We start from the raw sequence: 285,903 nt of genomic DNA on the forward strand, positions 1-285,903 counted from the left end.
ATTTGCACCTAGCTTAGTTCACCTAGTTAATTTCTAGATTGCAGTTTTGTTTTGTTCCTTAGTTGTTTATGTCATCTCCCCCTGTACTAAGTCTCCCCGGTTCATGTGTCATGTCTAATCTCCATGTTTCCTGTTTTACTTTGAAAGTCTGTATTCACTGTCAGTGTATTCAGTTTCACTTCTCCTGTCCTGTCGTTAGGTTCATGTGTGTCAGCTGTGCTCCCATGTGTGGCCACTTCCCCTGATCATCCCTCATGTGTATTTAGTCTCTGTGTTTCATACAGTCTGTGTCGCGTCGTCTGTGTTCTCACCCTCCATGTTTTCACGGTCAGTCTTTGCAGTGATCTTAGTCTCTGAGTTTTCTTAGTTTGTCACAGTATTAGTTTTCCCAGTTTAGTTATAGTCTAGTCACGCTATCCCTGCTTTGTTTCTACACCTTGTCTTCAGCCATAATAAAGGCTTGCTTTCTGTTAAGTTCACGCCCGTCTACTCACTTGTGTACGCACCTGGGTCCATTACACACACCACCGCATGGCCTGTCTCTGCAAACCGTGACAGTCTTGATTGTTTTCAACTGTGTCTTGCTACCCAGGTTTTTTTTCCTATTTCCCTGATTACCTTTTAGTGCATCTGCGTGTGTAAATAGCTGTCTTGCCTTTGTCCATTGTTGTAGCATCTGTTTATACTTCCGGTCTGTTTCCTAGCAGTACTCCTGGCTCTAGAGTTATTTTACGTTGTTTATGAACTTTATTATTTTTCTTCTCATTCACTGATGAAGGTGGATGAAATGGAGAAGTATTTAGGGAGTCTTTTTTTGTGTGTCTGTATGAAAGTCCTCAATCCTGCATTTGCTAACAACCTGTTTTCTGGTCTGGATCTTTTCAAAGGTAGCTGCATATTCAGAGACCGCCCTCATTAACTTCTGATGCATACCCAGTCATTTTGTTTTATAAGCAGGCCTGAAATCTGACAGATCTGTCAGATCACTGGTGGTGAATAAATTATTTTAGTTATTTTGTGTCAGTTATTTCAGTAACACGTATTGTGAAAATGCAGCTTTTCTCTGAGCTATTATCCAATAATAGAGACAAATATTAAAGTATTTAACATGTTTCAAAACATGCGTTTATAATTTAAATGTCATTTATACCAACCTTCTTCATATTTGTGTCTTCTCGTACATGTCGATTTATGCCCACAGCCACTCTCTACTAGAGATGGCACGATACCACTTTTTTATGTCTGATACCGATACCGATATCATAAATTTGGATATCTGCCGATACCGATATGAATCCGATATAGTGTTTTTTAATCAACAAAACTGTTTTTTAAAATATCTTGCTGCATTTTGCAAGTCTGCAAGTTCATACTCAAGTTTAAAACAACAACTACACTAAAGCTATTCTGTTATACCTGTATACAAAAAAAAATTTCATAGTTCAGCAATACTGATCAATCTAATAAACTTAGACCTACACCATCCTCCCTATTCTGGTATTTTAAAGAGTACTTAGCGTAAATATTAAGCAACCTAACTAATAGGGTTCCAACTCCCAGCAACAACAAAAATAAATAAATAAAAAATAGGGAACCACCCCTCACGCGCCACCTCATGATGCTTAATCGACGTAATCAACCTTAATTTGATGCAGTGTGAAAAAAAATGCACAGAAATCAATTATTTTTCAAGAAATATTAAATAGATTCAACATCTTTCTTCAACAAAATTGCAGACTGCACAGATGGTACCTTCCCAAAGGAAAAAGTACTATAGCTTACTAGGGTATATATATTAGACTTAATAGTCACTATATACAGTAATTGACTTCTATTCATTTTACATCAAATTAAAACTTTGTGTGTCAGATAATTATTTATTAAAAGCTAGACATTTTAAATGAGAATAAGAAAGAAAAGTATGTCTTTGTGCCCCCTTTTCCCAGTTAATGCCCTATCGGCCCCCCTGGCTAAACTTTGCTAGATCCGCCCCTGCACAGTTACCAGCGTCAGCTACGTAGAAAAAGATCCTGGTGTAGAAAGTAATATTAAATAAATTCTAACAACAGCTTATCAAGCTTAAACGTGCTGCTGTTGTTCAGCCGCTGGTTTCCTCTTTCTGGTGCAAAGTGGGCCAAAAACAAAGACGGAGTCGCGACAGAAAAGCCGATCAGCTGATCATTTAAGCAGTTTCAGGATTGAAGTAGCAGCCGGAGAGCGAGAGGCAGTCGCTCGTTAAGCTTAACGCAGGAATGCTTTACAAACATTCAGAGATGGACTTACACACTTGCTTTACTTCTCTCGGGGATAACTTTGTCGGAGATGAAATGCCGGGTTGCTAGCGAAGCTCCACATGCTATCCAGACCACAGGTCCCGCATGCCACAGCCGCTCTATCACGTGATGCATACTGCTCCGACATGCTAACGTTCTGAGGTGAGTTACGGCGTGTTGCAAGTTTTGTGAGGTGCTTTCGTGATATTTAATGGATCGGATTACATTTTTTATTTTTCTCCGATATCCGATCCAGTCATTTAGGTCAGTATCGGACCGATACGTAATATCGGATCGGTCCATCTCTACTCTCTACTACTGGGAACACGTTACTATGGCAACCGAAAATATGTCAAGTTTATATACAGTCTATGGCTATCCTCAAGCAAATACATTGCTGCTCTGCCCTGCTCATTTTCAGCTGTGTATCTTTGTTCTTGGCCTCTGCTTTGCATGTTTTGTAACTGAGAACCTACCAACCATTTTTTTCTGCTATTTCTTTTTTTCTTCCACTCTGGACAGGGAGCCAGCCTGTTGGGTGGCTAACACAAAGACAGACAGACGGCTAATTTAGAGAACCCAGAGAGAACATGTAAACTCCACACTGAAAGGACCAAACATGGGACCTTATTGCAGCGGCGCTACGTCGTATATCTAATAATAAGAATAATACATTTTATTTAAATAGCGCCTTTCAAAGCACCCAAGGACACTGTACAACAGATAAAAACTGGAAATATACACAATGATAAAAATAGAAGATAAAAGTTAAAACATACAGAAATTTAAGAATAGGCAATTTTAAACAGATGAGTTTTAAGGGTGGACTTAAAAAGAGAGAATGAACTAATATTTCTGAGGTCCGGGGGTAGGGAATTCCAAAGTCGAGGGGCAGAGCAGCTAAAGGCCCTCCCTCCCATTGTGATCAGACGAGCAGAGGGAACAGAGAGAGAAAGAGAAGATGAAGATCTGAGGCAGCGGGATGGGAGCTTCATCTGTAATATCTGACCTCCATTTATCTTTTGTGCCCTGGCACAAACGGGCTTCTGACCATTTTTGATTGGCTGCCCCTTGCAAACAGGTTTTAGTAGTTGGGGGGAACTTTTTATCAGCTTTTAATATGAGTATCCACTATTGTAACAGAATAAATGACAGAGCATAAGAAAAAACCCCATAACATTTTACTTTTTTACCCAGGCATGTTGTAGATGTTGTTCTAGTTTTATATAACATGTACACTGACACTTGATCCTATATTTTTAAGGTACTTGGAACTACTTCCTCTAAGCAGCTTTGGTTTCCCAAACTATGTTTCTCTCTCTTGGGTAGTTTTGCTGTAGTTCAGCTGCTTCTAGTTATTGTTTATTTTCAGATCTGCTTGTTTTAAGTAGTTTCCCCAACACTGATTGGAGACATGTCAAAGAAAAGGGTAGAGAGAAGGATGGCGGTGCATGTGTTGAACATACAGAGCAGCAGTAAAAGAACAAGAGCAGAAGTGTGGAAGGGGGAGGAGGACAGAGATGAAACAGGATGGGTTTTTGCCTGTCATGATTACACTGGCACCACTTGAATGAGATGGAAAACAAGACGCCATCTTGTGTTCCACTCATGTCTGCAGCAGCTTGGCTTCTGTTCCCTGTACATGCATACACACACACGCTGGCAGAGCACGGCAGGAGCTTGTGGTTCCAGTCCAGTGACAGCGGCCCGTAGTCAGGGTGGCGACGCTTCAGGAGCAGCTCCTCGTATTGGGGAACCATGTTTGTGTTGGCCCCGAATTAATAACTTTTCATTTAGTGCGGAAATGACAGGAATAGTAATTAAGGAAATGGAATGATTTTATTGGCCATGATGTTTATATTAAGTTCCAGATGTGAAGCAGCTGTCTGCTCAGCAAGACGCCCTGCCCCCCCACGTGCTATCTAGAGGAACTCTTATTAAAAGCACGATAACAGCACCAGTCAAATGGAGGAAAAACATATAGTATCTCATTCACAGTGGCTAAACTCACATCTCCTCTGATTAACGAGAAACTGTTATAAAGCACCGTGAGGCCAGCTCTGTATTTACAAAAGTGCAATTTATTTGCAGATATAATGTTACTCTATTTAAGACCTGATTTGCCTGACTGGAAAAGTTAATATTAAGGAGTGGCTGTTCAGCATTTTTGGGTGGCCTCCGCAGATGTGCGATTCATGTCGCACTACGGGATTGCACAACTGGATTTCAAATTAAAGGCACAGTAAAGGGACAGTTTGTTCCAGGATCAAATATACATATTTTTCCCTTTTTTATTGTTTAGGGTTGATATCAGATGTAGAGGTGTGTGCCTTCTCTGGAATACTTTGCATTTAAAGGACACTTTAAATGCAAACTAATGCAACTATATTAGGCAACTTGAAACATAGATTCTTGTGGCAGATGCTGGCAGAGGATTATTGAAGAAGGCTCCCTTTAACCAATAATCAGGTCCCATCTTATCTTAAAGACCTCGTACAGTATCACTCCAATAGAGCACTTTGCTTTCACTCTGCTGGCTTACTTGTGGTTCCTGTGGTATTTAAAAGCAGAAGCTTTCAGGCCCCTCTTCCCAATTTGGGAACTACAACAGAAAAACTACTGTGGGACTTTAAAAGTGCAGTAGTTAAGGGTGATTATTTATATGAACTTGACTAAATTCACCTCATATGGTTACCTTGAATGTTTCAGATTTTTTTTAGAAAGCTAAGGGTGAATGTAATATTTATGTGCTTATAAGGTTTTGTTGCCTTCATTTGCCCAGTAGCCTACGTATAATTAACGTCAGTCTGAAAGCGCCTTAAAGCTGAATTTCTTTCCAGTGGCCACCAGGGGGCGGCTTTTCTGATTTTATAGAAGTTTTATGTAGTGCAAGGGTCCCCAACTCCAGACCTCGAGGGCCAGTGTCCTGCAGATTTTAGATCTCACCCTGGGTCTACACACCTGAATCAAATGATGAGTTCATTACCAGGCCTCTGGAGAACTGCAAGACATGTTGAGGAGGTAAGTTAGCCATTTGAATCAGCTGTGTTGGATCACGGACACATCTAATAACTGCAGGACACCGGCCCTCGAAGCCTGGAGTTGGACACCCCCGATTTAGTGTTACATAGGGATGGGTATCGTTTCGGTTTTATCCGATACCGGTGCCAAATTGGTACTTTTGAAACGGTGCCGGTGCTCAAACGGTGCTCAAACCGGTGCTTAAAGAATGGAGAACACAAAATTGGTCCAAAAACCTCTCATGTTCAGCTGGTTTTTGTAAAAAGATAACAATGTTAGCCTTTTCTGCAGCTATGGGGCATATATGGTATCACTCTTGGATGGAAGCAGTGCTTAAACAATGGAAAAAACACAAACTTTGTCCAAAAACCTCTCAAGTTTAGCCGTTTCCCTCTTTTTCTTTGGTCATTTTAGCCTTTTTGGCCAGGGTGAAGGGAGTATCTGCCATCAAACAAGAAGACAGCCACATGTATCTATGATGATGTTTGCTAGTTCACCTTACATGCATTAATGTAATAACGTGGTTAGCCTACTCAACGTAAATTACACACGAACAACATTAAGCTACTGACCCAGAGAAGAACGGCTGCTGCTGCCGTCATCATCCTCATCATTTCTGCTACACTGGCAGGGCTAGGGGCCAGGACTCTCCTCTTCGTGTTTTTGGGTATGTTGCTAACTCCGGGTCTGATAACAGGCACCACACCCGCAGTAGATGCGCTCGGTGTGAGGTCTCGCAGCAAGCTATCAAATACAGCGCGTTTCTTGGCTTTTGAAAAAAACGCTATGCGTCGCCAGGTGTTTCATCGGATTCGAGGTGTTACCTCCTTTGACAGTATCACAGTATCAGCTTAAAGCACTTGTTGAAGGCTGCTGAGTTTGCATATTTTGCTGTGAAGTACAGCCAGACTTTTGACCGCTTCGCCTTGGGCATTTTTAATCTGTAGCTCTGCTCTAAAAGAACGTACGTACCTGGGCCCACCTACTATCCTCGGAAACGTAAAATGATTGGCTAAAAGTGTATCACAGCTCAGGAAAAAAAAAGCACCGAAATAAAGCACCGAAATGTGCGCTGCTTTTCGGTCTGGTTACTACCGTTTATGTCAGAACCGGTACCATGATACCGGTACCCATCCCTAGTGTTACATAAAAAGAGTGAAAATGTGAGCTGAGTTCAAGTCCAAGAGATGTTTTCCCACAGACTTCTATACACCCCGGTGGCTTTTTGCAACCTCAGCTATCACCTGGCGGCCATTGTTTAAGAAACATTACTTTGTTCGCTCTACTTTTTAGACCCGAAAGCTATGAATCTATCTTTATTCAGACTGTGGCTATCTTTTTACATTTCAACTGAAATAGCAAAGCAGTGATAATAACAACACCCAGCGCGCCCCTGCGGGCGGTTTATCCTTCAAGCTCGGGTCCTCTACCAGAGGCCTGGGAGCTTGAGGGTCCTGCGCAGTATCTTAGCTGTTCCCAGGACTGCGCTCTTCTGGACAGAGATCTCCGATGTTATTCCCGGGATCTGCTGGAGCCACTCGCCTAGCTTGGGAGTCACCGCACCTAGTGCTCCGATTACCACGGGGACCACCGTTACCTTCACCCTCCACATCCTCTCGAGCTCTTCTCTGAGCCCTTGGTATTTCTCCAGCTTCTCGTGTTCCTTCTTCCTGATATTGCTGTCATTTGGAACCGCTACATCGATCACTACGGCCGTCTTCTTCTGTTTGTCTACCACCACTATGTCCGGTTGGTGAGCCACCACCATTTTGTCCGTCTGTATCTGGAAGTCCCACAGGATCTTAGCTCGGTCATTCTCCACCACCCTTGGGGGCATCTCCCATTTTGACCTCGGGACTTCCAGGTTATACTCGGCACAGATGTTCCTGTACACTATGCCGGCCACTTGGTTATGGCGTTCCATGTATGCCTTGCCTGCTAGCATCTTGCACCCTGCTGTTATGTGCTGGATTGTCTCTGGGGCATCTTTACACAGCCTGCACCTGGGGTCTTGCCTGGTGTGATAGACCCCAGCCTCTATGGATCTTGTACTCAGAGCTTGTTCTTGTGCTGCCATGATTAGTGCCTCTGTGCTGTCTTTCAGTCCAGCTTTGTCCAGCCACTGGTAGGATTTCTGGATATCAGCCACCTCCTCTATCTGCCGGTGGTACATACCGTGCAGGGGCCTGTCCTTCCATGATGGTTCCTCGTCTCCCTCCTCTTTCTTGGGTTTCTGCTGCCTGAGGTATTCACTGAGCACTCGGTCAGTTGGGGCCATCTTCCCAATGTATTCTTGGATGTTCCTTGTCTCATCCTGGACTGTGGTGCTGACACTCACCAGTCCCCGGCCCCCTTCCTTCCGCTTAGCGTACAGCCTCAGAGTGCTGGACTTGGGGTGAAACCCTCCATGCATGGTAAGGAGCTTTCTTGTCTTTATGTCAGTGGCTTCTATCTCCTCCTTTGGCCAGCCTATTACCCCAGCAGGGTACCTGATCACGGGCAGGGCGTACGCGTTGATGGCCCGGATCTTGTTCTTACCATTCAGCTGACTCCTCAGGACTTGCCTGACCCTCTGCAGGTACTTGGTGGTTGCAGCCTTTCTAGCGGCCTCTTCATGGTTCCCATTTGCCTGCGGGATCCCCAGGTACTTGTAACTGTCCTCTATGTCTGCAATGTTGCCTTCTGGTAGTTCAATCCCCTCAGTTCTGACTACCTTCCCTCTCTTTGTTACCATCCGACTACACTTCTCCAGTCCGAACGACATTCCAATATATATATATATATATATATATATAATATATATATATATATATATATATATATATGTTGCTAACGTAATATAAAAGGTTGCTAAGAGTGGCCTGTTTTTTAGAAAGTCTGCTAGTACACAGTATTTATATAATATGTGAGTTTTTGTTGATTCTTGTGACCCATGCACCGCAAATGAACTTCAGTCCAATAATTTAAATGATGTGCAATCGCTGTTTGCTTTATGCTGCACACTGTTTTTGGATTACTGTTACCATGTATCTGGTTTAAACTTAGAGTAGTGCTCACTCTTATTGTAAGTACTCATGTTTCTGTTGTGCAAATCTTCTAATTATTACAGGTCTCTGATGCTCTTTAATCATTTATATAATTACATTATAATGGAGTGCATGTTACTGAGCTTTGGCTTTGTGCATGACATGAACATTAAACATTGAGGTTGAAGTTGCTGCTTGCTAACAAGCTGTCTGCCCATTTCTTTCACTTCCCTGTGGACAGATAGCACAACACGACGGAGCTTCCAGGGAAGTGAGCAAAGGGAAGTTTAGCTAACATATGAGAGTACTTGAGAACACTGAATCATGCGTGGATGACAAAGAGATTAACAGCTATTGGAGAAAAATAGCACACCCACAACTGATATATTGTAAACTCTCACGCTTGTCTGGATACTTAACAGTCATACACACCAGCCTTAAATTCCCCTTTCCTGTTGTTTTGCAACTGTTCTGCACGCTGCCATTTTAAGTTTGAATCAGATACAGAGGAAATGCTGTTTTGTCCCATTCTTGTTTTTTACCCGTTGCTCTCTTACTCATTTGAGAGTCATTCATTAGGAAGATATTTTCTCCTTTGCATGGCAGTAGTAGAGCCCTGCCCATTACTGCAGCCAATGATGTTTTGCTCTGTTGTGATGTGCTCCCATCTGGTTTCCAGTGAAAATGCATCACTCCATTAACATTGCCTGTGATCTAGAGGATGCTTTAATCTAAGAGTATAAACTCCACTTAATTACATCCTCCAAAAGAGCTCTATTAGTATAATGCAATCAAACAGGGAGCACATCCATTTTGGCAAGTCAAACATGATCAAATGAGTCTTGAAAGTGTTTACTTTCATCTCCTGATCAGATCATAGAATCATATTTAGGCGTCCCATGTTCCAAGGCCTTGATTGATACTTGTGTTTTTGTGGGTAAAAATAAGATGCATTGGTAATATATTTCTATGTGGCAAAAACAACCATAACAATTGAGTTTAGGAGAGTCTAAACAGACTCTGTGTGTTACACTGATGACTTTATGCTTGACCTTTCAAGCCTCTCATTTTATAACCTCCAGCCATATTCATAATTGCTCTCTGTGTGTGTCATGCCAGTTTCCATTTGTATAGCAGTATTTTTCAATGAATTTAAACTTCAAAAGTAAGTAAAATGCCCTGGTTTAAAATTATACACAAAGACTTTATTGTATAATAAATTGTGTCTACCAATTACTTTTGCCATGGTACCACAATAAAAAGACCAAGCATGCACACAACTGATGCAGTGTCACAATAAATAATCATGAGTTCTCGTAGTTACAGAACATGTTTGTTAATGATTCATGTCTAATAACCTCATGAAACAATCTTACATTTGTAGACAGGATAGCTGAATAGCATTCAAATCAAATCAAATCAAATCACTTTTATTGTCACATCACATGTGCAGGCACACTGGCACAGCACATGCGAGTGAAATTCTTGTGTGCGAGCCCCACAAGCAACAGAGATGTGCAAACACAACAACACAAACGAGCAAAATACAAGAATGGCCAACCTGAAACTAATAAATATATGTACAATATATAATAGTGTATGCATTTCTGGATGTGTATACTAAATATTTTCCTACGTGTGTGTGTGTGTGTGTGTGTGTGTGTGTGTGTGTGTGTGTGTGTGTGTGTGTGTATACACATTTTTACAAATTAAATAGTAAAAAAATAAAATAATAATAATAATAATAATAATAATAATAATAAAATATATAAAATATACAGAGTTGAATATGTGCAAAACAAGTGGCATTTATATACAGTGTGGAGTGCATAATGTTGAAGTTCTAGTAGTGAAGCTGAGGTGTCTATGACGTGTTCAGCAGTCTGATGGCCTGATGGAAAAAGCTGTCTCTCAGTCTGCTGGTACGGGACCGGATGCTGCAGAACCTCCTTCCTGATGGAAGCAGTCTGAACAGTTTATGGCTGGGGTGACTGGAGTCCTTGATGATCCTCCCCGCTTTCCTCAGGCAGCGCTTCCTGTAGATGTCTTGGAGGGAGGGAAGCTCACCTCCAATTATCCGTTCAGAGCACCGCACTACTCGCTGGAGAGCTTTGCAGTTGTAGGCGGTGCTGTTGCCATACCAGGTGGTGATGCATCCGGTGAGGATGCTCTCAATGGCACAGTGATAGAAGGTCCTGAGGATGCGGGGGCTCATGCCGAATCTTTTCAGTCTCCTGAGAAAGAAGAGGCGCTGCTGCGCCTTCTTCACTGTTTTGTTTGTGTGTACTGACCACGTAAGATCCTCAGCCAGATGTACTCCAAGGAACCGGAAGCTGCTCACTCTCTCCACAGCAGCGCCGTTGATGGTGATGGGGGTGTGTACTTCTCTGCACCTCCGGAAGTCCACTATCAACTCCTTTGTCTTTGCGACGTTGAGGGTGAGATGGTTGTCTTGACACCAGTGGGTCAGGGCGCTGACCTCCTCCCTGTAAGCCGTCTCATCACCGTTGGTGATAAGACCCACCACTGTAGTGTCGTCCGCAAACTTCACAATGATGTTGGAGCTGTTAGTGGCTGTGCAGTCGTAGGTGTAGAGTGAGTACAGGAGAGGGCTCAGTACACACCCCTGTGGAGCACCAGTGTTCAGTGTGATGGGGGATGAGGTGATGCTGCCCAGTCTGACCACCTGGCGTCTGTCAGACAGGAAGCTAAGGATCCAGCTGCAGAGGGAGCTGCTCAGTCCTAGATCCTGCAGTTTCCTGTCCAGTTTCGAGGGAACGATGGTATTGAATGCTGAGCTGTAATCTACAAACAGCATTCTCACATACGTGTCTCTCTTCTCCAGGTGTGACAGGGCAGTGTGTAGTGTCAGGGCTATGGCATCATCAGTGGACCTGTTGTGGCGGTATGCAAACTGTAGAGGGTCCAGTGAGTCGGGTAGTGCAGAGCAGATGAAGTCCCTGACCAGCTTCTCGAAGCATTTGCTTACGATGGGGGTCAGGGCTACAGGTCGCCAGTCGTTCAATGAGGAGATGGTGGAGGATTTGGGTACAGGGACGATGGTGGCCATTTTGAAGCAGGCTGGGACTACAGACAGAGAGAGGGAAAGGTTGAAGATGTGCGTGAACACTCCAGCCAGCTGAGCCGCGCATGACTTGAGGACGCGGCCGGGAATCCCGTCCGGACCAGTAGCTTTGCGTGCGTTCACCTTCCTGAAGCACTTCCGCACATCCTCCTCAGACACAGTGTGCGCACTGACGTCATCCGCGGTGCGCACACTGTCCGGTCTCATGGTGTTCGCTGCGTCGAATCTAGCGTAGAATACGTTTAGATCCTCACACAGAGAGGCCGTGGTCTGCGGTGTGCTGGTTTTCCCTCTAAAGTCTGTGATCGTGTTTAGTCCCTGCCACATACTCCGAGGGTTGTCAAACTGTTGCTCCACCCTGTCCCTGTACTCACGTTTGGCTGCTTTGATCGTCTTCCGGAGTTGGTAATGTGCGTGTTTGTAGTCCGATGTGTTCGCGGAGGCAAAGGCGGTGTTCCGTGCCGCCAGTGCCGCGCGAACATCTCCGTTAATCCAGGGTTTTTGATTTGGGAAGGATTTAACTGTTCTGGATGGGACGACATCTTCCATGCATTTCCTGATAAATCCACAGACTGAGTCTGTGTACTCATCAATGTCTCTGGCGGCCACGTGAAACATTTCCCAGTCCGCGTGATCAAAACAGTCCCGCAGCGCAGACTCCGATTGGTCCGTCCAACAGTGCACCGCCCTCCGGGTTGGAGCTTCCTGTTTCAGCTTCTGCCTGTAGGCGGGCAGGAGCAGGATAGAGCGGTGATCTGATTGGCCGAATGGGGCGCGGGGGAGGGCTTTGTACGCATCCCGGAAAGAGGAGTAACAGTGGTCGAGTAGCCGGTTTCCACGTGTGTTAAAAAGGATGTGTTGATGGAGTTTTGGTGAGACTTTCTTCAGGTTTCCCTTATTAAAGTCTCCGGCTGTGATAAACGCTGCCTCTGGGTGTGCGGTTTCCTCGCTGCTGATCGCGCTGTACAGTTCCCTGAGTGCACGGTCAGTGTCGGCTTGTGGGGGAATGTAAACAGCCGTAATAATCACTGCTGTAAATTCCCTCGGTAGCCAGAATGGCCGGCACTTAATTATCAGGTACTCCAGGTCCGGTGAGCAGAAGGATTTGACCGGGTGCACGTTCGCATAATCACACCAGCTGTTGTTGATCATGAAACATACACCACCGCCTCTGCTTTTCCCAGTAAGAACCTGTGACCTGTCCGCGCGGTGCACAGAGAACCCCGGTAGTTGTATTGCGGAGTCCGGTACTTTGTCCGATAGCCAGGTTTCTGTGAGGCAGATCACGCAGCAGTCCCGCATCTCTCGCTGGAATGAGATCCGTGCCCGAAGCTCGCACAGCTTGTTCTCCAGAGACTGCACATTAGCCAGTAATAAACTGGGTAACGGTGGTCTGTAAGTGCGCCGTCTCAGTCGAACCAGAACGCCAGATCTTCTCCCTCTGCGTCGGCGTTTGCGGCCTCCAGGGCCAGAGAACAAAGGCGTCTCAGGTGAGATGAATGGGGGGTCTGCAAACGGAGCGTCCGTGTTGCAAAACTTGAACTCCGGAAAGTTATAAGAAAGACCGTCTTTTATGTCCAGTAAGGTTTGTCGGTCGTACACAAGGAGACAAGTGCTGCTCGTGAAAAAATAAAGGAAAAGTAAAATTAAACACAGAAGAAAGCCGTTGCTTGGGGGAGCTCGCGACGAGGCTGCCATACTCGGCGCCATCTTGTCATTTGTCAGATGATACGTACACTCAACAAAAAATATAAACGCAACACCTTTGTTACTGCTCCCATTCCCCATGGGATGGACGTAGAGACCTAAAATTCATTCCAGATACACAATATAACCATCCCTCCCAAACAGTGGTCACAAATCAGTCCAAATGTGTGGTAGTGGGCACATCTGCCATATTGAGATAATCCATCCCACCTCACAGGTGTGCCACATCAGGATGCTGATCTGACATCATGAGTAGTGCACAGGTGTACCTCAGACTGTCCACAACAAAAGGCCACCCTGGAATGTGCAGTTTTTTGCGCTATTGGGGGTCTGGGGACCCAGAACCGGTCAGTATCTGGTGTGACCACCATTTGCCTCATGCAACACATCGTCGCATGGAGTCTATCAGACTGTCAATTGTGGCCTGTGGAATGTTGGTCCACTCCACTTCAATGGCTGTGCGAGGTTGTTGGATATTCGTGGGAACTGGTACACGCTGTCGTATACGCCGGTCAAGCACATCCCGAACATGCTCAATGGGTGACATGTCCGGTGAGTATGCTGGCCATGCAAGAACTGGGACATTCTCAGCTGCCATCTGCCCTGAACAATGTGAACCATGATTCATCCGTGAAGCGCACACCTCTCCAACGTGCCAGATGCCATCGATGTGAGCATTTGCCCACACAAGTCTGTTACGGCGACGAGCTGGAGTCAGGTCAAGACCCCGATGAGGACGACGGGCATGCAGTTGAGCGTCCCTGAGACGGTTTCTGACAGTTTGTGCAGAAATTGTTTGGTTGTGCAAACCAATTGTTCCAGCAGCTGTCTGGGTGGCTGGTCTCAGACGATCTTGGAGGTGAACCTGCTGGATGTGGAGGTCCTGGGCTGGTGTGGTTACACGAGGTCTGCGGTTGTGAGGCCGGTTGGATGTTCTGCCATATTCTCTGAAACGCCTGTGGAGACGGCTTATGGTTGAGAAATGAACATTCAATGCACGGGCGACAGATCTGGTTGACATTCCTGCTGTCAGCATGCCAATTGCACGCTCCCTCATTGCTTGTGGCATCTGTGGCATTTTGCTGTGAGACAAAACTGCACATTCCAGGGTGGCCTTTTGTTGTGGGCAGTCTGAGGTACACCTGTGCACTACTCATGATGTCAGATCAGCATCCTGATGTGGCACACCTGTGAGGTGGGATGGATTATCTCAGTATAGCAGATGTGCCCACTACCACACATTTGGACTGATTTGTGACCACTGTTTGGGAGGGATGGTTATATTGTGTATCTGGAATGAATTTTAGGTCTCTACGTCCATCCCATGGGGAATGGGAGCAGTAACAAAGGTGTTGCATTTATATTTTTGTTGAGTGTAGATAACAAAGAAAATCCGCAAACACAGGAAGAGAACAAAACATTCTTCAAATTACTTTAAATCTTTTATCATAAAATGAAGTGAGATGTTTGCTATCACGACAATGTTTGAGAAAAGATCGAGCTTGAAATTTTGTTTCATACAGTTAATATCAGTTTACGTTTAGATTATTTTTTACATATTTCTGTGATAGAGTGAAGAACAATTAGTTTCATTAAATAAATCAAGTGTATGCAAAGAGGCTGTACTTACCAAGTTGACCTCTGTGGCATGCTGCATGATCGAGCCATTCATCTCTTATCGAAGGGCCATGTTGTTCAGTTTGTGGGTTTCGGCTTTTTAAGGTCTGACCACTAAAATCATCCACAAGCATCAGTTTCTTCAGGAGCAATTTGGTGACAGGCTGTGCACTTTCCAGCATGTTGCCACTCCATGTCACAAGGCGAAAGGGATGACTAAATGACTCAGAGATCATCATATTAACATTTTGGATCCATTCATGGGAAACTCTCAAGATTTTAAGGTCCGATTTTAATGAGATTTTGAAACCATTGGATTTTAAAAGTGAAGTGATAAAGACTTGCAAAATCAAAGGCAACGATTCCACCTTTATCAGGCTTATTCATTAAGACAGCTTTCCTAATACTATGGTTTTTCCAAATAAATAAAAAACTGGTGTTGTATGCAACAGTCTGCAAAAACTCTCCTGCTTTTGCAATTAAAGCTCTCCCTAAAACAGATGGGTGTCTGTGGAGTCACAAACTAAAACTGTGTTCAACTGATTTCATCAGAGGGTTGAACTTGTTTCTAAAGACATTCTAAGATATTTACATATCATATAAAAAAGAAGGTCTAATAAAGCGCATCTTTAGTCTCATATTCATCCTTTAGAAATAGGGTGGTATCATCTGCCAGCTTACTGGTGATAATGGGACCAGAAGTGGATCTATGAACTCACTCACACTAGGACAGCTGACTGTGAGCTCATAATATCTTCAACACATTTCAATTTGCTTTGCAGCTTTCAGTAGGGTCATGCTTTCAAACTAGCTGCACAACCTAAAATCACCTCTTTTTGATTTCAAAGAGACAGAAGTCGTACTTCCCAAAGTGCGACCTGCATCGACCAATCCACTCAGTCATGCTGGTTTCCATGACCGGTGCAAAAGTATTGAATTACTGTGAGCTAAATAATTAAACTGAGATTTCACGGCACTTATCAGTGATATGGGTGTTCATGTTTTTCATCACCCAAATTGTATGAGTCACTATAACTTATAGTTGAAGTGTTTGAGTACCATTCAGCTGAAACGACACACTGACTTTACTGGATGGGCTTGGACCCCTGAGGCCCATCCATAACACCAACACTGGTCCCTGAGTCACTATAGAGGTAAGTGACCCATGCTTCCCAGTTTCTGTGCTTACTTTATAAAGAAATAAAGATAGCTTCTTAAAGATCTTTACAAAGCTCTACAGTTAATCCATCTGTGCCAGGAGAATTTTAATTTTTCCCCTTAAATCTTTGCATGATTATTTAATATTGTTAAGTGAGTCCATAAAAGGAGTAACTTAAAGTTTTTCACTGATTTTGTTTTTAAAGAAGAATTTTGAATATGGTCTTCAGTTATATTACTCTTGACGTTTAATTTAAAAATATTTTTTTCCTTTTTATTTCAAGTTTAAGAAAGATACATTCTTCTTCCTTTTCTAGCCATTTTTTCAGTAATGAATAAAAGCTCCTTCAGCCCTTGAAATATAAATGTTTTTATACCTAAGTTGTAAATCTTTTAGATTTGTCTGTTCTTCTAATGATAGATTTTCTTTTTTTATGTTGTTGGAGCTTTTATAAACTATTTTCTAAGTTCGTAATCTTCATCAATTCTTCCTACGTGAATTTTGTATAATAACTGTATTCTATAAATTCTGTATTTTATTTATTTATTTATTTGTATTACTTTTTATTATATTATTATATTATTTTTATTAAGTTTAGTGACTCGTCCATTAAAATTTAGTTGTTAAGTTGTTTATTTCAATAAAAATAAGTTGATGATCTGAAAGTGGAGCTGAGATTATATCATATTTGATTTCTGCCGTTATATGAACCGATGTTGTTCAGCAATTAATCGATTATCTTTGCTTTATTTACGTTTTGTTGTTGTAATTGCGTTGCTTTCTTCTTGTACGTAATATCCGGCGCTAGTGCTGAACTTCCTGTTTTCTTCCGCATCAATACCACAATAATGGCGTCTTGTAGCGAGGTTAGCGCTTTTTCCTTGTTATTTGTATTTTATTGAGGTTTTTTTTTATGGATAGTGGATACGGTAGATGGATGTAACTCGTTAGATTGCGATGTGTCGTTTTGCTGACAGAAGTTGTGTTTCTTCGTCGTGTTTGTTGGTTAAAATGTCGTGTTTTGTGTACGAGGCTAACGGGAATTTAGCGGCTAATAAGCGTTAGCTTTCTGACTGTCAGTTGTTCTCAGGCGTCTCTTCTTCATTGAACAGTTTGAATTAAAACGTTTTACTTGTATTGATAACTGTCTTTGTTAGCAGGAGTCTGCTGCAACTGCCGAAGAGGAGCCGACTGAAACCGTCACGTCCCAGAAGAGAGAAGCGAGACTGCGAAAATTTCGAGAGCTGCATTTCAAACGGGTGAGCTGTTTAACTTCAAAGCTTCAGTCAAATGTATCGTAAAATCACAGAAACCTCATGTTTAATCGCATGGTCAGCAAATTGGGGTCCCAAAGGCCGGAATCGATCCACTGTAGTGTGCAAACCAGTGGCATGTGAAAAACAAAGCTTGAATATGACCAGTATATCTCAAACATATCTCTCACGAATGATATCGAATCATCTTGAGCCCGAAAAAACATTCCTGTCACAAAGCAGAAGCTCACAAGCACAACAGCTCTATAAAGATTGGGCAAAAAAGGACTTGATTAATCATACAGGGTAGTGACAATAACGCAGTCATAAAGATGTTTGCAAAGCAGGTAATTTCTTTATTTTATATAAAACTCACTAACACATCCTGCTCACTGCAGTATATTTGTTAATATAAGCAAATATATCACAGATAGAGACTTCAGCAATCACTTTTTGGTGTGACACCGGCCCAATGGATGGCAGTTGCAGTAAGGTCATTAACTAACCCAGTTTTTCAATCAAACGCACTGCTGCTCCTAGTGTCGTGATGGTGTGATTAATGTGGATAAAGTGAGATCTGCTGTTGAATATTTGTTTTTTTAAAAGAAAATCTAAGGCTGTTCATCAGTTCTTGTTTACAAGAGAAGAACTTTTCTTCTAGTAAGGAAATAATGTTTTTAAACTTGGGCTGCTGGTATCACTAGCAATGGACCATCAGGACCATGCAGCCATTATAACACCCCCCAGTGCATTTGGAGAGTAATCAGGGCATAAAGAATCACCTGCCAAGTCTAAATATTGCTTTGAAATTTTGCCACAAAATAAGCTTTAAAAAAACCCACAAAAACACCCCGTTTTTTTTAAAAGCTTATTTGCTGAAAGTTTAACTTCTAAAGGCGTGTTTTGGGGAATTGTAGGACTGAACGACAAGTTAAAAACACATTGTTATTGAATTGTAGGTTTCCAACAGTAGATATGTTAATGTACTATAACAGAAGATGTCTCTGTAAACATCTTCTAAAGATAAGTACTGTGTGTTACTCTTACTTTTCTTACCCATTTTGATCAAATTGGGCCAGGTGTGACCCATGAAATGAGGTATAGAGGTTTACAGGTGTATTGTATTTTAGTTTTTTCCCTTTTTTTCTTTCATGCAGCTTCTCCTCAAACCTGTCATTTGTGTTATTTGTCACTGCAGAATGAAGCACGTAAGCTCAATCACCAGGAGGTCGTGGAGGAAGACAAGAGGTTGAAGCTGCCCTCAAACTGGGAGGCTAAGAAAGCCCGACTGGAGTGGGAGCTTGCTGAAGATGACAAGAAAAAGGTATTTCAGTTTTTCTGTAGTCCTGGGTTGGTACACTGGATGTACTGATATACTGGTCCTAATTTCAGGCTAATTAAATACCATCATACCGAAGAACATGCAAAATCCCCACCAGGACTCTTAAAGTGATTTTTAGGTATCCACGACAGCTGTATTAACTGCATCCTTGTCAATCTCATATCATCACTAGTGCAGTTGCCCCAAAGTCTAAAGTGAATCACCTCCAGGCATTGTCAGAAAATTCTGTTTCTCTTCTATGTAGCACAACATAACGTGTTATCGCATCACCCAAAAATACTGTGGCAGTTTTATGCTGGATTTACTAGAATCAAAATATCTAAAAGTTTTGCGGTGGTGCAGCTGAATTTTTCCCAGTTTGAGCTGATTATTAAGTATCGATTACTGATTCAGGAGTGTGCTGCTCGTGGGGAGGACTATAACAGAGTGAAACTGCTGGACATCACTGCTGACGATGCAGAGAGGTGGGAGAGGAAAAAGAAGAAAAAGAATCCCGACACAGGATTTGCAGGTCGGTTGTTCCACTAAAGACAGATGCAGATTATTTTCTAATGACTCTATTCTTCTATTTATTAATGGCAAAAAATGTGTTAGAAAGTTGAGTCGGAGAAGGATGAGTGACAGATGACTTTATCATCTACTTGTGCAGTCTAACATTTTATAGTGTGGTTATTAGACTAATTGGTTAAACATGCCATCATAATAGCAGTGGTTGCAAAGCTGTAGAAACTAGCCACAACATGACCCTGCGTTTGTATTAGTGTCATCACTGGCACTTAAAAAAAAACAAAGAGGAAATAGTGAACAGCGACAAAAATCTGTGGTCGATCCCATTAAAGATTTGCTCATATTCGCCTACACGGTAATGTTAAGGTGTCAGTAAAATATTTGGCAGCAGGAAAAATGTAACAGGTCTGCCCAGATTTAACCAGCAGAGTGATCATAGACTGTTGCACAGCACTCACGATGCATTTAATTTTCACATCTTAGACTTAAAAAAGCTTTTACAGGCAGTGAACTTCAGTGTGCTGGTAAAAGCTGAATGATTTTCTCCTGGAAATTTGAGTTAATGTATAGAAGCAAATATCAGCGAGTGATTCTTCATTATGTCCAAGACTAAGATATTTTTTTCCACTATTTATTTAGTTAAATATGTCATATTTAGCAACAATGTTAGCTTCACCTCCTAATGGATGTAACATTTTTAGTCCGTTCTTTGCTCAGAGTTGCTATAAAAAAAATTCCTAAATCACTTATAAGCTGAAATTCCTCTTGTTGGTACTTTCTAGGCTAATGTAAGACCTCTCTGAGGTCTTTCTAAGGAGACTAGGAGCACACCCTTCTATTTACTTTTTGTCAGCATACACAGAAACTCTGCAGCTGACCTGTATTCTTTGGAAGAGCCAGACTGTCACCAGCCTACCAAAAAATGTCTGTTTGAATCAAGTTTGAAGCTCAGGCTAACAGCACCACCTTATTTAGCTTGAATCCTAAAAGAATTCTAATCTGATTGCATGATTCTCATCCTCTTTAACGTCCAGCATGATTGCTGAACAATGTTTAATACGGTGTAAAAATAGACCACGTCTAATGATTGTATTGGCTGAGGAATCCTTTTGCAGATGTTATAAGGTGATCAGATCAAACAGCTTTATTTTAGCCGTGGGCAACCCTCTTGTCACGCCAAAGAGCCTCAGTCCAATCATTTACTAGATACTTACTTAACTTAATTTACTCTTGAGAAAGTGGTGCACCGTGATTCTCGTCTTCTGTTTAGTTTCCAATTTCTTTATCACAAAAAATTTGAGTGACATAGATGAATGAAAGATGCTTTGAGCCGACATTACAGCAAAATGTAGGGAGCCAGCTTCTTATGGAAATGCTTGTTTTTGCTATTTGTACCATTCTTTCTGTCCATTTTGGTGCTGGTTGGATTTTTCTGACTGTTTGGTAGCCGTTACTTTTCATCACACCATCTGTACTTTTTCAGTGATGGCAAGGTTTAGTGTAGCTCCTATTGGAAGAGTTGGAATAGAAGGTGAATGCCTTTGTGGATAGCTTTTATCTTTACCAGGATCTTTGTGACTAGGAACAACCTTTAGCATCAGGAAGCTTTGTGAACACAGATCCTGGCCTTACCGTGTCAGACTGCTCCTGCTTTAATCTGCTGGGAAAAAAACATTTGCTGTGTCTCCTAAATATGGCTGCCATGTGTGGCATCAAAACCTCCCCTGAATTAAAACCTCTGGGGAGAAAATAATCAGCAGAGGGGCTTCAAAAAAAAAGGGAGGGGGGGGCTGAGGTGGAGAGATGCCTCTTCAGCCCTCCTTAACAAGCCGCAGATTGTGATTGCTGAGCCTTGTGCCTGCTTGCTGTTTGTTCCACTAATTATAACTCTTTTTCTTTTTTCCTTTCCTCCTCTCACACACAAACGCACACATGATGGACTACAGGATATGCAGAAGCCCAGTTCCGGCAGTACCAGAGGCTTACCAAGCAGATCAGGCCAGACATGGAAAATTACGAGAAGCAAAAGGAGGAAAGGTGAGTTGGGCCTCCGTCAGACCCCAAGCAACCTCTGTATTCTCCAGCCAGGTGGTGAGTGGCTGCTGGCAGGGGAAATATGAACGTATAGATATAGAGGCACACAGCACCTTACTTGAAAGCTTCTTTAGTTTGCCTGGAAGCCACCAACTTGTTTGCAAAGACTCAAAATCACAGAACTGGGGACGTTTGCGTTCCCAGTACACCCTCCACTGGCATTCATCGTCGTCACACAGGAAGTCACTGCAGTATAGCAATAGTTGCTGTCGCTTGGACAATACCACCACATCAATCTCCTACCAAAAATTGTGCAAACTGGCCGAAGCAACGCCAAAATGGCAGCTGACATTGATTTTTTTTTTTTTTTGCACATCACCATGTGACAGGGAGCAAACAGGGAATTGGAGCGACAAAAACGAGGCCCATTGTTTTACAGATTTACTACTGGCGCATCTTTGTAGTAAAACCCCCATTAAGGGCATCACTGCATCTTGGAACCAAAACTAGAAGAAAAAGAATCCTTTAATTGTCCCAGATGGGGAAATTTGGGTATAACAGCAGCAAGAAAGACACATATACAAACAAACAGTATACAAGACACAGAACAGAAACATAAACAATTTTTACATATTTACATCAAGGACAATGGTTACCAAAAACAGAGTACTGTACCATTATTAAATTAAATTAAATGAAGTTAAGAGGCAAAATCTGGTTATAGTGTGAATCGGTTGATAAAATAGTGCAAGTTACAGCGCTGATGTAAACATCTGTGTTTGTTGGGAGCAGTTCTGATTGTACAGTCTGACAGCTGCAGGGAGGAAGGACCTGCAGAAACGCTCCTTCATGCATCAAGGATGCAGCAGTCTGTCACTGAAGGAGCTCTGCAGTTCAGCAGCATTTACATGCATGGGGTGGGAGACTCTGTCCATCAGAGGTGTTATTTTGGCCAGAGTCCTTCTGTCTCCCACCACCTGCACTGGGTCCAAGGTGCATCCCAGAACAGAGCTGGCCTTCTTAATGAGTTTATCCAATTATTATTAACTAACGTATGTTGCAAGTTAGATTTTGTACGTTGATTAAAATAAATATTACATTTAACTGACTAGCACTTCTGGAGTCTTTATTAATCCGGTTACACAGACTACTCAAATTATGAAGAAATGTCCTTGGGAGTTAGTTTTACGAATTTCCTCTAACAGTGTAATAAAAATGATGCATGAGGAGGTCTTTCTGTGACCCGAACTGTGAAATTTCCAGTCAAGTAAAATTATTTGAGAAAATGAAGCTTGGTGATATTTATCTATAATGCCCGCCATCATGTGTGTGCAAAGCATTTTCTGTATATTAATTTGCATATCCCCGATTTTCCCTGGGCGATATGTTAACTTAGCTGCACACTCCAGAAATAATTTAAAGATTTATTTTTTTTAATGTGGAGAATGCGCACCAAGGTCAGAGAGGAATTCACTGCCCTGGAGGTGTTTTCCAGACTGTAAAAGCCGCCACATGCAGAACCATGAAGGATGCACCATCACGACTGGCCCCAAAGCGACATCATCTTCCCTCATTGGGATGTGCATAATCACAATGATGGGATAGAAAAGTGGATTTAGGAATGTTAAAGTGCCGATTATCTGTGGTTATGCATTTCTAATTGTTTTGCTGGTGCTCCACAGCGGTGAGGACTTCCACCCCACGTCCAATAGCCTGATCTACGGCACCCATGTTCCCACAAAGGATGGCATTGACCGCATGGTGGAGGATGTTGAGAAACAGTAAGTCACAAGATAAACCTCTGTACCCACTGATGCTCTGTGGTTACACAAAATCAAGCATGTGACGTAAAACAGAATTTTATCCACCTGTGGCAGTGTGGAAGAAAAGCCAAGCACTGATTTGGTTAAAGCTTGGTTATTATGATTGGTTTGCACCATCAAAGCTGCACAAAATGTTTGTTTTGTCTCAGGATGACCGTGGGTTCATGTCAGTTAAATCCCTGCTTCCCAATGCTGGCACACCACAAACGCAGTGTGAAGATAAGCAAAGGCAATGGGAGGCAATCTCTGAGTGGAAGAATTCAACCCCGGACCATAAATTCTGGTCCAAATGAGGATAGGAGGCAGTTCATTATCTGCCACCTTCTGACCAAGGTTTAAACTGAGTTTTCAAATACTGGGAAGTTCAACCTGCTAAACTGAACATAACCGTAACCAAGCTGGCAGGGTCACGTCTTGTTATGCCAGGAAGAGGAGGTGATTGGTTGTGCAATTTGACAAGAAAGTTTGAGCAATAAGTTGGTGACAAGCAGCGGGCTGCTAACTGCCTATGAAAGCTCCGTTGTGCTGCAGTCACACCGAGGAAAACAGTGGTTGGAGACCGGAGCACAATCAAGATACTGCAAAATAGTTGCTTCAGAAGACTGGGACCAGGTGTCGTGTTCAAAGCAACTTTTATGGTAATAAGACAAAGTTTGTTTGTTTACAGCCCACGAGTAAAGGGTCAATTACATGCAGTCTGTTTGTGATAATACAGAAATTGACTTTAAAAAATGTGAAATTTGTTGCTTGTCTTCAGACACAGAAAGTCACATCAAACTTCCAGAACCTCAGAGATTTGAAACAGAACTTCGAAAATGCCTCAAGAAATCGTGATGTAGTTTCAATCACTTGAGATCCATCAAAAACAAGATGCACCCGTTGGTGAAATGACTGTACAAACTCCATGACTGTACAAAGTCCAACTGCGATTGTTTGTAGATGGGTTGCCTCACACTGACGAGCATGCAACATCTTCAGCCTCTGGGTGACCTGTTTCTTGCTGCAGCTGCTTGTAGTCAGTCTCCGAATGTGAAAAAAATCAGTGCGGTGACAACAAAACCACCAGTGTTTCATAATAGCAACAAAGTTGCCACCCTGTGTTAATGTGACCGAGCCATTGCTCGTCTCATAAGTGACCGTTGGTTCTTGATATGATAATCATAACATCACATGTGACATCCATGAGCTATGATGCTTTTATGTATTTCAAATGTTCAAATATGACATTGGTTTTTGGGGGTGTTTTGAAAATTGTTTGCAGCCAGTGACTGGATGTCTCCTCCCTTGAAATTCTCCTGCAGAGCCTTGCAGATGTTTTCAGTTCAGAACTTTCAGACAGAACTGTGTTGAATAAAGTTCGGAGATCTCACAGATTAAATGAGTGTTGGCCAGTCTGTAAGTGACCGACTAGGTCACGTGATGGTGGAACCGGGTCATAGTCGGGGAACTGTCAAACCTGAACAGCCTGTGTGCACGGCTAAATGTCAGACAGATGGTGTGATGCTTTTGCAAAGCTTTATGATAACCACACTGGAGGCTACTTTAAGGTGGCGAGACAAAGAGGTCTAACAGTACCTTCTGCCTCACTCACTTTTAATGTCACTCAGCTGAAGGTTTTCTCTTTCCTCCAGAAATCTTTGACCTTTTTCTTACCCCGGTCTTCCCCCAAGCTCTTCTATATTTAAGACAGTCGAAGGACTGTGTTGGAGATGCAACTGCAGGGCATTAGACAAGGATTCGGTTGCCAGGGTATGACGCACAACAATGCTTTGAAGACACGGTGGATGAGGAGTAGGAGCTCACAAATTGACAGTATTTTCCTCCGAGTATGTGCGCTAGGTTTTCCATCGCCACTCGGCTTGCCAAATTTAAAAATGCATGCTTCCAAATTATTGCCTGCAGCCAGTTATTGTTATTGGATCTGCCACAGTTGGAGGCCACGCCAGTTTATGAAAATGTCTCTAAGCTGCTTTTATTTTTGCTTTGTGTCAGGATTGAGAAGCGGTCCAAGTACAGCCGACGCAGGGCCTACAACGACGACGCCGACATCGACTACATCAACGAGAGGAACGCCAAGTTCAACAAGAAGGCGGAGCGTTTCTATGGCAAATACACAGCAGAGATCAAGCAAAACCTGGAGAGGGGCACAGCGGTGTAGAGCGTCCGGTCACTTTAGAGCTTCGCTTTTTATTTTTTCCTTCTTGCTTAAAGTCTCTGTGTTTATGAGCGAAAATGCAGTGTTGCCAGGTTTTTGAGCTGACATATGTAAAAAAATTTTGTTTTACTTGTACAGTATGAAAAGTCTGTCTCTGAACTCTTATTTTTTAATAAACCACTTCCAATTATCTCATTATCTTGCACACTTGTTGTGCTTTTTTTTTTTTTTTTCCTGAGGCTGCTTCTGTGTGTGGTCTCATGACGAGAGCGATTTTGAGCGTGAGAATGAACTGTTAGCTCACCATTGAATCTCTTTGGGGGCATGTTTAGCACAGAATGTCAGCCAACAGGGTTTCAGCGTAGGTGCACGAAGAGAACGGGACACGGAGCAACAGTTGGGTAATTCAATTTATCGCTTTTATCATCTGCATCTTGCCACCAACTTCCCCAGAGCAGATATGTGAACACAAAGCCTTGTGACTTCAGAGCAGACATGCAAACAGCTTTCCATGCCTGAACGTAGGGTCACTGTGCCCTCTACTGGATAAGCAGCGACAGGACAGAGCCAGAAGGGTTAAATGACATGAAATGTGTCCTTACTTGAAATTTATTTTATTTGGATGAGTCAGACCCTTAAAGTAAATTTATGAGATCTTCTTAAACACAATGCATGTTTATGTTTTGCTGATGAAAAGCAGGGGAAGTCTTCAGATTTTCCTTTTGATATCTGACTTGCTGTTGGTGTTCAGGTTTAAGAAGTCTTATCTGATTAGCCTGAGGACACTGGCTGTAGAAACGTTGCATAAATTCAGTTGTGTCTGACACTTTTGATTCATTCACGGCCAACCGACAGTTGGTGTGTCCTATAAAGCAATACTGATTTAAAACTAAGGCACAACTGATGCCAGTGTCTGCTCATAAAGGTGGGGGATCATTGAGTCACGCAGAAATGTCAGGATAAACCTGTCTTCTCACCTTTTCCTGTTAAAACAAGCTCAACGCTTGCTTTGTGTGTCAGTACTAAGTAATCAGCAGTATCTCCCATCAGTCATTAATCACAATTACAAGTCAGCTTACAGCCAGAGACGTTTAGTCTGGCAGTAAGGTGCTCAAAGCGGTGAATCCACCTTTGAATATCTTAGTATCAAGCTCAGATTTACCAGTATCGCACTGCTATTTATATTGTATTTAATATTTTCCAGGCAAAATATTAAATACATGTGCAAACATACTTTGAAATACATTAGGCACATCCTGAACTGTTCTCCAACACCACTATTTAAAATGTAGCTCCAAGAACATCCCCATAAGAAAGTTTTTGCATTCAAAGTTGGCTGCCCATGGTGCCTACCCTGCAGGGTGATAATACTCCATCACCCTTTGCAGTGTAAAAGAAAAACTACACTACAAAAATGTCTTACCCATTGGAAGCCAAATCTAGTGAAGTCAGGCCCAGTCAAGTAAATGTACAGCATTATAACTAGAGGTGTTAACCTGGGCTAAAACAGAACAAGTGGAAGTGTCATGTCATGCTATGTTACAACAGGTACAGATTTACCAATAACTGTTCTAAAAGATTTAATTTTAATGTTCAAGGTTTTGGAGATGCACTTTTTGATCTGCGTTACCACTGCTTGAATCAGCTGAACAAATCAGATCTGACAATTGAGGTCAGGAACCTTCTGGAAGCAGGCCTTTATATAACCAACCTTGCAGGCAGTGGAAATGCTGACACCATGTGGCTATTTCAGATACTGCAGGTCACTTTCCAGCTGATTTCAAACTACTAAACCCTTGGGGGTTTAAGTGGGGAAAAAAAGAAATTACACAAGTCTCTTTGGCACTGCTGCATCTTCACGTATGAAAGGACGTCCAGAAACAAGTATTATGTGAAATAACTTTATTGAGTTTATAAACATCACAAAAAACACAAGGAAACAACAAAAAAAAAATAATCCCACCTGAACGATTCTTCACTTCTTCCCACAAATCTTTAACATCTGCAAGAAAACACCGATGTGTGAACATCTCATGTGTACAGTATATACAGCATGTACAGTGTCCATGTGCTCTGCCCCGCAAGTGCGGGTTTAGGTATGTTTGCGTGCACTCGAGGATTGGCCTGATCTGACTGGGATCCACTGGCCGTAGGGCTTCCTACGCTCTACGCTGTCCACTCGGGGAGTTACCTTTGCTGTAGGAGGAGCTGCAGCTGTTGGCTTAGCAACAGAGTTCTGAAAACAAACAATTTTTTATTTTATTTTATTATCACGAGTGATTCAGAGCAGTGTGAAACAAAGGAAGACTCACTTTAGTTTAGGTCACTTACGTTAATGCTGAAAGCAATTTTTCCTTTCTGGGACGACCTTGGGCTGGAGACGTCATCAGGCTCCTCCTGTGTGCCCTGTTGAAAAACAAGGACAACAAGTAGTTACTCACAAGCCCCAAACTGGAGGCAGAGTGAGCTTTGACAGTTTGTGAAGGTCATATTAGATTAACTGCTTCTAACACAGTTAAGCTTTTCTACTGCGTAGGTAGGTATAACTTCAACAAACTACAGCTCTCATGCAACCCCCAAACACTTAATCCAAGCTTCAAGGTAAGACCTTGAAACAGAATCTCAAAACAAATTATTAAAAAATAAAAATAAAAAAATAATAATAAAAAGAAAAATCTACAGTTTCAGAATGGCGGTCACGCAGCTTTCCCAGCCCCTTAGCACACACCATGTGTACCAACTTATCTTTGGTATATGGAGAGGAGTTCTTCATCTGTTTTTAGCTCTATAATGCAGTCCACACACGTGCGCTCCATCAGCGAGTGGAGGGCTCTGCTAAATAAACAACCCACTTCAACTGCAAGCATAAATACATTTGTAATATCAAATTTTTACTTCCTTTCTACAAGGTGAATCAGTAATAACACATCTGAGTTGGCTGCATCTATGTGTGCAATTAGCAAGTATCTAAAATGTGAGATGTGACATCTACATTTGCATTTATTTGGCCTCTAGTGGAGAAAATGCAGATTGTGAAGATTACAAGGAGTACATTTTGTTATCACCCAAGTCACATGACAGCCCTTTAATCCCAGGTGCCGATGAGTGAAGGAGACCACTGTCATGTCATCTATGAAGACAGGAATAAATAAAGAGCATGTGTTCCCCTCAAGGTCCAAAAGGTTAAACAAGACAGGAAAGTCAACAACACCGACCACAATATAGTCACAGCTATAAAGTCTGAGTGCTGAATCATTTAAAAACAATGCATTAACCTCTACCTTGTGATTAAAAGTTAGAGAGCACTGCTGTGCACAGGAGATATTTCTAAGCTTCTTCATATCCCTCGTCTTTATATGGAAAGAAAATGCACATCAAAGTCTTTAGAGTATTAAAAGCTCCGCCTTCAGTGAATGGCAGGTTCCACATACAGGTAACGTTTCCTCCCACACTCACCTGTGCTGCGGTCTTTTCGGAGCCGTGTCTCACCCTTTTCTCTGGCTCATGCTCGGGTTCTGACAGGATTGGTTTCACACTCTCAGGAAGTTCCAGTTTCTCCACTCCCAGAATCTTCATGGCGTTTGCCTTTGCAGCTTCGAGGAGTTCCCTTTTATCTGCTCGACACAAACCAAATGAAGACATTTAATACGAGCATTATTACTGCTTGCTGCCAATTTCTACTGACATCAACTACAGAGCTTACCACACAGACTGAGGCTGACAGAACGTCCAACAGATCGGGATCGGCTCCTGGATGAGGATTGTGAAAATCTGCATCGATACTGGCTCACGCGGCCCCTGGACCTGCGGAAGGATGACCTGGATCGGGAAATTGAGCGGGACCTGGAGGGAGACCTGTACCGTCTGCGATGCGAGCATCTGGCTGGCGAGCGGCTGAATGAGCGAGTGTGGGCCCTGTAACAGCGGGGTGGGGAATGACTAGAACGACCTCTGCTGCGTCTGCTGTGGTCGTCACATCGACAGCGAGAGGAGCGTCTGTGGCAGCGGGGGTAGGAGCGTGACCTGGAGCGAGAAGACCTGCTCCTGGAAGAAGATGAGGACGATGAAGATGATGATCTGTAATAGCGTCTGCATCTGTCGCGCCCTCTGTAAGAGCCTGAGGAGTGGCTGCTGTCATAGCTGCTCCTGGACACAGAGCGGGATATGGAATAGGATCGGGATGACCTGGGGCTTTTCTGGTCAAAGATCACATTGAGGCCATCGCTCTGGCGAGCACGGGCCATTTCGGAATGAGAGCCTGTTCCCTTGGCCATTATCTGGTCTTCTGTCAAAGGCTGGAAAGAGAAAAGAAAACCTGCATAAAACGACAAGAACACTAAAATTACTAAGCTTTTTTTTCCCCTCCCCCTCTCTCCTCCCCTGGTGCAAGTCCCTACTACTAGATTTACTAGCCCTGCGCAAATTTGCATAAATTCCCCTGAACCCAACACCCTGCTTTCACAGGCCTTCAGCTCCATTGTTCTCCTGCTTTTTTTGTGCAAACACCCCCTGCCCCCCAACCAGGAGAGATTCTGGTCTTTCCTTACCTGCAAAGCTACTTTCCTTCCTTACCTGCAACCTACAATACACTATGGTAGTTTTTATGTGCAATATTTCTCATGCATGCCTGTCCATAAACATACATACACACACAGAGTACATATATTTATATAGCCACAACTTACATAACATGCATAAAGTCTAGTTACACACACACACACACACACACACACACACACACACGTCCATATTTATGTTTCCAGACGTTTGTATAGTGCACTTTCTATACTGTGCTCTGTGTACAGTTTTTATTTTTGCTGCTTTTGTCTTGCACTGTCCACTTTTCTGCAATAACAATGCAGATTTTCCACTTGTGGGACTAATGTCGATTTGCTGCGTGCGCAACATTGCCATTTGTTTACTCCGATCCAAGGCCAAACCTCTGTTACAACCTTCAGAAATTCCTACCAAATCGATACAAAAGACAGACATTCACAATATATGGGTACACAAGTCTGTTTTATTTCAGTGTTTCAAACTTTACAGCGTTTGCAGACCCAGTGTCCATCATCCCTGCATTTGGCACAGGTGAATTTCTGACATGTTGCACAGGTAAACCTGCTGCGATTCCCGTTGCGGCTCTCTTGCACCTGGCACTGCGTTGTCTTTACAGTCCCTGGCACAGCAGCTGCAGCAGCTTGCCTCTGTGCTAATATTTCCTTGTGCTGTATGAATCGGCAACGAAGTTCCTGAGCTAGAAGACTCAGAAACAATCTTCTTTTGCCTGACCACCCTGTACATGCCTTGTACAAAATGTAGGCATTCACCACCGCCAGGTCCAGTATATTGCAGAAAACCGCTACTGGCCACCTGCGTGTTGCTGCTCTTACGGAATACATCCGCGCAAGTTGAGGAAGTTCACGCCAGACTTTATTCACTGTGCCCCTTAACGTCGTTTTGCGTTGCAGCAGTCTGTGCGACAGTGACAGTGAAGTAAAGAAATTGTCCATTGTGACATTTCTCCCATCAAACAAAAACAGTTTCATGACCACGTTCTCTGCCAGCCTCTCTCCCTTCTGATCACTGGGGTCCTTTCCCAAGTAAGGAGATGCACTGTGGACATATTCCTCTTCCGTGGAGGCATGTTGGTTTCTTGTTCCGTCTCCTTTTCAGATTCTTCTGAGGAGATATCAGTGGCCTGCTGGACAAATGAAACCTCTCCTCCATCAGTCTGCTTCGTCCATTTCCTGAAGCAAGGCAAAGCCTGTTGCGTGGAGAGGTTCTTCCTGCTGGCAGTGATATGGAGGCCATCCTGATGTGTGTGTGATTCTCCCGCCTGGTCGGTCTGCATTTATGCACAGCGCTGTGCTGTAGTAATGCAATGCCAGTCATACACATACACAGTCACAATGGAATAATGGAAGATCTGTGCTGAGAGTCAGGAAAGGTGTGAATGTGTGCCTTTCATAATTGCAGATCAGTCAATGTGTGGGATATTTTATAGACATTTGTGACGGTTGTAACACAGAGGTTTGGCCTGTCTTGGATCTGAGCTACTCAGAGTAAACAAATGCATTATCCATTATCCTTGAGGCCTGGCACATTGCAGACCTCAAGGATAATGGGTGGTTGGCACAACAAAAGCTGGAGGAGAAACGAGCTGACGACCTGTGAAAATCTCAGCAGGGGTGATTTACACCTCAGAACTTGCACCAGAAAATAAAAAAGCCAGTAATTCTAGTAGGTGTTGGATTGAGGGAAGTTACGCAAATTTGTGCAGGTTTAGTACATCTAGTGTTAAGTGATCAACACGCCTCAGTAATTTTAAATACTTTACTGGAACGAAGTCTTTTTAATGTGGCATTACCACCACTTTCTCAATGACCTAGAGAGAAAGATCCCTAGAGCAAAACGCGACTGCAGACTACTGGTAAATCACATTTCAAGGCAAGCTAAAACTAAAAACTGCTCCCTGAACATTAAACAGCTTGTAAAAGGAATACTTTAAGTTACATTCTGTGTTAGAAACGTGTGTCAGCGGTTAAAGTCTATTAAAAGACAGCATAACCGTTGCATAACCACTCTGCTGCCCCTAGTGAGCAAAGCAGTGTTGTGTAACCTCACCGGCTAAACCGGCTTGAACTGGAAAGTTCCAGGTTGACGTAACCCTGAGCTAACGCGTCTCCATCGTTGAGCAACATTCGCAAAAAATAACTTATCCACATCACTCAATTTGCATTAGTCACAACCTTTTTTGTTTGTTTGTTTTTAATCTGAAACCGTTTCGTGTAACTCTAACTTAGAAATAAAATAAAGCCAACGGCGATGTTTGTCTTACCAGTTCGACTGTAACTAGGTCTTCTTTCTGTTGAAGTCGATTCAAAGGGCAAACGCTGTGGCAAATTGTTGCCCCCCAGAAGTATATCAAAAGACGAAAAGCTGTCAGAGAAACTCAAAATGCTCGAATTTGTTGGTTTGTAGCCAATTAGCTCAGAAAAAAAGCGACCGTAGCGTCTTCCTCGAAGTTCACTCTTCCACCGTCGTCACTCTAATGTAGGCGGGGAGAGACCGCAGCGGGCTTTAAACCTGCTTCTGGAAATTTCCATTCACGTGATGTTCGCGACGATTGGATTCTTTTGAATGACTCGCGGGCTTAACGACTCTTTTTAGGAACAAAATAAGTCGAGTTATCTTCCCTTTAGCGGCTTCTGCTTTTTTAAATCTCCGCAATATTCATTCTTCCTTTAATCGTTGTTTATGAATCGTGCCATATTTGTGTTTCTACAATCAGTATAGGTTAAAAACAAGGTAAAAGAAACCGATTCAGCGGGTAACTGATACGGTTGGTGAAAATAATCAAATCGTTCAGGGCGACCGATAAACCCACTGAGAAAAAGGCGCATTGAGGGTTTTGTGTTTTGAAGGCCTCAGTGCTGCAGAAAAAGCTGCACACGCAGTTCTGAGATGCAGTAAAAGCTATTATTTAAGTATTATTTATAGAGGAGTTTAATCCTGATACCGAGCAAAGATTAGGATGGATGTATTCAGTGTATTATGTGCAGGATAGAGTTTACAAATGAATTCGGCAATGATTATGATTTCATTATATTGCATTTAAACAAAAGCTTGCTGCAGCAAATAGCAGAGCATGATGCGGTAGGTGAAGGGAGGGGGGCAGTTTGGAGTTTCTAGAAAATTCACATAGACCTGAAAGATTACATTATATCTGCAGCATTATCATTGATAAAGGGATAAAAGATGCATCACAGCATCAGCAGGTTATTGCTGTATTACAAGTCTGAGTGGTGAGTAAACATAGACTAGACATCAGTGTGATTCTCCATATCATTTCATTGATACTCAACATAAACAGCCAGTAAATGGTCAGATGGATTACATAATACTTCAAATTTAACTGCATTTATTATACGGGAAGAAAACGGAATCCGTGAAGTGCAGAGGAATTATTTTGATATTACAAATTTACGACTTGTTCTAACCCAGTTCTTACTTAGCATCATCCATTTTGTTGGACTAAAAAAGAGTTGCAATGATTTGCATTAACCTATCCTTTCAAATAATGTTATATATTGCTATAGGTCTTTTGGTATTGGTTTACTTTGATAGCTGCTTGTTTCAGTCGAGGTTTCTTTTAGGATAAGGGATGGGAAATCCTTTAAACATGTTGGGGGGCCAAGCTTCAGCTGCTATAACTCAATCAAATGTGCCTTTGTTCTTGTTGAGTATTTGTTGAGTTGAGTAACTGATACTTTCTCATGTTTCTGATGTCTCCCTATCAGCGTCATTATCTTCCCTCCTCACTATTGCCCGTGTTTTATTTTGCTAATCTCTCTTCTGTTATTCATTTAGCTTTGCCTCTTTGTAACGTCTACCCCACCCACATTGGCTTGTCCTCCTATTGTTCGTTGTTTTGGTTGGGGGGGCATTGGCCATCAAGTCTTTTCCCCTTTCTATCAGTCTAAAGAACTCAAATATCTGGGTAAAAAGGTGCAATTTCAGTATTATATTCGTTTTTCTACATTGTAAAGGAATGTTGCAGAAACTCAAAGAAACCAGTCAGCACACATCTTCAAACTTAAGAGTAAATCAAATAAAACAAAATTTCAAAAAAGGCCTTGAAACTAATTATCCAAACTTTGTCCTACATAAAAGAGAAATTTTATTTTAAATAAAAAATGACAAATTTCACTATTTCCACATTTAATAGTATAAACCCAATAAGTTTTATGGTTTTTAGTGGAATAATAATTGTTTGTTTTTGTTGGCTTTTTAAATTGTATTTTAATGGTTTATTTTTGGCTTTTTGTACTTTGCCGTTGCTTGTCAGGCCATGACTGAGGTCTTTCTCAGCAGGAAGGCTGTTAAAGTGACAAAAGACAATTAAAAATCTGCTTACATTCTCTAAGGCCATCCAGCGTAATTGAATTTAAGATATTATCAGTCAGCTGAATGGGAGTTATCATTGCGTCTTCAACCAGAATGGGTCTTCAACACCTTCTAGACTCTAGAAGGTGTTGAAGACCCATTCTGAAATCTTAATGAATGATTCTTTCATATATTCTCCTTCCGTGAACGGCTTCCCATGCTTGACTATTTGCTAAATGGCCATAAAACTTGCATAGTTGAATTTGCAGACTTCATCCACTTCTTCAACTGATTTTTCCTCAGATCAGCCTTCCGCTTCAGTTCTTCAGCTTTATTTCTCTCCCTCCGGGTATTGTTCTGCAAAGGCTGTGTTTTTATTTTGGAAATGTCTTGCGACATTTGACATTTTATTGTTAGCCAATCTCTCTACACAAATTAGGCATACTGGTGGGCCACTCTGATCAGAAGTAAATGCAAATGCTCAGGATTTTCTACGAGTCTGTGGCCAGTGCAATCCTCTACACTATTGCATGCTGGGGGAGCAGGCTGAGGGTCGCTGATGCTGACAGACTCAATAAATTGATCTGTAAGGCCAGTAATGTTGTGGGGATGGAGCTGGACTCCCTTAAGGTGGTGTCGGAGAGGCAGATGTTGTCCAAAAATAAAGACAATGTTGGATAATACCTCCCACCCACTCCATGACATGCTGGTCAGTCACAGGAGCACGTTCAGTGAGAGACTTGAGTATCAAAAAGCACCACTGAACGCCACAGGAAATCATTCCTGCCTGTGGCCATTTCCCTGTACAACTCATCCACTTAAGACACTGTATACTGCAATAGCTACACCCTTTTTGCACACGCTCTTCTTCTTATTCAGCTATTTATCAATAAGTGACTTATATCTATATAAGTCATGTATATATTGTATATATTGTGTCTATTTCTTACTTAGTGTATTGTCTTTCTTTGTTACTGTTTATACTGGAGCACTGTAACCAAAATAATTTCCCCTAGGGATTGATGATTCTGAAATGAATCTGCCCGAGCATCATTAAATGTTTCATTTTCTTCAGATATTTTTCTTTCCTGACATTTCTCCATACTTGGCCTCCCTGGGGTTGAAAGTCTTGATATGCTTATTTTGAGCAACAAAAAAATAAATAGTCAAAGGAGCTTCAGAACTGAAGAAGCATCTCGGATGAGAGGTGAAACATCTTCAAGCAACTTAAAGAAGTCCACACGCTTTTCTTTGCAAGCTCCTTTGACTACGATGACCTGGATGAATGAGAACCTTCACAGACAAAAAAATAAATAAATAAAAAAATTAGAACTACAATTTAAAAAAACGTTTTAAAAAAAAGAACTGACACAAATAAAATACACTTCAAATAAATTCTGATAATTTATTTTCCCAAGGAGCTGCATGTGACCCCTGTTCTAGAGGTCAGGAGGTTGTTATCACTGGCAGGAATCATTTACCGTATGCTTGACACCTCTACTGTCTGTTTCCTATGCAAATAATTTCACAACCTTACAGCTTCATTAACGACCCAGTCAACCTCCCTGCTCTCTCATAAAAGCCCAAGTGAAATGTGATGTTTATTTATGTTATAAATACAGGATTTTCCTCTATCATGAGATGGAGGACTAGAAGATGAGTCTGGTAACAATTGTAGGTTAAAACGATGCCTTTCATATGCTGCCTTTTTTGGAATACATAAGGATGAAAGTTTACCCAAAATGCACTTTTTAAAGTTCTCTCCATTGTATTATCAGAAAACAGCTCAAACACCCAGAGTACCAAGATTTGTTCCTGTTCCTCTGTGTCACAGACATTTAACTGGTGGAGGTTTTCTATTCAAACTGTGATATATTCCCTGATGTTGATGCTGAGTGTTGGAATCATTGCTTGGACTGTGATGCAGAGTAAAATGAATTTGGTAAATTGACTGGTACTTATACTATGCCTTTCTACTCAACTTGAGCACTCAAAGCGTTTTTTATTCCAATATGTTATGATCCCTGAGTGGTGGACACAGTTTTATTTATGGTTCCTTTCTGAGGAGGACTCATGTTTGTGTTTTTTACAGAACTGTGAACCGAACCTTAACAATACTTTTGTTTAATTATTCCTCCCTGAGGGAATCTCTACAGTCTGTCATTTATGTCTTATATTTTATGTTATCTTTTTGTTTGGATTTTCTGTGTGTCTACGTTCAAATTAGTATTTAGAGTTCTATTCATGGGGTTATTGTTTACAAGTCTTGTTTATTTTGTGATGCTTTCTGTCTTTATGGTTCATTTTCTAGCATTGCGGTTTTGGTATACACACATTACTTTTAGTTACCATCCCTACATCAGTCTCTGCTCTGTTTGTCTTTCACTTTGCTTCTGTGTGATTCTGTCTTCCCCTGTGTTTTGTTGTGTCTTAGTTCCTGTTTTATTTCAGTAGCTGTTGGTCTCCTGTAACTTGTCTGGTTTTACTTCCTCGGCTTGTTGTCTTCATTGTTTTCAGCTATCTTTAATTACACTCCTAGTTCTATTTCAGTCATTACTTCTTGTATGTGTATATCACCTGAGCATTTCTGCACCCTTTGTTGTGTTATCCATTTAATTGTGTGTCTTGGGTTTCCTGAGCTTGAGCTCCATGTGATTTCTGAATATGTGTATTCCTTGGCATTGCTACTTGTGTAATTTTGGATTTGTCCTTATCAGCATGAAATACGTGCCTCTCTTGACTGCTCTCTTTTGCGTCCTGCTCTTGTCTTCTCAAAATTGCCAGCTGACTATGGTATAAAAGGAAATTAAATGTAGGCTATTTTTCAGCTTTGAACACTTAATTTGGATATTTCCCATGCTTATTAAATTACTCAAATACTAAAAAGTAATTTAAACTGTTGTCCCATCCCGATGTACTTTGATACATACTATTAATATGTGTGGTATGAAGATCACCTTTTGTACAGCATCATTAAACGCATTAAATTTATAAAAGGTGAGACAGCATTTATTTAATTGTTATAGCTATAAAAGTGTTATGCTTTGCAATTAATTTATTTATTTTTGGTTCAAAATCGGAGCAGTTGTATTAATAGTGATTGCATAGATGTGGTATAGAAACTTTTTTCTCCTGTAAAAAAAATGACCCCATAAGTCTCAAATTTTTTACATACTAACTAAAACTTTTTCAGACTAAACTTTGAGAACCTTTAATAAAATCTGAAATTTTATATCGCTATACCTACAACTATCTATCTTGTAAGCCTGCAGGCTTATAATTTGTATTTGATTAGGGCTTAAAAGGGAGAAACTAACGACTGTACCGTCATTGGGAGAAAGTGAAGTCGTGAATGCATTTCAAATGCAAATAAAGGAAGTCTCGGGCGATCTCGGGACATTTTATGTAACGTCTACTTAGCAGTACTGTTTACTTTGTCGCTTCCTCCTCTTTCCTGCGTTATAAAAGCGGAGCGTGCGCACACCTCGCTGTTCACCTGATTTGATCGCAGGCTGAAAATGGACCCGCTCACCGTGCTGCCATCCAACTTCGGATATGTTATCCTCACGTACCTGTACAGCTGGATCATGCTGGGGTATTTGGCAGTTAAGGTTGGGGGAGCCAGAAAGAAGTACAACGTGAAAGTAAGTGAAAAACGAACACTGCACGCTCTGAAGTGATTTTTATTTGCATCTCGGGCTTATTTCACGCTGTTTATTCTGCAGTATCCCACCATGTACAGCGACAAGGAGCAAGTCTTTAACTGCATCCAGAGGGCGCATCAGAACACCCTGGAAGTGTACCCTCAGTGGCTGGTTTTCCAGACCATCGCAGCTCTTGTTTACCCGGTAAATTTGATCATATACACTTAAATCAGTCTTCACTACTAAGTTTTTTGTTTTATGCATTTATTGTGTTAGTGCAGTGGGTCAGGGGCCGAGCAGGAACACGCCCGCGTGAACTTTGGCATGATTTTTCCAGATAACAGTCTAGTTCAAACGTTAGTGTCAGAGTGAATAAGCAGATTTTCCTCGATCACAGGGGTGTGTCCACGACTTTTTTTCTCTGTGGTGGATTGGGGGTGCACAGTAAAACAGAAGTTATGGTCATAAATAAACAGAGTTTATAAAATATAAATCTAATAATGTTAATTAGGTTAAAAATCTGGGATATCTCACTACAGATCACATAAGAACGGTTTACGATATATAGATAGCATGCAAATATCCTGTTAGGCAGTTTTGATGTATGTGCAGAGAGCGGGAAGATCCTTAGAGGAAAGTAAGTTTACAGAAAGTTTAAGTGGTCGATAATGAGATGTCAGTGAGGAAGTGAAATGTTTGTAGCTGCTGAAGTGAGCACAATTAAAGATGTCAGAAGAATTGTATTTGCAGGCTCAGTGCTTTTGAAAAACAGATTATTGTAGCAGATTACTAAATATAAAAAATTCAGTGCACATATCAGACTCATCTGTGGAGTGGAGACTCTGGTGGAGCACTCTCTGTCTCTTTTTTTTCTTTTTAGAAAAAAATCTGTGCATATGCTTGGTTTGTTACTTTATTTGATAACTGTTTGTTAGTAATGATCCAGGCCAAAGACCAGCGGTTACTCAAAGACCTCACTGAACCTGTTAGAGCCCCTGATACCTGTGAGAGTGCATGACAAAGAAAGAGAGACAAGAAGGCATTTAGACACTTATGACAGTAGGGGGAGTGTTTGAATAGAGGTAAATGATCTCAAATAAATAAATAGACGTGATCTTTATGTATGTTCATGGACACAAATCACCATATATTTATATGATGGTTTTCCAGACGAAGCGGTGAAATGTTGAAATACCTCATGAAAGGGCTTCAGCACATGTAGCGATTGTTATTTTAACCAAAATTGCAATCTTTTTCTGACCTTGACCCGGTAGTTTTTAATGCCTTAACAAACCCAATGAAGGCATTTTTAATTAATAATATAAAAAAGGGCAGCACAGTGGCATGGTGGTTAGCACTGTTGCCTTATAGCAAGAAGGTCTTTTTGTGTGGAGTTTGCGTGGTCTCCCCGTGTTTCCCCGGGGCCTCCGACTTCCTCCCACAGTCCAAAGACATGTACTTAGTGGGGTACGGTAAATAGGTGATTCTAAATTGCCCATGTGAATGTGAGTGCATATGGTTGTCTGTCCCTCTGTGATAGACTGGCACGGTGTACCCTGTCTCTCACCCTGTGACCCTGATAAGGATAAACAGAAGAGAAAGGATGGGATATAAAAATAAAATGATATGAATGCAATGTGTGAATCTGTGGTGTGTAGGACCCAAAACTGGATAATTATCGATTCGTTAATGTGTACTTGTGTTTAATATTCCAGGTAGAAGTAATTGTACTTTATATTCTGCTGGATGGTCATATCTTTAATAATTCATTATATTTTTAGGATATTGTTTTATAATGTGCTGAAAGTAGCACAACAGGAATATTTAAATAAAATAAAAGTAGTTTAAATCTATATTTAAGTTGAATTCATGAGTAATGTAATGATTCTGTGTGTACTTTATATCAGCGGCTTTGGTGAGGGGCAGCTGTGCCCTCATCTGGAAACTCTCCTGACTTCCTCCATTCTTTCTAACTCTTATTTGTGTGCACTTCTAACCAGCTGTCAGCATCTGTCTTGGGGGTTATTTGGGTGACCAGCAGGTTTTCCTATGCCTGGGGCTACTACACAGGAGGTAAGACTGAAATTAAGTGAATGGAGTCATGATACGTAAAATTTATACACTCACGTTAATATTTTATTAATAAATACAGAGTTATGTTAGTATTAACCCCTAATCAATACCACAATCAGTAATGTCTACATTGGGTTGGTGTCTACAATTATGCCATGTCATAATATGCATGATATGGCAGTTAGACAGATGTTCAGAGCTGAAGTCCAGGTGCTGCAAGAGTTACAGCCCTGTGATAGTCTGAGCAGTTTTATTGCTCAGTATCTACGTTGTTTAATCATTTACATTTGATAACATATGGGTGAAAAGTTACTAAGCTAAGAAGTCAATGATCTGCATTATTAATGGAAGCAAAACATTTAAATGATCATGTGTTCAGAACTTCAGAGAAGACAGAAAAGTTTAGCCTCGTTTTCTTCGTATAATCCTGATTTGATCAATGTTTACTTTGTCCTTTTTATTGCAGATCCTGCCAAGAGGATGAACGGTGCTTACGGCTACATTGGCTATTTCGGAGTCATCATTCTCTCCATATCTGTTGCCCTGCAGCTGCTCGGCTTCCTCTAAGATGACTGTCATCTTGTGTTTGCCCATCTTACTGAAGAATCTGCTTGTGTATAGTGAACAATATTGCATCTTAACAAAACTATGCTATAAACTGTCTATATACGACTTAAAACCATATTCATGAACCACTAACCTGATATTCTGATATTTCTGTGACTATATACTCCATGTAATCAAAATTCTACAATAGTCATCAATAAAGTAAATGCTGTCTGATGGTGCAGCCTTAAATGGATTCTGCGTGCACTCAGGTAGTACAGATTATGGTCACTGAGAGGGTCAGAGGCAGCAGGGCTAAAGAGCGTGTCATGTGACTCACACATGAGGTATCAGGCGCAAATCCCCCATCTGTTCGAGCCCATAGTCAGTGGCTTCTAGATGATCTACATCCTGAGAAACAAGTCCACCAAGGTCAGCCCAAGATAATAAAGTCCTTTTTTTATAACTACTGTACAATAGAATTACCACAGAAAATGTTTTTTTTTAATTGACAGGGAATAAGTCCAGGTGATGAGCTGGTGGGGTGTTTTCTTTCATTTTGCACACTAAAAGCTAAATAAAACTTCTTTTTTTTTTTTGTCTATGTTAAAATGTTACAGCCCATATAGTTGTACAGAGGGGTTCCTTTGATGTATAAAAACTGAGATGTATTATTGGAAGTTAAGACATCTCATCTCTTTGCCATGTAAGATACTTTGTTCAACAGACAGGAGCAGAGAAACCAAAATGTTATATTCTCATATGACGACGTGAGGTTTCAGGAGGTTAATTTGGGAATGAAAGAAGACAAAGGATGAAAGAAATAAGATGTACTTCATTTATCCCAAAAACTGAGAAACTAGTGTGTTACAGTCACCAAAACACGAAATAATTGTCTCTCAATAACACAAATTTAACCAGCTCAGAAAGATTATGCCCCCGCCCGCCCCCACACACACACAACAATAACAAAATAAGGAGCTCAGTTAAATAAAGATAAAAGAAGTGAAGAGTTCAATAAACCCAAATCAAAATATCATACAACAAGGAGATTAATGAGTAAAATATATAAGGTCATGCTATATATGATTCCAATTAGGGCTGCCACGATTTGTCGACTAGTCACGATTACGTCGACTATCAAAATCGTCGACGACTGATTTAATAGTCGAGGTGTCGTTTGAAACTTTGTAAGATCACAAAAGACGCAGGAATAAGTGGCAGGATTTAAGAGTGTAATAACGGACTGAAACAGAAGATGGCAGCATTGCATGTACAAGGATGTCAGCTACCGTTAAACCCCGAAGAAGAAGAAGAAGCAGCTGTGTCCCAGAATTCATAGCGCGGCCCAGCGCAGTTTCCAACAATGGCGGCAGCTAGTTAGTTTTAATATTACTCTTATTATTCTTTCTGGGTCACAAAATAAACGTTTAACATATTTTCAGGCGAGAATGTAGCTGTGTAAACCTCAAATATCGGCTCAGTTTATCAGGACACCACATATTTTCAAAAGCGCTCCGACGTTTTCGGAGACATCTGTTACCCACTAGCTCGTTAGCGAGCCGGGGGCTAGGCTCACTAGCGCCGTGAGAACACCGGACTCCCCACAAATCGTTTTCAAACCCGCCGCTGTCTTTCGCTACTCAGGTTAAATATATATGAGTCACTTAGATAACTTAAAATGTTATTGTTTGGCTTTTTTTTTTTTAGTATTTTATTTGTTCCTGAGTAAATCAGTTTGTCTGAGATTAAAGTTATAGTTTTTGCACAGCTGAATAAACGTCAAGCAGACAGCTGATTATCAGAAGTGTGAGATGCTCCAGAATTTACTCCGGTGTCCTGTTATATTTTAGATAGCAAGGAGTTTATTAAACTTCACCGAAACAATCTGCAAATGTCATTAAAATTTAATAAACTATCATCTTGTCTTTATTTTTAGTTAGCACATACCTTAAACACTTAAAGCTGTAAGCTAATGATAGTTATATAAGAGCAGATGCTGCTGGTGCAATAAGCTGTACGTTTTACATCCAATGGATGATGATCTGATTAGTCGACTAATCGCAAAAATAATCGGTGACTAGTCGACTATCAAAATAATCGTTTGTGGCAGCCCTAATTCCAATGGTTTATATGAATAAGATGTACTTTATTCCAATAATAAATAAAGTACATCTATATATGATTCCAGTGTTTTATTGGAATCATATATAGCATCGCTGTGATTTTAAAAAGTATAGTCAGAGGAATAAAGAGTGGGAGAGCTGTGTGACACAAGGAAAAAAGTAGGATTAACTGTTTTATTGGAATCCGGTAAAATAAGCCTAACGGGATATTGTTGTCTTTATTTGTTTTGTATGAACTCTGAATCTGAATTCTTTTGCAATTAATTGTTTAAATCATATAAAGAAATGTGGACAGAAATGTAAAGTATTTTATTGTATTAGAATAAAGTGCCACAATTCTACTTATATGTCACATATATATATATATATTGATTATTATCATATCATATCATTCCCTTATATTATAAATAGCATATAAGTGTGCCAAATGTGTGGCCCAGTAACAGTAACTGGTCCTCCAGAGGATCCTGTTCAGCCCGCTCAATAGCTGTGCAAAGAGTGATGAACAGTGTTAAAATGCGCAGGTACTGTAGAGATGTGATGCCAACCTTATTTCAGAAACACTAGTGTCATTAATGAGTCATTAAATGGGAAACTGTGAATCCTTTTTATATTAATTGCACTTATTTAGAAACCTACTATGCAATAATTTTACTGGTCAGGAGTAACTGGAATTCGAAAGGAGAGATGTTTACAAATTCACACTTTATCCGTTGCTCCTGAAGGCAACAACATCAACAGCGTCTTTGATCGAAAAGGGTGTGGGTTGACTGCGCATGTGCATGACGAACCTCTGTCGGAAGCAAAGTCGGGTTTGTCCAAAGGTTTTACACACCAAAAAGCGAGAATAAAAGGTAGGAATTCCTTTGAAAATGGCACGAGGAACGGGTAACACTGTCGGGATGTGTGTTTCTATCCGTTCCCACCGCTGTCGTTTGGCTCGTGGTATTTTTTCAGCAACTTCGTAGCGAGAAGAAACCTTCAAGGAAATGTTTGCTAGTACCAAAGCGATGAACAAAAGAAAGCGACAGCGCAGGGTTTTAATCAAACACACGAGCATTGTTTGAGTTTCTAAAACTTATACCTGCTATTATCATTCCTTTAGGGGCTTAATGGATATTGCATGTGGCGATTAAACGGGATAAATGTGGAGTTACAGTATTGTTGGTGTTTGTGCGCGAGCACGAGCCTACTGTACGGCGCCTGCGCACTGATGGATTTTTGTGTCAGATTTCAGTCCACTTTTCTGACTTCGCTTATTGATTATTGGAAATAAGCATAATGAACAGCTGTTTTTCATGTTGCCCGCACTTACATTAGTGGAGTCAGGAATACACCTGGCTGGCTGTGGAAAGTGTGATGTCATCATTTATTTAAACTTTAATAAATCAGCTGTTCCTCCTGTACACAATGGGGTGGAAATTTTGCTGAGACACTTTTCCTTACTGCATTCAGTGACCTATTTTTACTGTTTTAAGAGTCACATAACGAGTCATCTGTGTCATTGTTGTTATGCATTCTCCAGACGGTGGCCTCCAGGGACGCTGTAATAATCTAGTAGCTGTGGCAACAGCCAGAGCGTTGATGTTCAGTTATTGAACCTAAAGTAGACGGCTTAGCATCATTATTTGAGTAGGTAGGTTTCCACGAGTCCTGAGGTTCAGGACAAATCCAGAGTACGTGTGTCCTCCACACCTCCATCAAAAGTCAATGGGAGCTGAAATCTACTCCTGGACAAGCTACTGTTCTGTCCGGTGTTATTTGTGTATTATTTTCAGTTGTGTAATTTTTTTTGTTTTTGTTTTTTACCAATTTCATTATTTTGCTATTTGTATTTTATTTCATTATACTGAACATTTAAAAAAAATTATATTACTGTTTCGCCCCTTTTCCCCTCTTGACCTCCTTAATTCAATACATTTATTTGATATTTAACAAACAGTTTTAGCCTGTTGGGTTTTATAGTTTTTCTTTTCTGAACTTTTAAATTTTTTATAGTCAGTGTATATATTCTATGAAAATATGTATTTATGATTGAATTGAATTATTTCATTTCGATTTTTTTCTTATTCACCTTCTCATTGTATTATCTTCAGCTTTTTAAGGTTTGACTTGATTTGATTTTAACAGATTTTTATGTGTAATATTTATATTTTACATTTTACATTAATAAAAAGATATGTTATTTGTTTTTTTCAGACTGTTTAAACTGAGCTGCCTTTCTCTTAATTCAAATCCTGATTTACACCTACATTTACTTTTTTCCAGAGTCATGTCGGGATTTCTGGACGGGATCCGGTGCGGAGACTGTGAGTGTAATGTGGACTGGGGAGAGCGAAGAAACACAATTGCCTCTATAGCTGCTGGAGTCCTGGTATTTCCACTGATTTCTTCAAAACAATAAAGACATATATATAAATCTGTATAGAAGATTTTACATATTTACATAACCGGGGATGTTGTTTTTGCAGTTTTTCACCGGCTGGTGGATCATCATTGATGCTGCAGTGAAATACCCGGCACAGGATGAATTTCATCATGCATATCACACCTGTGGAGTCATCGCTACCGTGGCCTTTCTCATGTAAGACAGACTGCAGCTGTTTGGTGTTTCTGAAGCTTTAAAGCTCAACTTGCAGGTTTTCCAAATCACATGCGTAATATCACAGAGGAAGTAGAGCTGATGTCACATGACCTTAAAAAAAACCCAACAACAGCGATTTAGTCACGTAATAACTGGGAGTCGGGGGTTGTTGCCCCTTTCTGTTTTCAAGAGTGATTGATGACCCTGTCTAAGGTGACAGTGATACCAGTTTTGATCTTTTTATTCAGAGACATTTGTTAACATGTGAGTTAAATTCATACGTGTCACTCATGTGAAAAGTCTCAATAGCTAAATGAATGTGAAGAGAGACAACTTTAGCTTCATAGTGTGGATTTAGAGATCTCTCCAAAACAGGAAGTCTGGAACTGGTTCTTTTTTATCTTTATGGTTTCACAAAAATTTAAAAAGGGGATGCCCAGAATTTACATTTTTTGAATGCAGCATATTTTATTTCAGCAATTTAACATGAGCAAAGCAAAATCCAAGTAAGATAATAATAATTCAATGAACAAACTGTACTCTGAGATCATGCTGATTTCTACTGCTGGTTTTGAGATGGAGATAGAGGGAAACATCCGCATCCTGACCACTTACACCAGTCTGTGCCGATATAATCCAGTAGGAATGCAGAAAAAAGTTCTCCAATTCCTCTGTGATTATACCCCGGCACAGCAAAAAATAAGAAGGGGAAACAGACGCAAATTCTAATTCTAAATCGTAAGTCCACAGTGTTTCTGCTTTTTTACACAGTGCCTGTTTGGTGCTCTCACTCTAACACACACAGAGCAAAGGGTGCACCGTGGTCATAACAATGCTCCTGGAATCTGGGTGAAAAAGTCAAGCATGAGGGTCATTACATTACTGAAACTACATTTTCTTACTCCTGTATTGATTACATTTATTCTTGATTATATTCTGATTAGAATTAAGCATGATTTAGTTCTCTGTATCACTGCAACCATAAAAAGGCTGGATGTTAAGTCCTCTTATTCCACTTTTGGATGAAGATAAGCCCAGGGATCTCAGTCTCTTCGACACCCCCTCCTTGAGATCGCTGGCTGCCTGTCATGGTGGTTAAGACGGGGGAGTCCACTTCATCAGCAGTGAACAGATGTTGCAAGGCCGATGAGCTGGTCCCCAGTTCTGTGGTCCAGCAGGGCCCTGAGTTGGTTCAAGGACTGTGGCCGGTCACCATCACTCATCTCGTGCTCTGCTCTTCCATCTACTCAATTTTCCTGATCTTGTATGTCCTCATCGACCTGGATGTTTTTGTAGCAACTTCCCTCATAGTAATCGTACTTGCACTCCCAGCTGGATGTTTGAATGGTGGCAGGTTTGGTCCAGCAAAAATAAAACCGCCATTAGGCAGATGTGTAGAGGTGATTTGGTGCCCATCAGGGTAGTAAACTCCATCAATATCCCTGCAGATTCCAGATACAGCAGATCTCCGCACTATATTGGCCCAGCTCAAAAAAAGTTGGCTACTGGGACTGTTGGACTAAACTGGCAATCCATATGCAAGAAGATCCCCCACGCACTGTGGTGTTGGAGTTTATCTTTGTGGCACAATGTGCACTGTAAGGCTGAAGTGACACTTCAGTGATACTTTGCACTATGAGCATCTGTTCCACACTGCATGCACCGGCTGCCCCCTCTGAACGGTCCTTTTCGGACTGTGCTTGTTGTGTTTTCGGCCATGGTTCCTTAATGTCCCAGGAGTTTCTTCCATAACCTGTTATAAGCTCCTCGGACGTGCTGTTTTCCCTCCTCCTCATGTCCGAGGTCATCACTAATGGATTAATGACAAAACTTCTCTCCTGCCCCCCTGGAGCTTTACTGTGTGTAACCTGTGTAACTACACATGCCGCTGGTAGTGCCGTGTTTGCATCCTGTTCCTAAATATTACTTTTTCTGTAACTCAAGGTTGTACTCTCATCAAAATAATCACTCTTGCTTATTTCTTTATGACTGCTAGTCTTAACACTGCTTTCAGGCTAAATTCTCTTCAGCACAGCCACATTTGTATGTATTTATAAACCATTTCCATCCTTTTCTCTGGCATATGGTGGTAGCTGTGCTGTATTCTCTTGTATATACGCTTCTGGAGTCACCCCTTGCCTGGAGGTCTAATCTTCCCTATTCTTCGATTCCGTGAAAGAGTTTCTTTGTTACATCATCCAATTTATTTCATGCTTTTTCCAGCATCCTGTCTCTCTTTGTTATAAACCTTACAAAAGAAGACTGAACTTCATGTTGAAACACAGCTCTGTACTCTTTTTCTCTCTGACCTTGGATTGTCGTCACAATAATTCCTTACTCTCTTTTCAGCTTCTCTGTTTTTGCTAACTCGCTTTCACAAAACACACAAAAGGACATATGTTTCAAGTTTAAGCAAATATAAATGCTTCAAGTATTGAGTAATTTTGTCCCAAAATAAGGTTTAACGCCTTTTTTCCCTGCAAGATGTATTTCCACCACTCCTCTGTGCAGTTTCATAACTTTATATACTCCATAACATACATGTCCATGTTACTGATGCATTAAGTCAAGGAAGAGTTTAAAAAGGACTCTTACCCACGAGCAGCTGAACAGGTTTAATCAGTTTGGGGTGTTTTTAGAGTCCTGTGAGTCCTCCTTGTGAAACGTGTCCTCAGAAAGATTTCAAACGTTTAGTGGGTTTATGTTGATTCTTTTTCAACACTTTGTTAATCATAGTGAAATCTCTGTGCACACAGTGCTGTAACCTTCAGTCCGATGCATACAGTTTTGTAAAAAGCCAGACTTTGACCCTAATCAAGTCAGAAAGCAGCCTCATCTTAAGGCTTTAAGACGGGACTTGACAGTACCCATGTGTGACACTCTGAGAACCATGGAGGATTTTAGCGCTGGTGGATGAAGGAATTTTTGGTTTGCATGTAATAAACACATTTATACAACACTTACAGAGTTAACTGGCCTGGATAGGGTTTATAAATAACTTTTCTGCTCCAACAGTTATTAGTTAATGTTACTTTTTTCGGGTTGTAACATCTGAAGATTCTGCATTCTGCTTTTTTCCCTTTTAGGATAAATGCTGTTTCAAATGGCCAAGTGAGAGGAGACAGCTACAGCGAAGGCTGCATGGGACAGACAGGTGTGTGTCTGCTGTGATGACGACAGGTTGTCTATTTTCATTTAGCGATTATTTATTTAATGTCTCAGATATGCTTTCTACTGTTCTTGTGGCGTGTATCTGCGCATGCAGTAAAACCCAACGTGGTAAACGAAGCTCGACACCACGTCACTCAGTGTCCCGCCCTTTCTTATCTTTTACTTGCAGGTGCTCGAGTGTGGCTCTTTATCGGCTTCATGCTGGCTTTTGGCTCCCTCATCGCCTCCATGTGGATTCTCTTTGGAGGATTTGTAGTGCCCCGTGAGTCCACTTTATCTGCTTAGCACTTTTCTACTTGGCCCAAGTGTTCAGCTGTGTTTTCAACTGTAGAAACTTTGGACTGGGAACTTTGGCACCTCGGTTATAATATGAATGAATATAATGGAAATAATTTGTATTTCCAGTTGGAGCCATATTTCCACGTAGTGACGTGCAGAGGCAAAGCTATAAACAAAAGTGTCCCCGTCTAAAAAGATCTAATTGTATTTATAAACAGCATAACTGTGGTCATATTACACAGTTATACAGTCCGCGTACCTGGACTCATCGATGTTTAGTTGTCTGTACGCAGCCGTTTCATAACCCAGCTATGAAGTGTGTATTTAAAAAGAGAAAGGCATGCGTTCTTTAATGTGATAATTTGAATAACTTGTCGCTTGGTAAGAGATGGTCTGAGTGAATCAGCGCCGTCTGCGGTGCAACCTGTGTTAGGATAGGCAGATAACGTTCACGCGTCAGTGTTTGCTGGGTGAAAATGAGGCTGTTTAGAGGGATGTTTGCTGCAGTAAGGAACTCTTGGATCAAAGCTGTGACGGCGTGATGCTGTAACTGACGCCGTAAACCTGTTGCGTCTTTTGCAGAGAAGCCCACTGTGTACCCTGGAATTGCTGTTTTCTTCCAAAATGCGTTCATTTTCTTCGGGTGAGTTGTTGAGTCCTCTTTCTCTCGTCCGTTTCAGGACAATGAAAACATTTCACTCATCTTATTGTTTTCCTCTTCAGGGGTTTGGTGTTCAAGTTTGGTCGTACAGAGGATCTCTGGCAGTAATGAACTCTGCGTGTCTCTTCATGTCCACAGTTATACACTCTGCTTTCTATACTGTATGAGACTGTATGCTTCAGTGGGTATTCACTTTATATATAAACTATTTCCTTTTTTTTTTTAGCCTTCAGATTAACATGTTTAATTTATCTGGTTTGCTGTATAAAAGCTAAATCATAATTAAGCACAAATCTTCATAGATTTCTTTAAAGTTTGAATATTTTCAAATGTGGCATGTCTATTTGCAATCGGACTCTGTAGCCATGTTGTTAAAATGGTTTACTTATGCATAAACAAAATTGTGTATTTTGGGAGCTTCAAGACACTAAACTGTCTCCATCTCCTTTGTTTTATGGCATCCCCTAATTTAGCCTGCCTGCCAAGCGCACATTCCATAAGTGGTTATGGTACAAAATATTAACTGACGGATTTTTCGTAGATGTGTACACATACATGTTTCATTGAATGTAACCATGGGGGGTTGTTTGTAATTTTCCAGGAATAACACTATATCAGCTCTGAAAGTTTGCAGCAATCCAGATTTATTGTTGAGTTTCAGTTAGCCACAGTGCTGACCTCTGGCAGACAGAGGTTTCACATCTGTAGGGTGTCCTCTCAGTGCTGCGACTTTGTATTTGAATGCAACATCTGTCCATTCAGCTTGTGTAACACCCAGAGCATCAGGGCAGTGTTTCACAGCCATGGCAGCAATAAAAACATACTGAGCAGTAAATCAGTCTGACACTCCTCACTCCCGATTTTTATCCTCCTTTTTTTTTTTTCTCCCTCACACAAAAAAATATATCCCACTACATTATTTTATAAAAGTCAGGAGAGAGTGTGAAATTATATACAGGGGTCTTCGTCTTCTTATTTGCGCACAGCCAGATGAGAAAACTGCAAAAACATGAAAACATTTTGTCTGTTTAAGGTTTTGTGAAGGTTTTAAAGTTCAGCATGGTGGAAAATATGTCAGAAATATCTTCAGACTTTAATTATTGAAAGGGAAGCATTAAAGAAGATGACTGCATACCTCCCAGAAGGCTTGATCATCAAAGCAATTCTTGTACTGGGGTGGTCTCCAAAACTTCAACCTGATAAGGAGCCCTTCAAACAAGGAGATGAAACTTATAAAGAAGACGGCGCACTGACTGTACCTGCTGCTGGAATAGAGGTTAAGGCATACTGTACCTGTAAGGATTCCCAGCGTCACACTCAGAGCGATGGTGATGAGGAGACTACAGATGTGAAATACAGCAAACCGGATCGCGCTGTCAGAAGAAGAAGGAAAGAAAAACAAATAATTAAGCAGGGTATTCCTTCTTTTACGTGTTGCAGTCCAACATCACGGGACCGTTTCATTCTTACACTGTGTGATCATCTGAGTCTTTGATCTGCAGGACAAGATGCGCTATCCATCCCAGTAGACCAGGAAGTGCATGACTGCTTAAGATAGCGCATGTGTCATGGCACTGAAATGCCAGCAGCATGTGGATCTGTGAAATAAGTTAACAGCTGAGTTTTATCATACAGACTGTGCAAGCTTGAGGCAAATGTCCACGTCTAGGAGGGGGTGAGGAAAACCTTAAGATACTGGAATCCAATGGATGATATTATGGCAGCAGCAAAGCCGATTATCATGGCTTCCCAAGGATGACGAACTGCTGACATGGAGACGCCGACAGCGACGCCACCAGCGAGGATGCAGGACTGCAGGTGGATCTGAAAGAAAATCAGACTTTTAGGTGCTTCACATGGTGACGAAGCTGAGCTTGCACTGCAAATTTTAATAAACACCAAAATGTGTTTAAATTAACCCCAATTTTTTAATAAGTCCACCAAAAGTTTGTGAATAACATAAACTTCATTTTTGTCATATATTAGGTTTCTGTGTTAACGCAGCCAGAACATCAAAAACCACTTATGGCTTTAAAGCGTATTTAGGTGCTGATAATTGCAGTCCTCATTTTTAAAATAAAATACTGACAAAAATAATGTTCTACATCAGTCACTTTATTAGGTATGCCTGTTCATCTGCTCAGTAATGCAAATATATAATCAGCTAATCACATGGCAGTAGTTTAGTGCATTCAAACATGCAGGCATGGTCAAAAAGAAAGGGGATTCCCACTGGCTGAAAATGCTTTGAAAGGCAGTACAGTAACTCAAATATCACTCGTTACAACACAGGTGTGCACAAGAGCGTCTCTGAATGCATAACACGTGGAACCTTGAAGCAGATGGTTTTACCAGCAGCAGAAGATCACACCAGGTGCCAGGAGACTGAGACTACAGTCCACACAAGCTGTTCAGAGTGTAACGGTGTCACACTCTGAGCCCCTCAGTGCCAACTAAGAATCATTTAAATGCCACAGCCTGCCTGAGTGTTGTTGCTGACCATGTCCATCCCTTTATGATCACAACTTGCACATCTAAAACTGGTTTCTTGAGCATGGCGATGAGTTCACTGAACTCAAATGGTCTCCAAAAAATATCTCTGAAGAATGTTTCCTGCACCTTGATGAATCTGTGCCACAAAGAATTAAGACAGCTTATAAAGGAAAATGTGGTCCAACCTGACACTAGCAAGGTGTATCTAATAAAGTGGCAGATGAGGGCATTTTCCCATTAAAATATTAATAAAAGCCCTTCCTGTGGGGATAGTTTAAATGGGAAGAAAAGCAGTGTTTTCAGCTGTTCAGAGAGAGTAGAAATGAAAAAAGCTAAAATGAAAGCAGATAAACTGATAGATCTTGACTTTAATGTTGCTTTAAGCCAGCAGCTGCTACCATATGTCTCTCTTTCTAACAGAGATGCCTGCAGGTAGCAGGGGTTAGTCTAAAGAGCAGCACAGCATTTGGTCCACTGCATTTATTTTAGCTTTAGTTTTAAAGCTAAATGAGCAAAAACAGTTAGCTGTATTCAAACTGACTTTTTGTGGGCCAGTAAAAGTCTGTCTACTGGCACAGAGGGGAAGTTTTATGCTGGACACCTTATGTTGACATTGCACATAAAGTCTCATAATAATGTGCAAACATATCAAGTGTCAGGTCATACCAGGTGTAGTTTTCCCTTGGGGTTGGAGAGCACAGACATCGCAGCTGCTGTCACAGCACTAACGGCCAGGGCCAGGTAGGTGCTGCACACGGCTTCCAGCTTCCTCCCAGGAGTCCGATCATCCACGAGGACAGAGTTAAAACTGGGCCAAAACATCCAGAGGACAACAGTCCCTGGAGAGGAGAGACAGATTCAGCTGTACACAGATTCACTAGAGTGGAAATTAGCCAAATGATGCAGCAGATATCTGGGAAAGCTGTTACCTAACATGGAAAACAATCCCATCTTTGTGTCAAATTTCTCCTTTTCAAATCGCTGCTCTGAGCCTTTACGGTAAAGTGTCCCTGTCAGCATGAGTCCAAACAAGGACCCAAAGATGTGAAGCATCATGATGCTGATCAGAGGACGGGTCTAGAAGGACCAGAAAAACATTAGCAGCGGCATATCGATGTGAATACACTTTATCTAAAGATATGATATGAGGGTGAAACGTGGGCTTACGTTCAGGAGAAACTGCAGAAGCCATTTGTTTAGGATGAACCCTGACACCTCGAGCAGTCCAATAAGGATGAGGTGGACTGGGTTGGTCTTCCCCAGCACAGCTCCAATTGAAATGAGGGCTGAGGCAGTGCACATCTCAGCAACTATCAAGCTACAGCAAACAAGTTCCAGTTAAATTGATTTATATAAGCTCCTTTAGAGGAAATTATCTGCACCAACCGTCTCCTCCCACCTTTTCAGATCTATCCTGAGCCTTCCCCTGTAGTACAAGGACTCCACACCGTTCAGTATGAGGGCCCACTGGGTGGCCATGGCAGCCACAAGGAGGTTGAACCCGGAGCCACTGAAACCATGGCGCACTAGAAAAGTGCCCAAAAAGCCAAAGCCTAGAATCACTATCACATTCACATCCTGGAACTCTGAAAAAGAAGAAGAGAAGGCACAAAAATAAACAGTTACAGCTGAATTTTAGCTGAGGACACAACACATTTACTCACGGGCTTATCAATGACCAACAAACAGCAGCTCCTCCCCACACTCTTGGACTGAAGTGTGTTTATTTCGCACACTAAAGCATGCACATGAAGTTAGTTTAACCCTTGTGTGGTGTTCCTATTTTTGTTACTCAGCCAGTGTTCATGGGTCTGGTGGACCCGCTAGAGTTTTGGCTTTCCAAATTAACACTATCAAACAATTTTATGTTAAATTACTCAACAGATGTTTACTTCATCCCAATTACAAGACATATGAACAGCAAACATGGTTAATTTTTTCCCTTTACCTTTGTTAGATCACATTTATGAATTAATGTGCTTCTCGTTTTTCTTTTATATAAAATGTTATAAATAAATCAGTTATAATCAAGTGGAGTGAGTGGAAAGACACAACACATTTACACGTGAAAAAATAATTAATTGTTTAATTTTTCTTTTGAAAAAAACTGAACACGGGTCTCACAGACCCGAACACCATACAAGGGTTAAAAGATAGTTGCTTCATGAATTAGCTAATCAAAGTAAACACGAACATCTTTAACCTCATCTGACCTCAACACCCCCCTTCCAAGCTCACAAAAATAAAACTCACCTGGGTAACGTTTGCTGAAGTCATCAGCGTTTCCATTTCTTTCGATTTCAGTGTAAAAAGCAAATATGATGATAAACCCAGTCTGCAGGAAAAGCAGCAAGGGTGCCAGACGAGAGCGCAGGCTTGGTGCGTACTGAGGAGGCATTGAAGATGTTTGTTGCACAACTTCTCTTCACACTGATGCTCAGACAAACGGGCGCAACCCCACAGCACGCAGCTTCTCCTCTTTATCAGCTGCTGCGCATGAAAGCGTCTTGGCAAGACAGCGTGAGCTGTACTAATAGATTTGAATCAAATAAAAAAAAATTCTAACTGTTTGTGGGGATAAGTGAAATATTTGGGGTATTTGAGGGAATATTTTGAAACATAAGGAAGTGAGCATGATGAAGCTTTATTATATCCCTATAGATAATAATAATTTTAAAAGGCACAAATAATTCACTTTTTAAGCAGAGACAACTGCGGCCCTCATTTTTTGCCGCACACGCATGCACACTATTTCAACCTGGTAACAAAGCATAAATGGCATTCATCTCCTTGGGGCAAGTCAGTCAGCGAAACACACACAAAGGCCGTGATATAAATACCCCGCCGCCCCCCATGTCGGACTGGATGTTTTTGTATCAAGCACAAAGGGAATTTTGTCCCGAATACAGCATATTTGAGTCCTCATAATAAACCAAAGGCAGAAACATATAAGGGAAATACCCGCCCCCGCTGTCAGTTAATTGGCCGATCGGGGATGCCCAATTTGTTCACAACAATCTGATTGGTTGAACGCCAAGACGCTCCACAAACGGTGATGAGCGCTCAGTGAGCAGCCACTGAGGGCAGTGATTGGCTCTTCTGTGTGTCTGTCAAAAAAGGAGTCCTTGACGGAAACGGTGATTGGTCGCACCGGCCGTCTGACAGCCACACTAGGTAAAACACAACGCGCTCTGGGCTTATTGAGCCTGCGCTAACAGAAAAGAGGAGGTTCCCCGAATAGTCATTTATTTATTTCTTTGTTTCAAGTGGGGGAAAAAAATAATAACAACAGCGATATATATCACAAGCACCTTTATTTATTATCTCTGTCCGCACACGCAAGAAAACTGGATAAGATTACGGCGGGTACTCGAAGGCCAAAGCCAAGTGGAGGAGGATGAAGCGGCGCAATGCGGACTGCAGCAAACTCCGACGGCCGTTAAAACGGAACCGAATCACCGAGGGGATATACGGCAGGTAACTTACACGGAGCCTGCTCAACGAAGGGAAATGAATGGGTTGTTTGCGTTAATACGCCTCCCTAACCTCACAGCTGCTGCCACTTCTTGACAGCCTGTTAACCTAGCCAGGCAGCTAGCTCTAGTATGTTTTCGTTATATGCTACACTAGCATGTAAGCTAACTATAGCGCTAGGCCCCAAAACAGCCTGTTTTGAGCTTTGACTCCGGCTCCATAGCACAGTTACTAATTGAATTACACTGCAGCTGACTTTTTCATGATAACTAAAGAATCCCGGGTGTTAACTGTGCGCCAGAGTCAGCTGTCACTGGCTGAAGGTGCCAAAGTTAGCTGCTTCGCTGTTAGCAGGTCCACCAGCTTATTATTGCCAACATCATCACATGAGCCTCAACGACAGTGGTGTAACATTAACCACAAACGTGTCGATAAGGCTGCTGTCACTCGCTTTTAACAGCTCTCAGTGGCTTGGCTGTGCTTCCAGTCTCCAGCTGTGTGTGGCTTCATACATATTAACGTTAAAGGCCATTTAGTTTACACACGTGGCATGAGGACCTGGAAATGTGGGGCAATGTTTGAATTATTGAACAGGTGCCTCCCCCCGACATCAGAGCACCCCCAGTGGGCCACTTTCTGGGTCTCTAGCAAATGCAGGATAAAAGCAGCAAGAGGTTAGAGCAGTGTTTATATCCCTGCTGCAGTGTGGCACCGATGTCATATCCAAATCTTCAGCTCTAGGTACACATCTTACTTCATTCTCCTACAGTCTTTGTCAGCAGAGAAATCGTCTTCCAACTTCTTGTGCCCAAGGCAAAACAAAAGTCTTGAGCCACTCCTCATGTTTTTTTTGCGTCCAAGGAGCCAGATGTACTTGTAATAGTTCTCCAGGCTTTCTGAAGTTAGTTTAAAAACATTTTGCACTTTGGCTATATTTTTTTGTTTTTTTTCCCCACGTTTTCAGTCCAGTCCTTCTACTTGACCATGTTCAGAGGAATGCCTTCCAATCTTGACCTATGAATCCTTCAAGAAAAAAATAGTTACCTAACTGAACCAGTGTTGTGTCTACAGACAACTGGCAAAAAGAAAAATTAAATTGTAAAGAAGCATGAGATGCAGACCAGATGCAGTCCCGAGAGCTGCATCTGGTCCTTCAGTTGATCGTTTAATGTTGGCTGAAGCCTCGTCAGAAATGCTGTCAGTGGAAGGGTGGCTGCCAAGAAGCCATTCTTAAGGAAGAAAAATGGGGCAAAAAGGCTGAGATATGCCAAATTACACTAGAACTGTACTTAAGATCAGTGGCAACAGCTTCATTTCTCAGGATGACAGTTATCCCTGACAGACTGCCCATCCAGTAAAAGTGTACCAGGGCAGTCATGGATTGGCTTCGCCAGAACCTGGACCTCCACATGATTGAAGCATGGTGGGATTGTCTTATGAGAGACAACAGAACGCAAGGGAGCCAACATCCAGAGAAGAGCTTTGATTTTCCTCCAGGAAGCCTGGAAAACTATTTCTGAGGGCTGCTTTAAGAAATTGCAGGGATTTCTTGAAGAGCGTCCAGGCTGTGTTGAAGAATAAATTGCTACACTTCTTTCCCATTTTCCTAGCAAAATATAAATCCGGAAGGGATGGCTCTAGACTTTTGCTCAGTACTATATTTTCACATGTAGGCACTATCAAGGTTTTTTTTTTTTTTGGCTATATTTTCCCACAATCAAACACATGTTCTTGCTGCTTGGGGTTCAGGTTCTTTGCTCTGTCACAGCAGGCAGAAGAGAGATTTGGTTTCCAAGTGCCTCTTTTAAATTGCTTGGCACTGTTGTCCAGCTGAAGCCATGAGATAGGAAGCTTTAGTCAGGCTTTTTTTTTGTGCTTCTGGTGGTTTTTGTTCAAACAAGAAAGTGAGCAGTTGTACCTCCTCACAGTTTTTATTCTCACTATTATTGAGTGCATCTGATGTGAACTAATAACTATAAACTCATAATTGCTTTTTGTGCATTTATGGAAATACTTGCTTGAGAAAATCTACGCTGCAACAAATGTCATTACCAGTCTAGACTCTTAAATTTTCTTGTGTGTTTGTGTTGGAAAACAGTTTTCTGTCATTCAGGGTTTTTTGTTTTTGTTTGTAAATGTATTTCTAGTACCTTCCTGTACCTGAAGTTCCTGGTGGTCTGGGCACTGGTGCTACTGGCAGATTTTGTACTTGAGTTCAGGTTTGAGTACCTCTGGCCATTCTGGCTCTTCATCCGGAGCGTGTACGACTCCTTTAGATACCAGGGGCTGGTGAGTAGATGACTTAAAGTATGGACTACACACTGAACAACTGAAAAGATGCACAGAATTTACATAGTCTGATTTGCAGCCAAAAGAATAAAACAGTACCACACATTAAAAAAAAAAGTAACATAGATAAAAAGTAATCAGAATTTTTCAAAAATGGGTGTTCAGTCAGGTTTTAGTAGGGTCTTATGATGGAGGGGGCCTCATATGTAGGGGCAATTTCCTCTGTAGTTAATGAACAGCTACTGCAAAGGCCTGACTTCGTATATTTTTTAATCCAAACTTCTGGGGAACCAGAATCCTTTGTTCAGTTCACTGATGTGTGCGAATACAGGGCCATACCTATAGATATGATAGAACTGAAGTCATTGGAGTATTTAGCCTGTGTCGCTAACTCGGACCTGCATCACTGTGTAAAGATAGCTCAGTGTAATATTTCATATTTATAAACACAGGTGAGTGCTTCCTGCACATGGTCTCACTGATATAGTCTCAGTCTCTCAGTGAATTGTCTGTTTTTGTTTGTGTATTTTCAACCATCTTAGATGGCATAGTATCGATTCACTAGTCGACAAAACCGACGCTCTTTTTTTGGAAAGCTAGCAGTGGTCGGCAGGGACTCTCACCCTGTGACAGACTCCAACTCCACCGTATTGGACAGTAGTCGTTCATTGTGGGAGGATAAACGAAAACAAGAAACCGCTCATCCAGCTGGACTCAGCAGGAGACTCACTGTGCTATCCAGTTGGTCATATTGCCCGATTCATTTGGCAGCGCATAGCTATCCAGATTAGAAATGGCTTCACTTTTACTTTTGCATTTCCCCTTGAGACCAGCTCTTAATCACATGATTTATCTGTTAGTGAATTAAATGAGTTTTAATTGTGGAAGAGTGTTTGAATTCATTACAACATAATGGACAGTGTGTAGTAGAGGGATATTAGAAAACATAAGGGCACTCTATTTATTTTTACTGTGTTGTAACACTGACAGTGATGCCAAACATTTTTCTGAGAAACCTGATCAGTGCTTGATGGAGAAGAAGCTTTTCACACTGAAAACATGACTGCCTTTGAACATAGCCACTGGCTGGAGGAAGACTCCTGGTGATGGTGTCTGGGGACCTCTAATGAATGGAGTGAGGGAAAAGTTTCAGCATAAACAAAATAAGTTACCCCTAGTTTTTTTTGCAAATTTAAGAATTTTTGCACACTTCTTATAATGTTGCCTGCCACATGTGAACATTTGAGTCCACTCGCATGCTTCTCTGAAGTTCTGCTGCAACAAACTGCAGTTCAAGGAGGTGGAGTTCGAGTCTGTCACAGGTTTTTGGGATGTGTTTAGTTTTCCTATTTGGATGTTGGTGGTCGGATTGTGATGGTCAGCACGTCATATTTGTCCCATGTGTGAGTTATGGAGGAATATTTATTCATTCTGATCCCCCAAAGAAACTCGTGATAAACTCTGAGAGCTCGTACAGGTTTTAAAGTTCAGCAGACCACAAACTATGACCAGGCTCTATGTTTTGGAGCAAATTAAACCTGGGATGCTAAAACAAAAATCAGAATCACATTCATTTTGATGAGTATTGAGATCACAACTGATCATTCCTTTAGCTTGTTAACCAAAACTTGCTCCTCCGACAATCTTGGTTAAAGCTGACCTGCCAAAATGTTTTTTTAGGAGTGAGTCTGATTGTTAAAGAAAAGTGTTTATATGGATTTATAGCAAAAAAGTGAATGCACAATAATGTTGCGTTGAGAATTCTTGTTATTGAATGTAGATTTTGGTGTGAATTGCACAACCTTAGATTAAAATCTTCTTAGGATGTGTGATCTGCATAAGAATCACGTAGCCGAGTTATGGCCACTTATTTATTTATTTTATTATTTAGCCACAAAAACATAATTACAGCCTTTTTATTATTGTCACTACTCAGCTTTTTAGATGTGGAACTAAAATAAGAATATACATACACATGCTGTTTTTATTTACCGCCTGAGATGCTGAATTTAGGCCCTAAACATTAGTTGTTAATGACTTTTATTTGTTTAAATGTTCTTTTGAGCAAAAAGGTAAAGTTCTGCTGGTGAAATATGAACTGGGCATCCTCAAAGTATCTGTGTAGTACAGTGAAAGGAGTCTAAATACTGATCAACAGTTTCATGACTGAAGTGGTTAAAGACGTTTAAAAAATTTGAGATGAATGTTCATTGTGGCCCATTTGAACCTCTCTAGGTTAAAACAGTCTAAACAGTTATAACCTGAACAAACTCTGAATAATGTGACTGATAAGATAAATAAATCAGAGAAGTCGTATAGGCTGGTGGAAAAGTGACTGTCTAGTAAATGATGAGAGGATATATATATGTGTGTGTGTGTGTGTGTAAATATATATATATATATATATATATATATATATATATATATATATTTTTTAGGGGTGCAACGATATTCGTATCGATATTGAACCGTTCGATACAGTGCTTTCGGTTCGGTACGCATATGTATCGAACAATACAACATTTGTAATTTATTTTATCAATTTTCCTTCTGACGATGCTGTCTGTGTTGAGCGCTCAGTGAATCTGTGTTCGACTACTCCGCCTAGGCTGCACTGTCCAGCGCAGATCCACTGAGCGCTCAACACAGACAGCATAGTCAGAAGGAAGAGCGCAGGGCAAGCTAGCGAGACAGAAGTTAAGCTCTGCTTGCAACAAGCAAATTGAACCTCATTCAGATCTGGCGTTTGGAATTATTTTGGTTTTCATGTGACGTATGACCCTGAAGGTAAGCGAGTCATGGACTAAAGTAAAACAGTATGTTGGATGTGCCATGCAATGCTCAATTACATTGGTGTGAACTAGTGTGTTAGCGCAGTTAGCTCGTTAACGTGTTGGCCGTCTAGCCCCATGCACGGAGCGATCGGCGGTAGCTCGTTAACGGAGATTTGCCGTGTTGTGGCGTTAAGGTCATTTCAACGAGATTAACCTGAAAGCACTAGTGGGAACACAACGAATATGACTGCACATTTACGCCGACATCATCCTAGTGCAAAGACAAAAACAACAAGCATGCTACTAACTTTAGCCGAGCCATTTAGACAGCTGTTAGCACATGATTCTCCTTATGCTGCTGAGAATATAGCCCAGAAGAAGCGGATAGTATAGCTTTTATTTTGGAAAGAGCCATTTCTCTGTAATAAACTCTCTTTTCCAAAGATGAGTGATTCCTCAATCAGATACAGGGCTTGCAATATCGCTAGCCCGACGTCCCGGAGCTAGCGATTTTTTCAGTCGGGCTACCAAAATCTTTCTCTTCCCTGCCCGTCGGGCTATTGTACGAAAAATATATGTCAATGCTTTTGCATTCTTTCAGAAATGTAGCTGGGTAATTATGTCATTGGCATCGGTGAGCCACTGTCAATATGTGACATATTGAAATCGCGTTTGAATTTGCGCTTGTTTTTTTTGCTTTCACTTTGCAATCGTGCGAACTGTGTATAGAGAGCGACAGCACTGATCTGTGAGTGATGATAATTTGTGCACCAATTCCTCTGACATCGTCTTATCAATCGTTAGCTTACTATGCAAACATGACAAGTGAAATCTCCCGCAGCTTAAACATGTGAGAGGTTGATCGCGCAGAGAATCGCTGAGCTTATGTGAGTGCGTGTGTAAAAGCATTTCAGTTCTGCTGAGCCAAATAAGACAGGTCAGGGTGAAGAAGTGACAGCCAAAGAAAAGCTTACCACAAAACGGAGAAGTTATGACAAATCAGACTATAAGGCAAAAAGAAAGTGCAGCTTTATGGTTTCATGGACAAAAGAATTTCTGTGGCTGTAATATGATGAGCTAAATAACCAGGGCTGCACATAAGTGGTCCGCAGGTGCGCATTCGCTGTCAAAATAAAAAACACGCACAAGGGTTAGGGTTAAATTTAAAAACTGTACTTTTGAGTTAAAATATATATTTATAATTTTAATAAATGACAAATTAAAAATGCATGAACATTTTTTTGTATCGAAAAAATATCGAACCGTGACACCAAAGTATCGAACCGAACCGTGAATTTTGTGTATCGTTGCACCCCTAAAAAACACCCAGCACGCCCCTGCGGGCGGTTTATCCTTCAAGCTCGGGTCCTCTACCAGAGGCCTGGGAGCTTGAGGGTCCTGCGCAGTATCTTAGCTGTTCCCAGGACTGCGCTCTTCTGGACAGAGATCTCCGATGTTTTTCCCGGGATCTGCTGGAGCCACTCGCCTAGCTTGGGAGTCACCGCACCTAGTGCTCCGATTACCACGGGGACCACCGTTACCTTCACCCTCCACATCCTCTCGAGCTCTTCTCTGAGCCCTTGGTATTTCTCCAGCTTCTCGTGTTCCTTCTTCCTGATATTGCTGTCATTGGGAACCGCTACATCGATCACTACGGCCGTCTTCTTCTGTTTGTCTACCACCACTATGTCCGGTTGGTTAGCCACCACCATTTTGTCCGTCTGTATCTGGAAGTCCCACAGGATCTTAGCTCGGTCATTCTCCACCACCCTTGGGGGCATCTCCCATTTTGACCTCGGGACTTCTAGGTTATACTCGGCACAGATGTTCCTGTACACTATGCCGGCCACTTGGTTATGGCGTTCCATGTATGCCTTGCCTGCTAGCATCTTGCACCCTGCTGTTATGTGCTGGATTGTTTCTGGGGCATCTTTACACAGCCTGCACCTGGGGTCTTGCCTGGTGTGATAGACCCCAGCCTCTATGGATCTTGTACTCAGAGCTTGTTCTTGTGCTGCCATGATTAGTGCCTCTGTGCTGTCTTTCAGTCCAGCTTTGTCCAGCCACTGGTAGGATTTCTGGATATCAGCCACCTCCTCTATCTGCCGGTGGTACATACCGTGCAGGGCCCTGTCCTTCCATGATGGTTCCTCGTCTCCCTCCTCTTTCTTGGGTTTCTGCTGCCTGAGGTATTCACTGAGCACTCGGTCAGTTGGGGCCATCTTCCCAATGTATTCTTGGATGTTCCTTGTCTCATCCTGGACTGTGGTGCTGACACTCACCAGTCCCCGGCCCCCTTCCTTCCGCTTAGCGTACAGCCTCAGGGTGCTGGACTTGGGGTGAAACCCTCCATGCATGGTCAGGAGCTTTCTTGTCTTTATGTCAGTGGCTTCTATCTCCTCCTTTGGCCAGCCTATTACCCCAGCAGGGTACCTGATCACGGGCAGGGCGTATGTGTTGATGGCCCGGATCTTGTTCTTACCATTCAGCTGACTCCTCAGGACTTGCCTGACCCTCTGCAGGTACTTGGTGGTTGCAGCCTTTCTAGCGGCCTCTTCATGGTTCCCATTTGCCTGCGGGATCCCCAGGTACTTGTAACTGTCCTCTATGTCTGCAATGTTGCCTTCTGGTAGTTCAATCCCCTCAGTTCTGACTACCTTCCCTCTCTTTGTTACCATCCGACTACACTTCTCCAGTCCGAACGACATTCCAATGTCATTGCTGTATAGCCTGGTAGTGTGGATCAGTGAATCGATGTCTCGTTCACTCTTGGCATACAGCTTGATGTCATCCATGTACAGGAGGTGGCTGACAACTGCTCCGTTCCGTAGTCGGTATCCGTAGCCAGTCTTGTTAATGATCTCACTGAGGGGGTTCAGGCCTATACAGAACAGCAGTGGGGACAGAGCATCTCCTTGGTAGATCCCGCACTTGATGGTAACTTGTGCTATGGGCTTGGAGTTGGCCTCTAGTGTTGTACGCCACATCCCCATTGAGTTCCTGATGAAGGCTCTTAGGGTCCCATTGATCTTGTACAATTCTAGGCATTCCAGTATCCAGCTGTGGGGCATTGAGTCATAGGCCTTCTTGTAATCAATCCAGGCAGTGCACAGGTTGGTCAGTCTGGTCTTGCAGTCTCGGCTGATTGTTCTGTCTACCAGTAGCTGGTGTTTTGCACCTCTGGTATTCTTGCCAATTCCTTTCTGTGTCCCGCTCATGTATTGACCCATGTGCCTGTTCATCTTAGCCGATATGATGCCTGACAGGAGCTTCCATGTAGTACTGAGGCAGGTTATTGGTCGGTAGTTGGAGGGGACCGGTCCCTTCTTGGGGTCCTTGGGGATCAGGACCGTCCGGCCTTCAGTTAGCCATTCCGGGTGTCTTTCGTTAACTAGCAGCTGGTTCATTTGTGCTGCCAGACGCTCGTGGAGTGCAGTCAGCTTCTTCAGCCAGTAGGCGTGAACCATGTCGGGCCCTGGTGCTGTCCAACTCTTCATACTGGAGACCCTTTCTTGGATATCTGCCACTGTGATGGTTACTGGACCCTGTTCAGGGAGGTCGCTGTGGTCTGCCCTCAGATCCTCTAGCCACTGAGCATTGCCGTTATGGGTTGCATCCTTCTCCCATATGCTCTTCCAGTATTGCTCCGTCTCCAGCCTTGGTGGTGCTGTTCTCTTATTGTTCCCTTGCCACTGAGAGTACACCTTTGCTGGTTCTGTGGAGAACAGCTGGTTTATTCTCCTGCCTTCTATCTCTCTGGTGTACCTCCTCAAGCGGCTGGCCAAGGCTGTAAGTCTTTGCTTGGCAGTTTCCAAGGCCTCAGGTATGGACAGCTTGCTGTATTTCTTAGGCACCTTATTTGTCGCACCTTTCTGCAACTCCGTTAGTTGGCTAACCTCCCTCCGTGCTACTTTGATCTTGCCCTCTAGCCTCCTTCTCCATGGAGGGTACTGCCCCTTGTGGCTGTTCAACTTGTAGCCAAGCATCTCACTGATCACTGCTGCCGTATTGTAGATCAGCTTGTTAGTGTCGGTAATCGTGGTTGTAGGTATTGCCCGTAGTGCTGCATTAACATCATCTAGCAGACCTTCTGAGGGTACTTCACGTAATCTTGGTAACCGGCTATGGGGGATCCAGGTTTCAAGCTTGGCCATGATCCTATTTTTCAGGTCAGTTCCTCTCGCACTCAACGATCCTTCTCCTATCGCACTTGGGGCTATGTACCCAATCTCGGGTGGGGGTGATGATATCTCCCCCCTGACCTGGCGTCCTGACTCCTCCTTGCCGTAGCATTTGTGTTGCACCCCTAATATATGTGTGTGTGTGTGTATATGTGTATATGTGTATATATTAGAGATGGCACGATACCACTTTTTTATGTCCGATACCGATACCGATATCATAAATTTGGATATCTGCCGATACCGATATGAATCCGATATAGTGTTTTTTAGTCAACAAAACTGTTTTTTAAATATCTTGCTGCATTTTGTATAAGTTCATACTCAAGTTTAAAACAACAACTACACTAAAGCTATTCTGTTATACCTGTATGCAAAAAAAAAATATTTCATAGTTCAGCAATACTGATCAATCTAATAAACTTGAACCTACACCATCCTCCCTATTCTGGTATTTTAAAGAGTACTTAGCATAAATATTAAGCAACCTAACTAACAGGGTTCCAACTCCCAGCAACAACAAAAATAAATAAATAAAAAATAGGGAACCACCCCTCACGCTCCACCTCATGATGCTTAATCGACGTAATCAACCTTAATTTGATGCAGTGTGAAAAAAAAGGCACAGAAATCAATTATTTTTCAAGAAATATTAAATAGATTCAACATCTTTCTTCAACAAAATTGCAGACTGCACAGATGGTACCTTCCCAAAGGAAAAAGTACTATAGCTTACTAGGGTATTTATATTAGACTTAATAGTCACTATATACAGTAATTGACTTCTATTCATTTTACATCAAATTAAAACTTTGGGTGTCAGATAATTATTTATTAAAAGCTCGACATTTTAAATGAGAATAAGAAAGAAAAGTATGTCTTTGTGCCCCCTTTTCCCAGTTAATGCCCTATCGGCCCCCCTGGCTAAACTTTGCTAGATGCGCCCCTGCACAGTTACCAGCGTCAGCTACGTAGAAAAAGATCCTCGAGTAGAAAGTAATATTAAATACATTCTAACAACAGCTGATCAAGCTTAAACGTGCTGCTGTTGTTCAGCCGCTGGTTTCCTCTTTCTGGTGCAAAGTGGGCCAAAAGCAAACTAGAGACACGGACTCGCACAGAAAAGCCGATCAGCTGATCATTAAGCAGTTTCATGATTGAAGTAGCAGCAAGAAGAGGCAGTCGCTTGTTAAGCTTAACGCAGGAATGCTTTACAAACATTCAGAGATGGACTTACACACTTGCTTTACTTCTCTCGGGATAACTTTGTCGGAGATGAAATGCCGGGTTGCTAGCGAAGCTCCACATGCTATCCAGACCACCGACAGGTCCCGCATGCCACAGCCGCTCTATCACGTGATGCATACTGCTAACGTTCTGAGGTGAGTTATGGCGTGTTGCAAGTTTTGTGAGGTGCTTTCGTGATATTTAATGGATCGGATTACATTTTTTATTTTTCTCCGATATCCGATCCAGTAATTTAGGTCAGTATCGGACCGATACCGATATGTAATATCGGATCGGTCCATCTCTAGTGTATATATATATATATATATATATATATATATATATATATATATATAAATATAAAAAGATGGTAAAATGAGCACTGACATAACCACACTCCAGGAGAAGTGTCAGACACTTGATGGGAAAATGTGGTTAGCTGGGTTGATGTACAGGTGAGAGCAGTGAGGAATAAAACAGCCTTTCAGGTTATCAGCATAAAAGTGTCAGTTCCCTGGATGTGAGGCAGTCGAGTCCTGCTACAATCTCAAAGACAACATGTTGTTCTTATCAGTAATCTTGTTTGCTGCCTCTTAGGATCAGAGCGCTCCTCTCACATACAAACAGCAGAGATCTCATCAGGCCTGTGGGCCCTTCTCTGTCCCAAATCTCCTTATTCTAACGTGAAATCATAATTTTAGTTTAGCCTCGGGGCCATTATCAGTGCTGCCGGATAGGAAGTGTTTGCTTCTCACAGAGAAGAAAGAACCAAAAATGTCATTCATTTACCACTGATGACACATTTTTAATTAAGGTAACAGGCTTTACTTATCCAACAAGTTGGGGAATTCCTAATAAATAAGGTGCGAGACAAAAGGGCTCAAAAAGGTAAAAATAAAATTACACAAAAAGAGCAATTAAATGGGGAAAAAGTAAAATGAACTATGAAAACTTTGGTAACCAGCCTCTCTAATGAAACATCTGATAATGTACACTACTTCTTCTGCCTGCGATGTTGGTAATAATCGCCTTTCCTCTGCCCAACAGGCCTTTTCAGTATTCTTTGTGTGTGTGGCGTTTACCTCGGACATCATTTGCCTCCTCTTCATCCCAGTGCAATGGCTGTTCTTTGCTGCCAGTACCTACGTGTGGGTGCAGTATGTTTGGCACACAGGTAAGGCTATGCAGTGTTGACCTTTAGGGATATTTTGTACGTTTAAAAATTAAATGTAATATTTAAAAAATTAAATCCATTTTTAAATAAATGCTGGTTGACCATATTTTTATCACAATCTTTCCTTTTGTTTGGGATTTTTTTTTTTTTTTGTCCTCGGGATGTAAATGTGTGCTGTAAATCATTCACTCATGAACTGCTAAAATAACTCATCCTTTGTAGTCACGCTTATCACCACTTAAAAACAACCGTCCCTTCAGGGGAAAAGCAGGTGTGAAGGCGTTGTGCGACTCTCGGTTACTCTCTGTCGTTGTATTTACAAATAGTTGTTTCTGAGAATTTTGCACGCCATGTGTAAGCAAGCTGGCCTCTGAGGATTAGTTGTCAGTCTGATTTAGCGGGGTCCCCCTGAGCTGACCGAAGGCCGGGTGTCAGATTGAAATGTTAGTGCCAATTTGGGGCGGGGGAACTGAAACTGGCTCCCAGTTGCTTTCTGAGCTCTCCAGCCGTACTCACCAGTGACATTCAGACCGAGAGGACATCACAGGAGTATTAATATCCCCCAGCTCTCCACAGCCTAGTGGGAAATCAGTGTTTAGAGCCCCTGAAACAATGGTTACCGTCTGTATTCTGACCACCCCATGTTGGAAATCTTACTGTACTATACTGTTTTATGTGCAGTTAACAATTCACAAACATGTCCATAAACATATAAACTGTATGCTTGGGGTGGGGGGGTTTAATGGCTGACATCATTTCCATAAAAATGTGATGCTACAAACACATTCCCATCTATTTTCATGCTGATGACATTGATTAGTTGTTGAAATTCCTTCTTCAACAAGCCCGACCAACATGTTATGCATTTTCCGTGTGCACCTCTCTATGAAAAAGTTCGTGCTTTTTGCACTTCTGAAAATGTTTAAAATTGTAAATGAATCCTTAAATTATGATATTGTCTCAGAGTTTGGGTGGAAGAATCTGAGATGTTGGTCGATCCGATACTGATACCTTCAGGTATCCACAGATACAGAGTCCTGTTCTGATATCAGTGTTAAATTAATAAGCTGTGAGGGGAAGACGCTTTAGTGTTCAGCATGGTGTCTTTGGTTGTTGATCTTCTCGTCCAACACTGGTTGTGTTGAACCATGAGCCTCTACTTCAGCATTTCCTAAACCTCCTAAACTCAAATAAATACAAAAAGTTGACGCCTTAGGCACTTTTTTTAAAAAATATTTACTGCTTTGTAAATGAGTCATGCTCTCACATCTTTGTGCTGCTTTGCTTTTTCAGAGAGGGGGGTCTGTCTACCCACCGTGTCTCTATGGATACTCTTTGTGTACATCGAGGCAGCCATCAGATTCAAAGACCTGAAGAACTTCCACGTGGACCTATGTCGCCCTTTTGCTGCACACTGGTGAGCCACTGTTCTGTTACAGCTTAAGTTCACTGTCTTGAACGCAGCTAACAGATATTTTTTTAGGTAAAGATGAAAAAAAATAAGCGTATGAACTATAATGTTCACACTGCTTCATTCAGTACATAAAACCACTAAGATCATGTTTAAAAGTACACAATACATCTAAATGTGCCTTATTGTGTACTTTTAAACATGACACGTGACCAAGTCTACACGTGTAAGCATGATTCATCTGCTTACACTTAAAGAGTCTTTGTATGCAGATGTCTGCACATTTTCCTGGTGTTTCCAGGACTGCACTGATCTTTGACAGCAGGCTCCCTGTGACTCTTATTTTTAATTTGTTCTGTTCAGTCAGAGTTAAGTGAGAAAGTAGAAGGATGACAGTCAGGTTTAACTCTCGGGAAGCTTTTATTCAACTTACGGTCACGTAAGGTGTCTCCGTGTGTGAGTATGTGAGATGAAAAAGGAAAAGAATGCCTGCAAATGACAAAGCCTGACGACTCTAATTTTGATATGAGACTGGTCCAAATAAATTAATCCTGGTCCTGTTTTTATTTATTATTGTCACTGATGAATACCAAATACCTGCATTTGTATTTCTGTGTGAATTTATTTTTGAACTTTTTTCCCCTTTTTATGAAGTTGGCAAAGAGATTTTTGAAGTCACAAAGTGCTTCCCACACATAGATTTTACTTGGAGGTACATTAGTGTCTGCATAAGCATATTTTGACTGTTTTAATTGTTTTCATTAGGAAAAAAAAATTGGAGTAAAAAATTGTAGTAACCCTTCATCTGTGCCCAGTGACCTCATGAATGTGCGTTTTGTGTTCGTCTCCGTAGCATCGGCTACCCCGTGGTCACGTTGGGCTTCGGCTTCAAGAGCTATGTAAGCTATAAAATGCGCCTCCGGAAGCAAAAGGAGGTGCAGAAGGAGAATGAGTTTTACATGCAGCTTCTACAGCAGGCTCTGCCTCCAGAGCAACAGATGCTTCAGAGGCAAGAGCGCGAAGCCGAAGAAGGTAAGATTCAAACCTGCACACATGCAGAAATCTCGTTATGTCCTTGATTATCTTCTCACTCCGTCCATGCTGTGGTTGTTAGCTCGCTGCCCTAAGGCAGTGATTCGATTGTTCATGGCTTAAGTGGTTAGGTCTCCAGGTCTACACAGGACGTGATTCCCTTGTTGTTTATTGTTTGATAGCTGACAGAGGTGACCTTTTCATTGGTAGTTTCTCACCTTGAAATTTGTATTCCCAGGGGTTATTTCACTCACTGTTGTTTGAAGTCCCTTCATGTTGGGTCTTTGGGCTGCTAATCACTTCCCGTGTGGACGCCTTGATTGCGCTTCATTGCGAACACGGGCAGCCGAGTAGTTGTTCCAGTTTTACTTATTTGAATTCTGCCACCTGGAAGATGTATAGTAAGTGCTATAATATTAGTAAAGATGGATGAAAAGGTAAAGTCTTGTCTAGATTTAAACAGTGTGCTTCAGTCATTCAGATAAAAACAACTTTTCCATTTTGCAGTGCACTTTCCATTTTATCATTTTAATGGTTCATGTGTTTGGCGCTCTGGTACTATCAGGTAGTTCTGAGCAAAGAATGTAATGTCTGTCTGGTGATTTAGCTTGTATGGCTCAATGTGGCTCCACTCTACGACTACAAAGTTCTTTTTTTATTTTTGCTGTGAAACATGGAGGCCGATTTTAGTTTTAGAGGTTTGATCCTCTTCATATAATTTTGAACATCCTTTCTAATCACAGCTTTGGTCAAGCTCTCATTTGTTTCTCATGAATCATTTCAGTCAAATAAATCGTACGTCTTCCCTTTCTATCCAAAGTGTGTGGTCACATGTGCACCTGCCTCACAGTTTAGATAAACACTCCTTCCACTCAGTCACCACATTGGGTGTGATTAGACAGATGTGTGAGGAGCTGGTGTGAAAACGATGTGAGGTCGTAGCCACAGTCACTTTTTTCACAAATAAAACACCTGAGCCTGCTGTCAGTGTTCACAGGTGTAACTGAAAGTCCTGTTTCAGATATAACATATGGAGGCTTGCATATATACTTTATATAATGATGATGTAACAGGTAAAGAGTAAGTGCAGTATGTTCATAGTTAATGTAAATTACAGTACAAACCGTCAAGGCCAGAAGTTCAGTTTCAAACACGCAGGCAGCAAAGAGGCGGTGCCAAGAACAAGGTCGACCACAGCAACACTCGCTTCTGTGATAACAATAAAGGCTTTCAATGAAAGCATTGAGAGAGTTTAATGAGCACACATGTTCATCTGCATGCATGCAGGTGAACTGCTGCTATTAACTTTGCCTGAATTTTTGTAGCCATTGCATGTCACTCAGCTAGAGCTCAGTGAAAATATACGAGGGTCGAGCAAAACCGATCTGTTGGACATAAATGGACTTTTAACCCTCTGGAGTCGACGGATGCGCCGGCGTGTCCAGATCACGTAACAGATTTAAGATTATGTATCAACAAGACCCAGCCTCACTGAGACTCTGTTTAAACACGTGTTGAAAGTGCAGACTTCAAACTATGTACCAGTTTTTACATTTTGTTGATAGGCCAATAAACCAGACTTACGATAAATAATTTAAACTCAGCTTTTTCCTGAAAACTGTCTCATTTGGTGCAGGAAGAAACTGTATAACAGTTTTCTAAGGATAGCCTCTTTACTATTGGTGAAAAATGCATCAACCAATCAGAAAATTACATGCCAACACCACCATGTGGTTGCTGAGGAAGAGGGGAAAATTGTGGGAATGATAGTGGTGAAAGGGAGACGAGTTTTGAGATTTGAGAGTTTAGTGACATTTAATTGTTTGCAGTGTGTAATGTGGACTTTTTTTTTTAAATTTGTTTTGTGTGTCAAAACAATGCGGCTGCTGCTGAATGTCACAGACTCTGGCCAGAAAGCCACTGGAGACAGATTGAAATGTAAACGCTGTCTCGAGGTGGACATCAGGAGTAGATACACCCTGGAGGTGTCAGGCTTGCAATGTCCCCCTCTATCTTGTCGTGGACAGGAACTATTATTTTGGGAGTAGTGCAAATAATATGTGTGGAATCTTATTGCGACGCCTGATTTTTAGAGCTGTGCGATATGACCAAAATCTCATATCCCGATATAAGACATTTATCGTCCTGACAACGATATATATCACAAACATTTTACTTTATATAAAATATTTTCTGTAAATTCTGTGAATCTCGGGCAAGTCGACTTACGTGAAGTGTTTTCAGCTGGGCGTTGTGTACCTGGAATTGAGTGTTAAATAATTTGAAACTGCCGCAACTTTCTTTGTGAGCATTTTTTACACGGCGTGCTGCTGCGGGGAAAAGCCCGCTCTAAGGTTTATTTTCTAGCACCTGACGGCTCTTTTTAGCTTCTCGCCCGTAAATACTCTACATACTATTTCACGTGATTCAGTTTATTTTGAAAAATCTCAACAGAATCTTCAGCTTTATTTTGAAAAATTTATGTGGAAAATAGACAAGCGGATGGCGGAGCCAAGCGATGGTTTTACCGTCGTTGTTGCTAACGACAACGCATAAAAACAGTCGCTTGTCCGTCCGTAGTGTGGTTATTTTAAATATAAGACAAAGAGAAGTTTAAGAAATTCTACAGTGACCATCAAAACGATGCTGTAAACAGTTTATTTTGCTACACCACGAGGCAAACTAGGAAATGACAGACGTTTTCATATCGTCATCCGATATATATCGTTATGTCGAACAGCCTTACCTGATTGTTTTGTAAGTAGTTGAAAGAACTGACTGAATTTGAATGTAAATTGTTGTAGTTAACTTTAGCTAACCGTTAGCCAGGTTTGTACATATATTTGAAGTTTACATTGTATATTTGCATTTAAAGTCAGGTTTAGTTCACTAAACATGTTTGTGGTTTTCACAGTAAAAAAAATATATATATATTTCGTTTTTTGTGCCATTTTCGGTCCATTGTGTTAATACAGTCTGTCGAAATAGTCCAAAGTCTCTCACACAGCAAGGTAAATGGGTTTATAGGTTAAATATGAAGATAAAATCAAAAGTATTTCTACCCTTGACCCCTGAGGGTTAACGTGTTGTGATTTACGTACCATCACACCTCTAATACACATGAATATTCACATAAACATTGCTGTGTTTCTGTGCTCCCACAGCGGCGACGGCAGCTAAAGGTATATCTGAAGTGGACACACCTCCAGTGTCACAGAATGGCGCCCCAGTCAATAAAAAGACATTGGCACAACTGCCGGAGCTAGAATATAGAGAAAAAGGGAAAGAGGGACGAGGGGAAGCTAAAAAACAGCATAACAGCATCCTGCCATCATCAGTGGACTCTAAACTCCAGGAGATGGAGTATATGGAGAACCATATGAATAACAAGAGACTGAACACAGAGCTGGGCAGTACAGAGAACCTGCTCCTTAAAGAGGACAACAATTCCTCCTCCTCTTCTTCTTCCTCATCGTCGTCCTCCAAAAATTGCAAAAATGCCAGCAGCAACACTGCGGCGCTTAACTCCTCGCCCCGCGGCCACAGCACCACCAACGGCAGCGTCCCCACGCCCACGTCGTCGTTTGCGGGGAAGAACGAGAAGAAGCACAAGCTACTGATGAAAGGAACGTCGGGCGGCTCCCACAGGGACCCCACCGACAACTGCATCCCCAACAACCAGCTCAGCAAGCCGGAAGCACTGGTTCGGTAAGAAGACACAGACATGGTTTATATTCATAAATGCACCGTTCTGACCTCATCAGCGATATCAGGAGTGAAGCTTCTTTTAAGGGAAAGCGGCTTATGAGGTTTATTTCAGCCGAGTTCAGTTTTAGCCTCCAGAACATTAATCAGGGAAGGTTGTCTCGTAAAAAGTTTAGCAACTAACTGATTTTTATCTCCAGAGGCAGAACTGGGATCGAAGTGCCGAGCTTGAACTTTAATTTAAGGGATTTAACAAAAGCATCAAATTAACTGTTTACAGATTATTAACATTTGTGTACATATGCAGTAACTTCCTGCTTTTTTCATTTAGCATTCACTGAGATGGTGTACAGAAGAAAACTTTATTTTACCAGTTATTCACGGACCTGACTATATTTTATTTATTTATTTATTTTTTGCTTGTTTTGTATAATTTTTAAAATGATTTTTTACTGGTTTGCTGATATTAACACATCTCCCTGTGATCCATGGTTTCATGTAAAATAGTTTGAAAATGGCAAAAATTTTATTCACGATGATTACGAGTTAAGGCCACTTTTCAAAACGTTGCACGTTTGTTGAACTGTCCTGTTCTTTTCTCCTCATCAGACATCTGACCCTCGTTTTATTCTTCCCACTGACTAAAAGAAACCCGCCTTCTTCATTCACTTAGGAGGAGAGTCAGAGGTTTTAGAGAGAAGTTCCCTTGTGTAAAGGAATGAGAAAAATAAAAGCCACAGATAGAGGGCAGGGTTTCTCAAATGTTTTTTTTTCCTCAATCATCTTGATTTTATTATTGCTGTGGCTTTAACTGCACCTGAATTTAAATGTTGCTGTGCTTCTCAAACTTTGATTTTTGTTGTGTTTCCTTCTCGTGACCTCTGTGTGTTTCTCACCTCTTGTCATGCTCCTGCCCGGGACAGACTGGAGCAGGATGTCAAGAAGCTGAAGGCGGACCTACAGGCCAGCCGGCAGGTGGAGCAGGACCTGCGCAGCCAGATCGGCTCACTGGGCAGCGCCGAGCGCTCGATACGCACCGAGCTGGGCCAACTGCGGCAGGAGAACGAACTGCTGCAGAACAAGTGAGTGGTGCTGCTGCCATCGTGGAGGAGAGTTAAAAACAAACAAACATAAAGAAAACAACTGGGTGAAGGAGCGCGGTGGGGGTTTGCATCGAGAACTTTAGGTTTTGTCTAATAAAATAATAATAAAAATAAAAGTCCCCTAAAAATCTACAGTAAATGTTTGGTAGGGTTGCCTCTGAGGTTTGCCTTCCAGACGTCCTGGGTGGCTGTAGCTCAGGCAGTAGAGCAGCTCATCTACTGATCGGAAGGCTGGTGGTTCCTGGCTTCCCCCAGTCTGCATGCCAAATATCTTTGGGCAAGATACGAACCCCAAATTGCTCTCCGATGCATCCATCGGAGTATGAATGTGTGTGTGAATGTTAGTTAGAAAGCACTAAGAAAATGCGCTTTTATTAATGGGTGAATGCACAAGTTGTGTAAAGCGCTTTGAGTGCTCAGAAGTGTAGAAAAGCACTATATAAGAACCAGTCCATTTACCATTTACCTTAGGGTCTCACTTCCTGTTGTGCTAACAAGCTGCTCTGTGGCTTTTGTGCTCCTGTAGGCTCCATAATGCTGTGCAGGCAAAGCAGAAGGACAAACAGACAGTGGGCCAACTGGAGAAGAGGCTCAAAGTGGAGCAGGAGGCCCGAGCTGCCGCCGAGAAGCAGCTCTCAGAGGAGAAGAAGAGAAAGAAGTTAGAGGAGGCCACAGCAGCCAGAGCAGTAGCACTAGCAGCAGCATCCAGGTGTGTACACATCTGGCTCACCAGCTCTGTTACTTGTGGTTTGCTGTGGGCCTCGAGGGTCATTCACCATTCTTTGTGTTTCCCATTGCTCTCAGAGGGGAGTGCACAGACACGCTACGGCGGCGGATCACCGAATTAGAAACGGAGTGCAAGAAATTAACAATGGACATCAAGCTAAAGGAGGACCAGATCCGAGAGCTTGAGTTAAAAGTGCAGGTACAGGTTTGAGAAATTCACTGTTTGGTTTGACGTATGAGTCCATCAGAGGCTTGGGTCTTTTCACATGCTTCTTTTTACAGTCTTGTGTGCACGGCCACTTCTGCTTTGGGTCTGGTAGCAGCCATCATTGAAAAGTGCGACAGGAAAGTGGAAGTGAGGAAGCAAAATGTAACGTCTGTCATGATGAAGCACTTTGTGCAGAATCTCCAAAAGTTGATTCTGTTCATCTGGACGTAGCGTTTTGTGGGAGAAACGTTTCGTCACTCATCTCATTGTTCCTTCAGTGGGCTGGTTTCAGTCATTATGCAAATGTACTGTTTATAAGGTTGGGGAAAACTGCAGTCAGCCTAGACTGAAGACGTCACTTAGATGAGTGACTAAACGTTTCTCCCACAAAACGCTACGTCCAGATGAACAGAATCAACTTTTGGAGATTTACTTTACTGGATGATTGAGAATGCATCAAGACATTTTGTGCAGGATGAAATTATAAAGTTTTAGATGTTTCTGAGTGTCAGGGTGATAAAAGACTGCAGCAGAAATACTAGCCTGGTCTGTTAAATCTATAATAAAGTTATAATAAAGTCCACATATATGCGTTATCGTTTTGGCCTCCCGTCCACACTGAGACTGTGTTTTCGCTGATGGAAAACGCAGCGTTTTCAAAGCGCTCCTGAAAACGCATGCATTTGAAAACGGTGCTTTCACATTGCAGTGTGGACAGTGAAAACGCAGACTTTCTAAAACGATGACGCATGTTAGTCATATGATGCAGCCATGTGACCAATGAAACTAAGATAGCGGAGGGCATTATACAGCAGTTGTTTTGTTTGCTCTCAATTTTGACAGCCCTATTAAAGACTAATATCAGTCTGTACATGCTTCAGATAGCTTTTCTTCAAATTCTTCAACTCTGTCTCGCTTTTGCAACTTTGTACTTTTGTGTTACTCGCAGCAACAACTCCACCTCATTATTAGTCCATTTAAAAAAACTCGGTGCTTTTCCTCAACATTTTGCCACGACGTTTCAAAGAGCCGGAAAGTAAATAAACGGCAGACAGAAATGAGGCAGGTCGAATCTTCTTGTGTTTCACGCATGCGCAGTACTGGAACGTAAGCATTTTCACCCGTTTCAATGTGGACGTGCAACTGTGTGAAAACGTGGAGCATTTTCAGACGAAAACACAGTTTTCAAATCTACCCGGGCTAGTGTGGACGTAGCCTAAGTGTGCCTCCTCGCAAACATCCATTGAGCTGTGTTGGAATTAACATAACAAAGTGACTTGTTGGATCTTTTCAGTTGTCCCACAAAAAAAGCTGCTGGAATATCAGGTGTGAAAAACCTCCAAACTGCTGACCCTTTCTGCAAACACACTCCCCTTCTGACCCCCACTGTTTCCCTGTCCATCTTTTAGGAGCTTCATAAATATAAAGAAAACGAAAAAGACACAGAGGTGCTGATGTCAGCGCTGTCAGCCATGCAGGACAAGACCCAGCACCTGGAGAACAGCCTGAGTGCAGAGACCAGGATCAAACTGGACCTCTTCTCTGCACTCGGGGACGCCAAGAGGCAGCTGGAGATCGCACAAGGTTCACAAAAGTTCACAGTCCTCAGAGTTGTTCTTTTTTGTTTTTGTTTTAAATGTCTCAGGCTGACTTGTTAAAATCTGTTTTCAGGTCAGATCCTGCAGAAGGACCAGGAGATCAAAGACCTGAAGCAGAAGATAGCAGAAGTGATGGCCGTCATGCCCAGCATCTCCTACACAGCCGACACCAGCAGCATGACCCCCGTGGCCCCCCACTACTCCTCAAAGTTTATGGACACCAATCCCTCCAGCCTGGACCCCAACGCCTCCGTTTACCAGCCTCTCAAAAAGTGAACCCCCCCCCCCTCCACCTCGCCATCCATCTTCCTGTCCTTTTTACTGCTCCTGCAGGCCCGCAACCTCGTGGCTGAGAACCTGAGGGTTTTTTTGTTTGTTTTTGTTTGGGGTTTTTTTGGTTTGGTTCTCTCCTTGCCAGGTCAGAAGGATGTTGTATTGTGTGACTGTATTTGTTGTAGTTAAAACAAAAGAAAACTTAAAAAACAAACAAACTTGAAAATCCCACATCAGCTAGGAAGCCCCAGTTTTTCTTTTAAGTGTCTAGTGAAACCTCACAGAATCGAGGATCGCTCTCACTCCTCACCTCCGGGGAGCAGTTGCTGTATTTTTCTTTTCTTTTTGGGTTTATCATTCCCTCCACAAACTGGAAAACGGAGCCCTCCTTGATTCTACAGCCTGACTTGTAATCCAAATTAATTTTAACAGCTGTTCTCCCGAGATAGCATCAGAGGAATGTAATGCACTCATGACACCAACTCGACCTCTTTTATTTAAAAAGAAAAAACAATTTGGACACCAAATTGACCCTGCTCTAAGCTGCGTTGGGGATGTGCTGGCGGTAAACAGTTTTTAAGCTGTCTAAACTGGATTTGTTCTTTGTTTTTTGTTTGAAAGGGGGTAAAAAGTGACAGCAGTTTGGTTTTCCCTCTTCATTCCCACACCCGGTTGCAGAAACAAGTCTGCTTTCCACTGCTCTGCATAATCCTGCATCACGATTCATGATCACAGTGCCTTGAGGACATGAGTTTAATGAGATGCTACCCGAACCTTCCGAATGCGTTGAAGCATCTGGCTAAGCTGGAAGAGATCAGTTTAGTGGGACTAAAAACACAGATTTGTTGATCGTTGTGCTCTCTGGACGGCAGCCTTGTAATAAAATCAATCAGATATGTTTGACAGCAACATATTCGAGTCACTCTGACAGACGAACCCCCAAATGCTTTGGTTTAGCTGCTGCCCCCCTCTTTTCTTTTCTCACTGTGGAAAGCACACGTTGCTGTATGAAAGGGAAAACTGTAAAGATGGACTGTGCAATGTAAAAAAAAAAAAAAATGTAAAAAAAGGAGTTGAGTTAATTTAATTAACTTCCACTTTGGTTTGTGTGCCAAGACTGGAATTCCTGTGTTGAAGAATGTACTGTGAATGCATTGGCTAACACTTTAACAGCGGTTTCTGTTAAGGAGTCTATGGGCAGTGGTGACCTGTGGTGTAGTAGAGGAAGGTGTATAGTTGACAGTAAGGGACTAGAAGTTCGTGAATGTCACCGTATTTGCAGCATCTGGCGAGTGGCTGCTTTTTCTTTTCCTCCTGTTTCTACTCTTCTCGCAGTTTTCCCGCAGGGAGAGAAGGAAGTTCTCGAGTCTGATGTGGTTTCACCGTCATTGTTGTGCGTGTGGTTTTCACCTTACTGTGTATGGAGACGCTTGTTTTTTCTTTCTTTTCTCACTCGCTCAGATTGCTGTCATTGGCTTCTTGGAAAATGTTGTGACAAATTTACATTTTAGTTGGTTGTTTGTTCAGCTGAATGTGGAAAGAATAGATTTTGTTTTTGTTTTCTTTGCCCAAAGTCACAGTTCGGTTGCCCCCCACCCTCCCTCTCTACCCCTCCTCCAGGTCTGACCTTGGCTGCGCTCTCGCTCTGTGAGGTTTACAAGAAATAAACTTTTTTTTTCTTGCAAACTGACTTCTCTCTTCTTGGTGTTGTTAATTTAACGTGTTTGCAGAGGTAAAACCAACCTGACAGCTTTGATGTCAGTTTCCCTCGGCTTGATCTCTCGATGTTTAAAATATTAAACCTCGAAGCTGCTGTGTGCTCTTCAGGCGCACTTTGCCTCAGTTTCATCAGTTTGCGTATTTGTTTAAAAAAAAAAAAAAAAAAAAATCTCTCTGAGGGTCCATGCAGCTTTTTAAAGGTGTACACTTTCACCCTCTTAGTCGAACTCACAGCAATCTGCACAAAAAATATTTGGAGCTTTTTTTTTTTTTTTTTTGTAGTTTTGCCTCTGTTACATCACCACAGTGGATTTTAAACCAAACAATCAAGATGTGATTTAAGTGCAAACTTCAGCTTTAAGGGGTTTAATTAAAGTTTTGCATAAACTGTTCAGGAATCACAGACATTATATACAGTCCCCCATTTTTCAGAGGATCAGGCATTAGACTGACGGGGGTCTGACAGAGAGGGGAGTTCAGTTTTGTCATTTCATGACAAATTAAGCAGATAAAATGATCGGGAGTCGATTCCAGGTCACTTGAATTCTCACTATGACATCCAAAGAGATCAGCGCAAGTGAGAGAGGCCAACATGAGAGGAAGAACTACAGAAAGGACCAATTTAAGAGTCTGAATGCACTGACCAACTCAGATAACCCATATGGAAAAGATATATATATATATATATAAATCTTATAAAGTTTGTATCTGTCTTGTGCGAAACTTGTATGAAAAGCATACAAGAGTGAAAACAGATATAAGATACCTTGAAAAATTATATAATGAAACTTGTATGTTTTGGATACTTACTAAAAGAATATATGAAAGTAATGAGAAAGTGGCCACTTTCATGAGTAAATCATGTAAGTTTTTACTTTTTCTTTTTCATATGGGAAGACGAAAGAAAGAAGAAGAAAACTAAAGTGCGTGATCACAGAATTCTTTCCTTGGTAAAGACAAACATGTTGTAGTTGCATCATTGTCAAAGTGGACAGTCAAAAGATACCTTCATGAATGGGGGAAAAAACAAAAGTGCAAACCACTGGTTACACTGACAAACACGAAGAACAGATTAAACTTTGCCAGGAAAAGAAAATCCTAAACAGTTCAGAACAAGAACATTTGGAGGGATGAAACAAAGATGAACTTGTACCAGAGTTATATGAAAAAGGAGAAAAGCTGCTCATGCACATGTATGTCTGCCAGTGTGAACGGGTGATGAGCCAAAGCAACCCGAGTTTCTCAAAGGAAAGGAACGGCAAATTCTTCAGTTACATGATCTCAAACCAACACGGCAGCGTTTGATTTAATAAACAGAAAACGGAAGGCTGAGAGATCAGAAACAGTGTAAAAACTTGCTGTGGCCCCTTTGTTATTTTGGAGTTTGCCCAAATGCACCATCTCCCTTTTACCACTAGAAGGCAGTGTCAGTCTGATCAGTGATCACTTCTCTCCACACGAGTTCTGCTCATTCACTCTGCAAATAATCATTATATTCCCCTCTTTTTAAGACCATAAATCACATTTTATTCTGATAAAAGAGTTGGTTATTATTATTTATGCTTATTTATGGTAATAATTTGAGATGGACATTCTTTGGCCACAAAAAGAGGGAAAAGCTGGTCATTAAAATGATCATTTCTTGCAGGACTGGATGAGTCGTTTCTCTACCTAAATATGGACACGTGAGGGATGCCTTTGCTTTCCTGACCTTTGGCCCTGGAAGTTCATTCAGATCAGGAATGACACTTCCTGAGGTTTGTGGGGGTTAAGATTCCCGCTGTCAATGTCAAGCACCCCTAATTTCAAACAGACGCCCTCTCAGGAAGTGTCACGTGCCAAGCTTCCTGAGATATGTTTGATCAACCCGTGCATTGAGACTAACTGTGCTTAGATTGGTAATAAATCTGTTTTTAAACCCATCTGCTCCATGCTCTTCCACTTCCTGTTTAACAGGGTCAAACGTGGAACTGGCAAATTATGATCATTAGAAATTGCCCACAGTGCCATTAAGCATCTGAAATCTACAGTTAATCCTCCCGTTTGAAGGGAAGGAGGCATAAATAAGATAAAATGCAGATAAAGCTTCTCTTGAGTTACTCGGTTTGACATTTTTTTTCTTGATTGAAAACACTTTCACCCTAAAGGATTAGAAAAAGATTATTTTTGCAGACGATCACTGAAGCTTTGGTGAGCTTGCAGCAGAAACACTCCCATGCTTGCTCTGAGGGTTGCTTACTTGTGTTTGTCCTCATGTATAATTAAACTGTGTGTGTTTTGGCTCTTATACTCACCTTCAGAGTGAAGAACCAAAACATGCGTCTTCTCTCTCCTCTGGCAGAAACTCTCTGATCTTTCTTCTCCAACTAGTACTGCTGCTTCCTTAAAAGCCAGGCTTCGTGCTGCATGCTTCAGTTTACAGTCACTCTTTGTCCCATTGCATGGAGGCACAGTTGTATCTGCTAACAAAGAAACAGTGATTTAAAAGGAATTCACCTGCCTGAGCACAGAGGGACTTAAAGCAGTGATCAGTCTCTCTAGAAACTATTTTTTATGCTGTGTTGTAACTTAAAACTGAGCTTTAGATTGCACCTGAGGACGCTGTGGCCAGTTAAACTGTCATCTCCCATGAAATCTGGTACTGCTGGATTTTTTTGCGAGCCAAACCCTCGAGTGATTCACACACAGGGCGGTGATGTAAGCTCAGTGAAACTCACCAGAGAAATGTAGCTCTGCGACTACAGGAACCAATATGAGACAACATTCCTAATGTCAATCAGCATGTTTGCTAGAGATGCTCTGCACTGTATTTTATCTGGGCCTCAAAAATGATTGAGGTTAGAAAAAGATTCCACTTTTTGGTTTCACTTTCTCACAGAAAGTGTTCAAATTGGGTTTTTTCATCACAAGGAAAGATTACACCAGTCTACAGTCATAATGCATCTGAAGGTACTTTTTTGAGTCAATGAAAAAGACAAATAATGCTTAAAGTTTGTGGTTTGGTTTAGTTTTGATGGCATGCTCCTGGATCATTTCTTAAATGAAACCAGAAATGACTAAAACACACCTCTGAGTTTTTGCAGCAATGGCCAAAATTGCCATTACCTGTACTAATCTTCACATGGCCACTCTGTTGTGTTGACATTGGTCTTGTATGAATTCTAAATGCAATTATCTGTTTGACTTTTGACTTCTTCTGTTTGGCCTTGGATTTGACCTTCCTGGTAGCAGGAAAAAGTACATATGAAATCGCCTATTTTATATACAAAGCAGGCAGCTTCTGAAAAGATGTTGACCAGTGTAATAAAACCAAGGGTCACAAAGGGTGAATTTTAAATTTCAAATGCCAGAATTGTTGCTGGATCTTCGCAGAAGTCTTATCCATGGAGCTAACTTTGGAGAAAACCAAAGAAGAACAATAAAAGGGTCAGAGGTCATAGAGGTTTGTTAAATGCACTCTTGAGCATCACTGCCAGTTACAGGTTTATACCAAAAAGTATATTTTTTTGAATTTTGTCTGAGCCTGGTTCTGTGGAGGTTTCTTCCTGTTAAAAGGGAGTTTTCCTTCCCACTGTTACCAAAGCACTTGATCACGTCATCTGATTGTTGGGGTTTCTGTGTTTTTCTGTATTAATGTATGGTCTCTACAATATAAAGCACCTTGAGGCAACTGTTGTTGTGATTTGGTGCTATACAAATGAACGGACTTGATTTATATTTTGTGGAAAGTTTTCAGATTTATCAGTTTAATTTAGTGAAACACACACTATGAGACTACTTTATGATACTCTTTATAACCGCCTCTTTCTGTCCTTGAAAATTCCCAGAACATACCTTTAACTATTAACTATTGGTTAAACATGTGGCCTGGGGGGGCCAGAACTGGCCCAACAAAGGGTCCAATTCGACCCAAGAGATTTCTCGAAAAATGTGAAAAGATCACAAAGAAGGACATAAATTTTGTCCTTTTGTTTTGCCTTTCTTGCTGACAAAGACACAATTTGTGGCCTGGCACACTACACCAAAGTAAGAAAGAGATAAACCAAAACATGACGAACACTTCCTGCTTTTCACTATTTTGTGTGGAAATTTGATTTTCTTTGATTTATGTTAGTGGCATTTCTTTATTTAAAAACATGGGCGTATTATTGAACTTGCACTTCTTCTTTTTAAGAATCTCAGACATTAAATATGGACACATATAGTTAAACTTCCTTACCCTGACAGAAAGTGGAACATGTTGGAAGTGGTTATAGGTTATTAGCTTATAACCACAAGGTTATTGGTTATTTTACCCATCTGAGCCACTTGAGATCAAACTGGGCAGTGTGTAAGTTATGATGTAAAATGTGTTTAACAGCTCTGATTTAGAGTTAAGTAGTGGTTGATCTGACTTTTAGAAGAAATGTGAAGAATTTCTTTCTGAAACTGAGCTGGAATATGAAGTACTAAAGTACTAAAACGAACGTGTTCACATGATTTTAAAGGAGTACTTCAGGGAACACTACTGGTTCATCCACAGCTTTAAGAACTCCAGCTTCAAAACTTTCTGTCACTTGCATGAGAAAATCAGTTTTCATGCTAAGAAATAAAAGAAAATTGTGTTAAATAACTTGAGACACCAAAATTTTCTGTAGAGACAGAATTATTATCAGATCCGCAGTGGAAAGATGGCTTTCTAATCTAAGCAAAGATTCACTGATGCAAAATGTCCTTTTTGAGGAGAACCCCCCCCACGTACTTCCTCCATACTGCAACAGTTCCCTGTAGTGCAGGATATGGGGTCAAAGGTTACATTAAATTAGCCGCAGTAAAATCTTGTGTTTAAACTTTAATAACCACCTCTAGTGAAAACCAGTTTAGCCCAAAATACAAGCTGAGATGGGCATTTTGTGTTGCATGTGGCTGATGGATGTCAGTGGTGTGCTGCAAAAGTTCATGACTGGGCTTTCTGTGCAAAACAGGAATTAAAAGTGTTGGCATGACTGCAAAATGAAAAACAGGCACAGATTTATCCCTCACAACAATAAAGCATTGCAGTTTAGACTTGTGCTGGATGGAGGAGCGCGCTCACTTTTTGGGAACACTTTGTTTACTTTTAGATTATAACATTGTAAGAAATTGTTTTAAAGAAAGGAGTTCCTCAGGGAATACTACTGGGTCCTGCTTTAACAACTTTAGCGAGATTAGTGCAAAAAAAAAAAATCACAGTGGTGATATATAAGATTATAACTTACTCATTTATGTAACAAAAAAACCATTTTTGCTTTTCATCCAGGGTTTGGTAACCTGGATGAAAAACTTATTTGTATCATGTTTGGATTAAACTACAGTATATATTATTGTACAATCTACTGTACAATATAAAGTGCCTTGAGGCGACTGTTGTTGTGATTTGGCGCTATATAAATAAAATTGAATTGAACTTAATAGGTTTACAAGAAACTGTACATCGGTTACAATCCTCACAGCCATATCAATGCCAACCAAAGATGGAAAAGTCACCGGGCAAATTTGGCTGGCTGACTGTTCAGATCCGCTTCATTCAAAATAGTCAACAGGGTCGCAAGAAGCGTGTGGAAAAACCAAGGCGCAAAATAACTGCCCATGAACTGAGAAAAGTCAAGCGTGCAGCTGCCAAGATGCCACTTGCCACCAGTTTGGCCATATTTCAGAGCTGCAACATCACTGGAGTGCCCAAAAGCACAAGGTGTGCAATACTCAGAGACATGGCCAAGGTAAGAAAGGCTGAAAGACGACGACCACTGAACAAAACACACAAGCTGAAACGTCAAGACTGGGCCAAGAAATATCTCAAGACTGGTTTTTCTAAGGTTTTATGGACTGATGAAATGAGAGTGAGTCTTGATGGGCCAGATGGATGGGCCCGTGGCTGGATTGGTAAAGGGCAGAGAGCTCCGGTCCGACTCAGACGCCAGCAAGGTGGAGGTGGAGTACTGGTTTGGGCTGGTATCATCAAAGATGAGCTTGTGGGGCCTTTTCGGGTTGAGGATGGAGTCAAGCTCAACTCCCAGTCCTACTGCCAGTTTCTGGAAGACACCTTCTTCAAGCAGTGGTACAGGAAGAAGTCTGCATCCTTCAAGAAAAACATGATTTTCATGCAGGACAATGCTCCATCACACGCGTCCAAGTACTCCACAGCGTGGCTGGCAAGAAAGGGTATAAAAGAAGAAAAACTAATGACATGGCCTCCTTGTTCACCTGATCTGAACCCCATTGAGAACCTGTGGTCCATCATCAAATGTGAGATTTACAAGGAGGGAAAACAGTACACCTCTCTGAACAGTGTCTGGGAGGCTGTGGTTGCTGCTGCACGCAATGTTGATAGTGAACAGATCAAAACACTGACAGAATCCATGGATGGCAGGCTTTTGAGTGTCCTTGCAAAGAAAGGTGGCTATATTGGTCGCTGATTTGTTTTTGTTTTGTTTTGAATGTCAGAAATGTATATTTGTGAATGTGGAGATGTTATACTGGTTTCACTGGTAAAAATAAATAATTGAAATGGGTATATATTTGTTTTTTGTTAAGTTGCCTAATAATTATGCACAGTAATAGTCACCTGCACACACAGATATCCCCCTAAAATAACTAAAACTAAAAACAAACTAAAAACTACTTCCAAAAACATTCAGCTTTGATATTAATAAGTTTTTTGGGTTCATTGAGAACATGGTTGTTGTTCAATAATAACATTATTCCTCAAAAATACAACTTGCCTAATAATTCTGCACTCCCTGTCACTCAGTCACAGAATTCCTCATTCCAGATACATCTAGACACATCACACAGACACACCTTAAAGTATGAGTATATATTTTTAACTTGATGTGTTAACAATGTTTCAGTCCTTTACAAAAACACAGATGACTCACCCATCAGAGCTTCATCTTTCAGGCCTCACGCTCACAGAGTCATAGCTCAAGTCCAAAGTCCCAGGGGTGCACTCATCCTTCTCGTTTCTCTCCTTCCTCTTTTCAGCAACAGGTTTTTTTTTTTGTTTTGCTTGCTAAAGATAATTTAAAATACCACTTCCCCAGCTAATTACTCTGTAAGCCACTTGCCAAAAAAAACCTAATAAATTGCTGCGTAGTGGAAGTCACCCGGGTTTGTGAGCATTTTGCACAAATGACAGGGAGCAAGCATTTTCCAGCATGCCCCACCGCCATTAAAACTTTTCTGCAAAGGAGTGTGGAGCGTAAAATGACCGTGAAGTGACACCATATCTATCTATCTATCTATCTATCTATCTATCTATCTATCTATCTATCTATCTATCTATCTATCTATCTATCTATCTATCTATCTATCTATCTATCTATCTATCTATCTATCTATCTATCTATCTATCTATCTATCTATCTATCTCAATTTGTGTCATTGTTTGGCTGTTTGTGTGTGCACGTATGTGTCTTCATTTGGCTTTTCCTGTAATGTGTCACATATTCTGCTGTAGTAAACCCCATCAGCATGACTTTTTGGGCTTGATCTTTAAGAAGAAGAATGCAAAAACAAAAGGAAGGTACTGGGAGCTCATTATCTGCGATTATAAAACTTACATTTTGTGTTTATTTATCAAAGATTTTCTATTTTTTACTGTGGACTCACTGTAAAGGCCTTTACACACTGGACACTTAAAATTCATGCAAATATTTGAATATTAATATATGATTTTATGATCTTAACAATAAACTAATAACAATAAGAAGCGATTTTTCCAATCCAAATAAACAAATGTGACCAATCAGACCACTGCATTTGGCAACATGTACACTGCAGTTCTAAACACCACCCGTACTGAATACACAAATAGTAAAATTATACTATTTTGCCTGAGACACGCAGCTAGACATTCCAGGTCAACTGGCTATAAAATTTGACAGTTTAATGGTTTGTTTTTACTTCCTTAATAGTACGCCAGGCAGATATGCCATTTGTCTTCTTACGGTATGTCAGAATGAAGGCTATAAAAACAAACAAAAATACAGTTCAAATTTTTTGACCTCTTGCTTTGTAAGTTGCACATTTTCTAAAGAGGACCTGTGGGCCGGGTTGGGTGCCTTTGACGGCCGCTTCTGGCCCCCTAACCATATTTTTGAACCCCCTTATGAGCAGCCGGCGATCGGAGGATCACGTCAGTCGTCGCAGAAGACGCGGGGGGACAGTAGAAACTGTAGGCCGGGTCTTAGAGGGCGTTATTAACAGGAATAACACTAGCACCGCCCGTCCGGGCTGCCAGCGCCGCCGCGGCTGCTGTTACTACCTCACCCACTCTCGTGACTCCACAAGCGGGCGTCACGCACCTTATCCGGTTAATTTACATACTAACACCGCCCAGGGGGACGAACATGGTAATTTACCGTCGGCTGAGAGCTAGTCGTACGAAGGAGGGGAGAGAAGAACAGCTGAAACAAAGTTTGAACGACAGAGGTTTGTTTTAAACCGAGCGGAGTGTTTCGACACGCACACACAGGCGCTCGTCGGGCTCTTTGCCCCACTTTTGGATTACGATATGGACGCTTTGAAATCCGCCGGAAGGGCAATTATACGGAGCCCCAGCATCGCCAAACAGTCCTGGGGTGCGGGCAGACATAAAAGTAAGTATTCGCCGTCTCATTGCACTCATGTGTTATCCAGTAGCTGGTGCTAATTTGGCTACACCAAAGCTAACTTGGCTAAGAAGAGCTAGCCTCCACAAGTAGCTAATTGTAAAACCGGTGGTCTCCGAGCGTTACCTAGCTACAGTTGTCGTAGTGGCGTGAACACCTAGCAACCCGAATAGTTTCACATCAGGAAACGTTTAGTGAGGGGATTGAACTAACTTGACACTGAAACTGACAGCAGCGCCCCGCAGCTCGTAAACTGACTCCCTGTGAGGCTCGGAATAACAAGTTCAGCCTCCACGCCGGCTCCCTGCCCACTCCGCTGAGTTTATTTTGGAACAGGGGCGCAAACAAAACGTGTCAGAAGTTTGAGGAGTGCTGCTGTTTTTCCTGCCACGTCGCTCAGACGCGCTCGGAAACGTGCAGGAGAGGATCGGTGGGAGCTAAAACACTGTAATCTGGACTTTAAGGAGGCAGGAGCAGGCACGGAGAGATGAGCGGTCTCCTTCCTGGCAAGCCTTTACAAGCCCTACAACTCACTCTGTTGCTAGGCGATGCACACTGGGAAACACAAAAATGAGGAGGCTGTGTTAAAGGGGGGATTCTTCAAACACCATGGAGGTGTCTTTAGGATGCACTATGATGACGATGCTCTTCAATCGTTGCATGCATGCTCAGCTGCCTTGCACAAAGAGTGGGGGGTTACCCCCTGCTCCCCATGCCTCTCTGGCTTTTTTTTATTTTGTTTCACAGACAATGGAGCTGTTGGCTTGACCGTGCTTACACGTGCCAGACCAATCGATGCTTTGTTTTGGGAGTGATGCACAATCAGCAGGGTCCTTCCACATGCGATCGGGCAGCAGCTACGCAGACCCCTCCATGAGTAATCGATCAGCTCAGCTGATAATGGAGTTTCCCCTCCATGTGGAATCTGTGGCAGAGGTCACACCTCTAAGTCTTTTTCAGAGGTTTTGAGTTTTATCTGGATGTTTTTAAAAATGAGAAAAGTTGGCAGAACTCCTGAGGAGCCTTTTTTTAATGCTTTAAGATTGTAACGGTCTTTCAGAGGTGTAGAAATGATAATCAAATGATCACACCATGAAATGCATTTTAAATGCATTATATTTGTAGACATGACAGAATAAAGTAATCCTGAAACCAAGAAATTTGCTAGAAATCATTGATTACTTTCACTGTGGTGAAAAATACACAAAATGCTGGATGTACAGCTACATCTTACATATATATGCTAAAATTCTGGTCCGCATCAGTAAACTACTCACTATTGTGAGACTTGGCCTGTGGTTCGACAGACTCCAGCTCCACCGTCTGGAACGACAGCTGGAGATAGTAGTCCTTGCTCTTCTTTGAAGATCTGTTGTGAGCTGCAAGGTCTCTCTAACCAGAACCTGGAGCAGGTGGAGTGCTGGTTCAGGTGCCCCTAAACTGAGCAAATGAAGCATTACAGGTAAAAACTATTCTTTAAGCTGGTGGAGTCTGAGTCGATCCACAGGTTGAGACATTAGCTCTGTTATCTATTATCGCATTTACGGTATGATTTGTTCATGTATTTAAGAAAGCTACATCATTTATTGAATTCTGGGAAGTTAGCTAGTTCTTGTTAGGAGGGATTGTGAACTTTCAAGTCTCATCTCACCACGTGGGATAGGCAGCAGCTTAAGTAAGTTCTAAGACTTTTTTTTGCCTACATCATGATACTGGGCACATCCTTTAGGCGTGATCACTTCTGTCTTAAAATGAATTTTGGATATAATTATATTTGAGCACCTATCAGTGTACCTTGCTTTTAGTATAATGCTGCATAATCCTGTCTTTCCTGTGGGACCAGGAGCTGAGTTTATGGCACCAGCTAAGCATCTCGCATTAAATACTGTAATTACTGATATTTAAATATAATCATTATTTATCACTCTTGTCTCTGTGAGTGATTACCCACTCTCAGCAAGCTCTGCACTCTCCTATGTTGCTACCACACTGATGGTCATTAACCTAGCCCCTCGCTTTACAGCTTTACTGTTCTAACATGACAGTAAATAAACCCCACAACTGTAAACATAATGAAACAAACAGAAAATATAATTGATATAAAGTGGGCTTAATATATTAGCCAGTGTCCATACGAAGATACTCTAACTCTGGATGCAACAATATCAGCAGATGCATGTAATATGAATGGGTACTGTGAAATGATACTTAATTAATCTACAAAATAGGAGTGAATTAAAAAAATAATTTAAATCAAAAAGGAATAAACTCACAAACTCAAAATATGTTAGCAGAATTTCTAGTTTGTGTGTTTGTGTTAAGTGACAGACATCTCTGTTTTTGTTTGCTTGAATCTGCCCCATACACCGAACAATTAGAGTAATGTTTGTGAACACAGTCGCTGGAGTGCTTATTGCTTCTAACAGCCAAGGAGGAGGACTACAACCTATATCTGGAATCCAGTAAAATTATTTTTGAAACCTACCACTCAATATTTTTTAGCTGGATGGCGATATAAGATATATATCTCGATATTTTTTTAAGCCATAAAGTAAGAACAAAAAGAGAGTTCTTAGTTAAAGCTGTGTCCCAGATGTCACACAGGCACTTTTATTAACACAGATGCACATAAAAAATTACTCAAAAATAAATTATGAGCATTCATTAAATAATAATGCTCCATAAATAAAAGAAAACAATGTTGTTTTTGTGCATAACATAGAGCTCACAATTGTGCAGTCAAAATGTAAACTAAAAGACGCTGAACATAGTAACAAAGACAGACAGATGTCACAGCAGCTCTATTCCCAAGTTTTACTGCGTGACTGACAGCCTGGAGTTTGAAATCCGCTTCATAACCACGTCCCTTAACAGGTGCCATTTATGGTCCTTATACACACACAATACGGTAATATTACGTTGAAGCACAGTACGTATCACTCCGCGAGGCTCCTCAGTAGCCGTAATGCGCCGACAATCTATCAAGCGGTGCAGCTCCGTAGCTGACCAAAGTCGTACTCCAACATTTTTGACAGATTGCTGAGCGCCGTGTACCACATAAAAGCGGTTCGCGGCCATCAAGCACAACCAGAATGTCAACTTTTGAGAGAATGAAAGGATTTTAGGCTGTGCAGCCCCTCCGGGCTGCATAGCGTTAGCGCGGTTAGCTCGTTAACACATTGACGCCGTCCAGCCCCACGCACGGGGCGATGCGCAGTAACTCGTTAACAGAGATTTGCTGTGTCCATCTTGTTGCTGCCTGCAGGTGAAGCGATGGGGGAGGAGGGGGAGTTGTGTTCAGTGAAGGAGAGAGGCGAGGCGGAGTAACGTTGCGTAGAGACAAAAGTGGATGAAAAAGAGGCAAACTTGCGGCTCCACAACTATAATTATAACGTAACATAGACTATATCGATATAAAGGATATTGTCACATCTTATATCTCGTATAAAGATATATCGATACGTTTTAAAAACTCGATATATCGCCCAGCCCTACCTACCACAACACTTTCTTTCTAATTCTTTAACATCTGAGCACTGACCTGAAGTTATTAATCATTTCGGAGCGTTCAAACTGTACACTGTTCTTGGATACACAAACACCAGAAGCCGCATCCAGATAAGTCTCAAGATCTCACTTTCTGTCACGTTGATGTACCCCATATACTGTACAGCTATCGGTAATATCTGAACAGCACCATTGATTTGGATCTTTAATCACTACAAGAGACTCGGTCATGGAGGGCTGTTACTGCGCTGTTTTCAACCACACAAACACTGGAAACCAAATTAGACATCCACCAAACTCAAAATCTAAACACAATATGTACCAAAATAATAACACTGCTAACTTAAGATTTTGAAGGTAAGAGTTCAAACCACAGGTCTTTGTTCTTACTAATGCATATGTTACATTTTTAGAAACAAGTACGCAAATCTTTACTCATTAGTGTGGTTAAAAAACCTCTGAACATAAGTAAGTATACTTTAAACTTTGTATTAAGTTGAAGGCATTTCTCACACAGTGTAGTCAGCCTTTTTAGAGCAGCTGTTTATATTGTTTGATTCTTTCACCTACATTACTAATTTATTTGGGGTTCCTGTTTTTGTGTATGATCAAACAATGCGTCACCTTCCCCTTTTTTTCCCAATCTGTTAATATAATCTTACACTTGGCTGTTTTGGTGCTGTGAGTAAAAAGCAACTTGTCATCCTGTGGTGTTGATAGCTTCTCTAAAGTGTACCCTGCTTTTAAACATGACATTCATGCAGGGTAAGAATTAAAGGTTCACTTAACCTCGTGCCCTCTGGCTTGGATTGTATTGCCTTAAAGGCACAACATTTTAGTCTGTATATGCAATTAGGGTAAAGTTTTGCCTTTTTACAGTCTTGTTCCTCCCGTGTGTGGGCTTGGCCTTGTCAGAGCAGCCTATTCACAGCATTGGCATGCATCAACACTGAATTCCTCTTCTCCTACTGTCAGTGGTAGATCATAACAGGTGCTGTTATTGTTTTCATTAAGCTCCTGTGTCTTTGAATGCTTGCTGTTCGTCAGCCTTTTAGAATAGCCTGACGTCAGTGCTTGCTTCGTTCCCTTTGCTCTCCTTTTTGCATTCGTTTCCTGCATATCTTTAAAGAGCATGCTTTCTTTCTTGGCTTTCCTGCGCTGCCCTCTCATTACATCGACATAGTTTGGATTTTTTTTCTGGTAGGTGGTAGAGTGGTATGTAACATTAGACCTCTTTTTAGGTCATGAAAGCAACGTGTTTGTGTGCATGTGTGAGTGAGACAGGAAATCCCCACCTATATGACTAAAACATTTTCTTCTCATGGTCAAGAGGCTGTCTCCTCTGAGGTTATTGGTACTGACACTGCTAGATTACCGAATGTCTGAGTTGACCAGACTTGTGTGTGTGAGAGTGTGGACTACGTTTCATTTAAGACCTTTATGTGGAAACCAAAGTTGATGTTGATCAAAGTTATCATGATGTGTATTTCTACACCTTTTTCAGATAGTACTGCATGTTAAACTGTTATTATCGTGGATTAATGTCAGCTGCCTTGTTGGTTTGAGGAAGCCACCCATCTCATGATTCAGTTGCTTGTAGATTCACATAAAGCAGGAACAACTTGAAGTATTTGCTTTCTGTTGGAGTTTATCAGTCTCTCACATCAACTTCATTGTGACTGATGATTGCATTGAATGTTTTTCTCTACACTTACAAGTAGTTATGGCAACCAAATGGGCAACCTTGAAACTTTTGACTGTATATCTCTCCTGGTGAGAGGCAGCCTTTCTCCAAAGAAGCGCGGTCTGACTTGAACTGACTGCAATCCCTCTGAGTTGGATCAGTGAAGGTTTGCATGTAACTGTGGAGGAATTTGTTTATTTTTCCAGATCTCTGAGGTTCTGTCTGGACTGTGAATACAGAATTTATAAAATAATATGAATTTTTTGTTTACGCAGATGGTTACAGGCTAGTTAATCATTGTGTTATTGCAAGCAGATTGCATGCAATTGTCTGCTTGACCACATTTAATCACAGACTGATACGAGACTGTTTTGTTGCCAATTTATTGCCAACTTTATGCATCAAAATAGCATTGAAGACAGCACCTGACATGCCTTTCTTTAAAACAACCATTTCAAAGGCAATGTGATCAGAAGTTTATTCCACATGTCACAATAATCCTGGTTGCAACAGGGTCTCTAACCAGTTTTTTTCCCTTGTGTGAGTGTAGCCAGGTTTAGGTCTGGACTTTACTGGTGTAATTGCGACATGCTGTCAGAGATTTTCAAGTTATTGCCGCAAATGCAATACAAGATACTGACTCATTAATCAGTGTCCAAAAGTAGTTTTAAACATATTTTAGTGATCAATATATAATTGTCTGTATAGGGTGTGGTGAGTAAAGACATGACCTCAGACACCACCCATGTTTATGTAAGAGGGTGGTGTGCCAAGTTATCAGCCAAACCCGGCGAGCTGTTTCCATAAACTGTAAAAGTACCATCATCCCTGCTCCAGCCCTGGTCACCCGGTGCAAAGTCATCCAAAAGTATCTGCCAGGCTGTAATAGAGATCACATCCTGCTGGCTTCCTTTATGGAGTGTAAAATCCTTACTGATTTACTGTGATCTGTATCTATAAGCTGCTTCTGTGTTTGGTCATGTGTGAGCATGTGCTGGTAGGGCTGCACAACTATGCTTCGTCACTGTTTCTCCCAGAGAACGATATTAAAAATAGATGCTGTCAGGGCAATAGATGAAAATGAATTATTGGACTTAAACATGGTATTCAGTGTTGGTGAAACTGGCTGCTTTGAGTTTGTGATCAGAAAAGTAGAACTTTTTCTATGTGGCGTTATTTTGGACTAACCACTGTTAGTTCTCCAAAGTGCATCTTTTAATGAAAGCATAAGTCTATTTATGGCAAAAAAGCTAGAAAATGAAGTCTTGAGTCACTAACTCTGTCTTTTGTTTCATGTTCTATTTTAAATAATAGGATGTAACACATTTACACCTGCTTTTAACAGTGCAGGGTGCTTCCAGTTTACTCTGTCATTCCGAGACACCAGTAAGGACGTCTGGGTCTAAACAGCATGACTTCGAGGAAAGAAATAGTTCATGTAATCTCCTTTAGCCATATGTCTAGACATATGGTCAGTGTTGCTTTGGTTCATTGTTAGTAGGCCGTGTTGGTGCCTAATAAACACCACTTGAGGCAAGAAGAGAGCCTAAAATACCAATTAAGTGTATTTGGATAGCCTTCTCTTTGTTAGCAGTTAGTGCTCCAGTCCACAGTTACAGCTCCTTCTGTTTAATCTGTCGAGCAATGGTGTCAGTAATACAAGTCCTCAAGCATTACTGTGCACCTACACTAGAGACAGTCCTCCTTTCTGTAACTTGACTGAGTGTATCTGTAATGATTTATGGATCTCTTTTGAGTGTTCAGCCAGGAGGAAGGAATCAAACACCCTGCCTTTCCCCACCCCCTCCATCCCTGTTCAGCATCAGCACAATCCTCACATTTCACGCTTCCTCTTTACCATTAACTCATTCTATATATGAAGTCTGTGGGACTGGAAAGAGGATTATTTATGAATGTGAAGCTATTTTCACACAACACTGCAGCCCTGAACTTTTCTTGGCTTTACCCGTCAGAGCTGTCCTGGAGGAAACACTGGGCAGCGAATAATTACATTCTTCCAACGTGTTTTTAAATGACTTGTTTTGTCCACCCAGCAGTCCAAAATCTAGAGTCACTGTGCTGTCCTGTGGCCCTTGGCCTCGTGTCCATTTTGGCTGCTGAACCTGAATTTTTCTACTGGTTAACAATCCAAGGCTTATACAGGAAATTACTTCACCTGCTTTGCATCTGTATGAACTTGTTTCCTCCCAAGATGTCTGTCTCGTTTCTCCTGGGAGGCTCATGTCTTTCAGATTAGTTATCATTTGCTTTGGTTTGACTGTTGCTTTAGTTTAAGGCACATGTGGGTTCGGGTTGGTGCAGGTTCTGTTTGGTTTATATCTCTGACCTTTTTATTAAATCTAAACCTTTTGGAAAACTGTTGCTGTGCTGAAAATGCCTCAGGATTCCTCAATCCTGCTTGGATCTGCGTGTCTGTGCTGGTGCCAGAAGTTAAAAGACATCTGCAAAGAAACACCCAAACGCACTGGAGTCGTGTGCAGAGAGTACACTTGTAGAGGGGTTGACCTGCATACTGCGTAAATTTCAGGGTCATGCTGTAGATCTGTGGTCCCGGGTGTGAAATGCTGATGTGTTAAACAAGACAAACATCGATCTGCACTTTAGGCAGACTTTACTCGATTATCTTATTCTGTTGTTTTGCTGTGGATGAGCCATCCATCCCACACCTAGATTTTTCAAAACAATTACAGCACATTGTTGTTGGATATAAAACCTCCAACCTGTTCTTTTGACTGAGGGCTACTGGAAAAAGCTGCCTGCGTTTTGGTGCTATGAGCCCTAAGCAAGAAAAAAGAAACTGAAACTCTATGCAAAGGAGTAGAGTGCAATCAATCTAACCAACTGCTGAAACTGTCGGCTGTGGAGTTTCTGTTCTTTACAGATAAGCGTCCAAACCACAACACCAAGGAAGACAAAACAGACTCGATAGAAGCACAATAAAATAAGGTAATCATGGTTTTTGAATCTTGAGATGCTGGCGTCCTTTTAAACACAGCTCCAGTTTGCTTCAAAGTTCAGTTATGAATAAATGATTGCACATTCCAGTATCACACCTTTAATGATCTTTAGCGTATGAGAGCATTTTCTAAACGCAGTGGTTATATCTTTTAATTTAGATATGTTTATTTGAATCAGTCCATTTTAACATAGGGCTGTTTTCATACCTGCTCGGGCTCATTTGTGCACAAATGAGATAAAAATGAATCCTTGTGAGGAGAAAACTTCCATTTATGAGGAAGCCAAGAATCCACTCCACAAAATTGTTCTAAAGACCTGCTGGTTGAAATATGAGGCTGAACTCGTATAAGAAAAATCAAGTAACATTAGCCTAGTGTATGTGTAGTGTATGTAGGGGTCAGGCACACTCTGTTTGCCTTCAAATTTCTCACCAGTTTTTCAAGGATTTTTATCATGCCTGATGTAAGAGCAAACCTGTCTTTAATAATTTAGAGATTTGGTGGTATATTTATCTGCATAGACTACAAGGTGCACCGTGCATCCCTCGATTTTGTGGAGACTGCATCGCTTTCAGTGAGAGTGATTTGAGCTGCGTTGGAGTGCAGCCGCTCCTGTTAGCCGTGACTCCGCGCAGAGCGCTTTAAGGATCACTTTCATAACCCAGATTCCCGCTGAGAGTACATTCTGGCCTCAGCTGGTCATCCGCTGTAATCCCTGACTGGCATGACCTTTCATTTCTCCTCTCATCTCCTCACTTTCCTTCATTGAGTGGATTTGGCCAATACTGAGTGACATGTGTCTCAATGTTAAGGCATCAATTATAAGACTCTTATTTTCTACAAATCCTTCCCTTCACACTGAACGTTGTTTCAGACGGGCCTAAAAATTAAACACTGATGGCTGCACGCTCATGCAACACGTGCACCGTCTGATATTGATTATGATTATTATGATTAACCCACAGGTTTGGAGGATGAAAGTAGAGAAGCATCTTGAAGCTCAGGGACAGACAGACGAGGTCACATGCTGATGGGCTAAAATTTAGCGAGGATCCATTTAGCCGCTAAATGGATCCTCGCTGACTGTTCATTTGATCTCGTTTCGTATCGATTGCTCCCTTAGTGAACTGGTCTGTTTATGCCTCTGTGGTCATTTGTGCTTAATGGTTTTATTTGTGGATGTCACATAGAGTCTTTGACCTGGGTTTTCAGTCATTTCTTAAACAGTTTCCACTGAAGCTGGAGCTCAAAGGAAGACGGGACAATAGTAGCGTATCAGTTTTTGTACGCAGCCGAGACAGACAATGATAATTGTCCCATGTGGTCTAACACAGTTTTTCCCTTTGACTAACACTCAGTCTTTCTTTTCTTAACAATGCTCCCTCTCAGCCTTTTCCCATAATGCCCAGCTCTGTGAGTGATGATTTTACTCTACACTTGGAATCAAAAGGCTGAAAAGAACATATTGGCTTAGATGTAGAACTTTCTTTTATTTTGGGCACACTTAGAAGTTGAATGTTTCTTTCTCAACAAGCTCTGGGCTTTTTGTCTCTGCTTATACCTTCAGGCATCTTTCCTTGCGTCAGTCAGCAGTTTCTAAATTAGCCCAGAAAGTCCTGATTGGAATCTAATAACGCTGGAATTGGGCTTTTTTTGAACACGTCTTGTTGCTGTGAGACTTAAAAAAAAAAAAAAAAAGTCATCTCACAAGAGATATGGGTCACTTGAGGTCTCAAAGGATCCATGTTACACTATTTTCTCACAAGTTTAAGATTTTGTAATTGGAGCACAGGTATTAATGCATGAGATGGTGAGGCATTTTTTAATTTTTTACTGAAAGTAAAACGATGAATAATTCAAAGCGCTACAGAGGAAGCTGGTCCTGGCAATTATGCAGCTCTTGTTTCAGACAGTTTTAACATTGTAAACTGACACAGTCTTATGGCAGCGTTACTCCCCAATGACAGTGGTCTCCTGATGCAGCTTTGACTCAAACTGCTCAGGAACAGTTTGATGGTTAAGCTTGATTCTTGGAGGACCCACACCTCAACCTGGAGGACCCAAAGGATCAGAGATGGGATTGTGGGATCTGCTCTGTAGTCTTAAGTGCAACCTGTTAATATAGTGCTGTTCACCCACCACTTAAATAAAAAATGATGCCACCTGCGATTGATTCACTCATGGACAGTCCCCTGTCTAATTTAGTAAGGCGTGCCAATCAGCGTGTACCTGCACTTCCCATCTCTTTTTCCTGTTGGCTGGCTTGGAGGCCTGGGTTGTTCCTGTGGCGCTCTGTGACATTTATTCAGCTTGTTCCCCAGAGACGACCTGCAGTTGAATGTACTCTAACTCAAACCAGAGCCTGCAGTGATCTCACCGAAGCTGCAGAACAGAACAAGTGTACTGCAGAAATTGTGGATTTGTAGTTTATCTGGGAGATGAGAAACTGGATGTTATTTTTCTTTTTTGGTATAAAATATTTGGCAAATAAAATATGTCACTGTATTTGCATTTATTTAATAAGTCACTAGAGGCCGTGTGCTTTCATTGAGGACACCACAGTATATGTGCTTTGATTAATGGGTATTTTTATTATTCCTGCAGGTCTTAAAACTATAAACATGACTTTGTGTAAATGAGGCCCGTCGTGGTGACAGGCTGTAGTGTGTTTTTTAAAGTCAGTCCATGTGAAGTCTGCATGTGATGTTTTTATAAATTTTCATAATGCGTGTGAATAATGGGCTGTGAAGATTGAATCTGACTGTTAAACTGCTGTGTTTGGCCCTTTTTTATTTAATTAGTTGTACAGTATCATGTTAATCGTGGTGGTTTAAATGCTCCCTGACATTTTGCAGGAGACATCTGTGCCAGTTTGTTTAGGTTGACAGCTGGCTTTGACTTCCCTCGCTGTCTGTAGAGCAGTGGTGTTTAACAGCACCTCTGTTAAACCATGATTGTCTGGAGGACCATATAAAAAGGCAGCCAGGCAGTGCAGCCTTTCCCAGTATCCCAGGGTGACGCACATCTCCAACCATAGCAAGACTGAAACCCTGTGGGTTGCCAGATTTTTATTTTTTTAATTTTTTCCTGTGCAGATTCCTCTGTATGACAATAAAATGTGTTTTTAAACCAGTTGAAACTGCAGAGAAGATTGAATTTCCCATTTTGCTCATGAGAAGATATGCAGGTGTGCCGGAGTGTGTCCAGCCAAGCCAAAACAATGAGTCATTCACAGTTTGAGTCCAGAGGTTACAGACGTGTGCACTGGGATCCTTTCCTCTCACGCGGCACCATGCAGAGAGTTCTCAGTGCTGTGAAGCTCCTTTCTGAGCCTAACAAAGGAGCAAACTGTCAGTGCTGCAGGCTCGACCCGTGCACTCTGCTTTGGTGGTGACATCTTTATCTGTGCTTGTGTCAAACCAAACTGTGTCACACTGGCTGCTAGTTGCCCTTCCCCACTTTCTGCAATCTGAAATAATGATTCATAGCAAACATGGGGGAATAAATACCTGTTGCATTTTGACACTACAACAGATTACTCACAGGCAAACAACTTGTTGGATGATGTCAATAACGGGAATTTAAAAGGATTTTCCCACATCCTGTTGGAACATTAACTCCCACCGGTGGAACTGATTGTGATCAGTCAGATCTCCTTCACACAAAGATGAAGGAGATCTGACTCAGTCACTCCAAAGTTACAGTAACTTTACCTGTATAGCATTTTGTAAAACCTAGAGTTGATACAAACACAGATTCAGGCATACATTCTTATATATAGTTTCATTCAGGCATTTAGTGTGACCCATATTCAAAAGGAAATGATTAAAGAAAAACCATTGATCCCAGGGCCAGAGAGGCTGACTACAGTAGTCTGTAAGCAGGAGCCATTTGTATGTACTTCCATTAAAATTGTAAAACACCTTCTAAATTTCACTGGAAGCCAGTGAAGGGAAACAAGCGTAGGGGTGATGTGGAATCACAGGCTACCTGGTTAGAGAGTGAGTTAGTAGTGTTTATTATCCCTTTGGAAATTCTCTGTATTCATTTCAGATAAATACAACCACAACAAAGATGACCTCAGAGACACAGTCGATGCTGTTGTTCCATAGCAACAGCAACATTGCTATCCTTTGCCCACCGCTCGTGACTCACAAAGCCAGGTCACATTGTTGTTGAGTTACCGCGTGAAGTTCTGTAAAAAATTCGACACAGTTATTTTAAATGGCATTGCAAGCATCACCTCGAGGGTGTGCGACCTGAGCTGGAATGTGGACACTTTGGATCGCAGAATTTAGTGGCCTTGCTGTGTCATCTGGAGCAGTTCGTGTGAAAAATAGCTCACAGTAATCTAGGAGAAGAAAATTACCTGTGTGTGTGTTCCAAGTTACAGGCTGATGGTAAAGGCTTGAATTCTGTTGTGTGTTGTGGGGTTTTTTTTTGTTTTTTTTTTAGATAAAAGAAACCAGACTGGATGAGTTTACAGATGTAAGTTGAAATGTTTCCGAACAATAATACCGTCATTCTTAGCAGCTGATTTGACGTCGCAGGCGAGGGGGACCAATTTTGTGGCCGCCCTCCTTAATAAAGCTGTCGGGGCCAAACACAAATCATGCGACCCTCGGGCTGAAAAGACTGTTACTGTTATTTATCTTTTATTTGTTCTCAGCGCTTGTGCAATCATGTCTTGTATTTGGAGATGAGCTTTCATCCATTTTCAAGCAGAGAAACACTATTAATGTCAGCTGGAAGCAGAATAGATCGCAGTGACAAAATGACTCTGTTGACAGCATGGCTCTGGTGGTGATTTGTGTTTTTTGTGCCTGTATGGCTGCACCTCTCTCCCTCTTTGGGAGCTCCACCGTATGAACTGAATTATTTAGTCTGCACTCGCGGCGCAGCGGAGTGGTCCTGCTGTTTCCACAGTGATTAAACTGTTGCATCTCCCTAATTGGCCATTACATTTGTCATACAAAGGCGGCACTTACGTGCGCCTGCTGCCTTCATTTGCAGATTTTTAACTTCGTTTAAAAATATTTTACAAATATTTCACTTCCCTTTTCTCTTTCATCGTCTTCAGTCTTTATTTGTCTTAAAATGTCTCGATGCCTCCATCTGTCCTTTGTCACCCTCTGTCCATCTGAAAATAGAGGCATGGCCAGAAAGAGCAGAGTGATACTCATCCTTTCTGACCTTCCTCTGTGTTGGCTTTGACCAAAAGACTCGGCACCATCACCACTGCTTTACCACTTCTGCACAGGCTCATCGACCAAATCCCTTTGATTATAATTCCCAAGACTTCTGTGCCGTCTTGCCTCTCCTAATCTCTTGTTGCATCAAAAGGACCCATCTCCCTCTGTAGTTTTAGCTTCATTAAAACTTCATGAAAACTTCTGGGTAATGATCGAATCTTAAAGTAGCGGCCAAGACCATCACGTTATGTTTTCTGCCTTTTACCACTAGAGGAGATGGACAGCTGCAGCTGGGCCTTGCTGCCATATCTCACTAATAGCATGTTTGGTTAACCCTTCAGACCTAATCTTAAAATTTAGGCGGAGACATAGTGTATAAATACACTATGAGTTCTAATTTAACCTGATGGGATAATGATTGTTGGGCAAGCAGCGGTTGGGTGGGGAGTGTGGACACCCAAGTTTGTGAATGTGATAACTCGGGAACAAGGCGATGTGGAAGTTTGAGATGGATACCATAGATGTATCTGTTAGTGTGTGTATGTTGATATTGTGATTCAGCATTGCACTCCTAACAGTTGTTCAGTTGTTATAGGTTAACCCTATTTTTTGTGTTTTCGCTCCTGCGGTGTTTTGTCAGTTTAAATGGATCTCCCTCCCCAGTGGGTTTGTTTATGCAGGTGTGAACACAGTAATTGCACTCAGGCGTGGACCAGATCAACCAGACTGAGACCAAACCCTTGATGCCAAGTGATTGCACATGATTTAACCTTCATCTGACCCAACTACCAGGTGCACTCTGCAAGTTTAAGCTAATCACCTTGCTCTAGCCACGTATCTATTGCTTTCTGGGATATGTCTACTCTGATATGAGTGCAGTATATGTGCACAGTACACAACATGTAGCAAATAGGTGTAAAAGTAAGTGGGGGCTCGCGGCTTTAGAACAGAGCGGCTTCTTCCTGTTTTTACTTTTGCTGCTGCTGTCCCCAGACAGTAAGAGGACCGGACGTCCTCTCATGGTTAATAGTGACACATTTTGGTTTGCTTGGAGTAAAACATGGAGGGAAAAAGCTGTATGTTTATGAATGAATTTGGACAAGGATTATCTGGAATGGGATTCTTGTTCCCGGGTAGAGGAGACTGGAGCAGGAACTGGCAGAAGGATTAGTGTAACGTCTCCAATTATTTTGAAGAGAGAGCTGAGTGTAAATGTGATGCTATTAATGTTCCTGGTTGATCTGATTTCCTTCCCCTCATGGCCATGAGCTGTGGGAAATAACCAAAAGAATAAGCATTACAGAGACAAGCAGCAAAGATGAGCTTCCTGTGAAACCATTAAGGAGGGGCTGAGAGTCGAGCCAATTCTTCTCCTCATCAGGTGCCTCGTGAGTGCCTTGTAGGTGAGGTGTTTTGGGCATGTCCACACTGGTGAGATTGGGAAAGCCTCAGGGTTTCACCAGAAGAGCTGGATGGTGCATTCTGGGAAAGAGATGTGTGGGCGTCTCTGCTTAGACTGCCAGTGCTGCAATCCGGACTGGGAATAAGCAGCAGAAGGTGGATGGATGGATAAATGGAAGATTATTCAACTTTTAGATATTAGACAAAGTAAAATAACAGAGGTGATGGAAAAGGTTGTAAGACGTGACAAAGACTCAGTCATGAATAATTCTTTCTGTGCTCCAGTTTTTGATATGCAGACTGGCTATAAAACTGAAATTCAGTGAAATAACCACAGATTTCAGGAGCTTGAAGTGTGAGCTGAACACAATCTGACATTGTCATACATTGCGAAATGCGTCAGAGATGCTCTTTGTGCAGAAATCTCATCACTTTAATGACCTGTTATCACAGTTGGTTACAGGAACATTTGATCCAGACATCACACACATTACGTTCTTCTCAGTTTACTGTGAGCTGTTGTGTTTTTTTTAGAGGTTTCTCACATCAGCAGTTGAGCGATGAAGCAGCAGTACATTTTTCCTGGTTCGCCTCTTCTTCTGCAGCTGGGAGTGTTGAAACTTGTCCGAGGCAGGAAGAGACTGAGGGGATGGCAGCAGGATTTGATTGGCAGAGTGAACTGTGTGATTATGGGCTGCATACGCCTCAGTGACTGATTGTCAGAGGCTCCTTTATTAAGGGTTATTACGAGTCTGTGAGACTGTTGCTTTAACCTTTGTCATATCAAAATGTAAACATGTAAAGAAATGTGTGGATTCAACATGAACTGTGTGGGCGACTCTGTCAAACCTGTTTTATTTCCAAGGATAACTTTGTTTCAACTTTCAGTGCAGCAGGAAAATCGGGAAAAATGAGCTGTGTTTTTATGACAATCAATCAAAGAGTTCCTTGGTATGCATTTGGTGCATATGTCTGGTTTATGCCTATTGTAATGATTTAACTTCAGAGGAGGGACATTGAAATTAATGAATGAGTTAAAGTGTAACTATAAGTCACAATCTGATTTCCATTCCTGTGCTGAGATTTCAGTTTCCCAGTCTTTGTTCCTTATAATGTGAACGCTGCAGATGATGTAAACGTATGATAATGTACGTGATGTAAACGTCACACATGCCTAGACAACCACAGGCCACTGGAGACAGACTGCTTGGTGAGTGGTTGCTGGGTGAAATGTGTCGAAAAGAAGCTCTAAAAGTCTGCTTCGTTATTGCTTTGGTTGCAGGCAGATTGCACGAAAGACGCATACTGAAAATGGAGACTGTTCTCCGTAAAAGTAAAAGTCGTGTCTTACTGGTGCAACTTTTACTTTGAAGGCAAACGGTCTCTGCTGTCAGTATGCGTCACACTGTTCAGTTTCACATCAAGTTCAGTGAGTAGTTGATGTGAGTTTGCTGCAGTCAGTCATAGTTTCCAGGAAAGCTACAAACTCTGCAACCTGCTTGCAACCAAAGCCATTGTAAGGAGGAGGTTCTTAGAGCAGTGCAGTATACGTCTTCGTGACCAGTTTTACCTAGTGACTCCCAGTAACCTCCAGCATCAACTCGCTATTTTGCTGGGCAATACACATTTTTACCTTGCAGCCACAGGTTACTATCGAAGAGTTTGTATTCCCCGATCACTGGCTGGTCTCTAGACCTCTGTGACTGAGAGCTACATATAAAGAAAACACACTGGCAGCTAATTATACTTATATCCTTTGGACAGAACCAGCTGTGTTTGCAGCACATGACCATCTGACCCAGAAAGGCACGAAAATGTAGCACCCTGCTTTATTTATCCGCTCCATCCTTTGAAGAAGATTGCTTAATTAGACCATCGTGCTCACTGATAAGCACAGGCTCTACCTGTCCTGTCCCCCTCCTCTCAGCTAACAGCAGCTCTCCATCACCTGCTCTCTCAGGCTTATTTACAGGCAGTGTCACCCATGAGCAGCTCTCACTGACCGGCCGAGAAGCCTTTGAAGTTTGCTCTAATCAGCACCGCAGCTGCACAGAGGCTGCTGCTGGTGGGGGTGTTAGTTGTGCTAATGCAAATGTGACCAATATGAAAATGGATTATTATTGCATATGAAGTAGTACTCTGGGTGTATGCACCAGGCTAAAAATAGCTCCAGTTCCAGAGTTGCTCATTTGAACCGCTATCGTGCCAGCTTTTGAAGAAAGCTGTTGTTTCGTTCTCATTTGTCTCATCTGCTGAACTTGAAGTCTCGGCTTGTTATCTGTGCAGTCTTGTCTTACGATTGCCTTCCCAGATCCTCCCTCGATAAGGGATTCCTGAGTCCCTGCAGTCAGGGTGAACTGCTGGTCACGCGTGGCTCAGCGGCTCGCCTTTCAGAGCCTGTGCGTGTTCTGTGATTGGCATCTCTCCTCATCCTTGAATCACTCGGAGCATTTACTGAGCATGTCTGACAGTTTGTTGAAATTCATTGGAGCAGACCTGTCAGCGGCGTGACTTTTGTGTAAACACTGAATGTCTCTCAGCTGAAGCTTCGCTGTCTCTTCTACAAACACCAGCAGGCATCCAAGGTTAGAGATGTTATGACCGTGCAGGTTAAGCCTGTGTTTCTATCCATTACAGAAAAGGTGAGATGAGGTAAGAAAAAGAAGAGTGATAAGGAGAAGTAAGGTGAGGCAAAGAAAGAAAAGGAATGGAGAGGGAATGTAAGGAAATGAAAGGTGAGCCAAAGCAAGGAGTGAAAAAGACGAGGAGAGGTAGGGAAAGGCGAGGGGGGGGGAAGTTAAACATAAAACAGTATGGAGCGGAATAATTTAAAACTTAAATAAAACACAATGAAAAGTAAAATTTAAACAAAATATTAAACGATGATTCACTTTAGTTATATAAAAGCAGAATATAGCACAGCAAAGTGGCTTTATAATGCAGTATAAAAAGCTTACTGTGGGTAGTAAAAGAAAAACGAACCAAAAACAAGCACAGCAGATATGAGATGAGATTACAGCGTCTCAGATTAACAGTGAAATAAACTGTATTAACATGAGAGAACAGATGGATGCTGCGTTTGTGTGCAAACATCTCGAGCGACTCCTTGTAACTTGGTTTCAGTGATGAATAGCAGCTAGTGATTCTCCACCACAGATTCTATTATAGTGAGTGTTTTTCTTATCCAGGCACTAATGTAACTGCAGGATCAGCTCAGCAGGAGAGCTTCATCTGCCCCCCCACTCAGGAGCTCAAAGAGCTCGACCTTGGAGTGGGGCGTTCACTGTCAGACTCGCCCATTACTTAAGTGTCGGTTTGGTTGGAGCTGCTTTTAGACCATTAAAAACCATTCTCCATAACCACTCGCACTGGGTTGGTTTGGCTGGAGAACAAAGGAATATTATAGGCTAGCAGCTGTTTCCAAATGGTTTATGTTCCCTAAATTATATGGTGTCTTAAATTGCTGTTTACAGTAACTGTGTTCAAAAAGCTTTGGAAAACTGAAATAGTTTTTTGCACATCAATGGTCTCCTTTTATATTTGTTCAGCAGTTTTTAAATTAAGTACTTATTTACATTTACAAAATGGGAACTAGTTAAAATGTTCCTCAGAAAAGGCATAACATTGTTTCGTGCTGTGCTATTAACTACATTTTTATATCAGTTACCGTTTTTGCTCCATGATATAATGAAAACAAAATCAATACGATTTTTTTATTTTTATTTTTTAATAAAATCAGTTGAACCCCTGTCCTGTACAGCTACGTGTTTTCGGTTAAAAAGCCCAGTCTCACTCTCTGTTTAGTTCGGCTCGAGCCAACATGGTGTAAAAGTGAGCCACTGGTCAACAAGGGAAGAACTCACAGCGTTTTCATAGTTAATGGTATCCGTCCACGGCTGGCTTCATCCCTCGGTGTCTCGCTGCGGCTGCCAAGTCCCCCGCAGCCTGGGCTTTTCTTTGTCGCCATCTGCACCCACAGCCTGTGGTGGAGGCTCAGGCACGCAGGGACGGGCGGTTGCCCTTGTGAAATGGGCTTTATGATCAAAGCCCCATCAGCTGGTCTCGACCTAACTGGCAGTTTACGCTCGCCACTGACACCCTTGCCAAGGGAGCCGTGCGCCAAAACTAATGTCACTGGTGTCGTGCATGCGTGGGTTGGTCTTTACTGGCATTTCAAAGATAAATCAGCGCCGGAGCTCAGAGGGAAATTTGGAAATGACCTTCTGTAGAAACTTTGAATAATTCTTTGCAATCACTTTGTTTCCTGTTTTGACTTCCTCACTTCCTATATCAGCACTGATGCAGGGACCTTTGGGTTGCATAAGCTACTGCTCAGGACTAGACTGCAGCTTGCTTTAAACACCAGTATCAGTGTTAATGGATTGGTGTGATTTTATTTATTTATTTTGATCAATGGGGTCAAAGAAACCCCTCACATTAAACATTCTAAATGATTGGAATCACAATATTTTGTACAGTGCTATCTGCCTTCTTGGCGACCATCATCCTATCGGCTTTTGGTGTGTCAGTTTTATGGAATGGAAGTGTTTAAAGCAAGTATGACGTAAAGTTTAAATCTTGTTATTGTTTATAACAGTGTTATATCCCATACTGGTATTTTCAGCATCGGTGTGGCCCAGAATCTTTTAAATGCTGCATGTCTAATAAGATGTTTGCTGCTCATTTGGGACTTTCGAGCGTGACAGTGTACGTAACGATTAGTCTGCATGTAGACAAGCAGTCTGTGTTACTGTATTTAACACCACCAATCCCTTTTCTTCATTTAATTAAACTTGGTGTAAAAAATGGCTGAATTGTATATTTTTATTTTCAGTCTGGGTGAAATTCCTTTTAGAGAAGACCAATACCAGTAGGAGAAACGTTAGGTTAACAAACGTTACATTTGAAGTAGGGCTGAACGATATATCGCATTTGCGATAATATCGCGACATGATCAAGTGCAATTTTCTAACCGCAAAGGCTGCGATTATACTCTGGACATGTCCAAATTCATGGGCTGCATCCTCCTGAGGCCGCATTTGTAGACCGATTACGTCACAGCGACGTGCCGAAGGCTGTCCAAATTACTACCATATCCCAGAATTCATAGCGCGGCCCAGCCAAACTCCAGTTTCCAGCAATGGCGGCCGCTACTAAGTTTTAAAATTACTCATACTAATCTTTCTGGGTCACAAAATAAACTTTTAACATATTTTCAGGCGAGAAAGTAGTTGTGTAAACATCAAATATCTGCTCGGTTTATCAAGATATCCCATATTTGCAAAAGTGCTTCGACGTTTTCAGAGGCGTCTGCTACCCACCAGCTCGACAGCTAGCCGGGAGCTCGAGGGTTACTGATGCGGCCGAGAACGGCACAACTCCCGGCACATCATTTTCAGATCACCGCGGAGTTTCGCTGCTCGGGTTAAACGTAATATATAAGTCACTTAGACAACCTAAAAATGTTATTGTTGGGCTTTTTTCAGTGTTTTGTTTGTTCGTGAGTAAATCGGTTTGGCTGAGATTAAAGTTATTAGATTAGATAAAATAAAACTTTATTAATCCCCCGGGTGGGTTCCCCCTTGGTTTTCACACAGCTGACTAAACGTCAAACAGAAAACTTATTAAACAGAAGTATGAGACAGTCGAGAATTTACACCAGTGTCTGGTTATATTTTAGATAGCAAGAAGCAGACGGCCGAGTTTATTAAACTCCACCGAGACAGCGGTGACGCTAATCAGAACTAGACCGTCCAATTTCACGCCTTTAAATTTTAAAGGAGTGTTTGTGTGTGTGTTTATACAATTGCTATTATGTTTGCACTTTATGTGTAATGTTACTGACTGCAGAGATCAGTAAGATGTGTGTATTTTTTATTTATTAGTTTTATTTATTTAATATTATTTTTTAATTGAATGACTGTCTAGTAGTTCACAGATGTCGAAAAACTGAGTGTGGTAAAGCCACTGATTTTGTTTATGTATATTTCTGCAATCTGCACATTGTACTGACTTTCATTTTAATGTTTACACCAGGGTTCCTTGCCAGCACTTTATGCTCAGATGTTTGTAAGCTAAAAATAAACTATTGTGTATGTTCAAATATACTGTTGTGATTGAAGAAGTTAAATAAAAATGTCAGTCATCAATTCATGCATCACCTCATGTCATCATAACAGAGGTCTGTCTTCCAGGAAAGAACAGTTTAAAATTAATGTAATATAGTATTGGCCATACTATATGATGTATTGCTTGTCTTTGTTTAATAATACAGAAGACAAAGACCTTAAAAAATAATCGCATATCGCATCGCAATCGCAATATTGGGGCAAAAAATCGCAGTTAGATTATTTTCCATAATCGTTCAGCCCTAATTTGAAGCCCTTAGAAAGGCCTAAACTCTTCCCACTTACACCTGTTTGCACATCTTGGACAGAAACACTGTGGCACTGACAGCCGATCACGTCGAAGACCCTGGGTTAGTGCTGTCGTTGATAATGTTTTCCGATGGACCTTTTGAAGGGGGAAATGGATTCCCTCTGCCCCTCACTCAATCACACCACACAGAGGCAAGCCCTAAACCTTTTACAAGCTTCAAGGAGAGCTCGGCTTGTTTGTTGTTGGAGCGAATGGCTGAACAGTGACAGCAGTTGTTTACTTGTGTGAACTTCCACTCAGAAACTTTTTTCCTGCTGTTTATGCAGCTGGTTTCTAATTTACTCCGCTTTGCTCTGCTTTGTTGGGTATCTAATGCGATGTGCTGGCATAAGTTGAACATAGGTGTCGGGGATTTGGCACTACTTGACCAGATGCAGAAGCTTTATTCATAATGGCACAATAAGACGAAAACAAATTCGCCCTGAGCCGTCTTTTATGAATAGCTTCACTGTCAGGAGTTGGCAGAATTATAAATGAAATGTGGCAAACAGGAAAGAGCGACTAGTTTTTCCTCTTGAATCTGCAAGAGATGTATGATCTACACAGCGCTGCTCATGTTGTTTTCCCCTTAAATGTAGGTGTTTTTGTAATCAGTGTTTTTAACAGAATAAAGGTTGATGATGGGAAAGAACGGGATAACTGTGAAACTGAGGCTGTGCTTAATTGTGTGTATAATTGTGTGTATTTACTGATATTGAAACGGATTTGAAGTGCGAAAGCAGAGAACAGATGCAGTGAAGAGTAATTAAAAAAACTGCCGTTATGCTTTGCTAATGTGTGATTCATGCAAATTAAACAAACTAAAGTCTTTGGCTGTCAGTAACTGCAGCTCCACATTTCCTCTACACACTTCCAGCTTCATGATAAAGCTCTTTTCCTTTGAAAGGTACTTTATCACCATTGTTTCATTGTCTGAAGTTTCCCTTTTCTCCCGTGTACCAAACAACAGGAGATTTGCTGATGGAGTCATTTTTACTGATGGAAATACTCCATGTAGTTGGGGTGACAGCAGTGACGTCTGGGTAAAGCCTTTGTGGCACCTTATGAAGCACATAGATTTTGTTTTTTGTTTTTTTAACTAGAGGTCATTATAGTTCACCAAAACAAAGTATGAAAAACAGTTCAGTTAACCAAGCTTGTCTTTAGCTTTAGTCCTCCTCGTGTTGGTCACATGCGCCATCACAGACAGCTTATGGAGGCATGGATGCACATGTTTCTCGAGGCTTGGGGACGTTTGCATGACTCCGAGTCAGCTGCCTTCAACGGCTGTTTTTGTTGTCGTGTCTAATCTGAACTGCTCAGGTTTTGTCCCTGACACACACTGAATAAGATAAAACTAAAAGAAACACTGAAACTAGTATCAGTGAGGCCAAAACCACCTTTTCTTTATGAATGGAAAAATGTTTATTGCATGATTAAAAAGAAACTACAGCTGCTTCTTCTTTGATTACTGATGAAGTATAAAGAGATGCAAAAAATGGATGTATAATTTTATGATATAAAGTTATGCATTCATCCTTGTGGGTTCCCCACATCCCCCTCAGAATTAGCAGAATATTTTGTGCTTTTAATCTACTGTTAATTTCATGCAATTTGAATGTGAGGCCACAGATGAGGACATCCCGTCTTATGCAAAAAGAAAACTGTTGCAATCTGAGGCAGTGAAGCAACAGTTGCGAACCTCTTCTGCTGGTCTTACAAGATCACACAGCTACGTTATATTAGTGTTAAAATGTGACGATACTGAAAAGCACAGAAGAACTCATAGGTAGAACATGAGTCTGCTATCTGATTGTTGGTGAACAGCAAACCTTTTCTTTTATTATGACTAGCCGCATATACCACATGGTGGTAACGCCACTGAAAGTTTGCCCGAAGTGGGTTTTTTTAAATCAGGAAACAGCTCTAACATGGAGCGCACCAGTGCTTGTTTCTGTTCCTCTACAACATAGACATGAAATTGTGCAGTTTTGCTGCTGAGTAAATTGGCCTTGAGGGCCCTTAAATCAAAAACTATTCTTAGTATTAAGGTTTTGTTTATTAGTAAACAAATCAGTTGATCCGTGAGGGTCAGGTTGAAGGCCTTGCTTTTCCTGTTACTCACCTAAGTTGAGCTCACGGTCTTTAATGTAGCAAGTGTAATATACTCCATACAAGAGCATAATCTTACCATTGTGAAAGGAGGGTGTACAGACCCATGATAAGGACACGTTCTGCCAGCCTGCAAGCTGTGGTGACATGTCTGACGGGGGGATTTGCAGCCTGCCGTGCAAACGGCTAGTAATGGTGGTGAGCAGAAGTGTCAATGGTGTGTGTCTCATGTTGCAGAGCTGCCGGAGAACTGGACGGACACGAGAGAGACCCTACTGGAGGGCATGTCGTTCCAGCTCAAGTATCTGGGGGTCACGATGGTCGAGCAGCCCAAAGGAGAGGAGCTCTCAGCAGCAGCTGTCAAGAGGATAGTGGCAACGGTGAGACACGCACGCACGAGTAGTTTAAAATCTCTTTTTAATGTTCAGAAAACGGTTCCAAGAAAATGAGTTTCTCTCGAGCATACGTGACGTTTTCTTCATCATCACCTCTGCCGCTTAAATATTTTAGTCATTCAGAAGCGTGCTCCGTTATGACCTGACCTCGCCGACACCTCGGTGAAAAGTGACTGGTTGGCTGCTTCCCTGAGGCCCAGGTTGATATTTAGAGGAGGATGCAATTAGTATGTGGACACTGTGTGACTCAGTCAGCTTTATCATGGTGGAGAGCTTAATGTTATTGGATCTGGCAGCTCAGTGGATAATGAAGTTAGCGGTGGCAGAATAGTGGGACACGGTGAATGAAGTCACAGCCTCTGATTGGGTCTAATCTGCTGCCTGCCCTTAATGCCCCCCTGCAGAGGATGCTTACTCCTGAATGGGAATTGAGTGATTTTAAGCAATAGACTTGATAAAGTAAATAATCTTTATCGCACAGGTTTGTGTGACAGTGCTTTTGTCTAACGATAGACACCACATAGATTGTATACGATACCCTGAATTATTTGCTGTCACATAGGCGCTCTAACCACGAGAGGTGCTCATATTAAACATGGCTGAAGTATTACATGACAGGCCTTTGTACAAGTAATCCTGAGAGCCACAAGTTCAGGCTTTAGACTCTTCTAAGCGCACAGTTTCAGGTGCTTTTTCTAAACTTGATGATGTCCCTGAGATGGACACAGAAGCTCCGCCCACCTGCCATTCAAACCTTGTGTGTGCAATGGGCAGCCAATTAGATGCAAGTATGTTTAAAGGTGGAAGAGCTAAAATAGTTAGTTTCCATCAAGCCTTGGTAAATGATGAAGAAGGATTGTTTTGAGCAGCGCATCAAATTCAAATTCAAATTCAAATTTTTTATTTGTCACGTACACAGTCATACACAGTACGATATGTAGTGAAATGTAGTGAAATCATGCGAAGCTACTTTGATAAATCCAGGAATGAAAATGTGGAGCTGGAAATGAACTCCGTGCCCAGTTAGGCCCAGTTAGGCCCAGGTTAAAATGATCTTCACATTACTACACTAAAGTGAAACGGAGGGAAGGTTTAAAGCATTTCTACATCTCAACCTCAGAGTAATTTTAAACTTGAGGATATAAAACACATTTTTTTCTTTTTAGCTAAAATATTCTTTTTATGAATAAAACTGCTACGAGAGATACAAGTTATCATTTAATAGGTTGGTTGTTCCAGCCCACTCCAGATAGAGTGGGTCTAACATGCCACTTTAATGTTTTATGTAGTTTTTATTTTTAACCATGCTGAATGAAGATTAGCACCTGAGGTTTTAGCCTCTTTTTCCTTCTGTTAGCTAACTCTCTCTCCCTCTTTTTGTTTTTGTGGCCTCCACCCTTTCTCTTTCCACCCTTTCCTCTCTCTACATGTTCCTTTCTCCAGGCCAAAGCCAGTGGAAAAAAGCTCCAGAAAGTCTCGTTAACGGTCTCCCCTCGTGGAATCATCCTGCGTGACAGTGCCTCAAACCAGCTGATAGAAAACGTCTCCATATACAGGTCAGTCTGCCTCTTTCACCTCCTCAGGCAAACATTGTGTGCCGCTGACCTGACCAGGTTGTCTGGATTTGTGAAATAGTTTCACCCTAAGCTTGTCTTTATCATTCACAATAAAGCAAAAGTTGTTATCCGCCTCTTGCTGTCATTTATCACTGGATAGATGTGTGTTAGGAGGTGTGGCGCTCCCAAGGCGGTGGGAGAGGCAGGGAGGGTAGGAGTCTATCAGCGCTGTTTCTAATCAGTCTCGGTGCTCTCGGGAGCTGTGTGTCTGAGCTTTTACCTCAGATGTGTCTTACACACACTTGTCTTAAGAGCTCCCTTGCCTGCCAGAGCTTGCATATAAAAGTTGCCTCGCCTCTGCTGGTCCCGAGCTGGATTCACTTTTCTCAAATTCCACTTATATGAGTTGACAAATCAAGGAGAGTTGGGACTTTCCAGCGTTTTTCCCAGCACGAATGTGGGCTGTGTACACTAATTTCTTTTCAAAGCTGGCAGATTGAGGACAACATTTAAATTATTGACCGTTTTCTCAAGGTATCATGGAGCCATGTGATGGACAAGTCGTGTTTCTGCCTGTATTTGAGAGGAAAGTCTCCCCACCTGCTCAATTTTGCATCGCTTATCACTGAACAACTGTCGCCTAGCTGTGCAAGATGGAGCTAATTTTCCAGCATGCACCATTTATCTATATTAAAAATCTCGTCTCTCCATCTCCAGGCTGTTTTTCTTTTTCTTTTTTTTGGGGGGACTAAACTTGGCTAACATTTTCACTGTTGTGCAAAGGGAGGGTGAGGCAGAATGACAGATGTCACAGGGTTGGGTGGAGATAAAACTCAGCTGATTAATTGTGTTGCTGGAAGCTGTAAGTGTATCCAAACACATTAAGATCAATTCTTCATTTGCTCTGTAAGAATTTCTTTTATTTGCATCATTTTTTTGTGAGCAATGTTTTTTTTTGTTTTTGTTTTTTTTAACCAAGGACGTTCTGGAGGAAGTGAGCGAAATGGGCTTCAGAAAATTATGCAGGGATCTACAGTTTTAGCCCCGAGCTCCATATTTGTTCAAATTAAAATGATGCAGGAAGAGCTGACAGCATGTCCTGTTATCACTGGATTAACTGGATACTGAAGAAAACCTGAAAGTTGTGATTTCTGAGCTGATTTTCAGCAATTTATACACTGTGGGATTTGGGGAGATGCAGGAGTAGACACTCCTATTCCCGTGGGCTGTGTGGGTGTTGTTAAAGCTGGTGATAGGAGAGCCAAATAACAGGGTGGAGCTAGAACAGCTAACTTCTTTTGTTTCATATCTTTCCCTCGCTATTTAACTAATAGACTCCATATAAAACAGAGCTTCCAGGTCTGAAAAGTGAAATCAGGACCAAAAATGCAGCATAAACCTTTATGTCCACAAAACAACCCTCCTCACTCCATTAAAGCTAGTTTAAGTATCCGGGATTCGACCTCCAAGGCGTCCGCCTTCAACTGCCACAAAGCACTTCACATCTGCAGCTCCACCCGCAGGTGGTGTGCTACAGGAAAATGAGCTCATGTGGCTCCTGGCATCTCTCGGGCACCCAAATCCCTCCACCACCAGGTCCATGGAGTGGTTGCTACTGTTTTGTTTTAAAAGGACCTAAGACAAGTCACGGGCATGTCCCAGCTCCAGCTGTAACTGCAGTATCCAGGTGGATGAGTTCAACCTTATTTGAGATGTTAAGAAGAGGCCATAAAGAAGTTGGGTTGCAGGCTGTAAGCGATCTTACTTGTTAAAATGTCCACGTGAACTCAAGTGGATATCAGAGGAAGCTGACACGTCCGTGTTGGCGTCATTGTTCAGCACCAACCCTCTACTCCAGAAAAACGCTGCGTTAATTATGAACTTGCTTATTTGAAGAAATAAATAGTTTATAGTAATTAAAAAGCTGTACCGGGCGAGTCCAGCTGTGACCTCAGCATAGAGCTCAGACGTAAAGAAGATGAACGGCCAATAAACAGATTTGCCTGACACCCAATTTTCCCCGACGCCCTCCCGCCTAAACATTTGCCCGTAAATCTCGGTTGTGTTCCTCAGATCACAGCTGTGATTCTTCACCCCTCCAAAGTTTTTTATGTCTGTCATTGGTTAGCAGACTGTGTGACTATCGCACAGTGAAGATGATGCACGAAGGAGAAAGGAAGGACAGATGGCAGAAATTCATTATATCCTTCTTCCATCATCTTGGGTATCCCCTCCCCGACTGGCCGTCGCGCTCGAGTCTTTGGCGTTAGAGTGATGGCATCATGATCAAATAGTGGAGCAAAGCTATTATGGCTTAATTTGAAAGCGTACTCTGCACCTGAGACTGACGAGCCAGAGCGACAGACGATGCAGAGGATTCGCACATCAAGATGACCTTCTGCGTGTGCACGTTTTCCCCATGGTCTGCACAGAGTCCAGGCGAATTCTTGTAATTTATTAAAGTAACTTTAGCCTATTTCACAAAGCCATGCAAAATTTTACCAGCATACAGTGAAATTAAAGCTCCTCCAGTTACATTAAGGCAGGGTGAAATTTTTGCTCTAGTTTTTCCAGCATTTCTGATTTATTTATTTATTTTTGCTGTAAGATCTTTTACACTCTTAATAATTTTTGGAGGGGAACATGCTGCTGCAGTTTCTTGAGCTCCTGGCTTGTACTTCTGTGATTGAGGCTCATCTGTGAGCTCAGAGTTTTAGGATTCTTGAACCTTCAGTTTTAGCTCAGGGGTGATATGTTAGGTCCAAACTATGTTAGAGAAATTATTAGCATGACGGCTCTTTGTCAAAAGAAAATTAGAAAGTTATTTGAACACAGAAGGAATCATGGCTCCAAAAGCGCCCCGGGTAAAAAAAGAGAGGTTTTAAGATTGATGGCTGCTCCTTCAATCACACGGTGATATGAGACTTGAAAGTTTTCTCTGGTGAATGATCAGAAATCCCATCAAACATACAGGGTACCAGCAGGGTTAAATGACACCTGTTTGAACAAAGTTGAGTTTTTGATTTTAGATTGTGATGCTTGCAGCGGGAGTTAAATTCATCCGATTCAGCCCTATAAAAATCCATGTAGATATCTCCTGTATTTATGAAGTTAGGATGGCTCAAAAGTGCTGAAATTAAACGGCATAAATTTCAACACGGATGGCTTACAAGATCGGAAAATATTCATGGTAAATTTTGCGTGGCATCATTAAACATACTGGAGTTATTAGCAGCTGATTGTTTTCCAGATTAAACTGTTTTTTATATGGAATGTCCCCACTGTGATTTATGGGTTGACACTGTGGGTGTGTGTAGTAACAGAAACCAAACAGCCCAGATGTCCACTGCACACGTTCCTTTTCAGATTTATGACTTTGTCCAGCTGTGTACCTGCACACAGCTGGTGTGTGTGTGTGTGTGTGTGTGTGTGTGTGTGTGTGTTTGTTTGATCACGTGTGCAGTTTTAAGTCAGATTTCTGGAATAGCTTAAGGGCTTAGAGCAGATAAAGTTTCATTTAATCCCAGATGAGTCTTAAATTAAAGGCTTTCTGAATGTGTGTGTTTGTTTCAGAATATCATATTGCACTGCGGACAAAATGCACGACAAAGTGTTTGCCTACATCGTCCAGAGTCAGCACAACGAGACCCTCGAGTGTCACGCCTTCCTCTGCGCTAAGAGGAAAATGGTGAGTAAGTTGATATTTTTCAAACGCCTCTTGCTGTGTGAAGAGTCGACGTGGTCGCTGACGTTAGCTTGTCGACTGTCGCTGGGCGACAGGACGTCTGAGTCCTGTTCTTCTTTGAGCCCCAAAACAGTCCAGATTCAGCTTCAATAAAATGTCTGTTTGCTCAGGTATTGCCCACAGGGTTTAACAGAACTGCAATAAATAAATGCCAGCAACTGAGCTACAGTTAGGCTAATATACACACATTAGCATAATGAAGATGTCGTTCATGTTGATGGCACCATCGTACGGCAGGAAGAAGATGCAAAAAATAAACCAAACCTCAGAAAAGACAGGATTGGAGATGATCCACAGGTTAGTCATCAATATGTTACTGTGTGGTTTGGATCGCTCGCCCAGGAAAAAAGCCTGATCCATAACTTAATGTTCACACTATAATTAAAACAACTTTTGGGGTGGATAAAGGAAGGACAAAGCTCCCCATCACTGTAAAAAAGGCGAAAACCTTATTCAGCGGGGTCATTGTGCTAATCTGCTCGACAAGTAATGACATAAGAGAAGGTTTAATAAAAGGTTAATCTGTCATAGCAATTAGTTTTTATAATGAAGGTTTCTTTCTTTTCCCCGGCACACACAAAAAATAACAGAATCAGCCTCCAGTTTACACAAGTGTAGGTGACTTATATGCACTTACTTTCTGTATGAAACACTTCCTGTCTTTCCCTTTATTTTAAAGGTAAATTGAACATTTTGGCAAATCTGTTTTTTGGTCTGTTAAAAAACAAGCACTGTTGTAACCAGCAGTACCACTGCTGATCAGACTAAAGCTTACCCAGCTGGGATACAGGAAATGACATGATAGGGTTATAAATGTAATAATGTAACAAATATAATGTAATCCCTGAGTGAAGGAACTGAAATTAAAGAGGCAGATTTCTCATAATGCAAAGAAATCTACTGCGAAATGTTTTCTATGAATAAATGCAATGTGAGCTAAGGACACACATTGCAGCTTCAGAGCCTTAATACAATTTTGGATTCAGGTAAAACATGCAGCTTCTGCACCTGGCCACACATGAAGAACAGTTTATTCAGAGACCTGAGAGTCGCCGCGCTGACACTTTACTTGTATTTATGCAAATGTGTAAATATTAAGTCGGGAAAAGAAAGGAGCGGGAGCATGAAAGGCGAGCAGGTTGTCATCCCTCTCTCGGCTTTCTCACCATCCCTGGAGTTCTGCCGAAAGAGCCGCTCCCTCCTCTTCCTTCCCTTCACTAATTTCATTGTGGTCAAAAGGCCACGTATCCTCCCAGTTGCATAAACAACTCGTCGTGTTGTCCGCGAGTTTCTCTTCCCTCTCTCCGAGTATCTGTGAAGAAAATCCTTCTTATGTCGATGGTCGTTTCCTGTTTGTGTCACAGCCATACCTTCCCTTCCTTCCTGTAATGCATGAGATGCGTATCGTGTATTATTCATCCCTCATTCCTGTCTCTGTCTCTTCCTCCGTCCCAACAGGCCCAGGCGGTAACTCTAACGGTGGCTCAGGCGTTCAAAGTGGCGTTTGAATTCTGGCAGGCTGCCAAAGAAGGTACGCATGGTCGCTCTTCATCACCACAGAAAATTTCCTCTCTTTCTTCTGCTCTTGGCTTTTACACCCTCCAGAGAGGTCACGTGAAATACTGGAGATCTGCTTGGCTTTCCCTGTGATCTCTCTCACTCACAGAGTGATGTCCTCGTCGATTCCCTGCACAGCGGTGAAATCACCAGCCAAAGGCACCTGGTTCAGTTTATTAAAGGCAACTTAGTCATGGTTAGAGAGTCTCACAGTTAAAGGTATCAGTGTGAGGAGGGGTGGACAGGAGGATTAGCCTGGGGCAGAGGTGGGGTGACTAGAATAGATCTTCTCTGTTCCCTTTACAACAAAATAAAGACTCAGATGTGTGGGAAGTGGGATTTTTCTCATGTAGTTTATTATATGGAAGAACAAAAGTGCCAAACTGAGACATAACTCAAATGTGGAAGCTGTTAAATGCACCGAACAGCTCAAGGAAGACAAGTGCATGAAAACAGAGTTGCACAACAACTGCACAGCATCTAACCAAGTCAAGAACACCCTCGAAGAGGAAAGCACATCATTGTCAAAGTCTACATTCAGGAAATGCCTTCATGAATGTAAATGCAGAGGGGCTCAAGGGAGGAAACACAGCATTTGGTGATGAATACGAGTTCTAGATTTCAGTAAGTCATTGAGTTCAAACGTGTTTCTTTTTAAAAACTTTGTCCAGTTAAAATCCCTAATTCTAAACGGTTCATTGCATGTTTTTATTAAACCTCTTGAATCAAAGCTGAAAGTCTGCACTTCAACCACATCTGGACCGTCTGATTTAAAATCCACTGTGGTGGAGAACACAGGCAATATTACCAAAGTTAAATATTTATGGACCTGACTCTGAATGTAAAAAATAAAAACACAGAAAGATTGAGCTTGGGAAGATGGCAGTGGGGAAAATACACAAACAGTACACATTTAATACAGAAAAAAATGTATAAACCTTTAGGTATTAATAAAACCATCCATCAATTTTCTAAGCTGCCTGCGACTCTCCATCAACAAACCTGCCATCAAAGCTGAGAAATTCCACCAAAACTAATTAAGAAAATAGAAATTTAGCTGGAAGCTAACAAAGTATATTTATATTTTTGTTGAGTTGTGTTGAGCCTCTCTAAAACCCAGTTGAACAGTTGGTGTGAGTGTCAAAGGAACCGTGGAGGCGGCAGCCAATCAGAGAGCTGTGTGAGGCCGGTGTTTCTGCAGCTCAGCAGAAACATGCATGTAATTTTCTGCACGTATGACTCCAGCGTAAATGAGCAATTCTTGCTACATAATATCAGTTTCTGCATCGGCACCCCCTCAACCATTTTCTCTAATCTTTACGTTTGTATCGCCCTGTGAGTGCTCTTTGAATTTTGTGATTATCCTTTGTCGTCTTGTCTTACACCTGCCTTCCCCGTGCATGCACAGTTTAGTTGTTTTCTATTCCCTCTCCATCCAAATCCATCGCTTCTTCTGTTTTTGGTTCTTTTCCGAAGGAGTGGAGAAGAGCGACTGAGGGGGATGGGGATGAGGAGAAGAGAGGGGCAAGAAAGCATGAAAGGCAGGGTAGGGAGGGGTGTTTGGATGGCGAGTGTGTGAGAGAGAAAGGAAAATGATTGTGTGTGTGTGTGTGTGTGTGTGTGTGTGTGTGTGTGTGTGTCGGCGGGAGCTCAGCCTCCTGACAGATTCAGTGTCAGTGTCATTGATCCCGTCTCAAGCGACGGCGTGCTTATTTATTCAGTCCTTTCGAGACGCACGCTTGCTCTGTTTGAAAATCCAGCCGCCTCTTTCTTTCCTGCAACATTTCCACAGCTTCCTCTGCTCTTACTGTGGAGATTCCACTGTGGCCACATTTCCATTTTGACGAGGGATTATTTTATTTTCCCCCCATCAAAATCAAGGCCACGGACTCCTCGCCTCACGCCTCTTCGTTTGTCTTTTTTTGTATTTCTGAGTCGAATATTAAAGAGTACAATTTAGTACAGCCTCACTCGCCCCATCCTTCTCCTTCCCTCGCTCTATACTTTTCACCTCGAATTTTTAATGTGGGCGAAGTCGCTTAATTGAACGAGTTGTTATCTGTTCTGTGGGGTTATGGAGGGGAATATATATATATTTTTTTATAAAGAAGCCGTGGTGCTCTCTTGTGACAGGGAAGAAGAAAGAGAGATGGGGAGAAGGAAAAAAAAAATCCTTTGGAGTCTGTTTTCATTAAAGTTGCAAGACCCCGGGGACGAGGGCAGGAAGGGAGATATCCACCGCATGTCTGTGTGGTTTGCTTGTTTCTTACAAGCTCTCCACCACCACCACCACCACCCACCGTGGTTCTGCACATTCCTGACCCACATTCCTCTGTATATTACAGATCCCATCTCTGCTCATAAATCTGCCTTCATAGAATATTCACTGCAAACACTACAGCAAGCTTTGAACTGCCGTATCTGTGAGTTGGCTCCATGTTTAGCAGCCGACTGAAAAGTGCACACGTGAGGATCTGCAGGAGAGAAAAAAACGGGTGCCCTGGGAAATTTTTCTAAGGCTGCCATTACCAAGCGACCCGGGCTCATGGGAAATGTTATTTTCACTGCACCAAGAATGACGGTGCGTATAAGAAAGTTGTGGTTAGAAAAGCAGAAAGCGACATTTCATCTCAAGCAGTGAGGCGGGAATAAAGCTCTATAATCTATTTTTAAGACGAGCTGTAGAACTTTATTCATGCTGAAAGTTTGATTTATAACAACCAAAACATTAAACACAGCCTATAAACAAAGTGGAATAACTCAATAAAATAAAACATACAGATATAAAATGGCTCAATAAGTTTAAAAGGGCAGAAAAATTATTAAAAAATAAACAAGCTTGTATATAGAAATGTAAAAATGCTGTATAACAACATGAAAAAGACCAAGTAAATCCTCTTATTAATGAACTTTATTCTCTTTTTTTGCATTTTTAAAACTTCAAAGCTGCAGTTGTTTTTGGTAAATTTCACAACGTGATAATTTTATTAGTTTTTTTCTGACCAATTTAATCAAATTGGACTGAACTAAAAATTTTATCGAGCCTTATGGATGTTTTGCCGACCCACAAAAACGGTGGAATCGATAAACCTCGAGGATTCTCCTTCAGCTTCCTTTTTTTCTTTTCTTTTTTTTGGGAAACTGTAGAAAATGCACAAATCACAGATATGACTCACAAATATTTCTTAACAAACGGCTGTTTTTATGAAACACATCAAAGCTGCAAGACTGAAAACTCAACGCAGTCTGCCCCGAAAACAGAAAATCCACGAAATAAATGAAAGCGGGCATCAGTGTTTTTGGCAGAGAAACTCCAAACAAAAACCAGGACGGACACTTAAATGGAAGAAAACCAGATTACAGTGGGCTGAAGAGAAGTGGTCATGGGCTGCGCGGTCAATCACGAATCTGTGAATAGAAAATGCACACCTTTCCTCATGTATGACATGAATACACATGTAAGGTAAAAGAGCAGGAGAGACTGTGAACTGAAACTTTGGACAGAATTGCTTAACAAGTGGCAAAAAAAATATTTTGGCTTTCTTAACTTAATCAATCGCTGTGATTGGCCCCAAATAAACGGAGGTGTGAAAATCAGGGAGTGATGCTAGCGCTCGTGTGACGACACTGGGCTCATTGAAAGATTTCTCAAACTGCACACGAGTACTTTCCGTCTCTGCACAGACGGATTTCACATGTAGTTGTGTAATTCTGATGATTCATGCTTAAACAGCAAGTTTTAAAATATTTTAACACAATTCAAAAACACTTGTGAAACTCAAAGCGTGTGAGATCAGTTTGAGCTTGTAGCTGCGTGTACGGTTCTGTAATGTGATGTTGTGGGAAAGAGATTTCTGTGAGCCGCTGTGCTTTGCTCGGGTTGGTGGATCCTCTCTTGTTCCTCCACATATAGGCCATAGGAGTGAACAAAGGATGCAGCTCAAAGGCGTATCAGTGGAAGCGAGAGATTTCATGTTGCTCATTAAATGGCATGCCAGAGAGGAGTTGCAACATGCGCTTGTGCAAGCTGCAGCAGCGCCCTCAAAGAACTGGTGAAATATGTGGTCGTATGTGACACAGCTCAGGCAGATTACTGACTAATTACCCTCTGATGTCTGTAAATATTTATATGGCTTTTGTTGTTGTTATGTGTAAAACCACAGTTTGCCACAAAGTGTGATATCTGTACCACTACTGTTGCACAGCAGTACCTTCAGAGTCCCTCTAGAAGCGAGCTTTGCCACTCTGCAGCCATGTTTCCGTTTGCAAATGCAGAAACGTGCCAGTCAAACAGCTACTAACATGTTTCCTGCTTTGACCGTTGATTGGCTCTTCTGGGGCTGCAGGACAACCATCATCTCCAGTCCCCCCGCATAGATCATCGACCAGGATTTATTTAGTCGCGTCTCTGTTCCTTTTGTTTCAGGTCAAACTCTGTGTCCAGTACAGCTCTGTAAGCCTAATAAATTACTTGAAAGTCCTTGATTCTATTCAGGAGCTATCCTGGAGCCGATCAGATCTACTCGGGTCCACATTAAAAGCCCCACAGAGGTTTTCTGCTTCGAGCTGTACAGAGCACTTGAGGAGGGCAGGAAATGAAACACTAAAAGATCCTGTACTGCTAAAATGCTTCTGGTGTGACTTAAAGCCGTGCAAAGAGTGGGACAAAGATGTGCCTGAGACATGGCGTCACAGACATGCACCCAGTGCACCCAGGGTTTGCCTAAAGGAAGTGTTTTCTGTCCTCAGTTAACTCTGCATGTAGTTTGAAGTTGTGGCTCTGACATGTGTGAATAATACAGGGCCTGAAACTGCTCTGCTGGACTGAGATTAACAGAAATGTTGTGCAGGAAGTCGCAGGGAGCTGTTGCTCTGCATGGAGAAACTTTTCAGCGGAACGCCCGGGCCAAACACAGACCCAGGCGCTCCCTGTTTAAAGGCTACGGTTACACACCCTGCTGTAGCTGGCAGATGATTTCAGTAATAGTCTTAACATGTTCAAAGATTTCTCTCCTTTTTTGGGGGGGGATTGTATAACGTACAGCAGCAGAAGTTTTGAAAAGATTCATTAATTAAGCTTTGAATGAAATCTTTCAAGCTTTTTTTTGCTGATCATTGCTTATAGCCAATGAAAATCACAAATCTAGTGTCTCTGATTCTGAGAAGATCAACCAAACATGATTTTCAACACTGAAATATCAAATGTCTGAAAAATATGCTCATTTATACGCTCTGTTGAAAGTTGTTGCTCCTCGAGGTTTCTCATAGATTCTCTGTGGGGCTCAGGTCAGACAAGTTGGTAGGCCGGACACATTTGGTACTACTGCAAATTTCCTCTACTGATGGGAAAAGAAATCTGCATCTCCAGAGAGCTTGTCTGCAGACGGAAGCGTGACGCTTTCTAAAACCTCCCGGGTCACGCTGTGTTGACTTTGGCTTCTGAGCCTCATCCTCCAGACTGCAGGACCTCAGTTTCCAAACTGCATCTTTTATCTGAAAAGAGGATTTAGAGCCACAGAGAAACAATCATGTTTATTTTTTTTAAACCAAACACTTCTGATGTAATGTCTGGTTTAGGATTGGTGATGTTGGGAATGATGTGGTTGTAACTTCCTGAAAACAACTGTGCGTTGTTGCTCTTGATGCTGTGACGCCAGCCTGAGTCTGCTTGTGTGATGCTCTCAAAATTTCTTCAACTGTTCTTTACAATCATTTAAAGTCTGCGGTCGTCTCTGTTGTTTTTGCACCTTTTCCTGTTGCGCTTGCTGCTTAATATTCTTCAATACAGCTTTCAGGCTCTTCAGCAGTGACCTTCTGTGTCTTACTGTCCTCATGGAGCATGTCGATAATCATCAAAATTGAAGCAAAAGACGCCCTGGGATATTTCACTTTGCACATAATGAATATAGAATTTGTGAACATTTAACACTGATTGTATGCTTGTTGAGTGAAACTTTTAACCACATCTGAGCTGCATGAAGGCAAACTGTTCTTTGCAGCACAACCACTCTGGCCCTGTGGTTAGAACTTCCTGAATCACAGATTGTCCTCACTGACTGCACTGTTTTCATTTTCTTTCTTTTCCTTTTTGTTGTCCTGCTCTGTGTTTCTGTTCAGAGAAAGAGAAACGAGTAAAGTCGAGCTCAGATGGGGAAGGAGCCAGCAGCTCTCAGTCGGACAGCTCGGCCAGCCAGGGCAGCCTGAAGGGAGGAGGTGAGTCACGTCGCCCATCATCACATCTTTTTCTCTCTTCCTCTTTCTCTCTGTCTCTCTCTCTCCGTGTCGCAGCGATCGTAGCCTCAAGGGACGGAAGAGTGTTCAGCCACTTGTCAAAGGTTGGCCTACATGGAGGCTGCAGGTCAGCTGATGACAGTCTGCTTTTCATTGGTTACCATTTCTCACTAACATCACAAAAGTTAACAGTAGGTGACTGTTTAAGGCAGTTACATGCGGTGATAATGGTGCTGCTGATGATCAGGTTAATTTGAACACATAAAAGCCACACTGCAGTCATTGTGGATGCATTAAACTGAATCTTGGTTCAGCGATTCCCCTGACATTTTTATGAAAACAAAGGACTGCTATCATGCTGTTATTCCGCCTGACTCTGGAAGCACAATTACAGCCCTGTTTGTTTAGAAAGCATGAAAGAATTTCACATTTCTATTGCCCCCATTGTTCGATCAGACCCTAAACATCCGCTGAGCCAGACGACCTGAAGGCATTATTAATCCCATACATGTCCACATCCAGGGAATAAATTACACGAAAAGCATCATGTTGTTATACGATGCTTTATTTTTGTGCATGTTGTGTTTGCGCATGCCTTTCCCTGTCCCGACCCGATCCTTTCGATATTTGTTTGGAGTGGCCATTTTTTTTACAGGAAAGTCTTAAAAACATCAGCTTTGTGCTCCTCTGCTCAGCCAGCAGGCCTCCCGTCAGAGAAGCGCAGCTCCCTAAATGTGTTCTGATGCTTTATTTGGCTCTGCAGTGCTACACGTGCAGCGCTTCATGGTCAACACGGGCTTTAAAGATGATCCTCTGTGAGAAGACTCAACAAAGCAGAGATTTTGCAAGCAGAGAGGCTTTTTTTTGGACTAACATTATCCTACTGACCCCCTGGTGGGTCATTTAGCTGCCAGTGGACTGCGTTTCTGTGAGGCAAATTAGCATAATTTCACAGCAGAGTAAAGCTCGGTGCTCTGGCGTTTTCGCTGCCAGCCCTGAAGCAGTGATCAGGGACAGCAGAGCTCTTACATTTATCTGCTCTTCACTGTGTGGCTGATGCACTAGCAGCGTGTCAGAGACTCTCGGGATCAGTGGCGTTGTCGGAGGTGAGTCAGCTTTATTCGTGACACACGATACCCTCGACTTTTTCCCAGCGCCAGGCCTGTAAATGCCACGTCCTGCCATAACCTGATTGTTGGGGGATTTTGCCTGCAGGAGATGAATCAGCCTCTCAGTCTCTTCCTCTTCACAAGGTTAAAAGTAGAGCTTAGTTTCCTTATAATTTAATCTGATGGAGGAGATGATGATCATTTTCTTGGTTAAAAGTTTCAGCACTCAAGTGTTTATGCATAGTTCTGTGACACGATATGAAGCAGCAAATTAAAAACTTTAGTCTTTATTTCAACAGGAAGTAAAACAGCTGTGATTAAGAGATAGGCAGCATTAAACAAGCATGTGCAGTCAGTACATGCTTATTCCAGGGCTAATCTGGTCCTAAAAGTATGGAACTGAACAATAAAACATGTATTTTAATCAAACTAAGTTAAAATGCAAGAAGCAGTGTGGAAAAAGTCAACTCTCACTGCTTCTGTAGGAATTAAGAGGGTAAGCAGCAGCCAGGTGCTGCTTGTCAAATGTACTCGATTAATTGATCATCAGCAAGTGTGAGCACATCTATAAAAGGCTGATTGGAAGCTTTCAGGTGTGGGAACGTAATGCCAAGGAGGAAAAGGAGGAAAAACATCAACAGTGGTCTTAAATAAGCAGGTTTTGCTGCGAAGTGTTACACTTTCAAACAATTTCAAGTCCATCATTCTGCAGTGACAACGATTATTCACAAGCGGCGAACATTCAGGAAGCTGCCAATCTTCCCAGGAGTGGATACCACAGCAAAGTCACCCCAAGGTCAAACAATGCAAAAAGACTAAGAGCCAACAAAACCCCCAAATCACTCCATCTTAGACTCTGCAGGCCTCAGTTAGCGCTTAAGGTTTAAAGTTCATGACAGCACAGTTACAAAGTATAGCTTGTTTGGAAGGATTACTGGGAGAAAGCTTCTTCTCTCTCGTGAACTTTAAAGTATTCCAGAGTTAGATGTGCTTGATCCAAATTGTGTTATGCAACAGGACAGTGATCCCAAACACAGCAGCAAATCTGCAGATTAGCTGAAAAAGAAAAGAATGGAGGTGCTGCAGTGGCCCAGACGAAATCCAGACCTCAGCCTGACTGCAACGCTGTTGTTCATCGAAGAATAGATGATTTTTTTGTTGTTGTATCCTGATCTATAAAACCTTAGACGTCAAAAAGACGACTGTCAGTTTAAAATCAAAAGAAACAAAAAACTTTTGGTATCATCTTAAATATTTATCCACTTTAAAAAAAGTTTGCTTGTTAATCACCTTTCAGGTAATTGATTGATGAATTAGTTCTACCTTGTTTGTTCACAGACCCTGTCTTTCACTATAGTAATAAATAAGCTTTTAAGTGAGCAGCATTAATCATCAGATGAGTCCTTCCCCTCCCCGTGAAGGTCTGTCTCACAGTATTGCCTTTTTCATAACAGCAGAAGGTCTGAATGCCTTCTGTTGACACACAGGACAGACTGCATGAAAATCTTATTGCATGCTGACTCAGTTATACGGGACCATTTTCCCTTAAGGAGCATAAAATCTAGTAAAAAGGTCAGCTAAGGACTGAAGAGTATTTATATCCCACCATTAGAAGAGTTACTGTGGTTTTACTGTTCTCAGAGGGTGACATTAGCCTAAAGACTCGACTGAAATTAGTGTTGACACACATTATTGACACGCATTAATCATCAGGCAGGGCCATTACGAGCCAATCCCATTACAGTTCAGCAGTGCCGCTGTAGTCAGGCGTGGGGTTACTGCGTGCTCACTTATCACTAAGTGACGTGCCACATATGGCTGAATTGATGAGATGCATTAGAAGCTTGATAAAGAGAAGTGTGGGGCTGTTCTGCCTGTTCCCAGCTCCATATTTTCATTCTTTGCATGATTCACATTTTAAACCAGCTTTTATTTCATACTGAGCTGCTACACAGGCCCCCGACAAACAAGCTGTTATGGCCTTTACTTTAAATCAACTGTCTTCTGATTGGTTGCCCCTCAGAAACAGAAAGGGGTGGGGCTTCTGTGCTCACAGAGACTGAGATGACCATGTCTCTATGGCCCAAGAAGCTACTGAGGGTCCCTTTGTGTCGCCTGGGACCAGTTTGGCATGGGAGACCCTAACAGGAGCTCTTGCTGCCAGGATCACACCAGGAACCAGGAATGCACAAACACCGCCGCTATGATAAGGTGGCGATTCGTCAGGTTGTCATGGTTCTGTACGAAAAAGGTACAATTCTCACTCTGGATTAGCAGGGAGAGAGTTCAATGATCCTGAGATCTTTGTAACATCTTCGGATAAATGGGAGATGGACAGATGGATCGCTCTATGACATCATAACAAACTATTTTTAAGGCTGAGCACGTTGATTTGAAACTTTGACCGCATGTAATCTGTTCAGCATCAGCTGTGTTTGAGTTCCAACCGCCTCCTGTGTTGGACGAGAGTCTCGTCTTTTAATTTGCTTCTGTGCTTTTTAGTTTATTTGGATATGATTGTGTTCGTCGCTGCCCATCGTCGACCTTCAGCACAAACTTTCACAGAGATTAATCCAGCCCTCGGCCTCGAACATGAGGAAAATCTCATGTGCCCACTTAAGCCACTTGACTTCCTGCTTCTTCGTGTTTGTTGACCATCACAGGTGCCCGTGTGGTTTTTAGGAGTAAATTAATGTTACGAACTTTGTTTTGATTTTCAGAGGTCGCCACGGGGAAACTTTTGGATTTGGCTGAGGGAGCGAACGCGGCGCTGACCCACTCAGGAACAAAGCAGACCCAGTCGGATCCCTTTACGGTGCATAATCACGCAACAGAGAACAACAATACTGTATGGGTAAGACGAGAGAAGGGCTGGTCAGTACGTTTCAGCTGTTTCAGCTTGATAAGAAGACTGCCGTGCTGGAAATGGTGATTAAGCGTCCGAGTGATGTACTGTACCTGTTGTATTCAAAGGAGTGTATTCTACAGCCGAGCCGCTGCCGTGATGAAGCACACAATAGCCTATTGAACAGAACGGGCCTTATCACATAACTGGCGAGGGTGTGGGGCTGCAAACAGCATAACTCAACCTCCTGAGAGCATAGAGGAGACTTTGTGCATGTTCATGTATAATAAGTAAGGACTGTTATCACCTCATAAGACAAAAACTCTGAATTTAACCGGTGTGTGTGTGTGTGTGTTTTTTCTGTCTGGCAGGAGTTGGAGGACGGTCTGGACGAGGCTTTCTCAAGGTGAGGAGATGAGTTAATTTGGGTTTTCCCTGAAGCTCAGGCTCTAATGAGCTGCTGTTTTGGGATCAGGAGTCTGTAGTTTGGGCTGCACTTGTAGTAAACACTGCCTCTCCCTCCGCTTGACTCACCCCGGCTCAGTTTACAGGCCCTGACTCAGCTGACACCCTCCCTGAGTCATGCTGCCTTTCTAGGCTTTGATTGCCACACACCGATTTCCTACGAGGGGGGAAAAGAAGACTGATTGCTTGGTATTTATATCCCAAGCTCAATGAAGATGTTGTTATTTGCAGTATAGGAAAGTCTTTTTGCCCTCACAGCTGATAATCTAACTCTGATATCTTACTAGGTTGGACCACAGGAACATTTACACATGACACTTTCAACAGAGCAGACGTCTGAGTGCATACCGAGCGAGGCTTTTATAGTTCAAATAAACCAAAAACGAAATTTAAAAGAGTGGATGCAGGACAAAAATAGTTAACTGCTATAAAAAACAAAAGCTCTTTGGAAGGAATGAAAATGAAAGGATAATTTGTACTTGGAAAACTGCCTCGAAACACAAATCTAGAGGAAGTTTGTTTAGTTTGAGGCTGTTTGTTGAAACTGAATGTTTTCATGACTGTACATCAAACTAGGAACTTGAATATGAAGCACAGGAAACACGAGGTCTTCAGGTTCAAGGTTGACTGGGAAGTCGGTTGTCTCTGCTTAACTTCTGTCTGTACCATCAACAAACTGGTCAGAGTGGAGCTGGAGGCCGCTGTGACCGATGCTTCAATTTGGGCTCCATCGGCAGGCCTCTCTGATAAGCGGCGGTGGTCTGCTGTCAAGTTTGCACTCTGCAAATGTTTACAGCTTTTCATTTTACTGCCATAAAGACTCGTTCAGCTTTTTACGACTGCGTTTATTTCCTTTGGCTCCGCTTTTCATTCCCTCTTAATTCTGCAGTGGGCCTCACATCCTCTCACTTTTCATTTAGTGGCGGGCGAATGGGCGGCTCAGTCTCTGTAATCAAGCACTAAGAGGCCATTTTAGCCCCGTTATCAGATGATTATTTGTCTGCACACACTGTAATTACACCCTAGCACCATTAGCTGCCCTCTCTGTGATTAACGAGGATGCTCCCAGCATCAGCAGAGATGCATCCGCTAACTGGAAGTTCGGATTCCCCGAGGGAAAGGTCGACTTCTTTGTCTGTCAGGAGGAGCTGATTGTGCTGGTTGATGAGGGGTCAGAGCGAGAGAGTGAAAAAATTAGAGGCAATTTATGAGTCTGTGAATGAGGATGTCACTGAGTAATGAAGTTATTTACAGTTTACAGTTTAGCACGAGGAGTGAAATAAGCTCCAGATTAATGGATTGTTTACAGCACAGTAAATGTGACTTTTTAATCACTGTTCTGTCTGATTAAGAAACAGCTCGGTATTATTTCAGATTAAAGAAACAGCAGCAGCAGAGATTAGTGGTCAGAGGGTCTGTAACTCATTATTAGGGGCGAGCAGCACACGCACCATATGTAGCTGCTTTGCACACAGGCACAAATTAAGAGTTTCTTAATGCGTTAAATAAACTTGTTGTTTGTGATCCAGGACATTTGAACTGTTTCAGGAAAGTGTTATCAATAAACTTTGTTAGACAGTAGTTAAAAATATTAGTCTCCCTGATGTCGATTAGTCAAAGTATTTTCTGGTAAACATTTTTAATTTTTTAAAAAAAAAAAGCACCTTTGAGTTGTTCCCCTATCTTCACTGTCAGTGAGGTTCATCTCAGAGGATAAGTCAAGGTTTTCTGCATTTTAAAGACATTTTGCTGTCTTAAATAAAAGAAACGCATCCGTATGACTCTTTTGGAACCTTCCTGTTATTTAATAGTTTATCTTTTAGATGGCCATAGGTGATGTCAGTAAGAAGGGTGTAAAGCTGACAGAAGTACTGCTATAAGTGCTAAATTTATGCCCTATGGTTTGCTGGATTGTTCCCTTAAAGGCCCGATTTTGATCCCCAGAATGAGCCAAAGTATACAGTGTTGTGAAACTGCAGGATGTTTCACAGTTCATAAAGTAACAAGCAATGCTTGAACTTTTTGTTTCATTTCTTTTTTCTCATGCTCCTAAATAATCGTGCTTTTTTACTGAGCTCAGAAACCCGCTCACTCTTAAAGTGAGAGCATGCATTCAGACTCGGTAACATTTCCCACAGTGATGGTTTTTAAAAGCGCGTCTGAAAGAGTCTCAGAGTTCTACTGAAGGGATGCAGCACCCCTCGTCGGTGCTCGAGGGCAGTGATGGACGTGTCGTTCCAAAATCTGTTGAACCGATCGAGGCCGTCATGTGGCTTTCACTTGCATTTCATGTCGCTGTGTTGTCAGCCTCCCATCAGCACAGCAGTGTTTCCTGCTAGGCTGAAGGTGAGCTCGGTGGTTCTAAACAAAGCTGCCAAGATGCCCTCACACAGAGTAACAGAGCCACAACAAGCTTTCAGAGCTTTCCTTTAAATATTCACCAGCCTGTCCACTGTCTCTGTTGTCAGCTCTGACTGTTGTTGGGATTTGAGATTCTGCACTGCCCTCTGCTGGCTGGATCAGTCCAGTTGCTTTATAATTAGGCCTTTCAGGAGAGTTTGTTGCCTGACTTGTGATGTTTTCTTTGCACCCTCAGCCGCAGTCTGGATAGCTTTGAATCCTACTCAGGTAATAATATCATGTCACTGGATGTTGTGACCTCATCGTCCTGTCGTCAACCTCACTGTTTAAGCCTGCTCATCTGTGCGGGTAGCCGTGATCAACCACCCCACGTGTCTCCGCATCATGTTTCATGACAGGAACCATTAACATAGCACAGAACGGTAGCCAGTCGACTAACTTTAGAGCACAGTGAGGAGGAAGCCTTCACTCTTTTACCATTTCACTGTTTAAAAAAAGTATGAGGGACGTTTCTGCCACAGATCCTGATGTTTCCTCTACTTTGTCCACGCCGTCATCACAGATGTTTGAGTGTTTGCCTCACATCCGTCAGCTTTAACACAGAGACGGAGAGTGGCACGTTCATACGAAGTAAAAAAAAAAGCCCTTCTGTTTATGATCAGAGGAGCTCGTGTTAGATTGTTATGGTTGTTTAAATAGGGGATTTGTTTCATTTCCACATCTGGCCACATTGTTATTATTTTCTAATCATTTTCATTAAAAATTTGATGTCCATTTTTATGTTCCTGTTTTTTGTGCACGCTGTACTGACCATTATCAAAGATCTGTAAACATTGCAAACAGAAAATCAGATTTTATAGACTGTAAACAAAAGATGGACATTATCCTTTGAAGTGTTCCAGATGTCCTTTTCTTCAGCAGTGCTTTCAAGTTCCTTCTGGGAACTTGAAAGCACTGCTTCCTTAGACATTCCCAAACCGGATGCGATCTCTGCGGGGAACTCCTCCCAGTTGTGTGGAACCTCAAAAATAGTCCAGGAAGCCTAATTAGACCCCGAGCAAGCTCAACTGGGTCCTATCAGCACAGAGGAGAAACATCTCTCCTTTGAGCTTCCTCCAGACGTTGCCGACTCCATCTCAGCGATTCTGCCCTGCACCCCAGTCATCTTTAGAGCTTCAGATGGAAGCCATGTCCATCTTTTATGTACAGTCTATAGTTTTACCAAAGCCGCTAATAAAATGTCTTTTCTTTTTTTTTTCTTCCCCTTTGTCGCTACAGACTCGCTGAGTCTCGCACTAACCCCCAGGTCCTGGACATTGGGGTGAACCCTCAGGACTTCAGCACTGAAGAGTGCCTGTCCCCCGGCAAATGGGACCAAGAGGAGTCGGACTTCACGGCACAAAAAGACACGTGGGGGTTCTAACGTGAAGCCTCGGGCCAAGAAGGGAAAACCAGGAAAACGAGGATCCCGGTGGTAAACGTGTCCGAACACTGCAGTGACGAAACGGACACTGTGACATCCGCCATGTTCCCCACCGCCTCCCTGCTGTCGTCTTCTCTCTGATGCATGCGTAGTTGCGTGACCGGAGGAGGAAGGCGACACGAGCAGGCTGCTCACAGAACAGGCCAAAGCAATACAAACCATTTATTCCTTTTTTTAAAAAGAAAAACATGCAGTCAGTTAATGTGCGTTGCAGTCTGTGTGTCACTCCTGTGTCTGTTTACTGTTGTGTTTGTGCTTGTGTACACCACGTGTTTGTGTGAATGTGCAGTGTATATGTGTGCAAAGTGAGCCGAGTGCTGTTTGTGTCATAGTGAGGTCACAGAGGGTGCTGGTGAGTGTTTTATATACCTGAACATGGAGCACTGTAACTGGATTTGAGGGAAACTCACTGGTGAGGTTACTACCTGCGTGCTTCGGCCTTTTGTTGGGCACCAAAAGCTTTAAAAAAACAGTGTGTATGTGTTGGTCGGAGAGTGTTTGTGTAATAAGAACAAAGTGACAATCTTTTTTTTTTTTTTTTTTTGTATTGCAAAATCTATTTTTGCACTCTGCATTCATCCGTGTTCGAAAGCACACATTTCATGTAAGGGAATTTAATGTCCACACGTGTCAGCCTCATCATTTAGGACTATATGCAGTGCCTCTGTTCGCCTTTCCTCCTCATCCTTAAATATTTGACCCTCGGTGAGACTTCACCATCGGTGAAGACGACCTGAAAAGAGTTATAAAAAAACAAGCAGTGTGAGAGGATGCAGGTGTTACGCGGCGCTCCATCACCATATGTTAAATTATGTTCACTCCACCAGTTTACTATATTTTTCCCAGGGATGGATCCCAGTGTTATTTTAGCATTTGTTAATATATTCATTTAATTTAATTCATTGGTTTTCAATAAAAATCCAATTATCAGTGTGTGTCACGTTTTATTCTGAAATCTAAATGTTGAATATTATTTTTATGTCACGTCTTCTTCACTGTGGGGATTTGCTGCCTGTTTTCTTTTCTCTCTTTCTTTTTTTTGGACTGATTTGTCTAATTCAGAGCTCATAAAACTCTGCTTGCTTTTGCATGTATATTTTTTTATTTATAGATAAAAGAAATAATAAAATAATCACAAATTGTTTGTAGACATCGTAATAGAAATACCTTTGTTCGCACAGTGGCGTGAGGCAAATCTGCACAAATCTAAAATTTTAATTAAAAAATTGAATGACTAAAAATAAAGTTTATGATCATGACCGCTCAGGAGAGTTTGATGCCGTTGCTTGTCGGAGTCCTGAGACGACATCTGTCAGCGTCCAAGAAGGAGGGGGTGGTGAGCCTCACAGGTAACATTTGTTGTTTCTGAGACTGCGCGCTCACAGATCGGCTTATTTCAATGAGTCAACCCTCTTATTTAAAAATATTTAAATACTTGTAGCTTGTAATTGTAAGTTTCTTTTTCCTTAAGATAAATGTGTACATTTAACTAGCAAAACTCAGAAGGTGGCGCCAAATCCTCATGTTTTTTCTGCATTTGGAGACGCATGCGCACAGGATTACAGACGGATCTCGGTTATTTCACTGCTTCGTCGAGCCAAAGGTCGAAATATGGGTCGTGTATTTACGTCTTTTATTCGTTTACTTATTGTGTGGTCCACTTCTCAAAGAGCTCCAGCCGTCGCCTGGGTAAAAGAAGCTGTCTCAGTGCGCCATCGTGTGGAACATACAAGAACATACAGCCGATTTTTTATTTTCTTCTTTTAAATACATTTTGAAAGCTGTTTAACTATAAGTTACGTCATGCATTAAATATCCCATATTTTGGAAATTGTTTTGTTAAAGTGGGTGTAATGCTGCTTTTTCTACTGTGATGATAATAATTATAACAGTAATTATTATTAACAATGGACGGCCTGAGAGATGAGGCCAGGTATGAGTCACCGTGGGCTCTCATGTTCACAGAAAACATTGATCTCTGCTGAGAGTGGACGGCAGGCAGAAAGGAGAAGACACATTGAGCTGAAGTAGGGCTGGGCGATATTACCCAAAATTCATATCTCGATATTTTTTTAGCTGGATGGCGATATAAGATATATATCTCGATTTTTTTTTTTTTTTAAAGCCATAAGTTAAGAACAAAAAGAGTTCTTAGTCACACTGTGTCCCAGATGTCACACGGGCACTTTTCTTTACATACAGCGTAGATGTACATGAAGAAATTACTCAAAAATAAATTATCAGCATTTATTAAATAATCATGGTCCATAAATAAAAGAAAACAATGTTGTTTTTGTGCATAACGAAAAGCTCACAATTGTGCAGTCAAAATCAAGGCTGGACTGGGACAAAAAATCGGCCCGGGCATTTTGACTAGAGACCGGCCCACCAGGATAAAGATTGAAAATGTGATGTCATTCAGGGGTAAAACCGCAAAGGATTCTGGGAACTTGTGGCAAGAGGTACTAGCGCGTGCAGGCTTTCAATTGAACTCAGTTACACAGCGATAAAAAGAAACACAAAAAATGGCAAGAAGCTGTTGTATTATTAACTGCAACAGCCGGTAGCATGACAGCCACGGGAAGCCGATCGTTTTTTTTTCAATCGGATTACGTCGTTGAAGAGAAATGTTTTAAGCCATGTTTCCGAAGTAAGAGCCAACGGATGGTCTGGATATACCAAATATAACGTCCCAGAACACTCCAGCTCACATGTTAGTCTGCTCCAAGCATTCCCTCAAAGGTCAGAGTTTTGTAGTAGTTAATACGTCATTTTTCTTAACATAACTGGTGATATAGGTTACAAGCAAGTCTGGCGCTGAACAGAAATTGTCGCGCTATGCTCCTTTGTTTATTGTGCATAAATAGTGAATTGTCCTGACACAATATTGCGTTTCACTTCTGTTATTACCATGGTACATTGACTTTTATTCACAGGTTAAAACAGTTGTTTTGTATCACTAATTGTCCAGTGCGATTACAGCATACAATATTATTGTCACTGCTACATTTCTGTAATGAACCAGAAATTATTTCCACTACTAATTAATTACCGTTGAGCTCAAAGGTTATATTAATAAACGGTTAACGAATGTGTATTTATGACGACGATTTGTGAGACTGGTAAACTTACCTTTGTTCGTACGATGGTCTTTCGTTCTACTCGGTGCATTTCAAGGTCCTGTACCCATCCGTCGGTAAACTGTACCTGGGCTTGTTGCAGTGACCTGAAGTTACTAAACTTCATGAGTGTATGCACTCACTCCAAGAACCGTGTAATTATAAATCTGAGCGTGGTGAAAGTTGGGCAGCATGCTAACGTCCTTTGTCCACTCTGTGTGCTCGTAAGGGTCTGACCCTTTCACACCTTTGATTTTTTCCTCATATCTTTTCTTTGTCTTTTCGTCGAGTCTGTCTTTGTACGGACCGGCATTGTTCTCCTTTTGTTTTGTACATTCCTTTTTTGTGCGGCAAAGAAAAAACAAGAAGGCATTGTAACCGGAGAATGAACGTTTTGTGGTGCTGCAAATGCTTGCATTTGATGCGGTACTTGGATTGTTTTGCCACGAGTTCCCGGCATGCAATGCGCGAAAATCACGTGATTGCTAAACAAGGGGGCGGGTGCATTCGGCCTCCTCGGCTGTAATTGGTCCAGGCCAGAGTCGATCATGACCAATTGGCCAATCCAACACCTGTCATTATATACACCCTTCCTAAAAAAAAAAAAAAAAATCCTTAGGCCCATAAAACAAAAAATCGTCCAGCTATGGTCAAAATGTAAACTAATAGACGCTGAGCGTAATAACAAAGAGACAGATTTCACAGCTGCACCACGTCTCTGAACAGGTGCCATTTGTGGTCCTTATACACACACAGTACGGTAATATTATGTTGAAGCACAGTACGTATCACTCCGCGAGGCGGCTCCATCAAGCGGTGCAGCTCCGTAGCTTAGCAAAGTCATATTAAAACATTTTTTGACAGATTGCTAAGCGCTGTGTACCACATAAAATCGGTTCGCGGTCAGTAAGCACAACCAGAATTCATACATAAGGCGCACTGTCGATTTTTGAGAAAATGAAAGGATTTTAGGCCGTGCAGCCCTCCTGGCTGCATGTCGTTAGCGCGGTTAGCTCGTTAGCGCGGTTAGCTCGCTAACACGTTGACACCGTCCAGCCCCACGCACGGGGCGATCCGAGGTAACTCGCTAACGGAGATTTTCCTCTTTCATCTTGTCATTGCCTGCAGGTAAAGCTATGGGGGAGGGGAGGCCGAGTAAAGTTGCGTAGAGACAAAAGTGGACAAAAGAGAGGCAAACCTGCGGCTCCACAAGTATAATTATAACGTAACAAAGACTATATCGATATAAACGATATTGTCACATCTTATATCTCGTATGAAAATATATCGATATTTTTAAAAAACTCAATATATCGCCCAGCCCTAAGCTGAAGTATTGAAAGTAGAATAGTTTCAGTATCTGGTGTCAACCATCCAAAGCAACAGACAGTGCAGGATGGGTGGAGCAGGTGGAGACGATTGTCAGAGGTAATGCGTGACAGAAGGATAGCAGCAGGTGTGAAAAGGAGAGTTTACAAGATGGCAGTGAGACCTGCTGTGGTGTTTGGTTTGGAGACAGGAGGCCGAGCTGAAGATGATTTTCTTTGGGAGAAACCGGGATGGACGAGATTAGAAATGAGCACAACAGCAGCCTGGCTGTGGATCCAGCAGCTCTCCTGTAGACAGGAGTCTCTCCTGGCATTTCTGAACAGTCCAATTAGACCTGCACTGTATAATCCAACATCCTTTAAACATCTCTGCTCAGGTGCTCTCCACAGCCCGACTCACCAATGTGCTTCGGTCATGCGTTCAGCCTAGTACTGTGGGGTGAGCTGTGGCCATCTGGGAGACGTCCAGTTGACCTTTTTCCAAATTTCAACCTCACACTTTAAAAAAAAAAAAATCCAATGTAGACATTTTTAAGGACACAGGTCTCACAGTATGTTTAAGGCCTGTTTATGACCTTAAAAAGGTCGTTCATGCTGGAAACCCCTCCAGTGGACCTGAGTTAAAACAATCCTGCAAAGAACAGTGAACCAAATTTCCTCCACAGTGGTGTGAAAGACTCACTGACAGTTATCAGTAAATATTTGATTGCAGTTATTACTCCCAAGGTGCGCACAACCAGTTAGTCTTGTTTTGCTCTATTATGTTGACTCCTTTTATACTTGACACACATATTTCTCACGGAAGACCCTTCTTCTGTACCAAACAGTTCACAAACACTTCACTGTTCCCTTCCTGCTTCACCAGCTTCCTCCCTGAAAACTTGACTTGACTTTATTCAGGAATGATTTAAGTGAACATGGCTGAAAAGGCTGAAAATGGGTCAGTGTGTTCACATTACATCACCCTTTTCATGAATTAAAAAAGATGACTTTGAATGCTTTATATATTGTAATGACATTTATTTTATTTGAACATACAGTGTTAAAAATAAACAAACAAACAAAACTATCCTCACCTACTCCCTATCAGCACTGTGCACCTGTGTGGTTAATGTAGAAAGATTACTGGAGATTAAACATAACTAAACATAATTTATTGCCATGCAGTGAAACTGATGGTTACACAGGGTCTGTAAATATCAGCTGCTTATAAAACTTGTTTAATGGTGCTTTCATTTGTTTACATACTTTCAAAATAAAGCAGTCTGGGTGAAGTCGTCACGTTTCGTCATCACGAGCGAATGATTTCGCCACCCTACGCAGCGGTTGCATCAGGTCATTAACATGACTTTTTTTTTCAGAATCCTTCCTGTTTTGTTTTTTTCAAAAAAAAATCACACATTAAAGACATTAACTGTAAAATATGTTATTAAAAGGCTACTGGGGGGAATGATAAAGCAGGCACTTTTTGCTGGCTCAGTATGAGTGGTTGCTCAACAGGTTTAGCAGCAACCAAACTCCCACTTCAAAGTTTTGACTGTTTACAAACCCTAAAGCTCATCTTTAACTCAGTCCAGCACATCTGAATCAAGTCACATATATTTTTGAATAATTAGAAATATACTAAGATTTAAAGACTTTACTGATGACAGGTGACATCAGAAAAAACTGTGGCTGAGTGCACGGTTTGTGTGCCATCTCCAAAGGAAAAATCCTTGATTGGGTGTTTTGGTGATGGTAATGGAGACGGTCAAGAGTTTACATTCAGCATGGATGTAATGTCAATGAATGTCATGATAATTTGTGAGTTTTAATAATTTCTTTGAACTGATTGGTGAAATGATTGTACAGCCTTTAACAACATTAGGTTTCAATAGACTCAAGTGTAGACATACACACCTTTAATATATGGTTAAATGTAACTTAACAAGTTGTATCTTGACCAGATGCTTTTTAGTATCCATCAACATGCTTCTGGCAAAGTGCTTTTTTTGGGGGGGCTTTTTTCTCGTTTATTAGATAGTAACAGTGAAGTCTGACAGGAAAGTGGAGGGAGGGTGAGGGGAAGACATGCAACAAAGGCCTGCTCATCCCGGTGAGCTAAACTGGTGCTTCTGGCATAATTCTGGTTGGATATTTAACCACTAGTCTCCGCAGAAAAGGTGGAGTCTAAATTAAAATTGGTTAGTTTCCTGGCACGGACCCGACTTCAGATTTTAAATAAGGTCGTGGCTTTAGCGTTAGCCTTTTTTATTTATTCCAAAACCAGGTTTAATGTGTCCTGTTGGAAAACCCCATCATGTCCAAGTTTCAACTGTCTCAGACAATTTGAAGGTAAATGGTAAATGGCCTGTATTTATATAACGCTTTACTAGTCCCTAAGGACCCCAAAGCGCTTTACATATCCAGTCATCCACCCATTCACACACACATTCACACACTGGTGATGGCAAGCTACATTGTAGCCACAGCCACCCTGGGGCGCACTGACAGAGGCGAGGCTGCCGGACACTGGCGCCACCGGGCCCTCTGACCACCACCAGTAGGCAACGGGTGAAGTGTCTTGCCCAAGGACACAACGACCGAGACTGTCCAAGCCGGGGCTCGAACCGGCAACCTTGCGATTACAAGGCAAACTCCTAACTCTTGAGCCACGATCGCCCCTCGAAGGTAGTCCTGCTCCTCTTTCTTTATTGCGTCCACTTTGTGTAGTGTGCCAGCACCACTGCAGAAGAACAGCTTCTGATGCTCGACAGCTGGTTCAGTGTTCTTAGCTTTGAAAACCGAATCTTAACTCGTCCAAACATACCACGCGTCATTGATGCCAAAGAGCTCAATCTTTAAAACTCTTCCTGAGACTGCATTTGGCTCGTCCATGTGGGCTGCTGCACATTTTTGAAGCAGGTGCTTTTTATGGTCGCGACCCTCGCAATCCATGATCATGTGAAACTCTCCAGTGTGGAAGACCGATGACTCCACACATTGACCAATACTCATTGGTCTGAGTATCAGTGGTTCCAGTGAGAGCTGCCAAACAATCCTTATTATGCTGGCAAAGATCTAATCAATCATGATCACTAAAGGTAACAGGTCTTGGGCTCGTTGAGTCGACCTTCAGCAGAACTTATTAAAAGATTTAAGTGAATGTGTTTCCATGTGATTCACATCATTTTTATGCTCGTCTAACCTTTCAGTGACTCCCTTTGAGCTGTGAATGAGTGCATCCCCATCTAGGATGAAGCTGATCAGAGATCAGTATGTGTTAGTTTGCAGTGAGTCTTCCCTTTCATGTGTTTTAAATCATATAACTCTCAGCACATTTTATTTTGAAGGCGTGGCATTGAGCGTTTTTTTGAGGGGGAGTTTTGGTAGAGAAGACCGTGTGAGAACAAAGACAGGAGCTCAGGAAGTTGAGCATTTAGTCACCAGAGCGATGGCTGGAGGGTGGAGGCTGAGCGCTGCGCTGCTGCTGAGTGAGTTTTGTTAAAGAACTTTTAAAAAAGCTTCCTGGAAGCAGAGCGTGTGTGCTCTTTATGACGAAGGGGAAAGTATTTTTATGTGGTGAATGTCCGTGTGATTGTGAGAGGAGCACGCCGAGGGTGAGATTGCGTCACTTGGTATCCAGTCAGCCTTCGACAGCTTTCACTGTCTTTACTTAAATTTACTCGAGCAGTGATCCGATCTTGTTTTACTAACAACCTCGGGAAGGTAACACTAACATGTTTCCTGTTGTGTAATCTGCACTGCAGTTATTTCCACGTGTCTGTGGCTGGATTCATCGCCGCGTCCTAAACTGACGATTATCTGTTTTTCTTTAGAGGAAGTTTAGTTTAGTGTAGCAGAGGACGTTTCGTTCAGATTTTTACAGTTTGGTTCAGGTTGGTTTAAAGGTCTACACACACACACTCACTCACTCACTCACTCACTCACGTGTGTATGTGTGTGTGTGCTTGTTTGACAACAGAAAACCAACGCGAGTCACAAGATCAGGCCATATTACATCATTTCCTAGACATGACACTCCCCTGCGGGCCCACCTTTCTGTTCCAAAACTTGAACATCCGGATATTTGACTTTGTCAGTGATTTAAAAAAAAAAGATTTTAAAGAAATTGAGCTTTGTACAGAGTGCAGGTTTCCCCAAACACTCTGAGTTATTACTGCTATAGTGACCAAGTGACCTTTTTTTATGCGACTGCGTAGCATTTTTATCAGCTGCCCCTCCTCCCACACGAGACAATGTTTACAAATGTTAACACGCCTGACAAATACACAAAGAAGGGACTCACAAGGATCAGAATGACTAACACACTGTAAGCTGACCAAAGCTGAAAGTAAACTAAAACTGATTCACTCAGGTTTAAAAATGGGTCATTCATCTCCACAGGATGTAGTTAATCTGTTAATTGTTGTTATTTAAGCTCAGCAGAGAGCTCGTCTTTGGCATCAGCTACAAAAAACAGCTTCATAACAATAACTCTGGCCTCAGACCACAAATATAAACTTCCAAACTTTATGCAAACTGCACTCAGTACACTGTTGTATGGATTATGCAAAAACATGCGCCCTGCATAGTGTTTCTTTATTTGATATAAATCAGTTGCATGTAACTGTCTCACCTGAGCACACTCTTTGCCTCGACGGTTATATTTAAATGTACAACATGCTTAATAACGTTTGCATTTATTTATAAAGCTCACTGTAATTGGTCAGAATAAAGAAACCTCATCTTTCTGTTCCTAGGTGTGTTCGTGCAGGCTTTGAGCGGGCAGCCAGTGAAGTGCACCGTCTCCCATGATGGTGGCACGACCACGTACGCCCTCCAGACCGAGTTTTCTGACAAGGATGTGCAGAAGCCTGAGTTCTCGTGGTTTAACATCTCCGTGAGTGACCTCTCACATATATGTTCTCTTATATATATCATAAACTTTAAAGGGTTCCATGTAATTTGTATTTATTCGGGATTTTGTCGCATGACAGGCTGATCATTTTTATTTGTTTTCATTTGCTGACTTTAGAAATACGTCCTCGCCAACCACCTCGATCAAATTGCTGTGGTGATAAGTCGCAGCTTCAACGCTCTCACTGTCAGAGCTTGCATCGAAAACCTTTTCTGTGAAGGACACGTCAACTCCAAGGTACAACCCTCCAAATATGAGAAAAAACTTTATTCCACACTGGAGGGAAAAAACTTGCCTGTGTTATCGGACGTGTTGTAGTGTGAATAGTGCTGTTTGCTCAAGAGAGGTTGAGTTTACTCTGCAAATCTGCTAATCACAAAATAAATATGCAGGGAAAACAATCCTGTCAGCAGTACTTCATCCTAATAACTGTCTCTTTTTGTTTTCCGTAGGGGAAACCTCTCGACTACACGGCCAACTGCACCAGTGAGTATCGCTGCCCCGTCCTCACATTGTGTCTGGTTTTTGTTTTCATCAATTTTGAAGTAAAATATGAATTTCTCGTGTTCTTTTGCAGCCGTCTGCCCTCCCGTAGCTTTGCCCGGAGACCAAGGTGAAAAAAACAGTCAGTATTTATGTCACTGTGTCTGTGTGTCACTAAAAGAGACGAAACTGAAATGAAACGTGATTAAATCACAGGAATGTTTGGCAGCGTCTGCATGTTTTCACACGTGATGAACAAATACAGGAAAGGGCCTCATTATTAGATAACACATATCTGTAACACCAGTTACAGTGGAGAGATCAAACTTTGTTACACTAGTACTTTTTACCCGCTCTATTTATTTATGACATCATCTTTAAATAACAGTGTTGCATGCTGTGTGACGTCCCATTCAGGCTATTTAAGAGAGGTAATAAACTCTGAGAACGTGACTGTTTTTATTAGCTGTGAATAATTTATTTGGCCTTTAATGCAATATTAAATATTATTAAATCTGTTTTCCTTCTCAGGGAACTCTCATCACTGGATCATCCCTGTCATTGTCATTGTCATAGTGATAGTGATAGCGCTTGCATGCATCATCCTGTGCTGCAGAAATGAAAATCTCAGGTAATCTTCTCCCCGTATATAAATCATACAATGACATGCTGTGTCCTCATCTGGCGTGTTCATAACTGCTGCTCTGTTTTCATTGGCAGGAGATGCCGCTGTGGGCAAACCAGAGGACTTTACATCGTCGGGAAGAAAGAAGCAGCAAAGCCAGAAATTGTGTAGAAAGAACAGATCTGAAACGATGATCTTTCCCCTTTTTTCACTTTGAAGTAGAGTGTGCATGAAAAGGTTAATCTCCACCTGTGAGTGGATGCTTTCTGTAGTTTCCCACTGCATCTACACAGTAAGTGTAGATGCAGTGGGAGTGTGGACACTTCCTCTGGACTCATCTTCAGTTTCTCTTTGTTCGTACTTTGGCACAGTTAATGACAGCACAGTGGTGGTAATGAGTGACAGAATGACACTTATGTGACTGGATGCTGGAGACTTGAGGTGCTAAACTCTAAGTCATGTGTGACCTTTTATTTTAAGCATTACTTAATGATGATAATAATAATAATAATAATAATAATAATAATAATAATAATAATAATAATTCGTCTCTGAAGCAGTGGGCAGCCACTGGGCGCCCGGGGAGCAGCGTGTAGGGACGGTACCTTGCTCAGGGGTACCTCAGGGTAGCTGTTTAGTGGATTCGAACCCTCCTGTTTTGCATTATACTTGCCAAAGCTGAACCCCAGCTCACTGATTAGTGTTACTGTAACTGTATCTGGCTACGGCCTCGATCCCGTTGTTGATTTTATTCCACTTGCCGGTTAGCTGTGAGGGATTGGTGCACAGGTGAAAAGTTCTCTGGGCTGTGGAAGCTCTCAGACTCTTTGCTGCACCAGCGAGTGCACTTTGAGGAGCCAAAAAGCATTAATACATTTATATCCACCCCCCCCCCGTGTAAACCAGCTGTGGAAGCTCAGAGACTCATAATGCAGCACCAGGGCGTGCACTTTCAGTGTCCTATAGCATTACAGCACATAGTATATATAACATATAGTAATATAAAGATGAATATAGATGACTTACTATCTATATGCTACTGATATTTTATAATATGAAACTATATTATTTATATATAAATATATTATTTTTATTATTATATAACTTATAAAGATGAACATTGCGATCTTAAACTACTCGTCATGTGTCCTCTTTACGCTGTCCTTATGAAGTGTATATTTTAAGCTGTCAGTCAAACATTTGTTTCTCTATCTGTTGTATTACTGTTTCTTTTTCACTCATTAAAAGCTTCTGCTCAGACTCATGAGCTCATTGTGTTTTTTGCAGCTCATGCTTGGTTTTAGTTTGTTTTTTCTTTCTTCCTGTTTTTCCTACAGGGGCTTTTTTTGGGTCTTCTATCTGGTGATATGTTCTGAGCCAATTGAAGCTGAGCAGGTGGGTTGACACATGCACAAGGAAATGATTGGTCATGTTTGTGCTGCTGCCACTTCAGAGCACGATGCCTCTGCACATTTAAGCAATGACAGTCACGAGTCTTGTTCTGGGGTGGGGGCTTTTTGATGAAGCTACAGAGGAGTCCTTAAACGTTCTTCATTTTTTTTGCTGATGTAAAATTTAAAAATGTAGTTATAAAATCCAGAATGCATGCTGGTGCTGCGGGTGGCCGTGTAACTCCAACAGCATTTACTGTGTGTGTACATAACAGGAAGGAAGAGGGCAGAGGGGCTTTTCTAATTCACTGCAAGAAAAATCACTGGTGGGAGTTTCCCTGCACATGAACCTGCAGCGACACTCCAAACTCGTTGCTTGTTTATATACAGTATGTATCTTTAGCTTATATTCAGCCACAGACACAAACTGTTTGACCCAAAACATTGACTTTCACACATGCTACTCCATAACATGGTGATGTCACCGTGTTTCCCTTTCTGTGAGGTTACTGCAGGTCAGACAGCAGCTTATGTAACATTACAAGTATACAGAACACGCATGGATGTGGTGTGAGTAGTGTCAGCCAATAGGGATGAAGCCGTCTGGCAGAGCATGCCATAGTATACAGTCATCCTCACGTTGAGGTAACTAGGCCACAACCGTGTGACCTTACGTGACTGGTGTGCATTGCGGTGGAAGAAGAATTTAGAGATTTCCTGGAGCGTTCAAAGAATTTGCAGTCTCAGAACAAACCAAACCAAAACAGTCTGTCAGCTGCTGTAATCAAAGTGGTTTTAATCCTCATAGCCATATAATGAAACAGCTCGAGGTGGATAGATGTTAAAAAAATGTTATAAATATAAGTAGTGGTTAATAAAAACAAAGAAAATAAAGAAGAAGAATGAGGTCAAGTTAAGTAACCGTGTTGCAATAAACACTTCTGTTTTTTATTATTTGCAGAATGACATTGCAAAATGTTTATATTTAAAATCTGAAACCATAATTTTGGCTCTGAGTCTGTTTCTTTGGTTTCCTCTTTCCTTGTGTTTGGGTCAAAGGTCAACCAAATCACAACAGTGTGTGTATAGCATAAACCATGTGGTTTATGGTTATTTTTCTCCAAAGGACTTCTTGATTCTCTCTGCGTGGCTGATGTGAGATGACTTTAAAGTCATTTTTGGTCTTTGAGGTGTGCTTTGGTTCATTATGAACTTCTCCACAAACCGGAGGTTGGAGCGTGACTTTGAAGAAAGGAGCACTGCTCATCCTTCATTTTTTAAGCTACCCAAAAACTTTCTTCCTATTTTTTTCTCATTTCTTTTTATTGTTTTGGCGGCTGAATTTTGCTACGTGACTCCCTGCAAAATCCTTTTTCTGATGTGTTATGATTTGTAACCTGTGGCTGAGAAACGCCTCGGTCTTCCCCCAAAGAGTTGGAGGAAGTAGGTGGAGGAGTGAAGGGCAAGATGCGGGGCCCTGCGATGAATTAAAGGTGTGGTCTCTGTGTGGAGCTTTCAAAAGAAATCTGCAGTTCGTTTCAAGACAGAAGGACTGTGAAGACTGTGAGACACCGGCAGCGATGCTTTCAAGTGAGTAAAGAACAAAAGACTTTCAGTGTGAATAACCTGAGTGAGTCTGCTGCATTGCGTTGTTTCTGCACTCATTTAAAATGTGTTTCCTGAGTATTTTGCATTCATCGTTTTATTTGTGCCTTTTATTTGTTTTTCATGTTAGAATGAGTTCAGTTTTCCTTCAAGCACTTAAAGCTCACCTTCACTCCCAGCTTCACTGTTGCTTTGTTTTTGGGTCTTTGCTTCACTTTTTTTTGTTGAAAAAGAAGAAAGCAAAGTGGCACATTTATGCTATAAATGTGACGTTGCAGCTCATTTAAAGCTGACCAAGCATGTGTCATGACAGAAGTCAGGCACAAAGATAAGCATCGCTCTCACTGTTTGAACTTGAGCGGTGTGAGCGTTAGTGGTGTTCCTTCCTGTTTACCTGATCGATAATCAAGTCAGAGGCCGAGGAGACGTCTGCTACAGTGTGTAATGAAGTCAGTGGAGTTGATTGCTGTGACTAATTACTGTAGGCTCCACTCAGATCTGAGCGAGTGATTATTGGTCTAGAATCACCAGCTGTCAGACCTAATATGAAACCTGTCCAGACAATCCCGTATTTCTTCAAGGGAAGTGAGAATGTATCAAAAATGCCCCGACTGAAACTTTAACAGTTATTGGAGAAGAAAAAAGAAGGCGGCACAAAGACTGTCACATGAGAGCTTTTCCTATACTTAAAGAACCCAAAACACCGCTTTTAAGCTTTATCTTACCTCTAATCTGCAGAGTGTGTTTATTTTTCAAGTTTGGTATATCAGTATACCTGAGCTCGTCACTCCAGTACAGCTGTATGCACGGATTAGGACAATGTCTGTTTTTCATACAAGCATAAAGACATTAATGGCGGTTTTGAGTCTTATTAGCTTGTTTGTGTTTACCATAAATATAAAGATTAAATACCAATAAAAGCACATTTTTGTCCACAGGTAGACTTCAGCTCTCCAGCATACAGGACTTGATGTGCAATGTGTCCCACGGTGGTGGCACAGCCAAATACAACATCCAGAAGTTTGTTGATTTCATGGATGCAAACAGATCCAAGCTCGAGTTCTCCTGGATCACTGCAGACGTGAGTAGGACGACTCAGAGCAGCTTCCCATTTTAAGATGTGGTTAACACTATTATCATACATTTAAGGTCAAGCTTTATTCAAATATATCTGTAAGAACATGTGATTTTGTTGTGTGATGAACTGTTTTTTAAAATTTCTTTTTATTTTCTGACTTCAGAAAAGTGTCCTCGCAAACCACCTGGACCACGCGAAGCAGGTGATAAGTAGCAGCTGCGACACTCTCGTCACCTCAAGCTGCTACCCAAACGTTGTCTATGAAGGACATGTCGTCTTAGAGGTATATTAGAGCATAAAAGACAATCTAAGATGTGAGGGTGAAGTTTCTGTGCTTGCATGGTTTGTGGGCAAAGTGTTTTCGAAGAACAGTAAGGGCGCAGAGGCTTAGTTTCGCTCGCTGTGGAAATCTGATAAACATGCTCAGAAGTATCGCAACCACATAGTAAACTGATAAACTCTCAGTTAAATTCTCAGATAAACTGAGACATCTAATTGTCTGTTTATTTTCCACAGGGGACGGTTCGAGATTACACAGCCAATTGCACAAGTTAGTCACCGTCCTCCCACATGAGCAATGTTCTGAATATTTTCTTCTCCTTTTCATATCATTTGAGCTTTTTATGACTTTTCTCTCTTTCTTTCACAGCTACCTGCCCTGCAAAAGGTCTGTTTGATGGAAAAGGTGGGACAAAAGTCTTAATCTGCATAACGTATGATTTTTAGATCAAAGTTAAAAGGAATTGGTGATTAAGATGCTGGAAATTTTCAACCACACGCATCTTCTGTTACTTGGAGTAAAATTGCTGCAGCTGCAAAACCACAGACAGCTGTCTTTCACTTTAATTCTTACAGCACAACAAAAGTCATGCATCACAGAACTAGAATTCCTAAAAAGGAAATAGTGTTTTGAGGAAACTGTTTTTGTGATTTGGTACTAGGGGAGTCCTGCTTGACTGTAATCCCTCCTTTCATGATTGCTGTCATGGTTATCCTGACAGTCCTACTGCTGGCAGGCCTCATGGTGTGCCTCGTGCGCTCTAGAAGGTATTCTTTTAATTGTGTCAGCATATAAATGCATCACAGTTACCTGACGTGTTTTAAATAGTTATTCTCTTGTCACTGAAGAAACAATGGTGCACCCGTGATGCAAGACTCCGCACTGCAGGAAAGTCCGAATACCAGCTGATGTGGAGACGGGAAATCCGGAGAGCAGCGTGTAAAAGTTTCTCTGCACATGCTGGATTCAAACTTTGTGTTGATGCCTCTGCAGTATTTTATTAATGATATTCGTCCGTTATATATCTTTGTTTTTCTGTGTTTTTGTCAGGCAGTTACAGAAACACAGCAGAGTTTCCACTCAGGACCCCCAGTATAATAAATACGCTTGAATAATAAAGTCATTGTTTTAGTGCATTAATGTGTAAAAATGTGTCCACCGGGTCAGTAGATCAGAGCTGTAATGGCCCTGACAAAGGCCACTTTCATGACTTCATGGGCTATTCTGCTACTGCAGGGTTACCAAGTAAGAGTATGTCATAATTTATTAGAGGATTTAAATTTTTATGAGAAAAAAATCAGCAACTTAAGCTTTAAAATCAGTGGATTGAGTGAATGCTGTGTGCCTCTTTAGACTGACCTCCGCCTGCTGCAGGTACTAGAAAGAAGGAGCCTGCAGCAGTTTACAAGAAAACCCTGACAAATTTAAAGTTGCAGCACTTTATCTGTAGATGCACTTGGATCCCAATGGGAGCAGCTGAAGACATGGCTTTTCTTCACTTTTAAACTATGCATGCAGACGGTTTGATGAAGGGCTTTTATTCGGGTTTTAATGTGAAATTTACGATGGCCCAGAGAGATCAAATCCACTGGAACTTGGAGAAACATCCACAAGTAGAAACACAATCATCACATAATTGATGTGAGATTGTAGATACATGTGTGCTATTAGCTGTTTGCTCTCCGTTTGTCACTTCCACAGCTGCTCCGTCACATTATTGTCTCACTTCCTTGTTTTCCAAAGTTGCAGTGCGTTTGACCTCTCAGGGCCTCCGTGGAAAAGTTTGTAAGAAGAGACTCCTCACTAGTGAGGGTCAATTTTAAGCTGGTTTGCTTTGTAGATGAAATATATATTTAACCCAGCTGTATCGCAGTGTGATTTCCTTTTGTTTAAAATCAATAAAATCTTCTGTTTGTGATCATGATTTTGTCTTTATCGTGTGTTGTGGGTGCAACTTCTTTCTTTTTTTCACATCTTTCAGGGACAGAAGCTTTTCAGATGAGAGGGAAAATTTGGTTCAATTTTATTTTATTTATTTAGTGAAAATCACAACAACAGTCATCTCCAGGCCCTTAATATTGGAAGGTAAAGATCATACAGCGTATTGTACAGTAATTCAGGGAAACCCCCAACAATCTGACCACTCCCTATGCGCAAGCACTGCTTTGGGAAGATTTTCCTTCCCACTGCCAATCTAACAGGAAGAATCCTCCTGCAGAAGGGAGGGAGACAGGACAAAAGACATGCTGTGGAAGAGAGCCAGATAACTGATGATTAAATGCAGAGTGTTATATAAACACATGGTCAGAGAAAGTGAAACGCTCGGTGCATCATGGAAGTCCCCCAGCAGCGTACGTGTGTCTGCAGAAATGTACGCAGGACCTTAAACGTCAGCCCACTTCCCTTAAGCTGCAGCATGTAGGAGCGTGCACACGGATATATTTTATCTTTGGAGCCATTTGGAGCTCAATTCGGCTCTGCTACAAATTCCACCACAGTTGCCAGGAGGATGCATGCAATGATGGCTACACGTGTTTCCTTGTAGGTAACCATGTTTAATTGGAAGAACAACGATTTCAAGCATCACCCTCCTTTTAATGCATCCAGTCTGCTATTCTAACTCAGTGAGCATAACATAATGATCTCCAGCCTTGTGCTCGTCAACATTTTCACCTGAGTTGATGAGGACATTATTGAAATGATCTCAGCAGGTCCTTTTATGGCATGAAATGCTGAATGATGAAATGCAGTGGAAATTGAAATTTTGAGATTAAGTTCATTTTCATGGCAAAGAAGGATTTTGCAATTCATCTGATCACTCTTCATAACATTCTAGAGTACATGGAAATTGCTATCATAAAAACTGAAGCAGCAAAATTTGTGGAAACCAGTATTTGTGACTGTACCACAAGCTGCTGTGTGCCTTCTCTTTACTCTTTTCTTGCATTCAGAGTGAGTCCTTATGTCTCTTTCTAGAAAAGCTACCTGAACTGTAGTAACCCTCACGTCAGTTCCAAGGAGCTAGTCTGACAATACAGTGAAACAATGAAGGGGATTTTTTGCTTTCTCTGTTTTCTCTGTATTTCTGCTGATGAGCTTCTTGGAAGCTTGAAACAATGTGGGCAAGGCAGCGCTCTATTATTGCACATTACTCACAGAGTTTCTGATCCTCAACCTTGGTGCGGTCTTAACTTTTTTTTCAGCTACATCAGGTCACGAATGCTTTTAATTTTCTTTCACTCTGATTTTTTAGGGAATTTTATGTCAGCATCTGTTGAAACTGACTACATTTAGGATTAGAGATTAGTTTCTGAGGGACAGGAGTACATGCTTGTACTCGCAGAAGCGCGTGTATCACATTCAATTAGGTTTAATCCCAGCAGCCCAGTGCATAGCCATTCCTCTTGGATCACATCATCAGGACGAAACCCGCTCCCGTCCTGCTGCACCGACTCCCTCATTTTCATGGTATTGTTACTTTACATTTACATTACTCCCGCTTGCATCATCAAAAGTACGAAGTTCCGCTTAGGATTTTTAACAATAAAAGCACAAGCCTAACTTCAATGCAGCAATCTGAAACCATAAAGCACAATATTCAAATATGAGAAATAATAAACTAGCCTGAAGCTGTGTGTGTGTGTGTGTGTGTGTGTGTGTGTGTGCGCGCGCACAGTAGTTGAGACTACTCTTAATCGGTGCCAAACAAGCTTGCAGGAGCTGCTCCATTTGGATTGAATGCATCACTCATTGCTTTTTCAGCAGCGGTTTTAATAACTGGTCGTGTTTATTGCATTATTATAGATAAATAACATATTACTTTATGGTTTGTTATTTTTGGTTCATCTCAAACACACTCACACACTAACAGGAAATCCCCTACACTGGATTAAAAACTACACCTGGAATAAAGTGAAACTTCAATTGAAAAAAATAATTTGATTTAAAGACCAATATTAATCTTCACCCACGTCTGGGAAATAGTGAAATCTAAGCTTCTTCTTTCTAACTTTATTTTGAAAGCCTCACTTCCTGCAACGATGTGAAAAAATGCGAGCACAAGACAGAAGTCTCCAGGAGCTGGCTGCAGGCTCATGAAAGAAGTGGAGATCACGCGCGAGGAAAGATGTTTCCTGCTGTCGCGCTCTTATGTGAGTGACCTGTTAATTAATAACAATAATTAATATGATTACTATTATTATTTTGTTGCTTGGAAACAAAGCGTGAAAGCTGCATGACAGAGAGGCAAAGATTTGGAGCGAATACATGTTCTGACTGTTGCGTCACTCTGTGAAGTAGCACTATCGGCTTTCTTTAAGGACATTTGAATATGTTATAATATAATTATTCTTCGCTGTGATTTTTACCGCTTTATATTAAAGCTGCTGCACCGGTAGTATTTGTACTCCTACACTATTAGATTTTGTTATATATGCGGTTACTAGTATTCGTAGTAATTTCTGTAGTATTCTGCATGTATTCTGTATTTATTGCAGAATTAATAGTTCTGTGTTCGCCACAGATGGTTTGGTTTCATCGATTTTGTTTTGCGTGTAAACACGGTTTACATCTGCGGCGTAACTCACATATCACACTCACACATGGGGTCACCAGTCACGAGTATTAAAATTTCGGCATTACTGAGGGAATTCCCGGGAGGCGGGACGGGGCGGGCCAGGGGGTGTGGAGTAGGTTTCCTCGCTGTCACTCGAGTCGGTGCTGTTTGTGTGTGTGTGTGTGTGTGAGTAGTGCCACTAACCACGTGACCCAGTATTTATGGGACGACACAGCATACTGAAAGTAGTTTGAGTTTCTAACGGGCAGCTTGTAGTAAGCTCACACATCCTGATCTATTCATCTCTTCCTACTGAACCAAAACATGACTGTTAAACTCAACTTTAACATCTGACACAGAAAATGAAACCGTGACCTACTTTGACCTACGTAGTCCTTGACCTCACAGCATGAGCTTTACCTTCATTGTCTCGTGCACTAAGTGCTGATAAAATATTCATGTGCATAACTGTAACATGACTTAACTTCAAACTGCATTTTGTTCCCAGGGGTGTTTGTTCAGCTTTGCAGTGCGCGTGACATGATGTGCACCGTCACTCACGCTGGCAAAAAGACTACATACAACATCTCAGACCTGTCCCCTGATATACGAAACGAGGCTTCCTGCTGCATGTTTACGTGGTCCAATGCAACCGTAAGTGTGATTAAACCAGAGCAGTTTGATCTGTCCAACATAAGCAGCTATGACATATCAACATGTGTGCAGTGAGAAGGCATTCGGATCTATTATGACTTACTTACAGTGTGATAGTCTGGCTTGTTTTAATATAATGTGGTTGAATTGTTTTCTTAATTATTTATTTAAATTCGATGACTTTAGGATTTTGTGATCGCACACCACGGGGGCCTGTTCCTGCAGCCCGTGATGAGCAGCAGCTTTGGCACACTGATCACCTCCAAATGCATCGGCAACGTTAGCTTCACAGCCGCTTGCGTGATAAAGGTATGACTCTTTAAAAAATACCTTGTTATGAACTAATTAAGTCATAAAAAAAAACGTTTAAAAATGCAAACATGTGAGGGAGGAGATTTTCTGAGTTATGTTAAGCATTGTGGGGTGAACAGTGTGTTCATAGGAGGGGTTTAATCTGGAAATGATGAGATGAATATACTGTGAAAATGTCTGTGTGGGTTCTCAGTCATCCAGGTCATGGTTGTCTGTGGAGCTCAGAAAGAAAGCGAGTGGACGTCTTTAAGTTTAAAGAACTTAAAGACGTCCACTCGCTTTCTATGCTGTGAAAACAACCTTTAATCACAATCACTGTGTCTTTGTTCTTCATAGCAAAGAGCATATGATTACACAGCCAGCTGCACCCGTGAGTATCACCGTGCTAAATTTAATTAAATAAAATTTTTGTCTTTATTTGTTCAGCCCGTGTTAGAGTTTCTGTGTTCATTTATAAGTCTAATGTGATTTTCTGATGTTGTTTTACAGCCGTCTGCCCTCCACAAGCTCTGATTGATGACACAGGTAGGCATTTGATACACAGGTAGCGTGCTCAGGCCTCAGGTGCCTCGCTGTGGCTCATGTTAGCAGAGAACTGATCTTCAGCACCAGTTAGTGAGGAGATCAAACTTTGATAAACTAGTGCTAAACCCACTCTGTTTATTTATGACGTCACAGATAAATTAGAGCATTTATTTGTGGCGTTATTATGACTGTAGTGCAACTGCATGCAGATTTCTCAAGACTGGTATTAAGCTCTGAGAAAATGCCTGTTTTTGTACCTTTGAACAAACTACTTGACCTTTGAGATGATGTTAGATGTTGTTGGCTGTTTGTCTTTTCAGGAATGCCTCCTTCCCAGATCGGTGTCATTGTAGTAACTTTCATTGTCCTGCTGGTGCTCGGCCTCGTGTGCTTCCTGTGCTACAAATATAGACTTTGGAGGTATTTATCTGACTGTAACAGCTGTATTTAATGACATGCTCATCCAATATGGTCTAACTAATGCTCTGTCTTTAATAGTAAATGCTGTGGCCAGACTGGAGGCATCTACCCTCGTGTGATATTTAAGAAGGCTCCGCAAGCAAAAGCTGATGTGGAGACAGGAGGAAGATAGAGCAGCTTCTCGGTGCACGATAAATCTATAGCCATGCTTTCTCCGTCCTTTCCCCTGCATTACTTAAGTAGCAGTATGCTTGCATTAATATTTCATCTCTGCGGGTTTGCTTTTCTATATTTTGCCGGGCGGCTTTTTGGGACAAGACAGTTACAGAATGAAATCCATGTTACAGGATATTAGAGGCTTGATGTGCCAAACTCTAATGTAAGAGTTCTTCCTTCCACACTGTTCAATTCAATTTTATTTGTATGAAAGCAAAATGACAACAACGGTTTGAGGCTCTTCTGTGGCCTCATCAATGCTAAAAAACGCTGTGACTGATGAAAGGTCATTGATTTCTTCCCACACAGACAAACCTCAGCTCAGTGTTAGAAACTGTATCCTGTTACAGCGCTGTTTCATTAATTCCACTTGCCGGTTAGCTGTGAGGGATTGGTGCACAGGTGAAAAGTTCTCTGGGCTGTGGAAGCTCTCAGACTCTTTGCTGCACCAGTGAGTGCACTTTGAGGACCCAGTAGCATGAATAAATTAACAATGACCCCCCTACTTCCAGCCAGGACCCCCATGTTAGTGTTAATGATGTAAACCAGCTGTGGAAGCTCGGAGACTCGTAATGCAGCACCAGGGCGTGCACTTTCAGTGTCCTATAGCATTACAGCACATAGTATATATGCATACAACACTATAAAGAATATTATAAATAACTTATTATCCAAATGTTGCTAATATTTTTATAATATGTTTATTATTATTTCTATTATATAAGATATATATGTTTATAATAATTATAAATACACTACCTGGGGTTGAGATGCAATAATAAAGTACAGTGTACTTGTATTGTAGTACTGGATTGCTTGTGATTATGACCAGTTATTATGAATGTTTTAGTCCTAAATAATGCATCATGAATCCTGCCTTATCAAACGTGTGTGTGTGTGTGTGTGTGATCAGGCTCACCAAATCATTTTTCTGTATCACGTTTCTTGTATTTGTTTTTGCTGTTGTCACAGTTTCATGTTAATTTTACAGCTAATGCACCTGCAAAGAATAAAATCACTTTGTCTAAAAGCACAAGTCATGCATTATGCAAATTTGTTGTTCCAGGTTTTATATTATAGCTCTTTGTCTGCTGCAAGTAGTCTACAAGTAACTGTATATAATTTTAACTAGGTAGTACATGAATAAGTACTGCTTAACTTCAGGTATTTTACAGGAAAGGAGTCCCACAAACTTCTGTAAGTAAATTTAAATAGTCCATAATATCAATGAATTAAGTAATTTTAAGTACCACATAGTCTCTTAGTAATTTCCCCATCTTACACTATAAGTATGCTGTACTTTTTAGGGGACTTGCCATATTATTGTCAGGCTTGAGTCAAGTGAGAAGCTCCTTCAAAATAGGGAATTTATTTGCAATGATAGCAAAAACAATTCTACAGTAGTGATACATCCCAATCCCAGGTGCCAGTGGTACTTCTTCCACTCCACTTCAGCTCACTCAGTATTTATAATTGCTCACCACACACAGGTGAGTTTCGTTGCAGGTAACAAAAAGAACCTCAATCACTAGAGCCAGGTTTCACTGAATGCAGTCATTCAACAGTCATTCCAGACAGGCTTGAGCTGGGAAACATGAAAAATGTTATGGATCTTCATATTGTGGGGCAGGATGAGACAGACAGACACAGGGTGGATCATAGATGAAGACAGGAAGTCGAGGGGCGGATTGTTCCAAATGCTAATCAATCTGTGATATATTAGCTGCTGGTGACAGTGGTTCTTCTTCTACGGTCCTTCTCCCTTACAAAAGCTCCGTCAGGGTCAAAAATATTTTTCCATTGCCTCCCTTTCATGTTTGGAAAGGCCGTAAAGGCGACTCTTAGGTGATGGAACACCAAGGAGCAGGTCTATTCCCCAATCGTCAGGGCGATGAGGAGGGAGAGAAAGAGTGAACTCTAAACACTTCTGCAAGTTCGTGATACAGAAAAGGGACTGAGGACAGATCAGGTAACTCGACCAGAAATGACCGGGTTAAACTGGAACAGAGAGATCTGTGGTTCTTACACAGTTTTGCCCAGTCTATATTTGGATTGTGTGTGCTCAACCAGGGTGCTTCGTGCATCAAACATGAACTAACTAATCTTTCCACATTTTCACCAGACAGGGACAATGACATGGACTGAGTGTGATCTGTGATATCCAGGAAATGGGGACCATTCAAAGCAGAAACTTGTCCCTGTTCAGGAAGGGTGACAAGTGGGATGTTAAGCTCTTTTGCTAGCACTTGATCAATAAAGCTCTGTTCAGCCTAGGAGTCTCTTAAGGTTTTCAAACAGTGAGTGAGAGCATTAATGATGAATGGCTGAAACCATGAGTCTGGGTGGGGAGGAATTATCATTCATCTTGCCTGCCAGTCTCCCCACACTTACACCCGATCTTTTGTTCGCACAGGGCAGGTGCCAACAAAACGTCCCTTCTTCAGAAGGTGAGAGGTGCACAGGCTGTTTCTCGTTGTATTCAGACCCACCTCTCCCCCGGCTAGGCTCCTCACCACATGGAGGAGAGCCCTCCAAAGGGGTGAGGGAGTTGTAGTTGTTCACTGGGAGAAACCTTTCGTCACTCAGCCAGGATACTTTGTTTCTCTGAACAAATTTCTTCCACTGAAAACACAACCTCAAGAAGAAGATTTCCATCTTGCATCAGCATGCATCAAGACACTTCTTATATGCATATTCACCCACATGGTTATCCGACCAGATACACATGGAAACAAGAGCATAAAGTGAATTACGGAGATCCTTGGCAGCCAGCTCCTATCTTAAGTTTTCTTCTTCTTCGGTCCGGCTTTGTCAAACAAAATCCCAAAGTCTATAGAAAAACTGGCCACACTCCTCCTACCTTGCTTCAGGTGAAACATCTTATACACCGCCACGTCACAGTTGGATCCTTTGTCAAAAAGATTCTTGAATTTGCGGATAAACCCCTCAAAACAGATTCAGGTTAGTTTTGAAACCACCTGTGCCCACTTTATTTTATTTTATTTTATTTTATTTTATTTTATTTTATTTTATTTTATTTTATTTTATTTTATTTTATTTTTTGTGTGTCCCGTTTGGATCTTTAGCCATCAGAATTGTTGTCTTAAGGCCAAGAAAGATGCCAGGCGGATTTATTTTACCAAGTGGATCATCATGGCCTTGCCATATTGTCCATTTGATTGACCTTTATTATAATTATGAATTTATTTTATTTTCAGTTGCTACAAACGGGACAGACATGACTGGGGGACAGGACAGGGAGAGAGAATGAAAGAAAGAGAGGGAGAGAAAGAAAACCAAAGGGGAGAGGAGACGGTGAGAAGGGGGAGAAGAAAGAAAGAAAAACAAACAAAAAAAAACAAAACACCTGGGTCACCTGTATGGAGAAAAAAAAAACAGAAGAGAAAGCAAACAACAAAGAGCAACATAATAAAAAAAACGGCACCATCACAATAAACTAGCTAGCAGTAGATATCAGTAGATACTAAATAATAAACGATATTGTGCAGCACGCAAGATAGACAGCGCACAATGTGCTTTGAGGCAGCAGCCAAGAAAGCCGTAGTCCGTGTCTGTGAATACCCGTGTGTACACCTGTGTGGATCAGCGCGCTTGCATTCCAAAGGTTTCTCCATGTAACGATCTGCTAGGGAGTGTGGGGAGCCACAGCCCCGTCCTCCAGGGTATGAAGCAGGTATGGAGGAGATCAAAACTCCAGACATCCAGAGGCCCCCAGAACACAAGAGACCAAGGAAGACCAACAGAGGGGCAGCCGCGCCACTGTTCCAGTAAGAGCTGAGGAGAGTCCCAGATGAGGGCTCACTCAGCAGCCGCGGAGCAGAAGCCAGGGGGAGTTGCAGTGACGCGCCCGTGAGCTCCGCCGGCAGCCAGCTGTGCCTGAGTGACCGAGCCCCCGGCCGAGAGGCCGGGGGCACCCCACCTCCGAAGTGGCCCGAGCGAGCCCCAGGCTCCAGGCCCCGATAAGCGGCCGCCAAGGAGTGAGCCGGTGTGTACCCGGACGCCCACCCCCAGACACAAAGAACCACCAACGCACCGACACCTGAGGGAGTCCGCCACTGGCAGGGGAAGTGGTGGGTGGAGATAGGCCTCCAAACCTTGGAGGGCCTGAGATGTCCCCAGAGAGGTGGCGTCTGATACCCAACCTGACATATAGACACAGATACAAACATCCATTCCCACCCTCATGCTCTCATATGCGCTTACTCCACATTCAACCAACATGGAGACAGACATAAAGAGACGCTGTACACACGATCACACTCCCCAAGCGTACTCTACAAACCGGGTCTAGGTACCCTTGCCCCTGGAGGGGGGAACTGCACCCAGACCCAGGTGGTGTTACCCTTTTCCCTGCGGTGGGGAGAGGCAGACCGCCCCGACTCCGCAGCAGCAGGGAGGCCCCACACTCCAGACCGCAGTTGGACGGCCAACTCCTCCTAGCCCCCCCGCTCCAGCAGGCCGCAGAGAATGGGGGTGAGAGAAGACTCCAAACCTCCCTCCACCCGCTCATTGTAGTGTTGATGCATATGTGTTCTAAGGTGCAATTAAAACCCAGGAGGGCTTGGAGCTACCTGCCAGAGAGCAGCAGGTAAGCGCATAGTCCCTCCTGTTAGCCCTCAATGTCTACGTGTATTCAAAATTGAGAGGTGGGCAACGACGCCAAGGGTGAAGTGTACACCCTGATGGTAATTTGGACTCTGTGTATTGTGCCCACCCCCAAGATCCTATATGTATGCATAATGAGAGTGTGAGTAATGTGAATGTCTAAGTTGTGGGATAAAATTGAGGCAGAGGCAGCCAGAAGGGGGGGGGGTAGCCTCCTCTGCACCCTGGTGACATACCCCTACTCCAAGGTCCTGCATGTGTGGGTGGTTGTGGTGGAGCGGGAAGAGGGAGGCAGCTGGAGATGGGGAGGGAAGGAAGGGACAGAATGTGCCCACTTTAAAGCTCTCCTCCGTGAGAGCAGAACCATGAAAGCAGTCTTAGCATTGTCTGTCTAATAAGTTATACTTTGTTGGTGGAAAATCAAGGCACATCTGATTTACCCGTAAACGTTTTGGGCGAAGGAAGCGGGCGCTCCGGATACTCGGGAGGTGGAGGAGGTGCGTGGACAGCACAGATCAAAGAAGCACTTGTAGATAAAGAGGGAAAAGATGGCTGATTAGAGACTTCTCATTTCTGCGGGATCCAACATATCTTTTAATGCACAAATTTGTTGCACAGTGGAGGCCTGTTCTCTGGAAACATGGGGCAGAATTTGCTCATCACGGTTTAACTGGGCCTCCTGCAAAGTTCACATAGACAGAACGCGTTTAATGGGATCCGAGCCCACTGAGTCCATCTTCTTCCAGAAGATTAGATTAGGTTAGATAAAACTTTATTAATCCCTCAGGTGGGTTCCTCTGGGAAATTCAGTTTCCAGTAGCACAGCACAAACAGAAGTTGCATGTTACAGAGTTGGAACACCAAATAAAGGGGAATGACGGAGTACAAATATAAGAATAAATATAGCATATATACACACATACACATATATAAATGTCACACAGTGGAAATTTCTATTTATCTTTTATATTGGTTTTATTCTGATTTTTAATGCTTATTTATAAGTGTAGTTTTTATTTGCATGATTTTATTCTGTTTGTATTGCATGTTTTTAGTGTGTTATTTGACATTGTTTTAATCCACTGTGGAATGGCTGGGCATGGGACAATTAGCTGACAGTGATCACCTGCTGAGGCATGGGTGTGTCCACAGGTGGCCTATCAGCTGTCTAAAGACCTCTTAAAAGGAAGCTAGCTAAGCACTGGAAGACAGAGGCCCCAGATGGAAACAGGAATGCATGAAGGCCATGTGAAAAAAAAAAAGAAAAAAAGTGCCGCATAACAAAAAGGACCACGTACTTAAGAAAGATAAGATACTTTATCATCATTATACAAGAATGTACAACGAAATAATAGTACACTGTCATGCACTGGATATGGACTTATTATGTAAGATGGGGGAATAGGTACCATATAATATAATATATTACCATATAATACTTACCAAAGTTACCATGACATTGTACTTACACAGTATAATTATGTCTTTGTTTCCTTTAAAAATCTGACTTGTTACCCCCCTTAGTGTGCCTATACCTTTAAGGATGTGTAAGTAAATATAATTACATTGTAATTTCAAATTCCATTTAATTACAGGTCAATTACGCCCTCAGTCGGACTCGATTATACCCGGGTCAGTTTTGTAGTAACAACTTTTTTGACATGTGAGACAACAGGTGGTGTCCCCAGGATTGACCTGGAAAGTTATTTTCTATAGACAGTAGCCTGTTGCTCAGGCTTTACTTTCTTGCTTTGGCTATTCAAAGAAAAGAAAAGGCGCTATGAGATATGAGATGTGGGAGGGGTGTACAAGCTGGTTTGGTTATTCTGGAATTACACGCCACCTACCCCTCCTGCTCCCTCACGCATAAACGGGAAATACACCTGCAGTCAGCTGGCAAAGCAGAACACGTTCAAGATGAGGATGGTGTCGGCAGCCATGGGGATAAGTGAGTAACTTCATCAGATTATTTGTTAAAGGGTTGACTGGAAACAAACAAACACTGTAACCTGTAGGGCAGAGAGGAAATTGTGTTTATGTGTTTATCAGTAATCCGCGCACCTACTCAGCTGTTTTATTCCGGTTTGTGTCACCGGCACGTCAAAACTTTTAGCCTGTAAACGCGTTCGAGTAATCGGCAGTAAATATTCATGCGAGCCCTTCCTGAAGTTGTAGTTGTTTCTTTGTGGTTTTCATTTCCATGGCTAAAATCTCACAAAGTCTCCGAGACACGTGAGGAGTTTAAAGTCATGGCACGCGAGGGATCTTTAACACCCAACCACTCACCCACACCCGGAAAGGAGCGCAGAGCATAGTGTGTTAATCTGATTAATGTCAATGTTGTAATCTGCAAAGTTATTCTGTTAGTTCTGAAGTTCGTTGTGTCTAAACTTCAGGTATTGTCTGTAAACATCGAACCTCCAGAGATTCATGAAAAAGAAAATAACCCATTTTCACGTGCACAATTATATTTTTATTTTAACTTTAAAACACTTTTTGTTGTCAGGTGTTTTACTTCATCTTGGTGGTGCACACAAGTGCAACGTCACTCAGCGTGATCATGAGACAACATATAACATCCCAGATCTGTCTTATGCTCAGGGTCCAAGTGATTCCAGCTGCACATTCACCTGGTCCAACGCATCTGTAAGTAAACCGTACCAGAGCAGCTTCACGTATTCTGATGTGTAACAGTTACTACCAAGTCTTAACTTCACATTAGCGCTTCCATCAATATGTATGAAAATGCAGGTTACATGGGGTTGTACTTCATTTACGTGCAGCCTGGCTTGTTGTGATAGAATGTGGAGGGTTTGTGTTTCAGCAAACCGTGGTTGCAACTCACGTTAATAAAATGGAGCCGGTGACGATGAGCAGATTTGGCAAACTTGTCTCTTCCAAATGCATCGGCAACATGATCTTCAGTGGAACCTGCGTGACTGAGGTATCACTGTTTCCATGGCCAACAGTGGTCAGCATAATTAGAAACTCTAGTTTTGATGGGGGAGGTTTAGTTAACAGCAGAAATATAAACATGCTGAAATACTTAGAATACAACAAAAAAGTATTAATTTGAACACGCTGTTCTGCCAACCCCCAGAAAACATTTAATCATTATCCCGGTGTCTTTATTTTTTTCTTCATAGGGGACACCAAAGGACTATATGGCCAGCTGCACTGGTGAGTATCACTAACAGACTGAACACGTTTGACGAGCATTATTCTGAATATCTCCTTCTCTTATTTGCATTCTGTCATGTTTTTCCTCCATCTTTTAAGTCTAATGTGAACATCTAATATTCTTTTACAGTCACCTGCCTGCCAGAAAAAGAAGAAACAATAGGAGACAAAGGTGAAATAAAAATATCATTTTTTTTATATAGTCCAAAGTCTCTGGATCTCTATTAGAGACAATACAGCGGGGTTACGTTAGAAGAATGTTTGGTAATTTTGATACTTGATGTTTACATGGAAATCCTAGCATCATGGATATTTACAAGAAATGGCCTCGCTGTGGAGCGTTACAGCATTTATTTGTGGCGTTATTATGACTGTAGTGCAACTGCATGCAGATTTCTCAAGACTGGTATTAAGCTCTGAGAAAATGCCTGTTTTTGTACCTTTGAACAAACTACTTGACCTTTGAGATGATGTTAGATGTTGTTGGCTGTTTGTCTTTTCAGGAATGCCTCCTTCCCAGATCGGTGTCATTGTAGTAGCTTTCATTGTCCTGCTGGTGCTCGGCCTCGTGTGCTTCCTGTGCTACAAATATAGACTTTGGAGGTATTTATCTGACTGTAACAGCTGTATTTAATGACATGCTCATCCAATATGGTCTAACTAATGCTCTGTCTTTGATAGTAAATGCTGTGGCCAGACTGGAGGCATCTACCCTCGTGTGATGTTTAAGAAGGCTCCGCAAGCAAAAGCTGATGTGGAGACAGGAGGAGGATAGAGCAGCTTCTCGGTGCACGATAAATCTATAGCCATGCTTTCTCCGTCCTTTCCCCTGCATTACTTAAGTAGCAGTATGCTTGCATTAATATATCATCTCTGCGGGTTTGCTTTTCTGTATTTTGCCGGGCGGCTTTTTGGGACAAGACAGTTACAGAATGAAATCCATGTTACAGGATATTAGAGGCTTGATGTGCCAAACTCTAACATAAGAGTTCCTCCTTCCACACTGTTCAATTCAATTTTATTTGTATGAAAGCAAAATGGCAACAGTAGTTTGAGGCTCTTCTGTGGCCTCATCAATGCTAAAAAAACGCTGTGACTGATGAAAGGTCATTGATTTCTTCCCACACAGACAAACCTCAGCTCAGTGTTAGAAACTGTATCCTGTTACAGCGTTGATCCCAGTGTTGATTGTAATTCCACTAGCTGTGAGCGATTGGTGCACAGGTGAAAAGTTCTCTGGGAAATTGTTAATGGACTGATTCTTATATAGCGCCTTTCTACTCTCCTGGAGTACTCAAAGCGCTATGAGCTGTGGAAGCTCTCAGACTCTTTGCTGCAATAATGCTAATAATATAATATAATATAATATAATATAATATAATATAATATAATATAATATAATATAATATAATATAATATAATATAATATAATGTAATATAATATAATATAATAACAATGATCCCCCCTACTTCCAGCCAGATCCCCCATGTTAGGGTTAATGATGTAAACCAGCTGTGGAAGCTCGGAGACTCGTAATGCAGCACCAGGGCGTGCACTTTCAGTGTCCTATAGCATTACAGCACATAGTACATATGCATACAACACTATAAATAGCTTATTATCTAAATGCTGCAAATATTTTTCTAATGTGGATGTTTCTTTATTTTTGCTTACTTATTTGTACTGTTTTCTTATTATATAACGTATATGTCATTAATTTAAAGGATTCCTCCTGTAATGTGTACTCTGTACCTGCATGGCCAGTCACTGTGAGTGTTTTTGTCCCAGATTATCATTCTTGCTCTGTTTTTTTGCTTTATGTTCCCCTATTATGCTGAAAATGGATTAAAAACTGCTGATTAAAAACCTGAGTTGATTTTGTTTCTTTGCTTTGTTTCTTTTTTTTTTTTTAACATCATATCTGGTGACACTTTAGCATCCAGTGAAGGCTGGCGGAGGTGGGCAGCTGAGGTGGCGTGAGCAGCAGGTCCTTTGTGTTATAGCAGTCTGGAGGAGCTCAGGCACTAACTCCACTGTAACCCGACACTGCTCTTGTGCCTCTGCAGACATTCAAATACAAAGGTTGAGTCTTGTTCTCTGACTTTATTTGTTACTGACTGGGTGTAAAAAAGGTAAATAAACTGTACTTAGGTAATCCATACTGCATGCTTTACAGATTTACAAATTATCCCGGGGCTCAAGCATTATTTAAACTAGTCAGTCACAACATTAAAATCAATATAGTTACCAGATTATTACCTCTGGAAGTGTCATGTGAAGTCTGCCATCAGCACTGACAGGATAAAGGACAAACTCTGGATTCACATTGTGTGAAACATCAAAGGGGTTGTGCTTCTTTTTATCTGCCCCAGAGGCTCAAAAATCATCATGACTTTCACAGTGTTTTTATTTTTCCACTTCTTTTGTACCCCATGTGTTCACTTCCTTTACATTTTCCAGCTAACATCTCTTTGGGAAGCAACCTGTTGGTGCAAAAATGTAATTTTACACCAGTCCAAGTTTAAATTGGGTTCTTTGCTCAAATGTTTGTTATGTATAGACGCATCGCTAGGTCAGTGTCAAGATGCTTAATAAGCAGAAAAACATTCCTTCACAGACTGAAAATGGGTGAAAAAGCAGCCCACAGCCAAAGATAAGCTTCAGATATCCTGGAGAACTGTCGCTCAACAGCACCTGAGCAGTGTCTGGTTTAAAACTTTTGCCATGTTGACATATTAATATTCACCACAACATGAAAATGGTTTCTGAAACCAGACATGACTATTCTGTGTTTATGCCCTTCCTGGAAACTGTATCTATGGTTGGTATCACAACAAGGGTCATGTGATTTATCAGAATATACATGAGTTCTGAGAAGTCCAGTCTGAGGTTTATGATTTCATAATAAGTGCACTTTCTTGTGTCCGTGTGTGATAAAGCAAATAATGCATGTGGGGAAATCCCAGTGAGATATGTTATTGTGATAACTAGACTGGAAAATGTACTTGTTTGCAGACTCCTTTATGTATTTAGACCAACAGTTTCTCCTCATTAATTTCCCCACTGAATTCCACTGTTAAGGCTTCTCTAGGACACCTCTGAAGTAATGTGACGTATGATTATTTGGTGATCTGCAAGAAGTGAAACTGTTAATCTTTTAAGGCTGTTTGGGGAGCTGTGCTCATACTGTGCAGACTGATTGGGCATGGGGGTTGTAGCAGTGCACCTTTGAGGTGTGGCTGATTGAAAGGTGGAGGCCTCTGGGGAAATTCTCTTAGTGTCTCGGGCTCTAGGAAACACTGCTACAATTAAGGCGTACCAACTACCCACAACAAGCCCTGCTGTTGTTATTGTAGCTGTTCTGAATCTGAGCCAGCAGGTTATATCTAAGAATACAAGTGAAACATGTAGTGTAATCTGTTTCACACAATGAAAAGCAAATAGCCCGGCGCAATCTGAGTAATGTGAGTAATATGGTGATGTAACTGTGAAGCTTTGCAGCGCAGTATAAACTATGCTGCCAAGATGTCAGCATGGATCCTATTCTTAATAAGAGTCTGGGTGGTTGCAAACGTCAAAGTATTGGCTCAAAACTTTCAGATGGTGCACCTGCAAAGTCATGTTTTAATGCTTCTTGCCAGATATTACATTAGCTGGGAATTTCCCGTAAATGGCAGCAGAGCTACACCCCTGTACACCAACTCAAAATCAGAAATTGCTTTTCAGTAAGACGACTCTATTCTTTCAGACTCTTTAAACTCTCTGTTCCCTCTTATTGCAGTTGCCCTCCTGTTTTGCGGTTTTACACGTTGGACCCACTGCCTGGCTCGTTCTCACCCAGGGTGATTTACAGTGTTGTGTTTTTGTGTTTGTGTCGCAGCCAGCTCTCGTGTGCTACTCACACACTCTTTTTTTTTTCCTGACAGAACAATAGAAACGCCAGAGCCAATCTTAAGCCATATATGGTTTCATGAGCTGAGCTGAGTCTAGGTGGTGATTGGGTGACTATGTATCGACTGTTGTTGCACAGGGTACCGCAAATGAACTCTTTTAACCTTTTAAAGCTTATTACGGGAATTGGTGACGCTTCTAAAAATAGAAAGATCCCAGTAACTGTGAAATGACAGGAGGGGTCTGTCCAAATCACAATTGCTGACAAAAGAATCTGAACTAAACATCTGTCAGCAAGTACATTCAGTTTTCTGATAACATCTTGTTTTTGTGATGCACTTGAAAGCTTTCTTTCTAGTTGTTATTATTATTATTGAGGATGATGATGCCAATAATAACAACAATAATACTCTTATTTGATCATTTTTGTTGTCATTGCTTTACATTTACTGCCATGAATGTTTATAAACTTGTGATGATATAGGATCCTTGTCTGATAATCATCTACATGTTTGTAAACTATGTGTTTCTGCCAATGGGTCATGTACAGGAAGTAAAGCCCTGTGACATCACATCATTGCTTTTTTGCTGATACATCACTGGGTGTATATACACATTTATAGTGTGTATATAAACTCACTGGCCACTTTAATAGGTATAGATATATACAGGTTGTGTTGACCATGTCTACACACATTGGCATGTTTATTTGCATTAATAAGCAGTTGAACACATGCTGGCCGTGTTTGTTTTTTTTGTATAGCATCCAAAGCCGTGTTTGTTAGGTTAACACAGGGGTCTCCAACCTCCAGGCCCAGAGTCACCTCAGATCAGCTCCATCAAAATGGAGGAAAAAACAGAGCCTTGTGTTTTCTTTGTATGTAAGCCTTACATGGGGTATGAGGTTTCCTGTGGATTTGTTCTATAAACAAAAAACATAGCAGCTGAAATTTCCTCTGAACTTCCAGAACTTCCTTCTTTCCCTTTCACATTGTTTCCAGCATCGTTGATCTCACCATCTCACTTTCACCACGTCAACTGTTGTCAGTATTGTTTAGCTTTTGCTCTGTTTAGGAAACGGCAGCTGTGCTGTCTGTGCAGTTCTGCTCTTCATGCATCACTGTACAAAAAAGTGTTTTAGTGAGGGGAAATGTGGGTGCTGCCTCGGGCTCGGTGGTGCTACGGGGCGTTGTCAGTGGGGGGAAGTGGGCCTCCTTCCTTCTCCTTCTGGGATATGCAGCTAATGCAGAGATGTTTGGGATCTCAGCCTATCAGAGTTCATGCACAAGCCATACCTGACAATACAATATGATGCCTCCAGACATCCAGACAAGATAAAAGTTATGAGTCTAAAGGGTGGAGGACTTTTCTTCTGAGTCCTTAAATGTTTATTTCTTACAGAAAGACAAAAGCCAGTGTTTTTATTAACCATTCATCCATATTTTATGCATGTTTGTTGAGACACTGACTGACTTTTCTTAAGAAGTCTGTTTTATCTGTTTGATAAAAGGTTTATTAAATGGAAGATTTTTTTTAATCCACTTTAATATACACTAAAAAAGGGGAATAATCTTTCTTCAGTATATGTCATTACCGTATGTAGTGGTTTTACTGGCCCATTTGGGAATATAAAAGGAAGCAAATTAAGTTTGACACCCCAATTTGAGGGCCTATCGCTGGAATAAGCTGCAGCTTACCCTGCAAACCTGAGCTGGACAAGCAGTTAAGTGGATAGATGGATGGATGTTTTAGGTGTAGTTTGTGGAAGAATAGGTTCCAGTGGGGGGGATTTTGGAGAGCTGGCACTTTAGGTGCTTTGCGCTTCTTCTCCAGCGCTCCTGGACTCTTTCTGTCCTGCATGGCGTCCACTCTCACTGGTTTGCACTGTGGCAATTCAGGGATGGAAGGAGGGTCTAGATGTGTAGCATCCACCTGAACACAAGATCTGAGATTTCTCAGAAGAACATTACGGCGTGATTATTTGCTTACTTGACTTGATTTAATTGACTTGATTATTTTGCTCTTCCTGTCCTTTCTCCCAGAGCTCTGGTTTCTTCCGCCACCACAAGAATTAATTAGCTCATCAACCAGCTCTCTCTCACACACGGGATCTGAATTTTAGTATTTAGCCCTATTTAATCCTTCCAAGTTGAATTAACCTCATCTGCATCATCTTCAGTCACCACAGCGTGATTTACCACCAAAGGGTTTCTCAGAAGTCGAGCCTTGTGAGTTGATGTGTCCATGTATGGCAAACAATGCATGTGTAAAATTTCCAGTAAGATTCAGTATAGGTCAGACCACAAAACCATTCAGACCACAAGCTGGTTGAAAGGTAAGGCTTCTGGGAACCGTTCTTAGCACCTTCACCTCTTTGTTGTTTTCTTTGAACCCTCCTGAGTTGCTTTCATTTCAGTTTAAGAATCATTTGGACTTTTGAAATTCAAGGGGTCGAGGGCTTGATGAACAGCTTAAAATAACATCCATAACATCCACCCAGCAGAAAGTTGCACTGCTATGAAATTATTCACTCACATTTTTCACTAAGTCAGGAGGAGTTTAAGTCATGAGATTAAGCTGCACAAAAAGTTACTAATACTATGAATAACAGAGAGAGTGTATAAACATTTGTGGCGTGACTGGTTTCCCAGAAAACAAAGAGGAAGTAATGACAAACAGAAGGAGCCTTGGTGATGCAATTACATTACATTAGAGCACTCTCAGCCTGATAGTAAACAATGGCTCCGAGCACACTGCTCATCACACATAATCAAACACAACAGCTCAGAGGTGAAGCTCTCTGTGTAGGGCACACCATAGATTTGTGCATTAGCATAGATCCTGTCAGGCATCATATGCACAGCAGTTGTGTGCTGCACAGTAGCAGCTTGTATCACATGAAACAGTCTGATTTCCCAGATGGGGCACCACTTACATCAAAGTCAGTCATGTGAGTTTTTGCTCACATTTTGCTGCCACACTTACACCCTAATCAAAAACAAAAGCCAAAGGAGAACTCTTTGTACTTGCACTGTACCACATGTATGACTCTCTTGGCTTAAACTTTAATGTATAGATTCATAAAATTACAGAAAACTCGCTGGCAATTTGATCCTGTAATTTTAAAACAGTAAATAGTGACCAAATGTTTTCTGTTACTAACAATTAAAAAACAAATTCTGCCATTTAATGTTTTGTTTTTTGTTTTATTTCTTTAACTCGCACAGTGAGTCAATGTGACTGAACTATAGAGTAACCCCAGTGTAGACGTCAGACATCAGTCTGGGTGATGATTGGGTGATTGCATAAAATCTGTTTTAAGTAAGGTGAAGAGGGTGTGATGTGTCTCAACCAGTGGGGCATAAACAGGAAGTAATCGTCTATCGCACATGAGCAGATCAGTACTTTCCAGGTTTGAAACACTTTTCATGCACACTGATGCTCTGTCGGGTGTTTTATATTCACACAATTATGTTGTGTGGGTAGTATACAGCCACAAGTCATGCTGCTTTCTCTCTGTTTGTTCATCAAACGTCTGAATCTGCCACGCACCAACACAGACTCAACACCTGACTGAAAAGCAAACTGTAAAAATGTAATGTGATGTTAATCCAGTGACTCAAAATGATTCATGCTGTTTAACTTTGAATATCACAAGGAATATCAAGTTTCTCATAGTAAGCAGACAAGTATGAAAACAAAAGATTTTTATTTTTGTTAAAGAAGGTTAACACAAAAATGCTGGATTCGAGGACCAGACATGATGAATGTCACTGCATTCACTGATTGAACTGCTTGAAGTTTTTCAAAAGGAAAAATGTTTATTCATGGGTAAAGATGGATTTTCTTCTTGTCTGCAGGTAAATCAGCAGTACAATAGAAGTAAAGCTTTTTGCTTTTTAGTATAATTTTGATGATAGTGATCGCTTATATTTTCTGCTCACGATTCCCTCCAAGAGCAGCCAATACTGTTCTGTGAAATCACACTCTGGACTCGGAGAATTTGTCCTGAGGTTTGAAAATCCTGGTCCTTCTGTGGGGGCTGGGAAAGTTTCCAAATTGTGTAACACTTTTCACATCTTCACCTCATATACTTCTTTGACTTGCCACTAATTGACTGGCAGCCATTCACTAACCATTGATTTAGGAATCATTTCTACAGCAACTGACATCAACCATCAGCAACCACTCACCAGCAGTTTAACAGGGACTACAGATTATTCCTTAGTGGTTGACAGATGGTTGCAGACTGCTTTCTAGGCCTGCATTTGGGGCCTTGGCTTTTGTTTGATGAAATTATGCTTGACTGACTCTTTTAGCATCCATTTAGCATTTCATTATGTTTTGTGAGATACTTTTGTTTGGTGGTAGAAAATTAAACAGCGAGAGTCAAACATAGTCCAACCAGGAGCACAGCTGCAGAACCTGCAAAACAGTCATATTAGAAAGAAACTGTACACATAATGTACATGGGCACTATGTAGATAGAGGTACATCTAAATTAATTCCAGTATCATAAGCTTTGTAATCCCAAACCCCAAAATAAATGCAAGCTAGAACCTAAATAAGGACATGTCCCAAATTTCCCCCGGCAATGTCACAGAATAAAGGTCTAATTATTATTATAATTGTAATTAAAATATTAATTAATTCATTATTAAAGTTTTTAAATCAAAAAATAAATATAAGTAATTAACACATTTTAAAAACATAAATAAAGTTAAAGTTATTTGAAGAAAGTTTAAATTCTTGCAACCGGAAGTTTGAACTGAACAGTCCGCCAACCCATTAAGGTCGACTGTTCCCTGTCGCCTGTTAAACACCTGCACGCGGGAGTGAAGGAAGGAAGTAGGGCGGGAGGTGAGAGCTTCAGCGGGTGAGTTTGGTTTGATATTAAAGCCGTTAAATTTAGTTGTTTTAAAAAAAATAAAATAAAAAAACCCGTTACTGAGTCTCTCAGACGGGCAGCGTACCGCTCTCATCCGCTCCTCTGGTTCTCGGCGTCCGCTCGGGGGTCTCGGTGTTGCTCGAACGGGTAGCGGACTTGGCAGCTAAGTGTGTTAATAGCTAATGTTAGCTTTAAGCCATGTAATAAACTAAGCTTTTATAAATCAGCTACCATTATTTATGGGAACTATTTTTAAGTAATATTAAAAAAGTTCTCTTACCTTAAATACACCCGAGGTGTAGTAATCATGAAGTGTCAGAAATGTTTGCCTGCCATCCGCGATAGCTACAAACATCATTGATTCAGACTTACAGAAGTCATAATTTAGTTTTATTTAATTTTGTTGGTGGTATTCGCTGTGTGAAATTTTATTATGTAATGCAGTCATATTCTAAGGTTGAAATATTTTAGCGTTTTCGGTATTTGGTCTTTAAATTGAAAGTGATTGACTCAGTGTAAATGAGCCTTATTACCTTAATGGGTCAAAATAAGTCCTTTGCCACAAGTGAGTACACACGTTGTTATTTTTGTTTGTTTTTTGGCAGGTTATCGTTTTGATTTCATTGTATTAATACTGGTAATTGTTATATTTATGAAGGTAGAGCTAGTTTTTTTTTTTTTTATTATTGCTATTAATACAATTCAAATGGGGAGTAAAATATCTGCATAGTTGTGGTTTGACCAAATTGTATGTGAAAAGACTGAATGAGATGATTTGATGTGACTTTGATTTCTCAGTGTGGGCCTTGGTAGAGCTTTCCCTCTACACCAGGGGTGGGGAACTTCAGACCTCAATGGCTGGTGTCCTGCAGGTTTTAGATGTGTTCTTGATCCGAAACGGCTGATTCAAATGGGTAAATTACCTCCTTAACATGTCTTACCTTCTCCACATGCCCAGTAATGAACAAATCATTGGCTTCAGGTCTGCTGACCCAGGGTGATATTGAAAACCTTGAGGCCTGGAGTTCCCCCACCCCTGCTCCACACCAATAGTGTTTCCATTTTTTTGTTTTTTGTTTGCACATAAATTTAAAAAATGATCTCAATAATAATCTAAATGGTAAATGGCCTGTATTTATATAGCGCTTTACTAGTCCCTAAGGACTCCAAAGCTCTATACACATCCAGTCATCCACCCATTCACAGACTAATCTAAGAGCTCACTAATGGCATTTGTGGCTAGGACTTGTTAAGCTCTCCAAAGGATGACTGGAGCTTCATGTGTCTTGCTCAGTATTCAATAAGCATGGATTAAATATGAATCAGGGCAGAGTATGATGATGTCTACATTAACATAGAGCCAAAGTTTTTTTTTTTTTTTTTTTAAACAAAACAAAACAAAATAAAAATGCTAATTCATAAACTAAAACTTAAGTCTGAATCTTTTTGGTAACTTTAAATGCATGTTCAGTAACTCAGTTTGGGAAATCCTGAAATATCATCATCCAGATTCAGTGGGAAAAGCTTTTAATCACTTATCCAAATGGCGACTTCAGTCTCAGCTGACTGCAGGTTTCCTCAAGCTTATAAACGGTACAGCTGTATACTGACATGCCTGCAGTCAGCTGAGACTGAGGAAGTTACTTGGATGAGTGATGAAATATTTCTCCCCCTGGAAAGGCTGCATCCAGATGAACAGAATAAACTTGCTGAGTTTCTAAAAACCTAGAACTTACAAAAAAAGAGGAAAAAATGAAAGAAATTTCCATGGAACAGTGTAATCTTTATTTTCTGTGCTTTTCAACATGCGCCCTTGACTTGATGTAAACACAGAGGCGTACATTTTTTCTCTTCCCTTAAACTGAAGGAATAGGAATCCAGGACACATTCATCACGAGCACAGAAAAGGACATGGCGCAAAGAATCCATAGTGAGTCTTGGGGAAATGCTGTTGACACGCAGGAGTTCATATTCTTCCAAGAGTTGTATAGTGTTGCCCATTAATGCATTAAGGAGAAAAAAAAAAGATGTTAATCTGATATAAACTTCTGTTTGAACAATTATTTAATGACTAAAAAAAAGAAAATGGTGCTTTTCCCGTTCTTTTTCCAATAGACCTAGATGACAAATATCCCACAAATATATTCAGAAGACTCAGTCCACCCATATTTGACCAGTTGAAACCTTTTTCTGTCTGTCCAGGGATCATCAGTTGTGACCAAAAAGCTGATGTGCACCAGTTGAGACGGCTTTCTAAGCCATTTATTAATTTTAAGATTAAGATCATTAACAACAGCACAAATAAAAGAAAACTGCATGAATCCAGTCCTGACGACTGTTATGTGACCCCATTAAAAAAGCCCTTTGATCCAAAGGCTTTGTCCCCTGACCTGGGGTGTTTTGTGGAATGTTACAGCACTCCTGTGAAACAGGAATTGGCATCCCCTTTTTCCACATTGAATCCTGAACTGACAGCTAAGACGCAAGATGTTGGGAGTGAAATAAAAGAAAGTGTGAGCTCTCAGCTGCTCTCAAAAGATGCAAAATATGGGCCTTCCACAGAAAGAGGAGGATCTCTCGAAAAAGAGACCAAAGCACAAGATCTGATGCATGAGAGGGTTTTAAATCCTTCACCGACATTTGACTGTGACGTGGATGACATCTTGTGTCTCAATCCCGATAGCCCTTTAAGATTTTTCGAAGATGAAGACGGCTACATGAGTCGCAGTTGCCAAATCTTTCAAGATGGGCTGTTTCCCGTTGCTGGACTCACTGTGTCAGAAGAACCAGCAGATGAGGTGAAGAGGGAAACGTGTCTCAGTGTAAAAGACGTGGAAGAGGATAAAGGCTATATATCGCTTTCGTTTATCAATGAAAATAAAGAGGCCGAGTTGGTGAACTCCAAACAGCTTACAACTAACTCAGCCAAGGGTGACTATCATCCCCAAACTTCATCTGACCCACGGGTACATGAACAAACTGCAACCTCTGGATGCCTTACCGTCACAGTAGACAACCTGATCCCAAGTAGTTGCGAACCTCTCTTGGAGCACGTGAACACTAATTGTTTGGAAAGTTGTAAATTGGAGGGGGTGTGGGATATCGGTCCTCCAATATTTGAATCCTCTATGTGCCACAGCGAAACGGACAAATTGAAAGCAGAGCAGAGCTGTCAGGTGTTGGAGGAGGTGCAGGAAAATGTGACTGAGCCTGTCCAAAGCACACTGAAGAAAGAAGACACTGCTGTGGAAACCAGCTATGAAGCCACTCTTCCCCTCAAAGTACAGGTATGTTACCTCAGCCTTTATCTTATTTGCCTGGATTACTTTTTAAATATAAATATCAACTGTAATATTGGGGATCACTTACGTAAATCTTGGACATTACACAAATTGCCCTTTTGACTTTTTTTTTTCTCAGGTTAAATCCAAAGTACAGAACTCAAACAGAAGCACCCCGGACAGCAGTGTTGTTTCTGTCCCAAAGACGGAGGCGACAAAGCCCATCAGAACCCTTCAGCCTGGCAAGAGCGCCTCTCAGAGGTATTGTAGTAATCACTGCCACCACTAGAGGGAGCTATGTTACTGTAACTCACACATTTTCTTTTTTTTTTTTTTTTTTTTTTTTTTTTTTTCATGGCTTTGTGATGTCAAGGTTGTCTGTATCTGCCTTATTGTTTTTTGTTTTGTTTTTTTCTTGCAGCTTAATGTATCTTTTCTTAGCTGAGCAGGCTTTGTGTTTATAGTTTCATAATTTCATGATTGACATGATTAGATTGAACTTGGTGTTTTTATTTTCCTTTAGATCCATGGTCTTCGGCAGTGAATTGCAGTGGGAGCAGGAAAAGGAGCTCTATGTGCATTCAGTTGTCAGTCATATGTATGAGAATCCAGGAGTCAGTAATGGTAAGAAGCTGACCTAGTGTCTGCGCAAAGAGAATGGAGCACTCTGATATCTAAATTATCAGGCCTTTCTCCTGTTTACTGTTTTGTTATGCATTCCTTTTTAAAATATCCATTAATTTACACATTATATAGATTTATTAGAACATGATTTTGAGAAGGAACACCAGAGAACAGTTTTTAAATTTCAGCACGATACAGCTTATTTTTTACATTTTAAGCTCTGTCTACAGTACTGTGGAGGAGTGTAGTATAGACATTTTAAAACAAACAAATGAAACAAACTAAAAATACTTAAACTATGCAGGGTAAAGACATTTGTTTCCTCCAGGTGTCACAACTGAGCTCCGGAGTTTGATGAGCTGTGTATCAGCAGGCGTGAAAAGCAGCGAGTGGCAGCATCCCTCTGACCTCACCCGCAGGTACATCGCGCTCTCTGCAGTTCTTTATAACTATGTTGAAGTCTCACTTTCAAGCAATCATTTGGCAGATCTGAGGAATGATGCAAAGCAAGATTAATGGGTTAACTAGATGTTTCATGCAGGTTCAGTGTTATGAAGGTGGCTTTTCTTCCTGGTTGGATGAGCATAGTAAATTATGCTGAATGGATACACTTGTCAGGAGCAGGTTATGTTTACTTGCATGCTGGGGCAGCAGGTTGAAGGGTTCCAACAGGGTCCATAAACTGATCTGCAAGGGCAGTAAAACTGTGGGGATGGAGCTAGACTTTGAGTCAAAGTTGAGGACAATGCTGGACACTTCCTCCAACCCACTCAATGACGTGCTGGCCAGTCACATGAGCAGGTTTGGTGAGAGTCTGAGAATACCTAAATGCACAACTGAACAACACAGGAAATCATTCCTGCCTGTGGCTGCCTCATGGTACAATCCCTCAATGTAAAGCACAAGTTCAATTCACTTATTTTTTACAGTGCCAGATCACAAGAACAGTCATCTCAAGGCACTTTATATTGTAAATTAAAATTTGTATTGTTTTGTAGTCCCTTCAATAATACAACAGAGAACAAAAAAAGTTAAAAACCTCCAGCAACTACACACTGCAGTAGTTGCACACCTGTACTATCTGCACATCCTCTGCAGAGGGGAAAAATAAAGTACAGTAAGAGGGCACCTCAGTGTCAACCCTGTATATTTAACTTGTGTGATATACTCGGATGTTTTTAATTAAAGCTATTTTCTGCCTAAACACACAGCGCTGCTGCTGCAGGAATTTGCATGTGTTCAGTTGGTGATGCAAAAAACTCATGTTTTTGTACTTTATCCCAGGTTAACTCAGTTTAAAGTTTCATAGGTTTAATTTCTGTCGAAATAAGCAGCAGCACTTAAAGTAACTTTATTAAGTCATGAAGTATTACCCTCATCTTATTTATAGCAACAGTTATTGCCTGTGGGAGACATTTATTGTCTTGTTTTTAATAATTAATGTTATTTATGAGATTTATGTGTGGCATATTTGCCTGTTGATTTTATTCATTCTTTTTATTTAATTTTTATCATTATTTTGTGTTATAAGAACTTACTAAAGACTCCAGGGTTAAAAGACCAGCATGTAGTGGAGCGCCGGGAGCAGCCTGCCTAAGACAACAGAATGCTGATAATCACTGCCATGACACCCATTTTGTTGATGTTGAACTTCATAGTTACGCCGTCTTCTGCCCTTATTTTCAGAAATTACTGGAGACACTTTGGGCCAGCAGCAGCACTGATGACCCTGGATGAATGGCAGGCCAAGAACTGTCTGATGCACAAGCGCTTCGATAAGATACCAAAGATCTTTGAAAGGAGTCCGTGTCCGTAAACTCAGCTTTGTGGTTTATAGACGCGTCAGGAAAAACTACACTTTCAAGACATATTTGTGTATATGTATATATTTGAGTATTTAGGTTTTCTTTCTGGCTTTTTGATTTACTTTTCTTTCAAATGCATGCACGTTCCTCCTAATTTAAAAACTTACGCATGTTTTCAGTGATTTTGTTTTGTGAAAGTCTGAATCACTGAAGAATGTCTTAAACTTGAATTACTGACTTGGATTTTTGGATTTTAGGTATTTGCTACTTCATATTTGTCTCATGTTTACTCTGCATATGGTTAGTTTTTACTCCTTTGCTGTAAAAGCCTGATGGGAGCACCCTGAGGGTGGGCGGCCAGGACCACCAGAGTGTGTGAATGTGAAAACTCGAGGTGATGTCGGATTTTCAAATTTATACCACAGGTTAATTTACTAAAACTCTCAGGTGACGTTGAATCTCACTGACCTCGGGGACAGAGGTGAAGTTTTCTTAATCTTTTGGAAAATTCAAATAGAGAAAGAAGTCCTCTAAGATTTTCAAAAGCATACCATTGGTGGATCTACTAGGAGGCTGGGGTTGGCACTCGTGGCTGCCAGTGTTTTACATGTGTTCCTGTTAATCGGTCTCCTCTCTGGGGTTGTAACGCAGCAGACAACAGACTTCCAATCCAATAACAATGAGACTCAATTTCTATCTTTGCTCTTTGTTTTTGGACCTTTTTGTTTTTGTGCGTCTTTTATTGCACTTAATTTTTACTTTACAGTAGCGATGATTTGTTACTATGTCAGTTTTACTTACGAAGTAACAAAGAAGCATCTGCACTTTCTAGGTACTGTTCTTTGAAATATTTACTCAGCGTTGGTGTAAATATTTAAAGATTTTGCTCAGTAACTAAAAATTATGAACATGGTTATATTGTTGCATTAAACGTTCTTTTTCCATGGCTGATTCTTACTGTCGTCTTTGGCCATTTATTTAAAAAAAATATAATAATCATAATCAGACAAATTTAAATACAGTCCAGTGTCAGGACTCTAATTGTATTTTTCCCCCATATATTTTTAATTAAAAAGTTGTTTTACAATACAAACATACATTTGAACACCCTCACATTCACACACCCATCCATACATCAAACCTGCCTACATCATATTCAAATGTACAAATAAGCATAGTTCTCACAGTAATACGAGGAATTTGGGTAAACAAGGTTCTCCCCTCTTTTCCTTCTTTCTCATAAACATCCTTCACCGCCCTAAAATATCCATATATGGCTTCCACATATTCACAAAGTGCCACTGTTTGCCCATGGCAGTATATGTTAGTCTTTCCAGGCCTAGAGAGTATTTCCTTCTTCCAGAGTCCCATGGAGGGAGCATCCATACTCCCCCAACAGTGCAATGGCTTTTGTGGCTTGAAGTAGTCCATAGTCGAGTAATTTTGTCGGTTTTTTTCGGTTGTTTAAATTCCCTTGGATATATTCCAAGTACACAGAGTTTACCCTTGAAAGGGATTTTTACCTTAAACACTTCAGACAGACATTTGATATCTTTCCAAAATTCCTGGATTTTAGGACATTCCCATAGACAAAGGAGAAGAGTTCCTTTTTCAACTAAACATTTAGTAAAGATGTCTGGAATATCATTGGACACATGATGGAACTTGGCGGGTGTTATATAGGTTCTCGTGAGCCCTTTATATTGCAGGAGTTTAAAGTGTGTGTTTATTGTTTGTTTTTGTGCTTTTAAGCAAGCCTGGTTCTAGTCATTTTCATCCGTCCTCCTGGATCTTAAGTCTCCAAGCATCCAGGTTATCTGCTGCTGAGTCTGTGGAGGAAAGCATCAATAAATGATATATATATTATCTATATATATTATCAATAAATGATAATATATATAGAGAGGAAACCTTTCCCTTTTGTATTCTTAAAGCATGTCTCTTCTGTTTTTGTTAATGGTGGAAGTTCAGCAATCTTTTGCAGTTTTGATGACAAATAATTTTTCAATTGTAAATATTTAAAAAAGTGCTTTGGGCGTATTATTAAATACTTCTTACATAACTGATCAAATGTGAGCAACCTGCTATCTGCATATAAGTCTTTAACTTTTTGAATTCCTTTATTTTTCCATATTTTAAATCCTCCATTTTTACCAGGAGTAAATGTTTCATTTCCCCTAATAGGGGTGAATTGCAAAAGCGATGGAGGATCATCCACATGTTTATGTGCTGCATGCCAAATTATAATTGTATTTTTCAAGAAAGGGTTCTTTGTATTCTTTTTTTTAACGTCTTAGTGTCTGAAGGATGTAGAAAAGTGTGTAAGGGAAGATCTGAAACAGATTCTTGCTCAATGTCAACCCAGGCTGGGAGGTGTTGTTGGGCAAAAATAATTGGTGGCTGATGTTAGTTGGGCACGGAAACTCTAACCAATGGTTTAGCGTTTCCGTGACCTTTTCTACAAGGGGAACATAATTTGAGGTTCTTTGATATACCTTTATTAGTCCCACAAGGGGATGTCCTTGAGGCTTGAGGTGATCCTAGTGCCTAAATATTTAAAGCCTGCTTTAGTTGTTTTAAATGGCCACAACAGGCCTTCTTCTTTCTTCCTCATTAAGAAAGATTAACTCTGATTTAGAATTTTTAATTTTGTATCCTGAAAATTCTCCATTTTTTTTAATCAACGTTACTAAATTAGGGATACTATCTTTCAGATTAGTCAAAAAATATAATATTATCTGCAAATAAAGAAATTAAATGGTCTCTTCCTCCTCCTCCTGATAAATGATATTCCTGTATTTGCTCTCACAGCGATGGCCAGAGGTTCTATTGCGAACACAAAATGAATTGGTGACAGAGGGCAGCCCTACCTGGTTGACTGCTGTAGATTAAAGGGTTTTGATATTTTATTATTAGTTAAAACTTGTGCTTTCGGGTTTGTATACAATAACCGGATCCATTTCAGAAATGTTTCACCCAGTCCATATTTGTGGAGCACCTGTAAGAGATGGTTGCATGGATCCAGTGATAACAGCACAGTGTCTTACTATTGTTTTCTCATAAAGTACATTATGTTATTATAGCCTTGTCTCGTTTTAACAAAACCTTGTTGACCATCTATTATCAAATTAGGCACACATTCATCTGGTCTCCCAGAGAGTGCTTTACACAAAATCTTTGTATCACATCCCATAAGACCAATTCCCCTATAAGAGGAGCATTCAGTCGGAGGCTTATTTGGCTTCAGTAAAAGGGACTCTAATTATATTTAAATCCAGAATATACACTTACAGTTATAAAATTAAGCATCAGTTGATCAGTTGGAGCTTTCCTCAGATCCTCCCCCCCCCCCGCAGAAAGAATCTGATTTGTACCAGTAGATGTAAATTATAATAGTAGTTAAAATTGCTTCCATCATTTTTGATAATTTGCACTGGTTCATCATTTAAAATATTTTTTTTAGGGGTTATAATTTTGCTTTTCCTTTTTCCTTTTTCACATGCAGCTTTGTATTGGGTGGTTGAGATTTATCGATCCATAATGGTGCACTCTCGCTTAAAATATTCATATAACACTAATTGAATAGAATAAATCAGTCTGCAGGTTTTGCCCCTGCACATTAATTTTTAATTTTTAGAGACGGTGACAGTGACATACTAAGAAAAAGGATATTGTGTATAAAGTGAGAAATTTAGTTAATTTCTTCAGTGAATTTGCTATTTTGCAACAACAATTATCTCAAGGTGCTTTATATTGAAAAGTAGAGCTCTTATAGTTCTTGACTGAGGATGATTACAACGATGGTATTGCACACAATCATCTAATAAGTGATATTGTATCCATCCCTGGAGGAGGAGCTGGCCTGGGAAGAATTTGACATCTAGATGAACTTGAGGCTTCCCCAGTTTACAGACCTATTACCTGAACAAAGTCAACCTGGGGCATGAATGCACCGTGTTGCACACGGGAATTATATGAAGTATTCACCCTCATTCTGATGACTTTGTGTTTTGCATATTTGTCATTTGTTTCACATCATAAAAGTTTAGGTAATACAAGTAAATACAAGTAAATTATTTCATTTATGAAAGGAAAAGGTTATCCAAAAAAGTATTAAATTGGAGATAATACATTTTTATTATCAATATTTAAGATTATTAGTTGATTTGCAGATGATCCCTGGATTTATCGATAAAGCCAGATGACACATCAATTAAAATAAAGTCAATAAAAGGGCAGTGACATTTAACATGTAAACCGTAACCTTACTCCAGTGTGTGGGCCTAAACTGAAGAGACACAAATAACTATATAGACTAATCTTTTTAAATGTACTTTAAGCCTCTGGCCAATCAGAAGCGTTAGCACAGATGTAAACAACATGTGAGCGTTTTCATGTCAGTTTGTTCACCTCAAGTTTGAGCTTTGCGGTGTCGCCTGCTCATTTAACCTTTATGTGCGTCGTGTGTTTAAACACCTGTGCGCGCTACCGAGAGAGGAAATCGTCTGCGTGTCTAGCAGATTAATTTCCAAGAAAGAGGTGAGTTTTATTTCATGTTATTTGTGTGGTCTTATAGCTGTAGCATATCCAAAATATCGATGAAGGTAACAAGCTAAAAGCTAATGTTAGCCCTGAGCATGCGCAAGGACGTGTGTTTTTGAGGACCGAGCAGGTGCGAAGTAAGTTAGGTAATATAAAAAATAACGCGGGGCTAGAGTCTCCAGGCCTAAGGCCAACAAAAAGTTTGTCTTTAACCAAGTGCGGAGGAACGTTTGGGCTCAACTAAACTGATTTCGGCTGTTTGGCTAACCATTTGGCTAACTCTAAGCTAATAAACCGAAACGTAAAAAAACTAAAGTGAAATGCACGCAAGTGTTTTTAGTGGTGATATAGTTTGCTTTTGTTTTTTTAGAGAATGTACAAAGTTCCCCAAACCCATAGCATTATATTTAATTTTCAACATAATTTAAGTTACGTTAACTAACAATATAAATGGGAAAATTATTTTTTAATTGGCTCACGCGTTGAACAGCAGGCTGCTGCCCCCCGAAATCGAACTCAAAGACAAAAAAAGATCAAAACAAAACCGCACAGTTCAAATCAGTGACTTGTAATGTAGTGATTGAATTTCTGGATTTACATAAAGAAAAAGTTTTTGTTGTTGTTGATTTAAATGTAAATCCACTTTTTAAAAAATTGGGGGAAGCTCAAACCCTCCCTGGGGTGATATTAGAGTTGTTTGTGCATGTTAGTGTTTGGAGTTTTTGTTAGTTTGGAGATTACTTGAGTTAGGTTAGAGTTGCTTTGCAGTTTTGTATTTTCCTTTTTGCTTTTATTCTACCGTGAATATTTATTTTATTATTATTTTTAATTCCAAAGCTACTTTTGGCTGCTTGCTTATTTACAGGTGGTCGTCAGAGCAGGTAACTCTGCAGGTTTGATCTGCAGCTTTTTACGCCAGAACTCGGGGGGGCACAAGCCTGGTGCCTTGTCCTGGGATCAGACCAGGTATCCTGTTAGGTGAATGTGTAAACCATTACACTATGGAGCCACTGGTAAAAACTTTGCATAATAACCTTTAAGAAAAGTTTGAAGATGACACTGTGCTTTGTGTTTGGCTTTGACAGCAACAATAGGTAGCCAAAAGGACAAAGCAGGTGGAGATGGCTCATAAAGTCCTGGGTGAGTAAGTGCAAAATTGATTTTAAAACTCACAGCTTATGGGTTGTGTGGACTGCATGATCTCATAACAACACAACAAGACAAGTGACCTTTGTGTTATTTAAGTTTTACTGTGGGATACGACAGTGTATTGGTTAGTTTGAGCAACTAGGAGGACATTCATGGAGGTTGTGATTAATATTTGTGTTGGTGTTGTGCTGGCTAAATGTTTAAAGTTGGAAAACTTTTGTTATATTGGAGGTTTTTGTTTTCTAAACAAAAATGGGGGAACAAAAAAATGGCATAAGGTTTGAGTGGTCAGCCCAGAAATCGCGTGTGCTGGGAAGAAAATAACTGATAATGTTGAATTTTCTTCACCCTCAACAGGTATGGATAAAAAAGCAAGAAATAACGTGATGGTCTGCTGTCTGAAACCACCCATATGCGAAAGTTTGAAACCTCTTTCCATGTATTCAAGGATGACCTGTAACAGAAAGGCTGATCTGCAGCAATCGAGAAGGTTTTCTACATTTAATCATTTAGAAATTGAGGTCCGTAATAACTGGATAAATAAAAGGAAACCGTACTATTCCAGTCCTGATGAAGGGTATGTTAGTCCGTTAAAAAAGCCCCTTAGTCCACAGGCTTTGTCCCCTGATCTCGAGTGTTTTACGGACTATTACAGCCCTTTTGTGAGACAGCAATCAACATTGTCTTATCCTGAACCTTTACCTAAAAAGCAAAATGTTGGGAGTGCAGTAAAACAGCCTGTGAACTCTTGGCTACACTCGGAGCACATCAAGCAGTGTGGATCCTCCACAGATCCAGGAGGTGAAGAGGAGATCGTACAAAAACATATTACATCTGAGAATATCCTTTTAAAATTTTCCCCTGTGTTTGACTATGATGTAAATACAATATGTTACCTCAATCCCATTAATACCTGCACTGCAGCAGGTAATTTGGATCCTGCAGAAAGCTGCACAGCTCCACATTGCAACACGTTTCCAGAGAAACAATTTCCTGCTGTTCCTGCTGTTCAACACTTAGAAGAGATGGAAAGAAGAGTTGGACGAGAGAGTTTGGGAGTCAGTGATGATAGAGGCTATGTATCTCTCTCCTCCATAAATGACCATAAAGGAGATGGGTTATTGAACTCTAAACAGCTCACTGGTAACTCAAATCCCCATCTCAGGGTGGTTGAGAATGGCTGTCATCCTCAAAGATCACCCAAGCCACAATATAATAAACAAACTGTGACCTCTGGAGGCTTTACTGTTGCAGTGGACGACTTGAGTCCTGCTGTCAGTGGGCCTTTCATGGAGCTGATGACCTCCGTTGTGGAGAGTTTAGAAGGTGAGACTGAGGGGGTGTGGGATATCGGTCCTCCCACGCTTGAATCCTCTCCGTATGGCAAAGTCAGGCCAAACACTGCTAGTGACAGACGTCTGGCATCAGTCATCTGGACACAGTACAGAAGACACCAATCTGGAGGACGCCTGGGAAAATACCTTACCTCTTCAAGTACAGGTACACTTTGCTCCTGTTCTTTACAGCAGTGCTCTGTATATGTTTTCTTTTTTTTTTCTTTTTTTTTTTTTTTTGCAAGAACACACAAGAACATCCAAATAAATCAGACAAAGTTTTGTCCTGACCCAGATAGCAATGAATGTTTGGCCTAATTTTGGCTCCTATCTCAGCCACGGGTCCACCTCACATTGCCCAGTGCCATAACTGAGCCGTAAGAGCCAAAATAGTGCAGAGAATTGGCCCCAATTGTCCCAAATCTCTCTATCAGGAAGCAAATTACTTCAGTGAGTTTGTGAATCTTTTGAACTCCATTCTAATGCAGCATGCTTTACTAGGGACGTGTGCAGTGGTGCATCTCAGACAATTTGGAAGATGTGTGTTAATTGAAATCTTAACAAACAATCAAGTTGGTATCGTAGCCTAAACAGACTTAACCCCATGTAACCTCTTTGTCTGAAAAGCCAGTATTGAATTATAAAATATTGATGCGTCTTCTGGATATGAAAGATGAAGCTTACACAGAAGTGCCTTAAACCTGCCGTCAAGGGGGCGATAGCTGCGACTGTGAAAAAAAGACTGTAAATCAGTCCTCAGCTGTGAACTCTGTTAACACTTTGCTGATCGTTTTATGTCATGTTGAGTAAAACATTAAGTACATTTTATACATTTTGATCATTTTGAGAGGCATAAAAGGCGGGTTATCGAGGGTATGCTCATCGACTGTGGTTTCACTGAGAATCCACCCTTCACTCATCACAACGTGATTCATAATATAAAGTTACCCAAGATGAAAATAATGGTGACGTCATAGCACCTAGGCCCATTTTTGCGGTTTAAAAACAAGGGAAAACGTATATTTTAAGACAAAAGTAACGTCTGTCATTTGTAACACTTGGAAATCATGACCCTCGCTAATCCAGGGGTATGTTAGCTGAACTGAGCAGATTGTGGTGCACTTGGAGGAATATCTCTGCATAAATCCATGTGTTTGCCATGATTGAGCTCTTTACACAGCATATTGTTACCAATCAGTTTGATCACAGTCGTGTTCGAGGGCATTTCTGGAGAGGTAAATGTTGAGCTATAGTGGATCGACACAGATATTTTCTAAGCTGATTGACATTGGCGAGCTCTCCTTTGTCTCACTGAGGGTCTCTCCCTGGTTTGGTGTCAGGGTTTGTTACCCACCTTCCTCTGGTTGTGAGGATAACATTGCAAGGCAGAATACTCCCTTAGGTCAGCATGATTCCTGTGGCCCGTGTAGCCCATCAGCTCTACCTGAATTTTTATTAACTAAAATATATTTGTTTGTGTTTTGTGTCATATTAAGAGTTCAAAGAAAATGCTCTAAAAGTTTTTCTCAAATTAATGATATTTGTAAAGCTAAAAAAACTGTGATAACCCAGCAATCATACACAAATATTCTGTGCTTCCTCAAGGTGAAATCAAAAGTTGTTGTTCCATGCCAGCAAACCACAAAACCAGAGGAAGAGTCGCGTGCTCGGACTGCCAAGTGCTCCGGGACTCAAAGGTACTGTTACCTCTAGGGGGAGCAGTGGGACCACACTAGCCTCGCTCTGGTTTTTAGAGGCGCTCGGCCTGTTCTCTAGAAGCCTCATATTTACAGATTTGTGGGGCCATGTGCTTGTATCTTTTCAGGCCTGTGATCTTCAGCAGGAGGTCAGACTGGGAGAAGAAAAAGAGACTCTATGTCCATTCAGTAATGAGACACATGCAAGAGAAACAAGGAGCACATAATGGTAAGAACCTGTTGTTCTTTTCTCCCATATTTCTTTTCTTCTTCTCCTATTTTAAATATTTATTTTGATGTTTTACCTCAGAGGAAACTGACAGTTAATGTTTTTTACTATGATATTTATGGAAACATGCGTGAAATGGTGGCAGACATCATGGCAATGCCTCCCTGAAATGATTTTTCAGTAGTCCTCTGAGCCTGATTGTAGCTGATGCTTTACGTGTGCTGTGCTGTGAGTATGTGCTCATGAATTCAAGGATAAGGTACAAATTGAAAACATTGTTTCGCTTTCTGACAAAGTAACCTTTAACCTGGATCGGACTTGGCCTGGGCCCCGAATTACGAATCTCCGTCTACATACTCGACATGAATGTCACATCTTTGGTGTTTCACAGATCATGACTTATTCTACAAAAAAACGATCCCTGCGAGTGCCACCTACTCCAGAAATGTTATCAGATGGTTGTTAAAAATCTACGAAGGCTTCAAAAGTAAAAAGTAAAAGGCAACATTCTTGTAAAAAGCACCGGAGATGAATGCTGCAGTACATCGTTAATATGGTGATGTGATGCACAGAGCAGGAAATGATCTTTTTTTTTTTTTAAATTCTAGTTAACTATTTTATTATTGAGTGCGCTCTCAGTGCTGTTGTTTTCCTCAGCTGATGGCTGTACATTAGAACTGAAACTTTAAGCTGGATCCATTTAAACATTAAATGCTACTCTCATGAAATCGTTTCAGTTTGCCACATAGCGAAGTGAAAGGAATTTGATTGATAGGCCAAGAATATGTGTGCAGGGTTCTGGTAATTGCAGGATGTTGCACTGATGGCTAGTAATGAAAATGCAACAAAGACGTATGTCAGGCAAGCTGATTGGTCAGCCCTTACGAGCCAGAGATGAAGTTTCTACCATTACTGAGTCACATGTGAAGAAAACTAGCTGAAGTAAGGATTATGTTTTCACAGTAAAGGACGCATTTAACATTTACCTCGAGTTTGCGACTAAAATGTAGACGTATGTTGGCTGTAAAAAGTGATTCTGAGATTCAGCCTGAGCAGCTTCACTTTTAGCCGACATGAAAGTTGATGACGCAGCAGCAGCGAGGATGGCGCTGTAGTTGTTTATGGCGGAGCCTCTCTGACTCCACACACAGCGCGCCGAAGAGAAAGAAAACATTTTTCTACAGTTGACAGCAGCCACGGTTGTTTCTGTAATCTATCCAAACCTTTGCAGGTAAAATGCCAGTAAGAGTGCTTTATCAGATCACACGATAAACAAACTTAAAGGTGAAGGAAAGTGATTCTGTTCGCCTCCACACAGAAATAAAAAAAACTGTCTTGACCTTTAAGCTTGGTGGCGTTTTTTTTTTTTTTTTTTTTTTTTTTTTTTTGTGTGTGTAAACTTTGCTGCAGGTCGATTGTCAGCTACTGCATGCAGGGGTCTGTCTTAAATCCAACCAGCATGTAGTGTTACCGGTATGATTTATTTCAAAGCTTTAGTTAGAATAAATAAATCTGTGAAATTATTACTAAGTACTGGGCCACCTACACGTTACACCTACAGGAGCTGCTCGGCCATGGAAACCGATGCCATGGAGCTCGCGGTGCACAGTTTTAGTGCTGATGTTAATGGCAATGGAGTTTTAGAGCTCCACGGCTACTGAGTCCAGAGAGCTTTGGTGACTTTTAATTGATTAAATAAGCAGTTAGTGGTACAGAAAGTAATAACTAAGTAATACAGTTACTTTTACTGTAAGTAATGACAGTAAAAGTAATTATTTTATAGATGTAAGTTAACGTGTAAACGTCTCTCACTTGGAAGCTTGTGTTGTGGGGTTTTATTTCCCCCCTCTGTGTCATGACTCTTCCCTTCAGTCACGTATGACCTTCAGTTTTGATGTTCTAACATCTGTGCCTCCTTCAGGTGTCATGTCTGAGCTGCTGAGTGTGCTGAACCGTGTTGCTGGTGAGAAAGCGGGCAAGGATGGGAAACGGTGGCAGCATCCCTCCGACTTCACCCGCCGGTACGCCACCTTTTTTGATTTTTTTTTTTTTTGTGGATTCAGAATAAACGAGTCTGAGTTTTATTTGTCTTTTTGTAAAAAATCAAGTTTAGTTTTAGTTGTCTGGCTTTGTTCAGTCGTCTCAGACTATCTTAGTGAAGTTCATCAAATGCTTCCTGACTGTTTTGTCAGATTTGTCAAAGATTAAATGAAAATATCCTCTAAATTTAGTTTTACCAGCACATAATGTCATGTTTTATATCTAGTTTTAGTTTAGCTTTATTTAAAGTTGTAATAATCTCCATCTGAATCTGCTTAATTTCAGAAATTACCAGAGTCGCTTTGGTACAAAGCCAGAAATGACGCTCCGAGAATGGCAACGCAAGAACTATGGCTCACACGAACGCTTTTCAAAAGTTCCTAAACTGTTTGAAAGATACCACTGTCCTCGACTCTAAAATGTCTGAGCAAGAAACACTGTGTGAAAAAACCCTTTACTGTTATGGTGTAATACGGCCCTTTTCAGACATGCATAACCTCGCTGCTGGCAACATTCAGACGTCATGGAGAGAGGCACAGCACGCACAAGCGCTGTAGTGAAGTGTAGCCACGCTTTAAATATTTAGCTCTCTCCACTGATGTCGATAAGAAGGTGCAGAGTGCTGCTGAGAGAGCTGTACTCCGCCCCTCACACACAAAGAGACCCCTCCTCTCGATAAAAATAATGTTTTAATAACTGAAAAGAAAATATGTACGTGTTATTGGTAATTACTGTATTCATACAAGTGCAGGGCCTCTGGTACAGTGCAGCTGTGTGGATCGGGCAGTGGGGTTACTGAGGAGGAAGGTGTGTGTCTGGAAGGGGCTCGTTTTTCCTTGTGTCAAATATTTGCACTTTTTCTGTTTCTTGGGTGAATTTGTATTTGGTTGCCTGGTTTGTCTGTTTTGTTGTTGCACTTTTGCTTTTTCTTTCTTTCTTTAGATTCTACGTTTGTCTTTTATTTAAAAATTGGTGCATGTTTCAATGTGGTGTGTGCCGATCCAGTACTTGCATCCTTCCAAGTGACATCGGGCCCATCTGTCCTGCTAAATTCTTCACTATCCTACGAGCTGTCACATAATATCCTGCTTGATACGCTAACAAGTTCTTTTTTTCTAGATTGTTGGTTATTTTTAATTAAGTGTTGATTTGTTTTGACGTCTGAAAAGCGTGGCTAATGGCAATTCCACAGTCATCTACAATTTTGAAAACGATGTTCAAGCCTCATCGTCACAGTGAGAAATGCTGATGGCTAACAGATACTCCCAGCCAAGGTATCTATCTGACTGAGAAAGTTGGATCAGTACATCACAGGTTATCAGGGATTTGTCATATTTTGATATGGGGAAGAAGCAGGAAAACTTTTCAGGCACGTGAAATGTCTTTTTAAATGGTTGAAAACTCTGTAATGTGTTGAAACATGTGCTCGCTATCATCAGGATTTGCAAGCAGCTGTTTGCGGCACACTTACTGACGCACTTTTGAGTTTGATATGGAGGCAGGCTGTTATGTCATACCTGCCAGGTCAGTTCACCCACATACCAGCTGTTTCATCTTCGTCCAACATTACCGGTGGTGTAAATGTGTCTGATTGTGTCCTGAATTATAATACTCTCTCTGGGAATAAAACAGTTCTCAGTGCAATTTCTTTTTTCATAATCGTGCCTGTTTATTAGGATTGTGGCCTAAACAAATGTCCTTTGTGCTTTCTTTTAAAGGCATCAGCTGAAAGTGATGTTTGGGGTTTCTCAGTGTTTGGGGTTTTTTCCTGCACTGTGACACAAGCTCAGGATATCCAGCATATCTCTTCCATGTCTGACTTCACTTACTTAAACATCAGCAATCAGGGTGAGCTTTTCAGCTCAACCTGGGGTTTGTTAATCCAACTCCAAGCATATTCACCTAAAAGTGCGTTAGCAGGAAGACTGGAAAAGTACGTCTGAATTGATAAAGTTGTAATTTTATTAAGTTTGAAGCTGTGGAGAAAAGCCTGCAGTGTGTAAGGTAACGGACCTCTCAGTATCGCAGCATGTCTGAGTCGGGTTTCATTAAATTAGTGTTTAGATGTGCGTAAGACAGTTTTAATTTTCAATCCTTCAGCTGGAGCACCGGCTGTTCAACAGTGTGAGAGTAAGAAAATAATGTAAAAATAGAATTCAAACGTAAGCTTGGTCTACTGTGCAAATTTGATATAAAGGCAAAAAGGACAAAAATGTCTCATTGACTGTTTAGGATCAGATGCACTATTGTGCAAAAGTCTTGAGCCACCCCTCATTTAAAAACAAAACAAAATTTGTGTATTTCTATTTTTATATTTGCTATGAAAATGGGAAAGAGGTACAGCAATGTATTGACAGATGAGCAAACATAGAAATGCAGCATGCAAAGCAGGTCTGTACAACTCTAACAAGCTTGAAAGTCACTATTTGGTATCACCACCTTTTTATTCAACACAGTCTGAACTCTTCTCGGCAGCTTTCTTATAATTTCATTGAGTAGTCTTCAGGAATGGTTCTCCAGGCTTCTCTGAGGACATTCAGAGCTCTCCTTTGGATGTTGGCTGTGTTTCGAGGATCCCACACTGCTTCAGTGATGTTGAGGTCCAGGCTCTGGGCAGGCCAGTTGTTGACTGGTAGTGTTTCATTGTGTATTTTTCTGTCCAGGTCTGCTTTTACTGGACTGGAAGTGTTTGGGATCGTTATCATGTTGGAAACATGAAGCTTTGCCAATCAAATGCTTTCCAGATGGTATTGTGGTGGGAACAAATGACAAGTTTCTGCAACAGACTGCTACTACCAAGGTGCCTAAAGATACAATTAAAAATAGTCTCTTACGTTACCCTTCTTTTTTTTCCCTTGAGTGAGTCATAGTTTAGTTTTAAGCAGCTTAACAAACAAACAAATAATCATTTGAAAATGCTCAGGTACAGGGTCTGGACTGAAAATGGTTGAAAAAGCAGCCAGTGTCCAAAGAAACACTTTGAAAGACCTGCAGAAAGCTGGAGAACTATTCCTCAAAGCCACCTTAAAAAAACTCTTAGGAAGTCTGACTGCTTGGAATCAAAACAAAGAAGTGATGGTGGCTCAAGACTTTTGTGCAGTACTGTATTAATTCATATAGAGCAGCGTTTACCTCTCCTGAGGTTTGAGGGATCTTCCTGATGGTGGAGATTTCATACCTTTTCTTTTGAACTGCTAATCAAATTACCTCTTTGGCCACACACTACAACTTGGGGTTAAACAGGAAGGTGTTTAAATTATAGATATTCGTTTAAATTGTTGTTGTTTTTATTGTAAAGCAGCAGCGACCTCTTTGTACTCTTTGCTGCTCGGTGGATTCAATGCACTGTGCTCTCATTAAACCTTGCATGAAAAGTGTAAGTGCCACCGGCTCTTAGCAGAGAACCCACTCCCTAGAGTCAGAGAGTCATCATAATAATGCTCAGCTCCCAGTACAGTTGTCTTCCCGTGTTAATGTTTGGTGAATAATGCTGCATTTTGTCAGTTTTATTCTGACAGCCCAGGTGAACACAGGCGGCCCAGAAGCACGGAGCAGGGGTCTTTTCCACGAATAATGCATGCGGTTAAAGTAATCCCGTCTGTGCAGATAGTAGGGCAGCCTGTCCCCGCCCGGCCAGCCAGAAGGTATGTAGGTGTGTGTCAGCATAGGCCTCGTGAAACTGCAGACTGCAGGGCACTTGGCGCGCTGATCCACACCTTCCAGCTGTGTTTTATTTTGTGTGTTATACTTTCCCTCCCCTCCTCTTTCCTTCGGAGGCAGTAACACAGCTTTGTATTTACCTGACGTGCCTCACAGTTTTCCTGCAGCTGTGTTGGGAATTGTCAAAACAGACTACAAATAACGAGTCAGCTATAAAATCCCACCGCCTCGTTTCGCCTGCTCAGCCAAACAGTCGAGCCGGCGGTCGCTCTCGTATTGATACATGCGAAAGCAAATGCAGTCTAATGTTGGACTCGAGTAGGCTTCGAGTGATTTGTCGTTTCGCTGCTAAAGCCTCATTGATTTCTGAGCCATTACGAATTCATGCACGTTTTCTTAGCTGCTGACTGGACGGCAAATGCATTCGCCCAAAACCACGTTGACGGCTGCATTTTTCAGCAGGACATATCTCTTTGTCAAACTTTGATTCCTCCACAGTGTTACACCCCGGCCTAGGCAACCGGCGTGCAACGTATGAAAATAAAAATAAGAAAAAAAAAAACACACGAGAAAAAAACTACAGCTCTCCACCAAAATCCCAAAACTAAAGTATCGACAAATCTATTTACAACACGGGGGAGATCGCAACCATGACCAACTGACACACAGGGCTTAAATACATAGAAGGAGCAATCAGGGAATGGACCACAGGAGGGAAACACAGCTGGGGCAAATTAGACCTGACGAGACAAGGAAACGTAAACTGAACACACTAAGATAACAACAGACCTTCAAAGTAAAACAGGAAACACATGACAGTCACGCAAAAACAAAACACTGACAACACCGAAACGTAACACACAGCAACCGTGAAACTAAACTGTATTTTTATTTAAACGTAGGAGAAGCCTGTCAGTTGTAGTCTGCTGAATTTAAGCTTTTTTCTTGCTGAAATATATATTATTTTTCTTTTCTTAAAGCTTAGAAATCACCAGTCGCATCTGTTCTCTGGTGCATTACCAGCTGTCCTCATGGTTTTTAACAAGGAGCAAACACACACCTCTATTTTGAAAATATTAGATATTTTATTTAAGCATACACAAGTAAGCATACACCATATTCTTCATAATTGAAGTTGTGTAACCTTGTGCATAATAGTTAAACCATGCTAGCCCTCTTTAAGCAATGACTGCTGTACACTCCATACAATGAATATAAACATGATAGCACTAGTAAAGCAGTTAATTTTTACTAAACCATGCTTCTTCGTCATCCTCATTCCTAAATTTCAAGAATCCCATAATGAAACGGTCAAACTTCATGTATTTCCAGGCATGTTTCTACTCTAAAACAAAACACATGATGTGTTGTTAAAATCCAGCGATTGTTGCGAAACGGTCCGTCACTGCAACAGAGCATCGTTCCCCCCCCCCCTCTTTTTTTCTCAGGCATTGATTTAGCACAAACGGTAGCAGGCGAAAAGGTTTCGGGCCTTTTTTAATGAGTGGTTTGACGCCACAGGGCTCACGTGGAATGTTGAGTTCGTGCTGTCGTCACCGGTTGTCGAGTGCGATTAAGGAAAGATTTTTCATCTGGCCACCGTTTGCTTAACCTGTTCCCGTCAGTGGTAGCAGCTGGGTGTTGCCTTCAGCCAACTTAAATCCCAGTAATCAGTTTTTCAGTAGCAGCAGCGATGGGCTAAGCGAACTGCACTGTCCACTGTCTGTAATGAGTGGACTCTAATTAGATACCCAGATGCCTTCCACTTAATTAGACATGTTATGCCACTGTGTAGCTGTTAAACATGGTCAAACACTTGTGTGTAAAACCAAATAAATAATTTTCATGTATTAAGTTGGAGAGCTCATCTAGTGCTCAGCTGCTGAAGCTGCAACCCTTAAGGGAAAGGGTTGGCACTTTCAGACATCCACTTGATGGCTTTCTCAGCCATTAGTTAGATGAAGAGACTGACTGCGCTTCCGCGTTTGTACTGTTGCTCGAGCCAGCAACCCATTCTCATTCCCAGGGGGCAAATACTGCTGTTTTGTTAAAACTGCTGGTTTCTCACAGATGCACACAGTTGTTCTTTGGGACTTATGAGGTTAGTGAGACGGAAATTAATTGTAATCATGAAATTTGGACACTAGCATAGGACCCCTTGGTTTTGCATTCACTTTGGGACAGCTGCGGATCAAACATTAGACAGGAAAGTGAAGTGGAGTGACCCAGTGCGAACTCTAACCCAAGAAGCTCCAGCTTTCATTACACAGCTGAAGAGCGACTGAAGAGTTAAACAGAAAGCTCCCAACGGGAACAGCAGACGACCCAAACTTCCTAATGTTCACTTTGCGGGTCTTTAAAACTGGACTGTTGTGTTGTGGTGGCTGTGGCTGGTGCATTAAGGTAACAGCACCATAGGACATCTTGTAGCATCTGACAAAACAGGATTATTTTCTACCCCAGGATAGCAACGTGCTGGCATTCGATGCCTTACTTTGAGAATGTGTTGGCTGTAATTTAACCAGCTGCTAAGAGAAGTGTCGATCTTCTCGTGTAACTGCAAATTCCCAAAATGTCAAACTATTTATTGGTAAAGTTTGACAACCTGCCACGATAGCCCTACATTTAAATCTTTAATAAGGAATACAGTATTTACAGTGTCAACACGCGTACCATCATCACAACTTTTAAAATGAACTTCATACGTTGCTAGCTGACTCGATACCAAAGAGGAGCAAAGGACTTTCACTGTTTCGGGGAATGCAGGGGATAAATATGTTGTTGGATGTTCAAAGAAATCATTGGAGACGATTCTCGTCATTATCCTTCACTGTGTGGACGGATGCCTATTGATCGGAGAGTCTGCCACCGGGGAAAATGTTCCGGGGGGATAAAACGGATTCAGCCTTCAGCTGAGTGAAGTGTTTTAAGTAAAGTGGTGATCACTTCACAGAAAATTTCCCAAAGTTTGTCCTGGCTAGACAGAAGTGTTAGTCAGGAGAGACCTTTACATTAGACAGACTCACATTTTAAACCTTCATGTGACAGTTGCGGTGAAGAGGAAGAAATTGTGAAAGGAGACCAGGGAAATGGTGTGCAGCAAATAGCAGGGCTCGCTGCTCGTGAGTGATAGAAACCTGCCATTGCATTAGTTATCAGTCTACTCATTCTGTTCATTGCTTTTTCTCTTAACTGCCTCCCTTTTCCACTGCATTCAAGGCTGAGGAGCCGGGACCTGTTGTGTTCGCAGTAAAAGACGAGTCGGTGCATCACAGAATGAGAAGCTGCCCGTCGATACGGATTCCCAGCAGCTTGAATGGCCCTCGAACACCACGCCTGGGTGATTATGTGAAATATCCAGGGCTGTGTCCCTCATCGAAAACACTCTTCTTTTTAATGCACATAAACAGCATAATGACATAATAGAAGCACATAACGGTAGAGGAGTGCCATGAAAAACGCATTCAATAACAGGACTTTAACAGCCGTGTCTAAACAAAAAAAATTCACTAGCAGTAGCGGTACCCTCTTACAATACGAGACTATATATCTTCCATTTAGTCTTGTCATATTTCATTAAAAGCTCTTCAGACTGATGCTACCAAACAAGAGTGGAATTTTAAATGTATTTACACATTAAAGGCCAGCCACCTCTTCCAGCTTTTCAGACAACACGGCATCGATCTGTAATGTTTCCCTTTTTCTTTGCACACACATTTAAATACTGGGTGGAAGATAAATATCACGGTGTGAGATACAGGGGCTTCCATCTTATTAGATAAATCATATGGTGTGATTTATTTTTAAGGCAGTACTACTGAGTTTGAATCAGCCCTCGAATGCGTCATTTTGCTCCCAGATGTGCCATATACCATTATGTTTCAGCACAGATGTTGACTTTAAACTGGTGAAAAAGTCTGAATAGAAGCCCTTCTGTCTGGTGACAAAGAAATCGTAGGGTTGCAAGTTGGGCCCCATTTAACAAAAAAAAAGATTTTATTTTTTTATTTTTTTAATTCTTTTTTTAAAATCCCATGCTAACCACTGGAAACCAAAGTTTTTACAACAGCGCTTAAGGACGTTTGGGGCTCGGAGTTAATTCCCTCCAAACTGGACGTGCAGTTCATTTGTCTGCCTGAACATTACAACATGCTGAGAGGTCGGGATTTTATTCAAAGAGGCTGCGGCGTTTGAGTCCTCGATTCTGCACTTCCTCTGAGGGCTGTTATTGCTGATATAAGAGATCTCCTGTGTGTCTCTGAAGAGGAAAGACCACTTCTTCCGAGAGTCCAGCCCCTTTTAGAGTTCGTTAATTAGATGAATGCACTCCATTATGGCAGTTCTGCTCCTCTCCAGAATGCTTTGAGATTCATCCCCCTCAGAGAGAAAGACACGAGGGAATACTAAAGGGCTCATTCTGGACATGGAATGTAACATTTCAGAATAAAAGCATGAGGGACAAGAAGTAGGATGAAACCTGGCTTCTCATGAACTCTATTGTGAATATTTGTTCAGATCAGAGGTTCCTTTTAAGTGTTTTTATCTTGTTGATTGAGTCCTGGTGATTCAGCTTTGGTAGCAGCCCTCTCAAAAGCTGCTCTGGCGTTGTCACAACACATTTTAGAAACATCTCATAAATTAGCCAGGTGGTAGAGTCTGGATTCCCTGAGGGGGCGGAAAAAAAAACAAGTGAATCCACAAGATTGCAAAGAGCTTCTGCCCGAGAGAGGATCAATGAAACAAAAATACCAGAACAACAAAACTGTACTGGTGGCACCTTGTAAAAATTTAAACAACTACACCCTAACAGCCCACTTAAGAGTACAGAATGCAACATGTAATGATGAAGTTATGCGTGGATATAAAAGATTAAAGCAGAGGAGACGATTTCAACCCAGAAAAGGGAAATGCCCAGGTTTTGCGGTCACTGATAACACACTGCAAGACGCTGAGAAGAAGGTGACAGAGAGAATGAAAAGGTCTCTGGCTCTGTTTATCAGCTTTGGTCCCTGGGGGCTGTTTATCTGCAGTCTCTCCAACACCAGAGCCATTCGGCTCTAATCGCTGCCGCCCCACAGTGCAGTAGTCACTGAGCACGGAGCAGCCGCTGCTTTTCACACCGGCGCAGGCGGAGGGAGCATGCTCGACACCCAGAGTCCTGCGGCCTCGCTCTGGCGCCAGGCCCGAAGGAGAGAAGGCGCTGCCGAGGGGCCCAGAGTCCCAGCGTCATCCTGACAAGCAGATGGGCTTAAAAGGGGCCTGCTTGTTTGTGAGAACACAAAGTCTTTTAGGTAAAGAGAAGACGTCCTGGCAGTCACACCTCAATGATGTTGACAGATGGCATCCTATTGTTGTTGTTGTTGTTCTTGGGGAACTGTGGGAGGAGAGAAGAAGACGACAGGTATGAGACGACCGCAGGACTTAGGAGTTGCACAATAAAATTCAATGAGTATGAGGATGCCTCTGCTGCTACTTGGATGCTTTATTGATGTTTGTAGGAGAGTGAAAGGAATAAAGATTAGTTCTGGACTTGTGCTGTCAGCACACGATACATGGTTATGAAATGGGCTCTGTGCATTGATCAATTAGAACTTATTGGAAGCCATGACTCGAGGGCTTCTGCGAGCTGATGCTGCGTAGTCATGCACGTAATGGCGCCATGTTGGAGCAATGTTCAGCTTTAGCCTGACGCTCAGATGACACCATGGGAGCGTATGAAGTGTCAGTGGAAAAAAGTCTAGAAGTGGCCGGGACCATTCACCTGCCCGGCGCCGCTGAGGGGGAGACACCCGGGGAGAGGAGGAGGGGAGGGGGGTGGGTTATACCTTACTGCGCAACAGCCCCCCCGTCGGATGCTCGGGAGTGCTGCACTCTGAGGAGTTTTTGGCTTTGTCCTTGTTGTTGTTCGGCTCGTTGTCTTTGATTATGTCATACTGGCGACAGAAGAGGGCGATCACACCTGGGGGAGAGATGGTTCGCATTCATGATCGGACAAATCTGGGTATTGTTATCGTCTAAACATTAAAAGCTGGATTTTGTGTTGTATTTACAGAAAATTGGGAAAATCGAGTGTAATCCACACAAAGGCCGTCTGATCCTGGTTTACTGAACAGGTTTGTCCTCACCTGCCCACATGATGAGTACCACCACGATGATGATGAGCTCCCCAGCCCGCAGCTGGGTCGTCTGTCCCACTTCCTCCATTGTTACTTCGTCTAAAAAAGATTTTAGAGGAAACAGGAAATTAGCCTATATTAAAAAACTAACATTATAGAGAATATATATTACAGTGGTATCTCATTTATCCGCAATAGATAAAATCTGCGAAGTAGCCAACTTTATTTTTTATTATATTATAGACGTTTTAAGGCTTTAAAACCCCTCACCACACACTTTTTACACTTTTCTCAGACAGGCATGAACATTTTCACACTGTTCTCTCTTGTTTAAACACTCAAAGTTCAAACCTTTGTAGAAAATAAGTCCAGTATTATAGAATGAAACCAAAGACACCTGCAGGTGTTTTTTTGACATTTCTGTGTTTGTTGGGGAGAAAACGTACAAACATACAGTACAGCACTTCAGAGTCACACTGCTAGCGATCGAAGATTTATGTAAATTTGAAAAGCTGAATGAATTCTGTACAGGAGTGAACTACGTTATAGCGAGGGACCATGCCCTTCATGCATAGTGGTCACAACATAGGACAGCTATTGCAAAGTATTTCTGTCAGTGTTGATGGTATACTTGCACATAAACCACAACATTAGACACACTGATGTGTCACTCCATACCCTGGTGATGTCTACCTAAGTGCACATGTAATTTAAAAAAAAAAAACACAAATGAGAAAAAAAAGTTCAAGAATCTTTTATTCATGATGAATAAAGATACTAATATATAAAGATACTAGTATCTATAATAAAGATACTAATATCTAAGATACTAGTTAGTTAGCTATAATAAAGTAATATCTTACTAGTATCTTAGATATTGGTAGATATTGGTAAGATATTGGTATCTTTATCTCTATCCTCTATTGGTAAGTTTATCCTCTGTAAAACAGGCCATTTTAGTTCCTTTTCCCATCTCTTTTAGCCAACTTTCTAAAGCCAAGATCAGAGGAAAACTGTCTGAAACAGTGTTTGGTGAGAGCAGGGTCAAGTCTGACCTCAATTGTACATATTCATTATATGTAGCTGCAACTGCAGCAGCTATCCGAAAGCAGCTGGATAGCGTAGCGGTAAAGCTACATGTCTTTGGAACAGGAGTCACAAGTTCGATTCTTGCTTGGGTGCGTCTGTATCCAGTAAGCAGTGAGGATTCCATTCCTATGCAATCGTCCACAACACACATGCTACGGCAAGGGGGAGCCGGGATGCTAAGACAGGGGGTATATCGTCCTCCCTGAGGTCGGCAACGTCAGGAAGAAGCAACATGAGTGTTTTAGCTAAGAATGTGAGGTTTAGTTGAGAGAGAGAGAGATCAAGAATACTGAGAGCACAATGAGAGTTCTAAGAGTACTGAACTGGTGGCCATAATTCTCAAAGGCTACGTGGTGTTAGGAGAACTATTACTCAAGATGCTCAACAGCAGGCTAAGATAATCAAATTACCTGTGTAACTGGATTACTTTTTTGAGACACGACAGAGTAAAAAATAGGTTCTTGATTCTAAATAAATACTTTTTTTTCTACTTCCATGTGTTAACATCCTACACAGGTAATTTGATTATCTTAGCCTGCTGTTGCTTTTGAGTAATGTCTCCTAACACCACATAGCCTTTGAAGGATGCCACCAGTTCAGTACTCTTGGACTCTCATTGTGCTCTCAATATTCTTGATCTCTCTCTCAACAAACCAACATTCTAAGCTGAAAAGACTCATGTTGCTTCTTCCTGACGTTGCCAACCTCGGGGAGGACGATATCCCCCGTCTTGGCGTCCTGACTCCTCCTTGCCGTAGCACATGTGTTGTACTTCATCACCATGAGAGATAAGCACTGGACTTGAAGAGGACTTGAACTTGTGACTCCCACCCCAAAGGCTTAGAGTCTTACCACTACACTATCCAGCTGATATCAACATGAACATCAATATATATATATCACATCTTGTATTAATGTTGCCATGTAGCCATTTTCACACCTTGGCTCAGGGTCCATGTCCCTTTTCTCCACCAGTAGCTCTTAGAACTGAAAAAGATTCTCAAATTAAATTTTTATATATTATAAATTTATATATTTATATATTTGTATATTTTTTATAATACTTACTTTATATGTGTATAAGTAAGTATTATCATTCTTCATCATTCATTTGTATCTTTATTCATCATGAATGAATAAACTAGTAAGATACTTAGATATAAAGATACTAATATCTAAGATACTAAGATACTTTATTCTTTAAATAAAGATACTAAATAGTATCTTTATTTTACTAAATACTATTTAGTATCTTTACTAAATAAAGATAAAATAAATAAATATATATACAGTGGGGCAAAAAAGTATTTAGTCAGCCACCGATTGTGCAAGTTCCCCCACTTAAAATGATGACAGAGGTCAGTAATTTGCACCAGAGGTACACTTCAACTGTGAGAGACAGAATGTGAAAAAAAAAAATCCATGAATTCACATGGTAGGATTTGTAAAGAATTTATTCGTAAATTAGGGTGGAAAATAAGTATTTGGTCACCTCAAACAAGGAAAATCTCTGGCTCTCACAGACCTGTAATGTCTTCTGTAAGAAGCTTTTCTGTCCCCCACTCGTTACCTGTATGAATGGCACCTGTTTGAACTCATCATCTGTATAAAAGACACCTGTCCACAGCCTCAAACAGTCAGACTCCAAACTCCGCCATGGCCAAGACCAAAGAGCTTTCGAAGGACACCAGGAAAAGTATTGTAGACCTGCACCAGACTGGGAAGAGTGAATCTACAATAGGCAAGCAGCTTGGTGTGAAAAAAATCAACTGTGGGAGCAATCAGAAAATGGAAGACATACAAGACCACTGATAATCTCCCTCGATCTGGGGCTCCACGCAAGATCTCATCCTGTGGGGTCAAAAGGATCATGAGAACGGTGAGCAAAGATCCCAGAACCACACGGGGGGACCTGGTGAATGACCTGCAGAGAGCTGGGACCAAAGTAACAAAGGTCACCGTCAGTAACACACTACAACGGCAGGGAATCAAATCCCGCAGTGCCAGACGTGTTCCGCTGCTGAAGCCAGTGCATGTCCAGGCCCGTCTGAAGTTTGCCAGAGAGCACATGGATGATACAGCAGAGGATTGGGAGAATGTCATGTGGTCAGATGAAACCAAAGTAGAACTTTTTGGTATAAACTCAACTCGTCGTGTTTGGAGGAAGAAGAATACTGAGTTGCATCCCAAGAACACCATACCTACTGTGAAGCATGGGGGTGGAAACATCATGCTATGGGGCTGTTTTTCTGCCAAGGGGACAGGACGACTGATCCGTGTTAAGGACAGAATGAATGGGGCCATGTATCGTGAGATTTTGAGCCAAAACCTCCTTCCATCAGTGAGAACTTTGAAGATGAAATGAGGCTGGGTCTTCCAACATGACAATGATCCAAAACACACCGCCCGGGCAACAAAGGAGTGGCTCCGTAAGAAGCATTTGAAAGTCCTGGAGTGGCCTAGCCAGTCTCCAGACCTCAACCCCATAGAAAATCTGTGGCGGGAGTTGAAAGTCCGTGTTGCTCGGCGACAGCCCCAAAACATCACTGCTCTCGAGAAGATCTGCATGGAGGAATGGGCCAAAATACCAGCTACTGTGTGTGCAAACCTGGTAAAGACCTATAGTAAACGTTTGACCTCTGTTATTGCCAACAAAGGTTATGTTACAAAGTATTGAGTTGTATTTTTGTTATTGACCAAATACTTATTTTCCAGCCTGATTTACGAATAAATTCTTTACAAATCCTACCATGTGGATTCATGGATTTTTTTTTCACATTCTGTCTCTCACAGTTGAAGTGTACCTCTGGTGCAAATTACTGACCTCTGTCATCATTTTAGGTGGGGGAACTTGCACAATCGGTGGCTGACTAAATACTTTTTTGCCCCACTGTACACTAAAATTATTCTATTTAGTATCTAAATAAAGATACTAGTACTCTTAGATATAATATCTAAGAGTACTAGTATCTACTAATATCTACTAGTATCTTTATATCTAAGACTAGTATCTTATTAGTATTCATGATGAATAAAGATACAAATGAATACTTATACTTACTTATACACATATAAAGTAAGTATTATAAAAATATACAGCTGGTCTCTCTCCTAGCTTGGGAGTCAGCACAGCCTCCCCCTGACCTGGCGTCCTGGCTCCCCCTTGCCGTAGCATGTGTGTTGTGGAAGATTGCACAGGAATGGAATGTAACCCTCACTGGATACAGACTCACCCAAGCAGGAATCAAACTTGTGACTCCTGCGCCAAAGGTGTGTAGTCTTACCGCTACGCTATCCAGCTGCTTCCGGATAGCTGCTGCAGTTGCAGCTACATATAATGAATATGTACAATTGAGGTCAGACTTGACCCTGCTCTCACCAAACACTGTTTCAGACAGTTTTCCTCTGATCTTGGCTTTAGAAAGTTGGCTAAAAGAGATGGGAAAAGGAACTAAAATGGCCTGTTTTACAGAGGATAAACTAAGAGGCTCAACATAGTCCCACTGGACTGTGAAACATTAAAGGCTACTCTAATCCAAGAATAAAAATATGGAGCTGGAAATGAACACAATAGGTCTTCTTTAATTACACCAGCCTTAATGAAATTCCATCTTTGAAGTCATGACCATCAACAGAAAAGTCTGCCTGTGGGTGCCTGCAGACATCCACTGAGCAAAACAACAGCACAAACAACTCTTCCTCAATGCTGAGTGCTGGGGAAGTCACAGGCTTGATATAAAGTTCACTGCAGCGTGGAGAGCACTCTTATTAGATGCAGTGTGTGACATTTGGAGGGCCCGGTGTGGCAGGAACCCCACGCTCCAGTAGCTTTTAGCATCAAGCATCACTGGGGCTCACTGCATTGCTCTAAAACACCTCTGATGCTTTCTGACCAAGATCCAGACACCAGGCGGGTTTTATCTGTTACAGCCATCAATAAGTTCCACTTAGTTTTAATATTTTAGCCTTGTTGGCCTTTTAAAAGTCGTCTCCCGTGGAAAGAGCATTTTGGAAACTAATGAATAGCATTCATTTAAAAGGAGACTGATTTATTTTTTATTTTATTGAGGTCTAAATGTCCATCCTCATGTCTCTAACCCAGAAATCGGTCTCATTACGCTGTGATGAAGGATCTCTCGGTTTTTTAAATGCATCTGGAGGACAGATGAGAGGGGAGTCTGTAGGAGGAGATGTAATTGAGGACACACAGGTGCATCCTTTTCAGAAGTGTTTTTACCTTCAGTGCATAAAAGAGGTGCAGTGCACAGCTGGGACAGATCAATCATGGTTTTAAAAAAATGAAAACTTTTTCTTTCTTAGTTATTTAAGATGATCAGACTTTCTCCTTTTCACTGTCTCTGTGTGATTAAAAACATTATATCCTGTCACATCTTGGCATGCCGTGAATTTAATTAAAAGCGGCATGAAGTATAAACACTCTTCCACCTGAGCTCATAAAATCCAGCTGTAACAAAACTATTTATGATGCAGACACGTCAAACATTTTATTCACATCACTAAAGTAACAGCTCTGAGGCCAGCACGTCTCATTCTGATCAGTGCCTGTTGCATCGACTGTTCTCCACTCACATCTCTGTCAGGTGAGAGGGACTAACGAGTAGAAGAACCAAGGATGGGTGCTTTATGTCTACTGAGGCTTGTTGACATAGGCAGAAAGCAGGACGACCACGCTATAGGACAGCGAGCTCCGTGGTAAAAAAAAATCAGTGGTTACCTGGCAATAGTACTGAATTTGTCCAGCAACTGATTATAGAAGTTGTTTGGGCTAATTATTTTTAATTGCAAGATAGTTGCCAGTTTTCGTTCTCGTGGGAGGCAACTTGCCTCCAAACAGTTGCAGTCTGACTCAGACTGAGTGCAGTCTCGGAAAGATTATCAAAGTTTTCCAAATAATTGTTGGCAAATTTAGAAATGCAGAGAGATTGTCATAAGATTACACTTGGGACTCGACTCAGCTTCTTACCAGTTGATTGCATTGTTGTTATGTTCCCATATCAAAGCAAAGTTGCCAAGACGCTGTGTAATTTTGCAGTTAAATTGCCATCATGCAACAACTGCATCATTATTTGTGGAGCAATTCCTTAATTTCTGTTCCACATTTTCGAGGTTCTGGCTGGACTCTGAAGCTAAAAAGTTTATGTGAGTTTGTGTTTATGCTGATCAAAACATGTTTGCAAATTTCCCTGACTTATACTTGATTGTTATGTTAGCACAAGCAGATTACATGTAAGTGCCAACTCGACCCTATTTAAAGACTAATAGCAGAATGACTTGTTTTATTGCCATTGTAACACACTGTGATGGCTGCAGTTACAGCCACACTGTGGTAATATCCACCTAATATTACCAACAACAACAAGGACACTGCATTCACATTTTCTTTCTTTAGATATAAGATTTAATTTAAAGGATAATAAATAACTGGTTCTGGTTTAGAATTAATTTGCATAACACTGTTCTAAAATAATTGTGCACATTTTAGTTTACACTGTTATTTATGATTGAATCTCTTTGTTTTCTGAGTTACCTTAGTTGCAGCTGCTCCAGTCTCTTCATTGAGGAGCCAAGAGGTGGAAAAGGGGCGGAGCAAGCCTAGATGGAAAACTGCAAATTGGCTCATTCCATAACTTGAGATCATGGGGGGGAATTGGAGTTCGTTATGTTAGTCTCAGTTAGGTTTTGTGTGTTTTACCCCTGTTTTGTGTTTTTGTGGGCTGATCAGCTCACAAATATTTAAGTTTCCCCTTTGCCTCCTTAGGTAAGTAAGTTTGAGTTATCAGTATTGTTTGTTGTTAACTTTGAGTAGAGTTCTGTTATTTTGACCTCTTTTATGGGCCAAGAGTTTGATTTATTTATTTATTTTTGTATGATTTAACCAACTATGTTTTGGGATTAAATAAAAAAAAACTTTTTTTTGGACTTGAACCTGTGCCTGAGTTTCCTTCGCTGCTCGGTCCATCCCACACACCAAAGTTAAGTCCCAGTGGTTGCAAACCTGGCTCCCGTCTTCAAAGCAACCAAAGACTGCAGATTCATTAAACATGCTTGCTATAATTTTGTTTGTGCCAGCGTCTCCAACAACTCTTTTGCCTTGTGTGACTGCAGCTTAAGCTACATTTTTAAGGGTGGCTGTAGCTTAGGTGGCAGAGCAGGTCAGCCACTAATCAGAAGGTCGGTGGTTCGATCCCAGGCTACCTCCTGGCTGCATGCCAAATATCCTTGGGCAAGATACTAACCCCGTGTTTGCCTACTGGTGGTGGTCAGGGGGCCCGGTGGCGCCAGTGTCCGGCAGCCTCGCCTCTGTCAGTGCGCCCCAGGGCAGCTGTGGCTATAATGTAGCTTGCCATCGCCAGTGTGTGTGTGAATGGGTGAATGACTGAATGTAGTGTGAAGCGCTTTGGGGTCCTTAGGGACTAGAAAAGCGCTATACAAATGCAGGCCATTTACCATTTAACATGTGGCTTTAATAAATAATAAAATGTGGTTAGCCTAAAGGATGTAATTACTTCCTCCACCATCCAGTCTTATTTTGTCAAACAATGATTAATTATTTGTTGATATGTCCGGACTGCTGCTGCTCTTTTTTGGCACAACTTAGGAAACATGCAGCCTTTGATTATCAATTCACATTATGTAACTAAATAACATCTCACACTCAATCTTCCCTCTAATTTCTCACGTGTCTGAGCAAACTCCCTGAGCGTCCCTTGGACCACTGTGAGCAACAGCAGACGTGTGCAGTATGGTCACGCCAGCATCGAATCCATCCAAGTCACATGGTTTATTAAAATAATCAAATTACAGCATTTACATTTATGTTCGACTACTTTTAATTAACTGCTTTAGCCCACTTACAATGAAAATTAAAAAAAAATCTTGTTCATGATCTGTGTAGTATTTTAACACTATTGGAAGTAAAAATAACTTGAACTCCAATTTTGAAAACACAACTTTCTTTTCTTTTTTTAATAAAGCTCTGACTTGTATTATGAGTCTGTGGTCTGGGAGAGAGTCTGTAACTCTCTGTCTGCAAAATACAGTATATAATGACCAATGTTGGGCAATTGATTAGAGATGGCACGATACCACTTTTTTATGTCCGATACCGATACGGATATCATAAATTTGGATATCTGCCGATACCGATATGAATCCGATATAGTGTTTTTTAATCAACAAAACTGTTTTTTAAATATCTTGCTGCATTTTGTATAAGTTCATACTCAAGTTTAAAACAACAACTACACTAAAGCTATTCTGTTATACCTGTATACAAAAAAAATATTTCATAGTTCAGCAATACTGATCAATCTAATAAACTTAAACCTACACCATCCTCCCTATTCTGGTATTTTAAAGAGTACTTAGCATAAATATTAAGCAACCTAACTAATAGGGTTCCAACTCCCAGCAACAACAAAAATAAATAAATAAAAAATAGGGAACCACCCCTCACGCTCCACCTCATGATGTTTAATCGACGTAATCAACCTTAATTTGATGCAGTGTGAAAAAAAATGCACAGAAATCAATTATTTTTCAAGAAATATTAAATAGATTCAACATCTTTCTTCAACAAAATTGCAGACTGCACAGATGGTACCTTCCCAAAGGAAAAACTACTATAGCTTACTAGGGTGTATATATTAGACTTAATAGTTACTATATACAATAATTGACTTCTATTCATTTTACATCAAATTAAAACTTTGGGTGTCAGATAATTATTTATTAAAAGCTAGACATTTTAAATGAGAATAAGAAAGAAAAGTATGTCTTTGTGCCCCCTTTTCCCTGTTAATGCCCTATCGGCCCCCCTGGCTAAACTTTGCTAGATCCGCCCCTGCACAGTTACCAGCGTCAGCTACGTAGAAAAAGATCCTGGTGTAGAAAGTAATATTAAATAAATTCTAACAACAGCTTATCAAGCTTAAACGTGCTGCTGTTGTTCAGCCGCTGGTTTCCTCTTTCTGGTGGTTGATTGATTGATTATATAGTTACTTCTTCAAAAAAGTAATTGAGTTTTGCAAACAACAAAGTTTTTTGCAGCTGTTTACCTACAAATGCAGCCAAGGCGTTTTTTTAAACAAACATTTCAAACTATTCACAGAACAATCAGCTGTTTTGCATCAAATCTGATGCCACACAAATGATTTGTGCCACTCCAAAAAATAATTTCTGTCCACTATGAGATAAAGGAGAACAACAGCCTGATACCCGCAGGCCTGACAACAGGAGATGTATCACCGCTGTAACACCTGTAACATTCAGCAGTCGCCTCATTGTTCTGACACACACAACAAAACTACACTACACACTAACTACACAAGATTTGTGCTAAACGTCTCAAATCTCTCACATCTCAAAACACCGCCATCACTCCTAAAACTTCCCCCCCTTCCTAAACAACTAAATGCCGTGTTGCCATATCATTTTTCGACCAATAGGGAAGCGTGGGTTTTTTTTTTTTTTTGTCTTTGCTCACAGGCTTTTGAGCATTTTGCTTATAAAACGCTGTTTTTTCTTCTCACAGTAAATATAAACAATGATAGTATTCAGGAAAAAAATTGCATATATTTTTATCATAACTCTGGTTTTACGTGTCCTCTCAACACAATTTAAAAACTGGTATAAAGTCCACAGTTTTTCCCTCAATTGTTCCGTCTGTCCTGCTCACATCTCCAATGGTTGTACACATTGTCATTAACGTGGCTTCACTCCACAGCAGCCACGCCGTTTTGCTAGCTAAAACACCGGTGTCGGCACATAAGGACGCTGTCATAGCCTGTCAACCACGTTGATTAGCTGCGTATATACGAATGTGAATCGCATCATTGGCTGGACTATGGGATAAGGTGGCATCGTTCTAATCCCATATGGGAGCAGCCAGTCACTTACTGACTAACACTGCAAAACAGAATAGTTTACCTATTTACTTTCATTTCAATTCAGGTTAGATTTTTTTTGTGTGCAATGCAGATTTTCTGTGCGCAGAGACCGTGCCAGCAGTGCGCAATTGCGCACGCCTGCAGCTTAGAGGGAACATTGTTCACACCTGCTGATGAAAGATAAGTTGTTCCTTAAAGGCTGTGTTCATGAGCAGCTTTTTTATATTTACTTTCACCTCCTGCTCACCTGTTTGCCTTTCTTCACTCTTCACTTCCAAACAGGGAAAACAAACAAAACAGAAAATGGGAAAAGTGGTCTTTTAAAAATTATCCATCCATCCATCCATTCGCTTCCGCTTATCCTTTTCAGGGTCGCGGGGGGCGCTGGAGCCTATCCCAGCTGTCATAGGGCGAGAGGCGGGGTACACCCTGGACAGGTCGCCAGTCTGTCGCAGGGCTAACACACAGGGACAGACAACCATTCACGCTGACATTCACTCGCACATTCACACCTAGTGACAATTTAGATTAATCAATTAACCTATCCCCACAAGCTGCCTGATGGAGGAATTGAACTCAGGACCTTCTTGCTGTGCGGCAACAGTGCTAACCACCGTGCCGCCCTTTTAAAAATTAATTTAATTAAAAGAATTGCTTGTCTCATTTTGTCTCTGATTGATGTCATTTTGATGAAGAACGAGTCAGATTTCTCAGCTTTGGCTTAAAAGAAAAAAATCATTTCCCCCCCTTTCTGGTTTCCAGGTCCAGGGTTGTGCTGATTACACGATACTCTCAGTTTCTCTGTCAGGTTCCCGCTGCGCAGTATCCAAACACGAGATGGAGATAAAGAAAATGTTTCACTCAAGATGGATCCTCATAAAAGAACAAGCCAGACTTTTATACACAGTCTCATTCCACCACATGTGCAACCTCATATATTTATGTATACATGCTGGGTATATGTTATCATTCTTTCTGTTTCAAGTTTTAAGCTAAGGTCGGCTAAAAACATCCCAGCTTTCTTCCTTAACGCATATAATTTCGCTTGCTATTGATTTTTCTTATTTCATTATTGGGAGGAAAGCAACTGATTGATTTTTGCCAAATCAAAATCAACTTATTTCTATAAAGCACCAAAGCCACAGGATCCTTCTTCTGTTTTATGTGACTCAAATACACCCCAGGAGTGTTTTTCCAGGCTTCCAGCTGAGCTGACGGTTGCTGTTAAGGGAAATATCTTCCAGTATTTTACTGCAGCCCAGTTTTCACGTACAGATCAAAATTCTTCATGACAAAAGAGAATTTTTTTTTTTTTAAATCCTAGGCTTCGAGAGAGAAGTTTCTACCTTTATTAGATCTGAGGAGACGATGAACCTTTTCACCAGAACTTTTTATTCTCCATGTTTGCGAGTCTGTAAATTTCCTTGAGAGGTTACACAGGTACATCTGTGCCCCCCACACACACATTCTCATTTTGATGTCTTAGTGAGGACATCTAATTGACATAATGCTTACCCTAGGCCCATACCCTAACCCTCAAAAATGCCTTCAAACTCGTGGGGACAGGCTCTTTTGTCCTCACAAGTGACTGCTGGTCCCCACAAGTATAGTAACATTTTAATTTTTGGTCCTCACAAAGATATGTAAAAAAGCCTACACACACGCACACACACACAGTGTGTTTCTGACAGCAGAATTTAATTTTCAGGATTTCTCTCTCCTGTATTGCCGTGGCTGCTTCTGTCAGCCACTCTCTGTTTCCCCTCCTCTCTTCCTGCTGTTTTGTGCACAGGTTGTTCAGTTCCCCCCCTCTCCCTTCATCTCTCTCTTACTTCCTTTGATCTCCCGAAGCTTAAACCCATTGTGAAAGAGGAAACGAGAAGAAATGCGGAATAATCCAGCATTTCAGGCTCATCCTTTGCTCTTTCCACTGAGATCAACGTGATACTGCAGAACAGAAGGGCTGAGCAGCTGAGCGAGGATGGTGAAAGCCTCTCTCTGCTTCTCGGGACATTCGCCTGTCATACAGAGACAAAGGACTAAGAGAAGCACTGAGACGCTCTCCCTCCACACTCTGTACCCTGTGCACTTATCTGCAGTGAAAGACAAACTCCTCTCTCTCCATGGCACATTTTGTCCGTCAGTCATTCTCAATAAGCGAACAGCTCTCGTCCCACTGTCTGGACTCACAGCTTAGCCATTTTTTCTGAAGGGAAATTGGCAGGATTATGAGCGAAAAATGATGTAGTGGTAAATGACGACCATTTGTCTTGTTAGAGAAAGACAAAGTGTTTAATCATAAAAGCCAAACATATCTGGGTGGATTTAAGATCTCTCTAAACTAAAATTACCCTTCATACTAGATACTAGATCCCAAATCCTATCCACGCGATTTTCTAATAAATTACAAAATGTTGACTGAAGAACACCTCCTCATCTGCCATCAAAGCTTTTATTGTTTCAACACAGCTACGCTAATTAAACAGACATCCTTGAGCAAGCAGCGCAAATGAGACAGAGACGGATGTGTGTCGTCGCGCTAAACCGTGAAGCTGTTGTTGAGTAGAAGTGAAGGATGATGAATCACAGACGTGCTCTCTGTGGATATGTGCTTTGTGATAGTTTCAAATGTGTGAAGCAACATTTTTCAGCAAATTAGGGGCTCTGTGTGTGTGTTTGTGCAAAACCTGCAGATTTTTGGATGAGGCAGACTTCCTGCACCCGACTCATTTAAGAAAGCGGGGGGTCGCCCTCTGAAACACAGACATGACCCGTGCTTCTTGACCTTTTGGGAAATAATTTGCTCTCTTACTGAAAGTCACACGAGAACACTACTAATATTCTCTTGTCTGTACGGCGAATACAAAGATTCATCTATCTGTGTTCTGTGTAAAAATCTAACCACATCCACCTATTTCCAAAGCTTACTAATTACATCACGCCTGATTAGTCTGAGCAACAACAAAAGTTAATGTGAAGGAAATACCAGGAGAAAGTTAACTCGGCTTAAAGACAGGAGCTCTTTCTCTATCCTGAGGTTAAGTTGGGTCACTTTTTGTCCTCATTTAAAATTAAAATGCTTTTTGCAAGCTTTTCAGCTGCATGTAGGAAAACAATTGTAAAGCAAGTCCACTTGTTATCACCCGTTTTCAAGTTAGATGTCACTGATTCATCCAGATCAGGAGGTTGGACTGACCTCCTGTTGCCTTTGGAACTGCCTTAATTCTTCATGGCACAGATTCAAAAGGTGGGGAAAACGTTCCTCACAGACAGCCTCAAATACTTGTTGGAGATTTGTCAGCTGCACCATGATGCAAATCTCACATTCTAGCACATCACAAAGGTCTGCTGTTGGACTGAGATCTGGTGACTGTGGAGGCCATATGTAACTTACCAGTTTGCTGGCTGGATACACTGTGATTGGAATTAACATGGTCAGCAACAACACTCTGATAGGGTGTGGTGTTTTAGACAATGCTCGGTTGGTACTCAGAGGGCCAAAGTGTGCCAGAAGCCTAAACTGTTGCTACAAGGCAAGATGAATCCATGCTTTCATGTTGTTTATGCTAACCTTTGATCCGGAAATGACATATCAAACCAGGCAACATTCCCAGTTTTCTGTTGTCCACAGAACTGCTGTTCTCTAGATATTTTACCTTGGGATGTTTCTCTGTAAACCCTAGAGATGGTTGTCTGGGAAAATCCCAGCACAGCAGCAGTTTCTGAAACACTCAGACCCGCCTGTCGGACACCAACCACCACGTTACGTTAAGGGTCGCCCAAATCAAGTTTCTTCCCTATTCTAAATAATTTAGATCATTAAGCTTGTATAAACAAATCAAAATGACCTAAATTATATATACTGGATTGATACTGGTGATTCAAGTTCTTTAATAGCTTTTGTGGTTTATGGATTAAAAGCAGCTGTGTCAACAAAAGCTATGGACTGACAGAATTTGACGAGCTTTATTTTTAGTTATAATTTAATACATTTTTCTGCCCCTGGTGAAACTCAGAGTGTGCACTTGTGGATACGAAGCACTTGTGTTTATTTGGAAGTCATTGTTCTGCCTTTGAGGGTTTTGAAAACAGCAGGAGAGAAGATACGTCCTGACAGTGGCGGTCCTAGCCTGTTTGGCGCCCCGGGCAAACACTTCCTCTGGCGTGTATTTCTGGGATTTCACACAACCCAGGATTCAAATCATGAATACATAATGGGCTTGGATTTACATCATTATGAACCCCTTTCCACGGGTTGTGTGTGAGACATTAAATCATCAAAATATAAAATATAAATTTTAAATTGTTATTGATCCCTTTACCCCTAGTCCTAAAGTGTATATTTATTTTCTTACTCTTCTTATATTTATTGTTTGTTTACTTGCACTGTTGTAACTGGAGCATCATCGTCTTGTCTCTCTATATACTGGACTGTAATAAAGTTTACTTTGACTTCAGCAGCGAGCAGGCGCACTGAGGGCTCTCGCGCTCACTTTTCGCGTACAGAATTTCGAAAAAACATTGGTGCAAATTATAAGTCTGTATCATGATGTCTGGTGTTTTCGTGTTTGTTGTTTTGTTTTTATTTTGTTTTATTTTGCGAGTTGGTTATTAGACGCTGCTCCAGCCGGTCAGAGAATCCCCCGCCGCCCCGCCCTCTCCAGCAGGCGCACCTCACAAACGGAGGGCGCCCTTACTCCCAGCAAATGGGCGATAGAAAACCGATCAGTGCCTGTGCCATTCCCAATATGCGCTGGCTGATGTCGGGGCAGCATGAGTACGAGCAATTAATTTTTTTTGCCGATGTCCGTGATGCCGCCCTCACCACGATGCCGCCCCGGGCGACACGGGCGGTCGCCCGTATCAAAAACCGCTACTGCGTCCTGAAACCTCAAAGAAACGAGCACGTGCACGGACAGAAAGAGAACAGGCTGCTATGAAAGCGCACACATTTATCTGTGCTGTTATTGATTTCTGTAAATTCTTCTCAGCTACACAAATAACACACAGACAACACATCCCGTGCTAATTAGGCCTCGGCGGTGGCGAGAGCATCGCCTCACCGCTCTGCAATGATTGTTTTTGTGTTCTACATGCCTCTGCCAGCCCGCTCAACACCAGAACAGAAGTTCAGACTCTTTCTGGCTCAACACTTTGCGAAGTATCGGAGTGAAGCTGCAGCTCACATGAGACATGAGTGTAAATGAGAGGAAGAATAGTTGGAGAAGCGCCTCAGCCAAAAGCGCATCGATTCCCCACCCCTCACAGCTCCCACTGCTTCCTCCCTGCGTCTGATAAATGCCTTTCCTCATTTTGGTTTACAGTGCAGTTGTGCAGAGCGTGTGCTGGGTGAGGCCACGAAGGCAAGTCGATACACAGTGAAGTATGCATCCCTCTCAGCTCTTCTACTCCCGAGTTGTGGTTAGAGGGGGCAAGCTTCAAGAGCACTTTCTTGTGAAATTTCATTTCATGGTTTGTGTTTCTATTGATTTTTATTGGTCTTTGGACAAAATCAGTCACAATGCTGCCAAAAGGCCAAGTCCCCGCTGCAGTCATGTCTGGAAAACCGACAGATTCAGGGTTTTTTTTCTTTTAAGTGTGGACGTGTTGGGTGAAGGAGTGTATTTGTGTGGATGCGTATGCATGCGTGGCGCTGTCACGCTTCACCTTCACTCTTAGAGGCCTGAGTCTCGGCCTCCTTCGGCGTCCGGAAGCGCAGCGGTTCGCTCAGTGGGCTCGTCCCAGACATGGAGATGGACTGGACATGCACAATGTAGTCTGTCTCTTCCTCCAAGTCCCATAATGCACAGGATCGCGTGGTGGTGTTGACTTCCTGGATGAATCGCAGCATGCGCACGTCTTTCTTCTGTTGGAGGGTGACAGAGAGACACATGCAACCGGCGTTCACACTCACACTTTATTTCACTAAAATTAAACTTAATGTCCGTGGCTCTGGGTTTGCCTGTTCATTTTTTATTTCCGTGTACAGTTTTATAATTCCTGGTCACCTCCTTTGACCTCCCGACTTTGTTACTTTTCCATCCTCTGTATCAGTCTTTCCTGTCTTGTTGGTAATTATAATTACAAAAAACTTACTCTTAAAGCACTTTTCTCAAAATTACAAAGTTTTTCACACAAATTAAACATATGCACATCAATCCCCCCCCTCCCGAGAATACTTAAAAAAAACAAAACAATCAAGACGTGGCTACTCTGATCTCAGTGGTCCCGCCGCTCGGGAGCTCTTTGATTACTAGCCAAGATGCTGGAATAACCATTCACCAATTTAACACCCAGGCACATAAGAAGTAAATAAATCTTTAATGTACTCTGGAGCAAGGCCATTTAGTGCTTTAAAAGTGATTAGTAAGATTTTAAAATCAATTTGGCATTTAACAGGCAGCCAGTGTAAATTTGCCAGAACTGGAGTGATGTGTTCATGGTGCCAGTTAAAATTCACGCAGCAGAGTTCTGGATCAGCTTGAGCCGGTGATGTGAGCTCTGACTGATGCTGTTATAAAAGGTATTATCTCCTTTTATCACAATCAGGATCAGTATCAGACAACTTTATTAATCCCAAAGGAAATGCTTTAGTTATGATGACTGGTATGACTCAGGAGCGGATCGTCTACTAATCTCGAGGTTGGTGGTGCAATCCCCGGCTACTGTAGTCTGCTTCTGAGCATCTGTAAATCCAAATGCATCCATGAGAGTACGTGTGAAAGCTAGGCACAAAATAACACACTTGAATGAGGCTTGTTGTAAGAAAGCGCATTCGGTGCTCAAATAAAAGCCAAGTAAAGTATCTGTCCATTTAGCCTCAATCAAGGCGGGTGAAATAAATGCAACTCAGCAGCTGACAAGAATGATCTAATTCTGGAAATTGTTCTTGTTGCGCTAAACCAGGGGGGCTGAAACAGAGATCGGTTTCAAAAACAGCTCCCAGGTTGGTAGCAGACTGAATGAAAAAAGCTTATTTTGGGCCAAGGTGGTAAATTTTAAGATTTATCTTTGGTGAGTTTAGTTTTCACCATTAAGTGGGTAAGTAGATTACCAACGCTGCTGGTGTTGTTGGATAGTAGAGTGTTGGCAAAACAGTCGCTGAGAGGAAGTGTGCTTATAAAACAAGAGGGCCAAGGAGAGAGCCTTGAGGGACACCACAATTCAAATTTGACAGGGGATCATTCATTACCTGTGGACACAGACAAAATAAATTTAAATACATTTCTAAGTTGTTAAATTGTGTTGATTCTCAGATCTGTCTTCAGCCTGAAGTGATATCCTTACTCATTATGTTTGACCTCCGGATTTAAACATCTGTGTTTTGGACATTTATTGTTAAATGCTGATTTAAGATGGGATGCAAACTGTTTTGGTTTCTGGTTAAGAGATGCCTGGAACAGTTTTAAAATCACAGTCACAACGACCACAGCTAGCACAGTTAGCATTGGAAAAACCACACAAAACTGTGTGGAGGGAGACGTTGGAGAACCATAAGGACTTTTGGGAGCACTTGAGTTGTGCTTGACTTCTGAATTGAAGTTTTAATTGTCAGGTGCATTTCATGTTAGTGTTATAGAAAATAAAGAGTGAATATGCTTTTACCTTTCTTGCCAAGACTTGGAGGATGTTTGCGCTATATGATAGAGGATGAAGTTGTACAGTACTGATTAAAACCACCGCCACCCTTTTTGAATGCTTCAAACTTGTCATACTTTAAAATAACACCGCATCTGATATTGTATACATCTCTGTGACTGCAGCAGCTTTGACAAAACGGCGGGATTTGATGACCAGTGAATGAGAACAGCCTGAACAATAACAACTGCAAAGCAGCTGAATGTCCTCTGCTATTGTTTCTTATTATTAACTTTTATTTATAGCTTTAAACCACACATTTCCCAGCTTCCAGTGCTGCCATCAAACATGTCACTCCAGTCTCCTGTGGACGGGTGCATATGTGTGTTTGTACAACCACGAGATGGCAACTTGTCCCACGTAAATGCGTGGTTGTGCGAGAGATGTGTGTCTAAGCTTGCATGTTGACTTTTCTCCTGTCACACAGCTGTCATAGTCTGTCAGCGAGGGGACAGGCTGTCCGACAGGATGCTGTATCCTCTGATGATTCCCATAATGCATTCTGACTTGGAGTGAGGGAGCAACACAGGAAAGGAGGTGGCAGACAATAACCTGTGACAAGCCACAACTTAATTGAATTAGTTTGGGAGTTTCTTCAAGAAATCTTTTACATGCATTAATGAATGTACCTACATTATAGTACATTTACATGTACACTCAGGGGACACTTTATTAGGTACACCACCAGGAGCCTGAACCATTGATACGAATCAGGATGGAGCCATACTTTTATGTTGTTTTACTCCAAATTCAGGCCCTTTCACCCAAATGTCACAGCAGAAAAGGAGACTCATCAGACCAGGCAACATTTTTGAAATCTTCTATTGTCCAATTTTGGTGATGTGGTGTAAAATGTAGCCTCAGTATCCTGAACTTGGCTGACAGGAGTGGCAGACGGTGTAGTCTTCTGCTGCTGTACTCCATCTGCTGCTCAGTTTGAACTTTAGATTTTTGCATTAATGAGGAGTTGAACAGGCGTATCTAGTAAAGTTGTATCTTTAGCTGTAAAATTGTAATATGAGTTGCAATAAATAAAAGGTTTGGATGATTTTATTCCCTCCAAAACTTGCCTGAATCTGCTAAATGCTTTTCCATATGTATTTTTTACTGCTTATAAGCACAGTAATTAGCATTAATGGTTACAGTGGTATAGAGGGGACAGAGAGTGTTACCGACCTGCTGTGTGATGGCAAAGCCAATGACTGGGTCTCCCTCGGGGATGTCCCATGACACCACAGCAGAGTTTGCTTTTACCTCTCTGATGGTCACATTGACGGGAGGCGACAAGCTATCTGCAGAGATAAAGATAAAGACAGAGAGAGAAGAAAAGGTTATTGTATGTTTTAAAGTACGAAGGAGCAGCTCTGTGAAATGACTAGAATGGCAGAAGTTTATTCAGTGGCGTGAATAAATGGCTCAGTTGAATCCATTATTAGGCCTGAGCACTAAAAGTGCGAATGCCCTATTGTAATCGCTCCCGTTCTTCTTGTTATTATCCAGACAAATGAATTGGCTTTTTGAGGGCTTTAACATGTTTGAAAACTCATGAAGCTTTGCACATGCGTCAAGCCTGGTGAAAATTTACTGGTCTCACTGGTTTGAGACCTGGGCACAGCAAAATGGCTCAGTAGCGCCCCGTACAAAGTGGGGAAAAATGAGCCCCTGCTTGGGCTTTTACGTAAATGTATGAAATTTTGTACACATGTGTAACATCCCAAGATATACCAAACAGTCTATTGGACCCATGTGCCAACTCACCACCACCATTTTGAATTGAACGTAACATTTTGGCATAGATTTTGCCATTTCCAGGCGTTGTACTGTTGCAAACTCCTCCTAGAGATTTTATCGGATCAGCTCCATATTTCGTCAGTCTAGACTACAGATCTGAGCCATATTAAATAGTGGAACTTTAGAGTTTTCACCTAAGGGCGTTTCTGTGGCGCCACAGCGAATTTCAATCATTCGCTTTGAAATTATAATTGGCTCTTATTCCCACATACATTGACCGATCTGTACCAAACTTCTCACACGTGATAAAGCTACACCCCCGAACACATTTCAACTGCAATATTTGACAGTGGTTACAGCGCCACCTACTGAGAACAGGAAATGTCATGTTTTACACTTTGGGCTACAGTTTCAAGACGCTTGATGCCAGCAACCTCAAATTTGTTCAGGGAAGCCTGAAGGAGTTGGTCTTAGGTCACATTCAAAACAGTGAGTTTTCATAAGAGGGCGTGACCTCGGCAGCTTGGTGAATTTTGATGTTTTGCCATGAAACATGAAACTGATATACCTCAAAGAAATCTAGTCCAAACTCTCCCAAACTTCACAGACATTCTTCTGACATAAGTGACCTCACCTGCAAAAATCTCCATTACATACACTTTAATGCCAGATGAATTCTACTTAATTAAATTTTCTAACATCAGTAAACCTCACCTGCTAAGACCTTAATCCTCTGACAAGCAGGTCAAAGTTCATTAATGAAAGAGAGAAACTGTGTTTGCCCTGGAGTTCATTCCGAGTTTGGCTGGTAACACCTCACCTGTGACAGTCCAGGAGGTCGGATGAATGCACCACCTCAGCTGGCTCATTTTCATGTGGAGGAGTAGAGGCTCTTAGCACCTCCTATCTGCCAAAAGATCCTCAACGTCTAAGTCAGCAGTCATAAAGGCTTAAAGGTTTGCGACCATTTGGCTAACTCCAATTGGTGGGCGAGTTGGGTGGCAACTGTTGGCCAACTGGTTGCTGGAGGTTGTTGGCAAGTTGCTTGCATGAAATTGGTCACAATTCTAAGTACATGCTAGTGACCAAAGCAGTTAACATGGAGTTTTTGTATACTGCAGCAGACTCTTTGTGACCAATTACATCTAGCAACACCCGGCAACCTCTAGCAACTACTCGCATACTGACTGGAATTTTTCCACTCACAAACCTGCTGGTCTGCAGGACTGAGGTCTTAAGCTGCATCCACACTGGGAACGACATTGTGACCAAGACGATACAACGTGAATTACATTCTGCAACAAATTGGGCGTGACCAATGAGAGAAGTGAATACTGATGATGTGACCTGAGGAGATTAGCAATATATGAGAAGGTTAGCTAGGCAGCTGGAACCTCGACTACAAACGCCGTCAGCTTCAAAGCAATGCGCAACAAGCGACTTGTTTTCAGCCCTTATTTCTGCCGCTTGGACTCTCAGTTTCATTCTTTACGGTCACATTCAGTTACCAAAGTTACCGAAGGTGATGGTCATAGTGAGGGTGGGAACGTAGATCTACCTGTAAACTTTTTCACACTGTATTTCTTTAAACAAGCACTTCAAAATTACAGTCAGGTGTTGCTACCAACATGGCTGCTGAGTGGGAAGACTGGGGTCTGGAGGGATTGGTTTATGGCGTCATCTTTTACTTCTGTGTGCTTGTTGGACCCATCAGCAAACTGTGACTGCAGCTAACGTGTCTGTGTGTGTGTGTGTGTGTGTGTGTGTATTAGTCTTGTTTTCATCTAAGTGTCATATTTCATGCTCTAAACACACTTCTAGTTTAATTGGGGTCACAGGCTACAAGATTTGAGAATAATAATTTGTCTCGTTATATAATTAAGTGTGAGCTGTACGTGTGTGTGTGCGTGTGTGTGTGCATCCACCGCCTGCTGCTGAATGAGACTGTAATTACTGTACGAGTTCTGAACAAGCACATACCCAGTGGTGGCTGTATTACATGAACGTTTGTGCAGATCAGAAGATCAAGGTGAGAGATTAAATAACATCATCATTCGATTTGTCCTGAAATGGATTTTTCTTCACTTTCTTGTTTTATGATCACGTCTCCTTCTATTCTTCTTTCCCCTCAAACAGAGACGCCACACATTCGTACCGTCATAGTTCAACTGTGCCCTAAAGTCACGATCAGTATGCACCACAGATCCATAACTGACTGGAATTCATGTCAGTACAATCAGTTATGACTCTGTGATTTATAATTACACCTGCATCTAGTGCCTGACTGTTATTCTAGTTTGTTGGCTTTATGAACTGGTTTGAACTGCTGAATCTAATATTCCTTGAGATCTTTAGTTGATCTAAAAACAGGCCTTATACAACCAAGTTTTACCATTTACTCTTTATTTTGGTCCACATCAGGACCATAACCTGTCCATAACTGCTTGCGAATTTAATCGCCCAATCACATGGCAGCAAGTGATTTAAGTGACTTTGAACATGCTGTGGTGATACCAGACGGTCTGGTCCGAGTGTTTCAGTAACTGCTGGGATTCCCACAGGCAGAAGAGCTACTTCCTGAAGCACCACAGTACTGTCATCTGAGTACAGGAAACTGAGGCTCATCAAAATTGGACAGTAGAAGATTGGAAAAATGTTCAGTCTCGACTTCTGTGGTGACATTCAGATGGTAGGGTCAATATTCGGCATACACAACATGGTATCATGCATCCCTCCTGCCTTGTATCAACAGTTCAGGCTGCTGCTTGTGGCATACTTTGAGCCTCCGAACAACCGAACATTGTTAAAACATGCCACCATGTCAATCCCTTTATGACCACAGGATACCATCTTCTTATGCATAGCTGGACTGGCCATCGGGCATACCGGGCATTTGCCCGGTGGGCCGCTGGCGATTTTTTGTTTCTATGGGCCGATGGATTTTTTTATTTATTTTTTTAGGAAGGGTATATATAATGAAAGGTGTTGGATTGGCCAATTGGTCATGATCGACTCTGGGCTGGACCAATTACAGCCGAGGAGGCCGAATGTACCCGCCCCCTTGTTTAGCAATCACGTGATTTTCGCGCATTGCATGCCGGGAACTCGTGGCAAAACAATCCAAGTACCGCATCAAATGCAAGCATTTGCAGCACCGCAAAACGTTCATTCTCCGGTTCCAATAAATTCTTGTTTTTTCTTTGCCGCACAAAAAAGGAATGTACAAAACAAAAGGAGAACAATGCCGGTCCGTACAAAGACAGACTCGACGAAAAGACAAAGAAAAGATACGAGGAAAAAATCAAAGCAGTGAAAGGGTCAGACCCTTACGAGCACACAGAGAGACAAAAGACGTTAGCATGCTGCCCAACTTTCACCACGCTCAGATTTATAATTACACGGTTCTTGGAGTGAGTGCATGCACTCATGAAGTTTAGTAACTTCAGGTCACTGCAACAAGCCCAGGTACAGTTTACTGACGGATGGGTGCAGGACCTTGAAATGCACCGAGTAGAACGAAAGACCATCGTACGAACAAAGGTAAGTTTACCAGTCTCACAAATCGTCTTCATAAATACACATTCGTTAACCGTTTATTAATATAACCTTTGAGCTCAACGGTAATTAATTAGTAGTGGAAATAATTTTTGGTACCCGTTACAGAAATGTAGCAGTGACAATAATACTGTATGCTGTAATCGTACTGGACAATTGGTGATACACAAAAAAATCTGTTTTACCCTGTGAATAAAAGTATGTTTTTGTCAATGTACCATGGTAATAACAGAAGCGAAACGCAATATTGTGTCAGGACAATTCACTATTTATGCACAATAAACACAATAAACAAAGGAGCATAGCGCAACAATTTCTGTTCAGCGCCAGACTTGCTTGTAACCTATATCACCAGTTATGTTAAGAAAAATGACGTATTAACTACTACAAAACTCTGACCTTTGTGGGAATGCTTGGAGCAGACTAACATGTGAGCTGGAGTGTTCTGGGACGTTATATTTGGTATATCCAGACCATCCGTCGGCTCTTACTTCGGAAACATGGCTTAAAAAATTTCTCTTCAACGACGTAATCCGAAAAAAACCGATCTCTTTACCCGTCGGCTTGTATAACTGATTTCAATTGAAAGCCTGCGTGCGCTAGTACCTCTTGCCACAAGTTCCCAGAATCCTTTGCGGTTTTACCCTTGAATGACGTCACATTTTCAATCTTTATCCTGGTGGGCCGGTCTCTAGTCAAAATGCCCGGGCCGATTTTTTGTCCCAGTCCAGCCTTGTTCTTATGGCGGCTTCCAGCGGGATGACGATGTTGAAGAATCCAGCAAATCGGTTACTTGAGCATGGCCTCCATAGTCACCAGATCACAGTCCAGTAGAGCACATATGGGATGTGGTGGAACAGCAGATGTCATCATGGATGTGCATCCCTCTAATCTGCAGCAACGGTGTGATGCCATCACATCAACACGGACCAAAATCTCTGAGGAATGTTTCCAGCACCTTGAATCTCTGCCAGGAAGAACTTAAACAGAGGTCTAACTCGGTAAAAGCAAGGAGCTTGTACATTTTCCAGTGAGTGTAGATTAAATCACAAATTCTCCAACTAAATGATGCATCATATCTGGTCCAGCTATCTGAAATGGATAAAGTGGAAACTATTAGAAATGTCAGAAACTGAAAACAAGGGCATTTTCGACCGTGCGTCCCATTAGGGAGTATTTTTAAATTTGTGACATGTTTGGGATGTTTACATTCTTGTTTATGCAAATAAGAGAATAAGCTGCTGAATATTAAGGTGAACAACCTAATGCAGTGTGTCACTGTCCCTCTCTGTTCTCCGTTTTTGGTGTTTATTGATATTTGTAACAAGGACCAGTGAATAAGGATGAGGAGAAGTGGTCCCTGTCAGTGAGGCTAATGGGACATAAATCTAATTCAGGTAATAACACAGTCAGCGTGTTATTGAATAGGTTAACGCTCGCTTGCCCTTCGACGGGAAAACCTCACAGGATGATGAGCTGCTGCGGCACTTGTTTACACCCTGACACGCTGCACGTTTAGAAAGAGCGAAGCAGAGCCAAAGCAGGCCTCTAGGTTACTTGCTTCCACTCAGCCTGCAGCCGAGGTTTTGATAAATAGCCCGACTAACAGCAGATGACAGGAAGGAGACCCACTGCATCTCTTCATCCGAGTGGGGGGCCTGGATGTTTGAAGTGGATTTGCTTTTGTTTACTGTCTGCTGTTTGCCTAAGGGACAGGCGCCACGGGCTGAGAGGGCTGATGGAACAGAAGAAATCACAAATCAAAGTCATTATCTTTCCGCGTATTCTCCTCCTGCTTGTGAACGAATGTTTAGCTCCTAATGGAGAGAAAAACACCGCTTTTATTCAGTGATGTGCACCATCGCTTTGTTTGCACATGCTCAAAAATATCTAGAATCATATATAAAAAGATAGAACTCGATATTATCCAATTTTATAACGACAATAACCGAGTGGGTTAATTTATGTTACACAGAAACACTTTGAAGGCTCAGTTTGCATTCCTGCACTGCTTCCTTTGTTCTGATGTCGATTAGTTTTGGTTACTTTCATTCAGTTTTTTTTTTTTTGCAAAATGGCACCAAGTCACAAACCGACTCATCTGCAGGTTTCATCTTCGCTTTGGGCTTCAGTAAATATCAGCATCAAAGGCTTCTGCAGCAGTAAATCTGTACTGTACGTCTGTTACTCACGGCTCACTGCAAAATCACAGTTTAGTGATTAAAGTGGAAAAATACAATAAAATCAACGGTTATTAAAACATACATATACTTGAGATGGATGATAAAACATATTACAGTGGCACAGGTGGTACACTTGAAGGATAAACATGTACAAAAAATTTCTTTATGATCACAAACTGTTTTCATGTCTCATTGCTGGTTTAATAAATAAAGAGCCTGATCAATATTTCTGATATGTTATTTAGTGATTTAAATTTGACATCTAATGTATCAACTGAAAGGTTTTTCCTCCAAAAATTTGTTATGTGTAGAAACTGTTTTACTCATCTACGCTCTACCACAGCGGTCCCCAACCCCTGGGCCTCGGACCGTGAGTCGTTTGGTACCGGGCCGCGAGAGTTGAGGCTCAGGTATGAAATGTATGGTTTTCAGGGTTTTTATCGGTTTTCAGCGTTATTTTGTTATCGTTTTTATCGCTAACTCTGTTTTCCTGGGTCTTTTCACGTGTGTTATGAATAAATCTTCTTTTTTTCGGTACCGGTACTAGTTTTATTTTGTTGTATTTATCCGCGACACCTTAAAGGCCGGTCAGTGAAAATATTGCTGGGCATAAACCGGTCCGTGGCGCAAAAAAGGTTGGGGACCGCTGCTCTACCTGACTGCTCGGACCAGCTCATCATTTGGGACCTTTGCAGAGTGCCCTCTAGTGGACAAACTATGCAACCCACTCGTCACACGGTTGGAGGGTGTTTCTCCCGTCTCTTCTTAAATTTGTGACTCCCTAAATAAGATGCATTAGTGTTTAAGCAGAAACGCCCCCCACAAAAACAAAAAACAGGTATTACACTGGGTGAATGAATGACCCCAGCAAAACAAAGCCTGTTTTTTTGCTTTTCTTTCACTAATACTGGGATCCCTGGAAGAGCTGGGAATGACGTCACACAGCCCTGCCATCAGAGGCAAAAGGAACTCATTTATCTCTTGTTAATCAATACAGGTGAGGCTGGTTCATCAAGGCAAATGTCTTTAAAAGATCCCTTGAAATGCCTGCAAGGTCACGTGTGCATGCGATAAAACGGGGTTACATGACGCCTCAGGATCAGAACAAGGACATCAGTGAATCACTCTTGGGTGAGGAAAGTATTAAACATGACAGAAACACAGCAGCTGCTCATCACATATGTGCTTAGGACCCCCATCGTCACACTTTAACGTGGGATTTTTCAAAGAGCAGGGTGGAAATTTTCTCTGTTGCTATCGTCGCTGATGGGAAGTTATAAAAATGGAGGAAAAACGTACGTTCTAACATGTGGTTAATAGTGCTGTTTTTTTTTAAAAAAAGGGTCTGTTTGAAGTCATGTTTTTTCTTACACCTAACCAAAGATCAATCGAAAAGACACAAAAGTTGAAAATGGCCGTACACAGGATGCAATCTGGGTGAAAGTTAATGATTTATATACAGCCACGTCTCAGTTCCTGTTTTCTCAGGGGAAGCCAGTCCTGACAAGTCGTCAGCTGACAGAGACTACTAAAAAGGAAAAACTATAACTGAAAAGAAAGAAAGGAGTGAAATAAACATCATGTAGAGAGAATAGAATTTAATATTGCAGATGTGATAAGAGCATCAGGCTGGTGTGGCTCTGTGTCTCCTCTCAGTGATCACGGACTAAAGTCTGATCTGTAAAGCTATAACTGTACCTGGTGTCTCATGTCTTTTAAACCATATAATTTCGCACAGAGCTTATTAGTTTTTAATAAAACCTCTAAACTTTGGATCTTGGTGAAGCAACTTTCTCCTTGCTCCTTAAAATGAAGCCGTCTGCTGCAAAGCCCTTTGAAATCAGGAATGTCTTTCCTGCTGGATGAGCTTAAATAATGAAACGCACATTTTCATTGATGTCCTTGACTTACTTACTTTGTTTCTTTCTCTTCTATTGGATACACTGATGACTCACTGTTGCTTTGCATTTTTGAATTATTGTGTTTCAAGTCTGGGAAAAAAAGACTGTCTTCTTTGTTCGTGAGTCCCAAAGATTAAAGGGTAAAAACATGTCCTTGTAGTTCTGCTACATGAAGTTCAACTCTCTCTTCGAGTGTCCTCACATCCCACAACTTCTGGTCACTTTGTGCCCGTCTTTGGCTCCACTTTCACATATGACTGCATTACACTTTGGGGACAAAGAGAGGGGATGCTGGCCGTGATTTCAGGTCTTAAATATCCACATGACATTAGAGTCCACTCTAATGAAACACCAGACAGATGTCTTCATAAACTCTCTGCAGCTCACAGTCTGCATCTCCCCAAGAGATGGGGGTGACTTTGAGCAATGACGGATGTGTGTGTGTGTGTGTGTGTGTGTGTCATTGTTAGCCTGATGATGATCAGAGTGACAGCTAGTTGTCTACCCCACACTGTGCAGTGTAAAGGGTGACAGCTCCTTAATGCCCCCCTTCATTAGAAAACTCACCAGGACAGAATGTGTGTGCATGTGTGAGCGCACAGTCAAGAGAGGAGGCTAATTTGCTGTTTCACAACACAGACTTGTGTAAACACGCACACACACACACACACACACACACACACACACACACACACACACACACACACACACACACACACACACACACACACACACACACACACACACACAGTCTCCATGCATAAAGTCCATCATTGCTTAATGAACACTCTCGTCTCTCTGTTGACCTTAGAAAGAAAATCCTCCCTCCTCCTGCTCCTGGTAGAGATTATGTAATGTTGCATACTTTAGTTTGCTTCAAAGAAAAAATGCTTTTAATTGAATCTCATCTTTTGCTGATGATGCTGCTGAAGTTTGCGCTGAACAGTTAGTTGAGCTGTTTTGTACTTTGCATTAGGGAGCTGACGGGTTAATGACCGGCTAATATCTCTGAATCGTTTAAAATCTGCTGACTTTAGGATTACAACACATCACAACACAGGCCTATCGTTAGTTTTATACAGCACATCTGTACCATGAGCTGTGAGACCTGCCTGTACTCTACACATGCTTTGAAAATGAAGTCTATGAGTAAAACCCGTCTTTCTGCACTACACCATCAGTGTGATACCTGGGCCGACAGCAGGGGCTTTTTTCGAGTGGGAGATCATAAAGCTGGGTGGTGCTCCAGCTCCCATCCACCCCTGTGGTGTGATATTATTGATTTGTACCACCTTATTACAGCTCTGCAATCCTCAGAAATGCCTCTCTCGGAGTTAGGCCTCTGGGCTGGTTCTGCTCCCTGGGATGCTAATGAGTTAGTCTGCATGCTTTTGAACTAACATGAAAACTGCCTGTTAGCTACATCATATTTCACTGTTATCTCGCACTTAAGAGGCAAGTACAGGCCTCAGGTGCTGCTTACTTCCTGTTCTCCTCTTTGAATCACTTTGTGCTTCGCTGCGCTGCTACTAATTCATATTTAGCAAGTTAAAACACTTAGTTCATTTCCAGCTAATAGTATGTAAACAGTCACTTTGTATGGAAGGTGCAACAAGCAGTAGGAACACTTTGGCGAGGAGAATAATACAGTTTTAAATTAGCACATGTTTATTATCCAGGGGCAAAGCTGACAGCAGTACCGGAGGAGCCGCAGTGGCTTGCTGCATGCTCCTCCATGCTAACGTGTTATTAGGCCTCCGAGCTGCGTGCGCGTCAGGCGTGCTGTGCTCGCAGAGGTCAGCTGGCAGCGATGCCCTCATTCATACTTAATGTGCCATGATAGAGCCATCAGGATTTTGTGCTGATCTTGAATTTGCCCTTGCATGTGTCAGAGGAGACCTTGGCATGTGGCCTTGTCCTTGCAGATGCACACATCTATAGAAGGATAACAGAGCGACTGAGTGTGGAGGGACCTGAACACAAAGTGTTTCTGTGTCTCCTTTAGAAGCTGAAGAAGCTGATAAATAATTTAAAAGTGCTTTATTCTAACGCACTCTCTCGTTTCATAATTGATTGCCATAATTCCTTTTCCATAACTGACAGCTGCTTCCCAGCTGATCCACCTCTCATCTACAAGTCTGCTTTAAATCTTACGTAAGCCACAAACAGGAGCTCACCCTATGGATTTCCTCTTTTCTGCTGCTTCTTTGTCCCATCGTTTGTTTCAAACAGCTGCCACCGCTGATGGATCTGTATCCACCACCTCCGTGTCAGAGGAAATCCACCACAAACATTTCCTCTATTTCTTCTTTTATTCACTTTTGCTTTCAACACCTATTTTTCTGACAGTAACAGACACTTGGCGCTAAGCCTCCCCCTCACACACACACACCCCCGCATCGGCAATGTGTTTTTGTCTCTTTCTTTTTATCTTTTGTCTGCCTCTCCAACGCTCCTCTCCATATTTCTGTATAGCTACTACATTGGGACTTTTTGGCAGCTCCTCCATAGTCTGCTGTGTACAGCTCTCTGCTACTTACTAACACTTCAGTGGGAATCTGGGTGCAGAGAGGAGATGGTGGGTGAAAAGGGGAGACGGTAACCTTGCTGTGACTCATTCATGCACTGTTCTATTATTGATTAGCCTCACGCTGCTCACACGCTGCCTGCTGATCCGCTGGTTTACTGTGTAGGCAGATGAGCTGCTTATAAATGAAGAGCAGCTTTCAGTGTGAAATATAATCCTCGTATAGTTTTTCCTTCATGGGAAAACGTCCCCGTTTGTAAGATGTAACCCACCGCTTTGTGTGGCTCAAACTGAGCATGTTAGCCGTTACCATCTTGGCTGTTAAGAGCCAAAATTAGGTTATGGAGACAATGCAGGGTGACTTAATACCTGCTAATTAGTGCCAAGACCCCATCACACAGGCCTAGACACCAATTGGTCACCATCTGGTAAACACCTGTTCCTTGGGAATGTGCTCTAGGAGGTTTGCTGGCGTGAAACTGGTTGTAAAGAGGCATAAAGCACTACAAAGAAAAACAACTCGTGATTGCTTTGGTTATTGGTGATTGCTGCAGTCACAGCTTTCACCTCTAGCAACCACTCGCCAATCTGCATTTGCGACCAGGCTTGCTAATCTAAAAAAACTGAAGCAAAGCCATCTTGAATGGCATATTAATATAATTAAAGAGCTTTAAAAATGCTCCAAAACACAATCGTGATGTCTAGTTTTGAACAGCAGTGACAATCTATAGTTTCAGTATTCAGTGCTCCTAAAAATGCACAGATTAGAGCTTTACAAGTTAACTACAGAGACTTAAACCTTTTCAGATCAGGTCATAAACCTGCTGTAAATATGCTTTTTATATGAGAGTCTACGGGGATAGCTTCATGTGATCATTTGAGGGGCTGCTGTGTTTTGGCACTGCTTCATTTTAACCTGAGGGTTTCTGCCTGTTCTGAGCACCGCGATGAGCCTCGTTGTGAGGCTGAGAGCTGTTTTTGCTCTCACCATCTTTCCTTTTTAAAACCAGATGTAACAGGAACAATACACATTACAGGCTACCAACCTGTCAAAGCGTATTCTCCTCTGTTGTCCCACTGGATACTGATGGGTACCACAATTTAGCAAATGAACATCATGTTATTGTTTCCTGAGATCATAGCCGAAGTGGAGTTGAGGGTCGTTTTCCTCTTCCCTGGCAGACTAATTTTTTTTTGCTGGCCGTTAAGACACTTCAGCACTGGCTTCAGACCATGTCCGTCTTTTATATACAGTCAATAAGCGAGGCCGTGTGGGTTTTCTGCACGTGTGCCTCTCCGTTCTCCGTGGTGCAGTCTGCATTTGTACACAGCGGCTCTGTCAAATTATCACACCTAAGGGTCCTTCTGTCCCTTTGCAGAGAAATGAGTTATTTACTCCAAGGAAATGAATTTTCCAACCGAGCGGACCACAAGAACAGGGAGGTGGGGAGGGTGGGCTGTAAAACTGCATCTCTCTCCTTCCTTTAAGTGCGCAAACACGCACATTTCTCTAATTAAATGTCAAAAGGCAGCGTATGAAAATCAATGCAGCATTGTGTTCAGAGAGAAAGCCAGGCAGCTGATTCAAAAAGGCAAAGGAGTGCCGTGAGGCTGATTATTTGACAAGCCCACTGTTAATGAAATCTACTCTCAAATCAGGAGCAAGCCACCCCTCCGGCAGTGAAACAACCGTGCGGTGGGACGGGGCTGACGCTGGGCTCACAGCTTGATGCGACGTTATGAATATGATATTAGCGCTTCATAACATACTTTCCGCTTTTCTCTGTATTTCACTTCACAGTTACTGTAGCTCCCCCTCTCTCCCTGTGGATTTTCTTCCAGCCTTTTAAGCAACTGGGAAAGTAATGGCTACAGTATGTGCCTGCGAGGATTCATATCACAGACAGGTGCAGGGGGCGGGGGGGCGTGGAGACAACGTGAACAATATGCACCTCCGTGTTCCTCTCCCTTTGCCACTGGCGCTCTCCATGTTCCTCTTTGAGTTTCTCTCTCTCGAGAGCCATCTCCCTCTTGCATCCACTCCTTTTCTTTCCTTCCATCCATCACTCTCCGTGTGTGCGTGCTTCTCTCTCTCTCGCAAATATTCCCGTAAGAGTAGCACATGCCCTGAGGCGCCTTATGGAGGATCGAGGCCCCCCTCTGCCTGAACCAGACTCGTTGCTCAAGTTTGAGAAATTTACAGCATCTTAAACTTTGTGGCCACTCTGGCAAAAGAACAAAAATATCCCCTGACTTATTTATGTCAGACACACTGGGGGCAAAACTTTCGGGACAGCAGACAAACGAGCAAAAGTGTGTGGGTAACGGCAGGGCAGGTACCTTCCCGTGGGTTCCACCTGTGCCTCAGATTATTCAAATGTAAAAAATACACCATCTGGCCCATCACACATAAAAACAATCTCCCCACAAAACACAGCAGCAAATAAAAATAGTATTTTTATGCTCTGCTGAGGAGAGCTGGGTGAGAATTAGAAATCAAGTGGCCCACGCGCAGTTTTGTGCTTAAATCATCATTTAAACAGAACCAGGCGGATCGATTTCTGCTGCTCGAGTCCCGCTGTGGTTCTGAATTGGAAATTTGGAACCACAGTTACAGACCGTAATGAGCTGTCAGGGATGTAGGCATAAATTATGCATCGCAATCACTGAAGGGATGCATGTCTGTCTTCATTCGGAACAAGGAAATAACTATTTTAAAAATCAACACAATGTGATGACGAAGTTTTAGATTTTGATATGGTTTCAAAATATTAACAAGATAAATGGTTGAACTGTGTAACACAGTGCGCATAGTGTACATGCTAAAAAGGGAATAAGGAATATAAACTTATTTAAACCTATTGATAAAGATATTTAATCATATTCTATTTTATTAACCAAGCACCATTCTACTTATTTAAGATATTTCTTACAGGGAGTGCAGAATTATTAGGCAAATGAGTATTTTGTCCACATCGTCCTCTTCATGCATGTTGTCTTACTCCAAGCTGTATAGGCTCGAAAGCCTACTACCAATTAAGCATATTAGGTGATGTGCGTCTCTGTAATGAGAAGGGGTGTGGTCTAATGACATCAACACCCTATATCAGGTGTGCATAATTATTAGGCAACATCCTTTCCTTTGGCAAAATGGGTCAAAAGAAGGACTTGACAGGCCCAGAAAAGTCAAAAATAGTGAGATATCTTGCAGAGGGATGCAGCAGTCTCAAAATTGCAAAGCTTCTGAAGCGTGATCATCAAACAATCAAGCGTTTCATTCAAAATAGTCAACAGGGTCGCAAGAAGCGTGTGGAAAAACCAAGGCGCAAAATAACTGCCCATGAACTGAGAAAAGTCAAGCGTGCAGCTGCCAAGATGCCACTTGCCACCAGTTTGGCCATATTTCAGAGCTGCAACATCACTGGAGTGCCCAAAAGCACAAGGTGTGCAATACTCAGAGACATGGCCAAGGTAAGAAAGGCTGAAAGACGACCACCACTGAACAAGACACACAAGCTGAAACGTCAAGACTGGGCCAAGAAATATCTCAAGACTGGTTTTTCTAAGGTTTTATGGACTGATGTAATGAGAGTGAGTCTTGATGGGCCAGATGGATGGGCCCGTGGCTGGATTGGTAAAGGGCTCCAGTCCGACTCAGACGCCAGCAAGGTGGAGGTGGAGTACTGGTTTGGGCTGGTATCATCAAAGATGAGCTTGTGGGGCCTTTTCGGGTTGAGGATGGAGTCGAGCTCAACTCCCAGTCCTACTGCCAGTTTCTGGAAGACACCTTCTTCAAGCAGTGGTACAGGAAGAAGTCTGCATCCTTCAAGAAAAACATGATTTTCATGCAGGACAATGCTCCATCACACGCGTCCAAGTACTCCACAGCGTGGCTGGCAAGAAAGGGTATAAAAGAAGAAAAACTAATGACATGGCCTCCTTGTTCACCTGATCTGAACCCCACTGAGAACCTGTGGTCCATCATCAAATGTGAGATTTACAAGGAGGGAAAACAGTACACCTCTCTGAACAGTGTCTGGGAGGCTGTGGTTGCTGCTGCACGCAATGTTGATGGTGAACAGATCAAAACACTGACAGAATCCATGGATGGCAGGCTTTTGAGTGTCCTTGCAAAGAAAGGTGGCTATATTGGTCGCTGATTTGTTTTTGTTTTGTTTTGAATGTCAGAAATTTATATTTGTGAATGTGGAGATGTTATACTGGTTTCACTGGTAAAAATAAATAATTGAAATGGGTATATATTTGTTTTTTGTTAAGTTGCCTAATAATTATGCACAGTAATAGTCACCTGCACACACAGATATCCCCCTAAAATAACTAAAACTAAAAACTACTTCCAAAAACATTCAGCTTTGATATTAATGAGTTTTTTGGGTTCATTGAGAACATGGTTGTTGTTCAATAATAAAATTATTCCTCAAAAATACAACTTGCCTAATAATTCTGCACTCCCTGTACATACTTGTGCATGTTGTAATTTTTAATAGCTCTAAGAAATATTTCCATATTTTGGACAGACAAAGCACATCTTATATTAAATATCTAGGTTGTTGTAATAGAGGTTGTAGGAAAGAACATAGTTCCTAGATTAAAACCATGATTTCTGAAACTGACATTTCTCTTCACTTTTTTCTATTCATTTATTCATTCAGTCACTACAGTGGCTGCAGCAGCAGCATTACAGACCAGAACAATATAAATGTTTGATTTTGGGTGAACTGGCCCTTTAAGTCTTCTGTATTTTCTTCTGCTTTTGAGTCTTAACTTAACTTACAGGGGGTAAAAAACCTACAGCGACCAGCCGGAGAAAGAGCAGAATGGGGTAAGAGATTAAGAAAGCGCAAAGATGACATGGAAGTTTTTACTCTGTTTAGCTTCATGGATACATGTCTGATGAATCTCTTCGTTGCTCACCGAGTGAACATGTTAGTAACACAGCTTTACATTCATGCCACCAACTCCCTCCAGATGGCAGGTTCAGCCCTCCTCCACCTGCGCACATTCAGACGTGATGCTGGGCAGATGACTGACTGCGTCAGAGAGCTATCACTGCCGCGTCAGTTTTTTGGCACGGCTGCTTTGTTCTCCCACGGGCCCAGGGTCCATATGATTGCGCCAATCTGTCCTCTGATGCCCGTTTCATTTCAGTTTTACACTTCAGACCCAGCAGCAGCCACAGCCGGAGGCACTGTCCACCCTATTCTCATGAACAAGAGCTTTCTTCAAAGCCTTCAGATTTGGCACAAGAATGACTTGGGAGACCCGCTCTGATTTTAGTGGGTCAAGGTTTCACATGTGCAGATCTCAATTATCACAGAAACAAACTAAGAAACACTGCAACAACATTTTATGCTCACTATTCAACGCCGTGTTTCAGGAGCAGAAGGATTGTCACCATATTTCTAAATTTGCTCCCGGCCTAAAGTACTAAATGTCCTCGGGAGTCTTCACAATATGTACAAGTCCAGACAGACATGAGTGGACTTGAAAGGCAAGCAAACACAAGCTGGTAATTCAATAAATTAGATCAAAGCGACGGTGCTGAACAAATACAAATGTGCTCTGAGAGAAACCTCCAAGTAAAATGACATTTGTTTTCCAGCTCCTGCCCTTTGGTCTCACTCCAAATGCTGCCACCTCTAAAAGCTTCAGTGTGTATGCTGTTAACTACAAGGCCATCACTCTATTCATCTGCATCTTGCAAAGCTGCAGGCAAGCTCTCAAAGACGAACTCAAACAGGCTTTTTTGAAGGGAAGAAGAGGGTTAAGGAGGTTACACCATGCTGCAGAAAAGAGCAGCAGCATTGTGGAGTCGATACAAACGCAACAGGGGAGGATGGACCTTAATAAATAAATAAATATTGTATTATCTATTATCTCACTTCTGTGCTGGAGAGATACACCAGTTCTGTCAAACCAGGCTTATAAATTAGTTCCGTTTTCATCTTTTATATTCTGTTTCACACAAACTCACACTCTAGAAACAAAAGAATGGAAAGTCACCTCAACTATTTGCCAATAAGAAATTATATGAAGTGCTAATATTGCAGCATACATCACACATAAAGATGGTTTCCATGGAAATTGTAAAAAAAAATTTAAAAAAAGAAGATAATATAAAAAAAAGGGATGTGTATAATTCAAACTAAAGCATGACTTCAGCAGCTGCTGATTTCAGCATGGCTATATCCATCTTTCAGAGGCACTGACGTCTCATTACTCAAGCTTTTAAAGTTGTATTGGTGCAAACTAATATCTGAAAACCTAAGACATGTTTGGGAAAATCAGTCGCCCAAGTATTCCTCTTTAGTCGTGTTTGCACGACAGGAAATATATCTGGTTACATGATGCGATCGCTGAACTCGTGAACTTCTGTCAAGTTGGGTTCATGTTCAGTCAGACTGAGCTGGCATTTCTCACGGGTAATGTTGAGAAAAAACTCATTTATTCCAAAGAGGCTTTGATCACTGGGTTTCCCCATTGAAATACAATGTGGATTTAATTTAGCTGCCACTTTGTGAGATGCAGGGTGTGCCTCCTCCCTACACATGCAGGTTTATGGTGAACAGGGGTGGCTTGGCACTGTGTATTCACGCCACTGTTACATGCACTTGCAGCATAATAAGAGATATCCCTGTCAAGCCCCCAAATCTGATGCAAGATGTTTGTAAGAAGAAAGTGCAGCGACTGTATGGAAAAAACAAAAAAAAACAAGAACGCAGCTTTAAGAGAAAATGTTCCAACTGTAAACAAGGCTGCAAACAGCGAATAATTGCCAACAGCTAATCATGCTTGTAAAATGGACTAACGAACAAACAGATAATCACAGACAAAATCCACATCCCCTGTGAATCTCACACACAAACACACACCTGCCATCCTTCCCGAAGCCCCGTAATGAGCCTATTCAGAAGGAACAGTGATGATTCAACCCTCCAATCAGGTTCCTGCTGCCCCAGATACCCAGCACGTCTATGGGACACAGATTTGAGTAAAATTGGGGCACAGGGGTTGAATCCACAGGACTGAAGCTACAGAAAACAGCTTCTGATTTTAATTTCTACAAACATGTTGTTGAACGCGAGAGCCTGACACCACCTCTCTGTTCACGTACAATCACTCACCTAATTTCATGCATGTGACAAAAAGTGCTGTCTTGAAACAATAACATCGGAGCGCTGCAGGTTGTTTTTTCTTTTTTAAATGAATAATGCAGCCCGGTGTCTGCTGAGCAGCCCTTAAAGCATAAACAAGCATTTGTAATTTGAGAAACTGCTACGTGTGATAAATGGCACAGAGAGGCTCTTCCAAAGTCACATCTGTTTTGATTTTGCAGTATTTATGCATTTTTGTGATGCATCGGAAGTCTCATAAATATTCAGAGCGTGAGTTTGACAGTGTGAGAGAGCGCGGGAGATGGGTGGCTTTTACAAACTTTGGCCTCTCTGTGGATGCTAAATGGCTTAGCACCTGACACATAATCTACTGTACTAACAGAGAATGCATCACCTGGCAGGTGGGTGCCATAATTTTCTTGGATCTTTTTGGTTTACAGCTCAAAAAAAAAAAAAAAAATCAAAATCTTGTTATCTCTTGAAAGATTTCCCTTTTTCATTATTATAAACATCCCTCAAAGACAGAAAAGCGCCTGCAGCTTTTCCATCTCTGTTCACTTTCTTGATTGATTCATTGACTTTTCTTTTTGTTCCTCAAACACAGAACCGTTAGGGAGTGAGCAAAATTGCCTGCAAGGATTTATGGCCTCATTTAGATGAATGTGTTAAGAGAGTCAATTTACATTTTAAATGGAAACATTACCTTTCCTTTCACAGGACCAACCGACTGTTTATGAGTCCCTGTAAACACAGACAACCTTAAAGACGTCACCACGGTGTCAGTTTTACTCCTGCCGACCCACCTCTCTGCTTCGGCACTGGTTTGGCCTGCTTTTCCTGCTGCAGGCGTCTAACTATGTCTAAACTAAGTGGGAGACAAAAGCTTGACTCATGCTGGAGAGGGAATCCAAAAGTGTCACCAAGCATTTTGACTCACTGAGGTTTATAATAGTAAGCCAAACAAATATGAAAAAGTAAAAATAGAGTGTGATGATGTCATAATTTTGAATGATCCTGATCTGTTGGATTTTTATTTATTTATTTATTTATTTTTAGATACATTTTGGAGATGAAAGGATTTAAAGGACGCGGGAAGATTCAACAGTGGTCCTCTGGCCTGAGTCCAGGGACCAGAGGCATAAACCGCTGCAGTAAAACAGTGAGTCACAATCATAAAGCTGTAGGTCCTCTTTAATAATCACAATCCATTAACTGTATATAAAAGATGGAAAGAGCCGCCATTGTGAAGATTTGAGCCAAACATTTTCTACAACAGCATCATCTGAGGTGAATCTTCATGAGCCAGCGAGCATGGCCTGATTTATTCTCCTCTTGTAATTACAAGAATTTACAAATTTAACTTCATGTTCTTTTTAATAAGACTTTATTTATTTGTTGGGCTTAATCATTACTTTTAATATACAAGTGTTGAGAGAGATCACAGAGTGAGGGAGCTGAGGGTTGACCTCGAATCGACTGACAGTCGTTATGTTGCCCCCTGCTGGCCATAAAAAGAATGTAAGTTTTACATGCCGTCTCTCGCATGTGCACAAGCTGGATTTGTACCTCTGTCTTCATTCATGAAAGGATGCAAAAATCCTCATTTTTTTAGCATTTGCATAGAAAATCGGCTTTTGTGCCTCACATTTTGAGACACAGAAATGAAAAGAACTATTTTTGTTGTCAGAGAAGTGTTGAAAAGGAAAAAGGATTTTAAATGAACTCAATTTTATAAGATCAGGGGAGAGGGCGCTGACAGATGTTAAAAACTAGCAGAAATCTACGGGAGGTGGCAAAAACTCAAGTTCCTCCAGTGGCCACTTGAGGCCGGCTGCAAAACGGAGTCAGTCTCCCTGTGTTAAACTACCCAACATCAAAGTGTTCAAATCTTTATTTACAGCCTGAAATTAAACCCAGTGTTGGGCTCGATGGATAGTTTCCCCCTTCATGGTAACTTTGAGCTGGTTGAATTTGTTTACGTCCATCTGCATGCTGGAGTCAGGGGCATGGCCACATTGATAGACAGGTGTCCCTGACAGGTGACGGGGAGCTAGAGCCAATCACTGTCTGCTCTCAACTGCGGTGCTGCGTTTGAAAGCATTTTAATGGATTATCTGACTAATATCATGGCTTGCTGTGTGGAGCGGCCCATTCAGGTAATTTGTACTTTTGGTGAGTCAAAGTCTGCTCTTTTATTAGTAGCTTCAAAATGTGGCGTCTAAAACCGGTGGGCGATGTTGATCTTGCATAAACCATTAGATTAAATCCAAAGAGGAAGAACCTGCATACGGCCAATCACACCCTGCCTCAGCTGGCCATTTTTAACCACCGCTGAAACGGGACAGTTTATGTATTTTTCATCTCTTTGTCACTCACTATAAAAACTGTGCGTGAAAGATCTGAGGCACGGGTGTCAAACATAAGACCCGTGGGCCAGAATCGGCTCGGCAAAGACTCCAGTCCAGCCCACTGGACCGCTTTGGAAAATTATGAGGAAGGCATGAATTTTGGTCTTATTTGCTTGTATTTCAGTTTTACAGCTTTCCCTGGTGATAAAGAAGTCCTCATACTACACCACAGTAATCAAGTAAGAGATAAACAATTACGTTTTTCTCTAATTTGACACATTTATTTGTTTCATGTTTAAATCATGCTGACACATTTCTCTTATTTTTGACAGCAGCATTTCTTTCTCATGTAGAAAAATTGAAAACACTGTTAAAATGATTTTATTCTTATTTTAAGGCGACTCAGAAGTGTAGTTAAACTTTGTTACACTGACAGAGATCACAGTGAGCTGTGTGTGGCCCGCCATGTTAAATGAGCTTGACATCTCTAGTTTCAGGTATGTGGCAGTTAATGAGAGGAACAAGGCGATGTGTCTCTAGAGCACGTCAAGAACATCCAGCAGAATCTTACTGGCTGAATTCTGAAGGTGATTTCAGCTCTGTTAGCTCGGTGGTGGATGCCTCATCCCAGCGTCAGCTATCCTCCACCTCACTGCATGCCCGGTTGGATAAATGGTGCGTTTAAAATTGCTGATGAAAATCTCAGATCTGCTCTGAACTGCTGTGATGAAGCACCCACAACAGGTGTAAGCATAAACAAACACTTGATAACATTTGGAATTGCATAATTGTCTCTCTTTGAATGAGGTATTTATAGGGTTAATAAAGGCTTTTTAACAGAGTAAGGTTCTGCTGAAGTCCTTCCATCCATTTTCTTTACTGCTCATCCATTGTGAAGTTGTGACAGAGGGACTGGAGCCTATTTCACATGTCACAGGATGAGAGACTACAGAGCCTCAGTCTATTCGAGGACTAACACAGAGAGAAACACACCTATGATCAAATGTCTGTCCAGCACATGTTCGACTAATAATTGTATCCAACAGTCATAGCTGTTTCACAAGAGAAACAACAAACAGGGATGGAGCGATTCTGGCTGATATTTAGATTTTATTTTCCTTTCATCCACTATTTCTGCCAAAGAAACAATAAAAGTCTACATTAAAATAATAATAATATTAATAATAATCACTGAACCGTTTGAAGGGTTTAGGCTCTTTGTCGCATCATCGTTCAGCATCTAGCACAAAACTGATGCAACCCAACAGATCAACACTGGCTGCTGACATCAGTCCAGACTGACTGATATCAGCCAATGCAGACGTTCATCCAATATAAATGCAAAGAAACAAACTCATAAAACAAAGCAGTTAAAGCTGCAATCAGCATCATTTCTGCACACTGATGGGAAAAAAAGTTCCTTATTGCACCTTTAAAGGTGCTGCTGCTTCCATCTTAAGTGCTGCTGTTATTCTCCATCCTTCTACACCAGTTTTAAACCAATGGTGGCATTTTCTACTTTAATGCAAACTATAGAAAAATTCACTTTTTGTTTTTCAAGCATAATATTGTTTACAAGGTATCCATTTATTTATTCATGCATTTTGAAACAGGCATTAAGATAGTGGTTTTATAATAATAATAATAATAATAATAATAATAATAATAATAATAATGGATTGCATTTATATAGCGCTTTTCGGGGCCCTCAAAGTGCTTTACAATTCCACTATTCATTCACTCTCACATTCACACACTGGTGGAGGCAGCTACAGTTGTAGCCACAGCCACCCTGGGGCAGACTGACAGAAGCGAGGCTGCCATATCGCGCCATCGGCCCCTCTGGCCAACACCAGTAGGCGGTAGGTGAAGTGTCTTGCCCAAGGACACAACAACCGAGACTGTCCGAGCCGGGGCTCGAATCGGCAACCTTCCGGTTACAAGACGAACTGCCAACTCTTGAGCCACGATCTTTGATCCCTGCTTGTCTCACACAGCTTTAACCATCATGCATTCCCCCCCGTGGTCAGTTTAAGCAAGCAAACTAACCTGACATACTTGTCTTTGGACTGCAGGAGGAAACCCACTTGTAAAAGCCCACCAGGCACACGGACACCAAAGACTTGGGAGGGTTTGCAAGCATGAAATGGTTTGTTTTAGTTGCCAAGAAATAAAGAAGAAACTCTACAAATGTGCACATTGTTGACAATACAGAGGTCTAAGAGGCACATTTGTGTAGTCTGTGCCTGCAGGGACCTAAACTGACTTTTACTGTACATCTATTTCTGGAAGTTTAGGAGACAAAAACACACACGACTGAGGGTGTGTGTGTGTGTGTGTGTGTGTGTGTGTGTGTGTGTGTGTGTGCGCGCAGAGACAGGAGCAGGATAGTGATGTATCGTGAGTGGAAAGGCTATGGAGTGGGAGTGTGCTGAGTGAACTAAAGGTGCACTTTGATGGCAGGAGTGTAGTGTGGCACTTCATCACAGAGAGCGGTCAAGTGTGTGTAGTTTGAGATCTAAAAAGCCTGTTTTAGAGATGTGCACACACACAGGGTGAGCTGGATACTTCCACAGCCCTGGCAGTCCAATCATGTATTTATAGTGGCCAGTGGCTGTCGACTACAGCCAGACTTAGAGGGAAGTGTCTGTAATGAGCAGTGGAGTCAACAAACGTCCCTACATATGTCTAATTTTCACACTGGGATAGTTTGCCTGTGTGTGGACATGCAGCAGTTTATAGTACTGACCTGAAATGAGATTCAAAGGTCAGCTTGGATCACATCAATCACACACACACACACACACACACACACACACACACACACACACACACACACACACACACACACACACAGTTTAGCCCCACTGTGTCTGGTGATGTGGATCCCTCACCACCACTAACTGTAGCATGTTTAATTAGACGACCGCACAGAAATGCATGTATTGTCTTACAAACACAGCGTTTCCCCACAAACACACCAGACTACGCAGCGTCTCACAATAGCAACACCACCACCAACAACACTGAATTAAATCTGAAGCCCAGCACCAGCAGCATTTCTCTCACACAGATGCCGATAGAGGAATTATTCCATGGTTCGTTTAGTTGGAAGAAAATAGAGATAAAAGCCACTCTGGAAGGTGCTGCTGTGCTCAAATTCGCGGAACATCTTTGTAATTGCACACAATCGTAAACTTACCCGCTGTGACCAGAGAGACGCCGAGACAGCTCAGGACGAGCAGGAAAATTCTCTCCATGTTTCTAACGCCAAGAGGACGCGCGGTCCCATGCACTCTGGCCAGGGGAGCCGTGTTAACCGCCGCGTTGTGCTGCTTGGCATTCACGTCAGTTCGTGCGTGTCATCTCGACTGGAAAGGCGACAAAGGCGCTCTGTCCGCGGGCTTTTCAGCACCTCGGACAGCGCTTCGGCAACACCTCCGCTCACTCGGCACCCTCCAACCTCAGACCAGCAACCTGCAAACAGCAGGTGAGCTTCATCATCGATGCGTCGTCGATCCTCCAACTGTGCTCCCAAATCCTCTCAGATCTGCTTCTGCTGCTGCTGCTGGTGGTGGTGCTCAGCACCGCTCAGCTGCTGCAGACACAGTGAAACGTGCTGGCTTTGTATATGAGCGCCTGGACTGTCCCTGCCCGCCACACTGACTCCAGCGAGAGAGAGCGAGGCTGCAAACCCCCCCAAGGACCCCCCGGCTGCGACAATAACAGCGAAAAAGTCAAGAAATGTCCAAAAACTACAGTTCAGCTTTGATGTTTTTCTGTAACACTCACTCACCGCTTCTCCTCCTTATGACATTAAAAATAATAAACACCCGCCTTCTTCCACCCCTAGTAACCCACCCTCCACGCCTCAGAGCCCAGCAGCAACACCACGCTTTAAAGACCGACTTCTCCCAGGCCTCCGAGAGCGAGCACAGCTGATCGACTTGTCACCAAAAGCCTCTCCTCTCTCTCATCCACAGCTTCAGTTGCCCACTCCTGTACTGTGAATTACTGCTGCCCACTCATCGATTAAATATGCATCCACTGGCCCACGCAAACAGTTGCAAAGACAAAGTCTCAGCGGAGCCGCTTTGAATCCTTTCCCCACCACTTCAAAAACAAACACGTGCCTCTCGACTTTACCACTGAGTTGACATCCTCACCACCATTACCTCCGCCACCGCCTCCACTCCCTCCCGTATTCGGCTCACGTTGTTTCAAAGCGAGCAGAGAAGTGGAAAAAAGTCTGCATAATTACCTCAGATGTTTTCCCCTGCAGCGCGATGTGGACTTGAAGCTTTCCGGGATGTTAGTTTGCGTGCGTGGAGGGGAGGGGAGTGTCAGTCCCGAGTCAGGAGACCGGCACTGTCCCCTAGCTGTGTCCCCAAGAAATGTTTTCTTTACCCCGCTGTGCACCTCGATTCATAGCCCGCTTCCTCTGACGTGCTTCACAGCAACACTGCTGCTGGTGGTGGTGGAGGTGGAGGGGTTATTGTGCTGCTTTTTATCCATGCTTCACTCCTGTAGGCTACTGCTCTCCCCCTCCATCTAATATGTGAGTGAGGGAGAGGAAGAGAGTTTGTAAGGAGACAGGGGAAATATAGGCTCCATCCTCACCAGCATAATGTATCTGCACAGCATGTGGTGGAAGAGGTATTCACATTTCTCAAATACACCGAAAACACTCCAGAGCAAGTAGAAGTACTGCGTTAAACGTGCTACTAAAACTGCTCTTTAATATATGAAAGCTCACAAGTATCAATCAAATCATTCCTCCTGTTTGGCTGTCAGCAGCGACTCTGCTTTTGGTTTTGGTTAACTCTCATCACCTTCAAGCTTTCAGATTTGACCATGCACATCAAGAAATTATCCTCAGGTCAAGACAAAAAAACAGAAAAGAAAGACAGCCTTACGACAGATGCATCCGTCATGTTTGGAACTGAAGAAAACAATGACACTCTGCTAACAGCATAAGTATTAGAAGTGGTATTAATTGTGCCATGTAGAGCTTGGTAGTGGGTCCATGCAGAGCACCACCCCTGACACCCTGATGTTTTTCCTTTTCAGTCTGAATGTGTTGCATTTGCATTGCTTTCATGCAAAAGTGGCGTTTTAAGGAAAAAAAAAAGGTATAAATCTACTTTAACTGCAGACAGATGCAGCTAACAGCTTGTGAACACAGCATGTTCTCATTTAGCGGTTTAGAAGTCAGATTTTTTTCCCCTCAGAAGCTGGTGGAGACTTTCCCTCAGTATTGTTGCTGGTGACAATATTCAGAGTAAAAATATTAATTATGCAGAACTATAGATGGTGTAAAAGACCGATGTAGCTTCTGGGCCTAAAAGTGAAGCCGGCGTTTTAAAGCCGCATTCTTTTTAAAGGACACCTGTGACAGCAAAAAGACTTCTGGTCCTCTAAAAATCTTAGTGAAAATGACCCTCAGCCCTGACCTCTGTAAACACTTTCCTAATGAGTTTATGGTCTTAGTCACTTATTTCTGACCACCTCCTCCTCAGCACCTCCTTCAGCTCTTCTGGGGAGACACTGTGACATCCCTAAACCGCGTCTGACCTGGGACCTCCTCCAACTGGATGAGCCTGAAGCACTTCTGTGGGTCATAATGAATGTTCCCATCTTCTGGCAAAGGTACATCACTGGGAACTAATTGTTTCATGGCTCTCACAATATCACATTTCCATTTATTATCAGGGCTAAAAATAGTAACCTACCCATTATGCATGCATAGAAAAATAATCTTGAACTTTTTCTCTTTGCTTGCGAATTAATTACACTTTATTTTTTCATATATTATGGTTGCCATCAATATCTGGATGCTCCCATACCAATCATTCTGCTAAAGTAAGCAGTAATGAAAGCTGTCATTTCTCCTCTAATGCAGAGATATAAGGTGGCAGCAAACAGAAATGGGCTTCAGCTTTTCACAACCTCCGGAACCAGTTTTGGACATGCTCCAGTCCTCCCATTTGGAGGTCAGAAAATTAACCACTCTGCACTGACAGCTTCTGATCGATCAAAATTAACAGAGCAACATTTTGCTCTAACAGTTTTTCATCAGACTCACTCAGATTAAGACACTGTTGTGGCAAATATGTCACATGACCTGAAATGGTTTATTTGGCAAGCAGCAGCAGAGGGGAAACAAAGCAGGTCAGGTGGTTTTGTGCTTGTTCTTCTCATTTCTAGAAGATAAAATATCACCAAAGTTACATGTGTTCAGTTGTTTTAATTGTGAAAAAGTTGGTAAGATTCAAAAAGGCCACTGGCTGTAAGTTTGGGGTTTACAGAGACATGCTCAGGCCACTGAATTGGGGTCAAACTGAAGCGTGAAAGGATCCCTCAGGGCACAGACATGTCCTGACTGAAAGAGGACTCGGAGAAAGGAAGACACACTATGACCCAGAAGCACAAATTGGATGACAGGTGAATTTTTCCACCTGGACACAGTACTATTTATAAAGTATTATAGCCCAGCAAACATAGCTAAAGCAACAACGTTACCTCCTGCTTTACGAAGGCAAAAACTGAACCACTTATGGATGGATGTACATGTCCATCAAGTCTAACAAGGTCATCCAGGTGATGCCAAAGACAGACTTTTATTTTGAAACAATTTTTCAAACAAACAAAGGTTCAGCTGACTGCTACTTGGTGCTGAAATGTTTTCTGGGATGTTTCTGTGTTAAAGTGATTTCTAACCCAATTTAAGTTGTTTTTTTGCGTGTAGTTGTTTGTTCTTTGTGTTTACTCACCCCATGTCCTTTTTCAGGTCCAGCCCACCGTCTGATTACCTGCTCTGTCCTAATCTGCTCCACCTGTGTCCAATTGCTGGGTGGAGCCTCTCTCTGTTGAGAATCTTGGTTTTTGCCACTACTTGCAAAATTGGCCTGAACTCTGCTTTACCTGAAGTTTGAGTAAAGTTTGCTGGCTTTCACTTGAGGCCTGTCCTGTGAAACAGGATTTTATCTTATCCAGGTAACTCCAGGTTTAATCCCGGGTTTTCAGTACTACAGAGGTGGATCACTTCTTGCTGGGGTAGATGACCGCAAATGTTCCAGGTTGGAGGTCAACAGGTTTAAAACCACCACCTGTTGATGGATCAGCCAGTCATTGTTGGAAGCATGTGAAGTCTTTGTTTTTTTCCCAAATGAGCCACAACTCTATTCCCTGAGTTTTCCCCCTCACATTGGCTGCAAACCTTTTTTTTTTTTCCAAAACAGTTTTATTGTTCAGTAAGCATTAATATATCCCTTAACATCATCTTTGATGCATGTTTTTCTACATGATCACTGTTGCTTTTTCTCCCTGAAAACCCCAATTAATTGCACAATATAATTTAAAGCAATAAATTGCAAAATAAATACAATAAAATGAAAAAAAAGTCAACTGTAGCAAAAATGATCCAGAAGGCGTCAGAAGGTTCAATAAGAACTAAATTTTCAAATAATGTAAATTTTCTGCTAATTATTTGGTGGTTCAGACTTTAAGGGTTAAGACTGTAAAACAGGTCACCTGTTTATACCATAATGATAGGACACCTCAGTAGTAGCACAGGGGCCCGTTCTTTGTACGTCGCTCACTACATCCAAGATCAAACCATCGCGCTAACCGTGAGCTCGCTAATCCGGTTCTCCGAACACACCTGCTGTTGACGATTAGTACAGCTGGACGCAGTAATGTGACATCACTGGGTGTCCTAAAAGGGGCTACGCATCGATAGTAGAAACATTGATCGGCAACCCTTTGATTGGTCGGCGAAAATGTCGACGGAGCGCGCTCGGCTCGGTATTTTTCGGCAGCAGAGCAAGAACTCTTGAGTGAGGGATTTCAGGAGTTTCAGAGTTTAATCAGAACGCAAGGGAACACTGCAAAGGCTGCAAAAGCAAGGAGCGAGGGCTGGCAGGAAGTTGCTGACAAATTAAACTAGTAAGTAATTTAATAATAACAATAATAATGGAGTGGATTGATATAGCGCTTTTCAAGGCACCCAAAGCGCTTTACAATGCCACTATTCATTCACTCTCACATTCACACACTGGTGGAGGCAGCTACGGTTGTAGCCACAGCTGCCCTGGGGCAGACTGACAGAAGCCAGGCTGCCATATCGCGCCATCGGCCCCTCTGGCCAACACCAGTAGGCGGTAGGGTAGATTTATTATATTACACTATATTATCCAATATTATATTACATTATATTATAGGGGAGAGTGAGGTAAGATGAGCCAGTGGGTAAGTTGAACCACCCCTTGTATCTAGGTAACTGTGTACATGTTTTGTCATGTGACCATAAATCCAGGAAGCACTCATCATTTCCATCCTGCTATATTAAAGAGGAGCACATTGGAGAAGGGGTAAGTCTGTATTACACAAAAAAATGTTTTTTGCTTGTCAAAGTAAAATTTCTGCCTATCAGGTAAATTGACTGTAATATTAAAACAAATGTATCTGTGTCTAAGATGATATATTATACATGTTGGTGGGTTTCTAAAATCTAATATCATCTGAAGAAGTTTTCTAAAGATTAGCCTAAATTGCTAAGCTAGCCCGTTTTTTTCAAAATGGTGGCTATGGGGCAAAGTGAGCCAAAGGCTATGGGGTAAATTGATCCAATGGTTCAACCTACCCCACCATAAGGCACTGAAATTTATTTAAGGCTCTGACTTATTAAATAGTATTTTAGTTCAGTATACTGAACCCTTTTGTTGTATTTGTCATATGTTAACTATTATAGAAAAGATATCATGCCAAGGACCTACAGACGGAAGACCAGCTGGGGCTCAACACCCCTGGAGGAGATTGAAAGGGCAGCGAGTGAAGTCAAGGGAGGAAAGTCCATAAGATCAGTGGCTAAAGAAAGACAAATTGACAGGTCAACACTCAGGAGATATATTAAAAAGAGGGACACACAGGAGGTCAAATCGGTTGGCTATAGTGGAACAGCTTCAGCAAAGAGAGTCTTCTCTGAGGAGGTGGAGAAGGAGCTATCAGAGCATATCAAGAAGCTTGCAGAGCAGTTCCATGGCATTTCCCCAAAGAAATGCCGTGAACTGGCATTAGAATTGGCAGGCAGAAACAACATTCCTACTCCCAGCAACTGGACAGAGAAAGGTTTAGCCGGTAGGAAGTGCAAGAAACAACATTTCAGTAGGTTGGCACAGACTAATGTATTTTGTGTAGTTTATTACTTTACCATTACATTTTTTAGGTAAAGAATGGTTCAAGAATTTTTTGACACGCCACCATCTCTCTTGCCGTATGCCTGAGGCAACATCTTTGGGAAGAGCTACAGCCTTCAATAAGACTACAGTTGGGGAGTTCTTTGACAATCTGGCTAAAGTGATCGACAGGTAACAGAAGTTATCTAATTGAAAACATTAATAACTATTTATGACAACTACAAACAACAGTTAAGTGAATAAATATGCGTACTCTCAGCTAACATTTTTTGCATTACTTAAAAATTTAACTAATCATCATTGCTCTTTTTTTGTTTGACAGGTATAAATTCCCCCCAAACATGATTTTTAATGTTGACGAAACAGGTGTAACAACAGTACAGACACCAAAGCAGGTAGTGGCAGAAAAAGGAAAAAAACAAGTGGGCTCCGATGAGGTCCAACCCAGGCAAAACTGCCAGCATATACCAAATTGCTGGTTGTGTGAATGATGCTTTCATGTCAGCAATGACACCACGAAATATCTCCTCGGGATTTAGAGCCACTGGGATTTTCCCTTACAACAGAGATATCTTCTCTGATGCAGAGTTTGAGCCATCCATGGTGTCAGACAGGCCCAACCTGGAGCAGCAGCCTGCCGCTGAAGGTGTTGCACCTGTGGTTTCAGCCTCTCTTTCTGCTGAGCTACCTTCACCAGACCCTGTACATGCATGTGGTTCACGAAGTGACCCCAACCATGCTCGATATGTGTCTCCCACTGATATTCTACCCTTCCCCAAAAGTCAGCAGCCCAGGAAACAAACAAATCGAAAGCGTGTGAAGACACGAATCCTGACTGATACACCTGAAAAGCAGGCAATTGAGAGAGCCCATGAAGAAAGGACAAATAAACTGAAAGGCAAAAAAGAAATAATCCACAAAAAGCAAGGAATGTGGAAGAGGAAACAAACCCAGACAAAAATTGCAGTGGAAAGCAGCTCTGAGGAGAGTGATGTTCCCATCCCATTTGAAGACACTTCTGAGTATGAGAGTTCCAGCGATGAAAGAAGTGAACCAGATGTCTCAGACCTGGTAGTTGGTGACTTTGTCATCGTAAGATTTGCATCCAAATCCAGGAGCCACCATTACATTGGCCTGGTTGACAGCTTTGCAGACAACGAAGTGAGTGCCAGATTTCTCAGAAGAATCCGAGGGATCACTAGCAGTAAGAAACCCACGTTTGTGTTCAAGGAAAATGATGAGGCATCTTTCCCACGCAAGGATGTGCTGAAGAAGCTACCTCAACCTCAACAGGCTGGAGGAACTGCAAGGAGGGAGCAACAGTTCATATTCCCCTGCAACCTTGATCATTGGAATATTGAATAGTTCTTTTGAATAAATGGTTTTGAACTGGTGGTTTGTTTAGAAACCACCAGTTTCCAGGTTTGTTCTCACAGGTTTACAACTGTTAAAATGGTTTGTTTTCACAATATGATCAGTTTTACATTTTAAAAACTACATGGTCAGTTTGCCCCAAGATGGCTCAGTTTACCCACTGACTAGGTTCAATTTACCCCTAATCTGGGGCAAGTTGAGCCAAAGGAGCATTTTTTTTTAATAGGTCATTATTTTGGGCAGCGTCATCAGACATAGATTCTGATCATTACATTTGAAAGGAGACATCCTGAAATAAAGGAATATGTTATCATTCTATTTCTGTGTTATTTTTTTCTCACATCCAGGGCAACATGAGTAAAAAGTGGCTCATCTTACCTCACTCTCCCCTAATATGTTATATTATATCCCCTTTCACATTAGAGCCACAACAGGACCCACTAGAACATGGGAACAGGTAAAAGTGAAATATAAGAATATTCTACACAATGGTAATATTTATCACTTATATTGCTTTTAGTCTCTTGGAAAGAGACCCTGAAATAATCTGTTTGTTTATAACAGCAACCAAGAAAAGGGCAGAGCAAAAAAAGACAGATGGTGGTCCTGCACCCCCTCGTCAACAAGTTGGTTAAGTAAATAATACCCTCACGGGAAAATCGATATCTCTCTATGAGCACACTGTCGCGCTGAGCTAAAGGATCCTGTCTATCCCGCAATATACGCTGAATTCTGAGGACTCTCCTTATCAATCTTGCACCTTCCGCAATGGGCTGCTCGCGTATACGGACAGGACATGGCTGCGACAGGCTTCCCAAATCCACCTTCGCTTTTATAGCCGTGGTCTCTCATCTTGATTACACGAAGTAATTTACAATTGCTACTCTGAAATATGAATTACATCTGTAATAATCACATACATGTGATAGAATGTTAATAGTACATTTCCCTTTTTTAGGAAATGACCTGTATGTATCTGTGTGAAATCAATAAATGGATCAGGTGCTGCATTGTCTTTAGTTACATTGATGTTATTTATTTATGGTGAAACAGTGGTGGAATATCGCTGTTGCTTTCGTATAAATGAAGCGGACATACCTGCGTGGCCGCGATCTAATCCTGTTTACATAAAGTAAACCTGTTGCTATGACAGCAAGTCCCGGATGAGCTTCGGGGAACCGAACGATCCAAGATCACGCGAAATCGTCAACAATCAAATCCAGCTAACCTACTTAGCGAGGTACGAAGAACGGGCCCCAGGCCTCAGGTGTCCAGAGTCATGTCTTTGATGCACTTCGTTGTGTAATAATACTGGATGGTTATATAAGCCTGCAAGCATGTGAAATGCACACAAACATGACTTTCTGGCTGATGACAGAAAATGTGCTGCTTAATGGAGCACACATAACGCACACACAGCTAAGGCAAACTGACTTAATGAATCTGAAGGCCAGGCAGCACGTTGACTGTACTGTCAACAGTTTCCACAACCCCGGGAACTCCCAGGGATCTCTGAAAGTCTTGGCCCAACAAACCATTAATAGTCTTTATATTCAGCACTCAGCAAACACACAAAGGACTCAGCCCAGGCGGGTAATTTGCTCCTGGAAATTGGCCTCGCTGATACCTTACAGTCTTCGACAATAAACGCAGATCAAGCAGAAAATCAGCAATAAATCTGACGTCTTTATGGACATTGTAGTTCATCTTTGCTACCGTGAGCTTCAGCCCAGTGGAGGGAGACGTTGTTTATCTGTGTGTGCGTGTTTGTGTTTGGTCAGGGGGAAAGGATTTGCTTGGTCTCTGTAATCATTTTTCAAAATGGAGAGCAGGGGGCATGAAGTGGAACGCTGGTATGAAGTTATAGAGGTTATGCACAGCTTATCCAGCTCTTTGATGTGTCCCATCCCCCAACGCTGATTTTACGATGGTCAGTGCCTAACGCGAGTCTCCTGCTTATATAAGAATAAAAATAATGGTCTCAAACAAGTTAGCTAGACTTTACTGACAGTGATGTAAAGTATTTCAAATGACCCAAAGATTCAAGCGATAAAGAGATTAGAGCAAAACTTTGTACCTACATATATAATTAAGAATAGAATAGAAGATCCAGATGCAAGAGGCTCTTTAAAGCAGGCACAGGTGAAGTAAATGGTTTGTAATCATGAATAAAACTCACCAAGAGTTATCAAAGGTTCCTGGCGGTTGGGGTCTTGGGACTAAAAGCAGTGTTTTTTCCTGAAGTTAGTGAGAACTTTGTGACTGCAAAGGTAACTGCAAAGCGTGTGAAGAGGTTTAGTGATTCGTCCCAACGGACACATTAATTATGCAGCGGGTAATGATTGGGCCGAAGGACGGCAACATGGCACTTTCCCTGTTTTATCGACCACTCAAAGCTCGAGGAACATTATTTACTTCAAAATCAGTACCAGTGACCCAACAAGCATGCAGGTTCATCACCCTAACTCCGCCCTGAAGGCCACTACCCTGCAGGGGCCTCTTTACTCTTCAGGCTGGTGTTTTATGGGGACAATTTAATGAAGGTGTCAGCTGAGGACCTGTTAGGTGGCAGTTTTTGTAATCTAGAGACTCTGTTCAGTGCCATAATATCCCAGTAATGGACTTTGCCCTCAGACTGCAGGCTTACTTGTGAGATTTTCCAAAAGCAGCAAGGGAGGCAGGGTGAGGGTGGGATTATTTCAGGGATATTTCTGAGCACCTGATGGACAGGTTGAGAGATGAGGTCAGGCTGGAGTCTCTGTGGATGATGATGTCTGCAGATGACACTGGGATCTGTAATGGGTGGAGAACAAGTTTCATGGATGTAGGGATGGAGGCTATGCAGACAGTGGGTGTGACAGAGGAGGATACCTGGTGTGTGGTAGGGTGACACCAGACAATAAAGCACCAGGGCTTCCAAATTTTATTTCAGTTAACCATCCATGGACAGGTGTCCATGTTGCTTAAAATGCTGAGTTGAGTTGTTGTATATTTTGAGCCTATAGTTTAACCCAGTGAGGCCGGGTAAACTTGAAACAAAACATACGAGTATGGCAACAATGATCCACGAGAGAATAACTCTGAGAGAGAAAAGTCATAACAGGAAGACGTACAGAAACTAAAACAGCGACAATAAAGAAATATGTGCAAAAAATAAACAGTTGTAAAAACAGATGATCTGTGCAGGTGAGCAAGAAAACGGAAAAGATCTGAGAAAATGCAGCAATGTAATACATCAACAAAAAGGACAGAGTACTTCATGTGGTACAGAAGAAAGTTATGAGAGTGAGAAAAAAGTTGGATTAGTATGAACCAACAAAAAAATGATAACACTAAACAGCACAACATTTTGTTTAGTTGATACTGTCGCTGTGGTGACAATATATAAAGTATAAAATCTACTCTATTCAGATATTCTTTGAAATTATACTTGTGCATGTCAGGGGAAAAGGTTATTTCCATAAAGACATATACCTGTGACAGGGTAAACGTTTTAAAAGAAAATTGTATCTTTATTTGGAATGGACAGGAAAAATCCATCAACATATGAATGACATGAAAACAGAGTCTTTCCAGGCTTTTAGAGTCCAGGAGAGCAAATGACAAACACAGTGATCGGCATATTATCCTCTAATGGAGAACTGCCTGATAAATAAAGTTCTACAAACTTCACATGTTCTCCAGAAGGGGACTCACATTACATAAAGGTAGAACACATTATATGGAACTATAAACATGAACTCGGGGTTGCCTGTGCTGCTGTCATGGAGGAAAAAAAAGTAGAAAAAAAAGTAAATAACCCCCTTTGTCTCAGTGTCTATTTACAATTTGCTATTTACAAGTGAAGACTAATTTACACACTATATACAAGCTCGGTAAGGCACGAGAATCACAAGCACGAATGTCACAGCAGCAGACCAGGGTCAGGTCTGCTGCTGCTGTCAGTGGCTGCCCCGGCACAACTGCTGGTGAGGGATTTTGAAAAGAGCCACATGATCAGGGACCAATCAGCCGCCGCCAGCTCTCCAATCGGGAAGGACCTGTGGAGTCTTAAAGACAGAGCACAACAAAAGTACACAGCTGGCCCAGGGCCGTAACAACCAACTTAATCTCACTCCTACGTTCCAGAAAAGGGACCAGACCCATGTATAGAACCTTAAAACCTGGAGGTATTTGAGCGTTAAAAACTGCGCTTAAGAAGGCCTGGACCAGAAATCTTTTAACCTGGGACGATCCCAAAAGACATGGAAATGATTAACAAGAGTCGAGCCGCATTGTCTCCAGCATGACATATGAGCACCTTTTATCTCTCCTGATATGGCGTCTTGAAGTATCTAATAATATTTTTCCAGCCATGTTCTCTCCAGCTCATAGAGCTGGATGTGGACCAAATATTTCCCCACTCCCCCACAGAAATACCAATCCCAGATTCCCTTTCCCATTTATCTTTAACATATAAAGTGTTATCCTCACTGGCACTAGAGAGAGCTTTGTATAGTTTGGAAATGGATTTAGCAGGGGTCATGGTTGGAGCATTTTTCAGGATGTGGGAAAAATGTGATTTAGCATCTGTAGTCAGTCAATTTGCACTCATGATCAATATATGATCTCAGCTGTAGGTATCTGTGAAAGTTGTATTGTATCAGGTTGTGTTTGTCTCGCAAGGTCTCAAAGCTGAGCACAATGTTTCTATGAGTAAGAGAGAGGAATGTTTTAAGGCCATAAGTTATCCATGATTTAAAGTTAGAGTCATGCCTGTTTGGAATCAAACCTGAGTCAAAAGCAACTCTTAACATTTTGTATATCCCACAAATGTTGATTACCTTCTGCCAAACTTGAAGAGTGTGGGTTAACCAAGGGTTCCCTTATCTGCCATATTAGAGCAGAGTGCACACACTTGGGATCATAGCTGAAAAGAATCTAATTAAGACAAGGGACTATCAAAATAAAACAGGAAGTAACTAATACGCACAGTGAGACCCAGACTGATACACATGAACTTCACACGGTGACTGAAGAAAACATATGGAGACAAGACTGTTGGTGAAAAATATAAAACTGAAAACTGCCATTGTCATCTTCAGCTGATATTTATTAAATTTTTTGGGTTTTTTTTGGTTGTTGTTGTTTTAAAAAACTATAAATAACCAGAATAAAAAAATACCATTATTTCATGAATGATAAGCATAATCATTTCTGCTACAATTTAGCATCATCATTAGCTTTAAAATCTTTCCACTCCTCAGTAAACATCAATGTAACGTCTCCCAGGGTTCTTACAATTTAACACATATAGAAAGAATATCATTATTTATCAATTTAAAATGTTATTTACGGAAAATGATAAAGTTTCAACACAAAGAGATAAAAATAAATGCAATGATGTAACTATTTGAATGATTTTAGTTTTACGTCTCCGCCTGAGACACTTTTGATTGGAAGGAAATTTTACAGCTTCAGATATCCGACCCTGGAATGCCAACAAGACCGTGAAAGAGGAGCTGGAGCGAATGGCTGAGATTGACAAAATCTTGGATGTCTTGGTGTCAGCAAGTTATTTTAATCCATTACTTCTATAATTGTCCATTCATTAAGTTTTGAGTTAATATTAAATGTGCAATCCTGAGTATTCTGCACACCAGGAGCATTAGTCAACGGATGTTTGAGACAATTCATACATTTGAAATTGCTGAGGCATGAAACTCAGTGATTATCACTGGAAGTCATGAAGTAAGAACTCCATCTGACCCGGCATTACGGCCGTGGAGGATTATTAAAAAAAGGCAAAACAGTTGCTAAAATCCACACCCTGATTTAGCATTTCTTTTCTTAAACACAGAATAAAACAGCAACTGCAGGACACCGCGCCATGAATATTTTACACGCACCAATATTTTCTGACACGACACTGGAGCTTACCGTGACTTTCCTGTCTTTCAATATGATTTTGGATTATGAGCTCTGGCAGGTCGCTCAGAGGTGCAGACCAGGACCAGGAGGGGATTTTTTAGAGATTGGTGTGGGGTGGGAGCAGGGAAAGAGGGGGCAGGAAGTGAGGGACTGCAGTCTTTGTTCCTGTTTCAGCCTGATAGGATTGGGACTTTAGCCCAAGGAGAGGAGATACAAACACTGAGCTGTGACAGCAGGGGAAGGTACGATTTAACTCCAAGAGGGAAATAATTCCAACATGGAATAGGCTTAAAAAAAAGCTTCTACCTTTCCTGACCCCTCTTTTGTCTTAGTTTGAAAAGTGGTGATTGGCACGCGCTGTCTGGGGAGACGAATGCATCGGTTCTGCTGCCACGTGGAGCGGCTGCAGCTGTAGCTGATTGACTTCCTGCTCATAATCCCATTACGCTGCTGCAGATTCACAGTTCATCAGTAGCTTTGTGTGAAGACATGCTCCCGTCTGAAAACGAGGTAAATCTGAACTGACAGCGGCTGACTGTCAACTCAAAGCTTCTTATGGTAGAACGCAGCCGATGAAGCTTTTAAAGTGACCGAAAATTTAACTAAATTAATTTCAACGGTCGAGGAAAGAAAAGCCACATCTGACGGGCAAAGAAATAAAGTGTCTCCTGAAGCAAATTACTTGTTTGTTGGCTTAGTGAGTCTATTAACTGAAAGCCAATTTATCAGTCAACATGCTTTGTTGAGCTGTGGGAATGCACGTTGGCTTCGGATTTACAGAAAAGTAGAAGCAGTGCAGTCTGTCTTCTGTTTCCGGTTGTGTCATTAAGTCCTGTGGCTGAATTTATTATATGCGCGTATAATGACCTGTGGCATTCCCACTGTGTGCACGCTATTCATTTTAGCATCTGTTTTAACTGATCTGCAATTGTGTAGCTCATCATAGCATATTCTAGTGAAACAGGTCTGTCCAGCTGTGGTTTGTGCCACATGTGTGCATGAGGCTATAATAAAGGATAATTCCAAGAATGGAAAATTCAAACAAACCGTATTTATCCTTTAACACATTGAGATGAGCCCCAGCACCCCTTCATCTGATTTTTAAACTGCTGTTATAATTGGTAATCACTGCTTTAGGAACCACAGTGTTAATCAGTTTTACAGATGGTTCAGTGAGGACCACAGAGTCAAAAGAAGATTGTAGTACAAATGACTGTGTTTAGCAGACAAGGCCCCCAGAGCTCAAAGGGGAAATGGGTTGCAAAGCAGCATGCAGTCGTGCAGAAATGACTGGGAGTAGCTCCAAACTCAACTAATTATTAATAAATTGGAAAAAAGTATCAGAGGAGCGATACCAGAGGACAGGGTACAGTTGAGTCTGTTTAGTCACTCAGTGCTGGGTAGTCATGAGAGGGGAGAACATCATACTAAAGATGATAGAAAAAACAACAACAACCATGTGCCGATGCATTCAGAAGTGTGTGTAAAGGTGTTTTACAGACTGAACTGTCTCTAGATCTTTTAGATGTCAAATTTGGGCATTTGAGGTCTTTTACATTTGAATTAAGACTACTGACTACTGACTACCCCTCGGTGGGTTAACGAACTGGGGAATAGAAACCCAAACTGGTACAGGGAGGAAATGCAAAGTGCACAGAGAAAAGCCCCAGCTGAGCAGCAGGTCTGAAACCAGAAGATGCTTTCTGCGAGGCTGACAGTGAAAATACCAAATCAAAGAAAAGCATTGGCTCATGCATCACCTTTTTTTTGCAATATTCTATAGTTGAAAGAAGACTCCCTATCGCATAGATTTCATACAGAAAGTGTAAATGCACTTGCTGTGTGATTCGCTCCTCTGGGAGATGCCGGCTGAACAAGGTGAAAGCCTGAAAATGACTGATAGGAGGCAGACCTCAGTCATCTCTTAAGGAGAGCAGAGAGCATATCCAGCTCTCTGTGGAGCTGATAAAAGAAGTCGAGTAAGGGATCCAATTACAACCTCCCTTCCTGTCTGTCTCCTTCCTGTCTCTACCTCTACTTTCTGTGTGTTTGACTGAGGAATTACAGGCTCGTTAAAGACATTCAGTCTCTCCACATGACCACAACGATGTCTTATCTCCCTGGCTTTTGCTGCAGCTCAGCTCTCTCCTTTATTCCCTTTCGTCATGTTTAATGGTTTTCTGCACTGCTTCTGCTTTTCCCCTCCAGTCAATCTACATTTTTTGTTTTGTAATCTTTTTTAAACGGCTGTCTGATACCATCTCCCGGCCTTTAAGTGTTTGCCTATACGAGACAGTGAGATTTAGAGCAGGTCTGTGGGTCAGGGATGTTCATGGTGGCGATCATGTGCTCCCCTCAAATAACGACTGCAATGAATCAACCGGCGAACGAGGGAGCCATTGCATTCAGCACTGCGGTCAGCACTTCTGCCTTTAACTAACCCTGTGAGTGGACGTTAAAAGTGTAGTGGAAGCTGTTTGTGTTGAAATGAGTGTCACAGATGCCTGCTCTTAGTTTAGCCCGGGCTGAGTGATTTGATTTGGTGGGATAGTTACAGTGCAGAGAGAGCATTTCTTTCCTTGGTGGAAAAGTCAATTTAATTGGCCACGTTTTGCATCACGGAGCACAACTGCCGAGCTGTTTTTTTTATTTTTTTATTTTTTATGAGAAGCTGTTACAGGCCTCATTGGAATAAAGCTTTCCGACTCCAGTGCTGTACCTATTCATCAAGACTGCAATCTTTAATGAGGACGAGTTAATGTTTACTTTGTGAAGTCAAGGAAATGACTTGCCTGTTGTGCATTAGAATGAAAAACAAGAATAGTAAGCCATTTCTCTTTGTGCGGTGGTGTGTGCTCAACTTTGTATTGATTTTAACTGCACCATAAGTCCAGATGAGTTAAAGTACTGTCTTTAACACAGTCAGGTGGCTTGAGTCCCCCTTTTTTAATGCACATTTTGATTTTTATAACTCTTAGAAGTAAAACTTTGTCGTGTACACAAATTAAAGTTATAGATGCTGGCCTTAATGATCAGTTGAGCAGAGAAAATTAGGGCAGCTTAGATAATTCTCTGTGGGAAGCTGGTTCCTACCTCAGTGAACAAAACCTTTAATTTTCTGGGCTTCTTGGTCAGCCAGACCATGTTCTGCTTACACCCAGCACTCCTGCTTGTGGTCCAACATTCAAACACAAATTGGCATTTGCAAATTCAATCACCCCAAAAGTCTTCATCAAAGCTGCATCAAAATCCACCACTTCTAAAAGCTCAGAGAGAGAGAGCAGATCATCTGAGATGAAACGGGCGAGATTGATTGAGAGAAATCCACTAAGCTGCTTCTGCATCTGGTTTGTGCCACTCTGACTCTTGATGTGCAATGTCATTGAAGTTCCACCGCTCCAAGAAAGCACTCAGGAAAACGACTGTGGCTGCAGAATAACAGGGGGGGGGAAAAGGCTGACATCATCTTCCTCCGTTTAATGAATATTAATAAAGCAGGAGGAGTGATGAAGGTAGTGGTTGTTAGACAGTGCAGACATGTCACGAAGAATTGGGCGGATATGGCTGTCTTTTATCAAAAGATGTGTGCGTGTGTGAGCGAGACTGTGAGTGTATACAAAAAAGAGGAAGACGTGATGAAAGTGTCTCGGTGGTTTGTGACAGGAGGGAGGTCACCGCGTCCTCCACGGCACTGATGCTGTCACATCTCCTGACGTCACAGACTCTCGCCTGACATGCTCACGCACACCCACCAGCACGAAGACACAAAGAAAGTCGTTTTACTGTATTTTATTAAAAATCTTTAATTTACTCCTTCTTTCTGAGAAAAAGAAAAGATTGTGCACAAGTAGGGAGATGTGAAGGTACTGGCTTTACATCTGCTGTCTGGCTGTGGCCTTTCTGTGTGTCTGCATGTGCAGCCTTGTACTTGTGAGGGTTCTCTTCAAGTCTTCCTCCCAGAGTCCAAAGACATGTTTGTTAGCTTAACTGGAATTCTAAATGAGATAAAATCAGCAGGCTAAACTGGCGCACAGATAAACCAACAGCTCTAAAAGGAAACTGTTGAAGCTTGTAAGCACTTCATACACAGAAACAATTAATTAAAAGAGCAATTTATCAGTGCAGTCTATGCTAAGATAGGAAACCATGTGGTGTGCGTTCAAATTATGTTAGTGTGGTAGAAGCTTAAATTGTGTGTTAATTGAATTAAATTCGGCCAAACACATAGAAAAGTTAAAATCAGTGCTATCCTCCTTAAATACATGATGGTAATGGTGGTTTTTAAAAAAAATTAATTATGAGGACAAATTAGCAAGCAGCACAGTCGTAGTTGCTCCTACACTAGTACTAAAACTGTGGGATAAAGAGTCACAGCAGGTTGGGTGTGGAGGGAAAATATGAAATGAAGCAGACTGGATGACTGCTTTTTGTAGAAGAAACTGAAATTAAAACAGAATTATTGTTATTATTATTCTTTTACAGCTCATGAATAATGAAAAAAATGTGCGGTGGGGTTGCTTTGTGTCTTCACTGATGTTGTCAGTTTATTTACTTGTTTCATTGCTGTGACTCCAACTCTGGGACCAGTAACATTAGTTCTGCTTTGTTTGACTTGATTTGCTGCAGCCAGGCCTGTTGGGGTTGCACAGAGTTTACCAGTGCAATGTTGCAGTACTCATCAGCGATTCCCAACAAGGGGTAAAGGCACCTCAGGCGGTACCTTTGGAACAGACAGGGGATACATGGAAAGATTAGCTCAACTAATTTAAAAAACAAACAAACAAACAAACAAAAAAATTCAAAGAAAGAAAATAAATTTCACAACTGTGTGGAGAACACATTAGAGTAGTTAGCAGCTGACTAAAGCCACTGGATAAGTATTAGAAAAGGGACAACACATGTTAGGTGTCAGGACTTGACTGGTAATCTGACATACTGGGCATTTGCCTGGTGAGTTGCCGCCTCCTCTATATCTTTTGAGTTATTCGAGCTACTAAGTGCTGTCCTGGGCCTTTCATTGATATCTCATGTGTCTGGGTAGCTCCAAAGACACAGGAAATCACAAAAAGGGAAGGTTTTTTTCTTCCTCAGTTCTTAGGACTATATATAATACATGTATATTTTTTCTTTGTTGAAATAATTATACAGGGTGTAAGCTGCGCACGACCCTACAAGCACAGAGAGCAGCCCATTCGTTCATTTTCAACACTAACACCGGATTGCCCAGTCGCTCTTAATGCAACCTGCTCCTCACCCACTTGCCCTGTGGACTCGTGCACCTTGAGAGCAGAGATTAGTGTGAAGAAGTTGTTGATAAAAAGGAGCAAACAAAAGCAATAACGTGAAGCTGAGAAACTAAGAGAGAAAATGAAAGGGAAACTAGAAATAGCTCCACAGTAGCCATGGTGAAGAGCTGGAGGAAGGTGCAATTAACATAGATGGTGGGAGACGATGAGGGAGAGATTCAAGGATTCACATAAAATGAATGGCTGCTTTGACCATGAGCCACTGCTAATAGCTATAGTGTAGATTTTAATTGTTGCACGCTGCACTGCAGTGCAACAATGATGTCCTAACCCAACAACAACTCGACAAACCTGCTTAAAAAGATGAAAACACCAGAGAGAGGATATTTAAAATATTGTACTTTCAAAATAAAAGTCAAAAACCTTATCAAAATCGGACACCATTACATTACATAAACAAAAGATGACAGAAAAGGGATGTTTGTAGTTGAAATGGTTATCTATAAATATGGCTAACAGCTGAATTTTATCTGTGGAACAGATAAAGAATCGATGAGTTTGGCTGACAAACAGCACTTTTCACAGATAAAAACTACAAAGTGCTTCCCAATTAAACCAGAAAGAACATTGTAAAACAATAACATTAAATCATAAAACAACAAATTCATTCAAAGATTGACTGTTTAAAGAAGTCTTCAGTTGCTTTTTAAAAGAGTCAGTGGAGTCTGCGCAGCATAAAGACAGTGGGAGAGGATTTAAAGCTAAATCTCTAAAGTTGAACCTAAAATTGACTGGAAATCAGTGAAGAGGGGCCCAAACTGGAATGACGTGATTTTCTGTTGGTGCCAGTTAAAAATCTTGGTGTGTACGGTCTGATGGTGACCCAAAGTGAAAAAGACAATTACAATTATCCAAACAGTAAGCAATGAATAAGCATCATCTCAGGCTCAGCCTTTGACCTCAGTACTCTGAAATGTTTCTTCGATGATAAAAACAACAACAGTTGATGCTCAAGTGACATTGAACTGTCAAATATTATGCCCAAATTTCTGAGCCTTGATTGAACAGAAGAGCCTAAGAATCTGAGATCTTATGGTTGGAAACAATAATAAAAGTTTCTGTTTTATCAGTATTTAACTGGAGGAAGTTGCTTTAGTTGCCTTTTTTTCTTGGAGGCAATTTGAAGACATTGAAGACAATTTATAACTAAGAGGCTTTGAAAGAACATAATAGCAGAATTTCATCAGCATAGCGATGATAAGAAATATTATTGTAGTGTTTAATAATTTGGCCTACAGGGAGTATGTAAAGCAAAAAAAAGGAGAATCGGATCAAAGACAGATCCCTGAGGTACCCCACAAGGCAGAGCCACTCTTTCAGACAATACTTGATTGATACGAACTAAACAAGAGTCCAAACTTCAAAAACATAACCAATGAAAACTAAACAGAGATAAAAATGTTTATTAGACAGAGGATGAGCTCATGGGCTGCATTGAGGCTAAGTAAAAGATAAATAAGGATGATTTATTAACTGTTATTCATGCAAAGCTGCTCTACTCAAGTCCAAGAATGAAAATATGGGGTTGGAAATGAACATAATAGGATCCCTGTTATAAAATCCCTGAACAAAAGACAAAGCTGAAGTGGTTGAGTCCATCTGAAACGGGCTTTGGGCTCAGCAATAGCTTTAGATTTTTAAAAATGTAGATAAATAGCTAATTCTTTAAACTACAAACATAAGAGCTGAGTTATAATGAAATAATATTTTCCTTTAAAAGCTCCCTCCAGCCCTACATGTGTGTGAACACCCACACCTTCACATGTGCACATATTACAAGGCGAGGATTAGCAGAGCAGTGCCGAGGGGCTCACATGGGAGGAATAAACACAAATGATAGCAACAGGAGAAGAGAAACACACTCCCCGCACTCAGTCGCTCTGAGCTTGTGGGGGTGGACTCACTGGTTTGAGGAGCACAATTACTGACACACCACAGCACTCATTTGCCTCCTGAAACAGCACATTGGCTGCTATATTATGTAGTGCCTCTTTCCAAATCATGCTTGGTCTTCCTGCTGAGCTGCTCTGCTGGCTGGGAACTTAAAGCAACGCCCTTTGTGTGTGTGTGTGTGTGTCCTGCTCTCTGTGCCCTATTGCTGTAAGACACCATGAGGATGCTGCTGCAGCTGTGTTCTGCCGGTCGCCCTTTTCACTCTGACGGCCTTTTCACTTCACCTCATCCTCTTTCCCATGGTGGACATTAATACACTCACTGGTGGCATTATTTGACCTCCACACACACACACACACACACACACACACACACACACACACACACACACACACACACACACACACACACACGAATGTCTAACGCTGACATTACCTGGCTTCTGTTCTCCACACAAACTTTCATGCACAACATAGATTTAACATCACTCATCAGACTTGCAGTGTGCAATTTAAGTGGCGTTTTTACATGATGACATTTCAGAGATTCGAAACCCTGAAAGCTAACATCCTCACAGATGAAAAAATAAAAACCCCACTCCACAAAGAAAAGCATCTGGAAAAGCAGCCGTTAAATATCCATTTGCCGTTCCTCTCTGTGTTTCAGCTGTGCCCGCTCTGTAAATTGAGCGCATCTACGCAGTGCTGGAAAGCCACAAAACCTACCGTACTATGGCAGCAGCATCCCCATCATCCTTTTCATCTGTCACTCAGTACCTCTCTCAATTAAATGGACCACTAAATACCGATGTTCATCTCCAGGGAGAGATTTTCTTTAAGGAAAGAGGCTGTGCACTTGGAGGTCTGAGCCACATGCCAAATGCACGTATATGTGCTGGCTGGATTGTTTGTTTTTGTCACATCGGAACAGCAAATCGGACTTACAAGCCTTTGCGGCGCTGATCTCTTCTCAGCAGAGAAAAGGCCAATCTTGTGTAAGCACTGAGCAGTTTAGGCGGACATGGCGAAAACTCAGATTTGTGACAATGGCTTCAACAGTAGGACTTTAAAGCTGCGTGAAATCAACCGAACAGCTGAGCTGAGGCACGCTGAAGCTGAAATGAAAATCATGTCCGATGACACATCTTGGATGGCTTCCTCACAGCGACTGAGCATAATTTGTCTCTTAATATTAGCACCTCTGTCTTTTATTCTCCCTTCCTCACACTGCTCATCTATTTTAGTCATTCTTTCCAGCTTCCTTCTCCAGCATGCATGTGTTTGTCTTTGTGCTTTTGTGTTCAGAGAGAGGGAGAAGCATTTGGATACTGAAGGAAGCCATCCCACTGGGGAGCTGCAGCGGGCAAAGCACCGGTGCTCTCTTCAAAGTGTGAGTTGAACGCTGGCCTCTAATCGAAAGGCTCTCTGCCTCCGAACACCCCCTCAGCCCATCCTCTGATGTAACAGGTCACTTTCACACACCTACTCTCTTTTACAGCCTGTTGTTCATCCTTCATTGAACTGGAATTGGTCACAGCTGCACAGTAGTAGTAGTAGTACTATGAGCTATTCGTGTACAAATCAGAATTGAAGACGAAAATATATAAGAAAAATGTACCTTGTTTATCCAACTGAACTCAAATTGGGAAGATATCTTTGATTATATGGCTTTGATTCGTACCAGGTGTAGCAGCAGACTTAGGTGCCACGGAGTCCTTAATTAAGATATATGAGAGTAAAATGTTTCTTAATGTACTTTTCTTACAGTAAATATTGTAAACTGCATTGAACACATATCTGCTTTAGAAAGAAGCTGTGAGTTTACGGCCCTGTTTTAGAGATAAAAAGTGTCTCTTCACAGCAGTGGGGCACCTTGTACACAAATGAGCCTCACCAGTGTAGCCTCGCCTTGTTGGGACCCAGATCAAGGTGACAGGATCTCCATCCACCCATCGTGGAGGAGTAGTGGCTCTACTCTGAATCCCTCCTGAATGACTGAGCTCCTCACCCCATCTCTGAGGGCGAGTCCAGGCACCCTTCAGTTATTACTCAGAGCTCGAGTCTATAGCAGGGCTCTCAAAATTTCAAAATCCCTGGTAGCCCTTCGGGCAGGGACTCTTCAGTTTTTGGTAGCCCAAAATAAATGTAAGTAGTCCGAATAAAAAAAGAGAGCAATTTTTTGATTGATGTTTTGTTTCCTGTTTTGTTTCCTTTACAATATTATACATTAAAGTATAATATTGTATAAAAATTACAATCATCAACTCAAATACTTGGTTCTAATTGAACAGAAATTTCTACGAACTTGTAAGAACTGTGTAGAACATGAATCAGTCTGTGTCAGATCCTGAATTTAAAATTTCCGCTGAAGTCACGGGTAAGAGACAAGTGGAACCAAGATCTAGGCCATTTGCTTTTTGAAGTTTGCAAAGACTGCTAAATTTTGCCAGTGGTAGTTCACTCTTTGCAACATAGTACGCTGTTATAAACAGATTTTTCAGGTTTATTTTTAGTATGTTATTTGCAATTGGTGTTTGTTCTGGGAAAGATATTGCAGACTGAGCAATAATGCATTTCTTGCATTTCTCATGGCTTCTAATGGGGGCCTTTTTTAAAATGACTGGTCCCAGTAACAAAGGCGCTTGTCGACTCAGAAATCGAGAGAAAACCAACAACACACCCGGCAGAACATTATGTTATTTACACTGGTGCACATAAGTGGTCCGCAGGTGCGCATTCGCTGTCAAAATAAAAGGCGCGCACCAGATAAGAAGTTGCAACGCGCGTTTGCGTCCATATAAAAAGCACTGTTTTTGTCCGCTAGAGTGGGATTTTCACGGCACATTCCGCACCACATCTCTGTGCGTTCATCATTTGTTTGAAGCCAGATCACCTCCTGCAACCACTTTTCCGAGAATACGCGCTTCTTTTGTGGTTCGGACTCCTTCTGACATTTCTTTGGAGGTGGAGGAACACCAAAGTAATTGCTTAAAGGAGCTTCTTCGACATCTTTAAGAGTTTTAAACAAATGTCTGTCCTCCTCCAGAAAATCTTATGTATGCAAACACGTGTTGCAACTTCATATCTTGTGCGCGTTTTTTTTTCTTTTTTCTTTTTTTTTTCTTTGACAGCGAATGCGCACCTGCGGACCACTTATGTGCAGCCCTGGTTATTTAGCTCGTCATATCGCAGCCACAGAGATTCTTTTGTCCATGAAACCATAAAGCTGCACTTTCTTTTTGCCTTATAGTCTGATTTGTCATAACTTTTCCGTTTTGTGGTAAGCTTTTCTTTGGCTGTCACTTCTTCACCCTGACCTGTCTTATTTGGCTCAGCAGAACTAAAATATATATCCTGCTGCTTTTACACACACACACATAACCGTCAGCGATTCTCTGCGCGATCAACCTCTCATATGTTTAAGCTTGCTGCAGGAAATTTCACTTGTCATGTTTGCATAGTAAGCTAACGATTGATAAGACGATGTCAGAGGAATTGGTGCGCAAATTATCATCACTCAGTGATGTCGCTCTCTATACATAGTTCACACGATTGCAAAGTGAAAGCAAAAAACAAGCGCAAATTCAAACGCGATTTCAATATGTCACATATTGACGGTGGCTCACCTATGCCAATGACATAATTACCCAGCTACATTTCCGAAAGAATGCAAAAGCATTGACATATATTTTTCCTTCCTACAATAGCCCGACGGGCAGGGCAGAGATAGATTTTGGTAGCCCGACTGGAAAAATCGCTAGCCCCGGGACGTCGGGCTAGCGATTTTGCGAGCCCTGTATAGGTGAGGGTAGTCACGTAGATCGATCTATAAATCGACAGCTTCGCTTTCACGTTCAGCTCTCTTCACAATAACAGACCTGTACAACAATCCACCTCGCTCCAGTAAACTGAAACTTAAACTCTTGGTGCAGCAACTTGTTCCCAACTTGAAGTTGGAACTCCACCTTTTTCCAGCTCAGAATCATGGCTTCAGACTTGGAGGCAGAGCTAGAGATCTGGTTACATCCTATGAGTCAGTAAAGTAAAGCAAATATGGAAGTGCCTTAAGCCTGCATCTTATGGCCAGAAGGGGCGAATGCTGTGCTTCTTAAAAGGTGTCAGATTATATGGAAATAATATATGAAACTAATATCTCACTCAGTAACATTTTTATTGAGTTTATGGTCTCAAACACACTTTTTATATCTTATTTAGTACATCCATGATGTTTATTTTGTAAAACATTGTCCCATTTGAAGTGAAACATAAGACAAATCGGGCTATGCTTTAGGATGTCACTATCTTGTGTGTGTAGTTTGTCATTCAGATCCATCACTGTCATGTGCAGGATCAAATTAATCTCTTTCAAATTAACCAATTTTAAAAACTTCTTTAACTTTTAACTTTTTTCTGTCCCATGAATGTGATGAACGGAAACTTGACTTTACTCTTAATATCAGCAGACTTCCCATATATAAAAACAGAGCTATCTTATTGTTGTTTCTCCCCAGATAAAGAATATAATGAATGTGACGCTAATATTGGTGGAACTCATAAGCTGAACCAGTTTGAAATGTTTGCAGTGTAGCTGTTCAGGGATTTAAAATTTAACGACAGATCTAAATCTCACTGTGACTGAGAAGTGAGAGAAATTAGCAAGGTGAATTTCAGTCTGAGCCACAGCACACTCTCATGGTTACTAAGCATATAGATTATCACGGATTATCTCTGAATAAAGACCAGTAAGATCTCGCTGATTCCAGGATTTTGAGGATGTTCAGTCTTTCTTTTTCTGCAAATGTAAAATGAGTATCTGCCTAAAACGTCTGTCACAAACTTCTTTAGTCGACAAGAACATGCTGCCATCTATCATAATGACTAATATAATGTCCTACTTTTAATATTAATTAACAGGAAACACTTTCAGGACTACTCACTCATAGGCAATCAGAAAATCATTAGTCATGGTGTCAAATCTTTCATTCTGCCAGTATCAGAGTTTACCAGCCAATCTTAATTTTCCTAAAATCACTGTTGTTCTTCGTACCTTTGCCATCGGAAAATTGTTTAAAATCAGTTTCGGGTGTGTCACGTAATGTAATGTGTTAGCTTTGCAGTTTGAGTAATTCTCTGTTACTTTCTTAGACAATGAAATCCTTACTGTGAGCAACTAAAGGAACAGGGAATATTTTTATGCTTCCTTCTCCAGCCCTACAACTGGATCAGTCAGGTCACCTACGCCCCAGTCCTGCAGCACAAGAAACTGGTCAGCGACCCACTGGTACGCCATAGTCACTGGAGGAAAACTACGTAATCCCTGACTGGTTGGTGAGTGGTTGCTGGAGGTTGCTGTCAGTCCCAAAATAGGGTGCTACATCAAAAACCTTTGTGATTATTTTGGTCACTAGCAGATTTGAGTGGTCGGCTGCAGTTTGCAGGGAACACTAACTAACCAGGTGCGACTTTCCATGTAGCGATCAGTTGTTGAATGCTTGCAGACAAGTAAGTGTTTATCCATGCAAATGTGTTTGTTCATGCAAACTATCGGAGATAATTTCATTCCACCAGTGACCAAAACTATGACGAGGAGGTTTCTGGTGCAGTGTCATTTGGTTTTTTTTGCACCCACTTTCGCCTAGCAACAGCAACCTCCTACAATCACTCACCAAATGCATTGGAATTGACATTTTTCCCCAGTAACTGGTGGTTTCAGTTTCAGTTTCTTGATCATTAATACACAAAATGTCATGACCTTTGACCAACAACCACTGATCAATGATCAGTGGTCATGAGTACCATTCACACAGAGTTGGGGAATGGCTGCAATCACAGCATTGTAAGATGGTGAAAGATGTAGCCTTAGGCCCCCTCCTCAGAGACGGTCTTTCCCATTTCACATAAACGGCCTCCTTGACTCCGCCCTTAAACCAGCGATCGTCTGTGTCCAGGAACTGACCTCACAGCCCATTATTCATTCAATGTGTTAGTTTGAGTCATTGTGCAAATGTACCGTTTATAAAGTTGGGGAAACCTGCAGTCAGCTGAGACTGAAGAAGTCACTAGGATGAGTGACGAAATGTTTCTCCCTCTGAAAACGCTACGTCCAGATGAACAAAATCAACCTGGATAGATACGGTTTGGCAACAAAGCTTAGTATTAGCTGATAAATTAACAATCAACCAAATTTGGTAACTTTCATCCTTCCATTCTCTTCCACTTTGTCTTCTATTTAACCAATGAACAGATTAGGAGCATCGCAGGGTACTGTATCTTGCTCAATGATATTTTGGCATGCAGACTGGAGCAGCCAGGCATTGAACCACGACCCTTCAGTTTAATAGACGCCCTCCTTGTCTTGTATACCGTCTGTGGCAGGAGAATATTACAGGGCTACCGATTTGAAACCAACGCAGCCAACTATTAGTAAAGCTGGCACTGAGCAAAAGTACAAAGCTTTTTGATGGTTATGTGGTGGAGGGGTTACTGTTAATATAATCTTGGTATGAAACGAGTTAAAGTCAAAACCCTCAGCGTGTCTGGATATATAACCAGCAGGCTAAATGCAGAAGTACAGAAGTACTCTTAACGCATTACATCTCTCTGCAGGTAACACTTCAGTGTAACAGATTACTTTTTAATGGCAGTAATCTTGGACTACATTTTCAGATTGCATAATAAACACTCGTTTGTAAAAACCAAAAAAACCCCCCAAAAACTAAGCCATGCAATTATGCCATCCCGGTTCACTGTGAAGCCAAACTATCCTCTCTTTGTATCTCTCTTTCCCTTTGTCCATCCCTTTCTATCCTTTTCTTTTTCTCCCATTGTCTTTGTGCCCCCCAGGTTATTCCTATTAGACATTATTCAGCATGAGGCTGACAAAAACCTGTCTGCTCTGTGCTGATAGAGCCACAGAGCTCTGCTCCAGCCTCTCCTCTCTGACGTTATGCCATGCACACACATGCACACTTGCAAAATAAATTCTCTTTATATTTGGAGCAGCATGATGTGTGTGTGTGCGTGTGTGTGTGTGTGTGTGTGTGTGTGTGTGTGTGTGTGTGTGTGTGTGTGTGTGTGTAGAAGAATAAAAACAGAAATAATGGAAGCGAAATAATTTTCTTTGCTCGGCCGGAGAACAAAGGATTGAAAGTTGACAACGGTACAAACACAGATTTTGATTCTCCAAAAGGAGGAGAGAGCCGTGCATTCAGCGGCAGACGAGGGACCGCAGACAGTGATAGATGCACACAGACGGTGGCTGACAGTGAAAAATGAGAGGATGGCAATTGTTCTCGAGGTGACACATACTGATGATGAGAGCTAGCATCGAACAAAAAGGAGGACTGAGCGGAATGTGTAAGATGAGCCGGAGATGTCAGGTGAGTGGAAGTGAGTTCTGCGTATGACGAACACACAACGACTCGAACAACGCTGAAAGGACTAATAAGAGAGATACGAAAGCCAAAAAGAGAGAGCGCTGAAAGGCTTCCATTAATTTCTGACTCGAATGTGAGAGATGTTCCTCCTTTTCTACAGATAAATAGAAAAATCTTCAAGAAAATGTCCAGGATGAGCAGATCACGTCACTGGGTGCATTTACTGAGAGGAAGAGAGTTTCGCGTTTACTGTTAGTGTTTCCTTTTAAATTAAAATAGATCACTTTTATGTGCCTCATTATGAAACCATGAATTCTGCGCACATGTTGGAAAGTGCATCTGCATACTAGTGAATCTCAAAAAAGAAATTTGAATATCAAATGCTTTTTTCCCTGAGAAAGTTCACCTCTGAATCTAAAAGGTAAACTTTCATATATTCTATATTCATTACATGTAAAGTGAAATATTTCAAGCCCCTTTGGTTTTCATTTAACTGACTGTGGTGCGTAGCTCATGAAAATCAGATTTACACATCAACTTCCGAAAAGCTGTTAGTGATTCCACGGTGTCCTTCGTCTTGTCTGGATTTTGAGACGTTCTCATCTTCGTCCTGAAACATCTTTCTCTCTGTAGGGTTCAGGTCAAGCACATTAAAATGACCATTTGTTAGCAGTTTTGGTGCCACTGGAAAAAGAAATCAGCATCTGAATAAAGCTGGTGAACAGATGGAAGCATGAGGTGCTCTAAAATCTCCTGGTAGGTTGCTGTGTGGACTTGATATAGCGGGCCACCCTCCACCAACACCAGCAGGTGACATTGTGCCCCAAATCATGGCTCTGTTGTGTTTCCACTCATTCTCTAGAGTTTAACACATGCAGTCCAGTTCTTCTTCTACTTATTCCACGTAATATACTTTCGATGGTTCAGGAATTGCTTGATGGTGGTTGCCTCCGGACCTTTTCCTACCACACTTTTCCTTTTTTAGTTAACTTTCCATTAATGTGCTTTTGCACAGCACTCCACAAGCATCCAGCTTTTTCTTCTGCGGCCTACTTTCTTGTGCAGAGTGAAGATGAAGGTGTCATCTGGCAAAAGTCTGCATTTTTCTCCATGACTGTGGTTGCAGGTACTGAACGAGACCAAGAGATAAACAGTACTTATACTCAAACTTGAATTGAAATATTTTAATAAACTGGAACACAGAAATTCACTTTCTTACGTTTGGAATGAGTACGTGCATGTGCAAGCGAATGCATTTGTGTGTATATATAAATAAACACGTGCAGATATGATCTTAATGTGTTTCTTTTTGCTTTCAGCTCGTTTACCCTTTTGCTCTCCACAGACAAGCAACACATGGAGCCCAAGTTGAGATGAGAGGAAGAAGAAAAAAGTAATATCTGCAGACATTTTAACTTTTAAATGGTGTCACGGAGCACAGTTCACCCTAAAATTTATTTCACTTATTGAACTTTATCTTTGGCAGCCAGCCTTTAATCTAAATACAGCACCAATATATTTAAACCCTGTTGATAAGAGCCATAAACATCTCCACCCACCTTCTCCATTATGTGGAGACATTTCCTTCAGAAATATGCAAATAAATAGAAAAAGTGCTGAGTTTGATCACATTCCTCAGAGCAAATATGAGGTACATCTTATTTAATGTATCCAGGCTCAATAAAGTGCTCATTAGCAGGTGATGGATAACAAAGGCTGTTCCTCACCACATTAGTCCATTATGAGCCATAAACAACGTACAGCACAGATATGACACCTATCAGGCAGGCGATCAATCTTTCATTCATTCCAAACCACTGAGGAGGACTAAAAGGCACGTCGGTGAAATACTGTGCCGGGCTGTCAGCTTGTCAACGTCACTGGTAAAAATTTACTGTGGTGCACTCTGACTACTGTGTGAATGATGAGGAACCCAATTGCAAAGTGGAACTTGGCAGCCAAATGAGGTTAGCCCCGTGTTACCTCCTTTTTTTGGCTCTGGAAGCTGAAAGAGAGCAATGTTGGCGACTGTAAAGACCACTCCTGTAATTGAACCAAGTGCAGGACACATTCGAAAGGAGTTCTTGAGCACTGCTGATCATGAACAAGGAATGATCGCCTTTGTGACATCAGAGCGTTGTCTTGCCAGTGTCGACGCCCCGCTCATCTTTGTTGTCTTTAAAGCACCGGAAAGCCAAACTTCAATAGATCGGTGGCATCGTGTGGCTGAGTGCCTCGCTGAGTTTAACGAGCATATCTGTCAAAACAAAGCACTTCTTTTGATGTGTGGTTACATTGTTTTCTCACAACCTCATCAAAGCCACTGTTATGTAGAGGTTTGATTGTCTTATTTGATCTGAAGCAGGGCTGTCAAACATGTTGCCCAGGGCACAGAGCAAACCCACCAGGGCGTCCAGTTTGGTCCACGGGAAGTGAAGTCATCAGTTTCAAAATTCGCTGCCTTTCCAGGTCAAATATATTTTTAGATCTAAACAGTGTTTGAATCATAAAAACACAGAATACTGTTGTTCACTCGTAAAAGCTCCACATGTGATCGGTTAGTGTTTTTAAATCATGCCACTGTGATGACAGAAGACTCACCAACACATTACAAAATGCAACAGCAAACAAAACGCTGCTCTTGATTTAGACAAATCAGCCACGTCCTCTAACAAAGTGGAGCTTTGGATTCGTTTGAGTCCTTCCTGCCTATCACCGTTCCGCCATCTGCTTCCATCGCCCTAATGAAGCATGTCCTTCCCCTGAAAGCCTCAGCCTCTCTGGCGGCAGCTGGTTCAGGCCAAGCCTCGGCTCAGCCCAGATCAGTCATTTCATCAACACCCAGCACCTAATGAACTAGACGATGGAATGGCAGCGAGGGAAGAGGGAAATGAGAGAAAACTACAAGCGCATAGGCTCTTTGTACTAATAACGAAGTCTGTCCCTGATGAAAGTGGCTCTTTTGTTCCATATTGGGCACACTCAGAGGACGGGACTTAGCGGTCAAGGCGATCTGACCACTTTAACATTCAGCTCTGTGATAAATGGTCAAGTGGTAAATTATTTCTCCCTTTTGGGAGGTCTTTCTTCTCATATGCCAGAACTGTATTAAGCTCTCATTTTAACTGATTGGTTCCTTTGTGCTCGGAGGCCCATGTGGTGCACTTGCAATCTCTCATTTCATGTATGCAGTATATATATATAATATACATTTTTTTTGCAGACAGCTCTTTCTCCTCTGCATCACCTGAGAAAGTCACTTTTATTTAGCACAAGAGAAGTGATAGAAGTAACGGTCAATTTAAAACATAGATTCAGATAAATATGGATTCCTAAAACGAGCAGACACTTAACTAACGAGTTACTCTGAAACTGTGGTCAGACAGGATGTATCTCCCTTTAAATATGAGGGAAAAAAATCACTGAGACGTGGCCTTGAAGAATATTACTTACAGCATAGTTTCAATGTTATAATCGACTACATTAATCATTTATATAACCCCATCAAACACACACCCTGCTCCACCTCATGCCAGACTGTGGGTCTAAATATAGTCCCTCCTGTTCTTCCTTTCTCCTGCCCCCCCCCCCCCCACACACACACACACACACACTGTCCACATGCAGTAATGTTCTCAGACTTGTAAGACTTTCCCTGCAGCCATATGTTGCGTCTCTGATTGAGCTCCCAGTAGATAATTCACTTTTGTATGGACACATGCCAGAGGGAAGCCAGTCAGGTTAGAGCAGGATAACTAGCTGTCTCCCTCCGTGAGTGTGCGTCTCTGATCATCTAAAGGCTGCAGAACTTTATGAGGCTCCATTTTTAAACAAACTTGATTTATATGGTTATTTTCGTAAAGTAAGCCCCAGCGACAATGGTGGTGCATTTCCATTTAGAGGAGTTTTACTGGGTTGGAGAAATGATAAAGCAAATGATTTATGAGCGGGGGCGACATGCCAGGCTAAATCTAATCCCGCACGGGGAGGGGGAACCCACCAATTCCATTCCAGGAGGTAAGAGGCCAGTTTGGCAAATTGCAGATAGAGCAATGAGATGAGAACAGTATCTGATGTAAAGAGATACAGACTTTGTCTGCTGAATATTAACACTTTACCATGACAGTGTGATGCATTACAGATCAGAATCTACACCAGCTCGGTGAATGTCTCATCATTTTACCAGCTGTATTTTTATGTAACCGTTCTTCTCTTTAAATACCTTCTTCCAGAGTGTTATTCTGTTGTGAGAGGAGGTTCAAATGTAGTCTATACCCCAAACTGCTTTTTTAGAAGTGCGCCCCTTCATCTAGCATCTGCCAGGGTCTTCTGGCTACTCTGCTCTCATTAGCAGGCAGACTGGTGCAGGGCTTTCTCCATCTGGTAGTCCCAAGCAGCACACACTGTACCAGATTCAGAACAACACAAAGCTCACACTGAATACCACTACTGTGCAGAACGTGCAACTTGATATGCACTCAGTGTATCCACGCCAATTGGAAATAAGCCACACCTGGATTTAAGGATATGCAGCTCACACGGCCTCTGACCAGCAAACATGCACAGTGGGTGGGTATCACCCCAGTAGAGTGCTTTACTCTCAGACTGCTGGATTACTTCTGGTGGTTCCTCGGATATTTTGCAAGAAGAACGGGAGGCAGAGCCTTCAGCTTCCAGGACCCTCTTCGATGGAACCAGCTCCCGGTTTTATAGATAGGGCCGGACCAGGTGACCCCGAATCCTTACACACAGACACACACTTTTAAACAATGCTTTTATCTAAGCCTAAGCACTTTATCTATTATACACTCAGACTTCATCCACTTGATCACTGTTTTGGCTGATTTCCCCTTATTTACATGCATACAACAGCAAGAGCCTTGTTCAGGTTGTTGGACATTACAAAGCAAATCTTTAAATATCTCACTACTGCTAGAAATACTAAAAAGCCTAGACCATATTTGGGAAATGTAGTTCTCCAGGTGACAGCATGATTTTGGTGCACACCCTTTAATAAGCCTTAATTTTGTTTTGTATTCTAAAAATCACTTTTTAGAAAATAAAATTTTGCTTATTTCAAAACTTCAACTTTTTTTTAGGGTGTGCCTTTCAAAAAATGTGAAACCTTGGCAGTAGGATGGTAACGCTTGAACAACAACCACACTCTTATTTTTTAATGCAAGACTCTTTACTCAAAAGCAGCTGCATTTGGGTGTCTGTGTCGACACATTAGTGCAAATGCAACGTGAGCAACTTCCATTTGTTTTGCAGTTCCGTTCAAGCTTCTGTTTTCCCAGAGAAGAGAGTTTTAGTTTGATCATAATATGGCACCACACAACCTTTAAAGCGTGCATTTTCAGCACAATTGCTCCCAGTGAGAGGTGAGCCACCCACCCCCAAAGTGCTAATGACAAAAAGTTGCTTCCTAAAGTGTTTTTCACTTGCAAATGAACCATTTTAGAGCTTGGGAAATATGATGCACTGTAGCCAGGAATGCTAAAGAGAAGGAGACCTGCAGATCAGCGAGCGCGTCACTGCAACCTGCCTCAAATGAAAAGTCTATGAAAAGGACAAACCGGATAACCTTCCAAACAATTATTTGGATCTGTCAATCCTATCCTTCTCCTCCATTAACTGAGGTATTTCCAGAAGAATCGACTCATCCATGTGAATGCCACATTTTTTCTAAAATACAAAATTCAGTTGAATCAATCCACATCACTAAAAACATTTGCCCAACATCATGTAGGGTGTCTGGCACTGGGAGGTTGGCAGGGGTCCTTTTAGTCCTGCGATTTGTCTTGTGGATCCAGCCTGTACAGACGCTTGAAGACATTCGTGCTAACATTGCTTAAATGTGAAATGAATTCCAGCACCAAAGATTTTTTAGCAGAACATTGCACTGTAATGAGATAATGTTAATTACTTCACCTATCAGTCGTTTTAATGTTGTGGCTAATAAGTGTGTATCAGCTTAGTTGCCCTGAAGCCACAAGGAGTGTCAGATCTCAAAGCACTTTGTGGAAATAAGAGGCATGGTGCAGTTTCACCGAAAGCAAAAGCAGGGCGAGAAGCACAGGGCAGCCCATGTGACGATGTGGAAGATTCTCCGTGCATTTCGCGGCACAATGGCCGGATTAGCGAGTTCCCATTCACTGGAGGGATCACATGGAGGAGGCAGCACGAACTGTATCATTTGGTGATGCAGATGAGACTTTCTCACATTCTTAAAGTGATTTATGGGAAGAAAAAGGCTGGAATATGTAGCGAGAGCGTCAGAGGAGAAGGCATGTCAGGGGCAGGACATGTGTGAGGACAGCAGACAGCGGTGAGGTGTGCTGTAGGGGTTACAGATGAGTATTTTGTGGATTTTTTCCTCCCTTTGGTGAAAAATTGCTCAAAATTCTTTTTTTTTGACAGTAAAGATTGCCTACTGCTGTACTAATGGAAAAGATCTTTGATATCACTAACACCATTACAAATCATCCTGAGAGGAAGATAACATTTGAGCCAGGTGAGACATTTCACTACATTTCACCACATCTTTTGGAAGGAGAAGAAAAGTGATGATATTTCATTGGATAGTTGGGATACTAAAATACTGACTGAAAGTCTGAGCCAGAGTGGTGACTGCTAAAGTAAAGGAGAGGAAATGAGCAGTAGTTTAGTTCTAGGCTCGGCTGGAGCGGCCATGCTGACATATTGGGTATTTTCCAAATGAGCTAATGTGCCTTTTGGGGCAATCACATCTGTGACGGTAGCTGGCAGCAGTGAGGATGATGAGGAGAAGGACAGAGAGGGTGTGCAGGGAGAGTAGGATTGGGTGTAGGGAGAAGATAACAAGGGGCTTTGCTGCCAGACTCAACAATTGTTATGAGAGATGATGATGATGATTAGCATTTGGTTATACTCTGAAGTCGGGGAACTCAGTAATATCCCCTTAGAAAGAGGCTCTGGTGGTGAACAAACGAGCTGGCGTTTGCAAAATTTATGAACACCGTTGCAGCTTTCCCTGTTGAGCTAAAAATATCTTTTAATATGGCTCTGATTTGTTGTCTTATTGGAAGAACGTCATTATTTTGTTAACCACCATTCATCACCATTAACAGAGAGTCATCAGGCTGCGTTTGCCGTTTCGTTCAGCTCTTTTGGGGCCTGAACAAAAAGCTGGTGACTCAGTTTTTCTGTGCCTATTGATGGACAATACACAGAAATTAAATTTACATTTATCTATCTAATGAGCAGCTATTTGTGTTTTATGCTTTTGAAGGAATTTTGTACATTTACTCCCTGACTCTGTCTCTCTCTTCCTCATTTCACAGCTTTGGTGTTTTTAGTTGATGGTCTACATATTTATAGAAGTGAGATGATGGAAGGTGTGTAGTTGATTGTAGTGCTTTAAAGGATGCCAGGCTTTAAACATAAGATAAAAATGATATAGGTGAAAATTCAGCGTGAGTATGGATAAAACTACAGCAAGAAGAAGGCTTCAGATTCCTCCTGAAAGCTGCCTCCAGTGGCATTTGCTCAAGAGAGCTGTCCACCTGAGGTGCAACCCATATCCCCGCTCGTGCTCTTTGACACATGAGGACAGGCAAGGTAAAAGAAGAGAAGCTTTGTTAATCCCGTGGTACCAGCCCACCTGTTTCCCAAGCTCAAGAGTGACATGTGCCATTTCTTCCCTGACATTTGTCACTGATAGACGAGCCTCCTCCTCATCCAGTCAAAAGGCCACTGGGCCAGATGGAGTCCTGATGGGTGGTTTCTTATTGATGGTTTCCACACGTCAGGCTCATGGATCGATGCCGAGGAAAAAGTACGGCTTCACAAATCAAATGGCACCCACAGGGCTGGCTATTATGTACATTATCTGAATAAATATCAGCTGCCATGAGTGAATGAATGAGCAAATTCTAATTTTGCGCTTTGCACATACTCACAGGTTTAACCATTACTGACTTTCTGGCCCCAGCTGAAATGCCCGCTGCATTTAACTGGCAGAGGCTAATGACGCATTAGCAATTAGAGAAGAGCAGGTCCGATGATGTCATCAGGCCTACGGCATGCCCAGCTTTATTTCATTGCAGTCCAGAGTTAGGATGGGTGTCATTTAGGTTTTATCCGATACCAGTACCAAACCGGTACTTTTGAAACTGTGCCGGTGCTTAAATGGTGCTCGAACCGGTGCTTAAAGAATGAAGAACACACACTTTGTCCAAAAACCTCTTATGTTTAGCTGTTTTTTGTAAAAAGATAACAATGTTAGCCTTTTCTGCAGCTATAGGGGATATATGGTATCACTCTTGGCTGGAAGCAGTGCTTAAATAATGGAAAACACCAATTTTGTCCAAAAACCTCTCATGTTTAGCTTTTCCCACTTTTTCTTTGGTCATTTTAGCCTTTTTGGCCAGGGTGAAGAGAGTATCTGCCATCAAACAAGAAGACAGCCGCATGTAACTACAATGGTGTTTGCTAGTTCACCTTACGTGCATTAATGTAATAACGTGGTTATGTAACAGAGTTAGAAAATAGCTTAATGAATTTCCTCAAAATTGATGTGCTTTGTGAATAGTTGGAGCCACCTGGTGGACAAACACAGCAACTGCAACTGTTAAGGTTCCAAATTGCTGCACAGCGCATGCCTCAGCAAAGGAAAAAAACTCCCAGCTGGTGGTAGGTGCTAGTGAGTGATACTGTTGTCAATTTTGTATGTGTATTAAGGAAAACATTCTTATAGTGGTAATTGTCAACATGTATTTTGATTGTAAGCAGTATTAGCATGTATCCTGAAAGTTACAGGCATTTTGATGCATGGGTAGTAACTTTATTCACGAGTAGCATTTTTAGTTAGCATGCTAAGCTAATACTCGTTAGCTAGTCGGGTGCTTTTTGACTTGCACTCAGCTCTAATGCTTCTCTATGAGATTGTAATTGTTCTAATTATTTTTAACAGAACTGAATGTTGCAGTTGCTTTGCACACTGTTAATGAAGACTGTGTGCTGTTTTCTTTGTACCAGTTGCCAGAATAAAGAGGGAGCCCAGAGTAAGGGCAAGTCCAGCGTTGCAGTGCCGTCCTTTCTACATGGGCATATCACACCACTTGCACAATAGACTCACAGAACAGCAACAGCTACAGTTAGCCTACTCAACGTAAATTACACACGAACAACATTAACCCTTTAAGACCTACCATAAAACCAAGTCCTCCAGAGCTTATATTATATTTTTACATGGTGTGGAGCCATTTTTGGGAGCATTTCAAGTTGCTATACATCAATACAACAATTATAGCCCAGATTTTAATAATATGTATTCATTAAGTGCATAGTAATTACATAAATTGCAAAAAACTACAAAAAAATTGAAAATCGTTTTTGCTTTTTTAACATATATTTCTAGTTAGAGAAATTTAAGAGGCTTATCCCTCAAAACTGTAAATACAAAAAAGTTGCACAAAATAGTTTCCTACCACAGGAAATTTATTTTGAGTGTTGTTACGACCCGGCTCAAAAGCCGCAACATAAAAAAAGGAGATGAATAACAGAGTGTGGGTGAGAAGAGGTTTCATCCTAAAATGGAAAACCAGGTTGGCTAAAATGGCTGGTGCCACCAAGGCAAAGACTAGTGCACTGCCGGGAAGCTTGCCTCAGGTATGCTTCTATCCACACCTGACTAGGTGTGGCCAATTAGCACCAGCTGAAAACACTGAGACGATTAAAAGCTGCAGAGGGACGTAACACCTCCTCCCTTAAAAGGGTTCCTCTAGGACCCCTAAACAAGTTAAAAGTCCCTCTGAAGCCTTGATCCCTCAAAAGTAAGTTGGCATCTTTAAGCATGGATGCCCCTACATGAGGATCTGAAGTTGCCACACTGAACAGACAAAAAGTAACATGTGACCAACACAAAGGAGCACAACAGTCAAGCCCAAAATGATTACCTGACCTGCTACAACACAAAACCAAAAGTAGCAACAAATAATCACAAGTGATCTGTTGTCTCCACCACACAAACAGTCACATACAAGTGGCCCTATACCACAACAAGTTACTCTAATCCAAAAAGTTCAGTAAATCAAGCACACTAGTGACCAACCACAAAATAGAGAGTTATGGCCACACAATGATCACATCAAGGGTGGCTCAGCACCCCACAGTGTTATTGCCATCACCTGGCCAACAACACTCACAAGTGATCCAACAAAATAGCCATATTCCCCACAACACTAAAGGTCACATCACAAAACGCTCACCTCACAAGGATCTCATTAGCATCTATCAACACTGACATATGCACACACATGGTGTACACACAATGCCAACTTAAAAACAGCCTACCTGCCTCAGCTACAGACCATAATCATGAATAGTCTCAAACCTCCTACCAAGTTTGGTGCCACTGATTTACTATGTGCAACTCCCAGCCTAAAACACTAAAAACAACAAAACCCTTACTTTTCCTACCCTAGTCTTCAGTGGTGTACCAGGCTCGAGGCAACTTTAAACGCGAACTCGAGAGCAGGCAGCAGACCAGAGATATAGTCTCCTACCAAACTCTGAAGCGTACCCCCACCCAGGATAGCCACCAAACACAATAAACTAAAACAATAAAGCAAAACAACAAACAAGTGCTTCGATGGAAGGGCAGCACAGCCACCCAGCTGAAACACACTAACTAAAGGGAGTTTGCACAATTACAGTGACCACCATCACTCACCCACTTAAAAGCAAAACAAACTGACATTCAGTCTCCACTAAAATGTCCAAATATCCCGGACGAGCCCCCACTTATGTTACGACCCGGCTCAAAAGCCGCAACATAAAAAAAGGAGATGAATAACAGAGTGTGGGTGAGAAGAGGTTTCATCCTAAAATGGAAAACCAGGTTGGCTAAAATGGCTGGTGCCACCAAGGCAAAGACTAGTGCACTGCCGGGAAGCTTGCCTCAGGTATGCTTCTATCCACACCTGACTAGGTGTGGCCAATTAGCACCAGCTGAAAACACTGAGACTATTAGAAGCTGCAGAGGGACGTAACAGTGTCTTCATAGTTTTATTTTTGAAATACACCAATTTTTATACACTGCAGGAAAAACGAAAATAAATATTATACTGCAAATTTGCAAAAAAGCAGCATGTGCATCAAAATAAACTATTTCCAGCAGTGCAATATGAGTCCTAAGCATCCCAGAAACGACACAGAAAGTCATAAAGTCAAACATAACTTTTAAAAAGACCAGTATAGGCCCTGATGGTAAAAAAAGACTACATTTCCGCGAAAATGACGTCACTTCCGGTTTCGGGCAGGTAATGGCGGACATGCAAAAGTTCGCGCTGACGTCTATTCCAACGTAGGAAGTGTTATGAACAGCTGATCGGATCGGCAAAGCGTGTTTCTGGAATATTATGTTTTTGTTCCTGCAAGCGCTTTTTATGCAGTTTTTGCAAAGCTTTATGTGGAAGGAAACCATGACCTAGGACAAGCTGATGGCATAAGATGTAAGTACAACTCCTCTGGTTTCACATGCAAAAAAAATTATTGTGCTAGCTTACGTGGTTGCAGAGCTACCGGGATTTAAAAATAGTTACGTAAAACAGAGTGTGCCCGCTCCGACCGGCTCTAAAGGGTTAAGCTACTCACGCAGTCATCATTTCTGCTACCTTGGCAGGGCTAGGGGCCAGGACTCTAATCTTCGGGTTCTTGGGGGATGTTGCAAACTCCGGGTCTGATAACAGGCACCACACCCGCAGCAGATGTGCTCGGTGTGAGGTCTTGCAGCAAGCTATCAAATACGGTGAATTTCTCAGCTTTAAAAAAAATGCTATGCGTCGCCAGGTGTTTCATCAGATTCGAGGTGTTACCTCCTTTGCACAGTATCACAGTATCACCTTAAAGCACTTGTTGCAGGCTGCTGAGTTTGCATCTTTTACTGTGAAGTACAGCCAGACTTTTGACCGCTTCGCCTTGGGCATTTTTAATCTGTAGCTCTGCTCTAAAAGAACGTACGTACCTGGGCCCGCCTACTATCTTTGGAAAGGTAAAATGATTGGCTAGAATTCAAAGTGTATGACATCTCAGGGGAAATAAAGCAACGAAATGTGCGCTGCTTTTCGGTCTGGTTACTACCGTTATGGCACCGGATACCGGTACCCATCCCTAGTCCAGAGTAAAGCTGTGGTGTGGTGACACAATGCCAATATGCCACTGCCTGAAGGAAAAAAATGCTGCTGATGGAAGTCATAAACAAAGGTGCTACTGTGAGAAATAATTCAACTGCATTTGTTCAGTGACAATCGATGAGCAACCAAACAAGTGGTGGTACTTTATAATCCCATTATTCTGAATCAAGGTGCACCTTATTTCACTTCTGTTGTAAAGAGATAATGACTTCTCCTCTACTTCAGAAAGTCTGAATAAGTCTGAAACTGACATTAATTACGGTGAACAATGGCACTGTAATAAACTTGTCCGTGGGGCTATTGTATTGTCTCTGCCACTGTTAATTTTTTGAATGCAAAACAATGATATAGTTTTTTACTCATTTTAAAGAACAAGTTCAGCATTTGGGCATATTATAGGAAAGGCAGGCAACTGCTTTGGGCCCCAGGCCAGTGTGAGACCCCCCCAGGGGCTGACAAATCTGAAACTACAGCAGCGGTAATGAGCGAAGTTTGCAGTGACAGAGAGACCCGACTTCCTGTCTGACTTCACTCACGCCTCCTCGTGCCGTTCATGCCTCTGTTTAAACAAACCAAATGACAACAACGAAGGCAAGTCAGCGAACATGAAGAAGAGTAATCCTTCTGGGAGTGAAAAAGGAAAGAAGAAAAAAGAGGAAGAGGAGAGAAACAAAGCAAGTAATTTAATTTTTTCCACTGGCCTATATGTTTATAGCTTTCCCCTTTTTACATTGTTCTGTTTTAGCAGATATATTTACACTTTGAAAACAACAGTAATGAAAACTTTTGAATTAAAAATAAAAAGTTGGCATTTTGCATCATTTCTGTTGTGTCAGATTAAGATTAAGATTGAAGTGGGTGTCACATTTTTAACCAGGTGTTATAATTTCCAATTTCTTTTACAACATGTAAACGTGTTCAAAAAAAACGTTGGGGTTTTGATGTTGTTTATTTGTGGGTTGAGTTCTCGGTATAACGTGGTACTAGTCGTCTTATACATATACATGTGCAACATGAAGAATTAAGTTGCTTTTCTATGATTTCTATTATTTTGACATTTAGTTTGTGTGTTTAATCAAGTTATGATTTTAAGAGCCGTCTCCCAAAGTAACTACAATACACACTAAGCTATCCACTCAACCTCCTCCTTTAGTACTCAATACCACCTGATCTCTACTTTCATATATAATGGAGTCACCAGGCTTTTGCACTTTAGCCTCCATAATATACTGCAGGCTACGTTATTTTGGGAACTGAGTGGAAATAGTAATGCTGTCATTCTCTGTACACATTTAGATGATGGGTTGATGTGAGATTTCAGTTGAAACAGGAAGAAAAAAGCCTCTTTACTCACCAGTAGAGCTGGGCGATATAAGATTTTTTCATATCATGATATGTTTTCTTCATTTCAGGCGATAACGATATCTATCACGATATAAGCCAAATAACTATATTTGTAAGATTTAAATGTGCCGTTGCTCACAAGTAAAATGTGAAATAATCAGCAGCTTGTTTTTATTTAAATATTTATTTCCCATAATAAGTTCAACAGGGTAGATGTACTAAAGAAACATGAGACTTTTTCAGATAAAGGCAAATATTGCAAACTACATAAAAGGCAGTTGCTAAAGCGTTTAAGTTTCAAAATAGAACAAACGAAACAGACTAAATAGTCAATTCCACTTAGAAACAAAATATTAATTCTAAAAATAAATCTTAGTTTGTTTTACAGAAGAACAGACAAAACTGACTAACTTTTGTCAATATCAAATAAACTGAGAACTAAAAGGAAATTCTCAATCTCTCCTTGTTGTATAGCTGAGCTTTTCAAACAGTTTTAACAGTTACTTTAGTCTGACAAAAGCCGAATGACGAATTAGCGCTTCCAGTCAGAGACTGAGGCTACGTCCACACGTACACGGGTATTTTTGAAAACGGAGATTTTCCGTTTTCATTTTAAAAAATAATCCCGTCCACACATAAAGGCAGAAATGAAGGAAAACGCTGCTATGAACATGCCAAAGCAGCAGATGGAGCTAGATTCCTAACCGTGCAGAAATGTTGGCCAATCAGAAGTGTAGAAGCCTCGGTGGGAAAAAGTAAACAAAGCTGGGGCATAGAAGCAGAACCGAGTCGTATGTGTGGAGGGACAGTAACTGTGTGTATATGTAAGCATTTAAACACTGCAGAGAGTAGAATTAACAGTAACAGTATTGTAGAAATTCATTTCACCAAAACAATAACGTGGCGCACAGTGTGACGTCAAAAAATGCGCACACCTTTGACGCTGCGTTTTCTCCGTTTTTCTAGTCCACATGTAAATGCAAAAACAGAGTTTTCAAAAATATCCACTCTGGCCGGAGTTTTTAAAAATCTTCGTTTTCAGTGACCAAAAACGCTGTTTACGTGTGGACGAAAGGTGCAAACGCATAGAAAAATCTGCGTTTTCAAAAATACCCGGGTACGTGTGGACGTAGCCTGAGCATGCACCAGTTTATTGTATTTCCAGACTTGCTTTCGGCACAATTGACAGTGAACGCTACTCTGTTTTTTGTCAGACTTGAAATAGCCGAAATACCTTCACACTACGGAACTTCTGTGGCTCTTCTGTTCGACAATCTCTCCGGCATTGGAACCATCATCTGTTTTCTATTCGGTAACCTTCGGTCACGCTCGGTTGATTTTTCTAGTCGGCACACTCATTTCCTCCATTACCCGGGCGGTACGGTGGCTGGCTGCTTCCCAAACAAATACACATGTGCGGCTTGGCACTTGTGCTGTACGTAACAAGTCACGCGACGTGACGCTGCGGCTGTGATTGGTTCGGCTCTGCGCTACTTAATTTGGATTGGCTGACTTTTTTTTTTTTTTTTAAGAGGACAAGAGCGGCGAGGTCTATCGCAATAGTTCAATTTTTCTATCGAGAAAAAGTTATATCGCAATACATATCGTTATCGTTCTATCGCCCAGCTCTACTCACCAGTAACCAAACACTCTACTGCTTCTGTTTTCAAGGAAAGTGTTTAATATGCTTAAAATGTTTCTGTTATTCTTTAAACTGGTTAAGTCTAATTGTTGAATGTTGCCATTGTGTTTCTTAAATTTGTACAGTCTTAGTTCAAGCAGTAGGATCAAAGCCATTCCTTTGATCCTGACCACCTCTCCAACCACTCTGTGCTGGGGGAGGTTTTATTGTAGATACATCCTATCTGAAAGATCTGTTTCTTTTGATGTAAGCTTCCTGGGTTTATGACACACACACACACACACACACACACACACACACACACACACTTACAGAAGTTCACACATATACATAAAATGCTTTGTCTGTCTTAGAACCAAGGGGGCGTGGCTTTGTTCTGACGTGTTTTGTGTGAACTGTCTCTCAATAAATGGTAGCAGGAGGAGGTCAGATCTGGGGGTCATTTTTGTGGTGGACACAGACGAGGCCTCCCTTGCGCAAATAATCGATCGATCGACTGTCTTGTTTTCTTCATGATGAATAAGTCTCTAGAATTAGCGGGGCTTGTGGAAACACAGACCCAACAAAACTCTTCTGTATTCTTGGTGTCTCCGGTGATTTTTACATGATTTAATCAGCAGTAATTGATCATCGGTGCAATCTTGTGAACCAGTGAAGCACTGGACAAATTGGATGTAATGAACCATGTCTGTTTAAAAAAAATGCAAAGGCATGTCCTTTTTTAAGAACTCAGCCATGGATCATTTCAACCTCCAGATAGTCTTTCTCAGACTTTACCAGAGTAGCTTTGTTCGTTTTACAGTATCACACAAAGCTATAAGTAATTCTTATAATGGGACATAGTGAAGCTTTAAGCTAATAGGGCTTAAAGCCACTTTTTCTTGATCAGCTATCCTTCACAAGTTTAAGTTATGGAGAGCTGGTGGGCGGGGTATTGTTTTTAATCAGCTCTTGCTGACATCATACAGATCTAAGACAAACAAAAAGCTGTCAAAACAGAGTTTAGAGCATTAAAAAGCCTGAGCTTTAACGTCACGGACATGTCTTTTTGGTATCTCGTTATTTCAACCTCTGAGGAAAAGGGACTGGTTGCTGACCCTGGAAAAAAACAAGTGTATTCTCTGACCTGGTTGTGTGGGTTTGCTGGGTAAAGGTAGTTGCAAAAAGGATGCTGCATCAAAAACCTGTTTGTAATCTCTTAATTACTGTTCACTATCAGAGTAATCTGTACAGGCTTGATGGTTGCCTGCAGCTTGCATGGAAGATGCAGATTTGTCTGCAAACACTTGATAATTAACCACAAAGCGGTAATGAAACTTGAAAAAGAGCGATGTAAACCAAACCAGGTGACTTCTCTCTTTCAAAGTCAAACTTCTTTCTGGTTTGTGTTGTCCTCTGCTTAGTAGGCGAGTGTTTGTAGATGAGTTGGTGCCTTCTCTGCAAACTACACAGCAATAGTCTAGCAGCTAAAACAATCACGAGGTTTTCAGTGCAGCACCATACACCACTTTGCAACCAATTTCACCAACCTCTCACTACCACACAGTTACACACTTTTCCCCTTAGCAGCTGGTCATTACCATGGGGTCATGGTTTCCAGGCCTGCATGACTGGAGCAACCACTCAAAACCAGGTGGTGAATACTCATTTTTTACTCTTTACTGGTGGTTGCCAGGTGGTTATCAATCGATCTCCATGCCTGTGTGACGGTTGCTGGAATGTAAAGGAGGCTGCACTTTAGGACTGCTTGGCCAGTGTTATCAAAGGTTTAAAGGGTTACGGTCTCACTACAGTTGTAGATACCACGCTATAGAAAATCCACTGCATGGAGTGAATCCATACATGCATGGGGAGAATATGCAAATTCTACACAGAAAGGTCCCAGCTGGCTGGTGGAGTCAAACTCAGGACGTTCTTTGAGGGCATACTGTTGAACACTGCACCACCTTCTTAGATAATGTTTGCTTTAATTTTGTTTGAGAGAATTTAATGTCTAGAATAAAAGCAGCTTAACACATGTGGGCTGACTGAAGGCTTTCATACACTGAACCAGGAATGTTGCTCAGCTCAAGCGTTCATGCTATTTTTTACCGTTTGTTTTTGCTGTTTTTGCTACCAGGAATCTCATTTCTCACAAGCCAAAAGGACGGATTTTAAAACAATTTTCCAGCTGAACAGCTGTTTACCCACACAGCAAGATTTCCTGGGAAAGAGGCTGGGGATTATTAGCGAGTCATCCCACTCACTGAATTATGCTCTTAACACAGAGATGAACTTACTGTATCATCTTGAAATAGGAAGATGAATCCAATTCAAAAGTGTAGGGGAGCTGAAAATGTACTGATTAATGTACTAACAGATTCTTTTAGTGACTCACACTCATGGAAAACAAACAATGATCTTACAAATGATGTCCTTTTTAAAGCAGGCTATTTGCGCAGCATACACAGAACAATGTTATCATTAAATATGAAATATGTTTCTGGTGACCTAATGAGTGAAATGATCATAATTGACGTTCTCATAGGGCTGTTTTGCATTTCCAACTCCTGAGGGATGTAGCTGGCCTTTTAGTAGCTAATGCTGCAGTATGTTCACCCCATAGCTGCTAGTTTTGTCAGTATGTTGTTTAATGATGGCTGAAATGAGCTTCCTGTTGAATTATAAAACAAAAGGTCAGTGGAAAAGTAGAATTCTCTGTAGGGTTGTCAGGATAAAGATCTCCTTCAGTCATCTGATCCATTTAAAAATATGCATTATAGAAGCTTTAGCGCTTTATCAGCCACAAACAGTATTGATGTTCACGCAGCAGTCATTAAATTGACTGAACAATATGCAGTCTTTAGTTGTTGTTGAAATGTTTAAACTAAACAGAAAAGACCCCGCAGAGATTCTCCTAAAGGAAAATCTGTTTTTGTTCATTCCACTCTTCCCTGATGTGTGACTTAGCGCTGCTTTATTTTTTAATGTTTTCTAATCAGCTCTAAAAATCATGCTTTCAGTATTCATGCACTTGTTTATCCGTCCACTTCATTATGTACACCTTTAACTGCTGGATAATGCAGATATTTAATCAGCCGACCAAATTATTATTATATTTACACATTTTGAAATGGTCATAAACGACCTCCTAAAGTTCAAACCAAGCATCAGAACCAGAACTTGGTGCCAGACTAGCTGGTCTGAGTATTTCTGAGTATCCTGGGATTTTCACACACAACCATTTCTAGGATTAACAAAGAATGACCTTACGAAGAGAACATATCTGATGAGCAGCAGCTGTCTGCTTTAATCTGATTAATTATTAGACATTAGTAACTCAAATAAGCACTCATTTCTACCAAAGTATGTAGAAGAGCACCTCTGAATGCACAACACACCTTGAAGCAGATGTGGTGGAGCAGCCGAAGACCACACTGGGTGACACTCAGTGTCAGCTAAGAACAACAAACTGAAACTCCAGCATGGATCATCCAGCTTTCTGGGATATATTTTCTTGGCACTCTTTGATCCTCTTAGTACCTACTGAGCATTGTTTAAACACTAACCTATTGTTGCTGGCCATTTCCATGCCGTTATGATCCCAGTGTACTCATCTCCTCATTCACAAAATTTATTTCACTTCAAACTGGTTTCTTGGACATGTCAGTGAGTTCCCTGTACTCAAATAGCCTCCACAGTAAGCAGATCTGAATACAAAAGAGCACGCAACAGGAGATTCACATCATGGATCTGAGGCTGAGAAATCTGCAGCACCTGTATGATGCTATCATGTCAACATGGACCAGAGTCTCGGAGGAATGTCTCCAGCACCTTGTTTGTGTGCAATAAAGAAATTGGACAGTTCTGTAGACAAAAGGGGTCCAACCCAATACTAGTAAGGTGCACCTACCAATATCTGTGAGGGATCATTTAGAAAATGTACTTTTAAGTAATAATTCAAACAAACTGCAGCAATGATATAATCTTCATGAGGAAGGTCCATGTCTACTCAATTTTGCGGGACAGTCCATCACTGCAATCAAGCCAAAAGACACGTTATAAATTTTTGTGAGATGCCGTTAGTATTCATAAAGTAGCAAGATTTT

General features: G+C 41.6%; 14 protein-coding genes and 1 pseudogene across 27 annotated transcripts; 12 read left to right on the forward strand and 3 right to left on the reverse strand.

Moving 5' to 3' along the window:
* The first annotated feature begins 16,671 nt into the window (after positions 1-16,671).
* syf2 (SYF2 pre-mRNA-splicing factor) lies at positions 16,672-25,197 on the forward strand. 2 transcript variants are annotated; one of them, XM_085442403.1, is made up of 7 exons: positions 16,672-16,754; positions 17,049-17,147; positions 18,340-18,465; positions 18,877-18,994; positions 20,937-21,027; positions 22,707-22,805; positions 24,840-25,197. In XM_085442403.1, exons 1-7 carry the CDS (start codon positions 16,737-16,739, stop codon positions 25,003-25,005), a joined length of 717 nt encoding a protein of 238 aa, XP_085298529.1. In that variant the 5' UTR covers positions 16,672-16,736; the 3' UTR covers positions 25,006-25,197. The 2 variants fall into 2 exon arrangements, with proteins under 2 accessions (XP_085298529.1, XP_085298530.1); XM_085442404.1 differs by having other exon boundaries at positions 16,696-16,754; positions 17,046-17,147.
* Positions 25,198-26,889: 1,692 nt separating this feature from the next.
* Positions 26,890-32,074, reverse strand: rsrp1 (arginine/serine-rich protein 1). Of its 2 annotated transcripts, none has more exons than XM_085442400.1 (5): positions 31,841-32,074; positions 28,706-29,297; positions 28,459-28,616; positions 27,334-27,408; positions 26,890-27,238 (listed from the first exon to the last, which is right to left on the reverse strand). In XM_085442400.1, exons 2-5 carry the CDS (start codon positions 29,274-29,276, stop codon positions 27,095-27,097), a joined length of 948 nt encoding a protein of 315 aa, XP_085298526.1. In that variant the 5' UTR covers positions 29,277-29,297; positions 31,841-32,074; the 3' UTR covers positions 26,890-27,094. The 2 variants fall into 2 exon arrangements, with proteins under 2 accessions (XP_085298526.1, XP_085298528.1); XM_085442402.1 differs by having other exon boundaries at positions 28,706-29,317.
* Positions 32,075-37,312: 5,238 nt separating this feature from the next.
* mgst3b (microsomal glutathione S-transferase 3b) lies at positions 37,313-40,388 on the forward strand. Its single transcript, XM_085442405.1, has 4 exons — positions 37,313-37,532; positions 37,614-37,736; positions 39,533-39,605; positions 40,072-40,388. Exons 1-4 carry the CDS (start codon positions 37,407-37,409, stop codon positions 40,170-40,172), a joined length of 423 nt encoding a protein of 140 aa, XP_085298531.1. The 5' UTR covers positions 37,313-37,406; the 3' UTR covers positions 40,173-40,388.
* Positions 40,389-43,031: 2,643 nt separating this feature from the next.
* tmem50a (transmembrane protein 50A) lies at positions 43,032-49,100 on the forward strand. Of its 2 annotated transcripts, none has more exons than XM_085442267.1 (7): positions 43,032-43,131; positions 44,546-44,651; positions 44,749-44,861; positions 47,948-48,015; positions 48,202-48,294; positions 48,894-48,954; positions 49,035-49,100. In XM_085442267.1, the coding sequence occupies exons 2-7, from the start codon at positions 44,550-44,552 to the stop codon at positions 49,078-49,080; spliced, it is 483 nt and encodes a 160-aa protein (XP_085298393.1). In that variant the 5' UTR covers positions 43,032-43,131; positions 44,546-44,549; the 3' UTR covers positions 49,081-49,100. The 2 variants fall into 2 exon arrangements, with proteins under 2 accessions (XP_085298393.1, XP_085298394.1); XM_085442268.1 differs by lacking the exon at positions 43,032-43,131 and adding an exon at positions 43,639-43,913.
* On the reverse strand, positions 49,038-85,659 carry rhd (Rh blood group, D antigen). 3 transcript variants are annotated; one of them, XM_085442265.1, is made up of 11 exons: positions 85,256-85,659; positions 80,654-80,818; positions 52,865-53,051; positions 52,633-52,783; positions 52,395-52,542; positions 52,132-52,304; positions 50,659-50,796; positions 50,443-50,570; positions 50,266-50,345; positions 50,108-50,181; positions 49,038-49,971 (listed from the first exon to the last, which is right to left on the reverse strand). In XM_085442265.1, the coding sequence occupies exons 1-11, from the start codon at positions 85,257-85,259 to the stop codon at positions 49,945-49,947; spliced, it is 1,275 nt and encodes a 424-aa protein (XP_085298391.1). In that variant the 5' UTR covers positions 85,260-85,659; the 3' UTR covers positions 49,038-49,944. The 3 variants fall into 3 exon arrangements, with proteins under 3 accessions (XP_085298391.1, XP_085298390.1, XP_085298392.1); XM_085442264.1 differs by having other exon boundaries at positions 80,654-80,821; XM_085442266.1 differs by lacking the exons at positions 80,654-80,818; positions 85,256-85,659 and adding an exon at positions 53,719-53,953.
* On the forward strand, positions 54,520-78,330 carry maco1b (macoilin 1b). The gene is made up of 11 exons (XM_085442263.1): positions 54,520-54,942; positions 57,087-57,228; positions 66,458-66,584; positions 67,878-68,001; positions 68,849-69,027; positions 72,192-72,735; positions 73,656-73,814; positions 74,362-74,544; positions 74,640-74,760; positions 76,179-76,353; positions 76,441-78,330. Exons 1-11 carry the CDS (start codon positions 54,863-54,865, stop codon positions 76,641-76,643), a joined length of 2,037 nt encoding a protein of 678 aa, XP_085298389.1. The 5' UTR covers positions 54,520-54,862; the 3' UTR covers positions 76,644-78,330.
* An 810-nt stretch (positions 85,660-86,469) lies between the features above and the next one.
* ldlrap1b (low density lipoprotein receptor adaptor protein 1b) lies at positions 86,470-132,957 on the forward strand. Of its 4 annotated transcripts, none has more exons than XM_085440739.1 (10): positions 86,470-86,977; positions 110,518-110,660; positions 112,119-112,231; positions 115,805-115,919; positions 117,435-117,507; positions 123,651-123,746; positions 127,594-127,727; positions 128,090-128,124; positions 130,780-130,811; positions 131,823-131,937. In XM_085440739.1, exons 1-10 carry the CDS (start codon positions 86,893-86,895, stop codon positions 131,867-131,869), a joined length of 873 nt encoding a protein of 290 aa, XP_085296865.1. In that variant the 5' UTR covers positions 86,470-86,892; the 3' UTR covers positions 131,870-131,937. The 4 variants fall into 4 exon arrangements, with proteins under 4 accessions (XP_085296865.1, XP_085296866.1, XP_085296863.1 ...); XM_085440740.1 differs by having other exon boundaries at positions 127,594-127,688; XM_085440737.1 differs by lacking the exon at positions 130,780-130,811 and having other exon boundaries at positions 86,472-86,977; positions 131,823-132,957.
* Positions 132,958-139,853: 6,896 nt separating this feature from the next.
* LOC146685848 (uncharacterized) lies at positions 139,854-143,742 on the forward strand. Of its 2 annotated transcripts, none has more exons than XM_085442281.1 (7): positions 139,854-139,947; positions 141,217-141,356; positions 141,492-141,611; positions 141,827-141,860; positions 141,952-141,999; positions 142,389-142,488; positions 142,578-143,742. In XM_085442281.1, exons 1-7 carry the CDS (start codon positions 139,908-139,910, stop codon positions 142,651-142,653), a joined length of 558 nt encoding a protein of 185 aa, XP_085298407.1. In that variant the 5' UTR covers positions 139,854-139,907; the 3' UTR covers positions 142,654-143,742. The 2 variants fall into 2 exon arrangements, with proteins under 2 accessions (XP_085298407.1, XP_085298408.1); XM_085442282.1 differs by having other exon boundaries at positions 141,952-141,987.
* A 1,603-nt stretch (positions 143,743-145,345) lies between these two features.
* On the forward strand, positions 145,346-148,760 carry LOC146685849 (uncharacterized). The gene is made up of 7 exons (XM_085442219.1): positions 145,346-145,463; positions 146,417-146,559; positions 146,720-146,839; positions 147,073-147,106; positions 147,206-147,241; positions 147,498-147,603; positions 147,685-148,760. Exons 1-7 carry the CDS (start codon positions 145,454-145,456, stop codon positions 147,743-147,745), a joined length of 510 nt encoding a protein of 169 aa, XP_085298345.1. The 5' UTR covers positions 145,346-145,453; the 3' UTR covers positions 147,746-148,760.
* A 2,146-nt stretch (positions 148,761-150,906) lies between these two features.
* LOC146685850 (uncharacterized) lies at positions 150,907-154,543 on the forward strand. Its single transcript, XM_085441660.1, has 7 exons — positions 150,907-150,987; positions 151,900-152,045; positions 152,232-152,354; positions 152,694-152,727; positions 152,847-152,882; positions 153,203-153,302; positions 153,381-154,543. The coding sequence occupies exons 1-7, from the start codon at positions 150,963-150,965 to the stop codon at positions 153,472-153,474; spliced, it is 558 nt and encodes a 185-aa protein (XP_085297786.1). The 5' UTR covers positions 150,907-150,962; the 3' UTR covers positions 153,475-154,543.
* A 5,505-nt stretch (positions 154,544-160,048) lies between these two features.
* LOC146685851 (uncharacterized) lies at positions 160,049-163,201 on the forward strand. Its single transcript, XM_085441532.1, has 7 exons — positions 160,049-160,092; positions 160,651-160,790; positions 160,969-161,088; positions 161,291-161,324; positions 161,455-161,496; positions 161,828-161,927; positions 162,006-163,201. The coding sequence occupies exons 1-7, from the start codon at positions 160,062-160,064 to the stop codon at positions 162,097-162,099; spliced, it is 561 nt and encodes a 186-aa protein (XP_085297658.1). The 5' UTR covers positions 160,049-160,061; the 3' UTR covers positions 162,100-163,201.
* A 6,807-nt stretch (positions 163,202-170,008) lies between these two features.
* LOC146685852 (uncharacterized) lies at positions 170,009-176,760 on the forward strand. Of its 3 annotated transcripts, none has more exons than XM_085442078.1 (7): positions 170,009-170,092; positions 171,972-172,034; positions 172,307-173,391; positions 173,525-173,646; positions 173,909-174,009; positions 174,338-174,428; positions 175,696-176,760. In XM_085442078.1, exons 2-7 carry the CDS (start codon positions 172,016-172,018, stop codon positions 175,823-175,825), a joined length of 1,548 nt encoding a protein of 515 aa, XP_085298204.1. In that variant the 5' UTR covers positions 170,009-170,092; positions 171,972-172,015; the 3' UTR covers positions 175,826-176,760. The 3 variants fall into 3 exon arrangements, with proteins under 3 accessions (XP_085298204.1, XP_085298205.1, XP_085298203.1); XM_085442079.1 differs by lacking the exon at positions 170,009-170,092 and adding an exon at positions 170,254-170,271; XM_085442077.1 differs by lacking the exon at positions 170,009-170,092 and adding an exon at positions 170,941-171,018.
* Positions 176,761-180,042: 3,282 nt separating this feature from the next.
* Positions 180,043-188,464, forward strand: LOC146685853 (uncharacterized; annotated as a pseudogene). Its single transcript, XR_014916770.1, has 9 exons — positions 180,043-180,353; positions 181,222-181,322; positions 181,442-181,496; positions 181,863-182,306; positions 182,430-183,005; positions 184,445-184,536; positions 184,665-184,765; positions 186,687-186,786; positions 187,091-188,464. The product of XR_014916770.1 is annotated as an uncharacterized LOC146685853 (transcript).
* Positions 188,465-191,526: 3,062 nt separating this feature from the next.
* Positions 191,527-239,571, reverse strand: fndc5a (fibronectin type III domain containing 5a). Of its 2 annotated transcripts, none has more exons than XM_085441436.1 (6): positions 238,801-239,571; positions 215,394-215,509; positions 212,247-212,445; positions 196,591-196,680; positions 196,291-196,424; positions 191,527-195,839 (listed from the first exon to the last, which is right to left on the reverse strand). In XM_085441436.1, the coding sequence occupies exons 1-6, from the start codon at positions 238,856-238,858 to the stop codon at positions 195,780-195,782; spliced, it is 657 nt and encodes a 218-aa protein (XP_085297562.1). In that variant the 5' UTR covers positions 238,859-239,571; the 3' UTR covers positions 191,527-195,779. The 2 variants fall into 2 exon arrangements, 1 of the variants encoding a protein (XP_085297562.1); XR_014916719.1 differs by having other exon boundaries at positions 195,787-195,839; positions 196,227-196,424.
* A 4,527-nt stretch (positions 239,572-244,098) lies between these two features.
* Positions 244,099-247,286, forward strand: LOC146685855 (uncharacterized). The gene is made up of 3 exons (XM_085442261.1): positions 244,099-244,736; positions 244,825-244,966; positions 245,118-247,286. Exons 1-3 carry the CDS (start codon positions 244,361-244,363, stop codon positions 245,284-245,286), a joined length of 687 nt encoding a protein of 228 aa, XP_085298387.1. The 5' UTR covers positions 244,099-244,360; the 3' UTR covers positions 245,287-247,286.
* The last annotated feature ends 38,617 nt before the right edge of the window (positions 247,287-285,903 follow it).

This window comes from Copadichromis virginalis, linkage group LG19 (assembly GCF_057382275.1).
Source record: "Copadichromis virginalis isolate Kocher_CV1m ecotype Utaka linkage group LG19, C_Virginalis_male_GT1.1, whole genome shotgun sequence".
NCBI classification, from domain to species: Eukaryota; Metazoa; Chordata; class Actinopteri; order Cichliformes; family Cichlidae; genus Copadichromis; species Copadichromis virginalis.

Coding starts and splice junctions, on each gene's coding strand:
- syf2 (XM_085442404.1), top strand. Junction 18,466..18,876: donor CTGAAGATGACAAGAAAAAG/GTATTTCAGTTT, acceptor TTACTGATTCAG/GAGTGTGCTGCTCGTGGGGA. Junction 22,806..24,839: donor GTGGAGGATGTTGAGAAACA/GTAAGTCACAAG, acceptor GCTTTGTGTCAG/GATTGAGAAGCGGTCCAAGT.
- rsrp1 (XM_085442400.1), bottom strand. CDS start 29,276: ATGGCCAAGGGAACAGGCTCTCATTCCGAAATGGCCCGTGCTCGCCAG. Junction 27,409..28,458: donor CCGAAAAGACCGCAGCACAG/GTGAGTGTGGGA, acceptor GTTTTTCAACAG/GGCACACAGGAGGAGCCTGA. Junction 27,239..27,333: donor AAATTGCTTTCAGCATTAAC/GTAAGTGACCTA, acceptor GTTTGTTTTCAG/AACTCTGTTGCTAAGCCAAC.
- mgst3b (XM_085442405.1), top strand. CDS start 37,407: ATGGACCCGCTCACCGTGCTGCCATCCAACTTCGGATATGTTATCCTC. Junction 37,533..37,613: donor GAAAGAAGTACAACGTGAAA/GTAAGTGAAAAA, acceptor TTTATTCTGCAG/TATCCCACCATGTACAGCGA. Junction 39,606..40,071: donor CTGGGGCTACTACACAGGAG/GTAAGACTGAAA, acceptor TTTTTATTGCAG/ATCCTGCCAAGAGGATGAAC.
- tmem50a (XM_085442267.1), top strand. CDS start 44,550: ATGTCGGGATTTCTGGACGGGATCCGGTGCGGAGACTGTGAGTGTAAT. Junction 48,016..48,201: donor AGGCTGCATGGGACAGACAG/GTGTGTGTCTGC, acceptor TTTTACTTGCAG/GTGCTCGAGTGTGGCTCTTT. Junction 48,295..48,893: donor TGGAGGATTTGTAGTGCCCC/GTGAGTCCACTT, acceptor CGTCTTTTGCAG/AGAAGCCCACTGTGTACCCT.
- maco1b (XM_085442263.1), top strand. CDS start 54,863: ATGAAGCGGCGCAATGCGGACTGCAGCAAACTCCGACGGCCGTTAAAA. Junction 66,585..67,877: donor GCAGTATGTTTGGCACACAG/GTAAGGCTATGC, acceptor TTGCTTTTTCAG/AGAGGGGGGTCTGTCTACCC. Junction 69,028..72,191: donor AGAGCGCGAAGCCGAAGAAG/GTAAGATTCAAA, acceptor GTGCTCCCACAG/CGGCGACGGCAGCTAAAGGT.
- rhd (XM_085442264.1), bottom strand. Junction 52,543..52,632: donor TTCTGCAGTTTCTCCTGAAC/GTAAGCCCACGT, acceptor TGGTCCTTCTAG/ACCCGTCCTCTGATCAGCAT. Junction 50,571..50,658: donor TTGGATTCCAGTATCTTAAG/GTTTTCCTCACC, acceptor CTTATTTCACAG/ATCCACATGCTGCTGGCATT.
- ldlrap1b (XM_085440737.1), top strand. CDS start 86,893: ATGGACGCTTTGAAATCCGCCGGAAGGGCAATTATACGGAGCCCCAGC. Junction 110,661..112,118: donor TCAAGAGGATAGTGGCAACG/GTGAGACACGCA, acceptor TCCTTTCTCCAG/GCCAAAGCCAGTGGAAAAAA. Junction 112,232..115,804: donor GAAAACGTCTCCATATACAG/GTCAGTCTGCCT, acceptor TGTTTGTTTCAG/AATATCATATTGCACTGCGG.
- LOC146685848 (XM_085442281.1), top strand. CDS start 139,908: ATGGCTGGAGGGTGGAGGCTGAGCGCTGCGCTGCTGCTGA. Junction 141,612..141,826: donor AAGGACACGTCAACTCCAAG/GTACAACCCTCC, acceptor TGTTTTCCGTAG/GGGAAACCTCTCGACTACAC. Junction 141,861..141,951: donor CTACACGGCCAACTGCACCA/GTGAGTATCGCT, acceptor GTTCTTTTGCAG/CCGTCTGCCCTCCCGTAGCT.
- LOC146685849 (XM_085442219.1), top strand. Junction 146,560..146,719: donor TCTCCTGGATCACTGCAGAC/GTGAGTAGGACG, acceptor TTCTGACTTCAG/AAAAGTGTCCTCGCAAACCA. Junction 147,604..147,684: donor TGCCTCGTGCGCTCTAGAAG/GTATTCTTTTAA, acceptor TTGTCACTGAAG/AAACAATGGTGCACCCGTGA.
- LOC146685850 (XM_085441660.1), top strand. CDS start 150,963: ATGTTTCCTGCTGTCGCGCTCTTAT. Junction 150,988..151,899: donor TCCTGCTGTCGCGCTCTTAT/GTGAGTGACCTG, acceptor TTTTGTTCCCAG/GGGTGTTTGTTCAGCTTTGC. Junction 152,728..152,846: donor TTACACAGCCAGCTGCACCC/GTGAGTATCACC, acceptor GTTGTTTTACAG/CCGTCTGCCCTCCACAAGCT.
- LOC146685851 (XM_085441532.1), top strand. CDS start 160,062: ATGAGGATGGTGTCGGCAGCCATGGGGATAA. Junction 160,093..160,650: donor GTCGGCAGCCATGGGGATAA/GTGAGTAACTTC, acceptor TTTTGTTGTCAG/GTGTTTTACTTCATCTTGGT. Junction 161,089..161,290: donor GTGGAACCTGCGTGACTGAG/GTATCACTGTTT, acceptor TTTTCTTCATAG/GGGACACCAAAGGACTATAT.
- LOC146685852 (XM_085442077.1), top strand. Junction 172,035..172,306: donor CATGGCGCAAAGAATCCATA/GTGAGTCTTGGG, acceptor CTGTCTGTCCAG/GGATCATCAGTTGTGACCAA. Junction 174,010..174,337: donor GAATCCAGGAGTCAGTAATG/GTAAGAAGCTGA, acceptor TGTTTCCTCCAG/GTGTCACAACTGAGCTCCGG.
- fndc5a (XM_085441436.1), bottom strand. CDS start 238,858: ATGGAGAGAATTTTCCTGCTCGTCCTGAGCTGTCTCGGCGTCTCTCTG. Junction 215,510..238,800: donor CGTCTCTCTGGTCACAGCGG/GTAAGTTTACGA, acceptor TTATCTCTGCAG/ATAGCTTGTCGCCTCCCGTC. Junction 212,446..215,393: donor GCTTTGCCATCACACAGCAG/GTCGGTAACACT, acceptor ACCCTCCAACAG/AAGAAAGACGTGCGCATGCT.
- LOC146685855 (XM_085442261.1), top strand. CDS start 244,361: ATGCCAAGGACCTACAGACGGAAGACCAGCTGGGGCTCAACACCCCTG. Junction 244,737..244,824: donor GACAGAGAAAGGTTTAGCCG/GTAGGAAGTGCA, acceptor TACATTTTTTAG/GTAAAGAATGGTTCAAGAAT. Junction 244,967..245,117: donor CTGGCTAAAGTGATCGACAG/GTAACAGAAGTT, acceptor TTTGTTTGACAG/GTATAAATTCCCCCCAAACA.